At 46.7% G+C, this 256,460-nt stretch overlaps 6 protein-coding genes and 1 long non-coding RNA gene across 14 annotated transcripts; 5 read left to right on the top strand and 2 right to left on the bottom strand.

Moving 5' to 3' along the window:
- The first annotated feature begins 574 nt into the window (after positions 1-574).
- Positions 575-11,681, top strand: HMCES (5-hydroxymethylcytosine binding, ES cell specific). 3 transcript variants are annotated; one of them, XM_050958523.1, is made up of 7 exons: positions 575-679; positions 2,832-3,028; positions 5,003-5,146; positions 6,310-6,429; positions 7,371-7,531; positions 8,161-8,353; positions 9,781-11,681. In XM_050958523.1, exons 2-7 carry the CDS (start codon positions 2,846-2,848, stop codon positions 9,982-9,984), a joined length of 1,005 nt encoding a protein of 334 aa, XP_050814480.1. In that variant the 5' UTR covers positions 575-679; positions 2,832-2,845; the 3' UTR covers positions 9,985-11,681. The 3 variants fall into 3 exon arrangements, with proteins under 3 accessions (XP_050814480.1, XP_050814483.1, XP_050814481.1); XM_050958524.1 differs by lacking the exon at positions 575-679 and adding an exon at positions 699-719; XM_050958526.1 differs by lacking the exon at positions 6,310-6,429.
- A 3,623-nt stretch (positions 11,682-15,304) lies between these two features.
- Positions 15,305-18,058, top strand: LOC127053582 (histone H2A type 2-B). Its single transcript, XM_050958544.1, has one exon. The coding sequence runs from the start codon at positions 15,374-15,376 to the stop codon at positions 15,752-15,754; it is 381 nt and encodes a 126-aa protein (XP_050814501.1). The 5' UTR covers positions 15,305-15,373; the 3' UTR covers positions 15,755-18,058.
- Positions 18,059-26,148: 8,090 nt separating this feature from the next.
- Positions 26,149-227,075, bottom strand: LOC127053580 (histone H1.10). Its single transcript, XM_050958540.1, has 2 exons — positions 227,057-227,075; positions 26,149-27,790 (listed from the first exon to the last, which is right to left on the bottom strand). Exon 2 carries the CDS (start codon positions 27,666-27,668, stop codon positions 27,015-27,017), a length of 654 nt encoding a protein of 217 aa, XP_050814497.1. The 5' UTR covers positions 27,669-27,790; positions 227,057-227,075; the 3' UTR covers positions 26,149-27,014.
- RAB7A (RAB7A, member RAS oncogene family) lies at positions 43,308-74,601 on the bottom strand. 2 transcript variants are annotated; one of them, XM_050958542.1, is made up of 7 exons: positions 74,469-74,601; positions 73,565-73,626; positions 51,043-51,103; positions 49,168-49,294; positions 46,076-46,294; positions 44,969-45,097; positions 43,308-44,626 (listed from the first exon to the last, which is right to left on the bottom strand). In XM_050958542.1, exons 3-7 carry the CDS (start codon positions 51,093-51,095, stop codon positions 44,531-44,533), a joined length of 624 nt encoding a protein of 207 aa, XP_050814499.1. In that variant the 5' UTR covers positions 51,096-51,103; positions 73,565-73,626; positions 74,469-74,601; the 3' UTR covers positions 43,308-44,530. The 2 variants fall into 2 exon arrangements, with proteins under 2 accessions (XP_050814499.1, XP_050814498.1); XM_050958541.1 differs by lacking the exon at positions 73,565-73,626 and having other exon boundaries at positions 74,469-74,600.
- Positions 98,885-113,279, top strand: RPN1 (ribophorin I). The gene is made up of 10 exons (XM_050958508.1): positions 98,885-99,202; positions 101,640-101,704; positions 103,787-104,093; positions 106,326-106,535; positions 108,658-108,850; positions 109,194-109,293; positions 109,595-109,733; positions 110,182-110,301; positions 110,828-111,073; positions 112,400-113,279. Exons 1-10 carry the CDS (start codon positions 98,975-98,977, stop codon positions 112,580-112,582), a joined length of 1,791 nt encoding a protein of 596 aa, XP_050814465.1. The 5' UTR covers positions 98,885-98,974; the 3' UTR covers positions 112,583-113,279.
- On the top strand, positions 146,719-148,917 carry LOC127053585 (uncharacterized). Its single transcript, XR_007775084.1, has 2 exons — positions 146,719-146,991; positions 148,335-148,917. It is a non-coding gene; the product is annotated as an uncharacterized LOC127053585 (long non-coding RNA).
- Positions 213,690-237,278, top strand: GATA2 (GATA binding protein 2). Of its 5 annotated transcripts, none has more exons than XM_050958510.1 (6): positions 213,690-213,959; positions 226,029-226,431; positions 227,313-227,915; positions 230,563-230,741; positions 233,752-233,877; positions 234,702-237,278. In XM_050958510.1, exons 2-6 carry the CDS (start codon positions 226,203-226,205, stop codon positions 234,999-235,001), a joined length of 1,437 nt encoding a protein of 478 aa, XP_050814467.1. In that variant the 5' UTR covers positions 213,690-213,959; positions 226,029-226,202; the 3' UTR covers positions 235,002-237,278. The 5 variants fall into 5 exon arrangements, with proteins under 5 accessions (XP_050814467.1, XP_050814468.1, XP_050814470.1 ...); XM_050958511.1 differs by lacking the exon at positions 213,690-213,959 and adding an exon at positions 217,320-217,637; XM_050958513.1 differs by lacking the exon at positions 213,690-213,959 and adding an exon at positions 225,281-225,528 and having other exon boundaries at positions 230,596-230,741.
- The last annotated feature ends 19,182 nt before the right edge of the window (positions 237,279-256,460 follow it).

Here is a 256,460-nt window from a genome sequence, read left to right as displayed (position 1 = left end):
TAGGCGCACGGCAATTTCGCCACCCCACGCGCTGGTCCCGCGGTTCCCGTAGAGCTGCCGCAGTGGTGCCTGCGGGAGGTCTACTGGAGCCGCGCGAGGAGCCGTCCGCAGGCACCACTGTGGCAGCGCCACCGGAGCCACCTGCCGCCCCCTCCGGCAAAATGCTGCCCACCAATTATTCTGGCGCCCTAGGCTGCCTAAATGGTAGCGGCAGCCCTGGAGGCATCCCTGCCCCCGCTTTCCCTCCTGGCCCTGGACAGCTCCCAAACATGGCCCTTCCCCCAGCTGTAGGTGACCAGATTTCTCATTTTATAGGGACAGTCGCGATATTTGGGTCTTTTCCCTATTTAGGCTCCAATTACCCTCACCCCCCCGTCCCGATTTTCACATTTGCTGTCTGGTCCCACTGCCCAGCGTGGAGCCCGGCTCTCCCGCGGGGGCTGGGCTGGGACTGCACCGCCCCGGGGCAGGGAGAAGCCTGGCTGCGGCGGGGCGGGAGGAGCTGCCCCCGCGCTCACCCTCGCCAGTCCGCGGGGCCGCGGGCAGAGCCTTGCGGGGCGCTGCACCATCCCCGTCACGTGCCCACCGCTGCCCTCTCACAGGCGGCGGCTCGGACCCGCCCCCGCCGGGCTGTTGGCGGCAGGAGCAGCGGGCGGGCTGAGGTGTCGGTAACGGCCGGGTGAGCGGGACCTACCCTGGGCTGGGCGGCGGGGCGGCCTGTGAGAGATCAGGGCGAGGCGAGCCCCATAGGAACCCACCATGGGGCCAGCGTACCCCCGGACAGGCCCCCCCCGGAGAGCCCCTCCGTGCCTGGGCAGGACCCGCCCCGACCCCCACCGGAGACCCCCTCCGTCCCTGGGCAGAACCCTCCCCGACCCCCACCGGAGAGCCCCTCCGTGCCTGGGCAGGACCCTCCCCGTCCCCCACCGGAGAGCCCCTCCGTGCCTGGGCAGGACCCTCCCCGTCCCCCACCGGAGAGCCCCTCCGTCCCCGGGCAGGAATCCCCCCCCCCCACCGGAGAGCCCCTCCGTCCCTGGGCAGGAATCCCCCCCCCACCGGAGAGCCCCTCCGTCCCTGGGCAGGACCCGCCCCGACCCCCACCGGAGAGCCCCTCCGTCCCTGGGCAGGACCCGCCCCGACCCCCACCGGAGAGCCCCTCCGTCCCCGGGCAGGAATCCCCCCCCCCACCGGAGAGCCCCTCCGTCCCTGGGCAGGACCCGCCCCGACCCCCACCGGAGAGCCCCTCCGTCCCCGGGCAGGAATCCCCCCCCCCACCGGAGAGCCCCTCCGTCCCTGGGCAGGACCCGCCCCGACCCCCACCGGAGACCCCCTCCGTCCCTGGGCAGAACCCTCCCCGACCCCCACCGGAGAGCCCCTCCGTCCCTGGGCAGGACCCGCCCCGACCCCCACCGGAGACCCCCTCCGTCCCTGGGCAGAACCCTCCCCGACCCCCACCGGAGAGCCCCTCCGTGCCTGGGCAGGAATCTCCCCCCCCCCCGGAGACCCCCTCCGTCCCTGGGCAGGAATCTTCCCCCCCCACCGGAGAGCCCCTCCGTCCCTGGGCAAGAACCCCTCCCCACACCGGAGAGCCCCTCCGTCCCTGGGCAGGACCTGCCCCGGTCCCTCCGTCCCTGGGCAGGAATCCCCCCCCCCACCGGAGAGCCCCTCAGTCCCTGGGCAGGACCCGCCCCGACCCTCACCGGAGAGCCCCTCCGTCCCTGGGCAGGAATCCCCCCCCCACCGGAGAGCCCCTCAGTCCCTGGGCAGGACCCGTCCCCGACCCCCACCGGAGACCCCCTCAGTCCCTGGGCAGGACCCGTCCCCGACCCCCACCGGAGAACCCCTCAATCCCTGCGCAGGAACCTCCCCCCCAGCTCTCTGCTCCCCACGAGAAACCCCCTCAGTTGCTGGGCAGGAACTCCCCCCCTCCCCCACCAGAGACCCCCTCAGTCCCTGGGTCGTGAGCCCTGCACCCGCCTCTCCCAGCAGGGAGCTCTCCCAGCTCCTTTCTCCCCCACCAGGAACCCCCTACAATTCCCCCTCCCCCCTATCAGCAGCCCCTCTCAGTCCCCTGACTTTCTCCAAACTCCTCTCTGTCTGAGCAGGGGACCCCTTTTCCATACTCTACCAGGCTGGCCCTCAAAAAACCCAGTCCAATAACCAGTGACCTAGAGTAGCAATTCCCACTCTCCCTTTCCCAGAGCTGTGCTGCTTGGGGCATCCCCTGACTTACTGATTCCTGTAGATTTAAATGTATGGTTAAAGTAAACACAGGGGCACAAAGGGCTCCCCTAGCCTGTGTCCGGAGGTCTGTTTCAGTGGATATGTTAGTGGGCAGCAAAACCAATCCATCTTATTTTTTTTTCAAGGCACCTATTTCTTCTATCTGAGCACCATGTAACAATTAAAGATAGCTTTGAGCATGTGGCCTCCCAGCCCCCCTCTGAATGTTACTCAACTGCAATCCTTAGTTATCCCACTGAAAGAAGTGTTAACATCACAGATGGAGGAGAAGGTTTGGGGGAATTAAGTATTAAAAAGCCCATGGAACTATGTGGTGTGCTTTAAATATGACACTTTAGCCACTCACCACTTGTACTCTCATCTGTTCATTGTATGCTTCCTTAGATTATTAAAGTCTTAGGGTCTTCTTTTTTTTTTTTTTTACAGTATCAGCACACTTTTGGGCTCTGTAAATAATAAACCCCTGACACCTTGCCATAGGCTGAGTCGTAGGGGAAGACATGCATGTAGGAGAAATGTGATCATGCTTTGTCACCTGAAGTCAGATTTTAGGCCGTTGTTCCACAGCATATGTCTTCTTCCTTTAGGAAACTTGTGAAGAATGTGTGGGCGCACGGCCTGTGCTCTGGGAGCAGATCGCATCCGCCGGGCCTGTGTGTACCGTGATAACCATGGTAGAATAAGACAACCTGAATGGAGAGATGCTGATAAATACAGCCCCTCCTACAACAAGAGTCCCCAGTCCAACAGCCCTGTGCTGGTTTCCCGACGACACTTTGAAAAGGTAGCCTTCAAGCAGAACAAATTACTCAGCATGCATTATGGTGCATCATATACAATGAATAGTAGTTTGAAGGGGGGTAACTGCATATTTCACAACTGTACTTGACCAATTTGATATAAATGTCTTTATATTTTGGAGTATCACAGGTTTCAGTCTCTTCAAGCCTTAGTAGTTTAGTTTTAGTTCCGTATCTCCAGACTCTTACTGCTAGTATATGCTTTGCAGGAATTCATACTGACATTTCAGGCTTTTCAGTACACATGCTTGCCATATTAATAGTTCTGTATGTGTTCCCACTTCTACAGTAAAAGGGTGTTTTAAGTTCTGCTGAAATGTCAGGAATTAGTTATTTGTTACAACTGCTTAGATTTGTAGAACCAGAAATGTTTAAAGATTAAATTTAAAAATATTAACACTTTATCATCCTAAACCAATACACCTGTACAGCATTTTAAAACACAGTATTTGAAAACTACTTCCTTTACTGCTTAAATATTATACTTAAAATTCCACAATTCTCCTGCAATAGCTGATGAGATCACAAAGAAGAAAAAGATGGTGCTTGAAACATATGTATTTATTATTTATATTACTGTAGTGCTTAGGAGCCCCATTTATGGACCAGGACCCCATTATGCTAGGCGCTATACAAACAGAGAACAAAAAAGATTGTCCCTGTCTCAAGGAACTTACTATCAGTGTGTAAGACCAGAGACAACAGATGGATGTAGGCAAACTGATGGAGGAGTATAAGGAAACAATGAGATGGTACTGGTCAATGTGATAGTAGTGGTCTCGAGCGTACCAGCAGCCTAACTATTAACACAGGCAAACATCTGATCATCCAGTCATCTTTATTAAACTACTTTCCATGCTTATTCACTATTTGGGGACAGTGTGACACACTTTATTTACAATGTTGAAGCAGAAACAATTGGATTTGTGCTTTTCTTTGCTGCTTTCTGTTCTGCTTGTAGGCCTGAAAGGTTTTTCAAAACTGAAGGCCAATAGAAATGTTTCTGTGTAGTTTTGTTCATTGGGAACTTTTTTTAACAAACCATTTCCCTGTGGTATTAACCACCCAAACATTGCAGCTTTTGGCTAGCACCTGAGAATCAGAAAGTGAATTTGACTAGAAGCAGAAGTGAAACCCACAGTCTGTTTCCATTGTCCAAGCTGAGAAAAAATGCAAAAATGTGAACAGTGAAAGGAAGTTAGACTTTAAAAATGCTCAGATTATTAAAACAAAGTTATTTTTGTAACATTTGTAAGAATTTTTGTAAAAATAAAAAATATAAGGAACCTAACAGTGTCCTTTTATAATTATTCACTGCATTGGGAAAGGCCCTAAGATGACAGTGTTGCTGGGACTTTTTTTAGTAGGGCAGAATGTATAATATGCTTAGAGTGGAAGATCCCTGAATAGTATTAGTTAAGTAAAAATTGCAAATTTACTATTATACGCAAATATTGTATTATATAGTGAATGTTCCTTATAACCACTGGTGTTTATATTTATTTTTTTTAATTGCCTTATTGCATATTGCTGGGTCTGAAAATTAATCCCTTGCATATTTTCAATGACTTTCTCAGAGGAGTAATAATTACTGATTACTTTTGAATCATTTTTCGGTTGCAGTCATGTATCAGCACAGAGTATATTCTCACACGCATACAAAAAAGAAGTGATAGAATTGCAAAGAAAAGTAACTAGCAGAACAGCAACCAAAAGTTTCTTTCTCGTCAGAAAGTAACCTTTCTTCGTAAAATGTAAGATGTTACTTTAATAAGTTATCTGTAAGCTCCTTTTTTCTTGTTAGGCTCTCTGCTACTAGTTGTAGTGAGTGAGTTTGCTGTGATTTGTTTGTAGTTTCCACTATATAATGGAGAAGGCAGAGAGCTATGATATGCTCTGATTACTTTGTAATTTGCTGTCTGCTCCTGTCTTGCATGTACTTGCATTTTATGTGACAGGATGCTGACTCTTCTGAGCGTGTCATTGCGGCTATGCGCTGGGGATTAGTCCCAGCCTGGTTTAGAGAAGATGACCCTTCCAAAATGCAGTATAAAACGTCCAACTGCCGCAGCGATACTATGATGGAGAAACTGTCCTACAAGGTAAGTTTACAATATTATCGCGTTTAATAAGTCTTGAGAGAGAGAGAAGATTTTATAATCATCAGCTCCTAGCAGTGCTACTAATGACTTGTAAACCAGAGATCTAAACCTCTTCCTAACAAGAATTGGCCACCACCACCCTGTTGCACAGAAAATAAATCCTTCTGAATGACACATTGTAAAACCTTGCATCTCAGTTTCATTGAAATAGAAGTACCCGACAAGTGATAGCTTTTCGCATGCTGTATTTGACCAGGTGGCCTTAAGATAACCCGCTGTTTGGTTCAAGTACAGTTCAGACTGGAGAAAACAAAGGCATTGGCTCTATAAAAAGAAAGCTTTTGGAATAAAATTCTGCTTGAAATTAATAAAAAGCTTGTCTGCTAAGCCTATTGAGCAGCAGCACAAAGAGCTCCATAGGTAGACTTATACTACCCCTCTCAGCTAGAAGGTGGGTATACTGTTTAGTGGGAGTCTATAAAAGGGGTTCTGTCATGCTGTAAATGATGGAAGGTGAGAACATGAAGGATTATTTTATCTTACTGCTCATAACCTTCAGTGAAATAGAGACTTTCAGAATTACCCTGAGTATTACTTGCAGAAGACCTCCAACTTAATTTTGGTGTGGGGTGGGGATTTAGGTGCCTATCTCCCATTGATATTAATGAAAGGGAGTAGACAGAGTGCCAATTACTACAGTGACATATTTTAAACTAAATCAAACTTCTTGAATGGAATAGAATGACTAGATTTTCATCTTGTGCTAGTGTGGAGTTCTCATGCCGCCACCACCATGTATTAATCCATTTTAATTCCTAGGTGGTTAGGGGACACTACCAGATAACTATGTATAAGACACATATACAGTAATTAACTACATAATAAGGCTCTAACTTCCTCAAGAGCTTTTAATAGTGGTATAAACCCTGATAGCAGAGCATAGTTTTATGTGAACAGAACCCCAGTGTGGACCTACAGCTTTTATGTCTATGTATTTGAGGATCAGTTATAAAATACGAAAAGGGTTATAAATAAATGTGTTCCCTATACTTCAGCCATGGCCTTGTCCTCCCCTCCTAACAAACATGTTTCTTTTATTTTAATACTTTCCAAGCTGCCATCTGCTTTGATTTGTGACATGGTCAAATCTTCTCTTCCCAAAGGGACCTCTGATAAAGGGCAAGCGCTGTGTAGTGCTGGCAGATGGATTCTATGAATGGCAGCAGCACAATGGAAAGAAGCAGCCCTATTTCATTTACTTCCCACAGCCCAAGCAAGAAATGGTACTGGATTCCCAGCAACAATGTTGTTTTAATATTCAGCAATGCAATATAGCACTTTTTGGTTTGCAAAGGCTTTAGAAATATTAATCAGTTGTCACTTATCCTGAAGAAAAACATATTTATTTTGTAAATTCCTGCTCGCTCCAGCTGTGTTTGTGATTGAGGTTCAGGCATAGGATATTGGAGACAGTGCAGCTTGAATGTGTGGTGAGGCCTAACTTCCAGGCAGGTGGAAAGAGGGCTTTGGCAGTGATGGAAGATGTCCTGCAGTCATGTAGTCATCCCCTATATATTAAAGTCCTGAAATGCAGAAAGATTAACTTCTCTTATGTTTGGAACTGTTGCTGTAATATGTGTTGGTACACCCAATGCTGCAGTCTGTGCATGGCCTTTTGATCTATAGTGTGCTTCCCTTCACTGTTCTAATGTAGGGCTTGATCCTGAGAAGTGCTGAGCGCAAAGTGCTCCCGTTGAAGTCAATGGTCCTTGCTAAAATTTCACAGAGCAGAGTTCTGAATAATCTCAGAAACTCTTCTCTGTCTGTTGTGCTTTCTCCCCTCATTATTTATTTTTTCATGGAAATGTAATCTGTTACATGGAATATCTTCTCTGCTACTGTTTCTTATCCTTTCTCCTTTTCTGTGACTTCACAATAATTTCCAAAGTAACAGATTACGATGCACAGGTGGAGGATATTGACTTTGAGAGGTTGAAAAGTATCAATGTAAGATGATGCTCCTAATAAAGTTTTTGTGTAAACATCCCTAGAAATAGAGAAGAGTAATTAAAATAGCAAATGAGTCATGGGTAGCTGAACTACACTGGTTTTCAGTGTTTTCTGTGAGGTATCAGATAGCCTTTAAATATCTTTGTATTGAAATTACCTAGCACAGGAAGGAGGTTAGGAAAGATTGTGATCATTCTGTATCTTTTTTTTCCAGGCAGATGGGAAAGATGATGATGAAGAGTGGAAAGGCTGGAGGTTACTCACCATGGCTGGGATTTTTGATTGCTGGGAACCTCCTGATGGAGGGGATGCATTGTACACCTACACCATCATCACAGTAGATGCGTCTAAAGGCTTAAGTGCTATCCATAACAGGCAAGTGAGAATGACTGGCTGTGACTGGTAGAGTTTAGGCTGGCAGAGATTAGTGGGGAGTGTGTGGCAGAAAACCTTCCTTTTACCTCTGTGGAGCAGGTAGTGTGACTGTACATACATAGCCTTGGTGGCCAAGAACACACAGGCCAGAAATTCTTCCATGCTCTTTCTGCCTGATCCCCTTAGAGAAGTACATTAGAACATTACTGACTTGTTTCAGGTCACTGAATTTTGCTCTTGCCATAAATCACTGTTTTTGGCCCCTTGCTGGTAGCAATAAGAATTGAATTGCTCATAAGGCTGCCTAATGATTGACAGACCCTTTGCCTCCTCTGGGGAAGCAGGCTGCTTTGGTGAAGTTAGCACACTGTTTGCCTCACAGAAAAACATTGCATTGCTCAGTCCTTTCCCCACGGCTTCAGAAATGAGGTCTGTATGCCTTTTAGCCTTTTCTTAACATGATAAGAGTTATTGCCAACACAGTTAATCCCCAGATAACATGATCCAGATTCCAGCTAATTCTGGATCTTAATTTGGCTTTCACCCAAATCACCCAGTCCTGCCACATGGCGGATAAGTTGTGTTTCTCTATGTGGTCTTAAGATTTCTGCATCTCCTCCCATGTTTAGGATGCCAGCTATCCTGGATGGGGATGAGGCCATCAGGAAATGGTTGGACTTTACAGAGGTATCAACACAGGAAGCCCTTAGGCTCATCCACTCCACAGAGAACATTGCTTTCCACCCGGTTTCCACTATAGTAAACAACTCCAGAAACAATACACCAGAATGCCTCGTTCCCACTGGGCTGGGACCAAAGACGGTGAGATCTGGTGGTTGACACAAATCAGACTTCCCTACCATAATACAGTTTAATAATAATAAATATAATTGTACTTTGTCCTTTGTCTAAGTGGGGGTTCTGCTGCTCTTTCCAAATGTTAATGAATTAATCCTGCCTGTCAGGTCGATAATTTATACCCATTTTCATAGATGCATAGATTGTTCAGGCTGGAAGGGCCTTTTACAGAGGAGAAAATGAAGGGCTGGATTTAGGGGCAGGTGACTGCCTGGAGTGCCAGGCTTAAGGGTCACCAGGCTCGGGGTGTGTGTGTGCTGTTTTCGTTAATAGTGACAAAAGGGAAAATAGAATGTTTGAAGTAAAATATAAATACAGATTGCAGATCCTAGCGTGCAAATTTATCATCTTATATGACAGAATAAATAATGCATCAAAGTTGTGTAATGGGCTAAAAATGCAATAAAAAATAAGGTATTCAAAAATTTTACTCATGGGGGGAGGCCACGCCATAGAATATAAGAGAATAAATCACATGTTTTGGTAGATGTTCATTAGGGGCTGGGAGCTCACTCAGCGCTTGAGGATGAGAGGTAGATTATGCCATGTAAGATTCTTGAGCTACTCCTTCTAACTGATTCAGGATGGCTCTGAGAAACTCCCAAATCAGGAAGTGTTATTTACTCCTTCTCATAACACAAGAACTAGGGGTCACCAAATGAAATTAACAGGCAGAAGGTTTAGAACAAACAAAAGGAAGTATTTTTTCACACAACACACAGTCAACCTGTGGAACTCCTTGCCAGAGGACGTTGTGAAGGCCAAGTCTATAACAGGGTTCAAAAAAGATCTAGGTAAGTTCATGGAGGACAGGTCCATCAATGGCTATTAGCCAGGATGGATAGGGATGGTGTCCCTAGCCTCTGTTTGTTAGAAGCTGGGAATGGGTGACAGGGGATGGATCACTTGGTGATTACCTGTTCTGTTCATTCCCTTGAGGGCACTTGGTATTGGCCACTGTTGGAAGACAGGATACTGGGATAGATGGACCTTTGGTCTGACCCAGTATGGCTGTTTTTATGTTCCCAAAGGCAGCCATCCATCCTCAGTTGGAGAGAGAGTCACTGCAGTGAAGGCCCCTCAAGGATTCCCATTCCTTTTCCTGCTCTTCCAGAAATAAACCATGTTGTGAAGTGTTGGAATCACTCTGCTTAGTACAGTATATTCTTTCCTGAATGGCATTTAGGATTAATCTGACTGGGACTTCCATGGGGACCTTCTGCAAGGCTGTGTAACTGTAGGGAGTGATGTTGCTGCTGCACCTTCCCCATTCTGAAAATGGACCCAGCTCATTGACTTGGTACCCATGTGGGCATTTTCTGATGTGCCTTGCATATATGACCAGCTATTTCTGTGGTTCTTGTTTTTCTTATTGTAATTTGTCCTGCCAGGAAACCAAAGTCAGCACTAGCAGCAAAATGATGTTGGATTGGATGAAAAACAAATCTCCCAAGAAAGAGGAAGATGATTTGCCGAGATGGTCCAGCCAGTTCATCCAAATCGCTGCACCCAAGAGAACCAGTGCAGCCTTAATGCACCAGTGGCTGAAGAAGGAAGAAGGGGATCCTTGTGCAAAGAAGCCCAAAACTCAATGAACTGAATTTCAGTTCTGTGTTCCTAAGTAGATGCAGCATGTTAGCCTGTTAGATCCTGCAGACTGGTACTGAGATTCCTGTGACCTTGTTGCATTGAGCATTTAACCATGATCTCTAGCACTCATGTGATTTCTGTAGCTTGTTTCCCTTCTTGTGCTGATTATTTACTGATTCAAGAGAGCAGTGTTTGGTTTTTAAAATTTTCTTTGTTGTCTTCCCTTAGCAGGGACATAGATTTAATGTGAAATGCTCACCTCCCACCAACTTTTTCACTGTAGCCCAGTGGTTGGCACTGACCTGCCTTGGGAACATTTATGGATTAGATACATGTGTGAGAGGCACTTAAACCCAGTCCATGCTCTTCCCATTGGATGAGGAACAGAAAAACTGCATGGAATTCTTTCCTGCAGTGGTATTCAACTGGTTCTCCTTTGTGTTAATTCTCCTATATAGTGTCTGTTCTATATAGGTTATTTTGGACACTTTTGATGCTTGAGAACTTCTGCAGCTGAAAAATGAACAAAATAACCTATGTTAAATTGGTATTTAAATCAGAGACAGAGCCCCATTTCCCAAGGTCAGGAAATTCTGGGGTAACCTGCCTTGCTTTGTGTCAGCACAGCAACATGTATGGGCCTCTGCATACGGGTTCCAGAACAGTGGAATCCTGATGTCATATGTGGAAAGGAGGATGTTCAGGATCCTGGAAGCAAGTGCTATGGGTACAGGTCCCTTTTAAAACTGAGGAAGCATTCTGCTGTGGAAATGGGGAGGGCTGTGTGTGTTTGTGTGTGTGTGTAAGAATAAGAGAGAAATGCCTTAAGTCAGTTTTGCTGGTGAAAGTAAAAAGTGGCCTTACCTTTAAGTCCTTTTCCATGCGCATTGTCTGTCCCATTTCTGACAGGCTGACCTGTCTTTAAGGAGTCTGTGTGCTATTGTCAAGGGCTGCTTTGAAAACCATTCCCCAGTGGTGATATAATATGGAAGCCACTAGAAGTATCCCCTCAAATTTCCCACTGTTGCTACCACTGGTGGCAGCAATGGAAGTTATAATGTAGGCCCTGAGTCAGTATTTTAACCAGTTTTGTCTAACCATGCTCTGAGCAGGGTTAGATGACACAGTGGTAAAATGGCAGCATATTGTCTACACCAGATCTCACATTGACAGTAGCAACACTGGTAAATTTAAACAGAAAAAAGTTCTGATGTTCAGAAGTGCTGAATGCCCACAGCTCCAAGTGAAGTCAATAGAAGCTGCAGGTACTCAGTACCACTGAAAAACAAGCTTTAATGCGTTGGCATGACCTTAGAGAGTAGGTTCCTGAGAATTACTGGGTTTAATCTGTCTCCTGTGGCAGCCATAACTCCTAGCTTTATTATTTTTTGGGGGGAGTAGTGTGGGAAAACTTGTCTTGGCCATAATGTTTGTGCAATCTTTTTATTAATAGGATTTTAAGATTTAGAGAGTATTTTCTGAATTCTTGATACAGAGAGGGAACAATCACTCTGTTGAGTAGGTAGATCACTGGACTGTCACTAAAGTATATTTTTTTGTCTTTGGTCTGGGACCTGAACAAACAGTGAGAGTCAAATGTTAGAGCAAAGCCCTTAGCATGTGGGAGTTCTCTGGAGAGCATCACTTATTTGTATTTGAAGTAGTAGTTTGTAGAAAATAAAAATCGATCAGTTGGCTTGTTGTGATGTGTCCGTGTGTGAGTCTGTCTCTCTGTACTTGTTATCAATCCATAATCATCCATTCCACAAGCAATGGGAATAATGTGTCTTCCTCACTCTTGGGAAAAGAGAGAATTCGTAGAGTATAGTGAGCTGTAAGACTTTTGGTTGGATAAAGTTCTTGGAGAGGTAAGAGTTTATTTACAAATTAAAATATTCTCAGAAGGCAGATTGATGGCTCCACTCAGAACTGCTTTGTTCTAAGGGAGCTCCACAGATGCTTAGCTGCTGTGGAGAGTCTTGGGGGATGGGCGGTTGAGCAGCAGCCCTTGGAGTGTCAAACAGGAGTATGGTGAGATACCATTAAATGGGGGAGAACCAAATCCATGCTGCAAGGAAGTGAGTTATTTTAAAAGTATCAAACTGTATCCAAGATATATGAGAATCTGACCATAACTTGCTACATTACATTCATTGGGAAATGCTCCATTGAGCCTCATTTCTGACATCTTTGAGGAGCTAGGGAATGTCTCCTGCTAGCTCATCAGTAGTTTGGGTGGATGTAGGGTTTCCCCTAGTCTATGGTTAATGTAAACTAGCCAGAAACAGTTTTGCAGTCTATTTCCCTATCATTTCCATCATTAATCTCTCAAGACAAAATAATTTATCTAATTTCAGTCCTATTCCAGACTGGAAGAATCAGAGGGCTTGATTTGTGGTCCCTGAAACTTTTGCCTCAACATCATCTATGTGCTTCAGCAAGCAACATGCAGAAAATGAGAAATAGTTTTCTTCCTCTGCCAAGTAATTTCTTCTCTAGACAGAATGATTTTGCTGTCTTTCTTCAGTGCATTGGCTGTAAACAGCAACCATTACAGAACAGACTCTACAAAAAGTAACAAGCATGCATTTAATAATTGTTTTAAAACTCCGTGTTGCTACTAATGGAGGGAGGCATGAGGTGAATACAGACCTGGCAATCAGGAATACCTGAATTCTAATCCTCCTAATATTCCTTTATTGCCTTGATCCACTCATAATCCCTCTCTGCCTCAATTTTCCCATCTGTAAATGGGGAATAATCCTTCTCCCTAACACTCATAAGAGCTAATTATGTGTAGAGCATTTTGCAGGTAGAAAGCACCAGAAGTGTTATCACTAAATAACTATATTTATAACTGTCATTTCTAAACACCTTTAAACTTACGTCTATTTCCAAATCAAATGTGTCTCCATTCAGAAACTGTTAATTTTTTTTTAATGAACATACTTGGTGCCATAATCTCATCCTGAAGCTCATATACTTGCTTCAAATAAAGCCCTTCTGTTGAAAGCCAAATGCCAGTTCTGCCAGCAGCTGTGTCAGTAACCTTAGAAAACAATTTTTTATTTTTTTTTAGTGTTGATCTCTCAGGAATGAGGAATTGTCTTTTACATGCGAGTATAAAACCTAGCCCCTAAAACCAGGGGCTTGCAAACCCATTGCCACTAGCCAGAGAAGTTTATTAGTTTTGGGAAAGGAAAAAGCCCATCCTGTTAAGGTAGCAGGAGACTGAAATTAAATGAGATTTTCTTTAGGTGTTTGCAAAGTGAGATAATAGACCTTTTTCTAGACCAAACCATTATCGGTTTGATCAAAGACGGACAGTGTGGACATGTCTACGTTAGCCTTTTTTCTGAAAAGTTTCACACTCCCTCACTGATGGTAGCAAAATGGAAGCCCTAATATAGAAAAAGTTGGTGGAAGCAGCAGCAACTAGGGTTTTAACCGCTGTGTCGTGTAGATTTATATGACGATGCAGCTGCTGTACACTAGGGCTCCCAGTGATGGAACTACTCCAGTATTAGAAATGGTAGGATTTATTTGCTGAAAAAAGGCTGTGTTTACATTAGCCAAGATAGCAGATCTGCCCTACCAAAATTGGGATCTACAAGAGAGCTGGGATCCCCTGTATTTTGCTGATTGTCCTTGATTTTATTGAGAAGATGAGAGACTGCTTGCTCCTCCATGGTACTCCCCTAGGGGAAATACAGCTTGGTCAAGTAGGGAGAGAGTGATCTACTGGCTGCTCTTCTGTTTGTGGTCTACAGTGTCACTATGTTGGCGCACCTTTTAAAAAAACCTCTTCATTTCAGAGTCCTGCTGTTTTGTAGACAAAAGCTGTCCATCTTCCCAGCAGGACCAGGACAGGTACCAGTGGTGGTACTTACAGCTGTTAAAACTGATAATCTGCACACTCCTCTTTTTACTTTAATATAGGAGCCTGGTGGCCGGTTGCTTCCCCTTCCATTGGGTGTGCTTCAACCCACGTTAGCACTTAAGTATTGCTCATGAGCATAAGCCTGGAGTTTGGAGCTACCCAAAATTCATGATGGGTCAAAATAGAGGGTTGAACAGGAGGGGCACAGTCTGGATCATACAGCCAGGTTTGTGTCTAATGTTTATTCCTACTAGAGCATTTAACACTGATACAGCCCTTCCAAATGTTTTATAAACATTTATTCAAGTTTAAGTGGTCCACATGTATATACTTCATAGCAGTCCTGGGGAAAGTCTTAAAGCTGTGGAAGCTGATATTCAAGAGAGGTTAAGTGGTGCCAAAGGCTAGAGTGAGGCGTCCTCCTTCTTAGTTTCCTGCTTACAAAGCTAGGGTGCCCTGTTCTGAAAGACAGGAGCAGTAGTCATTTGCCCTGGCACAAAATCTACCTGCCCACATTGTTCTTAACAATAGAGGGGGAAAATATATTTTTTTTCTTGCCTGTGACGACTCTCTCCCTCCCCCTCAATCCAATACTAAAGTGATTTGGCCCATACATGGGCAAGAAGAGAGGGGAATATTGTACACAAAAAGAGAGAGGCTTAGCCGGGAGCCCCAGAGCTACTGGGGCACAGTGCAGTGCAAGGAACTGGTGTTTATAGCGGGACTAGAAGGTGAACTCAAGCGTGGAAGGTTTTCTCCGAGCCTGATAGGAAGCAGATCAGACGCCAAAGACGCCTACCGTGACTACTTAAAGCACTATAGCCGAAGCAGGGGAAGAAATCTCCTTTCCCTAGTGCATCGCTTTGTGAGGCAGCCAAAGATTCCCGTCTCCTTACAGCTGCTGTTGCTGCACATTAATATGCTTCACCACCAGCCCTCTTTGCAGGCCGCCTAGCCAGCGTCTCGACTGCCACTCCAGCCCCATCCGAAGCCGAGTACAGGGCGTTGCGAGCCCTATGCAAATCAGGGATCGGAATACCCGCCAATGGGAGCCTGGTTGGCTCGCACTGCCGCCAATGGGAAGCGGCCGGCGGCCTGGGTTTGGATTTATATCCGCTAGCGGCTGTAAGTATTATTGTCATTGCAGCTGCGGGCGTCTAGCAGAGCAGATCGTGCTGAGTGCGGTGGTGAGGGCCAGGGCTGTGCCTGGGGGTTTAGTCCCTGTAGGGTTTATTTTAATTGCATGCGCACCGCTGTGCGGTGTGGCTCGCTGCAGGCGGGGGCATGTAACCGGTTGGGCTGGGTGCAGGTCGCTGGGCCTCTCGGCGCTGCAGCCCGTTGTAGCCCTGGCGAGTGGCTCCTGGTGCGGCCTCTAGGAGCGGGTCGTGGCCCGCGGGGCTGGCTGCCCGCTGCGCGTTATAACAGTGTTGTGTCCCCCTCCCTAGGCCCCGGGACCGGCTCGGTGCCTCTTCTCGCTGCCGGCATCGGCCTCTGCTTGCCGCGTCACCCCCGCCATGTCCGGCCGAGGGAAATCCGGCGGCAAAGCGAGAGCCAAAGCCAAGTCGCGCTCCTCCCGGGCTGGTCTCCAGTTCCCGGTGGGCCGCGTGCACCGGCTCCTGAGGAAGGGCAACTACGCGGAGCGGGTCGGGGCCGGGGCACCCGTCTACCTGGCCGCCGTGCTCGAGTACCTGTCGGCGGAAATCCTGGAGCTGGCCGGTAACGCCGCCCGGGACAACAAGAAGACGCGGATCATCCCCCGGCACCTGCAGCTCGCCATCCGCAACGACGAGGAGCTCAACAAGCTGCTGGGCGGGGTGACCATCGCCCAGGGTGGCGTCTTGCCCAACATCCAGGCCGTGCTGCTGCCCAAGAAAACCCAGAGCTCCAAGAAGTGAGCCCCGAGCCACCCGCATTCCCAGAAAGTCAATCGGTCCGCGATGCGGTGCAGCCAGCATTGGCGTTCCCCTCGTATGCTGTCCGTGTGCCCACTCTCCCCCGCGACCCCCACATTCCCTCCACTGCTGCCGTGGGGCACTACCCTCCTGACCCCCATGTGCTAGCTTTGCAGTCCTGCAGCAGGGGAGGATGTAGCTCTTATTACAGAATGATTATGAGCCTGTGATTCTTTCCCTTTCTCTCCAGCCCCCAGCAAGGAGGGAGGGAGGCAAGCAAGCAATCTGAATTTGAAATAATAATTATAAAAAAGCCCTTTCCTGAGTGCCAGCACCCTGCCTGGTGCTCCTAGATTGCTTTCTGGACTGTTAGGCTGCAAAGCTATCCTTCCAGGGTTGCTGGTCAACAACTCTGTTCTCAGAGCAGCATCTGTAGGGTTGGTGGCTTGTTTTTCTGGACCTGCTTACATTCGGTTGGAAGAAGCAGTTGGGAGAAGGAAGAGTTGGTTGGTTCTCTCTCTTTCCCTCCCACTCCGGAGGGTGTAACTAACTGCAAGGGAAAATATTTTGCGCAGTGAAAACTCCAGCCTGGAGCAGGAAGACTGGGCTCGATCAATACACTTTTTATTTATGTTGTGTTTTGTGGATGTAATCGAAGATACCATGCCTTTCCTTTGTATTGTACCTGGATATTATTTGGGGGGGGGGGTGGGAGAATCATGGAGGGTGATCTCTCCCTATTGCTTAACTTTTGCACGAATGATCTACTTTACTTTCTCACCTTGCTCCATGCAGGAGGTAGGGAAGTTCAGGAGGGTGATAATTTTACCTGTTGTTGCTGCACATCCCCAGAAATGTGATCACAAATGGACTTAGTAAGTACAAGGAGGGTGGGAGGCCAGGAGACTTTCCAAATGTGAAAAAGTAGTATCTGTTTCTGGGAGGAACTGGTCATTCAGATACCACATCTTGTTTTGTCCAGTGGTATGAGCTAAGATGTCATCAACTGTAAAAGAGCTCTAACTTGGGTCTCCTGTTAAGTTTTGAATCCCTTACTGTAGCTGTCTGGCTGAGTTCATGCACTCAGTGGACTAGTAGGATTTAGTTAGTTCTCATTAGTTGGTGTGGGTCCTGTATGGTTTGGGGGGGAAAGGGTGCACTTGAAAATACTCTAAAAGAGCATTACAAGGTCATGAGTTTACCATTGGCAGGGAATGGAAGCTGCCATTGGTTTTTCCTTTTTTGGTCAGATTAATAGCCTTATGTTGCAGAACCTCTTACTTTTATTGAGAATTTAGCACTTGTACCCTAATTGCACTTTAGAATGACATGCAGTGTTTTTGTTCATCACTACTTCTGGGTCTTAAAATGAAGTACTAATTATACATCTGTTAACAGTAATCCTCCTTAATGGATTAATGTTTCTCTCTTAAAAAACCTATAATTTACATAAAGCAAATATATAGTTAATGTGGTGGTTATTAAATGGCTATTTGGATAATGTATGAGCATGAAAGTCAGCCTAGCAGTCCCTGTGACACACAGTAGCTGTGATCTGATAGAAATTGTATAAAGAGCAGCCTTGTTCCTTATTGTGAGGGCAGCTTGTTTATGTGGAAGGTTGATAGAATCATGTGCATGCAGCAGTGTCCAGGCTGTTGGATAGCAGAACTTCATAATCTTCTTAAAGTGCAATGGACAACTGTGTCTGTGCTGTAAGTAGCATGTGTTCCACCTGTCAAATCAGTTCTTAATTTTGTAGATGAAATAACTTGCTCTCATTCAATTATATTATCTAGAGTAGATGAATTTGGATGCCTGTAAGTGGTTTTATGAAGGGATTTTTCACTCCATTGTAGAATGTGGAAAAGGTATATTACTAGAATACTGATTAGTAATAATGGAGAAGTAAACTTGATATGGCGTGGCTACAGGGAATTCTGTGGTTTCACCCCTCCTCAGCGCTGGCCTGGGGGAAACTATCTTGTTTCTGGGCAGCTGCATCTTACTGCTGTTGCATGGGACCCAATTGGGTTTTTCCTTCTGTAAACTGAGCATTATGTCATACTGGGGTGGATGCGGGAGGCAATTAGGAATTTTTCTTTATATACAAACCATTGTTTAGAGAATGGAGATTCTAAAATGTCTCTGTATCTTAGTGTCTTGTGTTCTTCTGTTCCTCTAGGACCAGCATTCTATGTGACTCAAAGGAGATTGCTTTGTATTTCTTAGAAAATGCAGAACTTGTGATACTGAAAAAAAGAACAATGCAAACCCAAAATCTGATTAAACTGGTTCAGTATTGAATGTATGTCAAACTTGCTGTCTGTTATCACCACGTCACCTAACTCTTGCTTGCACTGGAATTGTCATATCTGAGGAAACAGGCTTATATTTTTATGTCAGTAACTTTGTATTTGGATTCAGTCTTCCTGGGAGCGATGGGGGGAGATACCTGATTTAGTTCAGCAATCCCAGTTGCCATGGGTGGTATATTTACTTTTCACCCCACCTTGTTCACACAGATAGGTGAGGGGGATTAAACATAAGTCATCCTCCCAAATTTTTCTCCCCGCTGCTGGCAATGTAGAGTCGCTTGATGATCCAGCCAGTGAGGCAAATTTGAATCTCCCTCAGAAGGTGTGACCTGCAAGGAAAAGCAAAGATGGACTGGAACACTTACTCAGTTGGCTGATAAGAAGCTTGAGATTCTACACTAGAAATTCAGTTCCTGTGTAGACTTTTTTTTTTTTAACAAACATCTAGTATTTATTAATAAATTAGTACACTGGAAGGCAATTTTTCCATGTCAGAACCTCCCCTCCCCTCAACCTCACCCCATCCCAAGGTAGCAAATGCCATCCTCATATTATAGTTCTTCAAACTGAGCTTATTACAGACTGTTCATTATGGGAGCATAACACTTGCAAATATAAATCAGACCATTCTTACAATATAGCCTTTCTAGTTTTTAAGTTTCATATACCCTTTTCCACTTGTACTTAGGTGGAGAGCTCACAATATATGTGCCAGGAGCCATCTAGGATGTCAATCTGCAAAGCCAGGAATGGCAAGACTAAGACTGTAATCCTGACTTTCTCTTCCATGGGCGGGGAGGCAATTGAAAGAAAACAGGGTGAGGTGGAGAAGGGTGCAGGGCGAGAGGACCATAGGTGCTGGACCCCCTGGCTTGAAGTGGTTTCCATTCTATCCAGGGTTTACAGTTTGGTTCAATGGCTCTCAGCACCCCCATTGTACAAATTGTTCCAGCGCCCCTGGAGAGGATGCAGGCAAGCTTGGAAAGAAAAAAAAAAATGCTGGTTGTCTTTTAAAGAGCCTGTAAATAGAAGCTATTGAGCAACTTAATTATTTGTATGCCAATAGCACCAGTAAGGATTGGGGCCCCTTCGCTCTGGGCACTAAACAAACACAACTGAGGCTGTCCCAGTTGTGAAGAGCTTACAGTTTAGGGGTGTGTGTGTGTGTGTGTGTGTGTGTGTGTGTGTGTGTGTGTGTGTGTGTGAGAGAGAGACAGACAAACTGTTGAAGGAATGGGGGTTGGAAACTTGGCAGTGGAGGAAGGGGGTAATAATGAAAACATTACCTGCCACTGGGCCTTCTGCCTGTTAAATTCTAGGTAAGTGTCAGAAGTGCCTGACTAACCACCTATTTGGCTCTTTCAATTTAGGAAAGCATTTTGGTTTCTCTTGTGCTCTGCATCCAGTGGAAGGCAGGTTGATGTGTTCTTAACAGATACAGTTGATAAAAGCAGGTGATTTATTTTTTTATTAGCTGGGGTTTGGCTTTAGCACAGGTAAGTGCTACACTTTACTTGTGGGTATTTAAACTCTATCCCAGTCCGCACTAGTCAAATAACAATACTGTGCAATTTTGGATTCCAAACCTACTTTAAAAACTTGTATTTTTTTTAACTGTCAGCTTTTTATAGTATTGAGACTTCAGCTGGTAGCCTGCCATGAGATTTTCTTTATTGCTCAAAGAGGGAAGAAAATGTTTTCCTCAATTTCCTTTAGTCTGCCCTGTGCATTTGGCAGCATTTTATGCACAGTTACCCACAAATACATGCAGGAAGCTATTTTACATAGCAATGCAGGAGAAGAAAAGTTCCATTAACAGAAAAAACCCCAGTGATCAGAAGAGTATTGGACAAGTCTGGCAACTGAAACTGCTTCTAACTCTTCTAAAACTGATTAGATTTCAAATTAATAACATCCTTTAAATTCTACAAAAATGTGTGTTGTCATCTGGGCCCAGATTAGGGTTGGGCAAGTCAAATATTTGAAAGCACTGATTTCTTAAAACAGTAACTAAGAGTAAGACTTTATGGTCTCCAATAGACTTACCCTTAAATAGTTAAGCCTAGTAAGTTAACTGAGTTATTTTAACTCAGAAAAATGCAAAACAGTCAAAAAGGTAGGCTCCTGCCTACATCAGGTCATTCTTTCTGGAATACTTGACCGTATTTGACCATAGTCAAATAATTGGTGGCCTGTTGACTGTCTGGTTTAGATCCTTAATGGTATTAGGTACCTAGCTCCCACTGTGTTTGGGCACCCAACTGCCACTGTAATCCTTTGAGGATTTGGGCCCTAGTGACTAAGGAAACTACCCCAGACTTGCTTCTAAATGTGTTCCTTTTATAGCACCACAATAACCTTGGCAGATGGTAATAGTGAAAATTGCATTAGGACAATGCACTGAAGTGACTGACATAACCTAGCAAATCTCTTGTTTTAACTTCTCTGCGATTGCAGGTTTATATCCCCCAGCTGTGCAACTCCACCTGGGATTTGAAAATCAAGCTATGTTCTTCTGCATGTCAATTACAAAGATTCTGTAATCAAACTTAGCTGATAGAATAGAATTCACCCCTCCCCGTTCTGTATAGTTGTATAACAAGGAGCACAAGTTGTGGCAGTAAATCAGAGGGCTCTGATGTAAAGGAAGGACCATTTCCATCTAGTCATTTACTTTGCTTCTGTGCTGTGATGGTGTAGTAGACTGCAGTCCTGTCTGCCCACAGATTGTATACACCAAGGCCAGTGACAGTGCAAGTCTTGTATTGTTTCTTTGTGCTCCGTGTCTGCCTCTGGCTGCCATCTCTTGTCTTTATACAGTAAACTCTTTGTTCTCTTGGTACAGGGCCTAGCACAATGGAGTCCTGGTCCATTACTTGGGTTTCCATGTGTAATTGCAGTAACTGTCTTCTCCATGCTGTCCTATCAATGGGCCTGCCCTGGTCTGCAGGAACCATTGCTGCAGGTGACGGGGGGAGTGCTCTTGTGAGGTAAGCTCCTAGGGCTTTACCCAGAGCTTGCTGATGCCCAGGGGTGGGTGGGTGTGTGTGTGTGTGTGTGTGTGTTGGATTTCTGTATGGATTTAATCAGGGGCCCTTATTAATTATAACATTAGGGAAACTGGCAGGGTCATCAAGTGAAGGAGAAACTGGAATGGAATCATGCTGTAAGTCCAGCGAGCTCTGCTTTTCTGTTGGCTACCCAGATTTTCATGTCTTTTTTTAGATTGGAAGTTCTTTGGAGCAAGGGTGTGTGTGCATGCGCGCACACTAACATCACCTAGAACTTGTGGGAGGTGGTTCCAGTCAGGAACGCAAATAATTTAAACTATGAACTGGACTGAAAGTACTAATTCTCAGACTGATGAGCCCCTGGAAATAAGCTCACTCAGAGGACTCTTTTTCTACAACTACTGCTAACCTGGGCTAGATTTAAAGCAGTGATGATGAGATGAGCACCTAGTCAGGAAGCCATCCAGTCCTTTTTATGACACACTTGCCTGCTAGGGCTTTCGGGCAGAAAAGAGTGATGACTAAGTTCACTTAAAGATCAGTCACAAAGGTTTGGTTTTTTTGTTTTTTTTTTTTTTTTAAACTGGGTTTGTATTGCCTCTTTGGCTTTTTGTTTCTCTATACTCTACAGGAAAGGCCCAACAGGTGGGCTGGGTGGGGAGTTGGGGTGGCTTGTTTTTTAAATTGTTGCTGGTTTGTTTTTTTTTGGGGTGGTTTTCTAGGTGTACATGGGGAAGCTGTAGCAGCATAACCTAATATGTGAATTTAAAGCAGTGCAGATTCCTCTGTAGCCAAGCTTATTTTGATGTAAGTGGCTTCTTTTGATTTTTAATAAGTCTGTTGGGAATGGAGTTAAGTTTAAAGTGCAATAAGTTACACTCGAACCAAACTTAAGTGAACATGTAGAGGTTTGCATTGGCTTAATTACGCTGGTTGAAAATGTTTAAAGTTAAACTGGTGCAACTTCCCCTGTAGACTAGCCCGTAAATATCAGGAATATCTCATCTGGTTCCCCTGTTTTTGAGGAAAAACATCTTGGATGGATATCCTGAGCTCCCTACCTCTTACATGACCAGGAATAGGGTTGTTGAATCTTTTAACATTTGATCAACATTTTGGAGAAAACCTAAGAGTTAAACAGGCTTAAATAAAAAAGTGAACTCAAATCACAGAACTTTCAATGGCCTACCTAAAAATCCCTCTTGTTCTCTTGACTCTTGTAATGTTGCTAGGCCTCTGGTCACTATAGTCTTCAATGTTAGAAAAGAGATGAATTTCTAATGAAAAATTTTCTGCCTTTATCACTCAGTAGCACACCCTTCTTTTGCTTCTAATTTCCAGGAACATTTGGCTGCAGGAGCTGGCCTCTGAAGATTTTTATCCCACAGTCTTTCCAAAACCAGATTTTAGTAGGACCCTTAGATCCTGAAAGCTTGTTACTCTCAAACAAGTTCTGATTACTGACACGAACACAGTACTTTCCTTCACCTAATGATTACTAAAAGCAGCAGTGTGTCCTGGGGCATCTTATAGACTAACAGACGTATTGGAGCATGAGCTTTCGTGGGTGAATACCCACTTCGTCGGATGCATGTCGTGGGTGAATACCCACTTCGTCGGATGCATGTCGTGGGTGAATATCCACTTCATCGGCTGCACCACAACATGCATCTGACAAAGTCAGTATTCACCCACAAAAGCTCATACTGCAATACATGTTAGTCTATAAGATGCCCCAGGACTCTGTCTGGATCTGTAAAATCAGCAAACACGGATACCCCTCTGACTAATGATTACTGGCTTCCTTTTTGCCTGGAGTTTATAGCTAGGGAAGATGCTTATTTACAGGAGACCATAGATACCTGTAGCACTTCAAATGAGTAAGAGACTTTCCTTCTGCTAGCCACACTACTCAGCTTCTTCATTTTTGCTTTCTCACATTCCTTTCCTAGATGAGTCCTGACTAGAGCCTACTTTATATACAAAAGTATATTCTACTGTAATAGTCCACAGCTGTCCATCTTACAGCATGCAACATGGTTGCTTGTTGCAGTATACTCTTGATGTGGCAGAGGTCATGTAACCCCAAGTCTTATGAGAGTTGGACATAGGATTTGAGAGCTAGGTGTCCTGCACTCATCTTTTCTATTTCCTAGATATCTGCTACCCACTCTTTATTTTTTTTCTGCATTTTATTACAGCTTCTGTAGACTGCTTCCCAGAAAGGATCTTGGATAAAAAGGCTGGAATGAAATCTTGCCGAGTGCCATGATTAAAAACCTAAGCAGATAGGAGAAGGGAGTGCTATAGCAAGAGATGAGTGCATTTCTTCCTGGGCATCAATTCTTCTGCCTTGTTATAGTATAGGAAGGGAAATGCTTAAAGCTTGCTGCTTATGCTCTAGCTTTCCCTTTTTAGGTGCTCTGGCTCTGCTCTTGAAGGGTGAGGTTGAAGCAATTGGCTTATATCTCTGAAAACGTCACATTTTAGCAACCTTACTGGTGTTGGCTGTAAATGGGCAGCCGTAGACTAAATATCCTGCTCATACCCTTCCAAAAAAACAATGCATAGAAAAACCATTCTGTGTTATTCCTGGGCTCCAAACTAAGGAAAGTTCTGCATGGATGTCTTTCATGTTTTATTAGGAATGATGAGTCTGTTACACTGAACCACTAATCAGTGAAGTGCAAAAGTGCTGAGAGTAAGATGCATGGGCAAAGGCTTAAAACCTAGCCTGTGAAGACAAAACTCTATAGCGAGTGAAGTTGAGCTATAATCAATTTCACTCAATTTGATGGGGACCATGTAGGCAAATAGTGTACTGAGTGGGGGTGTATGTGTAAGGTAGTGTTAGAGGACAAATCTACTGTTCCAATTGTAAAGTCCTGCTTACAAGTAACAAGGAAAGGGCATCAGTCCTCACCTTACGGCTAGCTGAACTCTTTACAATAAGTTATGATTACTGTGACCTCTGCTAAGCCCAGAGGCAGGCTATGATGATGCTGCTGTGGGAAGGGAGCATGGGTGTGAATCTAAGCCCTAGTTTCTTAAAGATTATTCCCAGGTATACAAAGCTGTGCTTAGAATGTGAGGGCATTCAATTTACTAACTACCACACACCAAGAAAGCATGCTCAGTAGAGCAAGCTGAAGCTAGTAGTAGTGGGGCTGCTGCATTATCCAGCAGTCACGTCCTCTTGGGCTTTACCTCTTTAATTCAATTAAAGGTGAATGTGAACAGCAGTCTGTAGTAGCCTTTGTTTTGGTGAGGCGGGGCGGGGGAAGTCTGATGGGGTTGGCAATGGGGGGACATTCTCTTCCTCACTGTCCCACCTGGCAGCAGAGCTGCAAGAACTACTCTAAACTGTCATTAAACTTGACCTAATCCCCTTTCAGGAAATGGTGTCATCCTACTTTACAGTGAGTGAAGGGCTGGAAGCATTTGCACTCTTTGTAACCAGTGTGCCTAGGACCGCTTTTCAATAGCTTGTAGTTGACATAAATGTGCTGCAAGTAAGGGCATAACACTCTGTGCTGTACAGGCACCTATGCTAAAGAGCAGCTCTGCCTCGGACCCAGCCATCTTTCTGAGGCTCTGTAACAGCAGTTCTCAAACTGGAGTCTGAGGGTAATCTAGGAGGTTTGAGAGTCATACCTGGGACCTCTGGCACTGCTGCTCAACTCCTCCCCCTCCCTCCTGCAGCCTTGGAATTGCTGTTCAGCTGGGTGCAGGGGGGGATGTACTGTACTGGGAGTGGGCAGCAAAAAGCTTGGGGGGGGGGGGGGGAAGGGTGTAGCGTTGGCTTTAGAGAGCTGGCAAACACCCTTGCCCTGCTTCACTCACTCCCCACACCCTCACTCACTTTCACTGGGCTGAGGCAGGGGTGGGGGAAGAGGTGCAGGCTCTGGACAGGGACCTAGGGGTTTGGAGTGCGGGAGGGGGCTCCAGGCTGAGCCTGATGCAAGAGGGGGTGTGTATGGCAAGCTCTGGGAGGGGACTCAGGGCTGGGGCAGGGGATTGAGGTGCAGGCTCTGGCTGAACAGTGCTTACCTTGGTTGGCTCCCTCTTGGTGAGGCAGCAGGGCTAAGGCAGGCTCCCTGCCTGCCCTACCCCACACCACTCCCAGAAGTTGCCCCTTCTCCCAGCTGGACAATTAGAAGATCATAATCTAAGTCAGGGCCCTGCTCTTACCCTCCCTGAGAGCAAACAGCCCAAATGACACAGGTGTGGGTGGAAAGCTGCACCCACACCCAGGCCCACAGCAAGGAGCTCACAGCCCACGTGGGTTTCTGACAAGGGGCTGCCCCCGGGATACAAAAGCCCCTGGCGCCAGGCAGCAGCTCCCCAGCTGGACACGGCAGGGGGCTAGGGCAGGGTCACCGGTTTCTATCAGAATGGGTGGCTCGGTCCTGGGCGGGAGATGAGGGGAGAGGACCAGACCCAGGGGAAGAAATGGCCCCGCTGTCGCTCTAGCCCGGAGCCGCTTTGATGCGCCAGTCCCCGCCACGCTGGCTCGGCAGAGGTTTAAACCGGTTCCCACCAGCCTCGAGCTAGCCGGGACGGGACACTCAAGCATAAGGCGGGGTGGGGGGGAGAAGCTCGCCCCCCGGGAGACGGGGGCAGGAGATGGGGAAAGGTCGAACCTGCGCCGCGACACACACAGCCCCAGCCCCCCCTTCCGCGCAGGGACAGAACATAGGGAGGGGCATGGCCCAAAGCCCCCCGCCCGAGGCTGCTGCCCCCGAACACGCAGCCGCTTTCTCCCCACCCCTCACCGACCGTCTCCGCTGGGGCGCGCCAAGCGCAGCGACCCGCCCCGCCAACTCTCCCCGAGCCCATCCCCCCGCTAAGCGCCGGTCCGCTCCGAGCCCATCCCCCCGCTAAGCGCCGGTCCGCTCCGAGCCCATTCCCCCGCGCCCCAGGAAAGCGCCTGTCCACTCCCCGAGTCCGTTACCCACCCCCCAAGCGCCGGTCCACCATCCGCTCCCATTCTTCTCCCCGCCCCGCCCCGCTAAGCGCCGGTCCGCTCCCCGAGCCCATCCCCCCGCGCACACGGAGAAAACGAGTCAAAGGTTTAAACAATTTATTGACCAACAACAAAAAAGGCCATTGACTCTGAACCCTGAACACGTGGTACAAGCGTTCCGGCGGCGGAGGGGCCGCAATGGGCAGGGCCGCCGCCCCCCCAGGACGCGCACAACCAGCGTCACCCCGCAGTAGGGGTACAAGACTCGCAAGGCTGCGGCAGCCCCGCTGCTGCTAACGACGAGCGGTCCCGCACACAGCCCCCAGGCACTGCCCGCCTGCCGTGCCGCGGCTCACCGAACTGGGGGAGGTGCCCTTTAAGAGGTACCCAGGCGCCATCAGCACGAACTGGCGCCGAACTGGCCGTTTCCATGGCGCCAGGGCGAGAACCAATAGAGGGCGTGGCCACTGTTCGAAAAATTCTAAAGTAGGCCAAAAACCCACCCCATCCCCCGCTACAGCGAACCAGCGCCGGGACCTGTGGGACCCACGTGGCATCGCTCCCTACCGGGGGTGGAGCAGGGAAAATAGAAGCGAAGAGGCTTATGAAAAATAGCTACTATGGAAACTAGGCGGGGGGCGGGCCCTAGCCCTGTAAATCTGGGGCTGCGGCGGGGGCGGACAGAAACCTTCACGGGTGGGGCTCGGGGGCTGCCAAGTAAGAAAACAAGAGCGATGGGCCGCGAGGCTGGGGCAGCCCTAACCCCCATTTCCCTGCCCGCGGCGACGGCTACAGAGCGAGGCCAGCAATACAAATACAACGCGGATAACCTGGGTCTGTCCTCAGAGCAGAGTCTGTCTTAGGGCTCCAAGCCCTGGGGAGCTGGAGTGGGGGGAAGGGTGGGGAAATGTTCTCTCTCCCCGCCCCAGCGTGGTGGGGCGATGGGGGCGCCCTGCCCCCTCCCCCCCTCATGCCTTCCTGCTCTTCAGCGCCTTGGGCTTTGCAGACTTCTTGACCTTTTTGCCCCCCGGGGAGGCGGCTTTCTTGGTCGCCTTCTTGGCTTTGCCCTTGTCTTTCCTGGCGGCTGCGGCGCTGGCTCCTTTCTTGTGCGATTTCTTCTCGGGCTTCTTGCTCTTGGAGGCCGGTTTCTTGTCCGCCCGCCGGGAGGTGGAGGCTGCAGCCTTCTTGTGGGACTTCGGGGCGCTGCTGCCAGCGCTCCCCTCGCTGCCCCCTTCCAGCTTCTTCCTGTTGAGCTTGAAGGAGCCGTTGGCGCCGGTGCCCTTGACCTGGAGCAGGGTGTCGTTCTGCACCAGCGCCTTGATGGAGTATTTCAGGTAGGTCCGCCCGTTCTGCTGGTCGAACCAGGACACCTTCTTGGCCTCATTGTAGATCTTGGCTAGCGAGGAGCCGTTGCGCTCGCCCAGCTTCCGGATCGTCTCCACCACCAGCTGGCTGTACTTGCCCGGCTGGTTCTTCTTCTTGTTGTTTTTCTTCTTTTTGGAGGGAGACAGGGACGAGCCCCCGCCCTTAGCTTTTTTGGCGCCCCCTTTCTTCTCCGGGGCTAGGGGCGCTTCCTCCGCCTCAGTCAGAGGCAGGTCGGCTTCTTCCAACTCCACCGACATGCTGGCCGGGACTGCGCACACTGCAGGGGAAAGAGGCCGATCGATGCCGCGGCAAACCGGTGCACAGAGCTGGGGCTGTCCCGGGCTGGCTTGCGGGCGCCGGCGTCAGGGGAAGCTCTGTTCTCAGAGATGCAATCCGCCTGCCTGCCTGGGCGGGCTCCGAGGCAACCCTTTATATGCACAATGGGCGGACCACGTTGAGAACAACAACAGCCTGGGCCAGGGCCAGCTCCAACTTGTGCTTCTTGGAGCCCCTTTGCGGGGCTCTTGCTCCCAGGTCCGACACCCCAGTGCTGAGGCGGCCCCCCAAAACCCTGCTCCTGACGGTGCCTGACCCCACTGCCCTGCAGCCGGGGCTCTCTGGGCCCGAGAAAGGTCCCAGAGAAGCGATTTAAACAGCACACCCTATGCTGCGGCGAGACAGAGGAGGGGGGCGCCTCGAATAGGGGGGTCTGAGCCTCCCAGGCGGACTTATCCGGCCGCACAATCCCAGAGGCCGGGTAGCGAAGAGGGGGGTCTTGGGCTGGGTCCCCTCTGCGGGTGCCGGGGGTCCACGGCGGCTTTGCTGTCCTGGGGATAATTTGTTGTAACTAACACACTGGACGCCCTCACGTGGTCGGCTGCAGCAGCACGGAGCAAGAAAGACGCTTCCAGGGGGGTCCCCGCCCGATATGGAGGGGCCGAGATTCTGAGAAGCCGGGGTCTCCGCGGCAGGGACCCCGCTCCTAGAAGGACCCCACCGGGCGGTTGAGCGGCGTCACCCAGTTTGGGTCCGGGGTGGTTAGAGTTCTGCCCCACCCTCCCCTCAGGCGCTGCTTGTACCTATATTAAAATACAGGGGTTCGGGAGGGGGCAGGAGCCCTAGATCATCGCTATAGGGCGCGGTGCGTGTGCATGGCTGCAGGCTGCGTCCCAGAGAATGTAGGGGGGAGGGGTACAGCGAAGGGGTTGCAGCGTTTGGGGCTTGCGGAAAGAGGAGGCGCCCTCAGGCGTGTCGCTCTGGAAAGAGGGGTTAATCCCCCCCCCATACACACATCGTGCCCCTTGCACGGGTGTCTGGGCACTGCTGCCCAGTGTGCACTGGAAGGTGCGACAGACAAGGCTCCCCCCGCCCTGCCAGCTCCCTTCCCGGCACAGAGCGTGTCTGCGGGCTCCCCTATGGTGCTGCAGTGGCAAGGGGGATACCGCACGAAAGATCGGGTGCCCCCTCCAAATATGTCCAAATCTCCTCTCCAGATCGCTGCTGCCTTGGCACCGTGGGAGGGTGCCACGCCCCCTCGTCTGTCCTGGGGATCAGGGCACTGACCCTGCGTCTCCAGCACGAGCCAGTCCCCAGCCGGGGGGATCAAGCCCTGGTGCACCTCTGCCTGGGGCCAGGGGGGCGCGGGGCCGGGTGATGTAGAGGGCTAGGGCCGTGGGAGGGCAGTACATCACTGGCACTGGCCGCCGCCTCCTCCGCAGAAAGGGGCGCGTGTGCAGCGCGGCGGGCGGCTCTTTGCAGGCGGCCGCCCGCCGCCCGAGCCCGACCCCGAGCCACCTGGGGGCAGGGGACGAGGCGGTGACCAGAGACCGGAGCGCGCCGCTGAGCGATGCCACGAGGGGAGCGCGGGGGAGGGGCTGCCGCTGAGGTCCCCGACCGCTAGCTCCGCCCGCCGCCCCGACAGGGGCACAGAACAGAGTGTGGGGAAAGCGGCGATTCCCCTCCGCCAAAATGGAGGGGGAGGGCCCGAGAGAACGCCAGTCCTGTCAGCCCCGCTTCGGGGCCAAGGGAAACCTGCTTCCCTCGCTCCTCAGCTGCCCCCCCCCCCGCCGATCCCCTGCACATGGGTGGAGGGGGAGCAACGTCCAGTCCCCCCAAAGCCCGCCATTCACTCCGGCGGCGGGACAAATCCTGAGAATCCCTGCAGCCCCTCGCCCCGCTCCCTGTCTAGCCCCCACACCACCGCCCCACTCCCTTCCCGTCTAGCCCCTGTACTGCCTCCCTTCCGTGCCCTTCCTGTTTGCCCCAACATGTCCCATTCCCGGCTGCCCCTCTACTTTGCCCCCCCCCCCTCAGGGTGACCAGATGTCCCGATTTCATAGGAACAGTACCCATTTTTGGGTCTTTTTCTTATATAGGCTCCTATTAAACCCCCCCCCCCCAAATCCCATCCCAATTTTTCACATTTGCTGTCTAGTCACCCTGCTTCCTCGCTCCCTCCAGTCTCCCTTCCTGTCTGCCCCACCACCTCCCTTCCGCCCCACTTCCCATCTGCCCCACTGCCTTCCCCATTCCCTTCCCAACTGCCTCTACATCGCTTCTCTTACCATCTATGCCACTACCTCCTCCACTCCCTTGCCCCTTCCCATCTGCCCCCACATCCTCTTCCTTTTAACCCCCCTTCCTGTCAGCGCCTCACACTGCCTCTCCCACTCCCTTATACCTCCATCATGTTTGCCCCACCAACCATTCCCATCTGCCCCACTGCCTTCCCCACTCCCTCCCGCTGCCTTCCCATCTGCTCTGCCTGCCCCCCACCCCTGTCCCTTGCCACCCCATCTGCCCCACCACCGATCTCTGCTGTCAGGGGACAGCCACCCACCACTCCTTTCTGTGCACAGAAACACCACCCCCCCCCCCGCCGCCTCCATCTTTTCCTTTACACCCATCCTTCTTTCCTGTAGTTCCCATTGCACTTTTCCTCACTCTCTTTCCAAAGCAAATTCTAATTCTCTGATGGCCTCAGCTCTCTCAGGGCTTAGGCTGCTGTAGGTGCTGCTGTCCTGTCTTTGGTCACTCCGTTACTGAATGTAGCACATTACTGTATGATGCATCAGGTCTCAGATGATACCCTATCATACGCAGAATGGTACTGTCCCAAAGTGAAGCAGGCAAGCAGCCAGGCCCAGCCTCTGCTGGCTGCCCTCCCTCCTCTCCTTACATGTCTCCGGATAAATCAAATTTTTGTTGAGCCCTGCATCCCACAACAGTTTAGGGGTAAATGGATCTGTGCTTAATCTGACAAAGCTTGTGGGGGGACAGCCTGTGAGTTTGTGTGAGAGAGCTGCAGTCCCTTTCTCCCCATGTCGGAGATGTGTATGCCCGCCGGGCAGGGGCATTAGAGAAGGGCTACGTCACAGCCTGTGCCCCTTGGCACCAGGTCTTCTTAGGCCCCCCCCACCCCCCTTCTCAGCTATGGCTGAAGAAATATGAGGACAAAAAGGCAAAAGTAAGCTAGTTGGAAATGTCCCTAAGATATCTGTTGCTGGGCTAATAATGCTCAATACATGCTCTAGCCAATCAGTGCGGGAGCTCTTCCGTTACAAACACTAATAAATTAAGCCTGGTAACACCCCCCCCCCCCGCCCCCGGGAACTGGTGAGCATCAATAAAGCTCTTGTATATCAAGTTCCATCTCTGACAAAGTTTATCTAGCTGAGTCATAGCCCTCTGAAAAGTACAGGGTCAACACGTACAGGCCAACATTTCAAAGCAGCCTTTGAGTGCCTTGATTTCTAGGTACTCAACTTGAAGCTGCAGCTGCTATTGACTCCATTTGGAGCTGTGGTGCTCACCAGCTCTGCAAATCTGCGCCTTACCCTCCATGCCTCGGTTTCCCCATTTGTACACTACAGATTAAAAATAATTCATTGGTGGTTGAAATCATACATACGTGGACGGCAGTGTGGCTAGCACATGGAGCTAGGCTTCAGAACACCTCTGCCACTAGTTTGTTGGCTGACCATGGTCAAGCCATTTCACCTCCTTTTGCCTTAGTTTCCCTATCTTTAAAATAGGGATAAGGATGTAAAGCACTTGGCGCTCTACTCTTGAAAACTGCTATGTAGGAGTTAACTAGTATTATTATTATTACGTCCATAACATACTTTGACAGTTTCTAGTCGGGGGGGGCACTAAAGAAAAGCAAAGCATTACTAATAACTCAGCTCTAATAACTAACATAGCTTATCAGAATGTTGTGACCTTGCAATCACAGAGCAAATAGACCTCACTGCAAAGCTGGGAGAAATGACATTTCCTGTGAGCTAGGACCCAATCTCCAACTCCTGACAATCCAGGGGGAGGTCACATCTGATTGTTCCGACATTTGACATGGCTATTTTCACCCTCATCCTGTGTGAAAGCACTCTGCTCTTCTTAGTCACTGTCCCCCAGTCCTGCCTGCATTGAAGTAAATGGGCTCTGCTTCTTGCAGGATTGGGTGCATTATCTGTTACTGTGGCAGAAACCAAGGTTCTACAGCAAACAGCATCTCTGTCTGAATGTCTTGCATGTATGACGATCACTTCTTTTGGAGAGACCAGGAAAATGGGTCGTGAAGTACCAAGCCCCTGCAATTTCCCATCCCAGAGTCTAGTGCTACCGCTGACTCAACCTCCTGAGCTGTCAATCTGTTTCTTTCATGTATGGTGAAACTGTGCATTTAATAAGCTCTCCTCCACCACAGCCCAGCAGCCATGGAGCTGCTTAAAAATGGGCATGTGCCAAAACCACAATTATCAGCTGACGGCAGCACAGCTGTAGCCTATATATACACCCAGACCTCTCTACCAGGCCACACCACACCAGTCCCCTCAGCTACCCTTTGATCCCAGCTAGAAAGTGTGAAAGAAATGCTTTATCAGTCAGTAAATCCATCTCCCACTTCAATGCTCCCAAACAGCTCTTAGCACAACCTCTCAATAACAATTGACTTGACTATGGGGAATCTTAGCAAGTCAATTTAGATTTGTCCTTAATTATGGGGTTAGCCAGGAGCAGCGCCAGGGTTTTTGGCGCCCTAGGCACAGGGCTGGCTCGCCAGTCCCACGGCTCCTCCGGTGGACCTGCCATAGTCATGCCTGTAGATGCTCCACCAGAGCCGTGGGACCATCCGCAGGGACGCCTGCTGGAGGTCCACTGAAGCAGTCTGCCGCCCTTCCAAATCCTGGTGCCCTAGGCGACCGCCTAGGTCGCCTAAATGGAAGTGCCAGCCCTGGGGTTATCCAAGTGAAGAGACAGCCCCAGGCATCTGTGGCCCACATGGCCTGGCTGAACAGTATTTATCATCCTATACCCTGTGCTGGTGAGAGAACATGGAAGTAAACATGCCAGAGGCTGGTCTCTGCTAACACTGCCCACTGTTCACGGCAATAGCAGTAGGGATAGAGAAGAAAAAGGGGGCCAATCCTGTACTGCTATGCTTTGCTAAGAGCCATTCTGTATGGGCACTAGGAACTTGAGATGGGTGCCAGAACTGAAATTAGCAGAACCTCGCTTACTCTGTCCTTATTGCATCAACACCAATAAATAATCAATGGCCTCAAGAGAAGAATGATGGTTTTGTAGTTAAGGCTTTAGACTGAGACTCAGATCTAGGTTCAGTTGCTGACTCTGCCACCGACCTGCTGAATGCAAGTTAGTTAGGTCCAGATCCACAAAGGGACATAGGTGCCTAAGTCCCCATTTTAGACATGACTGCACCCCACAAACCCCCACATGGCCGATACCTACCCCTAGAGGCACCTACCTTTCCACTGTAAATGTTCACTCGGCATGTATCTTGCTGCATCTGGGGCTGTGCACTGCTGCCTCCCTCTAGGGATCTGGATCTCTAGCTCCTCCTACCTTAGGGCCACAAACGGGGGAAGAGTGTCAGAGGCACACCTAGCTTGCCTGTAGGGCCTAAGCCACCAGTAGGCATGCTAAGAGGCCACCTCACTCCACACAGCCATGTGTGTGGGGAGATGAGGCAATGATCTCCCTTTTAACTTGTGCACCAGCAGTTTGGGCACTCGCCCAGTTTGTAAGAGACACGGAGTTCAAGTCCCACTCTGCCAGATGAGAAGAGATTTGAATGGGGCTATGCCAGATTTCAGGTGAGTGCCCTGGGCTATGGAATATAGTTTGATGTTTGTCTCCCCCTATCTCTACAATTGCAGTTGTTCCATGCTAATTAATTGAAAAATTAAATTTGAATTGCACCAGAGAAAGCATGAGAATCCCTCCATAGCCCAGTGCACTCACCTGAGAGGTGGGAGATCCATGCTCATCAGCGGGATCCGAACTGAGGGTTTCCCACCTCGCATGTGAGTACCCTAATCACTGAGATAAAAGTTGTAAGGATGAGCCTCCTCCCCCTGCCACTTTGTGTGGCGTGAGACCACGGGTACTGGAACAATGTGTACAGTGGGGATGCTGAGAACCATTGAATCAAACTGTAACCCTGTGTATGATAGAAACCATGTCAACCTGTAAACCCTGCATATGATTGAAACCACTTCAAGCCAGGGGGTGCAGCAGCATCCACCCCAGTTTCAGCACCTATGAATGACGGAGATGCCTCACTCATTCTTGCAAAGAATGGCTAAGCTACCGAAGCCCTCTGATGCCAGGAGAGCCTTTCTCTGTGTGTGTGTGTGTGCTGGTGGGACAGTACCCTAAACAATATCAGTGTGGCGGCAGCTCAAGCATCTGCGTCATGCCAAAAAAAAGGGCTGGAGGAGAAAAGCTAATTGGGAGGGGCTGGCTGGAAGGTTTACATCAAAGTCCCAGCCTGAAAGAGTTACACTAGATTCCATCAGGCTGAACCCAGGCATGGTGTTTGAGTCCCACAGACATAGCAATAGGATGCCGCCTGCAAGAAAAGCCTGCAGTCCTGGTGCACAGGATGGAAATATGTGAGTCTCTGTCAGCCCTGCACTCTCGGAATGGGTGCCTAGCGCTCTTTTGAGCTGGCTATTTCACCAGGAGGCAGACCCCTTCCTGGTACAGCTACTCAGGTGATGGAGTTCAGGAGCACTAGCTTCCAAGCCCTGCACCACTGATGTTGCGATGCAGGTTGAGAGTTGAGTTCACTGTGAACTTCTTGGGATTCATTCACCCACAGTATCAAACGGTAGCACTCAGAGGAAGAGGTGCAGGCCATCATCACATGGGCTAGTTAGAACAGGGGCCTGGGAAGCAGGACTGGTCAGTTTGAGCTCTGCTGCTGACTAACTCTGCATGGGCAAGTCACTCAACTTCTCTGTGCCTCAAGTTCCCAATCTGGAAAATGGGGCTATGATATTTACCCACCTCCTAGGAGGCCAAGAGACTTAAAAAGCCGTTTGAAAATCCCTTTGAGCCGGTATAAATATCATCTAGTGCTCTCCCTACAGATTAACATAACCAGCAAAAGCTATTCATCTCAGGCGGGATTCTCCCTTCCGCCCTGGGAGATCCTAAATATTCCTTTCTCCAGATACCCAGTTGCTGAGTTGCTCTGAGTCAGTCACTGTGTTGAGCTGGGGAATAGCCCTGTGGCTGCGCCCAGATCCATCAGGGGGTTCCCGTGCCCCTACGCTGACACTGACGAGGCTGCAATGTTGTGCATTGGCCACCTGGGGCTCCAGGCATTGTGACGTCACCGTCTCCATGGAGGTAGAACACGTTACTCGTGACTATGCATGAGGCGGTACGGGAGTCTCAAAGCAGAGAACCGAGGGGAGCCACAGCAGCAAGGATGGGAACGTGTCAGGTCACCACAGTGGGCTGAGGGTGCATAAAGGGCATGATGTCTGCCCCATGGCAGCAGAGCACCACGCTCGGACTCCACTGGCTCAGTGGGAAGCTGGAGAGACTCTTCTCTGGAGCTGCGAAGGGCAGATAGGGCCCATGCTAGGACTACGATCCGGCATCGGGTCACCCATCTATCTCCAGAGCAGCCCTGGGCAGTGCCATAATAAGGGCGAGCACTTGCCTCAGGCATGCAAAGCAGAGGGGCGCAGCTCTACCGCGATCGGTGGCGCTTCTGAGAGGGACTCAGGGACCTGCTGCCAAATTGCTGCCGAAGAACGAATTAAGTGGCAGCAGCAATTCGGCGGCAGGTCCTTCCCTTTGACAGGGACTCAGGGACCCGCTGCTGTATTAGTGCTGAAGAGCCTGGAGCTGGCCCTTGCCCTGGGTGCAAAAATTCCTTGTTCCGGCTCTGGCCTGGAGCCCCTGCCCTCATCCCCTTAGGGGAGCAAATTTACGCGAGGGGTGGGGTGGAGTTTTATAGTTAAAGGATCAAGCTGCAATTCCTGCCCCTGCCCTTCCCTTGCGGGCCCAGAAACAGCCACTCTGGTTCCCTCCCCCAGAGCTGACTCAATGTTTGTGTCTTTAGAGGACTAGGACAGGGCATGTTCAGCCACCTTGGGGGACACCACAATACGATAGCGAAGGGTCAGCACTGCCCAGCCACACACAAGCCTTGGCTACATTGGTGCTTTACAGTGCTGCAAATTTCTCGCTCAGGGGTGTGAAAAAAACACCCCCCTGAGCGCTGCAAGATACAGCGCTGTAAAGCGCCAGTGTAAACAGTGCCGCAGCGCTGGGAGTGCGGTTCCCAGCGCTGCAAGCTAAACCCCATGAGGATGTGGAGTACGTGCAGCGCTGGGAGAGCTCTCTCCCAGCGCTGGTGCTGCGACCACACTCCCACTTCAAAGCGCTGCCAAGTTTCAAGTGTAGCCATACCCACAGAGATTTAAAGGTGTGGTGCTAGATCCTGTTATCCAGCTCAGTCTAAGGACCACCCTCTACAGCCCTGTCTGGCCTAGGAAATAAATTGTGTGTTTTTGTTTTCCAATAGAGTTAGCTCAACTGAGCTAGCTTAACTCTACTGAAAACCTCCCTCAATACCAGTGCGGCAAACACACTGGCCCTCCCCCCGGGCACAATGCTCACCACAGTGGGCTGAGGGTGCTGAAAGGGCAGGAATGCCTACCCCCATAGTGCCATCGCCAGCTCACTCAGCCACTGGGATACACTTGAGTCACATTTCCAGGCTTACCCTCACAACCACGAGGGTTAGAAACATGGAATTTCAGTGTAAGAGACTCTCACGTTAATTGCATCACTCTGGACCTAAGGCTTTAAGAAAAAGCTCTATTGCAAGACTTTTGTAAAAATCACAAGAATGGCAGCCCCGGCAGCAAACACCAACAGAGTAAGATTTACAGAGTTGCTCTTTTATAAGCAAAGGATGCTCAGAGAGTTAGGGACCAAATGCAACTCATTCAGCCCATCAGCTGGTCACATTCTCCACCTGGCATACTCATGGGCAGTGAACAGTACAACGTCTGGCATACACAAACCCTCAGGCTAGGCCTACACTGCCGTGAGAAGTGAGCCTCCCAGCCCTGGTACACAGACTTGCAGGAGCTCAGCTTGCGTTATCACACTAGAAATAACAGGATGGATGTTGTGGTTAAGGCAGCAGCTCAGGCTTGCTGGCCTGTCTGACCCCATCGGTTGAAGCTCAGGTGGCTAACCCAAGTCTCTGCTGGAGCCTGTTGACATGGGCTGGGAGGCTTACTTCCAGCTGCAGTGTAAACATATCCTTATAGGCCCTGTCCTCAGCAGCCAGCCAAACTGGATTAAAACTCAGTGCCTTGCATGGTGTCAAGTATCAGGGGGTAGTCGTGTTAGTCTATCCACAAAAAACAACGAGGAGAAGAATCTGAAGTGGGTTTTTTTTACCCACAAAAGCTTATTCCCAAATAAATCTGTTAGTCTTTAAGGTGCCACCGGACTCCTTGTTGTTTTTGTGGATTAAAACTGTATTGCTAGTCAGTTCCACATCCTATTTCATTGGCTGTTTGTAGATTGGCACTTTAGGATTCACACTAGAGCTGAAAATCTCTTAATAACAGATAGCTGGCACAGCTTCACTAACCTTTGTTGTCCTGAACGGTGTTTAAAGCATAACACAGCTATACTACAGAAACAGTGCTAGATGGCTGCTAACAACAGCTGGTCTTACAAAACATTGGGGCTAGCACAGACACAACCCTAGTGTGGACAGCAGCTTAATGGAGAGTTAGTAACTTTGTACCCCATATTAGAGCTGAGATCAGAATCATTTTCCTCCTTACCAATCCTCTTCTTCAGAAAACCTAATTACTTGTACCTATACTCAAACCAAACTTGCCCCACTCCCCAAACTCAGAAGCATCCCTTCCTTTTAGGCTGACACACATGGGTGATGATCCCTAGAAATTCTCTCATATATTTGTTGGACGTTGGAGCTTTCCACATAGTCTGATTCTTTTCGGTGTTGGTTTCTAACTCAAGGCCAACAGCAAATCACAGCAGCACTGGGCAAATAGAGATTTTTGCTGCAGATCTATAAATCATTCACTTCACCTAATGTATGTTGTGCTGGTTGCTCACAAATGAAGCAGCCCTGGGAAGTCTGGCTATTGATCAACTCCCCCACCCATGATCCAACATTTAAGAGTGCATCCCCATCCAAACAACATGGTACTAAATCAAATGTTAAACTGCACATGGCGAAATAGGTGTCCTGAGTGCACACCTGAACTTGGTTTACTGAGGCATCAGGAAACAGAATAGAGGAAAGTGGTGGTTTCGGTGTGCCAATTGCTGCCCTTTTCTCCACACTAGCTGAACTGCAGAAGAGGCTTGTTTCTTTAGACTAGAAGCAATATCAAATACTATTCAAGTGCATGAGAGGGGCTGAATGAGCTTGCTCCCATGCTGCTCAGGACAGGGATTAAGTCTTCCTATATTTGTACAGCACCTTGTACAATGAAACCCTGCTCCTAAGAGGCTGGCAGATGCTGTTACAATACAGATAATAAATCAAACAGAGAAGCATTACTGAAAGCTCTCTTTGGTGCCTTCTGGACTTAAAATCTATGACCAACCACAGTGTACAACGAAGTTCAGGGAGGTTAAAATCCCCTTGCCATTTAAATGAGACAATAGAATGTAATTTGAGACTAAGGAGAGACCCACATAAGGGGGCTCCTGAGTTATTTGAAAAATAACTTGATCAAGGTGGTTTTAACTTCAGTGTAATCTATTAGTAACTGGAAGGACATGCTGCTACTTATTCCAAGCAAGCCTTACCACTTGCATTCTAGAGTTGTTTTAAATTTGAAACAGCAAAGGAACTCCTTTCTCCAGGCCTAGCCCAGGATTGGAGATCATGGCCCAACAGCAATTCTGCTACTGGTGTGTATGAACGGCTGCACATGACCTTCCCTTTGCTGATCAGAAATTGCATTTCGATGGACTAGGTAAGTCTCTAACATTGTATTGCAGGAAGCCAGCAGCCCCATGAGTATTCAAAAACATTTTATTTGCTGGGCTACATAACATACTGAGCACATCATTGTTACACTCCCACTCATGGGGCAAAAAGTCTTGCTTTTTTTGGGAAGAGAAATTAATTAGCCTAGACAGGAGGTGATTTATCTGGCACCCACTGTAAGTCTAGATTGTGCAAAGCAGTGTAAAGATGAGACCCTAAATTAAAGCAAAGGTGTTACTGAGAGGAAAGAAATTAAGAGATGACTTGAAGTGGGATTTGGAGAGATGCAGGAAGGCTGGGCCTAGCAGTAGAATGTGCCTGAGACTAGGGAAGATTTTAGAAAGGAACATGTGGCAGACAGCAGACATAAGGACTATTTAATAGTTACTTTGATTTATGAACAGCAGCAGCTCCTGCCCAGGAAGGGCCTGTGTTTTCGAAGCCATCAGACCTGCCTAAAGCCTTTGCAATGTGTATTTGTGTTGTGGAACACTGGGTTACTGCCATCAGCCAGGCCATAAGGTGCTGAGACAAGAGACTAAAGCTTCATTCTTATGCCTTTTGACTCTGCTATGGAACAAGAAGTTGCACACTGAGCCCAGGACACCTTGGCCTAAGTCCACCTGAAGGCTCTGCAAGCCGTCTTGCATTCCATGTTGTGCCTTTAGCACAAAAGGTGCCTGCTATAGGGGAAAGAACAGACGGCCCTTTGATATAGCCAGTGCAGTCTACACTACCCAGTATCGTATCAGAGGGGTAGCTGTGCCACTGTATTTCCACCTGCATCTGTAATTTTCACTCCATGCATCTTAAGTGGATTTTTTACCCATGAAAGCTTATGTCTAAATAAATCTGTTAGTCTAACGTGCCACCGGACTCCTCATTGTTCTACCAAGGGGCTCCCAGTGCTGCAGTGGCAGCACACACCACTATGGGAAAGAGCAGCAGGAGAACACACTGCACAAGCACAGCCTCTCAGGGATCTACGTACTGCTTTAGTGGATTAAAAGCAACAGTGGAGTGGCCTGTAGCACTGTAGGGCCAGACAGAGTTCTGAAGCAGTCCCTCAGTCTCCAGTTGTGTCTGCTAGGGGATGCTTTCCTCACTGGGGAGAGAAGTTGGCTATAGCGGTAAGAGGCTTCCTACACTAGAAGCAAGCTCCAGCCCAGAGCTTTGCTTTAAATGCTGATAGCCACAGGAGCAGGCCTGCTCCGGTCTGTTTATGATTAACTAAGAATGCTTTGGCACTGGCCTCCCTCTCCACAAACAAACTGAGTTACTCAGTCCAGACTCTAAAGCAGGGGAAAAGGGATATATCCTTCCTCTTCAGAAGGGTTCTTCCACCCCACTACATTTGCTTGCTGTGTTAAGCTGCAAAGGCAGGACTATAGTTTAAGTAGCATGAGCAGCTGCTAAAGCTTAGAAGAGGGGTCGGCGACCTTTCAGAAGTGGTGTGTTAAGTCTTCATTTATTCACTCTAATTTAAGGTTTTGTGTGCCAGTAATACCAGGGTTCTCAAAATGGGGGTCAGGAGCCCTCAGAGGGTCACAAGCTGTCAGCCTCCACCCCAAACACCACTTTGCCTCTAGCATTTATAATGGTGTTATAAATTAAAAACACTTTTTTATACATTTAAGTGTGGAGGGGGGGAATTGCACTCAGGCCTGGTCTACATTACATGTTTAAACTGATTTTAGCAGTGTTAAACCGATTTAACGCTGTACCCATCCACACTACGAGGCCCTTTATATCGATATAAAGGGCTCTTTAAATCGGTTTCTGTACTCCTCCCCGACGAGAGGAGTAGCGCTAAAATCGGTATTACCATATTGGATTGGGGTTAGTGTGGCCGCAAATCAACGGTATTGGCCTTCGGGCGGTATCCCACAGTACACCACTGTGACCGCTCTGGACAGCAATCTGAACTCAGATGCAGTGGCCAGGTAAACAGGAAAAGCCCTGCGAAATTTTGATTTTCATTTCCTGTTTGCCCAGTGTGGAGCTCCAATCAGCATGGGTGGCAATGCAGTCCCAAATCCAAAAAGAGCTCCAGCATGGACCGTACAGGAGATACTGGATCTGATCGCTGTATGGGGAGACAAATCTGTTCTATCAGAGCTCCATTACAGAAGACGAAATGCCAAAGAGTTTGAAAAAAAATCTGCAGGCTACACAGTGCTCCGTGACAAGCATAACGGGAAGCCAGAGACTCAAATGCACACTCATGGAGGGAGGGGGTACCAAGGACTCCAGCCATCCCACAGTCCCCAGCAGTCTCCGAAAAGTAGTTGCATTCTTGGCTGAGCTCCCAATGCCTGTAGGTTCAAACACATTGTCCAGCGTGGTTCAGGATATAGCTTGTCAATTTACTCCCTCCTCCCACCATGTGAAAGAAAAGGGAAAGAAATAGTTTGACTTTTTTCAATGTCACCCTATGTCTACTGAATGCTGGTAGTAGATGCGATGCTGCAGCAGTGAAGAGTAGTATCTGCTCTTCTCCCTTCCCCGGTGGTAGACAGTACAATATGACTGCTATCCGTCGTCACCATCAGCCCATGCTTGATAATTGCTGAATACCCCGGCTGGCCTCAGGGGCGCCTGGGTAAAAATAAGAATGATTCTTGGTCATTCCCAGTAGATGGGACAGAACAGCTGTTAACCATCCTCATCATAGCAATGGGGGGCTGAGCTCCATCAACCCCCTCCATTTCCTGTGTAAAGAAAAGATTCTGTACTGCGTGGACTATCATAGCAGCAGCATGCTGGGCTCTCTCCTCCGCACCACTTAATGTCCTGCCTGGACTGTCATAGCACCAGGAGGCTGCCTCTCCCTCATTTTATCCCACTAGCAACTCACTGTTTGTTATTCCTGCGTTCTTTATAACTTCATGACAAATGGGGGGGGGAGGGGGATATTGCCACAGTAGCCCAGGAAGGTTGGGGGAGGAGGGAAGCAATGGGTGGAGTTGTTGCAGGGGCACTCCCCATGAATGGCATGTAGCTCATTTCTGCAGGATCTGACATGGAGCAGCTGTGCTCTCTGATACACTGGTTCTCTAGTACACTTGCCCCATATTCTAGGCAGGACTATTTTTAGAAACCATAAAGGAAGGATTGACTCGGGGAGTCATTCCCAGTTTTGCTTTTGTGCCCCCGGCCGATCTCAGCCAGGGGCACCCATGATAGCAGCAGACAGCACAGAAGGACAGATAACCATCATCTCATTGCCAAATTACATTGGCAGCAGATGGTACAGAACGACTGGTAACCATCTCTGCTATCATGCAAAAGCAAATGAATGCTGCTGAATAGTGCTGGAGTATCGCCTCTGTCTGTGGCATCCAGTACACATACGGTGACTGTAAAAAAAAAAAAAAAAAAAAAAAAAAAAGGGCTGAATGGGCTCCACAGTTGCTATGCTATGGCATCTGCTAGGGCAATCCAGGGAAAAAGGGTGCAAAATGATTGTCTGCTGTTGCTTTCCTGGAGGAAGGAATGATTGATGACATTTACCCAGAACCACCCGTGACAATGATTTTTGCCCCATCAGCCACCGGGCTCTCAACCCAGAATTCTAAGGGGCAGGGGAGACTGGGAACTATGGGATAGCTACCCACAGTGCAATGCTCCAGAAATCGATGCTAGCCTCGGACCATGGATGCACACCGCTGAATTAATGTGCTTAGTGCGGCCGCGTGCTCTTGACTTTATACAATCTGTTTTATAAAACCAGTTTATGTAAAATTGGAATTATCCTGTAGTGCAGATGTACTCTCAGACTTGCTATGTGAAAGGGGTCACCAGTAAAAGAGTAGGAAAGCCCCTGCAGTAGTACATTTTAATGTTTTTAGGTCTCTTTTGGAAAGTCTAGTATATATAACTAAACTATTTTAAGTAAAGTAAATAAGGTTTTTAAAGTGTTAAAGAAGGCTAATTAAAGTGCAAGGGCCCCTGAACTGGTAGCCAGCACCTGGGCAGTGAGTGGCACTGAAGAAAAAAGAGAGAGAGAGAGAGAGAGAGAGAGAGAGAGAGAGAGAGAGAAGTCAAGGAGACTCCACAGCACTGAAGTGTAGTGCAACACTTCTTCCTGCAGAAGGAAGAGTGCCTGGGTGTAGCAGTTAGACACCACCAGCAGGCAGGGAATGCACATCAGCCAATCACATTATGTTAATGTGAACATTATTTTACAGGAACTGCCTAGGACTCCAAGAGGCTGAGATATCAGGGTACAATGAAGCCAACTGTCCACTTGTTGTACAGCAGATGATGCAATTAGAGCTTTAACAGCCCCATAACCTGTTGCATCATCTGCTGGAGTCTCTAGAAACAGCTTCCCTCAAGCCTTTTCTATGAGTTTTATCAAGCTGTTAAAAGGCTTGCTCATTTCCATTAGTCAAGAGTTTAAAGCTACAGAGATCAGATTTTTCTCTAGAAAATAGCAATTAATAGAAAGGGTGGTAGACAAGGCCCTTCATTTAGGAAGGGCTCACTGTAATTTAGTTCCAAGAGTTCCCATTACAGAGGGTCAGGGACAGTTTAGTAATAGGGAAGATAATGAGAAACAGGAGGGCAAACCAAGTTCATTCTCATTAAGTTTATTGGCATCATGTTTGTCTTTACAGAACTGCTCAGCCTACGTACTAGAATGTAGACTTCTGGAAAACAGGTAGAAGTGTCCCATTGAAGCAAGCTACAAATGCAAGAACAAGGACTAGGGAAGAGGAGGAAAGGGAGGGGACAACCAAGTTTTTCCCATACCAAAAATTCCAGATTAGTGGTCAGCAAGAAGGGAGAGAAGATTTATAATCCAAGTCATTTGTCAAGGGATGACCACCTCAACCCAGAAAACGGGAAAGATGAGCTCCATCCACGAAAGGTGGGAAGTCACTGGAACACCTCAGACTCTTTGCATTCTTTGCAGAACATTTAAAGGTAAGTGGGCAGGGAAGGCGAACAAACAAGATGAGCATTTGACAGTTGTATTTAGTTTTTGGAATCCAATAATCCAGTATGCATATCCTCCTCTGAAAGTTTAACTACAAGGAAGCCAGACAAATTTTCCAGGAGATGAAGCTTTTTTCAGCTCTCAAAGTCAATAAAAAGACTTACATAATTCTTGCTTCTACTGTACAGAATACTGCCTCTATCTGGACTTCATTGCTAGCACGCTGCATTTCAGCGTCGTCCTCACTTTCTAGCCAATCTGTGTTTCAGTACTTAAACATGTAATTCAAGAATTTTACACTAATTTATACATTTTAATTGGTTGCATATATTAACATGTACTATAAGATTTTTCCTAAAGAAGCATTACATAATACATGGATACTGTAAAAAGATCTGATTAGTTAAAAGTAACAAGCATTAACAGAGATACATACAAAACTCAACCTAATTGGACTGAGTGCTGAGCTTGCAATGAACTATGGGTAATCAGCCTTTCCAGTTGCAGCCTTCACAGGGGAACACAAGACAGTTAAAAATGTATGTCACTTGTTACACAGATTACCTGTAAACAGTTTCTTTCCATTGGACACCTGAAATTAGCTTACGTTCCAAACATACATAAGAATTTCCATTTTAAACTAAGAGAAAGGCCTGTTACCATGAAGTGATGTGGAAGGATGTAGGGGCATGGATGAGTTGTGTGTAGAAGAATGGGCTTACAGTTGCTCATGGTAAATGGGAGGATTTTGGCAGCTGGAGATGGAAGTTTATTTTGTTTTTACATAGAAGAGGGGCTGTGTGTTTGAAGGCCTAAGTGTGATCTGTTTGTGAAGGACTGTGCTCAACCCCTCCATCTCAGCAGCTGCAGGACTCTGCAGTGGCCTTTGCTCGGTCATTCTTGTCTAGTTTGATGGGTTCAGGGAATTCGTTGTAGAGCTCCACCTCTGTTTCCTAAGGAGAGAAGAGTCACCAGTTACAGATTTTACTCCTTATTCTCAGCTACTGAAGTGAAAGAGGTAATGTGGAGCGTTACAGATGGCTGTTGGGGAAGAAGGCTTTCTGCTGGGAAGAGGGAGTAGGGAATGCTCTCTTTGGTGTCTTTCAGACTGAATGTGCCAAGTCAGCACTGACACCGTCTTTGGGAAGGGTTAGATACTGATGCAGGGAAGTCAAATTCAGCATGTCTCTTGCTAGTGGCATTAGCTTAAATGCAACATGAATTGCTTAGATTCTGCATGCAGAGTTGTCATTGGACAGCCACTAGAGGGCACTAGATATTTCTTCATATCATACCTGTTTAAGTGCATTCCGTGCAATTGTCTGGAAAGCTTGTTCCACATTAATGGCCTCCTTGGCACTAGTTTCGAAGTAAGGGATGTTATTTTTGCTGTAGCACCAAGCCTGTGCTCGTTTTGTGGTAACCTGTATGAGGAACAGGGAAGAATCACCACCTTCATCTATGCAAAGGGCACTCAGTGCCAGTATTGGTTGCCAAGTGGAGATTTTAATTGAGAAAATACCTACCACACCTATGGACAGAAAGCTAGCATCCAGTTGATCAGCCAAAGCTGCTGCCTTAGGTAGAAGGCCAATACAGTATTGTTTAAATCCTAATTGCAGTAAGATTTTGCTACAGCTGTAGCAAATGTTAGATACTTTGTCTAGAATGCAGCTAGTTTAAACACCACTACCAAGCATTTTGGTATCAGTTCTCCAAGAACTATGGAGTCATCTGCATGGTTAAACTCTCCCCAGCCTTTGAGGGGCAGGGGGGAAATACAAAAGGGTCAGGTGTACACTGGATGTTACAATGTACTTCCTCACTTTCTCTTGCATGTTGCCCATGTTGTGAGAGTCTTTAGCAGACCCAGTCAGTTTGAGAACAGCTGGGATTTTAGGACAGAGATTGAACCTTTGCTTGAGGGTATCCTGAAGGATGTTCACCCACCCCCTCCTGCCCCTGATTCCTGAGAGAAAGCCTCCCCTTTATGTATGTTGCAAACCCTACTGTCACAATGGATACCCCCTCTCCTCCATACAGCATGCAAGACAGACCAGCAACATTTTCTCCAAGCCAGAGGTGACCAGGAACTGTATGGAGTAAGATAGTCTTTTAGATGGCTTGGAGCTGCTAAATAAGACTCAACTAACATCTGTGCTGCACATCCTGAACCACTGCCTCATGTTTCCTCTAATGTTATGCCCCTTCTCTGCACAGGAATGTAGGCCTCTGTAGAGGCCAGATGGGTAGCTCTCTTCACAAGGACCCAGGTTGAAGAGTGTTAGCTGTGACTCTTTATAAACCACCCTGATGCTCTGGGCTAGACTAAGCTGCCTCTTAGGATTGTCCTGACAAGCTCTCCAATTCAATAGCTTTAGAGAAAGGCCACTGTGACTTACTTGTCTGTTTTCTAGGTCAATCTTGTTTCCCAACACAACAAAAGGGAAGTTCTCAGGATCTCTTGGACTGGCCTGAATGAGAAACTCGTCCCTCCAGCTGTCTAGGGTTTTAAATGTATTTGGAGCCGTCACATCGAATACCAGTACACAGCAGTCTGCTCCTCTGTAGAAGGCCACACCCAGAGACTGAAACCGTTCCTGTCCTGCTGTATCCCATATCTATAGAAAAAGCAGAGGAACAGAGTTAGTAGAGAAGTTATTTACTAGCCAGGCGTGGGTCTTGGGGCAGCTCTAGCGCTGCTCGAACTGTGGGTAGAGACCCCTCACAGGGGGTCACCATGTTATTACATGGGGGGTTGCAAGCTGTCAGTGTCCACCCCAAACCCTGCTTTGCCTCCAGCATTTATAATGGTGTTAAATATATTTGTGTTTTTAACGTATGGGGACGTGTGTCACACTCAGAGGCTTGCTGTGTGAAAGGGGTCACTGGTACAAAAGTCTGAGAACTCCTGCTCTAGTGCCATTGTTCAAATTGAGCGATCTAGCAGGTTTGCTCATTCAGTGCTCCTTGGAATTCTGCAGTCTTCAACCAGCCTCATGGCAGTGTTGAGAGAAGTTTAGGGACTTCTCCTTACATCTCCTGCACATACATGTTATAAAAAATGCATGTGTCCAAGAAGTCACTATAAGCTGAACAAAAATGGCTCCCTGTAAGAGGCAAGACTACCATAGTTTCAGAGTTGTATCAAAATTCAGAATCCTGTCTCAGTTTAGAGCAGTTCATCAAGAGGTTTTTAAAATAAGTGACTTTGCTTTTGTAAGCCAACTGTGTATAGTCTTGACAATCAAATCCCAAAGTATGTTGCATTGTTACAAAAGATACAGAGTAGGCAGCCACAGGGAGCCTAGACTAGATCCGAGCAACATCGAGTCACATTTGGAAGTTAAGTTTCCCCTTGAGCTTTTCAGACAGATCTGAGAATTCAGTAGTGCTTTCATATGTTTGTGTATCTCTTTTACAAGTTTCACTATGTACCTCAACCCACCAATAGCCAAGTAACCAACAGAAACAAGCTAAGACAACTCTACAAGCAAGTTGTTTCCCTACAAGCCAATGTGATTTGGTCAGGAATTCTATGCACTAATATTCTACCATGCAATTCCTTCCCCCTGCTCCCAGACTCAATCCATTTCTTCTTCCACAAGACAGCTAGAATTCCTGCCTGCAGCTGGTTTGAGTTTAATTGCAAGCTGGAAATTCAACAGCAGGTTCTGTTAAAGTGACTCCTGGGAAGTCTCTTCCCTGCCTTGTCTCACTCCCTTTTGTTTAAGGAACAGAGCAAAATCTGCAGCAGGGTTGGGAAAAGTCAAGTATGATGGCAGTTGTGTTTTAGCTCATTTGAAGTTGGGTGGACAGACTGTCCACTGCAGAGTATCCACACTAGAGCGCTACCCCCTGAAATACTTCTGGAAACTCTTGTGTTCCATAGTAGACATTTCCCTTCTATAGCTTTTTATATCTGAAGAGATTAGGATTTGAGAAGACTGATTTTGCTAATGAGAGCACCAGAATAGGAAGTTGAGGGATACAAGTCTTCATGCTTCAGAGGGTAAGCCAGCCATTACTTGACATGCCAGGGAAGGGCTTCCCTCAGCCGCCTATTTCATAACCTTTCAATGCGGGGGGGGGGCGGGGGGGGAAGGGAAGGGGGGGGAAGGGATTTACTGAATCTTCCTAAAGAGGAGCCGTTTAGTTACTAGTACTAGAGACTAGACTAGTGACCTGGCAGTTCTGTTACCTACTGATCAGGAATATTGACATTTGGTATGGGAAGAAAAGAGTTAAGCCAGTTGGGTGAACTGTCTTCAATCAGGGTGATATGTTCTATTCTAGGTTTGACTATCATACTGTACACTCCCTCTTAGCCCCCACTCCCTGCCAGGGGCAGGCCTCCTTAGGGAGGTGTGGAGAAATGTTTGGGAGGCAGGGAGCAAGGCCTGGGCCAGCCTCCACAGTAGTGTTCTAGCCTAGAACATTCAGGGTCTACATACACTACAAGTCTAGACATGCTATTGTACTCTTGGGGCATCCTTGTATTAGTGTGTTTAAAGAACCAAGTCTGATAGTGTTCCAGCCTGGGACCTGGTGGGAATACTACCCAGCAGCTCTGTAAGTGTCCCATATACAAATAAAGCAGTGTTAGAACACCAAAACAACTAAGCACTGGTGTTATTAGGTTGCATGGAGTCCTGTTTACACTGCTCCTCCACATAGGATGGGAAGCTATTTTGGCTGGAACTGTTGGTAAACAAGTCTCCTCCAACTTACTGTCTAGGCCACTGTACACAGGGCCTTACAAGCAGGTGGTTAGATTTATGTACATGACTAACCTGCGGTCTGCTAGAGAGAAAGGAGCAATTCTTATAAAAGGCCTTTCATGGGTGCCTGGCTCCAACTACTCTGCTTTCTCCTCCCACCCATGTGGGGAAGATTTATTCAGTTGATAAGGCAAGGATACTTCCCACTTATCCAGTTAAGAAAGTTGGGACTGTATTGAACTAAAGTTCTTGGATCTTAGCCCAGTATACAGTCTTCCTTATGCCACCTTTGTAGTCTGATTGGTTGCTATAAGGCCTTCTGTTTTGACTGGTTACAGCCAGCCTTCAGAACGCCCCACCATGTGATGGTTTCACTTTGAGGCCTTCCCCTGATCTCTACCTCCTGCTCCTTGAGAAAGGCTTCTCCCGCCTTCCCTTAAATGGAACTGAGGAGCTGCATTTAGTATCTGAGAGGGTTAGAAATTGATGGCCAAATGGAGAAGAGTAGCTAAGGAATGCAAAAGATCCAAGGAGCCAGCAGAGATATTTGGAGAATTATGGCTATGAGTCACCTGCAGTTAATCCAATCCTGAGCCAACATGCAGGGAATATTACTATGAATGAGCACAGAAATGCTGACCTCACTCTGCTGCCTACCTTTGGCATGAATGTGTACTTCTGCCCAATCCTGAGCACTCTACATCAGAGCTGTGAAAACCTCTTAAAAATAGGCAAACAAACAGATGAGCTAGCAGCTCAGTCACTACCATTACCTGCATTGTGACTAATCTATCATCCACCATCACCTCCTTTGTCAGGAAGTCTGCTCCTATTGTTGCTTTGTATTGGTTACTAAATTTCTTGTTCACATACTGGTTCATGAGTGATGTCTTCCCCACCCTGTAGGAAGAAACAAAACAAGGCAAGACTAATCAAGTAGTTTCTGCAGACAGCATTTTGATACCCACAGCAGATTCAGTTCAAGTGTTTTTGCTTTATTTAATAGCATGACTGAGGTACCAGGACCTTCACTCTGAAGAAGTGTGTTGACCAAATGCCCGAGCCCAGTGAGCTGGACATTAAGACACTCGCATCATCCTGGACAGGAGAAGTGACTATGAATCTCCTTGAGCAAGAGAGATGTTCAGATTGCATAATACAGTTAGTTTTGGGGGCTGTGTAAGCTCAACCAGCCTATTTGGTTCTGACCAGGAAAGGGAGTAATGGCAAAACACTTTTGGAAGTGTTGCTTTAGTACAGACATTCCCAAACTTTCCCAGGGATAGAAAGACACTGGGGGACTGGGTAGCTCATGCCTGGAGCAGCAGCAGGGCTTGGCTGGAGCCCATCCCCAAAGACCTACTTAGTGCAGACCAGGGCTCTTTGCGCTCCCTCCCCAGCATAGGGCCAGTCACTCCTGCAAGCTCTGGAGGGAAATATTCAGAGCTGTGGCCAGTCAGGTGTCTGGGCTAGGGCAGCAGCAGGGTGTGTAGAGTGTGCAGGGAGTCTAGCAGACTGCAATTGGAGCAGGGCAGCTCTCCCCATCCCTGACCACTGGGGACTCCTGTGCACTCTGCTGCCCTGGCCCAGACAGCCCTATGCCACCCCTCCGCCACCATAGGCTTGTGGCATGTCTCCCCTGGCCTGGAAGGGTGTGCCAGTTTGAAGACACTGCTTTAGAAGATTCTAGTCCTCAAAGGATGAGGAGATAGTACCCAGTGCAAAGGGACCCCCCCCCCCCCCCAAACTTGATTTTAGGCCTTCAGATAAGCGACAGGAACTGGCTTCCAATAGAAAATTAGCTATTGCTCTCACACCTCAAGTTCCTTCAGGTTAAAGTGATCCTTGCCCCAGGTAGTGAAAACAGCTAATGGAATCTAACACTATGAATAAGACAGTTTTAATGGTATTGCTACAGTAGCCAAACAGCTCCTTTATGTCCTGTGGAGACAGACCTTAACATACTTGCTTAGTGAAGTAGCCTAGGGAGTGGAGATTCTCCCAGAGATACCAGCATAGAGGTTATATCCACTCCCTCAAGGCAGCCAAGTATTCTCTGTTTAACAGCTTGTTGGATGTGGTGGTGGGACAGATTTGACCCTGAATCTCATCAGATAAACAAATTACTGTTTGTGCAGCAAATCCAGGAACAAAAAGCAAGTGCCTGCTTCACTGATGAACAGGAACCTGAAGTTTTACATCTTTGCTCAAAGTATCACTGAAGCGTATTATTCAGTACTCCCAGATCACAACAACATTTAAGCCAAGCGAGTGGCTAGCACAGTGTGTTGTTTGAAGACCCCATTCCTCATTGCCCAATGTGAAGGTAAAAGCTTTAGGAGATCTGAAGTCTTATTCCTGGGAGGTTTCTAATGCAGATTTAGAAGATTTACCACAGAAGCTTTGGCAATACTGTAGATTTCAGTATTTAGAAGTACTGGCATTGGGGACAAACACTGGGAAGAAGGGATAGTCAAGTGTTCTTAAAACCATAAAGGCAGCATAGTAGCTACTTTCCACAGCCCAAATATCCAATACTTCACTGGTCCTAACTAGGGCAGAACACAAGCATTTGCAAGCCACATTACAGGATACTTGAGCTGGATACAAGTCATTTACATTACGTTAATAAAGGCTCTGCCACTTACCCAGAGTCTCCAAGGATGATGACTTTCAGTAACACTTTCTTCCTAGAAGTCATCTTTCAAACTAAAAGGAAAGAGATAAGTTCCCATCACTCATGAGGAAGTGACTGCACACTGTTTTCACAAAAAGTGAGGCAGTTAACATGGAATTGAAACAGCTCATAGAAGTCCTGTGGCTCTTCTAGCTAAAATGTTAGAGGGAACCCATCCTGTATACCTGAAAGTTTTAAATGCAACCAGAGACTTCTGGAGCTTTACAATACAATTAGTAACTTGGTGAGCCAAGTACTAATTAGTGGTTGCTTATTGTTTTATGCTTTGATTGCCATAAACTTGGCATAAATGGTGTGAGGCATAGAGGTGGGCAGTCTGCTACTGTAGCCTGAGCTACAGCCCTCCACTACATTTTATAAGGCTGTCCAGTTTGGCTTCTTCTGGACATGCTGGCCCAAACTGACTCACCTGGTAGTGCTGAGCTTAACTAGTGTAGCCTAATGGCACCAGTTAGAGGTGGACTTCTTGTCCCTATCAAGTCTCCTTGTGAGAACACAGACAGTATAGATCAGAGTTCTATTTCTAGGCAAGTCATGCTAAGAGGGAAGTATTAGGTGTTCCAGAGTAAGGTTAGAGGATACATGCAATAGCAAGAGAACCAGGATGGGGAGCTTTACTAGTACCATTTCTATAAGAGTTTGTCACGTGTTTTCAACTGGAGACTAGATCACTATGGTACGTGCAGGGGCACTGGGCAATGGCACCCAAGAGCAGCCTATGTTAACACTAGAAAAAGGGGTTCCAACTGCTCTGCAAAAAAAAAACCCCCTCATCCCCAATGAGGCTCTACTGCAATTAAAACCAAAATCCCTGCATGCAAGAATTAAACATTTAAAATGAGACAAAGTCTTAGCAAAAATGGTGCTAAAGGTCTGTCAATTTTCTGAAAGGAACTTCCCAAGGTAAGCTTCTTAGGCCATGTCTACATCTAAAATTTTGCAGCGCTGGTTGTTACAGCTGTATTAGTACAGCTGTATAGGGCCAGCGCTGCAGAGTGGCCACACTTACAGCAACCAGCGCTGCAAGTGGTGTTAGATGTGGCCACACTGCAGCGCTGTTGGGCGGCTTCAAGGGAGGTTCGGGGAACGCGAGAGCAAACCACGGGGAAGCTGGTCTCCTTTCCCGGTTTGCTCTCGCGTTCCCCGAACCCCCGAGCAAGCAGGTCTCCTTCCCTGCGGTTTGCAGGGTGGTTCGGCGAACGCGAGAGCAAACGGCGGCGAAGCTGGTCTCCTTCCCCGGTTTGCTCTCGCGTTCGCCGAACCACCCAGCAAACCGCAGGGAAGGAGACCTGCTTGTTCGGGGAACGCGAGAGCAAACCGGGAAAGGAGACCAGCTTCGCCGCGGTTTGCTCTCGCGTTCCCGGAAGCCCCCTGCAAACTGCAGGGAAGGAGACCTGCTTGCTCGGGGTTCGGGGAACGCGAGAGCAAACCAGGGAAGGAGACCAGCTTGATTACCAGAGGCTTCCTCAGGTATGCTGGGATACCTGCTTATTCCACGGAGGTCAAGAAAAGCGCTGGTAAGTGTCTATACTTGATTACCAGCGCTGGATCACCAGCGCTGGATCCTCTACACCCGAGACAAAACGGGAGTACGGCCAGCGCTGCAAACAGGGAGTTGCAGCGCTGGTGGTGCCCTGCAGATGTGTACACCTCCTAAGTTGCAGCGCTGTAACTCCCTCACCAGCGCTGCAACTTTCTGATGTAGACAAGCCCTAAGAAGAGTCAGCTGTGGCATCAGTAGGTTTTGAAGACACTATTGTGTACTTGGAGTAGTTGACTGGAGCTGAACAGTACATAGAATTTCTGCTTCTGAGGTCCTCGTCACTAGGCTAGAAGTTTGAGGACCCAAATTTAGATACTCCTCTAGCGCCACCAGTTTCTAAAGCACGTGGTTGGCCAGCATAGATGGGATTGTACTACGTTTAGCTTAGGACCCTTAAGGGCATTTTTAATGTTTCTCTCATCACAGCACAGATGGGAGCACACTCTGTTGCCATTTTGAGCTTATCTACATACCTTAGTTTCCTTGTACTTCCTATCTGTCTATATCCATCTTAGATTATAGACTTAGTAGGGCCTAGTACAAAGGAGCACCAGCCCTCACCTAGGACCCACAGGCACTAGCACAATAAGTCTGTGTTAAACCAGTGTAAAATCCTTTAGGAACACTTAAACCAGTACTGAATCACAGTGTTTACACAAAGTCTAACTGCTGCAGAACAAAGCCAGAATGCACCTCAATTCACCAGTTTAGCATTCTGCTGAGACCTACACATTTCTCAATCTGTTTTCTAGAGAGAAAAAGGGAGTATTTTAAGATAAATTTGAAAGTGTTACTCATCTTCATGTTTCATCCAGTTTTACAGAGCTCCTTTCCCCCATCCAACTACCCCCTTTTCAGAGCAAAGATGCTCTGCTGGGGTTAACTGCTTGCATTGAATCATTCTAGTAGGTGTCTCAGCAGATTCTGATCTAATCTTACCTAATCAGACAGTTCTCCATGTAGGAAACAAACAGTAATGGTATAATTTCTTTGAGGCAGACAGAAGCGGGATTGACTTGAGATTTGGACTCACTCCTGACAACTGATGGAGTGTGCGGGGAGAGTGATTTTGAGAGTTTATTTGGAAGAAGAGTTTGAAGAGCATTCACTGATACCATTTGCCATCGACCAGCATAGTCAACTGCTTTATACTCTTAGCAAGAGAAGGGTACACAGAAGTTTACTCTCATTGACACCACTCAGTAGTACTATAAGCAGACTTATGCCTTATAATCAAGCCCATGGAGTAACAATTCCATTTTCTTGCAGTCAATGAATGTTAGCCCCAATATTGTCATTTCCCCCCAGCAAGAAGACTGAAGCAGGCATCTCTGCTTCCACCTCCCCACTGAGGCCCCAGCTACTCGTGGGCAGGAGTGGGAGAACAGAAGGAGTGAGCCAGTCATGTAGTTGGCTGGTCCAGTCCTGGGGCAAAAAGGACAGCAGGCCAGGAGTTGCTGCCCCCATCCCTGGTCACATCCAGGAAGACACCACCACAACAGCTGGCAAGGAGCTAAGATCAGGATCCATCCCCCACTTTGATCCCATCACAGGGGCAAGGACCCCCATACTCATGTTACGAGTGGTAGTGACACTTGCTATTGTGCTGACTAGTAACAATGGAGCTGTCTCAGCTCCTGTGGTGTCTTGTTTGGGTCTGATGGGTGCTGCTGTGGGGCACCATTCCCATCCTACTCCCCTGCTGGCTTGACAAACAGCAGCAGCCTGGGCTGGAGCTAGCTGAGCATGGAGCGAGCCAGGTCTCGATTCCTTCCCCAAGCCAGGGGAGACAAGTCAGAGCTGTGAGATGAAACAGCACTGCTCCACTTCAAGGATAGGACCAGTTCACTAGCTGCTGTGTCCCCTCAAGCATCCACAGCTGAAGCTAGGATGCTGGCTTCCACCTCCCTGTGTTGCAAAAACTGCAGCAGTTGTCAGTCATGCGAAATCTGAGCTTTCACTCATGCTACTGCTATGATTTTTTTTAAATTGATTTTCTAAGCCTTACAGTCCACACTACCTTCACCTCAGAAGGGTGACAGTACCCTGAAGTAGCAGCTTGCAGCAAACTAACTGCATGGCACAGTTTAGACAAACTAACTTTGGTTTATAAAACTACTTTAATCTCTAAAGATCCATGATGTACAAAGTAGTCTCACTGGCGTGCCCTCGATTACTGAGGAGTCATTTCTCTGGCAAAAGAGTTTTCAAAAGAATTGAAAGTAAATTCTATATGTAAACAAGTTACTACAGTTTCAGTTTTACTCCTACCAGAAATATTTTAGTACTACTGCCAATACACTTTTTCCTGGCATTCAGAGGCAGCTTGTGCCATTTCAGATGTATTGGTGTAAAGTAAATGGAAGTGGTGTTTGTGGAGTTCCTAGTAACTTAGAAAGTTACATATACTCTAGCTGTAGAGTGACTTGACTTACTGCTCCATTGGGAGCCCTGTAGTTCTGATACTGAACCTCTTAATTTTATGAATCACTTTAGACAACATGGGAATCGCTAGGCTGACACTTTACCCTTAGAAATTAAATACCAGTCATTGGCATTACAGCCTTTCAGGAGGCTGGCTGTACTGCTCAAAAGGGTGATGTGAAGTTCTGATGCATCAGAGTGTTTTAATATCAACAGCCAAACTGAAATTATGGCATTTTAAGGGACTGACCCATCTAGAATTCTATAGACTAAAGAGGGTATCAAGTTTAGTTGCATGTTCTTTCCCCATTCAGACTCCATCTACACCAGGCTGAAGTAACTGCTGAGTATTACACCTCTGGTGCCCAGGAAGGTAGCAAGCTCTATGGAACAGCGAGGGTAGAAAACTGGAGCACTGAGTTCTACAGCTGACAGACCCTTCTTGCTAGAAAGAAATTAAGATGTGTGTCATCTTTCTAAGAACTGTGTCTTATTTATTGAGCATGCACCATCTTACTACATTCTGACCAGGACATTAAGCCAGTGTCCATTCTTTGGAGACTGTAGCCATTAGTGCTTGTGCATGAACAGCTGGGTCCCTTATTTGTAAACATGAATTTACAGCTTTAAAAGCTATAGCTAAGTCATACAGAACTCATCCAAGTTCAGATGTAGTCAGTGACCTGTGCACTGGAGCCTCTCTGGCCAGGTTTGGTGGTGTTCAATACATTACTGCCATCACTACAAGCAGGCCATGAGAGCATGAAGTCACACTTCTGTACCCATTACATTGATGATCAAAATTCCTGTTCTCCATTTGTTGTTCATGGCAGGTATAGCCATCTGTTACTTATTTGGGTTACACCAGATAAGCTTTGCAGGTTTCTACAGAATGACTGGTGGAGCTGCCCTGGTGTACAATTAGAAATTTTAAACAAGGGTACAGATGAGCCTGACATCTCCTCCAACTGTGGTTTCTTCCTTAATCTGTTTCTCCTCTTGCTTGGGCCATAGCCTGATGGGAATACAATTCCCTTGGATCAGGCAACAGTCTATGCCCAAGGCTGAAGAGGCTTAACTTCTAGAAATTTCACCCTTCTGCAGCTTAGGAGGGGGTTCTCTTGTCTTTGGGGATACCTGTGTGATTTACTGAGGCCATGTCTACATCTAAAATTTTGCAGCGCTGGTTGTTACAGCTGTATTAGTACAGCTGTATAGGGCCAGCGCTGCAGAGTGGCCACACTTACAGCAACCAGCGCTGCAAGTGGTGTTAGATGTGGCCACACTGCAGCGCTGTTGGGCGGCTTCAAGGGAGGTTCGGGGAACGCGAGAGCAAACCGCGGCGAAGCTGGTCTCCTTTCCTGGTTTGCTCTCTCGTTCCCCGAACCCCCGAACAAGCAGGTCTCCTTCCCTGCGGTTTGCTGGGTGGTTCGGGGAACGCGAGAGCAAACCCGGGAAAGGAGACCAGCTTCGCCGCGGTTTGCTCTCGCGTTCCCCGAACAAGCAGGTCTCCTTCCCTGCGGTTTGCAGGGTGGTTCCGGGAAACGCGAGAGCAAACCGCGGCGAAGCTGGTCTCCTTTCCCGGTTTGCTCTCGCGTTCCCGGAACCACCCAGCAAACCTCAGGGAAGGAGACCTGCTTGTTCGGGGGTTCGGGGAACGTGAGAGCAAACCGGGGAAGGAGACCAGCTTGATTACCAGAGGCTTCCTCAGGTATGCTGGGATACCTGCTTATTCCACGGAGGTCAAGAAAAGCGCTGGTAAGTGTCTATATTTGATTACCAGCGCTGGATCACCAGCGCTGGATCCTCTACACCCGAGAGGAAACGGGAGTACGGCCAGCGCTGCAAACAGGGAGTTGCAGCGCTGGTGGTGCCCTGCAGATGTGTACACCTCCTAAGTTGCAGCGCTGTAACTCCCTCACCAGCGCTGCAACTTTCTGATGTAGACAAGCCCTGAGTTTCAGTAACATGGCAAGGCATTGTCATACAGAAGGAATTGCATGCTTAAGCAGGTTCTCATACACCAGTGCTGTAGTGTGTTATGGAAAGCCTTCCATGGGACATTCATTCTTCCAATAGGTTTGAGAGATTTTTCAAAGGCTATTCCAAGCCAAGTTTGATATTGTGGCTTTAGTATCAACATAAGGGATTTAGGACATTTGTGTTGTCTTAAAGTCAGTGGTGGATGATTGAAGATGCAGCTACCTCCACTTTAGTGAAACTTGCATTGAACAGATTTTCACTGTCATTAATCTACTCTAAGCCATGGAGACGGCCTCAGAACCAAGGCTGTTTTGTTAATGCACTTCAAGCAGCAAAGTGCCACCCCCTCTTCTCCCCTTGGTTGGGGGTGGGGTGGGCAGGGGAGTGCGGTATCTCCTCCCCGACCCCCCAGCTATGTCTACACTACACAGCTTTTAGCAACACAGCCGTGTGCTAAAAATTGGGCTGTGCAGCTCCTATCTGGCCTCTGCTGACAAAAAGCTTCCACACCCAACAAGTGTTTGTCGTCAGCAGGAAAGCACTCCCGCCAACAATGCGCTGTTCACAGTGGCACTTATTGCCAAATTTGGGGTGGGGGGGAAGAAGAGGTTTAATACCTCTGAAAGACAAAGTTGTGTTGTTCAATTGCCAATATATAGACACAAGCTGCTTGGAGATGGATAATGTTCCTGCATTTAAGACAAATCTGAGGGAACTGTCAACAGCATGTCCATTTGGAGAGTAGTTTTATGAACTTGCTCTAGTTCAGGCCTTGTCTAGGCTTAGTTTTGCTGGTCTAGCACATGCAGTGTTGGGAGAGGAAGAGATAGGGGGGAGAAGAGAGATACTAGTGAAGAGCCATCCCTCACTGATATAGCTGTGCCGGGAAGAGCCCCGATGGGGATGCAGTTTACTAGCATAAGCACTCTTGCTGGTATAAGCTTGTGTTGTTCAGGGAACTGGTGTAAGCTATACCACTGAAAGCCAGCATAAGCTACATCTGCACAAGGAGGGAGTGCCAGTTCAGCTACAGTGGCAAATCCTTAGGGTTCTCTTCCTCTCCAGACTATCAGGGCCTGTGCTCTGTGTTTGTCAGTTGAGTTACATGAATCTGGTTTAGTTCAGTCAAAGCAAAGGTAAGCATGGTATGACCGGGTCCCTTTACTGAAGGGATCCTGTTGTGCCTAATGTGAACTGGTTTAAGTTTTACCAAGCTTATATAAAATCAAACAAATCAGTGGTATTGAGTTCCTGGAACCTCTTACTTTAGAGAACTAGAGCATGCAAGACAGTTTGCCACATGTTTACAGTAGAAATGGAAGATCAATTGCTATTCTAAAGCAGCTTCCTGAAACCTTTGTTTGCAAGTTTTGTTCTCTAAAAAGACTGTATGGCTACATTTGGAATTTCAAAGCGCTGCCCCGGCAGCGCTTTGAAGTGTGAGTAGTCAGAGCAGCAGCGCTGGGAGAGAGCTCTCCCAGCGCTGCATGTAAACCACATCCCTTACGGGTGTAGCGTGCAGTGCTGGGAGCCGCGCTCCCAGCGCTGCTGCCCTGATTACACTGATGCTTTACAGCACTGTATCTTGCAGCGCTCAGGGGGGTGTTTTTTCACACCCCAGTTGCAGCACTGTAAAGTGTGAGTTTAGCCAAGGCCTGTGCTGGCCTGGATAAGCAAGTTAGTTATCAGAATAGCTATGCAGGCCCAAAGAAGAGATTTACATTGGATAAATAGTCCAATTGCCCAGTCTAGATCACTTACACAACTACCAGACTAGAAATGTTGAGCTAAAATACTAGTTGTTTTATACCAAGTGTGTAGACCCTCCTAGTGAGGAATTTGACTTTGTTCTAATGGAGTCATTCAGATCTGATGGTGCCATCTTGTAGGAGAGCATATTCACATTTCTTGCACTACTGGCTCCAGCTAGCATTCTTGGAGACCATCTGAAAACTCCTGTCAGTCACTAAGCCAGTCAGCAGCATTCCTTTCTGCTGGCTTCATCATCGCTTGGGGAACTAGGTAGTCTCTAAACAAGAAAGAGTCCTTTGCTGTATTCTTGACTTAAAAATTCTCCCTCTCAAGAGCACAGGTTGATCCAGCAGCCTTGGAAGCTAAATCTAAAAGCCATACTGAAGTGTGCATAACCCAGACATCTACATTCTCAAAAATATAAACCCATAGCTCGAATCTGCTAGCCAGGCAAGGAGCAGAGCTCTGTCTTTACTAATTCTGATTTTGGATAGCCAGATGAGCATCATAGCTAAAACTGTTGGGATAGTTCAAGAAGAGTCAGCAGTTACCTAGGAAGATGTGTTCCCCCAACTCCACTTGGTATACTCCAGAATGGTGTAATGGTCATTAGAGAAAATAAGTGCTTATGTAAAGTGCAACTTATCAGAAATTCTTCTGCAATTGTCAAGAGGCAGCATGAGATGATACCACTGTGACCGTGCCCTTTTGTTTTCTGTTCCCAAGGAGAGGAACAGCTGTTTAAACATGTATCTCTACATCAAGAGAAAAGGATGCCCTAGAGATGCTCACAGAAGTGTTAGAGTGAAAGTCTGAGGCTAAGTTATTTGATAATCAACTGGATGGATGCACAAGCTGAGACAGGCCAGTGTCCCAAAACATCCATATCTCTGTTACCTTTACAGTAGTCTGCTGTCTAATGGGTGTAGTGCACATTGATGTGTGAGGAGTCTGCCTTGTACTACTGTGAGGAGTCTGTTTCCCAGAACAGTGGTTCTCATCCAGAGGTATACGTACCCTTGGGTAAGCAGAGCTCTTCCAGATGGTACATCAACTCATCTAGTTATTTGCCTAGTTTTACAACAGGCTACTTAAAGCACTAACGAAGTCAGTGCAAACTAAAATTTCCTGAGACATTGACTTTTTATACTGCTCATATACACACACACTCTACACTAAATGCAAATACAATATAGAATCAACTTGAATATAAATGATAAATGAGAACGCAATTTCAGTAATAGTGTGCTGTAACACTTTTGTAAGCAACTAGTTTAAGTGAAGCAAAGCTTGGGGTATGCAAGACGGACTCCTGAAAGGGGTTCAGTAGCCTGGAAAGGTTGAGAGCTTCAGACCTAGAACATGAAGGGGGCTTGAAAAGTTTGTTTTCAGGGTGAGGAATAAGCACTCTCCTGGGAAAGCCATCAGCACCTGCCAAGTTTAAGCTTTCAATTGAGACCTGTGTAAGTAATGCATTGCTGTTGTCTTAAGGTCCGAAGAGAGTCCCAGTGATTTTGTTGCTTGTAGCATTGCCAAGCTGCAAAGTTACCAGTTTGTCAGTTTTCCACTCCAAGCAGTGGAAGCATGGAGAAACTGACAAATACTGCCAAGAACAGACCAAAAATGGAGGCAGAGTAGCAGGGACATTCACGACAATAGCTAGGAAGCTCTGAGGTTGAAAGTGGAACAGTGCTTTTCCCTTCCGCAGAGTGGGAAGAGAGAGCCTTGGGCACTACTGGTAGGGACACTCATACAAGGGTTAGAACCAGAGCAATTTGAACCCTTACCTCCTCCCCTTGTCAGCCAACAGAGGGAAGGCAGTTGCTTCCCACCTGTATCTTCAGCGGTGGCAGAGAGCATTTAAGCCATCTGACTATGAATCTGATAAATTTTAAGTTCTAGGTGAGTGGCTAAGATGCACAAAATAGTGGGTGAGCAAGTGTTAAACAGCAGAGGAAAAAGGACCATCACTGAATGCATGGGGCAGCTAGAATAATACAGCATAACTGTTCTCTTTGGTGCCTCCATACGAGTAAAAGGATGGATGGCGTTAAGGAAGAGGAAACAAACTAGGCAGTATTTATTTTACACATAACTCTGTTATGTCTTTAACATGTAGGAAGCACAGTGGTATTGTTATTCTTCCTGGCTGGGGTAGCCAGGACAGCATGGCAAACTTCTGCTCTCGTAGAGCAATACCATGGGATCTTTGACCAAGCAGGCACCTCAGTAGCAGAGTAACTGAAAGTCATTCCAGGTTATTTGAAGTTAGCATTTCAGTAAGTGATGCATGTGAAGTTTTGTTGTAACTGCTTGCAGTCAAGGCTTATACTGTGACTCCTCCACTCCAGGGCTAGTGTAGGGAAAACTAAGACATTTCTCCTATCATGCTAAGTTACTGATAAGTTGAGCTAAACATCCAGGAGGATGGTGATATTTCTATTATCCGCTAGTCAAGACATTTTGCATGAGGGAAAGTTGTTTAAGAGACATTAAAGTGGAAAGACTGTTTGGACTTTAACAATACAGAATAAAAGATATACTAAGTTAAGTGGACACCCATGGTCCTGAATCATTCTTCCAGCTTGCAATGTGACTGAATTTCCCACTTCCAGGATGGAGTAGTGAGAAGATTCAAGGGAGGTGACCAGGCCTCTGGGTACCTCCCATGAAAGAGGTCTATTTACAATATACTTTGCAAGAGAACAGCCTAACTTTGCTGTTAGCAGCTGAGAAAGAAATCTCAGGAATTTAATACAGTACTTCAACTTGATGGGTTAACTGAAGTGCCTTTTTCTATTCTGACTTGTGCTGTCAGAAGTAAAGTCCACCATGGGTTCAACATATATCAATGCAAGTTGTGACCTTTTGGTGAATAAAATTACATCTGAAGTTTAGATGCTCATTTGACACTGGATATCAGAAGTAGACTTGATGGTAGCTGTTCAGTCAAAGTACAATCTTGATCACCACACATGTTGTAGCAGGATTCAGCCACATTAGGTGATTAGTGTGACCTAAACCAGGGACGGTTTAGAGATGATGCAAATGTAGCAATTGAATTAGTTAACTGGCTGCTTGTTAAAACAGCTGTGTTAACAGCTAGTCTGACCCATGTGTTTAGAGGTTTTGGGCAGGATGTGATATCCATTGACCAATCCAGTTTTCATGCCATTAAGTAGAGAGGCCAATACAACAAAACTAACTGAATGAGCAGATCCATGTGACGTGATTTGATTCATTAAGTGATGCAGTTGAGTGGCAACCCAGAATGGCATGTCACAGTTAGGCATTAGGTACACCCTTGCTTATTCTGTTAAGACTCAGACAGATCTCTGGCCAGGCAAACATTCCTTGACCCAATTGAGTCACTGTGCATACAGAGTACTTTTAAATGGATAATAAGCTACCTGGAGAACATTGTCCAGAGGTCCACAGAGCAAAATACTTCTTGCTGGCATGTTAAGGAAGTACCCTTCAGGCACCATTTACAACAGTTAGACTTAACTTGTTCCATAAGGGAAACTATGGAATTAGAATTACACAGCTACTGTAACTAAAGCCAGAAGATGAAGATTTCTTTAGGAGGCTCTTGAGTTATTTACATTGAAGTCAGTTAACAGCTACTGTTTGGATGAACTGCTCCTTAAACTCAAATACAATTTGCCTGTAATTATTATTAGTGTGCGCGTGCTGTATTATGGTTACACAAAAACCACCTCACTTTAAGCTTTTCTCCAAACACTTAAGTATCTAGTGAGATCCTTGAGGAACTCACTATGCTTGTACAGCACCTCAGATGGTGCCTGTACATTCAAATGCATCTGTATAGTAGCAGCAACAGATGGCAGCTTCCTGTCAGATGTATGAGAAAGTAATTAAATCTCCCAAATTACAGGAAGTGCTATGGTATTTTAACTGGACTGTGTTTCTTTAGAATTTAGTATTCTCTTGTCAATTAGGACTTCAAAGAGACCTCTTGATGAGCAGTAGCACAAAAATATGAAATCAAGCATGTTCTGAGAAAGTTGATAATTTGAGAAACTTCACCAACTTGGGTTTAAGGTTTGATATGGCCACATTTTAGTTCAGTGTTTCATAGGCTACCGCCCCTCTCAAATCATATTACTACCTACCTGTTTTGTTCCCTTTACTGTGCTCTTCCCCCCCCAACCCCCACCCCCACCTGTAGCTGGCAACTCCAGTCCCAAAAGAGGAAATAGCCACACTAAGGAACAGATGGCTGGCTGCTCTTTGTTTCCATTCTCTTTGCAGATTAGACACCCATAGATTCAGCTGAAAAATGAGCAGCTACCACCACGTGATGAGTTAGCAACAAGTGATCAGTGGACTTGTTTTGGGAGAAAATGTTCAAACTAATTACTGCAATCTTCAGTTAGTCTAGAGCCTCAGTTTCCAATCAGCTTTTGAAATACTGGTGGCAAGACATGCTGCTGGAGTGCTTTGTTTTACAGAGGGTACTACATCCTGCAGGGTTCCACCAACTAAGTTTCAGAAGCCAATATTCAGAAAAGATGCAGTCATCGTAACTTATGATTCAGTCACACTGTTTTAAATGATGCCTGAAGTCAATCCAGTGGCTAGTTTCTTGGACATTTAAAGGTACCTCATCTTAGACAAGGTGGGTAAACTGATACTTCTGTGGGTGGAAGGGGAAGTTTTCAAATGCGGCTGCAACATTACTTTAAGATGTTATTTCTCAGTATGTTATATGCTGAAGAGGACATAGAGTCCAGTAGCTAGAGGACAGGATGGGAGGCAGGACTAGGATTTTCACTTTGGACAACTACTTGTGTCTCAGTTTGTCTGTACATCATGGATAAGGCATGCTAAAGAGTAGCTTTTTCAAGGGTCCCAAAAGAATTACTTGCAAGTATCTAGTAAGTTCCTTGAGGCAAGGAGTCTTATCTAGTACTCAATACATTTAACTTTAAATTTCCTGCTTTACTAGGAAGAGAGACTTCATTCTCTACTCTGTTTTGAAAGTTATTTGGTATATGGCAAACAGCAAGTATTGATGTTGGCATATAAGTTAGTATACGTAGCAGTTCCACCTAATACCAATATACAAATATTACTCATAAAGTTACATATTTAGACTTTCCCATACAAATATTAAACTAGCTTAATAGGGAAAGGGGCATAGGGTGACCAGATGTCCCAATTTTTAGGTCTTATATTGTCTATTACCCTCCACCTGTCCAGATTTTTCCACACTTGCTGTCTGGTCACCCTAAGGGGGTGGGACAGAGGACTAATAGGAAAAAAAGCAAGCATGACAACAAAATAGTGATAGAAAAGCAACTTACACTGGTGGAAACTACAGGACAATGGCTTACTTCCAGGCTCCAGTCAGAAATTGCAAGGCTGCTTTGCCAGGCTGGGAGACTAGAGATCAACAGGACAAAGCAGTTGAAAAATCCATCTCAGGAGTAGACAGATGCCATAGGTTGTTGTGAGAGAGAGACTTGACTTTAGACTGTTGGACTATCAGACAATCAAGGAGATGGTAAGCAGTAAGTAGATGAAGTAGCCCTGCATACAGGCTGACTTAAGAGCCACTTTCTCCAAAATGCTTTGCTTCTAAATACTATGCTTTAAGAAGTAGGTTGTTACTAAACACCACTGTCACAGGGGGAAGAGAATCCTAAGTCCTGGACACAGGTCAGACCTGCCAAGATAAAAATAATTGATGCACAGGAGGGGACTGCAGCCACAGCCTGGTGTGGAAATCAGGTGACTGCATATCAAAAGAAACTTCAGTGTAAGGCCCAAGGGGGATGCACCTGAAGAAACCAGAAGGGAAATCAGAGGTGCAGTTAACCCTGTAACTGACACCCAGGATTTCAAGTTTACAGAATTCTTGAGGACACAGCACCTGTGAGTAGTCTGTCTCAAAGCTGGGAAAGATTTAGAATCAAAATTATACCATGGCTCAATTATACCTTCTGCTGCCCTCCAAATACAGCGTGGGTGGGAGTCAACATTAGCTGCACACAAAAAAGTGTGTCTAAGTTATTTTTTTCTAAACTACAATATAGAACTGTACTATAGAGCAACAAGTTTGTTAAAATTGTTAAGGATATTATGTCAGAGGTCATGGAGGTCTCTGAAAGACAGACAATCCATGACAATTTCCATGCCCAGCCACAGTGTGTGGTAGGTGCTGGAACACCCTCCTCCTCCACAAGGCTCGTTCTCACTCCCTACTCCTCCTGCTTGTGCTTTAGTCATTCCCCCCTACATCAGCCATGCTTCTCCCCATTATTTTTAGTAAAAAAAAGTTAGACAGCAGACAGATCATGGGCTTCTGTAAACTTTTGGTTATTGCCTGTTACCTGCCTGACTTACTAAAAGTAACTGACAAAATTAGAACCTTATGGATTATGGACAAGTGTAAAAGTGGAAACTTGAATTAAGTATTTGGCAGTTTTGAGGGACAAAGCGAAAATTGAGCCTAAAGGTTTGAGTGCTTGCAATCCAGAAAAAACCCTAGAGATACTGTAAGTCTCAACATTGAACCTGGAAGTGAAATTGACTAGACAGATTTGTCCAACCTAAAAAAATAAGTAGTGAGACATTAGATTTTAAAAAGCCACTGTGTTAAACAGGCACATCTGCTGGTTTACAGGATATGTAGGTTGATGTCCCTTTGTCAGGAGGTTTGTTTCTGTATAGGCTGAGGCCATGTCTACATCTAAAATTTTGCAGCGCTGGTTGTTACAGCTGTATAGGGCCAGCGCTGCAGAGTGGCCACACTTACAGCAACCAGCGCTGCAAGTGGTGTTAGATGTGGCCACACTGCAGCGCTGTTGGGCGGCTTCAAGGGAGGTTCGGGGAACGCGAGAGCAAACCGCAGCGAAGCTGGTCTCCTTTCCCGGTTTGCTCTCGCGTTCCCGGAACCACCCAGCAAACCTCAGGGAAGGAGACCTGCTTGTTCGGGGAACGCGAGAGCAAACCGCGGCGAAGCTGGTCTCCTTTCCCGGTTTGCTCTCGCGTTCCTGGAACCACCCAGCAAACCTCAGGGAAGGAGACCTGCTTGCTCGGGGTTCGGGGAACGCGAGAGCAAACCGGGGAAGGAGACCAGCTTGATTACCAGAGGCTTCCTCAGGTATGCTGGGATACCTGCTTATTCCACGGAGGTCAAGAAAAGCGCTGGTAAGTGTCTATATTTGATTACCAGCGCTGGATCACCAGCGCTGGATCCTCTACACCCGAGACAAAACGGGAGTACGGCCAGCGCTGCAAACAGGGAGTTGCAGCGCTGGTGGTGCCCTGCAGATGTGTACACCTCCTAAGTTGCAGCGCTGTAACTCCCTCACCAGCGCTGCAACTTTCTGATGTAGACAAGCCCTGAGTTAGATTGCCAACTACATTTTTATTTCCTCCTGGCCTTGTGTTTTCTCCTACTGCCACTGCTCCCTCCCTTTGGTGTCCATAGGAACAGTACTTGGCTCACTCTGCTGCACAGCCTGAGATTACAGCATCATGTGTAGGCTCAGCATGTTTAATCACCTGAAACTCCCTCACTGTGAAAGCAAGTGCAGTAAGTCAGCCTTGCCTGACAGCCAAAAGAAAATGTACAACTGCTGTCCTTAGGTTTGTTTTTAATACCAATAAAATTACTCCATTTTGAACACATCATGTAAGACATCTCTTGAAGAAAATCAGATCAGCACAACTTTTACAGGGGGTTTTCAAGCAAGATTTCAAAAGAGGTCTCAGTCAGTGAGATGGAATATGGCAGAGGCAAAAAGATAGAGTACTTCTACACTGCAGTAAGAGACCCATTGCCCAGATCAGCTGACTCAAAACTTCCAGGGCTAAACATTGCAGTGTAGAGGTTTGGACTTGGTCTGAGATCCAGACCCCACAAGGGGAAGGGCCTCAAGCCTGGCTCCAGCCGGAGCCCAAGTGTTCACACTGCAATTTTTAGCCTGCAGCCTTAGCCCAAGCCAGTTCATCTGGACTCCAAGCTTCAGTGCTGTGGGTTTTTTAGTTGCAGCATAGACATACCCTTGTAAGATTCTTCTCCCATCAGGGAGAGGGGAAGTCCTTGCAATTTTCAGCGGCACTCACACTGCCTGGGTCCTGGCCACTGGACCAGGGGGCTTTGCATTTTAATTAAATTTTAAATTAAGCTTCTTAAACATTTTAAAAACCTTAACTAAACTATTGTAAGTATATACATTAGACTTATAGAAAGACTTCCTAAAAATATTAAAATGTATTATGGCATGTGAAACCTTAGAGTGAATAAATGAAGACTTGGCACACTACTTCTGACAGGTTGCTGACCCCTGGTTTAAATTCACACCTTAGCTTATTCTAGTATCACTTGCCTAGATGGACAAGCCTTAAGGAAGGCTGAATCAGGACTAAAACACAAGTGACTTCTGAGACTGAGCCCTTATCCATCCTTAAGGCTGGATTACTGTTGTCCTCAGAGCATCATTAGAGTCTTGCCTATACCAGTAGGTATTACTACCATGGAAAACAGGATATCCCCTATCCCTTTCTAGATTAGACAAGGCTGCAGGAGTGCACCAGGTTTTAACCCTCATGTCCATTTAGTCAGGGTTAGCCAATAGAGTGCTCAACACCGCCTGCCATTTTTAAGCTGTCAACACTAGTTTACCCACTAGAAGAGAGATTAACTGGTAGCAACAGTGGGAAAGTTTTATGGAGTTGAAGACTGACTTTACAGAGACAGAATTAAAGTTGCTTAGATGTTTAACATGTGTTTATCTATTGTAAAGGAATTGGATTTCTTCCAAGTTTAGACTCTAGATTTCTTGGGTTTCTAACACTGCATAGTACCTTAAGAGTGGAAGTATGACAAGAAATTTCTATTTAACCACTAGGGCCTCCTTTGTAGCATAGAGGGTCTTAAAACTGTGCCGGCTTACCTACCAAATGACATGCATAGGTTGTCTACCCCTATCTTAAGGCTAAAATCCAACTATGGATGACTGGAGAACTAAAGTAGTGAAACCTGACTGAGGGCTTGGGGGGTGGGGGTTCAAGTGAAGAGAAAGAAGAAGTGATTCTTTCAGTTAATGACTCTGGCCTTTGAGTTATGCAAGCTATTGTTAGCAAAGGCATAATCCAATGAGTCTTTGGAGGGCTGAAAGAGCTACAAATACATATCTAAGTTTTCCCAGAAAGCCTCAAAAATTAGTATTACAAGACACGGAGGTTTCTAATGGTAGAAGCTAATCATCACGAACATTGTTTCCAAAGCAAATAAGGTGCTCAGATCCAGTGATGAGCATGGTACACCTAGACAGAAGTGAGGACACTGATTCTTCCTCATCACCTTTAAGTTACTCACGGTTCTTCCTCCTGTAATTGAGAGGAGAGAAATTTGCCTGGGAAAAAGCAGTAGTGGTTCTTTTCCCTTTACTTGGGTGTCTTACTCCAGACTGGTAGAATAAGAGGTAGATACCGCATCCTGATATTAAATTGTCTATACTTGCTGCATTGTGTATGTTCTAGGGAAGTCCTGCTCTGGGTCACTTGAACCAGGGGAGTTACTGCAGTATGAAGCCACAGAGGAACACTAGGACACTACATTTATTCCAGAAGAGTAATCTTGCATCCTTCAAGGGATCTGGAGGTCAGTTATACAAAACTGAACCTGCAGCTGCACCAGAAGAGTTCACGGAGCAGAACATTGTTTCAGGACTAGTTACTATGTTGACAGTTAAAGTTATTTTTCCTAAAAGCTTTTAGGTTTGGAGCAAGCCAAGGCAACTTCATGTGAAATGGTCACGTGGCATAAGATTAACAGCTCAAAACAAAGGACAATTGTAACTTCTTACTGAAGCGACATCTTTAGCTGCTTAGTCATTTATTTGGTCCATAAGTGTAGCTACATAAAATGTTGAATTAGTCACAAAGGAACTTCTGCATGGAGACTTGTGGATACTCTAAGGCCACTGAGCTGACTAAGCTCTGGTTCAAAAACGTTTGCAAGAAGGACTTGAAACTGTCAAACAGCAATACCATAATGGGCAGATGCCACTAGCAGGCTACAAGGAGGGCTGCACTCCATTAGGGAGTCCAAGAGGCTGAAGATAGGTAGTGTGTGCGTGCACATGAGCAAAGTGCAGTGCTAGTGTGCCAGTTTCATCTTCTGGCCCTGTGCCTCCATTATCTTTGGTGAGGCCTGTTACTTGAAAATTTGACTTTTTAGCTACTCACAATGCTGCAGTGTGACAGTAACAACTGCTTTGATGCTTACACCATTGTCTTTGAGGCAAACTGTTGCCATAGAGAGGTAATCAATGTAAAAACCAGCTTTTGTTGTAAGTGTACAGGCAAAAAAACCAAACAAAACAGAACACTCATTTACCATCCCCAAATAGTTTGTAGGAAGGATTTATGTTGTAGTTTTGTACAAGATTTACTTTAACCTTGTCTCACTGAAAGCTGAATGTACGAAGTTTATTATACTAAGAATAGCTAGTGCTCCCTAAGAAAAGGTTCCCCAGTGACAAGACCCAAGGTCATGAGATTAGCTATAAACTGATGTTTGTGGCCTTGACAAATCTTGCTTTCCTCACCATCACTGCAAGTATGCATTAGCAAAAGGCAAGCTGTTTGCTTGTTTCATGCATGGAACTTCTCATTCCTGGCTGTAGAAGCAACGGAGCAGTCTCACAGGAACACTGGAGTAAAACAGCAACAATGACATCACTGAGACAGATCTGTACTGAGCAGAAAACGTGCGTGCACATGAGAGCTGCTTGCTCAAGAAAGGAGCACAAGATCAGCACGGATATATGAATTAGGGAACATCAAGGAAGAAAATCCAACATGTGACAAAAACATCCTGTCTGTATTTTCTAAGCAGCATATTGAGTTACTGTGTTTGTACCTTGGCCAAAAAAACCTAGTCAAGACAAAGTTTAGAAATTTACTTGTTCCTCTGTGCTTCCAAGAAGTCATGCTTCCAACTGTTTAAAAATGCCCTATCAGGGCTGCCCGGGGGGAGGGGGGTGCGCAAGTTTTCAGCAGCACTTCAGCAGCAGGCCCTTCAGTGCAGGGGAAGACTCGGAGTGAGTGAAGGACCTGCAGCTGAAGTGCTGCTGAAGCCTGTGTGCGCTGCCAAGTACAAGTGCTGTTGCAAGCAGCAGGAAAAAAAAAGCCACGATCAGCAGCAGCTCTACTGCTGCCACTTGATTCTTTGGTGGCAATTAAATGGCAGGTCCTTCCCTCTGACCCGAACCCTGCCTCGGGCCCCCATGAATCCTCTGAGCAGCCCTGTGCCCTATTCCAGCATTTAGCTGCAGGACAGTAGTATTTTATCAACTGTGTCAGTGTTAACTACACAGTCAACAGGACCAGATAAGGACATGGTCTTTAAGTTGACCAGGTTAATTTAAAATTGTTTGTGAGCCCTATTCTCTAGAGAGGGAAAAATTAAGTTTAGCCTTGACAGAGGCAGACTGCTAAGAGATCATTTTAGAAGACCACACAGATGAAAAGCAAGCTGATATTAATAGTGGACAGTGATTACCAATACAATGTTGTGTTAGAATAGAAATAGCATATTCCTCATATGTGAAGTGCCTGTTCCTCACAAAGCTTTGCCTTCAGACAGCTATATTAGGGCACAGTTTTTAACTGTAAAGTCAACATTTGAGGACTAATATCACTGAAATGCATGCTATGTTGTCATGCCAATTCAGAGTCTTGTACCTAAAGTGCAACTGCTCCAGTGTTCGTCTGCACCATGTTTTCTTCAGTACAGAATACTGAACTTAAGCTCCACTTGATGCTTCCTACTTAGGCTGCATAATGAAAGCAAGCTTTTTAGGGAGAGGTGGGAAGAGGGTTACTTTCTGCAAGTCACGGCCCTGAGATTTTTTTGACACTAGGAAAGACAATTCTACCACTGGTAATGTGACCCAGTGATAAAACACCAAGTTTTTGCAGAAAAGCCTGAAGTAGTCAGTCTTAGCTAGAACAGAATCTATAGTGTACATTTATACTATAAGGTATGTCTGCACTACAGAGTCTATGCCAGCATAGCTATGCTGCCATAATATAGACAGTTTATCTATGCTGATTGAAGGGTTCTCTCTGGTCAGTATAAAACCACCATCCTTAAGCAAAAGGTAGTTAGATCAGTGGAGGCACTCTTATCTGTGTCTACCCTGGAGGTTAGATCAGTACAGCTCTATCAGCTAGGGGTATATTCCCCCCACCCAGTCATGACTAGCATAGCTATGTGGACTTCAAAATTAAGTGTAGACTAATCCTGTTCTCTAGGTTTGTCTAGAAAAACTGCACCATTTTAACAAAATGAATTAAAAAATGGCATAATTAAAACTGGGGCACATTTTGTATAGATTAGTCTATAGTCAGAAAGCCCAAATTCTTTGGCATCCTGCTCCATAGCAATCCACAACCATTTTAGAGGATCAGTAGTTTCTTCATGGCATCCTTTGCCCTATTAATCTTTAGTTTTAGGCCAGGCTTTGTAGGCCACTCACATCAAAATAATTTGCATCTGTCAGAACAACTGCCTCCAATGGCAGTGAAGTAGGCAGTCTTGTGTACACCCTACTTAACGGCATTTTATACTAGTCCAAAGACAAGACACTAAAGTTTCACAGCATGACATTATGAACACTCGCAAACATTCTGCAACAACTGTTATTTTAGGAAGAGCCTTTCTCCTTTTCCCCAGAAGAGATGCAGAGTTTAACACAGGTTAGAAATTGAAAGCTATCTATAATTTCATAGAACAATGGGCTCTCCCCAAAGAGAAGTTTTGACCATAAATTTGTTCCCCAGACAGGTAAATCACATAAGCTGCCCACACAGATGTAATCTTACAGCATGAAACTTAATAAAACCTGCCACTGAAGTTCAGAGTCCAAAGGCAATCTTGTCCTTGGGCAAGAGAGTATGGTCCAAAAGCAAATAGACATTAAGCTAGAAGCCACTCTGACTTTAAAAAAAAAAAAAAGCAACTATGGAGAAGCTAGTTAGGTTTGTATTTCAGAGCTGTTCAGTGTGACCAGTAACATTAAAGTTTGAGTGTTTTAAGCCATGCTTCACAATATCTACTGTTCTGCCTGAAGCATCTTTGTAGAGTAGTACTCTAGCAAGAACAATTTGTTATATTGTACTTTAAGAGCCTGAGAAGTGTTTGACCTTATTAATTGATTACAACTTCTGAAGATCTTCATATATTAGGTTCTGCAGTTGCAGTAGATTACTTGTTGACAAAGTCAAAGGCTGTTGTTGTATGGCTTCATGGCTTAACCCAATCTTGTACCTTTCTGCACTAGAAGTCTGGAATCGCATTAGAATATAACAGTGCATGTAGAAGAGAGGTTTGGGATTACATTTTACATGCCTAAGCATTACTTTCTTACACTAGGAAAACAAGATACTTCGCATTCTGAACTTGATCCACCAAATCTAGACAAAGTATTAGTTTGTGGATAACAAGTCATGTGTTTTGTCAGCTGCTGAAGTCACAAGGAAGAGACAGAGTGTGTGTTCTTCCTGACTATGAGGGCAAGGCATAGAACTACTCATTCAGACAGTGAATACATAGTAGTTTACCTACCTTAACCAAACTTCACTCCAACAGACTATTATAAACAAGAGTCAGTGCACTCCAGGCAGCCATGCTTAAACAGAGGCCAAGCTGAGATATAAAGCATTTGTTTACAGCCAAGACAGCTACTATTTGATAAGAGATCTAAGTTATTTAAAGCCATAACCTGACAAATTAATTCAGATACTCCAGAAGAGTGGGCTGGGTTATGTATGTCTTTATCATCTCATCTATGTTTCTTTATCAGGTGCAAAATGTTGCCTTTCAATTTGCATAGCACAGAAGAGGTGGGTAGCATTTGGTAACAGTTCACTACTAGACATGTTATTGCAGTAGCATTGTTAGTGACATGAAAAATTATTTTAGTCTTAAGTCTTTAACCCTTATAATTCTTGTACAAAAGTAAGCTTCCCTCTTGTTTGAGAGGAGTTTGTGCCACCTTGTTTTCAGTTTACATGCAGTTCCTTATGTTATAGCAGCTTTGTTCCACCAGGAAAAGTGTTTGAAAAATTATGTAAGGGAAAAAGTTACACACGTTGACTTTTGTTTTATGTTTTAACAAGGCACTTCAAGACTTAAAGAGCTTTAGAATTAGTGTTTTTACACACAGCTCCAACTAGCCAGCCTTGAGCTAAAAAGCTTGTAACAGGTCAGTATGATCAGAACTTGTTTTAAGATACAGCTAAACCAATACACTACCTATGCCAGTAGTTAAATATGAATATCAAGTACTTAAGTCCCTCATTAACTTAGCTTCTATATATTTTAAAAAGTTAAACATTGCTATCATGCTTAGTTTACCCCATAAGATACTATCACAGCCTACAGCACTCTAGCATCTAGTTTAATCGACTCAGTCCTTCCACATGCAAAGCAGTTACTTGCACAATAACTGCCAGTCTTCTCAGCTGCCTGTGTTGTCCTGTTAATTGACTAAGGGCAGTGTGCTAGTAAGATAATTATGTCCACTGATTACACCGAGTAATATTTCAAGCAAATATTATAAGTATCTATTTCTGAAGAACACTTAAGGATATTCCTAGCCTCTAGTTGCCTTCCCCCCACCCTCAATCATCTCTATCGAGAGTCTTTGCAGGAATCTGAGCACAAAATATGGCAGCTATGTGTGACCAAAAAAATGGGGGGGGGGGGAGAACTCTTTCCTACCATAAATTTCTTCCTCAGTCCTTCATCAGCTCTTACTGGTTTTCATGTAGACCACAATGCATCTGAACAATACAGACAGCTAGAAATGCTGAAGGGATAGCCTCTTCCCCCAAAAAAGAACTACATTTAGCTACAACATCCACATTGTTTTGAATATAAACCTTCTGTGATCAGTTTTCTTATTAATGATTCCAAGGCATTAAGAAAGCTTCACTGTTACACAGGAGGGCTGAGAGAAAAAGAAATCCTTAAGCTTGTCTCAGGCCTTATACATGCCACCTCTGTCAGCCCCACAATGCCTAGCTCAGCGAGTTCTCAATCATGCAAATCCCACTATTAGGAAAGAGCCTCTTTCTCTGGCACAGCATGAGACACAAAGGAACAAGCTTCCGGGTCTATCAACCCCCCTCAGTGCCTGCAGCTGGGAAGAGAAGCCCCCTCCCCCTCACAGGCCCGCTCCCCCCTCCTACTCCAAACAAGGGAGGAGCCCCGCTGCCACCTCCTCCCGGAGCCCCTCCTCTCGCTTTAGTCCTAGATATCGGGATCTACTGCCTCCCCCTCCTGAGAGAGGGTAGGGTGGAGCCGGCTGCCTTCCCCCCAGCCTCAGAAGACTTAGCGAGAGAAGGGAGCAGCTGCTGCCCCCGCTCCGAGTCGGGAGAGCGAGCTCCGCTACCTCCTACGTTCCCGGCCCAAGCGAAACACGGCCCCCACACAAACCCTGGCGAGAGCCCGCTGCCTCTGCCCAGCCACAGCCCCCCCCCGGACCGCTCCCAAGAGGAGAACCTCCCCACCACCCCCAAGGGGAGGGAGGGGGAGCAGAGAATAGGCCACGGCCCTCGGCCCACCTCTCTGCCCGGAAAGAAGAGAGCCCCACGGCGCCGACCCCGCCAGCTCGGCTACTCACCGCGCTCGGTATCCCCACGGCACCTGCTCCAAGCCTCGCTACCTCCTCTGCTCCCGTCGGCTCCGCTTTAATGGGGCCAAACAGCCTCCCCGCTTTCACTTCCGCCTCTCCCTCGCCAGCTTCCGGTCACGGGACCATCCGGCGCTGCGACGTCAGCACGCACGGGATAGGCCCTGGGGCAGTCTCCAGCTGGACCGGCGTCACATGTACAAGCACGGTCGCTCTGGCGTCACCAGGGTGGCCATCTTGGATTCCAGACCCTGGTGTGGAGCGTTCGAGTCAGCCCTGCTCTCGCCCCATTGTTGTGTCCCGTGCACATGCTGGGGTCTGGGCCCTCGGCGTGAGGCACGTGGCGTGGCCCGCTGTGGCAGCCCCGCAGGGTTCCTCGGCCCTCCTGGAAGAGCAGACAGAGCCGCTTTTGCAAGTGCCTCAGGGAAATTGAGGGCACAGCTACAGGAGTGCAGTTACACCACCATAGCTGTAGTGATATTCCTGCCCATGTGCTGTACCCCAAAATGTATCCATCGGGGGGAATTACACTGCATAACTTGGGCAGTACCAGCATGCTGATGAATTTCCCCATATTGCCACACTTTTAGTCATTATGGTTAAGGGCACACTAGAAACACCATGTCAGGGTGACCAGATACCATGATTTTATAGGGATAGTCACGGTTTTTGGGTCTTTTTCTGATATAGATTCCTGTTACCCCAAACCCCGTCCTGATTTTTTCACACTGGCTGTCCGGTCACCCTACCATGGATAGATGAGTGACTAGGCAGATAAGGGGGATAGAAAAGATGGATAAGGACAGATACAATGGATAAAATAGATAAATCCACACTAGTGGTAATTACTTAATCACTTGCTTTTCATTACATCCCATCTCTCATAATTTGTATGTAGTTCTCTATATAGGTTCAGATCTAGGTTTATGTGTGAATGGGATCTTACAGACTGACCTAGCCCACTGCAGTTTATACAAGACTTCATGTTGACTGCAATAGCAGCTGGATCAGCTTTTTAGAGCAGAGGATGGGGAGGCAGGACAGTAGTTTTGATCCCTGACATGTGCGATTGCACAAGATCTTCTACCTCCTCTGTGCCTCAATTACTCCATCTATTGAATGGTGTTAATTATACCAACCCTTCTCACAGAGATATTGTGTTTTTTAATTTATTAATGGTTATAACGTGCTTTCAGATTGTTGGATGGAAAGTGCTGGACAAAGTGTTAATTATTATGATGATACTTCATTGAACAAAAGAAGAAAGACTTAGGGAAAAGCTCAAGAACAGAACTCATGAAGGTTCATCACTGCTTTGGCCATGTTGCTAATACCATCCTCTCTGTGCAGCTTAATTACCACAGGGTCCAGACATGCAGTGGCTACAGCATCAAACCGGGGCACAGCATTCAACTTCTCCACCTGTATGTTTCTTGAAAAAAGACCATTAAATGCTGGGTGGGCAAAGAACAGACATTACTGACAGGCTATAAGGTGCTGCTCTTCCCATTTCTAAAAGTTCCTTTTTCTGTACAGTACTTAGAGGAGCCAGTTTCAGAGTTTGAAAATTCTGCCTTCTGTGGAGCATCGGGGTTCTGGCAAAAGTGCAACATGTTTATTTTAAATGGGATATTTTTCGTATGCATTGTTAGAGAAGACCTAACACAAGGTTGGGATGTTACTTTATTTCTTCCTTTGCACAACCAGCAGCTGTGCCATGCAATATTTTCTCACCGTGGCTTGATAATCCCTGCAGGTAATGCTTTCTCTCATCAGACTAACATGGCCCAATCCTGTTCCCATTGAAGTGAACGGGAATTTTGTCATTGAGCAAGATATGGAGCTGTATATGTAAGGGCCACAGCTTGTTGCAAATATTATAGTTAAATTGAAAGATAGAATAATCATGAGGCTTCAATCCATATCTGCATCTCTTTATAGTTACATCTTTCTTCTTTGATTTTTCTATCTGCATCATATTGACACACCTATCAATGAAATGAAAACAAGCGTAGGCTAAAATAAAAAGTGTAATGCAGTGGAAACCCTGATAAGGTGATTGGCCAGCATAAATAGTTTTCATTGCCTATTAGGAAGTCATTGTTTCTTGACAGACCAGTTTGGTTGAGAATAAACAAAATCAAAACCTTAAAAATTGGATCATTTTGAAACCAAATGTCAGTTGTTTCCACGTAAAAATATTACTGGGGAAATCAGTAGTCTCACAGGTGTTAGGGGATTTGTGTCCCTTTTCATAATTGCCTGACTTCTGGCTGTCAGTTTCACCAAAGTAATACACATCAACACACTCCATACACTAATCCCTCCACATTAGGAAATAAGAATCCCCCCATCCTTGTCCTGTTCCTCGTGTGACAAACAATCCAACCTGCCTACTCCAACTAAATACAGTAGTATGTGAGATACCTTGTAATGCCTCCTTCCATTGCTTTTGTTTCAACATGGCCCCTCCTTTTTCCTGTTATACAAGATAGTTCATTCTCTCCATTGTATCAATGCAAATAAAAGTAAATGTATCAATACAATCCTATTTATGTAAACCATACAATGTAGACAATGTGCTATTTTTTTCTTGGATGAACGCAAGCGTGACGGAATGCACCCCTGTATTCATACCTTGCACACTAATCTTTGTATAAAATGTGCCTTGAAAAGTATCATTTCAAAACCAATAACTTGCTGGTCAATAATATGGCAAAATGTATGTAACAACATTATATGTAAAATTATGAACATAAGATGAAATCACAACTGAAGTGTGTTTACCAGACAAGTCTGGGAAGTAGGTAAACCTGTTTTTCAAAGACAAAGGACAAGTTTGTCTAGTCAGGTGTCATCAAAGCTTATGGGCGGTCACCTACCAAGTGGCCATTTTTTGGCATTGAAGGGAGGTAAGGCAAGAGACAAACAGATCTGCAGCTTAGCAAACAGAGGTGAACAGCAACAACTTAACATCTCTTCTCCCCCCAGACTCCTTATCTCCTTGGTCTCAGCTGAAAATAATTTTATCTAGGGGTCACTCTCAGGAAAATGCATTTCAGAGGATGACTGAACTATAAAAGTGAGGGGCAAAAACACCCTGAGTTATCTCTCCCTGTCCATTTCTCTTTTTGCAACTAAGATGACAAAAGAAACAGCCATTGGACCTTTGGAGTAGATCCAGACCTTAAATTTGGTCATGAATGCTACTGAAAAACTTGTGGTAAGAATTTCACCCTGACCCAAGTCTAGTTGGTTAAGTTTAGTAACAGGAAGTATTTTATCTTTAATTTTTCTTGTAACCATTTCTGACCACGAAGCCTCATTACTTGTACTCACTTAAAATCTTATCTTCTTTTGTTAAATACACTTGTTTTATTCTTTAATCAAAACAATCCCAGTGTTGTGAACGGTGTGGGTAAGTTCATTTAAAAGGAGCAAGTTGTATCTTCATCCCTGTAGGGGGGCAAGAGACAGAATATATATGGTCTGTCCACCACAGGTCTGGACAGTACAGAACATATGTTTTTTGGGGAAAATCCAGGACTAGGTGTTTGTTGGGATTATCCTGCAGGTGGTAACCAAGACTGGTGGAAGCCAGAGTGTGACTGACACGTATTGACAGGCTGCAGCTATAGACAGACACTCAGGGTGTTACCTGCCTGCTGGCAGGCTGTTTATGAGCTACCCAGGTGGGATCTACAGCAGTAAAGCATTGTGAGGCACCACAGGTTGCAGGGGAGATGGTGACAGCCCCTCAATGGTCTGGATTGCGCCCTGGAATGTCATAGCATATTAGAACATATTCAACATTTTAATAGATGAATCAGCAGAAAAGTCCATCTAAATCTAATCTTATTTCAATATAATGGATCTAGTCCCTGTTGTATCTTTAATTCCAACTCATGACATTGTTTTGGACCTTCAGTTGGGGCTTTTGGCTGTAAATCTCTCAAATTCTCAATGGTGCCTGCATTTATAATGCACTTTTCATCTTAATATTCACTTTACAAATACTAAATAACTATTGTTTGTATAAATTGTTTATTAACTTTAAAATAAATCTCTACAAAAAACTACAACTAGATATTCAGGCAATGCTAGATAGCATGAAGCTACAGTTTAGGGGCATTCCACAGTTAACCTGCACTCCCTGTTTAGGGCCAGATCTTAAGGATCCAATTCTGGACCCTAGTTCTATAACACAGTCTGAATGTTCAAAGTTCAGAGGATTACAAAGATGCTGGCCTACAGTTAGCCCATGTCTGGGCACATGCTACATATTTTATCAAAAGACTGGACTAATTCTGTTCATTTTCATTCTTTTTTCTCCAGAGCACATTAATCCACCCCCTACAAATGGCTGCAATCCTTTGCTCCAGTACATCACTGAATAGCTCCTCAAGAACTTCCCTGGGTGTTTAGCTTGACCTACCGAGAAGGAAGAGACAGACTTGTGGATTGTGAATGTTGGGAATATTCAGCACCAGCTATAAAAAGATTTAACTGTTCTCAATGAAACCTCATTCCCCTCCTCCAAATCCCTCCTTAAGACTCACTTATCTTGACTAGCTTTCCAATGCTAATCTCAATTCCATCACCTCTACCCTCTGACTGACTTCCTCAAACTAACATTATATTTTAACTTACTGAAAAAAAAAAAAAAAAGAGGAAGCAACAAGATGTGAACACAAGATTTTTGTAACTCTGGAGTAGTCTAGTTTTCTCCCGACACAACACTTTATTTGTCATTCTTTGATTCATTTTGGCTAATCGAAGCTGTGACCTCACTGGCATATTTCTTTAAAATCTTCCATTGTTGCATTACCACTTATGCAATTCCGCCAGTGGAAGCTACTGTAGGTTGATCACCTGCCTTTTCACCACCGTATTGTCTAACCCCTGCTCGCAGTATGAATGCTGAGCTATTGATCAGCACTAGTGCTTTCACTGTAGCTACCATCAATGGATCTACACTGGTACTACAACAATGGCAGATTTAAGTGAAATGCCTGCGTACACAAGGCTTTAGGGTCTGGGCTAGCGTGGTTTTGAGTACTTATTGCAAGGTGTACAATGTCCTCAATTCCAATTGACTTCTATAGCAGTGAGAGTTCTGAGTATCTCACAGGGGCTGCTTACAACCTGTACATCTCAGTTTCTGTCTTCTCAATTTGTCTGAAAAATTCATGACCATCTATCCTGCTGTACAGATACTAATAACAACAGCATATCCTCCCTTCTGCTCTCAGTTTGATGCTTGTTACATTTCTCATTGCAGTCTTTATTGCTTGTGTCATATGTTCTGTATTCATGGAAGCTCTCTGGATTTGTTCACAGGTATCTGACCACTTGTCATAAGTATATACTCTTTTTAAATTCCTCACTCACTTAATATTTTTTTCATCCTAACCCTTAATGTTTCCCTATCAGAAATGAATTACTGCTGGGTGATGGCTACTTTGGAGAGTATCTTCTTCAAAGGATTGAAAATTTGGCGTATCAGACGTTCTCAGTTTAGTTTCTTCATCTAGGAAATGTCCTAACAGTAAGAACTTAAGAAGTGAGTTTTGGGGATATTAAATTGTTTTCCAAAGGCATTACAATGACAAAGTCTGAAATCCTAAGATCTTTCCACTGTCTAAAAAAAAATTCCCTGGAAAATTTGAGAAAATTGTATTATATTCTTAATAATGATTAGTGCTTGAGCACTTGACACCAAATACTGACAGCAGTTCTTATTCATGTTTCTGTTAATGTAGAGGGAGTGTGATAGAGTGAGGAAGGGATTATTAGCTGATAGAAAGGGGAAAGAGTATACTTTCCTAAGGGGAGCTGCTGGCTGCTCAGTGTATCAAAATCGGGCCACTTATTCAGGAGCCTAAATATGGACTTAGAAACCTAAATTTGGCTCCTCCTCTTGAAGCTCTTGCCTGTCAACTCTAAATTTCTCTAAGCAAACCAAATACCCAAACATTTATACTTACCTGACACCCATCTCAGTGGCATTTACACAGAAGAGTCACCACTGACTGGAATAACTGATTTTAAGGAGTCTGTGTAGTATCTAAAAGAGAGCATTTAACATATAGGAGTCTGTAATCAGCATATAGTGAAATTATGAAGTTTAGATTTCCCAGTGCAACACATTCTGTGATGATTTCCTGTCTTACACTCTCTTGTGTGCCACAGGTTTTAGTAATACAGCAAATTAGACTGAAAGAATTACACCCTTCCTTTACACCTCATGCTGAATATTTGATAATTAATCTTTACAAGTGCCTAGGAGCTGCTTTACAAATGAGGAAACAGGGACACAGAGAGGTGAAGTAACTTGTCTGAGGTCACACATTGAGTCAGTGGCAAAGTCAGAATTAGAATCTTGGAATTGCTAGACCACATCTATCTAAACATAGACACTATGAAAAACTGTATGTAAATACCAGAAGTCATCCAGATAAGTACACAGGGATGTATTTGATATGGTGTATTGGTAGAGGTTATTACAAAATGTGTATGCAATAAACATGTATGTAGGTGATGCTTTTATAAACATAGTAAGGGGCATTCTTTTTCAGTAAAGTGTTTGCTTTTGCAGCAGGTAACCTATGTAGTAGATTCTGCCTGTTATTGTTATATAACACTGTAAGCAGATGTGATCTTTACATGGTACATATTTGTTCAAAGTCTACATGATGGGTACCAGATAAGTAGATAGATAACACAGAGATAATGTGCCAAATCCTTGCCGCAAAGAACTTACAGTCCAACAGCTCAAATGGGTACAAGGCAGTCCAAGGTAATAAGGTCAGATAGTACATACTGGAAAACAGAAAAGCATGTGGCCACTGTAACTGAAATGCTTTGTGAGATGGGTGGATTGTGTCATGTTGCTATTGCACCCAACACGTTTTGTGTGGCAGGTGGAATAGTCGCATCACCACTCTTAACTGGAATGTTTCCTGAACCAGGTGGATTGTGTCATGGTGCTCTTGCTTCATGTGACAGCTGCATTGTGCTATGTGACCACTGTAAATTGAATCTTTCATGGGACAAGTGTACTGTGTCATGTTGCTATTCCTTAATAACAGTATTTATTTTGTCATGTGAGATCACAGTCTCAGTGCTGAAAGGCATCCTTTCAGAGACTACTAGCTGAAAAAAAGTAACTTGGAGATTCCCATAGGTGGACTATATGGGCATATGATACCAACTGTCAACAAGGACTAATAGTCACACTTTTCAAGATCTGTTGGTCCCAGTTTTTAAATCTGTACACTTAGGAACAAACTCTGTCCTTAGATCAGAGGTCGGCAACCTTTCAGAAGTGGTGTGCCGAGTCTTGGTTTATTCATTCTAATTTAAGGTTTTGCATGCCAGTAATACATTTTAACGTTTTTGGAAGGTCTCTTTCTATAATATATAACTAAACTATTGTTGTATGTAAAGTAAATAAGGCTTTTAAAATGTTTAAGAAGCTTAATTTAAAATGAAATTAAAATGCAGAGCCCCCTGGACTGGTGGCCAGGACCTGGGCAATGTGAGTGCCACTGAAAATCAGCTCACGTGCCACCCTTCGGCACCCATGCCATAAGTTGCCTACCTCTGCCTTGGATACACACATGTAATCCCTGTTGAAGTCAGTGGGAATTGCTAGCATATCTGAAGGCACAATTTAACCTCCCATACTCAAAATACCTTTCCAGTAGGTTCAGCAAGGAGAGAGAGGCTGCAATTACATGCCATTTGGCCATGCATAGGTGCCCAATACCTATCTGCCACTGCTATACTCCAATGTTTCTCAACCTTTTCGGGTTGCTGACCACTTATACAAAGTCAAAAATGTTCACAACCCCCTTACATTTGCTATAAAAGTAAGAGCAAATAAGGTGTCAGTAATGATAGTGATAAGCTTGTGTCATTTATTTGTGTGTGTGTTTCAAAATGTTGAAAGAGATTACTTGGTCTTAAAGGGAACTCAATATTGAACGTAACTCAAGAGTGTGCGGGGACTGCGGGGGTAGGGGTGAGATTTTCTTTGCTTTAGTTTGTAATATATTTTCAGTGCCTTATTCCTCCCTGATTGTTTTTATATCCTCCCTTGAGGTCATGACCCACTGCTTCAGAAACACTGATCTACCAAGTTGAAGTGATGCTCTTTGAAAAGCTGCTGACTTATTTAAAAGATCTGTTAAAGATGATCTGTAAAGCTTCAGTTACTACATGTCAAAACTGTAGTTTATGGTTCCAAATTGCTGACAAAATCAATGTGTACATTGAAAATTATACTTCTTTGTTCTCCTTGTTTGTTTGGGTGGAGAGATATCCCCTAGGACAGTGGTTCCCAAATTTGTTCCGCTGCTTGTGCAGGGAAAGCCCCTGGCGGGCTGGACTGGTTTGTGTACCTGCCGTGTCCGCAGGTTCAGCCAATCCCAGCTCCCAGTGGCCGCGGTTCACTGCTCCGGGTCAATGGGAGCTGCTGGAAGCGACACGGGCCAAGGGACATACTGGTTGCCATTTGCAGCAGCTCCCATTGGCCAGGAGCAGCGACCAGCGGCCACTGGGAGCCGTGACTGGCCGAACCTGCGGACGTGGCAGATACAAACAGGCCCAGCCTGCCAGGGGCTTTCCCTACACAAGTGGCGGAACAAGTTTGGGAACCACTGCCCTAGGATTTTCTCCTTGTTTTCCTTGCCTTTCCTGCAATCAATCCAAGAGCAATTAGGCTCTAATAAGTGCCACATCCAGCCCACATCAGCCCAAAGGACAGATGGAGGGGCTCAGAATGCAGAATATGGGGAACATGCCACATGGGACTCCCATCTGCTCTGGAGTCCTGCCTTCTGTCACATTATTGCAAACAATGGGGTTATCCTAACAGCCCTTATGCTATCTTGGATCAGTCCATTGACCAATACCAAATGCTTCAGAAAAGGACAACACAAACTTCACAAAATACATCCATCATCAATTTGGCAGTGGTATAGGTGAGTTATTCATGATGATTTCCACACCTGCAAAGAAAAAAAAAAGACCTTTTTCTGGCACTCCGTTTTGATTTTCACAGCCGATCAACAGTTTCTGTAATCAGGAAATGGTATACGACACCCTGCCAGTGCCAGACAACACTGAAGGGTGGCTTGTGTACACAGAGAGTTAATGCTCTCCTGTTTGATAGTCTCTATGGAATCCTTATCAGACATTTGACATGACACAGGCAAATCTCCCCCAGGAGATAGGTTATTGCAGATCACGAAGGACAAACATATTGATAGGACCATGACGAGGTCTTCCTGGCAAATAGCCAGGCTCAGTCCAGAGGTTTTAATTGTATACCTTCATAGGAACTAGGTCTCCCTTTCCTAGCAAAAAATAAATAATTTGAATGGTACCATCTAATCAAATCCATTGCTTGTTGCTTCCAAATAACAAACAACACACTACTTAATAATCTGGCATGAATTTCACATTATCTCAGTCAGACTGAAAACAGTACAGCCACAATTTTCCTTAATGAGATGCAAAGCAAGTCAATAACTGTAAGCCAGTTAACTACACCCTGTAAAGAAACCCGCAACTTTCCATGCAGTCCAGAGTAGGTTTTGCAAGCTTGAGCATCCCTTACAACATTCTGGTTAGGCACAGTCCTTGCCAACAACTATAGCCTACTGTAATGCATTAACAGCACAGGATTGCCACATTCTTTATATCAGAGGTTCTCAAACTGGGAGTCGGGACCCCTCAGGGGGTCGCAATGTTATTACATCGGGGGTCACCGTGTTGTCAGCCTCCATTCCAAACCCCGCTTTGCCTCCAGTATTTATAATGGTGTTAAATATATAAAAAAGTGTTTTTAATTTATAAGGGGTGGTCATACTCAGAGGCTTGCTGTGTGAAAGAGATCATCAGTACAAAACTTGGAGAACCACTGCTTTATATGCATATGCATATGCATATCCAAGGTAAATACAACAGCAACCTCTTGTCCTTCCAAAAATATACAACTATGACAGATGAGAGTTGTTCTCTCAATGAAAAAGATTCCATTAGAAAATGGAAACTCACATATTCCACAGAAAAACAGAATCGTGTAGCAATTGTTCCACAGGCTTTACTAACAAGGAAGGGCTGCACCAGCTCTGAATTGTGATCTGGCATCCTAATTTGCAGGGTGTTAAAGGATCAGAAAATAACCAATTTGAGCCATCAAGCAAAATAAACACAGCAATGTTTTGTCGCACCATATTCTTACATTAAGTTTTCATGTTCTTATACAGGAGTTTGTCTTGTCAAGCAGGGAAAAGTGGCAACCCTTGTTACTTCTTCCCTTGATAGAGCTGTTTTCACTCTGCCCTTTCTCTAAAAAACAAGGGCCCAAATCCTTAAAAGATATTTGACCATCTAATTTGATTGATTTCAGTGGAAGTTAGGAGCCTAATATCTCTGAGGATCTGAGCCAAAATGTTTCCCTTGCAATGTTGTAACACAATGACATTGACTCTAACCTGAGTCACATTGGGCGCTCCAAATATCCTGAAAGTCTGGCTGTTCTGAAGAACCGTGAAATCAGTACTGCCCTGGAAACTTCAGAATGGTGTACCTGGGACCCAAAATTTGAAGCATTGAATAAGCAAAGGGTGTGCATTTAGGAAGTAAATAGTTCCCCTGCCCAGCCCAATTTCCTGCTCCTGTTTTGCATGTGTAGTGGGAAGTTGTGTATGTTTAGAACCAGATTGTCTATGTCTATATACATATTATAATTTACAAGTGAATTCACTGAAAACTGATAATTCACATGCCACTTGTTTAGAACAAAATAAATGCAGTTCTCCTCAACTTTTCAAAAGCACAATAATAATTAGTGTTTAGTTGGAAACAGGATATCAGAAAGACAAAGCAGGTGAGGTAATACTTTTTTTGGACCAACTTCTGTTGGTGGAAAGGACAAGCTTTCAAGCTTCACAGAGCTCTTCTTCAGGTCTGGGGAAGGTAGGTAACTACGAACCAGAGTGTCTAAGCTAACTACAAGCATAAAGGGTTCAAGCATGCTATAGGAAACCACTTAAAAATGAAGTATCAGAGGGGTAGCCGTGTTAGTCTGGATCTGTAAAAGCAGCAAAGAGTCCTGTGGCACCTTATAGACTAACAGACGTATTGGAGCATGAGCTTTTGTGGGTGAATACCCACTTCATCGGATGCATGGCAACTGAGGGTTAGATTGTATTGACATTTGTAAACCATAAGGATTGGGAGGAGCGAAAGGCGGGGAATCAACTTTATCAGACTAAGGGCTGGTCTACACTGGAAACTTACATCCCCCTGGTGTAGACAGCGCTAGGTCAACAGAAAAATTATTCTGTCAGCCTAGCTACCTACTCTCGAGGAGGTGGATTACCTATGCCAATGAGAGAACCCCTCCCGTCGGCACAGGTAGTGTCTACACTGAAGCACTACAGTGCTGCAGCAATGCAACTAGGCGACTGTAGTGGTTTAAGTGTGACTTCTGTTGGCTTAAAAAGACTTTAGTTTCATTTCTAATGACAGAAGGCGTAGAACAGCTTACTCTTCAGCACCAGACCTGAAGAAGAGCTTTGTGTAGCTCGAAAGCGTCTCTCTTTCACCAACAGAAGTTGGTCCAATAAAAGGACATGGTGGTGATGGGGGACCTCCAGTACCCAGACATCCAGGGCTTTGGAGCTGTGCTCTGGCTCCCTCCAGCTCCAGGCAAAAACCTGCAGCTCCACTGCTCTGGAGCTACTCCGCACTCCAGCTCCGGGCTTCGCTCTAAAGCCCTGCAGACATCTGTTGGGAAAATGATACGGCAGGGCACAAATTGTCCAACAAGCCTATGTGCCAACTTTTAGTTTTCCCAGGGGGTGCTCCCCTCCACTCCACTCTGAGGCCCCGCCCCCACTCCACCCCTCCCCCAATGCCCTGCACTTGCTCCACCTCTTCCTGCCCATGCTCCACCCTTGAGGTCCCACCCTCACTCTACCTCTTCCTGCCCCTGCTCCACTCCCTCCCCGAGATCCCCGCCTGCTCACTGCCCTCTGCCCTCCCGCAAAGCCCTTCCCAAGCCACCCATCAGCTGTTTGGCAGTGTCGCTGAAGAGCTGTTTGGCAGTGCCCCCGATTAGCTGGTTGGGCGTGGCACCAAACAGCTGTGGCTGGTAGGTTCTGAACATCCACTGCTTTTTTCCATTGGTGCTCCAGCCTTGGAGCACTCATAGAATCGACACCTCTGCCAACAAGTTCTTGAAATGTGTTGGAGACATTTTTTTATGTCAGAAAGTGGAAAGCGACTAGGGGAGAGGCTTTTCTAGATTTGATTGTGACAAATAGGGAATAACTGGTTGAGAATTTGAAAGTGCAAGGCAGCTTTGGTGAAAGTGATCTTGAAATGGTAGAGTTCATAATTCTAAGGAATAGTGGAAGGGAAAACAGCACAATAAAGTTAACAGATTTCAAGAAGGCAGACTTTAGCAAACGTTGGGAGTTGGTAGGTAAGATCCCATGGGAAGCAAGTCTAAAGGGAAAAACAGTTCAAGAGAGTTGGCAGTTTTTCAAAGATACATTATTAAGGGCACAAGACCAAACTATCCCACCGCGTAGAAAGATAGAAAGTTTGGCAAGAGACCACCCTGGCTTAACCAGGAGATTTTCAATTATCTGAAACTCAAAAAAGAGTCATACAAAAAGTGGAAACTAGGTCAAATTATAAAGGATAAATATAAACAAATAACACAAGCATGTAGGGACAAAATTAGAAAGGCCAAGACACAAAACTGGATTAAACTAGCTAGAGACATAAAAGGTAACAACATTCTACAACTACATTAGAAGCAAGAGGAAAACCAAGGACAGGGTAGGTCCGTTACTCAATGAGGGGGGAAAACAAATGTGGAAATGGCAGAAGTGATAAATGATCTTTTTATTTAGTTTTTCACCAAAAAGTTTAGTAGCAATTGGACGTCTAACATAGTGACTGCCAGTGGAAATGAGGTAGGATCAGTGGCTAAAATAGGGAACGAACAAGTTAAAAATTACCTAGATAAGTTAGATGTCTTTGTCACCAGGGCCTAGTGAAATACATCCTAAAATACTCAGCTGACTGAGGAGATAGCTGAGCCATTAGCAATTCTCTTCAAAAAGTCATTGGAAGACAGGAGAGATTAAGAGGACTGGAAAGGGAGAAATATAGTACCAATCTATCAAAAGGGAAATAAGGACAACCCAGGGAATTACAGACCAATCATCTTAACTTCAGCACCTGAAAAGATAATGAAGCAAATAATTAACCAATCAATTTGCAAACATCTAGAAGATAACAAGGTGATAAGTAACAGTCACCATGGATTTGTCAAGAACAAATTACATTGAACCAACTTAATAGCTTTCTTTGAGAGAATAACAAGCCTTGTGGATAGAGGGAAGCAGTAGATCTTGACTTTAGTAAGGCTTTTGATACTGTCTCACATGACCTTCTCATAAATAAACTAGGGAAATGCAACCTAGATGGAGCTACTATGGATGCATGACTAGTTGGAAAACCATTCCCAGAGAATAGTTATCAGTGGTTCACAGTCATGCTGGAAGGGCATAACGAATGGGGTCCCGCAGGGATCAGTTCTGGATCCAGTTCTGTTCAATAACTGCATCAATGATTTAGATAATGGCATAAAGAGTACACTTACAAAGTTTACAGATGATACCAAGCTGGAATGGGGTTGCAAGTGCTCTGGAGATAGGATTAAAATTCAAAATGATCTGTACAAACTGGGGAAATGATCTGAAGTAAATAGGATGAAATTCAATAAGGACAAATGCAAAGTACTCTACTTAGGAAGGAACAAACAGTTGCACACATACAACATGGGATATGACTGCTTAGGAAGGAGTATTGTGGAAAGGGATCTGGGGGTCACAGTGGATCACAAGCTAAATATGAGTCAACAGTGTAACACTGTTGCAAAAAAAACAATCATCATTCTGGGATGTATTAGCAGGAATGTAGTAAGCAAGACATGAGAAGTAATTCTTCCGCTCTACTCCATGCTGATTAGACTTCAACTGGAATATTGTATCCAGTTCTGGGCATCACATTTCAGGAAAGATGTGGACAAACTGGAGAAAGTCCAGAGAAGAGCAACAAAAATGATTAAAGATCTAGAAAACATGACCTGTGAGGGAAGATTGAAAACATTGGGTTTGTTTAATCTGGAGAAGAGAAGACTGAGAGGGGACATGATAACAGTTTTCAAGTACATAAAAGGTTGTTACAAGGAGGAAGGAGAAAAATTGTTCTTCTTAACCTTTGAGGATAGGACAAGAAGCAATGGGCTTAAATTGCAGCAAGGGTGGGTTAGGTTAGACATTAGGAAAATCTTCCTACCTGTCAAAATAGTTAATCGCTGGAATAAATTTCCTAGGGAGGTTTTGGAATCTCCATCACTGGAGATTTTTAAGCGCAGATTAGACAAACACCTGTCAGGGATGGTCTAATACTTAGTCCTGCCACGTGTGCAGGGGACTGGACTAGATGACATCTCAAGTCCCTTCCAGTCCTAAGATTCTAAGAAGATATTAACTCACCCGCCTTGTCCATCTTCAGCACCTGATATTTATAGATCTGACAAAAAGAGGATGAGATTGAAGCCAGATATTAGAAGTGAACCATGATGAATCATTTCTCTTTTTTGCATGAATTTATAAAAGCGAAGGACTAAATAGCAGTGGACTGGCCTGGTACAGAGCAAGCTTTTCCTACCCTCAGCACAATCCTGATGTGTATCACCTCTGATTATTCCTCTACTAGACCCCAGCTCAGCCAGTGCACCTGAGGCCAGACCTGCAGCACTCCTGCTATGCCAGTCTTGGAACCCGCATTCAGTTCTGTGGCTGCCCCTTTACCCTGACCTGCAGGCCCCGAGCTAGCCCAGTCCAGGGCTACCCATGAAGTGTTTAGCAATGCATCCCTGACAAATTTTCACGTACAGGTTGAGTGAGGATTTGAGCTTCAGAGGAGCCCAAACTGAAACTCAGTTCTGAACTCAAATCACAGGAACTGGCTCTAAAGCCAGCCCCAGCCTGGAGTGCAGAGGGCTTGTCACAGAGATGAGTTTGCCGGGCCAACTTGGATCAAGAGTTTGAGTTTGGTCCCCTGGCAAATTGGACCCTGACCTCCAGCTGAGGTGGGGCTGGTGCCCTGGCCCCCAGGGCTTGTTATCCCACAGGAGCAGGGGTGAGTTCCTGCTTAGCATAATTGGGAATGGGGGGTACAGCACCAGAGTCAGCCAGAGTGTCCTTGCCTAGGGCAGGGGAACCAGCCTGGGGCCACCGAATTCCTGGCAGGGAGGTGGTCCAAGAGGCTGGTATACGCCGGGGTCCACTATCTGGCATCACATCTTCTCTCTGTCCTCCTGGGCTAGGGGCTGAGCCGGTACGGCAGCTGCCGGCCTGGCTGCGAGGGGGCATTGCTGCCCCTGGTGGTGGCGCTTGGCAGCTAGCAGTCCAGAGGGCAGAGGTGCATGGCACAGACATCTGTGGGTGACACACGTGAGCCCCATGGGCAGGGTACATGGGTCTGTGCTGGGCGGGCTGAGCACTTGGGAGCCAGGCATGCTCCTGCTCCAGCCCTAATCCTGTGTGCTTTGGGCAAGGCTCTGCAGCAGGGCCAGAGAGGGGTGGAAATGTAGGTGGGCCCCAACTTATGGTGAAAGGGCAATGATCTGTCTGTGGATGTGGTAGAGACCGAACAACTCCTGCATGAGGTGGTGCATCTTGGTCGGGAGGGAAATGGGATGGGCACAGGGAAGGGACATATTCTGGGCGGCATTGCTGTTTCTGGAGAAGGCTTGGAAGTGTCTATTCCAGGGTAAATCTCTGCTCTGTTCCTGGATGGCAGCTTGGGCAGCCTCATCCTCAGTACAAACCCGCTCAGACCCCCTGGTACATACTCAGGTGGCTAGCCCGAACTGCTGCCCACGCTACCCTTGGGCAGGCTAGCTCAGAGCTGTGTCTGTCTCCCTAAGCTTGGGAAGCACTCCCAGGTGCAGTGTAGACATGCCCTTGGGTATGTTCCACTTGAGCTGCAAGAGTGTGATCCCCTGCTTGTGTAGACACACCCATGCTAGTTCTGCTCAAGCTGGTGCCTAAAATCAGAAGAGTTGCCACAGCAGCATGAGCAGCAGGACGGACTAGCTGCTCTGAGTACGTACCTAGTGTCCTTGCTGGGCATGCACTCAAGGTGGTTAGCCCCTCCCATCATGGGCACTGCCAGGGTCACATTTTATTTTTAGCAAGCTATCATCTTTCTGACATACCCTCTGGCTAGTCTATAGGTGGCTATGCCCCTGCTCTGCATCTCTCGCTGCTTCAGTTTCTCCTTCTATAAAGTGGAATGTGTGATTTGACAGTGATTGTTTGCAGAGTATTTTCAGGTGTGAAAGTGCCAGTAATAATCACAGCATCCTTCCTTCACCTACGCTATTCACACTACATGAGAGTGGGGTGGCCAAAGATTTGACCCCCCCCATACCTGACACTCCTCTTCCCCTCTCAGGCACTCCCCAACACACACATATTAGCAGACTGACACACACACATACAGCCCATGAGCCCCTACACCTATCCTCTCCAAATCTGAGTGGTAATGCAACCTGGTGCACAGCATTGCCACACAACTCTCGTTTGGCCCAGCCAAAAAGTGGTCCCACCACGCTCCCTTCCTCACTCCTCAGCTCTGCAGCTTATTGTAATCCCCTGACACAATCAGAACTCTATTTGGTCCCCTCTACCTAGCAAAAATGAACTTTGGCCTGATTCTACAGTTGGATCCCTCCTAGCTTTAACTGAAGTGGGGCTCTTTGCACGCACAATACTATGCAGATAAAATTGCAGGATTGAGGCCAGTGTTTTAACTGTATTATATATATAATGCCGTTTCCAACAGCAACATCCCAGGCAATGTCTGTCTAGAGCTCTTCCCACTGCATAAATGGCAGTTCCCGGAGCTCTAGTCTATACAGTGAGTTAAAAGGATATTGTCTACCTAAACCCCACACTTCTTGCTGTAAGTTTTTACCTACCATTGTTCTAGTCCCTGTAAAATATTGTTTGTGCCTAGTACTGTGACTAAAAAAGATTACAGAAAAATCATTTCTTTGTTTTTTTTTCCCAGTTTGGATCTTTCACAAAGCAACAGAGGAAGGAAAAACATCTTTAAACACTCCAGAAAAATGTGCTTTTAAAACTACAAAAATTGTCAGGGACACTCAGGGATAGGTATCTGAATCAACTTTACCTTTTTGTTTTGTTTTGAAACTGACTAGATCTCAAGTTGATGATGTCCCTTTAACAATATCCTTGTGTGATTTCAGCCGGAATTTTCAGGATACAGAAAAAAGTACTGTGTATGAAATCCTGAACAATCACACTCCTCGCCTGCCACTCCTATGCATTTCTCATGAAAATCAGTGACTGAACCATACCAAAAAAACCACATGATGTTTTGATTGGCTAAGACTCGACAACTGGATTTGCTGGCTCGCTGAAAACTTGGGCTGTGAAAATGCTGAAACTCAGGGACTGGAGTTTTCAGCAGCTTTTCAAGAATCTTGTCTTCCTGTTGATTTTCAGTGAGTTACCAAACAAACTGCCATTGGTTGACCAAGTCGTACCTACATTCTCATTGGTGCATATTTCAAAACCTCAGAAGGCCTTAATATAGGCTAAAAGCAAGGAGGTGTTTATTGCCAGCTGCTACTGACAGATCTCAAAGGCTGCTTAGATTATTGCAATATAACATTGTACATACTGTAAACTATTAAAGTCTAAAGTGGACTAGATTAGCAGCTCAGAGAGCAACACACTTACTAGTATAGCCAACATCACACAATGAAAAAATATTTCAAAGTGCCATTCACAAGTAGCAAACCAATAGCAACACTTCCAATGACGACTTAGGTGTAGGACTGGGCCCAGTTTTAAAATCTTTATCACCACTGATCCAGTATATTGTGCTACAGTTTAGTGTGTGCTCCTTACCGAGACTGTTCAAAGAACAAAACATTATGCAATGAGCCATGGGTATTTCTGGTGTAACTTCACTGCAGTCAGTGAGCTTACAGCAGGGACAAATTTGATCCCGGTATGTTTAATATTTGTGAACTTTAACACAGTCTTCTAGTTTTTGAGCCATCTCTCCTAAAAGGGTAAAGGGCACAGATACCCTGGAGTACAGTAAGATTTTGGTTCTTTAATATTTTGGATGGGGTAGTACTTAGTCCAATTTAATCACCAACAGGATTATTTGTTGCCAACAGGAAAAAAAATGAGGCCCAGGATGATGCTAAATCCATAAATTCATTTTTTTACTCAGCATATCACAGCACCTGTGCCCCAGCACCCAGGATTATTAATCACATGCCACAATTAAGAGATGTTATCACTTAGATGGGAGATTTCCAAGGATAGACTAGGGGTATTGTGAAGTAATATGGGTAACACAGTAGGCCGTGCTTTTCCATCTCTGTAAGAAACTAATGCCCTAGCCTGGTGTGACGGACTGCTGTGTTGCTAGATTGGTCATCCCCTATTCAAATACGATATGAAAGAGAAGCCAGGCCACTTATTCTCTACATCCTCTCTCTCTCTCTCTCACAGGGGTGTTGGGAGAATCAATGAGCTAATGCTTGTACTGACTTTTGAAGCTTAAAAATGTCAAGCTCTCATGTTACTTTGCACCAAAATATGGGTGTTAACTATAGAGAAGCTACATGAATACAGGAACTGCCATGCTCAATCACACCCATGGCCCATCTAATCCAGGAACCTGTCTCTGACAATAGGCAGCATCAGAGTCTTCAGAGGAAGTTGCAAGAAACTCCATCATAGGCAGATGAGGGGTTTCTGACCCCAGCAAGGTCTCAACCTAATCCCTAATAGTCTGACTGAAGTCCTGAAAGAAGAGGTTTTATCTGCCTGCTGCTATTTTATTAGCATTAACTGTTATAACTCTGAGTATCCAAGGGTCTAATCCTGGCTGCCACTCACCTCCTGTGTTACCTTGGGCAAGTTGCTGCATCTCTTCAAAACAGATTCTGTAAAATAAGGGATCCGACCTACCGCAGAAACGCATTGTGAGAATTTGTTTATGCAGCTGTAAAATGTTACTTATCTCAAAATGCTAAGGAGCAGTTGTATTATTATGCATCCTAATCATACTCCATCTCAGGTAATTACTATGGGCTGATCAAAATTCCCCCTGCAGTTTCATCTGAATACAGGATTCTTATTCACTTCCTGTCCAATACCTTTGTAGCACTCTTGTATGACTGTTAAACAAGTGCCTTATTCTACCCTAGGGTTGCCTTTATTTCAACAGCATGTGTACCTACTGGCTCTTCTGTGGTGTTGTCAAGTATAGTTACTGCAAACAGTTTGAAAGCCTTGGCTAAAAGGTGTCAGAAAAGGGCAGAGTATTAGCATCTTCGCTACGTTGTCATCAGTGTTGGGGTTTTTGGACAAGATATTTCTAACGCATTGAATTGTTTTTACAAAATCCAGCTCCTATTTTGAATGAAACAGGAGTTTAAAAACAATGAACTGACATCATTCCAGGACAGGTGGGAAATCCAGAGTGATCCAGGCTATGCACACACCTGGAGATGAGAGGGACAGAGCACTCAATATTCAGCATTTAAGGGATAGTGATGCCTTGCCACTGGGCATTTGTCTGGCCAAAGAAAGGCCAGTCAGGGGCTCAAGGGGGATTAGGATGTGACACCCACAACAATGTGATAGCTTCTTGTCCCCAATTCTGATGTGTGGACTCTGAAGTCATTTGCTAAACTTTGGCACTCTTCTGGCTGTATGCAGGATTTATAATTCTGGCCACGGGCCACTTGTAGCACACAGGCTTCTGAAAGACTCCCTCGTGACAGCAGGGTACATCTGCTGTCTCTAGTCCATGAATAAAATTGGAATTTTTGCTATGGTAACATGAAAGAGATTTATTCTCAGGGATTAATCCTGCTTCCATTCAAGTCCCTTGGGGGGAGACTTGGGTCCTAGGATCACTCAGAAGTACAGTCAAAACCCCCTTATTAAGCAAATATCGCTCAGAGAGGGCAGCACTGATGATGCAGGCCTGCACCTGGCCTTTCTGTAATGCTTTGTCACCAGACATCTGATTTTCAAAGCTCTTTTAACAAGCAACTAACCACCCACTCAGTGCATTATTATCAGCACATCTGCTGGGACTCTTTTCTTTGCTCCTTGGCTTTATTTCATAAATATTAATCCAAAACAGATGATTTTAAGGTGACTCCCATGGTGATGATGTATGTCCATCATTGTTGATGAAGACCTTGACATCTCATTCATTCGATGACTGGGCTGTGTGTGTCCGAAGATGATTGATCAGTCCGATTCGGGCGTGGAACATCCTGTCACACGTCAGGCAGACGTGATGGCACTGTCGATGATGTGCAGGCAGCTCTGGACTTGCACAGCTCACTCCCATGGTACAAGAAAGAAAGAGGGAGAAGCATGGCAGGGTCTGGTCAGGGATAGTAGGGCTGAGAAATGTGCAACGATGCAAACATGCTCTAGCAATTATCTGATGCACTATTCGATAAGTGACCTATAATATTTTTTATTTTTAAAAACCAGCCTCTCTCTTCCTGTGCAAGTGCAGTATGTAAACTACTCACAGACACAGTGAGTAAATGGGGGTGGGGGGCGGCATTTTCTGATGCCCTGCACCTTGTGTATTAATTTACATCTGTGCAAGAGATTGCAATGCCAGAAGGGTTTCAGGTGTACAGGTGTAAATGACTACACAAAGTGCAGGACAACGGTGAATTGGGCCTACAGGGCCAAACTGATCCTGGATGCAAGATCCCTGAAAACAACACAGTCACACTAAGAATGAATTAGGCCCATATTGGCAAGATTTAAATCTTTTAAATTTGCATCGGAGGCAGCATTAATACTAATATTAAAGTGTGACTTGGTGATTTAAATTAGAGATGGGCCAAAGGCCTGGATCTGAACAATAGAGTCAGATCTGAGTTGCACCTTGAAGCTATGGTATGTAACATCCGATTCTGAACACATCAGACTTCGGGGGAGTTCAAATTTGGATTCAGAATTTGAATCTCCAAATTCAATAGATGAGGAGCCTGGTGGCACCTTAAAGACTAACAGATTTATTTGGGCAAGAAGTGGGTTTTTTACCTACGAAAGCTTATGCCCAAATAAATCTGTTAGTTTTTAAAGTGCCACCAGACTCCTCATTGTTTCTGTGGTACAGACTAACACCATTACCCCTCTGATACAAATTCAGTAGATAGGTTTTAGAGTGGTAGCCATGTTAGTCTGTTTCAGCAAAAAGAACGAGGAGCACTTGTGGCACTTTAGAGACTAGCAAATTGATTTGAGCATAAGCTTTTGTGGGCTGTTTTAGCCCATGAAAACTTATGCTCAAATAAATTTGTTAGTCTCTAAATTGCCACAAGTACTCCTCGTTCAAATTCAGTAGAGTAGATCTGGGGTTTGGATTTTGCCCATTCAAGAGAGAGAACTTTGGCTCTGGAACCAAATATTAAAGATGGGGTTTTGTTTGGGCCCATCCACCTCTAATATACACAGAAATGTTCATTTGCTTTTGTGGCAGTGAAGGTCCTATGCTGGAAGGATTAATTATTTCTGGGAAGCCAGATGGGATAGTGACTGGAGCTGGGTGTGTGAAGAGTCACTGAAGCCACAGTTAAGAGCGGATTTATTTCTGTTGAAATGGAGGCAAAAAACAAAGATTCGAGCTGAGGGCCAGAAAGGTGAAACGAGAATCTTGAGCAGATTAACTTTTCGAGGAAAATAAACTGCACACATACAATACCACCATAAATCAGCCACAACTCCCGAGAACATCAGCCAGGCTGACAGGTCTTAAATTAGACCCAGCAGCAACTTTGTTTTGGATCCCATACATCACATTTCCACACCCCATGATCTGCCTGCTCTGTTCTCGCTCTCTCAAAACAGGAAAAATGTTCCCATTTACAAAATTACTGCTCTCGGATGGCTCTGGAGAACAGGGGCATGGTAAGCACAACTCATCTGAACTGTTTAGGGAACCTTGTGTATTTCCTTATCTTGCCTGCTCCAAGAGCACAGGAGGGGAGCCTTAGACTGCACATGAGACCAACCCAAATTATGTCACATTTTTGTTGCTGGTATTGTCCAGAAATGTCACCACAGACACAGTGAGGGAGGTGCAGGCTGTCCAGGCTGCCTGTCTGAGGCACATTGGCAGGACTGGGTGAGGGAAGCTGGCCCATCCTATACTTGTTCTGGTGTTCAATGTATTCAGTATCCAAAGCTGTTAATCTTACAAGTTTCAACAGCACTAATATTAAAATAAAGTAAAAATACTGAGGTAGCATGTTTGGCAAGAAGGGAGGAGGCAGAGAATTAAAAAAGGCTCTCCCTCCTATTCTGTACTAGAAAAGGCCTCACCTGGAATCCTGGATCTGATCTAATCTCCCCCAAACTTTGGGAGAGTTTGCCTTTAGATCCAAACGTTGCAGTTTAGGACTATCTTTTAGCTAACACCCTTCTCATATTTTGCAGTCTCAGCTCAGACAAATTAGGATTTATTATTTGTATTATGGTAGCACGTATGGGCCCCATTGTGTTCGTGCTGTACAAATAGTATAAAAAGATGATTGTTGCTCCAAAGAAATTGCAGTCTAAGGCCTCAATCCTGCAATCACAGTAAAAAATGCCAAATTCTAGCCATTTCCTATTTTAGGTGCTTATTATATAAGGTGCCAGTCACCCCAGTGCACTATCATCTGTTAAAGCAGTAAAACTTTTACTGTTAGAACTTCTCTTTGCCTGGGTTAGGTCAGTTGTGGTTACTATGTCTTTGGCTGTCTTGGATGCTTCAAACTTCAGCTTTATTTCACCATTAATTAAGTTATTGGCTTCTTTTTTAAGCACTAGGTGATTGTGCTCCCTTTAAAGAACATCATATTTTGATTCAGTTTAAACTTTCCTTTGTTACTCTCCTTCTCTCGGATAAACAAAACGTCAGATGCCAAACAACAAGGCAACCCTCAACATATACAGCTCATAAATTCAGAATGGAAGAGACAATGAAACGAGCACTAGAACTCCATGTAAAGAGCATCATAATCATATCCACACCCAACAACTAAAATCCCTACTCAGGGCCCTCAAAACACACCTTCAACACCCCTCTCCATTCCCTGCCCTCCCTGACAGCCATAGGACACAACACCTGATTTCCTGCACCAGCTCCAAAACACATCTTCCCTGACTCCTGGAAAACACAGCAGCCCATTTCCCCCTTCAGTCCCAAAACACAATGCTTATGGCTTCATGGCTGGTTTAGGGTCAAATCTCTGTGGACCGTTTCCAGCCAAAATCTGGCAAAGGCCCTTGAGTTGTCTTGGCTCTCCAGCTGGGCTCATCAGTCTGTGATAAGGTACTCTATTTTAGCTTTTTGTCACCTTATTACAAGGTCTGCATTATTTGGTGCTTTTCATAAAGCCCCAGCTCCTGGAATCCTACATGAGAATCTCAGTTCTCTTTTTGTTCTTGTTCTTCTAAGTTTCTAGCTTCCATGATCATAGAGAAAAAAACTTGAAAACATGACCCAGTGGCATCCAAAATAGCTCAGAAAGAAAAAAATATATTTTAAAAATCTCATTATTTTAGAGCCAATCTTATTATTTTTGGGCCCAACTAATTAACAAGAAGCTAAGGGTTACTGATATCGACAGCAGCATTATCATTTCTTATGAGTTGATCATGCTTCTTATGATATTTGGTGGCTTTCTTAAAGCCCCAGCTCTTGGAGTCATGATGACAGGCTCGTCTTTCAATTTAAAAAAAATCTCTAGCCCTCATGGTTGAAAAGCTTGACCCCAATGCACCCTAAAGGTGGCTCAGAAACTAGATGGTAAAGGGGGAAATACCCACATTTATTGTTTGAATGAACTCTCATGATACTGGAGCCTGTTCTGTGGTTTCTGAGGGTTGGCCTCACTATAAACTTCATAGCCAGGCTCTGCCTAGATCTATCCAGGTTCCAGGAGGAAGCTATGAAGAACAGACTCAGTATCCATCCCTGGCACAATATATGGACAATCTCTACTCTCTGCAATGAGGTCTGAGCTCTCACTAACTTAGGATTTTTCTGGTCCTACAGGAGTATTGACATGCTCAGCGCCCTCCTTAGCCATAGGATTTTCAGTTAGGCATCCGCGTAGCCCCCTTGGTCGTAGAGACTGACGGGGTCCTTGCGGTTATGCGCGCCGCCATCTTCTGCCCCGGTCCATTGGTGGGCGCCGCCATCTTGTCCCTCCCTCGACCTGGGCGCTGCCATCTTGCGCCCTCCCCGATGGATGAGGGCCCCCGCCGCTAACTGTGTGAGTCCATCCGGTTTCATCCGCTGCCTGGCCGGCCATGGAGGGCCTCGCCTGCCGCCTGCTTCTCTGCCTGGGCTGCGCCCTGGCGGCCCCGGAGCTGCTCAATGAGGAGGTGAAGCGGACGGTGGATCTCAGCACCCACCTGGCCAAGGTGACGGCCGAGCTGAGCCTGGCCCACCCGGCGGGGGGCTCCGGGGGCGCGAGCTCCTTCCTGCTGGCGCTGGACCCCGGCCTGGAGAGCCGCCTGGCCTACCTCGGGGTGCAGGTGAGTGCGCTCCCCGGCCCGCGTGGCAGCTGCGCCCGCTCCTCCGCAGGGGCTCGTCCCCGTCCCCCCAGTGACCCTCGGCCTGGCCCGTTCTGCGGCGCGGCCTCCGCGTGGCGGGGCCCCCTGCTGCCCCTGTGGCGGGGGGCGGCCCCAACCCCTGCACGGGCCCCCCTCGTGTGTGAGCGGTGCGGTGCTGGGGAACCCGGAGGTCGCTCATTGCAGGCACGGACACCTCCACCTCCGGGGCGTGCAAGCGGCCTTGCGGGCCGCCCTGCCAAGCTGCGGCAGCGCCTGGGCAGAGCCGGCTGCCGGGCAGCCCCAGCCACGTGCTTATTTCTTTCCCCTCTGGTGGCCGTGGGTTTTCCTCCTGCCTTTGATTCTGGGCTGATGGTGCAGTGACAGCCACTTCCCTGCCTGGCAGAGACTGACACGTAAGCACAAGTGCCTCCGCCGTTGCAGTGCAACCACTAACCACACCGTGGGGGGAGATGGAGAAATCCAAGAGGTGTCTTAGTAAAAACCTCCACATTGTGTTCCCTAAGGCATAATGCTCGCTGCTGCAGGCCATTTGCTGAGATCTAGTCAGCTTCTTAAACATTATTATTTCTTGGCACTTTCTAGATGCCTTTAGTAGTAGGGACCCCACCTGCTCTTATAGTGTAGATTTAAGTTTTTATTTTTGGTGTGGGCAAAGGGTGGTTTTGTTATGCCATGGGTAGGTGGGTTAGTGATTTGACAGTTAACATTCATATCCTTGCAGTTATTTAGATTCAGCTTGGTGTGGCTTGAAGTTTAGAAGGAGATCCATATAAATGGGAGAGTGAAAGATGTAAATACAAGCTGGGCCCTGAGTCTGAATGGGCAACTGTCAGATGGCTGCCTGACTCTTTCATCCACTAATAACCTTCTTCAAGCACTTGAACGACTTACAGTATTTAGTGGTGAGTGATTCTGAAAAGCATCTGTTAGTTCAAGGAGCTGGGAGATAGGATTTTTGGGCTTTGATTCCAGCTTTGCAACTGACTTACTGTATCACCCTGGGCAAAGTCACTTCACCACTCTGCCTCATTTTCCCCTACCACAAAGGATAAATAATGCTGCCCTACCTCAGAGCTTGAGATGTAAGTCTTAAGCCTTTGACATTTCCTGCTGTATCCTATAAAAGGGCAACATATTAGAATAATAGCCTAATGCTTTAAAAATACAGTTGGGATTTAAAGTAGTAGTAGAGGTTATAAATAGAACTCCACTGAAACACAAAGGATCAAGTTCTGCTTTGATCTAAATTTTGCTTTCAGGTTCTTGAGCTGTACACACGTAAACAGCGACTGCTTCTGCGCATAGAGCTTAACACACTTTAGGCACCATTGCAGTACGAAGAATAAATCGTTATCCTATGCCAGTATAAATCTGGATCAACTTCAGAAGAGTTACTCCAGGCTTATGCTGGTGTAGCAGAGCAGACGTTGGTCCATGTTGTGTTAATGTGGTCCCGAAACAAAGGCTTTTGCATGCGTATTCTGTGTGCTGCTTTTGATAGCACTCAGGTGGCTTGGTGGTAGGATACAGAGACTTTCACTTCTAGGTCCCCTGTTCAAAGCCAGCTCAGTTTGGTGGTGACTGAGAGTTGTCGCCATCAGATGTCTGTAAAGTTCCTAGCATGCTGCTGGTGCTCTAAAAATAATTAGGCTACTAAAAGGCCATTATTATGACTGTGAAACAAGGAGGCTGGGTAACCTTTCTTACAGTGTCTCAAAAGGGAATGAGACATGGAGAATGATGCTGATCTGTGTGTTTCATTTACCACCTCTAAATGTGGTCTTTCCAGAGCAGTATGGATACATGTTGGGGCAGGATCCAGAGATGCATGGGGAAAGCTTTCGTCTTTCAGGTTGCATTTGTCCTGTGGATGCTTAGCAGACCTGAGTCTCCAATTCTAGGGCTATCAATCCAGCACTCTTTTCCTCAAGAAGTTTGAGAGAGTAGCTGTGCAGGTGCTGCTTTCTGATAACAGTGAGACGGTTGTGCCAGTCTTTGCGTTTTTCATTTGGTGGCCACTCTCCTAGGAGCTCCAGTGAGAGAAGCTCGGTAAAAGGACCTGCTGGAGGAGTAGGGTCAGCTATTGACAGACTCAGTTCCATGCCTTTGCTAGCTTGGGAATCAGCCTAGGACACTGGCAAAAACTTCAACAGGAGCCTCCAGTTTCTAGGATACAGACCACAATTTGTTGAGTTTGCCAGTACTAATGATTGTGATGCTAATAGATATTGGGTCTTTAATAAACAATTTTTTTTGTCAACTAGTATGCGTTGTGTGTCCTCCAATAAGAAATGAATAGGAATTGTGTAGTATTTGATCTGATAAATTCAGCTGCTTCACCTGGAAAGCCTCAAGGGTGACATGGTGATCAGGATGTAATGTTCTGTTTTTGGAACAGGTGAAAGGTGAGGAAGAGGAGGAGAACACCCTGGAGGTGCGGGAGACTAAGGTGAAAGGTAAAAGGTGAGTCTTACCTTGTAATGCCAAATAAAAAGGAGCAGTTCTGTTAGGGACCAGTATTTGTAACTTACTCATTCAAATGGGAGCTCCCCAGTCGAGTAACAGCAGAATCACGAGAGATGTTAGTCTAAGGAGCAAGTCCAGGACTTAAATATTTCATCTCACAGCCCCTACAACAATCTTGATGGTGGTTGGGTGTCCTTTATTCTTTCCGAGGCCCATCTTATGTTTCACACCACAGCCTGACCCATCTTACCTTTCACACTACAGCCTGTAGCACAATTTGGGAATACAGGTAACACATAATGGCAGAACCTCAGTTCCAGTGCCCACCGCAAGCTCCAGAAGCCCCTCTGCTTAAACGAAACAAAAAATCCCCTCTTCCTCTGGGAGGTCCTGCATGTAATTTTAGATCTCTGTGCTAGCTATTCAAACGAACCAGATAGCCTACAGTGTAGAACCTGATTCCCAGGTCAGCAAAAGTAGATGCCCTCAGTTTCCTGGGGAAATGAAGAAGTCTGTCTGGCAGCTTCTTCCCCTAGAGACTGCTCTCTCTTTATAAGTTTCTCTATTAGGGATGCAGTACAGGTGTCTTCCTCAGCTCCCCTGTGCTATGTAGGGAACTCCCCCTGGATCCTAACATCTTATGAAACTCTCCTGTCAGAACATCTGTTGCCACTTCCCTGTATTAGGGAAACTGGGATGGAGATGCATTAGAACCACATGGGCCCCTAAAGGGTCTGTACTGCCCATCACATAGAGTTACAAATCTGGTTTGGCTCTGTTTACGCTGCAATACTGAACTGTATTTTTGCTGCAGGGTGTTAGATTCTGCAGCTTAAAATGGGCCTGTAGCCCGTAGCCCATAACCCAGAGATAGCACACTCTTTCTAGCCAGAGGCTCCACATCTGCCACACTTGGGGAAGTATCACATATTTGCAGCATGCTTGGGAGAGCAGAAATTTGTAGTGCAAGGCTCTTTCAGAGGCTGTGCGTGTTAGCTATTAAATAAAGTGAGCTTTTTAAACTGGTTCAGCACTAGCTGCTGGTGATCTCAAGAGGTTGGTAGCTATGGAGTGAAACACTGAATTATCAAGGCAACACAGTGCCCACTTCATAGCTATGACTGGCTGATGGTGCCCCAACTAATCCAGGTGGAGGGCTGCATCACAAGTGAGTTAGAGACTGCTCCCTTCCTGCAACTGCCAAGGTCCATCCAGTGGGGCTGTTAGCTACTCTCCTTCCATTGTCTGGGCAGCAGCTCTTGTTAGGTGCTGTGAAGGTCTGTTTCTTTGAAGGCTGCAAGAGAACTCTGCTGTGGATTAGGTGAAAAGTTGTTTTCTGTAGTCCCACACCTCCAAAATTCACTGTCTGCAGGATACTCCTGCTGGATCCCTGGCCATGGACATCCTTATTAGGGTGACCAGATGTCCCGATTTTTGGGTCTTTTTCTTATACAGGCTCCTGTTACCCCTCACCCCCTAGTCCTGATTTTTCACATTTGCTGTCTGGTCACCCTAATCCTTATTCAGCTTCAGTCCAGTGGGAGAACAAGTAGTGCTGACTTGAGAGGTTACAGACTCCTAGGAACAGGAATTTAGGATGTTTATTTTCCTGTCAGATTATTGCCCACGGTCCATTTTAGATTATTCTCTCCACCTGGAGAATAATGGAAAATCCACAGTGAAGTGCAGCTGTAGAGAAATGGTGAAAGGAACACACCAGTATCTCTATCCAAAAACATCACACAGGTGGTATGTTGGCTTGATTCCTTTTGAGTATCCATTCAGGCCTGTGCCAAATGATATCCAATTATAGACTGCTCCGTCACCATTTATATGTAAATGTACCCACACAGTATAACAGAAATTTCCTCATGAGGAACAAGCACCAGGCTACTGGCAGAAATCTACTTTAGGCCTGATCCTGCAGTGCCCTTTGTACAGCGCTCCCAGTTTTGCAGGAGGGAGCTCTTTAAGAGCAAATAGAAAACTTCCAGGTTCCCCTTTGCACCAGTGTGTGTTGCAGGGGCTTAAGAGTGGAGATCTTGGTATTTATAGCTTTCCTGCTGTTCTTCATTTCAGTGGCAAATTCTTCACCGTGAAGTTGCCATCGCCTCTGGCGCCAGGTACCAAGATCCGTTTATCTATCGAAACAGTTTTCACCCATGTCCTGCAGCCGTACCCCACGCACATCACACAGGCAGAGAAACAGTTTGTGGTCTTTGAAGGGAATCATTATTTCTACTCACCCTACCCAACGAAGACCCAAACTACGCGTGTGAAACTGGCCTCCAGGAACATAGAGAACTACACCAAGCTGGGCAATCCAACCCGGTCAGAGGACATGATTGAATATGGGCCCTTCAAGGACATCCCACCATATAGCCAGGTAAACTCTTGTGGCTAGTGAAACCTTGTCTGAAAGGCTCTTGAAAATAAATTGTAGGCCGTTGTCCTGCAAAGTGCACCACATAAATATGTCAATTATGGCTCAAGAAGTTGAATGAGATATAGAGGCATTTGCCCCAAGTCACAGATTAGGATAGTGGCAAGTGTCCGAAAACTGGTGGCTTATGAGAATTCAGTTGGTATTTCTCAGTCCTGTTCCTAATGGGTAAGTGTCAGTATCACAGAGCCACCACAGTTGGCATTAGTTGCCTCTGGACTTGGCCTCTCTGCTGAGACGGCCAATGAGAAATCCTTGGAGAGAGGGGTCTCTCTCCAGGGCATGGATGTCATGGGGTGGTAGGGGGAAGAGTTTGAACTGCAGCTGCTTTTGCTATACCTGCTCTGAGTACACAGAGAGGACTTGATTCAGCAACACTAAATTCACTTCAAAAAAATTAAAAGGAAATAGTTGTAGTGACATGCTGAGGGGCAAACACCTGCTACGCTGAGTGTATAATATTTAAGGAAGCTCATGGGATAGTATGGAGAAGAGACTCTGTTGATATACAGCCTAGTTACTTTGTACATATTGTCCTTAATATGCAGTATCCGCATTCTCGCTGCAAGATTCAGAGTTTGATTTAGCACCACTTAAGTGTTAAGCCAATCACCTGAACATCTGGCTGTTTTTCCTGTCAAGTTTCACCCACCCATCACCAGTTGTTCCAGTGGGATTCATGTGAGGAACTCAGTTATTCTCATGATGGTATGGGCTCAAAGGAATGGCACCTTGGAACATATGGGTCAGATGGTCTTGTTTATCTTGGGGTGCTGATAGGAGATATCCCCCTGTCCAAGTTGTCTAATTGTTACTGGTCTGTATGAGATAACAACTTTGCTCTGGGATCCTGATTCTCTCTAGTCCAAAGCATCCATCAGTTAGCTCAGTGAATCCTGCTACCTGCAGTCAGCTGTATTAATGGCAGGGAACATCTCAGTATCTAGGCGCTTCCTATCTGCCCATGTTAACTTCCCTTGTGAGCAGTCACTTGTGAAACGTAGCATATCCATTCAGCTGCTTTCACTTGAGCAGTTAAAACAGCCGGAACAGATGCTGAAATTTTGCTAAAGTGCTTTAATTGATATCTCCAAAGTATTAGAGCTGAACTTCAGCTTAGGTGTGTTAGTTTTGAGCTGGGTGCATTTTACACCCTGTATTGTATGACCAGCTGTTATAAATCAAAAAAAGGAGTCCAGGGATGGCTGTCACTATGGGCTTGGCTACACTTGCAGGTGTGCAGCGCTGGGAGTTACAGCTGTCTTCGAACAGCTGTGTAGGGAAAGCGCTGGAGTGTGGCCACACTGACAGCTACCAGTGCTGCAGTGTGGCCACATTTGCAGCATTTGCAGCGCTGTTGGGAGTGGTGCATTATGGGCAGCTATCCCAGCATTCAAGTGGCTACAACTTGCTTTTCAAAAGAGGGGGGTGGGGTGGAGTGTGACAGGGAGCGTGGGGGAGAGAGAGAGAGAGTGGATTTTTGGAGCAGACACTGTGACAGCTCCCTGCCTTGCAAATTCCAGCCATTTCCCCCACCCCTCTCTCAATCACTCTTAAATGCAAAAAGGCTTCAGACCAGAGAAGGAGCTTCTCTGAGGGACTCCCTCCCCCTACCCCCCTCGTGCTGTTTCTCTCCTCAAGCAAACACTAGCAGCTGTAGACATTCCCTGCCTGCCTCTGCTTGAGCAGACAAGCACTCCACACCTGGCTGAGCAAACAAGAAGGGGATTTTTAAAATTCCCGGGGCATTTAAAGGGTGGGTCACCTGAGGCCAGGGCAGTAGAGTTCAAACTGATGAGCAGAGTGGCTGAGCAGGCATTCTGGGATACCTCCGAATAACTCTGGAGGCCAACAGCAGCGCTTTTGGTGGCCACACTTGACGAGCAGCGCTGCATCACCAGCGCTGCAATCGTTATACCCCAAGCAGACCAGGTGTACAGCCAGCGCTGCAGCCAGGGAGTTGCAGCATTGGATGTGCCTAGCAGGTGTGGACGGTTACTAAGTTGCAGTGCTGTAAACCCACCACCAGCGCTGCAACTCTCCAGTGTAGCCAAGCCCTATAATGGAATGATTCACTCTGGGATTTGATGGAGTAGGAATCCTTCCCTCCCTGACTCTCTCTGGGTTTGTTACTTCCTTGTCTGGGGTTTATCTCTTCTTTTCTTTCCTTCTCAGGACATCCTTAAGGTACACTATGAAAATAACAACCCATTCCTGACCATCACCAGTATGATACGGGTCATTGAAGTGTCTCACTGGGGAAATATTGCTGTAGAAGAGACTGTTGACTTAAAGCACACAGGAGCTGTGCTCAAAGGGCCTTTCTCCAGATATGACTACCAAAGGCAGCCAGACAGTGGAATATCTTCTGTCAAATCTTTTAAGGTTTGCATTTTGTGCCTTCTTTCTTACCACCTTCCTATAGAAAATCCTATTGCCCTTTCTTTTGTCTCTTATTTGGCAACAGTGCACAAGGGATAAGGGAGAAACATAAAAAGCTTTCAAATATTTACAAGATGTCATTACCAAAGAGGAATTACTCAAGGTAGTACAGGAGGGTATAACTGGGGAGCGGGGGAGATGTCACACACTTTGTTGCTTCTGTAGTCTTATTGCATAAACCAAGTGTTCTGTGCATCCTACATTCTCCTCACAAGCTGCCTGTGTACTACTTGTCAGAGATCCAGTTGAACGTCCCTTCTTGGGCACACACTAAACTGCTGTGAAGGGATCCAAATTCTGAATTGCTGTGTGCTTTACGCCTCCAGAGTCTGAACAGTCATTCACTGCCTCTAGCTTGGGGTCTCTAGGCACACTTTTGGGGTGCCAATCCTCCGTCTAGTACCCCTCCTGAAAGCTGTAAGCCTGTGGTCCAACTACCCTTCCCCCAGACTCTCCTGTAGCTTGAATATACCCTCTCCCAGAACTCCTGCCACATTCTGGGTTAATGCTTCAGGGACACACTATAGGTGTGTCACATAACATACACAGACTGCACAGAATTGTAAAATACCATTGCTCTTTACTTGATAGCACAAAAAATACACAAATGTATACACAAATAATAAACATTACATGCACTTCCTTGCCTCAGTTTCCTTGCCACTCTGGAGCATTCTTTGGGCTGAGGTCAAGGTCTTGTGCGGTGTCCAGGATCCTCTGCTGCAGCTTATGGCATAATTTCTGAACCATGGAGCCCCTCTCTGGGATAGGTCAGCTTGCTTTCTCTGACCTTGGTTGATCGGACTGCTAAACTCACCCATCCCTTCTTCACTTTGAGTCCTTCTAAACTCCTGGTTTGCCTTGTCTGCTCTCTCTGTGTTGTATAGGAATTTTCCACTCTCCAAACACCTTGTTGAGGTGTTGGAGAAAACTAGTTCTCCTAACCTTAGCCAACCCATTGTCCTTCAGATATTTCCATCTGAATAAGCAGCAACTGAAGGTCTAGTGACCAACCATTTTCTGGAGATGTGTTTTCAGCCCTGTCAGCAATGGCAGATTCCACATTTACATAGAGGCACTCAGTGATACAGCAGTTTTTATAGGAACAACTTCATATCCTCATCAACCAGAACTCAAATTGTACAGACAGATTCTCCAAATCATCACACCACCCTCCCACCTCCTATTTCAGGGACTCCCGGTAACCTCCCTCATGAAAGGGGTTCTCTGTGCCACCCTGCCACACCCCCTTTTACCCCCCATGGCGGGGCTCCACCATCCTCCTCCTCCCATACTATTATTCCCATTGTTATGCTGGAACGTGTTAATGGTTGCCATCAACAAGTTCTTTGATTTGTTGACAATTACAGAGCTGGTTGAAGCAGCTTGTTTTGCTGATTACATGCTAGAAGCTGTGTCCCCCATTTCCCCTTCTGGTTTTCTGATTTTTTTCACCAGAATCTGGGGGGTTCTGCCCATTGATGCCTAGAATATTCCCTGACATTTTGGAATTGATTGCATGCAGTGTTAAATTGTCACATGACATCAAGACTCAGAAATGTTACTGAGTTGAGTGTGTGAATTCACAAGCTCAGCCCACTAGGAGCAATGGGATGGAATGAAATGAGAATTTAGGCTGATCAGATAGGATGTGAAATAGAATCTTGAAGGAAGTGGTAGAGCATCACATCCAGGACATTGTGATAGGCATGTCCCTCACTGCTTGGGAAACTGGACTGGATAAAGTACCACTGACACTGTTCTGTAGGGAACAGTGTTACATTGACTTCAAGACCATAGACCGAAGATCCAATAGGGCTTTGTCATTTATAACTTCTTTGAATATGGGCAATAGCTTTTGCTGAGCACATTGTGGCTGATCACTTACATTGACACCATTTTGCCACATGCTGCCGCCAAGAAGTCATTTTGTTGCTTCTTGTGGAAAGTGGTGCTATTCCTGACTGAAGCTGAACCAAGTATCATCAGTGGCTGCTTTGCCTATTCTAGTTGAAATTCTCTTTCTCTAGCAAATGCACTGAGTGCTGCTCTTTCTCCCATGCAGACTATTCTTCCTGCTGCGGCTCAGGATGTATATTACCGAGATGAAATTGGAAACATCTCTACCAGCCACCTTCTCATCTTGGATGACTCTGTGGAGATGGAGATCCGCCCCCGCTTCCCGCTCTTTGGGGGTTGGAAGACCCATTACATCATTGGCTACAACCTGCCTAGCTATGAATATCTCTATAACCTTGGTGGGTGTCACAGAATTGGAGTAGCAAAAGACCAGACTAACTATGTTAGAAATCTGACATTGGTACAGTATGGGGCCCTTGTAACCTTTTAGCGTTTATTGCTAGCTGTTACTTCTGTAACTAACAAGCCAGTCACCAGCTTGTGTGTGCCTCTTCCTGTATCCTTACACCTCTTGTTAAAAACTGCCATTTTCAGGGGAGCCAAATGATCCACTGCTGAGGAGTGCATACAGCCCCAGTCCTTCAGCATCCTGAGATTCACAGACATTGGGAAAACCTTCCCATGGAAGCCTGTTTTGTTTAACTACCTGGAATTTTTTCTGTCCTTTCTGCTTTCTCTCAGGTGACCAGTATGCCCTGAAGATGAGGTTCATTGACCATGTGTTTGATGAGCAAGTTGCAGACTCTCTGACCGTAAAGATAATCCTGCCAGAAGGTGCCAAGTAAGTGACGCTGCTCTTGTGCTGTTACTGCTGAAAATGCTTTACCTGTGCATTGATGGCCAAGTCTCCTGTCTGCTCTTGGGGACAGAGCACCATGAAAACACAATGGTTGACGTGAGCACAGAAGACACCTTGGAGCACAGTCTGTCACATATTATAAATTGCTTCTTAAACTGCAGTGAACTTGTTTTCAATGTGCAATTGAGTAGTGTGCATTGGGCCACAACTGGCCAATCAAATCTTAAACCATCCCATCTCAGACATGTTAGAATCATGTGGGAGTGTCTGTTTATTCCTGCAGGAATATTCACGTGGACAGCCCATATGAAATCAATCGAGCCACTGACGAGCTCCACTACACCTACCTGGACACATTTGGACGCCCGGTTATTGTAGCGCACAAGAACAACCTGGTAGAGCAGCACATCCAGGACATTGTGGTAGGCTTGGTCCCTTTGTTTGAATAACTTAAATGAGTAGCCATGCCTCTTCCACGCTCACCTTTGTAGTCATAACAATATCTGGTCTGGGGCTGAGGCGTTCCTGGAAAATGACATGCAAATTGTGTGGCTTTGCTTTTCTGTTACTATGTGAAGTTCTCTGTGCTGGTAGATGTGTCTGCGTTACAGACTCTCACTGGGTTGCAGCCCTTAAGGAAAGCCAGTATAGCCAACGCACAGCCCAATTGGGGAAGCTTGTTGCTCAAGGGATAAAGAAAACCAGCAATGTGTCTGGGTTCTTGACTACACAGTTTGCATTATCTGAGCTGGATCCATTCTGTGTGCCATAACTATTCTTCCTTGATTTTTAGGAACATTCAGGTGCTTGAAGTTTCTCCCTTGACTGATGGTAAGTCATTGATCACATTCTCTGAATCCTGTTTTGCAGGTGCACTACACCTTCAACAAGATCCTGATGCTGCAGGAGCCGCTGTTGGTGGTTGGAGCCTTTTACATCTTGTTCTTCACAGTGATCTTCTATGTCAGGCTTGATTTCTCTATCACCAAGGTACTGTATGGCAAGTTGCAGCCTTGTGACTGAGGAGGAAGTTTTATTCCCCTGGTGGTTGGAGTTGCCTGTAGAAATAGTTCCCCTCACTAAATGTTTTTTCCATTGGAATATTCCTATTTAGGTACTTACATGGTCCCTTATCACTATAGTGTCTGAGCACCTCGAGACCTATTGGTTTTGTCTTGTGATGGATACTCCATCTTTAGCTTCCATGTAAAATATTCCAGCCCTGGGACAGCAAGCCCATCTGAATCTAACTGGTTTGTGATTCTCCTGTGGGAGTGTCTTCCTCCATGTTTTCCCTTGGTTTTTATTAACCCACAGCTAGGCTGGTTGATTAGAGACAGCTAGAGGCTTCTATGATCTGACCAAGCTAATTTTGGCATTCTTTTGACAGCTGTTGGTTTTAAATTGTAAAGCATAAGATCTGTGATGCTTTTGCATAGCACGTGTGGCAAAAAGGCATTGCCTCAATTTAATTTTTTGGTATGTGCTTGTCTGTGTACCTTATCACCCCTTATAGGATCCAGCTGCTGAAGCTAGGATGAAGGTGGCTTGCATAACAGAGCAAGTTCTCACCTTGGTGAACAAGAGACTGGGCCTGTACCGCCACTTCGATGAAGCGGTGAATAAGTACAAGCAGTCACGGGACATCTCCACCCTAAACAGTGGCAAGAAGACCTTGGAGACAGAGCATAAGGCCCTGACCAATGAAGTAGCCTCTCTGCAGTCCAAACTGAAGACAGAAGGCTCTGACATGTGTGATAAGGTAAGAGCTGTCTCTTGTCTTAGCTGTGCTCTGTTGCAAGCCTTATAAGCTACTCTGCCTCCATTCTAGATGTCTTCTGAAGCTTAGCTTAACTGCTGCCTCCTGTTCTCTCTTTCATCCACTCAAATTACTTGCTTCTTGTCAGAAAGATGTAGGGGATGGAGTTCATTGTTTTTTTTGTTTTGCTTTTTTTGCTCTGCTGTAGTTTTACTCTTGCTTTTATTGCTCTACAAAATGTGTGGAGATAAAAAGTAGCTTGCCACTAGCACTCACTGTCTCCAAAAGATCCCCTACCAGCTGCATGGGCACATTATTAATGCAGTTGTAATGTACAATCCTGCTTCTGTCTTATCATTACACTCCTAGTAATGGCAAATGGAATGAGAATGTGGATCTTCTAAGTTGAAAAATACTAACAGATTGTGTATTATCAAACTATCCAAGCCAATAACACAAGTTATTTTGGGGTCCTGGGCTATTTCTGGGTTTGTTGCCAGAATCCACATGGGAAGCTGTTGCTTCATATTACATGGCTTCTTTGGAATAACGAGAACAGCACTTACAGGTGTTCAGCTACTCCAGTTGCTGTCTTGACTGACTATGTCTGGGACTCTGATTTTTGCATAGAAAGTACCTCATCTCATTGCTTCACTGGTTTCATTGTAAAATGAAACCAAGAGTGTTGAAAACATTTACTTGTTAATCTTTTATTTTTGTGCACGTGTGAGTTTCACACTGGTGGAAGATGCTGCCTTCACAGCCCAGTAGACTGAATTCCTTTCTCTGCAACAACATGGCAGCACAAGAACACACACTACCATTCCCAACCTTTATGCCTCAGCTCTGACCTGAAGCAGCTACCCATCTTGAGGTGTGGGGAGATCAGTTTTTCTGCTGTGGGTATGATCCCATTGTGAACTGGATTGAGATCCACCAAACTCACTTCACCCTAGCAACCACAATAATTACCGGAAAACTACTACTTTTGGCCAGCTCAGTCCTGAATTGGATTTGTGGTGACCTAGCTTTGAAAGTCTCTAACTTGTCATTAAACATCACTGAAAATAAGAATTACACCTATCTCAATTCTAGTATCTGGCTTCTGAGGTTCTATTTAAATCTGCTCTGCCCATTTAGCCTCTGCCCCCCACCCTGAGGAACCCTCCAAATGCCATGTTCACTTATAGCCATGCCAGTGGGAGAGGGTGTTCTATATCCTGTGCTGTGCCTTCCTTGGTCCCAGCTCTACCTTTTCTGCTTAGCCATGTCATTGGGCTATTTGTGTTCAGTCCTCTTTAATATTCGTTTATTCTGAACTCCCACAAGGTAAGCGAGATTCAGAAGCTCGACAGTCAAGTCAAGGAGCTGGTTCTGAAATCGTCTGTTGAGGCAGAGCGGTTGGTGGCTGGCAAGCTTAAGAAGGACACGTACATTGAGAATGAAAAGCTGCATTCCAACAAGCGCCAGGAGCTGGTCACCAAAATTGACAACATCCTCGATGCACTATAACTTCAGTTAAAGTGGTGGGAGGGGGGAAGAAACGTGAGTTGAGATTAAAGGCTGTTGAGTAGACATGCTCTGAGCCAAACCAGTGATGCTCTTTGGTCAGCAAAATCGGGGAAGGGAGAAAATTTGAAATGGAAAATGCCTGCAAATAACTTTTTTTGGCGTAGTCTTTTTTAGGGCTTGTTTGCCTATCAGCATCTGCCGTGGAAGGGACCATGGTATAACAAGGTTTGGATTTAGTTGTAACAGGGTTCCTTCCACACAGGCAAGGCAAGACAGGTTATAAAGCAGTCTCCACTCTGTATTTTGCTGTGTAAGAGGGCCCTTACTGTCCCTGTACAACTAGCCAGACAGCCTGGGTGCAGACATGCTCATGGCAGATCTGAACGTTGGGATCAGAGAGAATAAAGGCATCTTTGTTCTTCTGAAGGCTTTAAAATAAATCCATTCCCCCTTGAATGTATACTTTTATATTTTGGGGAATAAGGAACTCGAGCAAAGGAGTTTTGTACTGATTTTTGTCACAAAAATGAGGTTTTTCAAACTGGCAATGTTCTGAGCCTGTTTAAAATAAAGTAGTGGCTGGAGCCCAGTGCAGCTGAGAGGGTTTCATCCCCTGAAAGCCTGTGCTTGTTCCTGTTGGTTTTTTTGGTTTTAATATGTAAGCAAGTCCCAATTGAAATAAACAAGGGAGGATGGATGTTCAGCGCTTTCTCTCTATTTCTGAAGGACCTTGCTGACTCCTGCAGTAACCTAGGGGACTGCCAAGCTAATATACAGATTGTTTTTTCTTATGCAGCCTTTTCTTGTGTCCCATGCCTCAGGACGCTAGAGTGACTCAGTGATTGAATGAGGTAGGCTCAAGAGAAAGAGCCTTTGTGTGCAGGAGAGGTTAACGGGCAGGAGAGGAAAGATTAATAAGACTGGGATTTTTCAGCTTGAAAAATAAATGTCTAAGGGGGATATTATTGAGGTCTATAAAATCATGATGAGTGTGAAGAAAGTAAATAAAGAAGTGTTATTTACTCCTCATAACACAAGAAGTAGGGGTCACCAAATGAAATTAATAGGCAGCAGCTTTAAAACAAACAAAAGGAAGTATTTCTTCACACAACACATAATCAGCCTGTGGAACTCTTTGCCAGAGGATATTGTGAAGGCCAAGATTATAACAGTTCAAAACAGAGCTAGATAAATTCATGGAGGACAGGTCCATCACTGGCTATTAACCAAGATGGCAGGGTTTATGGCCCTAGCCTCTGTTTGCCAGAGGCTGGGAGTGGGCGACAGGGGATGGATCACTTGGTGAATGCCCGTTCTGTTCATTCCCTCTAGGGCATCTGGCATTGGCCACTCTCGGAAGACAGGATACTGGGCTAGATGGACCTTAAGTCTGACCCAGTATGGGTGTTCTTAAATTCTTAACAGCGGTGGGAGTAAATCTAGCTCCATTCTGGGGTAAAGACGGTTCCTCTGGGGCAGCCCATCCTCTTCCCACCACTGGCCAATAGGGAACTAAACTCAGCCCTGGCCATGTTCCAGCTCCTAACTTGGCCCCCTTAAACTTTTCTGCTGCCCCGTTAGGCTCAGGTATAGTCAGTCTTACCTTCCTCACCCAGAACTGCTCTGCAGTGGCTTCTCTTCTCAGGGGAACAGTTTGAGCCAGGACTAACCTGCAGGGGAGTGTCAAGGGTCTAGGTCCCTTGGTTTTATTGTCACACCCCCCATCCCCAGGGTGGGGTGAGTAGGTGTGACTCAGTTTGTCCACCAGAGGGTGTTGCTGTTATACCTCAGGCCCACAGCATGTATGCAGGGCTCTGAGTTGCGGAGGAGGGGGGAGTGCCTGTGAAAGGGGTGGGCTGGGAGATTGGGGTGTGAACAGATGGGGCAGCCCCACACACCCTGGTTCCATTCTACACTTGTGGTGCCATTGTTTTGGTTCAAACACTAACTCAACTTGCCTAGGCCCCCAGGGCAGTCATGCAGAGGGCCCAGGCCCACCCACAGCTCACCACTCCAGGCTCTCCAACCTGCCCAGAATCAACATTGGGTGTGTTTCAGCTGGAACAGTGAGCCTAGCTGCCTGGTCTGTTAATTCTAACACACTAGCACCCGAAGGCAGGTTCCTGCCCTCCAGAGCCTCCCTCCAGTTTGTTCTTTTCCAGGTCAACTGCCTCACCTCGCACCAGCACCCAGACTGTCTTTGCAAAGATATATTCTATAAAAGCATGATGTTTCCTGTCAGCCTTTAGGTTCCCTCACCAGTCACATGCTTTCCCTTATGAAAGAATACAGGCAGTGTGTGTGTGTGAGAGAGAGAGAGAGAGAGAATTGCCTGAGGCCCCCTTGAACATATTCTCTCCCCCCCCGCCCCCCCTGGCCTGCTTCTGTAGATGGAAAACATGTCCTGTGCACCTTACACACGCCCCAGCTCTGGTCCCACTTTCTAGGTCTCTCCCTTCTGCAGGCATTGCTCATAAGTTGCACCCTGAGACCCTATTGTGTGCAATTTCCTCTGTTCCAGACAACAAGCCAGCAGTGGAAGCCACCTAAGTGTGGGCTGCAGACAATTTGCTGGGCAGTACTGTACTAAAGTGCTCAAGGTTGGTGCCACACTGTCTGCACACACACTGAAAGCCCCAGGAGGCAGAGAGTTCTATTCATTTCCAATACTGAATGATTGGATATGTGTTTGTGCAGTCATTTGTTCACTTTTTAAAGTCAGGGGCATAGAAACCTTGCTACATATTTATAAAACAACAGGACTGACAAATGCCCCTTTCCTCTCTAGACTAACCCATCACCAGCCATTGCAGATCAGTTGTGATCCATCATAGAAAACACAGGACTGGAAGGGCCCTTGATAGGTCATTTAGTCTAGTCCCCTGCACTGAGGCACGACTAAGTATTATGTAGACCATCCCTGATAGGTGTTTGTCGAGCCTGTTCTTAAAAACCTCCAGTGACAGAGATTCTACAACCTCCCCAGGTAATTTGTTCCACCGCTTAACTACCCCTTACCGTTAGGACGTTTTTCCTAATGTCTAACCTAAATCTTCCTTGCTGCAAATTAAGGATGCTGCAAAAAATCCTCTATAAAGTCTTGTATTCTGCATTGTTCCGCTAGGCCCTCTTTCCTGCATGGGGGCTCAGTGCAGTTGCCCCTGGAGTCTTTCACCATTGCTCTGTAGATCTCCCATATGGGGAGCTAGACAGCACTGTGTAAAGGGAAAACCTCTGTCACTCCAGAGCCAGCCTCTGCTGCCCCAAAAGCTGGATTTTTGCCCTCCACACTGCTCCCTGTTCTCCTGGGCCAGGGAGTGAGGTGATCAAGAGGGAATCCAAATCCAAGTTTAACAGTGATAAATGCTTAAAGGTATTTGAAGATTTAATCCAAGCTCTTACTGAAATTAGCTTTTAAACAGGTTCCCTGTTAGGGAGGGAAGGAGTGAATGAGTGACAGCAGCTTTGGTAAAAGAGCTATGTCCAGTTTGAATTTTTTGATTAATAGATTAGAAGGCCAGAAGGGACCACTGTGATGCTCTGTGACCTTTTCCTCCCATCAAATGCAAGGGAGCAATCAACTGCTGATGGATCTTCAAGGTGTCTACCGCAGAAGCCCAGAGTATATTATATCCTTACAGGAGTTCTGGTGTGGTCTCCAGCTGTGTGCTGCAATTCTATCAGTACTCCCAAGCTAAGTGGATGAAGAGTGGTCAGGCAGTACATGGATGGGAGAGTTCTAAAGAAAACCCTGTGGGTAAGGATGGTCTCGACTCAGCTGGCATTCAGTACCAACTCAGAAGGAAGAAAGGTGGAACATAAAACTAAGGTCCAAGTCAATAAAGATGCTGTGGCATTACAGTAAATACCCCAGTGACCTAGTCCATTCAGCCTACCTAGAATTCCTTGGCAGCTGTAGTTGAGAGATTTCTACACTTCTGATCCTAAAATATAGCATGCTATAAAATAGTTGCTGTGTTCCAGCCTAGAGGTGGCTGTAGCAAACCCTATACATTCCTTATCTACTTTACAGACATATGGTGAGGCTTTATTTTATTTAAAAAAAAACAAAACAAAAAAACTTTGAGATTCTCAGAAAGGGTCTGAGAAGGGCAGAGGGTTAGTATTTTCATAGAAAGTGTATTATTCACCCCTCTATCTTCTCTAAAATCCCTCCCACTCTGCTGTCTTGGAAGCCGGTGATATTGCAACTGTGGACCAAAGGAAGGCTGTCTTAGACCAGGAGCTTTCTTCTGAGGAGGGGAGCCATTCTCTAGCATACGCCCTTCCCTGAAATGTGCCCTAACATATCCCAGCCTCCTGCAGGTGGAAGGGACAGTTAGCATTCAGAAGAAGAGCTGGGCTGCTGTTTTGAAAATGCATAAGAGCTTCTGGATTTAGAATGAGAGAAGGAAACTGTCCTTTTCTGTCCCTCTCCGCTGTAGGCCTCCCAAGGCTATGCTCTCCTCTGTCTTTTTGCCCTCTTTGTTCTCCCTCAGGGATTTCTCCTAACTGCACCAGGAACAGACGGTGTGGTGCTAGGGCTTCCTAGTTCTGATGGCACTGCCACCCTCTCTCTGCCTGAAGGGTTATCATTTACTTAAGCCAGCTGGCTTTTCAAGGTGCCAGTGCCCTCACCAATGGGCAGAGGGGGGTTGTAGGGCAGAGTTGAGGAAGCCAGCCCTGCAGCACCACCTTCTATCCAGAGCCCCCACACAGCCCCATTACCCCTCACTTTGAAGTCCTTGTGAATATACTGTAATTACAGAGATGATGAACATCTCATGGAGTCTAATCTCACAAATAACCCTGCCTTGTGTTGCCACAACTTGTTTGGTATCCCAAACTGGGACTCTACAGTATCCAACCCCCCCTGGACAAACAGACTGCACAGCAGCCAGCTCATGGATTGTCAGATCTCTTCTCTGGAGCTTGACCCCAACCTGCACAGAGGGAAGCTGCAGACCCTGTGCTATAGGAGGCCCCCTTGGCTCAGTATAAAGAGGGCATTGGCAAGGCATCTGAATCACTTTTGCATTGTTTCTCCAGTCTCTATTGCAGGTGTAGGCAACCTATGGCACAGGTGCTGAAAGTGGCATGCAAGATGATTTTCAGTGGCACTCACACTGTCCGGGTCCTGGCCACCAGCCCAGGGGGCTCTGCATTTTAATTTAATTTTAAATGAAGCTTCTTAAACATTTAAAAAACCTTATTTACTTTACATACAACAGTTTAGTTATATATTATAGATCTATAGAAAGATTTAATAACAGATTTAATGTTTCTAAAAACGTTAAAATGTATTACTGGCACGCAAAACCTTAAATTAGAGTGAATAAATGAAGACTCAGCACAGCATTTCTGAAAGGTTGCCAACCCCTGCTCTATTGTTTATAATCCCCGGAGAGCCTGTCCCTAGCTTTTTCCACAGTTCTCTCTTTTCCTCTAGCAGGCAGGCTGGTTTATGAGCACCCTTCCTCAGGGTTTTCTGTGGCACTCATCATCAGGGCATGTTAATACTGATGGGCCAAACCATCTGCTATTCCAGCCCTAGGACTCCACACACATTAACACACCTCAGTTCTGACCAGCAGCACCCCGGCCCCGCCAGCTGCTAGTCCCATCCTCACCTTCCCACAGGGCTCTGCCAGTGCATCTCAGTCCTGACCTACAGCCCCGCAACAGCTATTCCACTCCTGGGACCCAACACAACAGCCCCTATTCTCGGATTCCTTGATTTTGGTCAGGGCTCCGCTCGCTCACCCAGTGCCAATGACGGGCGCACTCTTCAGGCTGCATGGCAAGCAGAGTGATGTGCAAATCACTGCCTCTCCCAGACAGGTAAAGGGAGGGGGGAAATAGACTTACAGCTCAGCCCCTCCTCACAGCCAGACTCCTGGATAGGGGAGGGGTGGACAGACTGCTAGCTTAGGCCACATTCCAGGCCCATCTGTCAGAAGGATCTGCAGTGCCACCTCCCCTCCCAGTCAATTCAACCTCCAGGCAAGGGTGTAAAATACAGCAGCCTGCTCTGAGTTGGACCTCCTGCCATGCTGCCCATCTGCAACACAGTGTGTGTGGTGGGGGGGCGGTATTTCTAGCCCCTAGCAGAGGGAATCAGGCCAGCTAACATGGAGCTCGATTTCAAAAAGAAAGATGCCCATGAGAAGCCCCTGCCCTTACCCACCCTGTTAGCTGGGCTCTGTCTGAGAAATAGGAGAGCCTTTATGTTCCAGCCAGGACCTGAGAATGCAGAATCCCCCACGGGAAGGAAAACAATATTTCAGACTCAATCAAGTGCTTTTTCCCATCATAATACAAGCTGGTGACCCCATAAATAAGAGTGTGATGGTCCCTTATTGCTTCTGTGCAAAAAATGACACAATAATACCTTGATCTTTACAAAAATTCCTCACAGACCCTGGAAGGCAGGTAGTTTGCCTCCTCTTGCAGAGAGGGGACAGACACAGGGTTGGGAAGCTGCGTTTGTAACCCAGGAGATGCCTGGCTCCCAGGCCAGTACAAAAACCTTGAGTTCACATTAACTCATCTCACAAGGACTGACTTCCTTCCTATACCTGCTAGTCCTTGAGCGGGAGAGTGAGCAACCCTCCTCCTCTACTCCCATATAAGCTCCTGACCTCAATGAGTCAAGTTTAAATGCTATTATTAGGAGCCTCTGTTGAAAAATTCCACACTGGACAGTTAAAAAAAAAAATACTAGTATAGAATTCTGTATCCAACACCCCCAGGCAACCAGGGTTTGAAGGAAAGCAGAGTGATAGGGCATATTCTGTGCCAAATTTTGAGGGGCACTGGGTAGGAGAGTGAAAGGGACTGGATTGGAGGGGCATCCAATGCCAGTATGCGGGGTCTGAACTCTCCCCTGTAATACAATGCAGGCAGGTCCTGAGATGGAGAAAGCTGCCCTCCTCAGGCACAGGGTCTGTAATGCTGCTCCCTGGAGATGTTGCCCTGTCTCTTGGGCTTCTGGCAGATCGACTTTGTGCTGCCTCTATACTGACTAGCCCGACTGGCTACCCCTAAAGGGACTCCATGGCCCCCTGACTTTGCACTGGGCTTTTCCCCCAAGCTGTCTTAGATCCTTCTCAGGAGGGAACTGTTTTTGTACAGTGGAGCTCTCAGTGTCCAAAAGATCAAAGCTGTGCAGAAGGGACAGTGCATCGTGTGTCGTTCCCGCTCCAGCCCAAGGGCTTACTGTTCAGCCCTTAGATTCTGCTCATTAGTGGAGGGCTTGGCTGCAAACAGGCAGCTATAAATAGGAGCAGAACTGCAGGCAGCCAGGCATGGCTTCTGCTGCAGCAGAGTAGCAAGCTGATTGCAGGGTGGTGGCGCTAACTAACAGTCCCCTGGGGGGAGCTGACTCATTTCCACAGACTACTGATTAAAGCAACTACAGCAGGACCCTCTTCCCTTCCTACCACCCAAATCACTCCCCAGTCAGGATGTAAACAAATCCCAGTACACTTTATAAACTAAGCCACATCACCCACCCAAAATACAGCCACCTGCAGAGTGGAGCACAGCACATTACTGGGGAGAGGGGAAATCATTGGTTAGGCAGGTCAGAGAAATCCCAACTCTTAAGAAAAGTGCTCTTGGGTGCTCTGAGCCCACACAGAGCAGAAAGGAACCTTTACAGCTCCATCTGGTGCTCTTGGCCCCAGCTCTGGGGAGGAATCAGACTGACTCACTGCTAATGCAGTTTTAAGTTCAGGTATAACATAGACTATAGACACATACTGATCCATAGCCTCACAGAGTGGGTCTCGTCCAGAGCAGTGACCCTTTGGCTTTCTTTATATCCAGGCTCAAGGTAGACAGAGCTGGACACAGTAGGCCTGTGACTCTCAAAGTTCAGGGAGGCTATGACAAGCAAGAGGAAAGGGCCTTGAATGATCCTCAAGGCTCAGTGCCCTCTCTGCTAAGCCCCAAGGAAAAGCAGTCGCTGGGCTCTATTGACAATAGTCCATGACTATAAAGACTTCACAATACACCAGAGACCTATACAGCTCTTGGCTCCTACCAAATCTATTTGTAAGAAATGAGGAGAGGAAAACAAACCTACCCAGAGTTCAGGATCCTCACCAGCTGGAAGACAGGGATGCAGCAAACAGCCTCCAGTTGTAAAAGGGCTCCTTTAGGGTTGCAGCTGTCTGTCACTGCCAAATTTAAAGGGCCAGCCACAGAAAGGAATGCTGGGGGTGGAGGGAAGGGGAAATTGTATAAGGCAGCCCTTGCCTGGGGGAAGGGTAGTAAGGACTGGGAAGGCACCAAAGAAGTTGGGCTTGCAGAAGGGTTGTGTACCTTACTGTCTCTCAGAGCTGGAAAAGCCTTGGCCATAGTGTGGGAAAGTTCTCAGAACTGTATTCTCTAAGGTATCTCCTCCTTGAAATAATTTAAGCAACAGAGTTTCCACCATTTCCCTTGACCACGGAGTCCAGCAGGTCTCAGTGATAGGAACTTTCCCTGATAGCTCTGACATTTCCCTTTGACCAGTTTGATCCCATTCTCCCAATTTCCCAACACAGCAATTCCTTTCCCCTAGGAGTTTGCATGCCCTAGCTATAGGTGCCATTTAAAAGCTGACTAGCCTCGTTTTCATCTTTCCTTCTTGAACAAATACTTCTGATTAGTAATCTTATTGGTCAGAATATACTATGTGCCCTAGTTGATCCCACTGATCATCCCACTGTACCATCCCCCGTGGTACTTCTCATTGAGGTTGGCTGCTAGACAGGAGTTGAACGACCAGCTGGCCCGATAGTATGTGCTGCAGTTGCGTAGGCGGGTAGTTGTCACTGTTGCTGTCCCAGGTGATGAAACACTTGTGGGTGTAGCTGCGACTGTAGCTCAGGGTGTTGCCAACCTTCTCTTGGCATTCCCAGGCCATCAGCTGTACTTGTTGGCCTCTCTGGCCACCCTGAACTTGTGGTAGGTGGCATGGCATTGGATGCCGTACCACTCCTCCAGCTCTATGCACAGGGCATGCTGAGCCAGCCAGGTCAGGCTGCACAGTTGCTTGTTGCCCCTGCAGGCTACCAAATCCCAGCCTGTACTCTTGCCAGGTGCGGTTAAAGTCCAGGGAGCCAGCCTGCTGGCACTGGAACACAGTCCAGCCATCTCCATCGGTCACCATGTCACAGTACGCCTTTAGTGGCAGGTTATGCAGCCGCAGCAGGAGCCCAATACCTTCCTATCATAGGCAGACAGGGAAGCACTTCCCCTGGGATCTCTACCTCTCCACAGAGGCACCAGGACACAATGAGATCCCTTTCAGGCCAAGGCTGGCAGGAGGCAGCTCACTTCCGTGAGTGCTGCTCCTAACCTGGGTTCACTCTCTCCACAGAGCAGGCTGTATCCCTGTCACAACATTTCTTCCCAGATCTGGACCTTAGCGTCCAAAATATGGGTGTTAGCATGAAAACCTCCAAGCTTAGTTACCAGCTTGGACCTGGTATTGCTGCCACCAGCTAGGGATTATACAGTGCCTAGCTCACTGTGGTTTCCCCAAAACCTTCCCTGGGGGACCCCCAGACTCAGATGCCTTGAGTCTTACAACAAAGGGAAATAACCCCCTCCCCTTGTTTCCTTGTTACCTCCTCCCAAGCTCCCCTCCCTGGACGACTCTAGGAGATTCCCTGCTTCCAGTCCTGGAAACACTCTCTTCCCCCTCACCCAGAGGGTATGCAAAGTCAGGCTTAGTAAATCTAACACAAAGAGATTTTCCCCCTGACTTCTTTCTCCCACCAATTCCCTGGTGAGCTGCAGACTCAATTCCCTGGAGTTCCCACTAAAGAAAAACTTCAACAGGTTTTAAAAAGAAAGCTTTATATAAAAAAGACAGAAAAAGACATTAAAAATAGTCTTTGTATAAAGGTGACAATATACAGGGTTAATTGCTTGAAAGAAAAAAATGAATAAACAGCCTTATCCAAAAAGAATACAATTTAACACATTCCAGCAACTACACACATGTAAATACAAAAGAAAACAATATAAACCTATTGTCTTACTATCCTTGTACTTACAACTTGGAAACAGAAGATTAGAAAGCCAGGAGATAGAAAGATCACTCTCAGAGCCGAGAGGGTCACCGAACCAAGACAAAGAACAAAGAACTCACACCCAAAACTTCCCTCCACCCAGATTTGAAAAAGTCTAGTTTCCTGATTGATTCTCTGGTCAGGTGTTGTTTGTTATCCCTTTCCAGGTGAAAGAGACATTAACCCTTAGCTATCTGTTTATGACAATCCCCAAACTCCTTCCCTCAGGAACAGACCTCGCTGCTGCCTCAGTGCTGCTCCCTGTCTGGGAAGCTCGGAAGGGCAAAGCTGTCAGGTGTCCCGGCACAGGCCTCATTTAATGAAATACAATTCAACATAAAGTGTGAGACGCCACAAAGATAGAGCAGAGGGTGCAGGATTCCAGCTCAGGGCAAAGGACCAAATACTCCCAGAAGAAGAGGCGGGGAGGGTTGTGAGTATGGAGCATCCCTGTGCACAGGATCCATCCTGTGCCCTGTGAGCCTGGTGCTTTTAAGCACCTGGCACAGCCTGGGTGCATAGCACTATTGCAATAATCCAGTGAGACCCAACCTAGCCCAGCAGCTGGCGCTCTTACCTCGAAAGGATGCTGGAGTGAGATGGGTTGGATGGTGTAGATCCCACTGTCCCAGATCCTTTGCTTGTGGATCTCATCACAATCCGAAGGGAACATCTGCTCTGACTTCTTAGAGAATTCCAGTAGGAGCAGCCGACATAGAGACCAATAACTCACAAAGCCTGGCAGTGAACAGGCTAAACCGCTGAAGTGTCTGATGCGTTACATTTTTGGTAGAGCCCTTCTGTGTTTTTCCGGGGATCCTGTGAGGAGCCAGGGTGAGGGAGGTCTGGAAACATGGCTTTATCATGTCTCTATTCAGTCATGGTGCCAGGGAGCAGAAAGGGACAGAGCCCCCAGAGCCAGCATGGAGGCACAGCTGGAGCCACTCTGCAGGCGCTGAGGGCAGACACACATGACTGGATGATGTGGGAGTAACTCCACAAGAGGAACCTTATGGAGATTTCCTCCCTACAGCCCCTCCCCCTTAGTGAGTTCTGCAGCAAACGGTGACGAGGTCCACAAGGCTCTGTAAGTATTAACTAATTTACCCTCACACACCCTGAAATGCACAAAAATATTATCACCCCACTTTATAAACGGGAAACTGGCACGGAGAGGGGAAGTGACTTGCCTAAGGTTGCAAAGTGAGGCAGTGTCAAAGCTGAGAGTGGAACCCACAAGTTCCTGGTTTCAGTTCTGTGCTCAAATCACCAGACCTGGCCGCTGCTCTACTCAATTCAGACTGAAGCCATAGGGGGTAGTTTCTGGGTTTAAATGCTCCCAGATCTGACATGTGCTGTGAGGGGGTCACCTACTCCACTCAACACAAGGCGGAGAGACAAAGTGGCTGGCCCTATATTTACCCAGAGGTGTTGGTGGCTCCTCAGCCTTGCGTTCTCTTCCTAAATCTGCAAAAGCAGCAGCAATTGGACTCATCGACATTACTGTAAATCCCCACTGTTGACACCCCTTGGTTCTTTCTCCCTTCCTCTCTCTTCTGGCTTGTGAAAGCTCCTAAATTCCCTCCTGGCCACTTTAGTGACTGAGCTATTCCAGTCCTGGGAGCAAGCACAGTGCCGCTGATGCACTTCACTCCTGGACTGCATCTCTCTTTGCTGTTCCGGTCTTGGGACCTCCCACAGCTCTGCCAATGCATCTTGATTCCAGTCCACAGCTTCCCCAGCTCTTCCAGTGCATGGCCTGCTCCTTCAGAGACACTAAGAGTTGGGCCACATGGGTTTTGTATTGTAGACAAATGGGGACTAGGACAAGCCTCTCCAAACTCAGTTTAATTTATGGCCTGAACTAGTATTTGCACTGGTGTCACTACACCCATTGATTCACCTCCCACCCTGACTGGACTGGGTGCATGGAGTATCCGGGGAGGGAGATTGTCTTCTTTGCCCAGACTAAAGTCTCCATGAACTGCTGGGCCCATTGGTTTAGCAATGGGGAGCTGAACTATCTCCTGGGGGATAAAAGGAAAGGTTTACATAGCAACATCTCTGGCTGTATCGCTCCACCTTGCCCAGGAAAGAAAGGTTTCAGTAATGCTAATTAATATGATACACTTTATCCCAAAGGACCGTACACACACAGGAATGCAGCCACCTCTGGAGTGTAATGAGGCAGCTGATTAACAGCACACAGGAACACTGCACAGTGGTTTATGGCAGGAAGCAAAGGATGTCATAGCTAACTGGTATTATGGGGGGTAGTTTAGGTAGGCAGTGTAGTTCCCAGAGTCCCTGTGGGGCTTATTTTGCACATCATCTCCTTACCTTGGACTCCCACTGCCTCATCCCTTTCAGTGCTAACTGTGGCTGTTCCTTTGTCTGGGTACCCTGAGGTGGATGGGCCTCTGCAATCTGGAACTAGAGTTCACTCTCTGACCATGATCAATGCCCCCGCTGGCCTCCCCTGGGGCTGCCAATGAATGCCAATTGGGACGGTGGTTTGGGGGGTAAGGACTCCTGCCCATTACTGGACTGCGACACCCCTGCCCCAACTCGCTTCACATGAAGCATTAAGGGCCAGATTTTCAAGAACTCTGCTCCCATTTAGGCACCTAATGAAGTGACCAGATCTGCTCCCATTATTTGCAAGGAGGAAGATGAAGTGGGAGGTGATGGTTGGGGGAAACCTCCATTGTGCTCAATAGGGATGGGCTGATGAGCACTTCTAAAAATCTGGCTACACGTGTGTTGCGAGCTCCTTCAAGCAGGACACAGAGGCCTAGGTTGTCATAAGCCCAGCCTTGCTGTACGTCTTAGTTCTCCCTAGAAGTTGAGGATTTGTGGTTAACATCAATGGTTAAACACTACACCAGCGAGTTGCCTCATGTCATTATCACTCTGGGCCTGAACTGGAACCTATCCATGCCTGTGACCTAGAGCTGAAAAACTCCATAATTTATCCCCAGATCTCCATACCATCCAGCTCCCACTGATCTCTGATAGCCCTCAACTACCTCCCAGCTTACAGCCTTATCCTGCTTTTGTAAAAAACCTGCTGTCCAAGGATGAGGCTTGCCATTTAAACCATCCCTTAGTGGAAATCATCTGAGCACTTGGCATGGTATAAGCACCTAGAGAGAGGTTCATTTTCCATACCCCCCAGATGTAACCAAACTATACCCAAGGGCTGGCCACACTTAACTAGCTTAACATGGGCAAATGGCAACTACTCATCTTTAGTGAAAAGGTGCAGCCTGCAGAGATGACACACATCCCAGCATGCTGTATTCCAGCTGGAGTGGAAGGAAATGGACAGCATTCGTTGTATGAAGAACCTCACATCTTTTAGTGGTTTATATTTTTGATTTGTGCATTTTAAGCATGTGTCGCAGGAAAAGCTATCCCCTGGCACCAAACCAGTCTGATGATTTACATGAGGGATGAAGAGGTGTCTGTGTAATATACATAGAGAATGGCTGCAAATCTGTGTCTAGCGAGAGACACACACATCTGCCTCTGCAAAGAATCTGAGAAATGACTCATGGTGGAAAAGCCCTAGTAGGTCCCAAGGGCCAATGCAGAATCCTCTGTGGTACATTTTTCAGGCCCACAAGCAGTCTAGTTTTAAATGTCTCCAGGGAAGGAGCTTCCACCACTTCCCTTGGAAGACCATTCCACAACCTAGTAGATTTTGTCAGGAGGTCATTTCCCCCATATTCAACCTAAATTTTCCTTTGCTGAATTGCATCCCATTTCCTGCCAGGTATAACTTTGTGGCCCATCCTAAACAATTCCTCTTCGTTCTTGGGTTTAACTCCTTCAAATACCAGCTGCCAGTTACGTTCCACTCCCTGCCCTGGTTGTCACTTAGCCAAACCAGTCATATTCAGCCTATTTTATCTTTCCTCACAAGTGACCCTGTCCAGCCCCAGAATCCTTCCTGGAACCCCTTCAAACTCCTCTCTGACACCTTTGAGCTTCTTGAAAATGTATTTGTGACCAGCACTGGCAGTAGGTGCCATGCATTTCCAGATACCTGGCTGACAAGAGACTACAGTACTTCTAAAGGCTTCTAGCTGCTTCTAAATGCTTTCTTCTGGGTTTACCAGCATTTGCTCAGAACAATTCCTGAAGTAAAAGTCTAGTTCCTCCTGGGCAGCTAGCTCATTGCTCATAGTACCATCTCACCTTTATCCTCTTCCCCTCTCTCTGTCCCTCTCTCTGTCTCTTCTTTGCTCTGGGTTAATAAAAAGCGAGGAAGTCTGCTAAGAGGACAGAGCTGAGGAAATGCAGAACAGCGGGGAGATTGTGCTAGGGGCTTAGAGAGAGAGAGAGAGAGAACTGTTCCTTTTACATAATGAGAAAACCTGGTCACTATAAATGTCAGTAGTGAACCTCTCAGATATTTGTCTTCATGAAGGCCTCTGACTACCTGGAATTCTTCCAGGGACATGAACTAATGGAATGTCAGGACATCAAAGGAGAAAGAAGTGCAAAATGTCATGCAAAAAAATAAAATAGATAGATAGATAGATAGATAGATAGATAGATAGATAGATAGATAGATAGATAGATAGATAGATAGGGAAGGGGGAGTGAAGGGAAAAATAAAGATGAAGAAAGAAAGACAAGGCAAAAGTGAACACAGATAATAGGTCTGCCTGGCCCAGTGCCTCCTGCTTAGACTGCCTGTGGATGCCGAAGAAGGAGTCTGAAGTCCCAATAGCTTCTTCTTCAGCCATTCTGCCCTGATGTGATCATTGATTTGAGGTGTAGTGCTGGGTTAGTGTCTGTATGTGTGAAAGAGACCGGTGGCCAGAGGTGGGAGATTTTCACAATGAGACTAGACCACTGGCCCTTGACATAAGACAGTAGATAAAACTCTATGTTGCTCTTGAGTGACCCTCTCTGTCCAACACTCAGGATGGCATTCATAGTCTCTAGAAGAAGCTGTGTCCAAACATGGAGGGAGGATCTCTATGGGTCGATTATTTCTGTATATTTGCTGCAAAACTCTTTGTTGCATTAAAAACCCTCAATGCGGCTCTTGCTACAATTCAACTGTCTGAAATCCAGCCACCCTCCTATAGTTGGACTTCATGCGCGTAGGGCCAAAATGTTATAGGCTGCTGACACGTTTAGGTTTGATGTCAATATTCCTGCCTCCTCAAGCCATAGCCACATTCTTTCTTCCCTTTTCTGGCCCCTACAAATCCCATTTGCGAGGGCACCCTGGGCAGCTGAGCAATGTGCTGGGATACCACAAGGACCGCTCATCACCAACCAAACTATTTGTGAGTGGAGGGCTGGGCAGGAGGCCTCATGCCCTGTTCAGCTGCAGTGAGAAGTCACTGGAGATGCTTTGGAGAGAGATGGACCGAAGAAGGAATCAATTATCCAGCCCTTCCGTTTTCCTGATCCTTGGTGGACTTGGAGAAATAGGACTTGGATTTGAATTACCACGATTGGGTTTTGCAGAATCCAAACCAAACCAATGAGGTTTTGTAGAATCAGACCCAAAAGTGCCTGTATCTTTGCTCTCCCAGCACTGGCTGAATGGAACAGAAGCTTAGTCATACCACTGGTTGTTATTCGCACAAGAGAAGCTCAAATGCACTCACCTTGGATAGACATCTTCAGGACAGAGTCGCTTCAGGACAGAGTCGCTGCAGGACAGCTTACAGCCAGACAGAATGCCCAGTAGCAGGAGCACCAAGGAATTGAGTCTCTCCTCCAGGCGGCTCAGGTTGAGCCTGCTCTCCTCCTGCAACCTCGGCAGCCTTGACACCATGGACACCACACTGGCTTCCACCAAGGTTCCATCAGGTTCCTAGCCCTGGATGAGCTTGGTTTGCTTCCGGACCTGTATGAACTCCATCTGCTGCTCCCCTGGGACATCCTGTACTTCTTCCGGGGCTGGCTGCTCATCAAGCACAAGGTAGTAGAGCCTATAGCTCCCCAGTCCATCACTTCTTGAGAAGGAGAAAGTATGGCCACCAGAGATTGCAAGCGTGAGGGGTCTTCTTTCCTTTGGCTGCACTGGGGCTGTCGGAGCTCAGTCTGCCGGGCTCTAGCAACAGCAGCAGGAGGAAGCCCAGCTGTATGCACTTGCTGGAGGGGAAAGAGATTTCCATCCTGCTGCTTCTGCCTCCAGAAACACACAACCTGCAAGACAGGAGCAGGAGCTGCAACAGGGCTCCCTCTGTCTCTGCTTCTCTGCACACAAGCTGTTGTAGACTGGGAATTCCTCTTACAGGCTGGTTCAAAGAAATTGCATGAAGAGGCTGAGAGGAGTTGGGAGGCATCCACCAGGGGAATTGCAGAGTGGCAGAAGGAAACGGGGAGGGTTAGGAAAGGCTTAGATAAAAGAGCACTTGAGACCCTCCAGCAGATTAGCATCTCATAGGCAATTAGAGCCAAGCCCCAGTGGGACACTATGATTAGTGTTTCTCTAGTGCAGACTTTGCTACCACAAGGGCTGTAATTTGCCTCAAAGGTAAAGAAAAAAGGAAAGCACCCAAATGCAGGAGTCCCTGCCTGAGTGCGAGCAGCAGTGATCTTTCAGTGAACTCTGGCCCCAGGCTCAGCACAGCCACCCACACTACCAGGAGCAAGGCTTCCATCCCACCAGCCGTGCAGCCACCACTCCCACTCCATCCCACATGGAGCACAGCCGCCATTCCCGTCAGCAGCTGCTTCTGTCCTGTGCAGTGAATGGGGCTGCTGCTTCTGTGCCAGCCGCTGCTTCTGCCTAGTGCGTAGTAGGGATACCCCCATGCCAGCCGCTGCTCCCACACCTTGCAAAGCGCAGCTGCCATTTTCATGCCTAGCACCGTGATGACTGTGGCTTCTGCGCACATACCCAAACTTGCCCTTTATCCTACATGCCCAAAGCAATCTCCTCCCCCCCACTGAACTCAGCTGCTGGCCCCAAGCCAAATGTGGTCACCTCCATGCCTAGGTCCTGCCACAGTGCAGGGAATGGACTAGGTGACCTCTTGAGGTCCCTTCCCACCCTACATTGCTATAATTTTATGTCCCCATCATCCTTGGGCCAAGAGCATCTCCAACAAAGGCTGGTGTCCAACAGGCTCAGGGCTGGGAGGCTGACATCAGGAGCCATCCTCATCCAGCTCTGAAACCAGTCAGAGATCAAAAGACTGCAAACTCTTTGCGGGCAGGAACTCTCTTTCCATTATGTATCTGAGCAGCACCCAACCCAGCGTGGCCCTGGAGATATCACTCAGTCAAAGAAATAGCAGCTCAAACACGGTCACCAGAACCAGGGGTGAGGGAGCCCTCACCACACTGCTGTGCATACTGGTCACGTCATGGGGGGTGTGGGCGGCCCCAGCTGTGCTGCCAAGTGCACTGGGCAGACAAAGGGATGAACAAGTGAGAGGCTTGGCCTCCCACCAAGATGGCAAAGCTCTAGTTTTGCTGAACATGTCTTGGGGCAGCTTTTGTGTTTGCTCAGGCTCCCCTAACCTTCCTTCCCCCCTCCCGCCCCCGCCAGAGATGGGCCCAAGCACCAGTTCATTCATTGGAGAGACTCCGCTGAGTGGCTCTCTCACATTTTGTTTTAAGAGTGACTTACTGTAAGAGTTGCAACAGCCTTTACTCTGGAGGCAGCCTCTTATCAGCAAGTGAGGGAAGGTGAGGCCTATCCTGAGTCAGAGCAGCCGGGCACGCTGCTGCCAGGCCACCCCCAGCAGCTCTTCATGGGCTCCTCCTCCTCACTAAGCCTGAGCCAGGAGGAACATAAACCTAGGAAGCTTTTCTCTCTGGGCAGATCCCTCATTCCACATGCACCTCACCAGAGAGCAGGCGAATTTGTCATGTTAACGCTTCTGGGTATAGTCTGGGAGGTTCTAACACTTCTCTGGTGCCTTTCATCTGAGACTCCGTTGGGAGCATGGGCTGGGGGTCTGGAGGCTCAGGTTCTGTTCCTTGCTTTGGGAGGAAGTGAAGGTTAGCAACTAGAGCAGGAGCCTGCGTTTGATTCCCAGCTCAATCACTGGGTGACTTGGGCAAGTTCCCTCCTCTCTCTCTGCCTGTATCCCCATCTGTGAAGTGGTGATTATGACACTTTCCTCACTCCTGGGGGAGGATGCATTCTGAGACAGTCTTGAATTGCATGATCACCTACTATCTTTCCCACAGGACCGCTGCCTCATTCAGTCCACAGGATGGACCGTGTTCTGGGGATGAGTGAGGAGGCTGTTGTCTGTAGGACCCCTTCCTTATTTCTTGCAAAGGTTGGAAGGCGTGCAGTGAATGAGGTAGGGTACAGCAGGAACAGATGGAAGTGTCTTGTGGCTAAGACAGTTAAATGTCATCCTGGAAAACTGGAGTCTATCCTTTCCTCTGCCACAGAGTTCCTATGTGATACTGGGCAAGTCACTTAAATCAAACTTTTCCTAGGTGGCCACTAATTTTGGTGTGCCTCATTTTCAGAGTGTCTGACTTGATATCCTGTGTTCAGATCTGCAGAAGTGCTGAGCTGAACTTTGAACATATAAAGGGCTATCTAATGCGAAGTTCTCTGACAAATCAAGTCACAAATTAGGCACCCCAATTCTGCAACTTCAATAATGTTCTTCTAATGCCCTTTTTCTCCCCTTGGTAATATCTATATAGGTATGAGGATCACTTCCTTTATCCCTATATGCAGCCACCTCTGCTACAGAATATTTAGGAGCAGGTGTTAGAGAGACTGTCTGTCCCGAGATCATCGGCAGCATTCCAGATCTGGCCAGCCCTGCTACCAGCATGACCTTCTCCCTCCCTCTCACGTAAGATGCTCATGATGGCTATGCAGGGCCCTAGTGCCTTTGTGGTTTGAGACTCGCCAGCTCCTCCCACTGAGTTCCCTTTCCAGTCATGAATTGTAAAGAACAGTTCTATGGCACCATCTAGTGGCCAGAAAATGACTGATTTGTAAATACATTGGGTGGTGGATAATTCTTCGGGTTCCCTCTCCAGGACTAAGAGGATTCTTGTATGTAATGTGGATACAGAGAGAGAAATTTCAGTAGCATTAATTAGTGCCGTTCTTGACAAAAAGTAAGTAAATGCAGCCATAGCAGCGACATGAAGAGCAGCTCCATTTTCCAACTTCACAGATCCGATGGCTTTTAGAAGCGAAGCTGGTACCTGGCATGACATTGCTAGCTGTTAGAAGACAGGGGACCAATATTCCCCGTGACTCCCTTTACAGACCTGGTGAGACTGTCTAACTTTTGTCACATAATATTTCACACTTGTAGAGCCATTCTTAGGAAATGTTCCACGAGATGTTTAATGACCACAAATGGTTAGGGCCTTAGTATAACAACTCTGAAATATGGCAAACCCCTCCCCCACTGTGCCCTGCTAGTGACTCAGACCTCCACCTCCTGAAACATCAGGATCACTTACTACAGCACCTGCAGAAGAGGTTCCCTCCAGACCCACCCAGCTCAGCTTGTCAGATCTGACAGGTTCTCAGTACAAGGCGGAATGGCTGGGAAGGGAAAGAGTGGGGGAGGTTTCAGTATTTTAGAAAATCCTGCCAGTGCCACCTAATCCTGTCACTCACTCTGACCTTCCTCCAACCAATTGGATGTAAGAGAGACATCTGCTGAAGGAGATGCCCTTGTCCAGGGGCATAAGACAGAGTGCAGGCACCAGACCCCTGGGGCAGGCTGCAGGCTGGGTTTGCTCATCCCTCATGTAAATGCTGCATGCAGCGCACTGCGGTACATGCAGATGATCCAGAGGTAACCCAGAGACCTTCCCCAGTTCAGCCTGGTGATTCCGATGAAGGCTTGAGGCGTTGTTGAGTTACTTTTGCCCCATTGCATTTACAGCACATTTAGGTCTCTTCCTCACCAAGTCAGTTCCTCTCCTCTTTCAAATGTACCCATGAACTCCCCTGAGAGAGCCCACAGCCCGACTAACAAGGAGTTAGATAGCAAATACAAACTAGCTCCCAGTCTGCAGAACGCCCCAACACAGAGCAAAAGCTCTGTCCCTAAACTCAACCTCTAGGCAGGGGCCCTCGGCTCTGACATTCTCCTGCCATTCAGACTTAGTGCTGTTTGTATTTTGGACACTGTTTGATGGGTGCTGGAGTCTGGGGGGGGGGGGCCTAGCTTTCTCTGCTCCCCACCCCACTCACTTCCTCACTGATTCCGAGATAGAAGGAGCTTTTCTACCCATACTGGTATTCTGCAGCTTCCATGACCTAAGGGCCAGCCTTGTGATGTGTAGGGCCCTAGGTGCTGAAGTTGTGGGAGAGAGGAAGAATTGGGCCATGGATTGCCTCCCAGTCTGATTCCACCCAGAGGAGAAACAGCCAGCCAGTGGGCTGTGAGCTTGCGGAGAACCCCAAGAAATCATTTGTGTTCCTTGGGCTTCAGGCTAACACAGCATGCACTGACACAGTGCAAAGACCTCTACTTGTTAGCAGATCCCTCTGGCTGCTCAGTGGATAGAGGACTAGACACTTGCAGGGCTCTAGCCCCATCCACAGGAGTAGGCACAGAGCACCCACTAATGTGAATGGGATTCAGCATATGAGCAAGACAATAGACACTTCTAGGTCTGGGCCAGGTGTGAGGAATGGGAATGAACCCTAACGGCTTTGCAACCTCAGGTTGTTCAGTCTAACGCGTTGGCTGAGGTGGAATGGTGGTTCTGTAACTGCACCATTCCAGAGCAACCAGACATTCCTAGCAAGGCAATCCTGTTCCACCACCCTAACTTGCCCCTCCAGTTTCAAATGGATACTGGGTTCTTCCTTGCTTTTTCCCACACTGCTCATTCCACCCAAGAAAGGTTGCATTGGGGGGTAGGGTCACATGACCCACGTATTTTAGGCTATGTCAATGTGTGGAGGTGGGGGGTAATTCCCAACTCTCATAGACACACCCAATGAGAGCTAGCACACTAAAAACAGTAGTGTAACTGCAGTAGCAGAAGCAGTGGTGGCACAGGCTAGGTACCCCAACTACATACCACCCATGGGGTCCAGGTGGGTTTGTACTTAGGGTAGCTAGCCCAGGCCTCCTCTCCTCACTGCCTGTGCTAGCATGAGTATGTCTATGCGAACTGGGAATCACATCCCGAGCTCATAGTGTGGCCATAGCCTGTGTTTGTAAGATGCTTCCCAAGGGAAAGCGCTACAGAAACATGCAGTATTACTGGCTAACATTGCCTTCCCCATAACACTAGTGCTCTTTGCAGCAAGTGGCCATTCACATAGAATGAACATTGAATTCCTGCCTGGGCCCTACTTGTCTATACTCTGTTACTGTGGATCCTGGCATGCCCCAGGGACTGGATCGGGGTACTTTCTCACCTGAGGTCAGGGAGATGTAGTGTGTACCTCCTGGTAAACCCTGGAGTCACTCTGTGATGCATATCATGGCCTACTGTGCTAAAGGGTGGGTTCACACCTCCTCTTTCTCCCAAATGCTTGAAAAGCACCTGAGATGGGAGTCTGACAGCGCAGTACAGCCTGTTTTACCACTAGGGGGCAACACAATTGATCTGACTCCAAGAAGCTAATGACTACAACAGGTTGGGAACATCTTACCCCTTTCAGGCCAGGGCAACCGTTGGCCAAGCTCCTCCAGACATTCAACCCCCCACTGTCCACCCACTTTCAGCCGCTTGGGGGACCCATTGCTTCTTCTCTGCACACACAGGAGGAAAACAAGAGTGACTAATGGGCATTGACAGTGGCATCATTTTTTTCCCATCCAATTTGTCTTCAAGGCTGACACCAGAGAAAACCCCAAATTGCAGCTTGCGCCCTGCACAGTTTTACCACAGTATCCTGAAAAAGCATCTGGTGAGCTGATAGCGGAGGGGGGCTCCAGGCTGGAGCCCCTGCCGGAAGCCTAGGACTGGCAGCGGTTGGGGACCCAATGCTTCTGCTAGGACGTCAGACAGGAAACTTCCTGGAGGCTCTGAGAGTTCCCTGGGCTCCAGCCACTGTCATTGTAGAGAGAGGCAGGCACAGAAACCCCCTGCCTGGGGCATCAGAAGCCCATATGGCTCGGGGGCTTTCAGCCAGTGACATTCTTCACGGCATGGATGCCATTTTGTATTAGGCCCCCAGCAGCGTGAAACATTGTGGTCACTCAAAGGCATTTGCAACGCTTTGAAAACTAAATGTCCGTTCCCCTGAGTGTATAGGAATTGGTCTATACAAACAGGCCTTTGAGTTTGGGTGAACTGTCACCCATGCGTTGTGCTGTTCCAGGCCTTGCCTAGAATCGCAGGCCAGGCCAGCTGCTGAGCTATTAGAGCCCATGAAGAATGGACACCTTCAGAGGACCTTTGAGGAAACAGATCTCATTAGAAAATGCCAATTCCCTAAGAGACCATTTGGCCCCACTTGTCCCCAGCTCATTGACCAATACAGCAAAGCTCTAGTCAATGGGAGGTAGCTGCACCTTGCATGCAGTGGTGTCCTGCAGGATGTCTGTACCGCCCTGGCGTCAGAGCACTGAATGAGGGCACTGAATCGCCCTGCAGCAGAGCTCTGTCAGATGGTGCTGCATTGCTCCCATTGCATCCCATTGCAGCCTCTGGGAGGCCGGGGCTGCGTCATCCGTGCAGCAGTGGGAGGATGAAAAAACAACAGACAAAAGAATAACCCATGAATAGCATTTGCTCTCCTGTAACACATTTCAACTGCAGCGAACCCCAGGGCTGTCCAAAGCAATGACGAGGGTGGCAGAAGAGCAGTGAACAAGGTGGCCATTACAGGAGTCATTCTGCACTCTGTATTAGCTCTCACCCAGCCTGGGCCAGCACAGCCACTTCACTGAGAGACGGGTTGCTGGCCACGACATCTGGTTTATTCCCTGCCTGCTCCCTATTCCCTGGAGTGGCTGGCTGAAGACATCCCTCGTTAATGTCTCACCTAGAGGGCATCACCTTTAACCATGCAGCACCCCGCAGTGGTGCCCTGTAGCGTTAATGTCGGGCAGGAGCCAGGTCCTCGTGTGGGACCTGAATCTGTATAATGACCCTTGTCTTCCTGATCCACCTCCACTCCTCCTGGATTAGAGAATGTCATTTCATGGGGAAAGTCTTGAGCTCAGTCCCCCTGCAACAGCGACCTGATGGACACATGGGGACAGAGCTGTCACCACCTCAGACACAGCACAGGGCTGAGGGAAACATTTCCCTAGGAGTGGAAGAATTTAGCAGTTGGGGTGGAGGAGGTAATCGACTGGGATCAGGAGGAAATTCAGTGGCAGGTTGTTGGGTTCAGGATCAGCCTGTGGCTGTGTTTCCATACAGAGAATGGAGCAGTGGAGCCACCGTAGTGGAAGACGTGAGTGATCATATTGTATCTGTGAGAAGGGCTGATGCCAGATGCTTCAGAGAAAGATATGACCCTTCTCCCCCATACTCTCACACACATCAAGCCTCTAAATGTACATTCCCTATTCCACTAAGGGAAAATGACACCCCTTCCATTCACCTCCCAAGCCAGCAATCAGCTGCTGATGCCCTGCAGCATGAGGGGCTGGGAGGACTCCGGTCTGGTTCACTGTCTAGGGAGTGACTGAGATCCCTGTAATAATGAATTTGTTTAGCCCATGGAATGACGGGAATCAGTGAGAGTTCAGGAGGGTAAACTTCTTTGCAAAAGGCAGAGCCAGCCCCTCTTGGGGATTCATACCCTCTAGGTGAGTGCTGTTGCCCTGAGCAAGGAAGCTCTCTTCTTTCTCTTATAAGGGCAGTGGGAAATTAGGATCATTACATCTTCCTCACTTTTTAATCATGTCCCTAGAGTGGATTTTTTGCAGGACTACATTTCCCAGCATGCACCTGCCCAACTGGGGTTCTAACCCTGCAGGGCAGTTGAGAACGATAGTGTTTGCTAAACAGAACTTGGTACACTGCGGAGTTCATGTGTGACCCCTTATTCCATTTGTTGAACACCAAAATCCTCTTTTCCAAATTCCACTGTGTCCAATTTGATCGATCCTCTATCCCTCAACTGCTGGCCTCTGCACCCTAAGTGAGATCAACACTCAGCTGAGTGATTGATGGCTTGACTAGTTGAGAGACTCCCAAGCCCCTTATCTGGTAGAGCTGCTGTCTCTGGAGCAGGGAATGGAGATCCTCGCTCTGGCATACTGTGTTCAATGCAGCATCAGACCAGAGAGGGACTGAGAAATTGGAAGATTGGAGAACGTGATTTATGAGAAAAGATGGAAAGAGCTAACTCTATGTAGCTTGAGGTAGAGGGTATGATAACAGTGCAAGCATAACGGGAGAGTGCAGACCAAGGAAGGAGGGGAATTATTTAGAAGGGTGTCAGTGGATGAAGCTAAGGAAGGGGAAATTGAGGCTGAGCACCAGGGACACATCCTGACAAAGCCTATCATCCTGTGGAAGAGGCTCCACAATGGGGGAAACTCCACTGCTTGAGACATGTAGAACTAGACTGGAAAATCTAGGTTCATTTTAAAAGGAGCTGAAGGAATACAGATGAGTAGAGCCAAAGGACTAATCAATGACTGGATGGATGCTTAAACAGGTAAATTGCAGCATAGAACACAGAAATTTCACTGCATCCCCTCCTCGTGGCCCATATCATCACCATCACCACCTCTCCTCCACCACAGGGAGAAGCCCAGTGGAAAGTGCTACACATGTGTTAGCACTAACAAAATGTGCACACACTGAACAGAGTAGATCCCCTCCGATATGTACACAGTGGCTTACAAAAACCTTCAGTGTGCAGTGTAATAAAAAACCACCTTACTGTATTTCAGGACATACCTGCCTTGTCCCCAATAGACTAAATGCATCACCATAGAAAGAAAGTCCTATTCTCAGGCTGTGGCTAGTTTAGAGAAGGCAAAGTCAAAGGAATATGCCTTGAATTTGAGCAGAGAGTCGGGCTAGTACTGATCCTGAGTTCCTGGAGGACTTCATTACACAGTCTTGGACTGGCCCCCAAGAAAGCTCTGCCTCCTGTACAGATGAACTTCACTCTTATTGTGGAAAGTTCCATTGTGCCAGAGGAGAGACGTTATGGACCATGATCTTCAATGTAGAGCTTCAGTCCATCTTTTAGATACCTTGAAGCTAAGGCTTCCTGGATATGGAACAAATTTCAGCTCAGATCAGGGGATGGGAAACTATTAGTAACAAATCATTTAGCCAATGAATTTAGCCCTTTCTGTTTGCAAATTATTTGCAAATGGACTTCGATTTTTTATTCTTATTTGCTCAACAAATAGACAAACAGATGCACCATGTAAGAATAAAGGGATTTCAACCTATGGGTTCAGCACGTTGCTTTTTGACTGTTTTTGATTATTCACTATGAGCTGTGACCAGTCCTGTTTCTGCTCCCTGATTGGACGACTCTAACTTTACAAACAGGTGGCAAGCAGTTCCTTCACAAGTAAGGAATACCCTGGTTTGCATGTGAAACCAGGGGTTCATGGACAGAACAGCCATTCCCCAGCATTTGTTTGAACAAACACAGATTGGGATGGATCTGCGACTAGCAAACAAAGAGGGGAATGAAGGCAGCTGAACTGAAAAGTGATTCAGAATTCCTGAAAATATTTACCCACCATTTCCCCCCGTGTTCGCCCAGCTCTCCTCACAGCTCCTGAGAAGAAAACAAGCGAATGCATAAGAGTCTGAACTACAAGACTCAGCCCCCCAGAGCCTGGTTTGTATATAGAAACCACACTCCTTACATTTGTATATCTCCTCAGGCTGAAATGCCCAACACTGATTATCTCACCATTCTCCTATATGGAATGATTAGAATATTTTTTACACAAGATTATTTGGACTGAGGACTGAGTGGAAAGCAAGCAAATATTTTTTGACCATTTTCACAGATGAGTTTCATTAAAAAAAAGTCAAAAATTTTCCAAACAGCTCTAATGATATATGTAGAATTATAACAATTAATATATCATTGTACTTTTCATCAGTAGATCTCACAGTGCTTTACAAAAGAGGCATCATCATCTCCATTATACAGATGGGGAAACTGAGGCACGGAGTGGTGACATGACTTGACCATAGTTACTCAGCAGATCAGCGGCAAAACTAGAACTAGAACCCAGTCACCTCAGTCTCAGTCCAGAGTGTTATCTACTAGGACACACTGTCACTCCATAACACGTGCCAGGCCCTCATGGGTTTCTATAGATACTGACACACAACTTCCCTGCATCAAAACACCTACTTGTGTGACTCTTAACTATTCTGCCCTTAGAATACGCTAGACTCCCTGTGCATACATACTTGCATATAAACCTAACTGCAGATTCAGTATTTAGTGCTTTGAAACCGAGTAATTAGGTCTCTGAAACCTAGGCTGGACAGGTCACTTGTTAGCTATGTGTGTTGCACCATTGTTATATTGCACTCAGACATTAAGGTGATGGATACTAGTACAACCCCCCCTAAGCAATGCTTACAGCATCCTGTATGCACATGGGCTAAGCCAGTGCTCATGGGAGCAGCTGTTTTTCTTGTGTAATATAAGCGTTCTGTTATGGAATCTAAGCAGGTACTTGGTGATTCCTAAACATACAACTACCCTCTAAAGCATTCGGTAGGGAACATTCCTGCACTGGCCATGGGAGAAGAACTCAAGGGGACCTCAAGTCTTTTCCATCTCCGGTGTCTGTAGTTCGAAGATCTCACAAGGGCCCTGGTTTAAGTCTCGCATGAAATATTACAAGCAGACAGGCTACTCCACCAACTGGCCATAGTGTCCAGGTGCTAGGTGGTATGTGTAATATTCTCCTTCACCCCTTTTCCCTGCCACATCTATGGATGCTGCCTGTACAAAATCTCACAGTACATTGGCATAGCCAGAATAGAGTTCATGGGACTTTTCAACAGACACTGCAAATCAGCGATACAGTGCACAGTACAGGAATAAAAGTGACCAGCCATAGTGCCTTGGGCTGTCTATCAATAGATAGGGAGGGTTACTTCTAAGCAAGCTGGTCAGACACCAATCACTAGCTTTATTATCTGAATGGCATCGGAAGCCTTTTCTTCTAGCGAGACAGCTGTGATTCCAAGGGTGTTAGTGAGGCATGCAACTGGAGCCAATGCCAGGAACTTGCCAGGAGCTCAAGGATGGCACCAAAATTAAAAGGAGCCTATGGCAGTCCCCTCACCTTTACCAGGAGAGAGGAGGGTGGTCTTGTGGACAAAGCACACAGCTGGGACTCAGAAGCTCTCTGGTCAGCGCCCTGCTCTGCCACTGACTTCCTATGTGACTTTGGGCAGGTCATTTAATCTCTCTGTGCCTCGGTTTCCCAAGTGTAAAAGCGGGTTAATAATATTTCCTTTGTCTTGTCTATTTAGGTTGTTAGCACTTTGAGGAAGGGGCTGTCTCTCAGTGTGCGTGTGTGTGTGTACAGTATCCTGCACTATGGGCCCCTGATCTCAGCTGAAGGGGCTCCTGGAATACAAACCAATAATAATAGCATGCAGGTGCAGGAGACCACACGGAAGGCTAGCCGTAGCATTTTAGGGAGGGAAGCAAGCTGGTTCTTTTAACTCCTCCAGACTGAAAGGCTCATTCCAATTGAGGGGCACACCTTCCCCTTCCCTCTGAACAATGGATGGACTTCTTCCCCTTCACCCTCACCACAGTGATGACATCTTGCTCCAGCTGTGCAATTTCATCTTCATTTGCACCTTGATAAGCGCAGTGAGACACAGCAACCACTAGATGCCCCCCCAAGGCAGTCTTTGGACTTAAGAACAGACTGGAGCTGATAAGCCAAGTCGTTTCCCCCCTCCCCACCCACGGAGTTTACTGGGTAAAGGAAGGCTCATGACTGAGTTGTTCCCGATTCACAGAAGCACTAGATACACTAGGGGTGAGTGAGCTGGCCCAGGGACATGCCTGAGTCAGAACTGACCCTGGTAGGAGCCAAACAAGCCTGGTTACCGTGTCTCCCCAATATTATTATTCATTATTATCATTTCATGGTATGGTTGCTGCCTTTGCTCACTCTTAGTCTGGTCAGCACTACAGCCACAATCTGTCTCGCATGCATGAAACTAGACAGAAGAGACATGAGGAAGAAGCACAGAGGTGTAAAAAAAGTATAAAAAGGGTTGAGTGTAGCCAGAGAGAAGTAACAATAATTCCTAGCTGTTACATAGCTCGCTTTTTATCCATAGATCTCACAGCCCTTTACAAAGGCAGTCAACAGCATTATCCCCATTTTAAAGGTAGGGAAACTGAGGCACCGACCCGAGACATGACTTGCTCACGCTCACCCAGCAGCGCCAGTTAAACCTATGTTTGCTGGGTCTCAGTCCAGTGCTCGCTCTGCTAGACCACAGGTGAACTAGGTGCAGGGGCAAAGGGCGTGCTGCAAGGAGGAACCTACCACCAGCAGAGTGGAGGAGGAAACTTAGACTGGGGTTTAGGTTCTGTAGTTTCAGTTAACAAGGCAGGGCTTTAACTGGGAGCAGACCCGGTGTGTGCTATGTTAGAAACAAGGGCTGGGATGCCACCATTTTACAGAGAGATGATCCTGAAAAGTGAACAGGATTGTGAGATTACTAAACTCTGTGCAGAAGCTGGGACGGCTCTTCAGCAACCTGATGGGATAAACTAAACCATGCGGTTGTGGGCAAGATACAGGCTGACTTCATCCCCCAATAAGTGTGTGTGTGTGGGGAGAGAGATCCTTGAATCCCCTCCCTTCAGGAGGGAGTAGACCAGTAAAGGACGGGGAAATTGGAATGCCCCAGATGCATAATAAAGGGGCGGGAGCCCAGGGTGATATGAATAGATGTCGCACAGTGGAAGCAGACAGTTCAATAAGCAGGTACTCAAGGCCTAGCATTCTTAAACAGAGATGCCAGGAATAAGACAATACCAATGTGGGACAGAAAAGGGGGTACAAAGGAGTCCTATACACTGAAGGGAGAAACAGAAAGAGTGGGAAAGATCCTTGACTAAGGTGGCGAATGGGGAAGGAGATTGACATAGAGAAGATCTGGCAGGTTACCATACATACACTGGAGTCACACAGATGGCAAGGGAGAATTTAGGAACTGCAAGGACTGCACACACTGGCCCCAGAGTAAGCTAACTAAACTGCTTGCCTTATTGTTTATAAAGGCCTTGTCTCTGCTTGGGAATATCCCTGATACAGCAATCAATGTAGCTGCTGGCTGGTTAGCTTCAGTGCTAACCCCTAAGTGTACATCTACACTGCAAAAAAAACCCACGGCACTGAGTCTCAACGCCTGCGTCGATTGACTGAGGCTCACAGGTTCAGGCAGTGGGGCTAAAAATAGCAGCATAGATGTTCGGGCTTGGGCCGAAGCCTGGGGAATGAGACCCTCTGTGGATTGGGGAATCCAGGTTCCAGTGCAAACCCCAATGTCTACATTGCTACCTTTAGCTTTGCAGCCCAAGTCAACTGACCTTGGCTCTGAGACTCAATAGACAGGGGCAAGTTGGGGCTTGCAGTGATTGAGTTAATCAAGGTTCAACCCTAAATCCCAATTAGCTCTGGTGGTGCAAACCTCTACTTGCTTTTGTCTACATGTAGGGCTCAGCATCAGGAAAATGGTCAGCTACTCCACTTGCTGGCCACTAACTACTGAACCAGTCCCAAATGTAGACAAGGATAAGGAGGGAAGGTGAGAGACAGAGCAGCTGCTGCAACTGGACTGAAGTTCACTGAAGGAAGGAGAAAACTCTGGAGGAAAACTATGCAGTCAAGAAATGAGAACTGAAGACTGAGCAGTTGCTGTGGGGTCCATTCTGGAACCCTAGAAGAAACGGACAAAGAAACGGGAAATTTTAGTGGATGCTTTTAAAATAACATTTCTGGAAGCCAACTGGACAAAGAGATAAACACAAAATATCCAGGTGTCTGCTGGTGGGGAAGATGCAGGAGGGACTGATAGTAATAACGTCCCATTTCTATGGCAGCTTTCATCCTGAAAGTGTGAAGTGCTTTATTACAAACTAGGACCCTCAGGCATATGGCTGGAACTCCCACTGCTTTCAGGAGGAAAACAAACATTCTACCCACCACTGAAATGCAGCCATCTCTGGAATGGGATGCAGCGGGGTGACTGACCAGGGGAACACCTGGCTACTTTGTATTTGGATTGCAAAGTGTCAGTAGGGATTCCGCCACAGCGTGATCACACCACCATGCCAGGTAATGAATGTTTCTAACATTAGCACTTGGACAGGATTATGGACGAGCTAGGCCACCCCACTACCCTGGGGATCCTGAAGGTGCCTTTATGATCTGCCAGCTAAACGTCAGGAGGCAGGTTGAGATGTGCACAACAAGGCTACCCTACGGGAGAGTGTGGGCTCCCCTCCCACTCCTCTCATGGCTGGGCAATGCTGCAGTGGCAAAGGAGCAGCAGGACCGTATAGCTCAGCACTTGGTGGGGGAAGCAGCATCTCACCCCTAAGATCTGTTTGATTCTCGTCAGCCCTTTGTTTCCTCCTGTTACATTTGTTCGCTCACTTGTTGACAATTCAGACATTAATCTCCCCCCGTCCGGTGTCCTGGACAGATTCATTTTTATCACAGTTCCGTTAGTGCCAGGTTGAGCCGGCTGGAGCCTCGGAGGGCCCCTGCACAGGCTCTTGGCAGTGACATTGCAGGTCCCCTGCACAGGCTCTTGGCAGTAGCCTCACAGCCTCTGCTGGCACCAGCAGCCTCCGTTATCCCCCCCGCCCTCCCTCAGACAGGCCTGAGCTCCTTACCACATCAGGATACAGAACAGTGCATGAATTCCGGCCTCACTTATTTCAGAGCTCTGGTCAACCGCAAGCACCGTGTGTTTCACAAACGCATCACTACAGTGTGGGGAGGGCTGGGCTCTGGGCACTGGCACTCAACGGATGCTAAGAGGCAGTAACTACCGAGTGGATTCAAACAAACAAGTTCCCCTGCCTTGTCAAACTGGCCCAGCACAGGGACTCTGACACAATTCTAGCCAGGCCTTTCCAGCCCACAGCCTCTGGGGCTGAACTACCAGAGAGTGTGTGGTGTATTGAATCTCCCCAGTTCTCAGGGTGAGTTGTAGCACTTTGGATCTCAGCTTGATGATGGGATGTATGTAACCTGGTAAAAGACAGTCCAAATCTGTGCTCATTTAACTACAGGTGTTATTTTGCACCAGTTTAGTGAAACTGGTGCAGCTTTGTATGTGGACACTCTTCTAGTGGTTTAAAGCTGATGTAGAGCAGTTTGGTGCTTCGGTAAATGCGCAGGCGCAAACTAAACCAGAATAACTAGTTTTAAACTGATACGAGAGAGTCCATGAACAGAAGTTGCACAAGTTTCACTAAACTGACTGAAGTTAAACCAGTGCAACTTGTGCATGTAGATAAGCCCTCGGCTGCAGCCTGCCAGTTAGGGGGCACGTGCTATTAGCTGTGTACTGCTTTCTAACAGGTGGCTTTGTAAACAGGGAAGTGAATTTATCCAGCTTATGAAATGGTTCCCCCTCTGGTGCCCTGACTGACTGTGTGTTCATATCCTCACCATACCTGGTACAGTAGCCATAGAATTGTTGTCTCTTTCACTGCGTTGGGTATAGTCTGGCCCTACTGGGTACTGTAGCCTTGTAACAGCTGGCTGTATCACCATGGTGGCACAACCTACCCTTTGTATTTAGGGGCACTGCTTCATCTACAGGCCAGATAAATGCCATTTGGGTGGCATTTTGTGTGGGATGAGAGCGCCATCCAGTGGCTGGTTACCCATATGTATCCCACTGAATCCTTTTGGAAATCTGGTGATCACATGATAAGCCAGGTGATTCCTGCACAGTGACTGCAGTGCTGTAGGGCGAGCAGCAGATTCATAAGATACAACGTGAGAGAGGAAATATCTGCAGAGCAAACCCCGCAGCACAATAAAGTGGAACACACTGCCATGTGGCCTGAGCATGGTCCCAGAGGGGGCCTGCTGCCCTGTGCATCCTTGCCATGAGGGAGCGCTGAAGTAACGCATGCTGTACCACTGTCTCATGGATGGCCAAAGCTGTTGTAAATGTCCTCTGTGGCCCATAATGAAGAGCTCAGTGTTTCATGAGCATAGTGGCACTGGCTCCTTGGTCTGTCCTAGTGCAGCAAAGGGCAGGAGGAAGGGGGGGACCAAGTTGCTGAATTTGAATCATAGAAGGACACTGCTGTGAAATCATGGCAGAGGGTCTTGGGTGCCTCTCCTCTAGCTGCGCACACCCTAGGGTTGTTCCTGCATGCCCGCCGGGCAGAGATTTCCATTCTGTTACAGCACAGTTACGCTTTGTAAGGCACTTCTGTGAAAGGGGGACTGTGAACTTCCTGCTACTCTCTTCCACTGGGCCAGCCCCCTCACCTCAGCAGAGGCAGTGAGGTATGTGTGAGGGGGAGATAAATAAGTGCAGTATCTGCTCAAATGATCTTACCAGACCTACTGGGCTCAGTTTTTTTGTTGATGCTGCAAACAACCCTCTAACCTCTCTCAGGATCCACAACTCCTGCTGGGTCCTTCCTGCCTCCGACACCATGGCTGCTAGGAAAGACTCTGCAGCTGGAACCAAGCAGGCCATTTGCTCAGGGAAGCTGAATGGGCCCCAGCTAACTTTCCTGCAGCTGCAGCTGGTCCAGCAGGGCTAACGCGCATAGGAGCTTGTTTGCAGCAAGCTGTAAAGTCAGCTGATTATTACATGTCTTATGGCAGTGCCCAGAGACCCCAGTGAGGTTGGGCACTGCTCAGACACACAGGCCTACTCTACACTACGCGTTTATACCGATTTTAGCAGTGTTAAACCGATTTAACGCTGCACCCGTCCACACAATGAGGCCCTTTATATCGATATAAAGGCCTCTTTAAACTGGTTTCTGTACTCCTCCCCGACGAGAGGAGTAGCGCTGAAATTGGTATTGCCATGTCGGATTAGGGTTAGTGTGGCCGCAAATTGACGGTACTGGCCTCCGGGCGATATCCCACAGTGCACCACTGTGACTGTTCTGGAAAGCGATCTGAACTCGGATGCACTGGCCAGGTAGACAGGAAAAGCCCCGCAAACTTTTGAATTGCATTTCCTGTTTGCCCAGCATGGAGCTCTGATCAGCACGGGTGGCAATGCAGTCCCAAATCCAAAAAGAGCTCCAGCATGGATTGTACGCGAGATACTGGATCTGATCGCTGTATGGGGAGACAAATCTGTTCTATCAGAGCTCCGTTACAGAAGACGAAATGCCAAAGCATTTGAAAAAAATCTCCAGGCTATGATACAGAGTCCACAGCACAGTGCTGTGTGACAAGCGTAACGGAAAGCCAAAGAATCAAATGGACGCTCATGGAGGAAGGGAGGAGGGACTGAGGACTCCAGCTATCCCACAGTCCTCGCAGTCTCCGAAAAGCATTTGCATTCTTGGCTGAACTCCCAATGCCTGTAGGGTCAAACACATTGTCCGGGGTGGTTCAGGGTATATCTTGTCAATTTACTCCCCCTCCCGCCCCGTGAAAGAAAAGGGAAAAAAAATCATTTCTTGACTTTTTTCAATGTCACCGTATGTCTACTGCATGCTGCTGGTAGACACGGTGCTGGGGCAATGAACAGCAGCATCCTCTCCCCTCCCTTCCCCAGTGGCAGATGGTACAGTACAGTAGGACTAGTAGCTGTCCTCGTCATCAGCCCATGAGTGCTCCTGGCTGGCCTCAGGTGAGGTCGGCCAGGGGGGCCTGGGTAAAAATAGGAATGACTCCTGGTTATTCCTGGTAGATGGTACAGAACGGCTGGTAACCGTCCTCATCATAGCAACTGGGGGCTGAACTCCATCAGCCCTCCCCCTTTCATGTCTAAAGAAAAGATAACTGACTGGCCCAAGGTCACACAGGAAACCTATGTCAGAGCCAGGAATTGAACCCAGCTCTCCGCCTTAACCACAAGCCCATCCTTCCTCCCTTTCTCAGTGCAACACACAGGGCCAGTGTCATGTGTTGAGTAAGGAAAGGCCATGTTTACATAATTGCTCTTCTTTTAACAGCAGACACAGCTACTGGCTGCACCCAGGCCCTGACACGGAGTCACTTGGACAGACCAGCTTATAAAACTAAGCACGGACTTCGACTTGCCTTGTGGCCGCGGCTGCAATTGATGGGTTGCAGGCTGACTTGCCAAGCAATAATACCTGCTGAGAGGGATCCAGGGTCCCACTGTGTGAAGAGGTATCAGGAGGTGGAGGGGACAGCAGAGGTCGCTGAGAGATGGTTCTGCTCCTGGGACACGTTCTGTCTGTCGTCTGGGCAGCTTCTTCTCTTTGAGGTACTGTTATCTCTCTGTGATTTGGGGAGGGGGTCTTCATCAGCCTAATCCTGCCAATTATCCTTTGCTGGAACCTGGAAAAACAACAATAAAAGCCCTTAATCCCCTAATCCCCCTGGTTTGGGAGGAGTGGCCCTTGCTTTGATATCGTCCCTGTCTCAGCTCATCCATGGGGGAAGGGAGGGAGCCGTCATCCTCACGGTCAGGTCCTGACAACCTCAGCGAGCGTCTGGAGCAGTCTGTCACCACCCTCCCTGTGTGTACAAAGGACTCCTCCAGGCCCAGGGTGATGCACAGCCCTCTGGACCCCGCCACTGCACGCCAGGGGACTCCCTTTCCACCCCGCTCCCTGGACGAGTCCACCAGTGCCTGGGTTAGTGTCTGGTCTCCACCTCTGCAGCGGCAGCAAACTGAGTGTGAGGAAAGGCCCACAGGAAGGCCTGAGCCCAGCAGAGAGACCCAAATGTCAGAGTCTGGATCCTGCTGTGCCACCCTGGTGCTGGGAACTCCTTAGATCCAGACTCTGAAGGTTTAGAACCGAGCTCCACTGATTATGTCTGGATGGCACAGGACTCTATGGGCACTGAATAAACCTCCAAAGTCCCAGTTCAGCCCACCGGGGCTTGGTGTAAAACCTGTGGTTTTTCTAGCCTCCTGGTCAGGAACGTGGAGGGGACATCCCCAGGACATTACAGAGCTGTACTTCCCTGCAGTTTGGAGAGGGAGCATATCACTCCCTAGGCATCACTGCCAGGTTCTGGGTGCACTTCTGTGGTGGGGGATTCACTGAGTCCCAAATGCAATCCCATACATGCGGAGAGATTTCCTCCCAGCCACTTGCTGCAATCAGTGCATGCCTGAGGTCTGCTTGCCATTATTTTAGCACTAAGCACCATAGAAAAGCACCCGGCCACAGAATTTGGCATGTCTTCTCTCTCTCTTGGAGGAATTCACCCTGCATTGCTGTCCCTTTGCACAGGCTGCACCAACAGAGAGGGGCCAGAAACATCCCCCAGCCCAGGCAATACCCTGTATCCAGCATTTGCCTTCCCTGTCCAGAAGCCAGGGATGAAAGGAGCAAGACTCTGCACCCTGGCTATTCCATGGCTGCATGAGGAACCAAGAGCTCAGCTGACCCAGCAGTCCCAGAATCAGGGAGGCACAAGTATTGATTTTCCATCCCTGTGCCGATGCTACTGCCCGCACTGGGGTGAATGAACCTGGCCCCTGTCTTTCCCACCCCTCTCTGGTTTGCTCTCACAGTCTGCATCTCTCTCCAGTGCAGTCCGACGCCCGCCTGCGTATAGTTCCTAATCTGGGTCTCCCTTTCCGCTCTCAAATAGGAAATTTATATCTCGAGTGGAAAGACCTCAGTGCTTCCTCTATTGTCCTCATGAGTGAAGGCAGCACCCAGCCCAGCAGCCTAATTTACAGCCCCGCCTGCAGGCAGAAATCACGCCAGCTGGACTCGAGCCCAGCCACGAGGCAGCAGAGCAGCGGCGGTTTGAGCGCCATGTGACCCTGGCGCCTTGCTGCCCCCTTTCAGAGCTGTCAGAGAGCCTCCCTCTTCCGGCACCTCTTCAGAGTCGGGAGAGGCCAGGGGACGACGCTCCCAACATGAAAGCAGGACTTGTGCCATCTGGGACCCTTGTGGGGCTGCACCGTGAATACCCACAGCAGGTACAGCATGGACATTATGCCATGACAACGTGCCTCAGCCCTTCCCTGGAGTGAGAGGGGAGTTCAGTCTCCATGGCTCATGCAGCCCTTGGCTTTTCTGCTCAGGCTCCCACTGAGGCAGGGCCGGATTAAGACCTTTAGAGGCCCTGAGCACTGAAAAGATTATGGTGCCCCCCCATATGTAATTCAAAATAAAAACAATACTACACCGTAAAATAAAATTTTATTTTTCGAAATGACACAAAACTACACGTATGTTGAAATTAAAATAGCTTCTTTCTAGATTTTCTGACTGCAAAATTCTGGATAAGTTCATCAAAGCTGACTCGACAAAGCATGCCCGCTTCCATACACAACAGGGAAAGTGAATCAAGTCTGTCCTGACACATTGTTGTTCTCTGACGGTTTTTTATTCTTTTCAGCTGAGAAAAAAGAGCCTTCTACGGAGCAGTTAGTAATCAGCAATGTTAGAAAAATACGTAGTGCGATCTCTACATTTGGAAATACACATTGTATTCTGTCTTTCAATATTGTGTTATGAAGATCAATGTGACTGAATTTCATTTTTCCTGTTTCATTAAACTGTGCGCGCATATAACAGTGGAACTGCCGTACTTCTCCACAGAGATTCATGTTCAGGTCAACAGGGTATAAGTCAACTAGCTTTTGGGAACCTTGTGAATATTGTTCCCCAGATAAGTCCATATCATTTAGAAAAGAAAATCTATTTGATACTTCTTTGTACACTTCACCTCTTCTCTTCATATGAGCTTCAAGTGTATCAGTTATAGCACAGTAAGTAGATACACAAATTTTATCTCTAGGATTCAGTGCTGTTTCTGTTGCACTGCCATCATTTGCTTGTGTACTCCTGATTCGCTTGCGGGACTGGGCTTCTTTGTAGTTAGTATCAGGCAAGATATCTTTTGATATGTCTTCAGAACTTTCAAAATCATTCCTCAAAGTGTGTAAATGGTCTGCTAATGATTGACAGAGGTCTGCACATGTTTTCAAATCCAATTCTTTTTCTTGGAGAGCTTGACTTGTGTGGTAAAAGTGTAAAATTTCATTCCACATGGTCAACATGAATACAAACTCTAGTTCTTGCATCTTGTTTGAAATGTTTTCTGCCTCTCATATAGTTTCTCCCCTTTGTGACTGGTCTTCAGCTATACTTTCTAATGCATCCACAATCTTTCAGCAGAACTCCGGAATTGCACTTGTTGCCACTGCATGTGCCTCCCAGTGAGTATTAAAAAGAGATTTCAACACACAATCATTGCCCGAATATGTTTTAAGAACTGCCCATCGGTGTGTTGAGGCAGAGAAAAATGTAAAAAGTAACTGGACTGTTAAGAAAAACCTTACTGCCACCGGACAACAATCAGCAGCATTGCAGCCAACAAGATTGAGAGAGTGTGCAACACATGGTATGAATATGGCATATTTGTCATATTTCTTCTCTTCTAAAAGCGTCTTCTTTCTGTTTCTTTTCTCCCGCCAGTTTACGTTTCTGTGCTCCACTCGGTTAGGTTTCATCCTGCCCCTTATCTCAGTTATTTGAACTTAAAAAAACCCAACCAATTACACAATGTACACTATTTGTGTGTGTGTGTGTGTATGTATATATATATATATATATATATATATATATATATATATATATATATATATATATATATAAATAAGGGAGAAAAAAAACAAATCAAGTACATATAACTCAGAAGACTATATCGATAATAAAACAAATTTATTGCAATACATGACAGGATCTGATTTCCTCACATTATTTCGATCTACGTTAGTAGGACACCCCCCTGGTTTAGGTGGGGATAAGTGATAAAAAGAGAACAGAAAAACAGGGGAAGAATGTGTAGCGGAGTGTAAGGAAGTCTAACAAAGTTCTGATTTTTCCCATGATGACTACTTAGATGCTTTTTTTGAAATATCAAATTTTTTCAAAAAAAAATCTCATTTTTTTGGTGCCCCCGCTTTGCTGGTGCCCTAAACACGTGCTTAGTCTGCCTATTGGGTAATCCAGCCCCGCACTGAGGGGCCATTAATGGCCGGGGTGATCCCTGATTCTCCACAAAGAGCTGGTTAATGGCTGAGGGCTGGGTGCTGGGCTTGACCTGAAAGTCTTGGCAGCCACAAGGATGGGCACTTTCACAAGGGAAGGAGAGCTAGGGCGCCTGCACAAGCAGTCTCGGGGCTGGGGGCCTGCAGGGCATTCTCAGTGGGTGGAGGCCCTCGTTCTGGATTCACTTCTCCCATTGGTCTGACACAACCCAAGTTCAGTGAATTTCAGGCCATGGCATAAGGCTCACATATTTCTGTTTGAGGGTGGGCAAACTGCTGCTGTGACCATCTAGACCTCCTTATACTTATCCAGCCCCTCACAACCACATTCTCTGACTGCGTCACACCTTGAATGTATTTATCCTCACGTCACCCATCATTCCAATGTATAGGTGGAGACCTGAGCCACAGAGCGACTAAATGATGCCCAAGATCACCCAGGAGGTCCACAGTGGACCTGGGAATCCAACTCAGGTCTCCCAGGCCCTGGGGGAGTGCCTTAGCTACTGGACCAGTCTTCCTCTCTCACAGGGGGAGGTAAGGAGATCTTTTGGGACTGACCTGTGCCAGGTTGTTATTTAGTGATGGGATGTTTGTTTGAATTGTTGCTGTTATGCCCAGAGATGATGATGCCACCCAGGGCCGGCGCTTCCATTAGGCAACCCTAGGTGGTTGCCTAGGGTGGCAGGATTTGTGTGTGGGGGGGCATTTTGCCACCCTTGGTGGAAATTTGGTGGCGGGGGTTCCTTCCTCTCCAGGTCTTCAGTGGAAATTTGGCGGCGGGTCCCGGAGCAAGTGAAGGACCCGCCACCGAATTGCCCCGAAGATGCGAGCAGAAGGACCCCCGCTGCCAAATTCTCAGAGGAGGAGCGCTGCCGCCTAGGGCAGCAAAAACCCTGGCGCCGCTCCTGATGCCACCAAGTGGCCATCAGTTGGGAATGACTTTTGATCACTATCACCTGGGCCTGCTTTTGCCTGCAGCACCAGCTCCCTGGGTTGGAGATGACAAGTGCCTTATTCCATTACCAGTCCAATGGACCAAGCAGCCAGTCCACCCCATAAGAAACAGTCCCAGCTCACTGTTAAAGAGGTGCTAGTGGCTCCCATGAGCAACACAGACCCATGGGGTCTGAAGCTTGGCAGCTTGGAGCCAAATGTTCAGACTCTCCTCTTGATCTATTTGGGCTGAAAATCTGCCAAGGTTGGGATTTGTGGTGAGATTTCCAGCTCTTCCTCGTGCTGTCCAGGCATATAAGAAGAGTGTCTCTTGTTCAGCACCAAGATTGGAAATACTTTCCACACTGCTGGCAGCCACTTGACTCAGTATGAAACACTGCATGAAGGGATATCCTTGCATGTAAGTGGAAGGGAGACATTGTCCTGGGGTGACATCTGCTTGTGCACCTCAGTGCCATCACAGAAGGAGGATGCTGCCCCCCAAGAGAATCCAATGCAAGACGACACCTGTTCCCCATTCATTTTCCTTCCATTCTCTTCTCTATTGCTTCATCCAAGCCAAAGCCTCAGTGGATCTGAGAGCAAGGCTGCCTTGGAGCAGAGAGGGGAGTGGAAGTCAGGATCCAGAGGAGAGAACCAGGTGGATCAGAAAGATCAGAGTTTGACTCTGCCTGGCACCTCCAGTGTCGAGAGCATCAGAGCAGCAAATGCGCCCAGGTCTTAAAATGCAGGTGTTACCATGCAGAGAGGGAGTGAGGATTGGGGGCTTCGATAATGCTACCCTGAGCCTGGGGAAGGAGTTACTGACCCTTCAGCTCCAGGTAGACTGCTGCTCTCCCCCTTCCCCCATACCCAAAAGAAAAAGCCGAATGGATAGTCTGTTGGCTGTAACACAAACAGGAAACTCGGCCAGGACCCAGCCCTTCCGAGCAGGGAGAGGAAAGAGACAAGCTTTGTTTCAGAAAGGTCCTCAGTTAGGACACGCTGGCAGCCTGCACAGGGACATATGGGGTCCGGTTATGGGCACTGAGCATCACTGAGCTCCATCTACCCTATGCAGATACCTAGAAGGCTACACAAAGGTGAGAAAATCCCCTTGTTTTCCTGGCCCCTCTGCACAGTCTCACATTACACCCCATTCCATCTTGCAGGGTCCTGGAGCCCAGGCTTGAGCCTGAGCCCGAGCATCTGCACCACTATTAAACAGCCCCTTATCCTGAGCCCCTTAGCCCGAGTTAGCTGGCATGGACCAGCCGCAGGTTTTTAATGCAGTATAGACACACCCTCTGTGTAGGGTGGCCTGGTGTCTAGTTTTCCACAGGAACACCTGGTCGAAAAGGGATCCTGGTGGCTCTGGTCAGCACCACCTACTGGGCCGTTAAAGGTCCAGTCGGTGACGCTAAGGCAGGCTAGTCTCTACCTGTCCTGGCTGGCACCGTACTACACCCCAGAAGCAGCCAGCAGGTCTGGCTCCTAGGTGGTGGGGCCACGGGGCTCCGTGCACTGCCCCAAGCATCGACTCCACACTCCCATTGGCCAGGATGCCTGCAGGTGAGAGTGGCACGTGGAGCCTCCTGGTCCCCCCACCTAGGATCTGGACCTGCTGGTTGCTTCTGGGGCGTGCGCAGCGTGGTACCAGGACAGGCAGCTAGCCTGCCTTAGCCCCCACACCCCAGGCTGAGCTGCTGACTGGGAGCCGCCCAAGGTAAGCCCACGCCCCAACCCTGAGTCCCAACCCCTGCCCCAGCCCTGAGCTCCCCCAAACCCGGAGCCCTCTCCTGCACCCCAACCCCTCAGCCTCAGCCCCACCCCAGAGCCTGCACCCCCAGCCAGAGCCCTCACTCCCCTGCCCTCCAACCCCAGCCCTGAGCCCCCCTGAACCTGGAGCCCCCTCCTGCACCCCAAACCCTTCATCCCCATCCCAGAGCCCCTAATCCCCCTGGACCCCAACCCCCTGCCCAGAGCCCTCTCCCACCCTGAACCCCTCATCTCCGGCCCCACTCCAGAGCCCTCACACCCTCCTGCACCCCAAACCCCTGCTTCAGCCCACAGCCCCCTCTCCCACTCTGAATCCCTCAGCCCCATGCCCCAGCCTGGAGCCCCCTCCTGCACCACAACCTGGTGCCCACACTCCCAGTTAGAGCCCTCACCCCGTTCCACACCCCAACCCCCAGCTCCAGCCCAGTGAAAACGAGTGATGGTAGGGGAGAACAAGCCACTGAGGGAGGGGGAATGTAGTGAGTGGGGGGTGGGCCCTTGGGGAAGGGGCAGGGCTAAGGTGTTCAGTTTTGTGCGACTAGAAAGTTGGTAACCCTACCTCTGTGGCCTAGTGGCCAGCACTCCCCCTGGGTTTCTGGGCCCTAGGTAGGAGGGCTATGCAGAGAGAAAGCCAGCTCCCAGGGGAAGGAGCTTGACAGACTAGCAGGGATGAAAGTGCTGTGGGGGCAGCAGAGGGGGGAAAGAAAGCCTACCACCTACCAGATAAAGGCAATCTGAGGCCATGTGCACACTACAACACGGAGCTCTTGTGGGTCTACTGCCACTTCATGGTCCTGCCTGTCCTGTGGCTCCATTCCCCTCTCAAAATGGAGATTGCCTGGGAGTCCCCGCAACACAGAGACACCCTTGTCTCTCCCCCGAAGTAACACCAAGGGGAGCTAGGGTGACCAGATGTCCCAATTTTATAGAGACAGTCCCGATATTTGGGGCTTTTTCTTATATAGGCTCTTATTACACCCCCACACTCGTCTTGATTTTTCACACTTGCTGTCTGGTCAGCCTAGGGGGGGCAGTTCCTCCCCAAGCAGAGGGAGTGTATCCATGTGGGTGGGCCAGGCTCACTGCCCTTCTCTCCTCCTGCCACACCCAGTGTCCCCCATTATACTGGGACTGGAGAGGCCCCCAGAGCACTAGGTCTCAGAGTAACACCTTATCAATATGAACAGGGTAGTTCACCCCTCTCAGATATTGTTTAAGGCTCTCTGCAGACAAAGGCAGAGGTATGCCCCAGCACTGGTTACACTTCATTCACATTTCCACGCAATTCTATGAGGGCTACAAACTTTAACAAAACCAACCAACCAACCCCCCGAGATTCTGCTGTATTCCCCTGATTCCAGGAGCTGGGGCCCTAGACAAAGGCCTACAGGGCCTATGCTTAATCAAACTCTTCCTTCTCAGGCCAATGAAGGCTGGGAATGCTGCGGAAACAGCATGCACAGCCCCAGGGAAGTACTTCTTTGTTGCTCAAGAGATAACCCTCCAGCCAATTAAGGAGCAGCATAAATGGCCTGGAAAAAGACTGCCATCCAATCAGGTGGTTGTGATGTGGGACTTTTGGGGGTAGGAAGATAAGGAAAAGGAGGGTTCTTTAGGACTGACTGAGGTGAAAGAGACACCTTCCCCTCAAAAAAAATATAGCAGGTTGCTGTCTCGCTCTCACTGGGCCTGAGTAACCAAGCATCAGTGGTCATGGTATAGCCACTGCTATGGATTCAGGAACATGTGGGGAGCAGTGAAAGACATGTTGCCAACTCTCACAATTTTATTGCTAGTCTCGTAATATTTGGTGTGTCTCTTAAAGCCCCAGCTCCTGGAGCCATGCGAATACATGAACATTTCAGCTTTCATGAAAAAAAAAAATCGCAAGTTTCTATTCCTCATGGTTGCTGAGACAAGCCTGAAAATGTGACCCCCTACAGGTTAAAAAAACAGAAAACAAATGTAAAGACGTCATTATTATTTTGGAAAAAAAAATCATGAATTTTAAGGCAATCTCATGCTACTTTGGGACCTGACTTGTGATTTTTGAACACTTGGCATTGGCAATAAGTATGTATAACCCTCCCCACATGGCAGTGAAGAGCTGGACCTCACCAGGCCTTTCTGTTTGACGGGGCATACATTAAAGTCAACATCCAAATGTCCAACTGCAGAGCACACAGCAGTCACTATAGCATTGGATCCAAGGACAAGGATTCTTTGGGAGAGATGCCAGAGCATTATTAATTATTAATGTATTATTCATTATTATTATTATTAAACATTTATAGCAGCATCCAAGATGAATGTAGTACAGGCTTTGCACGCACTGAAGGGGCAGTCCCTGCCCCGAGAACCTCACAGTCTAAAGACAGACAAAGAGACAGATATTAGGGGAAATGGAACAACAATCCATCATTTATATACAGATGAATAGATGCACTGTCGGAAGTGGGTCTTTAAGAAGGATTTGAATATGGACAGAGTTGTTCAGTTCACTAGTGCATGCACTACTCTGTACCACAAGGGGGCAAAATTGGCTAATTTATTACAGCTATTATTCTTTCATCTAGTTCACCAGGCTCACATGCAGACAGCAAGGCAGCAAATAGCTGGCTGGCCATTAGCCCCATGCAGAAGGTGCACTATTATTAATTATTTGTATTATTGTAGCACTTCAGTCATGGACCCCAGTCAATAGACCCCAATTGTGCGAGGTCCTGTACAAACACAGAATGACCAATCAATCAATAGCCATATAAAATAACCAGTGTTAGAACCAAGAACAAGCTGAGTGTTTGCCTGGTCAGAAAAGGTTCCCGATATATTTATATTGGCAGCAGGGCATTTTTACATGTGTGTGTCTGTGCAGGGGTTGCGCCATTTTAAGGGGGGCAATTTAAATAGTAAACTTGGTTTTGCCGTCTACATTTTATATATTTCCTGTAAGGTTTATCACTTTCCCCCATGGCAAGGAACGCTCTATCCCACGTGACACCACCTCCTAGCTGATAGGCGGCTTGTTCTTTGGGGGAAAAAAAAAAAAGATAGCATGGCAAAGATGTTCCAAAATGGGCATTTAAAGTTAGCTTCCTAAGTCCATCTTAAGGTGCCTACATAAGTGGCCTGATTTTTCAAAAGCACTGAAGACTGAGCAGCTCCTGTTGGCTTCCAAGACTAAACTCTCTTTGCAGCTAACCACCAAAAGTCAGCATTCAGGAGAAATGGTGTCATGTTGGATGAGAGACAAGCCATAAAATTCAGATGGGCAGCCAGCTCTGCTGATGTGAGGTTCAAGTGGGAATCTGTTGCTAATGAGACAGTGAGGCTCACATGCTGCCTGCTCTCCCCTATGACCCTCCCATGAAATAACACAACACTAGATGCAAGACGAGCTGAACGTTAAGAACAGGAGTGGTGCTCACCTGAAGGATAACCTGGGCCACAGCACAATGCTGCCTGCAAATGAGGTCCCAAAAGCAACATTCACCATGAACAAGGTGGGGGAAGACTCTGTGGGATCATCCAGGAGATGCTGGAAAGGTTCCCTAGGGATTCCATGTTGGGTAGATGTTTCCCTAATTCTCCATGTAGATGCTGCTGGTTTCCCACATCCACTGCAACCTAGAGCAGTCTTCATTCCCTTGACAGGTGGCTCTTCTGGCTTCAGGTACGGATGCTCTTTAAAACATTTTGAGGGAGTCAAGCTGAGGGCTTAAAGAAAGCTACAAAATTCAATACCAAGATCTTTCTCCTCTTCTCACACACCAAGCATAAGAAATTCCACAAGACCCCCAAATCAGGCACAAATCCTGCCCAGTAGCTGAGAGACACTAGTCCCCTCAGCATGGCTGTAGAGCTGGCTGGAGGAGAAAAGATAATGGTGCCCAAGCGTGTTCTGCATGAGAACTCCAACTCCCTAGCTTCAAAGCCCCAACAGAGCCAGGACAGATGGACGTGGACCGTCTGGGATGCTAGGTTTAAAGCAGGAACATTGGCAGGCCAGGGAGAAGGGATGGAGAGAGAGCACCTGAGGGTTTTATGACAGCATGAGAGCCTTGTTCGAACACAACTGTCTTGGATAAGTAACAGAAATAGCCATGGTGGTCCTCTATATCCTCGAGAGCTCTGGCACATGGCAGAGGTTACTAGTTTTTGGGTAGGTGGGAAGAGGCAGTTCTTTACTGGGCCTTACACCAAGCCCCTCCTAGATGTTTGTATAAAACCGACAGCTGATTGTGCTAGTGAAGATGCTGGGGGGTATGTGATGGCATCTCCGCTGACCTCTTCTGAGTGACTCCCAGCGACACCCTTAGGGAATGGTGGCAATGTTGCAGGTTAAGGGCAATGGTTTGGCCAATACGTGAGTGGACAAATGCCGAACTGCTGGCTAGGCCTGTGTGTCACAGGCTGGGGAGGGGCTGAGCAGAGAATCCCCCCAAACCTGTGTCACCTGCAACTTGGTTCCCTCAGAGACAAGAAGCTGTGCCGTGCCTGGCCGATGGTGGGAGATACTAAAGCGACGGGGACGATCAGAGAACAAAGCAGCCTGTACGAAACCTGCTTTCAGGCCTGCTACGATTGCAGGCTTCAATTGTGCTTTAGTGGTGGTTGTCTTTGATGCGACTCAAGTAGCCTTTCTTCCTGCCCGATGCCTCTGGCACTCATGGCCTACAGTGTGTTTGAGGCAAAGAATGTAACCTGTCACCACGGCTGCTTCCCTTTATTTGAAGTGTCTCACTGAGCTATCTTCCCCTGACATGCTTCTTTCAGTGAGAATTATTTCCCCCTGCTTCTATCTGTCAATGGCCTCCCCTCCCCCCAACCCCCGGGCCTCCATGCTCCCCGTATGTTCGAGCAGGTGTGAAGACAGGCTGGCCCTTTGTGTAGAATCTCTTTCCTCCCCTCTCTGGACTCCTTCCAGTGCTGTCACTTTTTTTCTCTCTTTCCTCCGTCTTGTTTTTCAACAGAGCGCAGGGCTCGCTTCTCCTGTCACCTGGGCTGAGGCTGTGCAGCCGCACGCCTGCTCTAATCTCGCCTTCCACAAAGGGCATCCCTGTCACTCCAGGGAATTAGAGACATACCTGGATCTAGGGCTCGGCCGATAACGCAGCCAAGCTGGCCGCAGCCAGGGGGATCCTGCTGATAGCACAAACAGGAGCCTGGCGCTCTCTGCTTTAACTTCGCACCAACTCTCCACCCTCAGAGAAAACTCTTGCTTTGCACAAACCTGCTTGTGGGATATGAATGCCAGGAGGCAGCTGCAGGAGAACAGCCAGGCTAGGCTGAAGGTTGTTCTTCCGATCTTCCAGGCCCCGCAGCAGCATGAAGGGGTTTTCAGCACAATGAACCAGGACAGGCGACCGTGCCCTTCACTCCTAGATCAGCAATTCAAAATCCCGTCTGGATGGTAATGACTCATCAACACCCTTCTGCTGGCTGTTCAGTGGCCCTGGCAGGTGAATCTCATCACAGCAGCTCCCCTTGCAATTGGCACTAATCCACCCCCCTTCCCGCCCACCTCCAGCCACCTCATTGGCAGCCTCAGCTGTGAAATTTAGGACTGAATGGGCCAGCAAAGTTCAATTCCCCCTTGGCCCTGCAGGGGGTGCCCCCAAGCCAGCACTGGGTCAGCTGGGAAGTCTGCAGAATGAGCGCCACGTGGTAACTGTCCTTAGGGAACAGCCAGGATGCCAGTCTCCAAGGCTGTCAAACGAAATCAAAACCAGTCCCGGTGCTGCTGTTTCCTCCTCTTTCCCTCCCCTGCTGTCACACTCCCCTCCCTCCAGCAGCAACTGCATCACGTGAAGGCCAGTGATAATGTGTGGGACATGAGGGTCTCCCTTGCACACTTGGTGAGAATGGCCTCGAGCCCTAGCTCTCTCCACAAACCCGGCAGCGTGCGCTCAGGTCCATGGAACTGTGGCAGGGTAAAGCCAATATAACAGAGTGGAGAAACAGGCTCATGTGCCCAAAGATGCCCCTATATCTGTGCCTCCTCCTGAAAGCACAGGAATCCTTCTGTCAGGCAGGGGACTGGTACCAGACAAATCCACCCACTGCTCTGCCTGATCTCTGCCAGCATCAGTGAACTCAGGGAAAAGGCTAGGATGCTTTCAACGAAACCTCTCCCCTGTCAGAACCCTGGCTATTCCTCTAGCCATCTGTTTCTATCGGCCTGCATCCCTCAGCAGCTGGCACAAGGACCATAACAGCACTGAAGATGCCAGCCAAGTGCCCAGTGGCATTTTGAGAACAGCCTTGTTATCGGTGCTCCTTGGCATTTGTCTTCACCTCTGCCTCCAAGGAATTATTTGAAGGTGTTGATCTCACCTGACAAGCTCTCCTGATGCCTCCTCTGCCAGCATTTTCTGTCTCACGCTGGTCTGGGCTTGCCAGCAGCACCCAAGCAGCGTAGGAGGGAGAGGGCTCAGGGGATAGCGAAGCTTCCTTAGATAGGCACCTCCTTTGAGATTTGATTGACGTGGCACTTACATACTGCAGTGATAGGCACCTTATAAATGCCACATCAGCCAGATAGACACCAGTGGCCAGCCAATAAGAGGACTTCACTAGAATGGGAGCGAATCAGACATTTTGGGCTTCATGCCACCACAGCACATGGCACAAATAGACTGTGTGAATATTACCATGGCTCAGACTCAAACCAAGGGGTCTCACTGGAGTCTGCCTAGAGCAGATTCACTGGGGGAGCCTAAAGAAAGCTCTCAGCTAGGTCAAGTGCTAAGCTGGGATCATCTCAGCTGGAAAGGTTCAACTAAAGCTTGTTGCCCATGAGTCCCAAAGTATTCAGCCATTCCTGGCAATTACAGAAACAGGTGGGGGCTGGAGAATATACCAGAGGGAATGTTCCTATGTTGGCTCAAGAGACAGTCTAGATAGCAACCTACAGTTGCAAGAAAGCCAGATGAAGAGAAATCATACTTTAAAGTGTATCTGAAGCAAACATGCTCCCAGTCCTGCCCAAGGCTGATTTAACAAGGATTGTTTAGCCTTCTCAAGAGCAGATTGATTAACATTATTTTTAAAAAATGAATTCAAGGATAATAGCAATTATCTTTACTAGTGTATGGGGTTGTTGGTTTGGTTTGGTTTTGTTTTTGGAAATTGCATATGGGACGCCATACAATAAAACCACAAATCAACCTGATGTCCAAACAGTGCCCAGGAGTCAGGGTAGCCAGCAAAAATATCAGCCAAGCTAAATTATACAATGAAGAGAAAAGAGGAAGAGCAAGAAGAAGAGAAAGAAGGAAAGAAAGAAGAGAGAAAGTAGAGGAGAGGGAGCACAAATACAGTGTTAGCACATGATGGAACGGTCTCCTCCCTGTACAATCAAAGTGCCCATCACAACCGTCTCATCTGTAGGTGATTCTCTGCTATGAAGTTGTTCTGGTTGATATTATCATTGCTCATTACATGTATCACAGAAACACCAGTGCTAGTGCTGTACAGACACATAGTAGAAGACAGTCCCTGCCACAAAGAGTTTCAAAGACAGACAAAGCGTGGGAGGGGAAACAAAAAAGCAACTGACTTTACTGCTGACTTGCAGCTCAGTAGCAGAGCTGGGAATGAAACCTACCTATCTGGAACCTATACCATAGCCACTGACCCACTCTGCTGTCTAAAGGTTAAGAGGGATTCTCCCCTGCCAGCACAAAAAGAAAGCCAGTGTCACTTTCCCTCAGGAGCAGGTATGCTATGGTGGTGTGAGTACAGGTCTAAGTTCAGGGAACTCACTCGGTTCAATCCTAGCTCTGACATTCACTTCCTATGGGACTCTGGGCAAATCACTTCTCACTGAAGCTCGGATTCTCTGTTACCTTACTCCTTATGAGGTCATTTACAGCTCCGCAGAGTGGGTGTCATCTGCTCTCATCAGTGCAAATGGAGAATTCTGGCTTCCCCTCAACAAACTTTTTGTAGTCTCTCCTAAGTGAAATGAGAACCCCCTAATCACCAAGTGGATTCACCAGGAAGAAAAGTGAATGAGCCCATTACTATTCCAACCAAGGGGGGGTACTGGTGTCTGATTTCAGTTGCGGGAAGGAAAGGGCACAATGATGAATGTGTCTATAGGAGATAAAACGGGCTACGTACAATGTATTTGTGGAGAGTTTTGCTGTATTTTTCTTCCAGCCAATTTACAACTAGGGGAAAAAAAAATCCCTTCCCAGCCCGTGTCCTGGAACATGGACAATAGCTGGAGGATTTGTACATCAGCCTTGGGAACTGCAGCTAGTACACAAGTTCCAGGAGTCAAGACGGAGACCTATAAATCCTATGGCAGGAGTCTCTTCAGAGCACTGTGGGGGCAGCCAGCAGCTGAGACACCTCTAGCGCGTCAACCCTGATCCAAGAAGGGGATTTCTCACGGCTTTGAGACTCCAGTTCATTGTGTGCTAGGACAGCAGGTGCCGGCTAACGGTGGTGATTCGCTCACTCCTGGCATTAAGTAATACTCCAGAGCTATTGGATTCAATGCCCAGAAAGTGCTTCCTGCCACCAGCCAAGACAATAGACAATAAAAGGGGTCAGCCCTCCATTCTGTGGCCTTGTGACCTTGGATGCTTTATAAAGAACATTTTTTTCCCTAGCAACTAGGAGAGGGAGATTTGCTGAGTTCTCTGGGCTTTTAAATCATTATTATTTCAAAGTTTTATTTTAAAACAAACAACAGTGATAGAAGGGGCTGGACCGACCACTCTGAAGGCCCCTATTTATCTAGAAGCAGGCCCAACAGCAGGCAAGCTTCCCCACACAGACTGTCACCCTGCCAAAGTGCCATTAGACTGACCCAGAGAGACCACCATGTTCCTCTTATGCATGGCACTCCAGAAGTATATTATTGGAGGTTTCTCTTCTGAACTGCAGGGGCTGGGCTGGATGAGTGGTACCAGACTAGAGGGACCAGTGTTCTGCTCTGATGTGACAATGTCTATGGCCAATGCCTGCACCAGGCTGGGTCACACGTGGTGGAACAAAATGTAGGCAAAGGAAAATGTAGAGAAGTGACAGGTCCATATTTGGAGACCTGAAGCAACTGGGTCAAATTCGTCCTCCGGGTAACTCAACACTTGGGGGAACTACCCAGGAATGACTGTGTCCCATTCATCTTGATGGTTCCATAAGACTTCCATACAACCATATGGAAGTCTTTGTGCCACAGACAATGCCTAAAGTAGGGATTATGGGAACACTTCACTTACTGACATCCCTGCTCACTAGGCAGTTGTCAACGATGCAGGTCTCTGTAAAGGGCACAGGGGCTTCTTTATGGTAAAGCAGGAACTTTGGGGCAGGGCTCATGCCTTTTCTATGCTCTGTAAAGTGACCAGCAGTGTTAGCCCCTCTATAAATAATCATCATGCAATATTAAGCCCAGTTCTGCTAATGCGGAAATCAATGGCAAAGCTCCCAGACTTAAATGGAAGCAGGATTTGGCTAATTGTGTGATGTTGCATGGACCTACTGCATTTTACAGTATCGAATCATGGTACTGGACTGTATTGTACTCAGTCCCCAGCACTGCATGGCATTATCTGATATTGCATTGTACTGTATTGCATTGCATTGGAGGATTGTATTGCACTTTATTGTATAGCAACACATTGTACTCTACTGTATTGCTTTTTGCTGGACTGTAGGGCACTGTATCTCACTCCACTGCTGGCCAGCCTGTCACTTTAATATTGGACCGTTGTAACTGCCTCCCAGGGGAACTGTGCAGATTAATTAGTTAATGTGGGTAACAGATTTGTGGCAGCAAACAACTGACATCCCAGTTGCTAACTAAACTCAGTTTTCTGCCGCTTCACTGCAACTCCACAGAAGTCAATGGGTTAAATTCAGCCCTGATGTAGGCAGACTCTGTTCCAATTGACCTCAATGAAGGTTGCATCTTTTTCCAACAGGGCTGAATTTGGTGCAGTGTTGGTGTAATGTGGCCTGTCCCTGGAATGTTCCTCAGCCAGTAGCACCACTTAACCCTATAAAAACAAGATGCATTGTATTGCACAATTTGTTTTTGTTGATTCCCAGTTGTTCTCTTTGCTTTTCAAGGCTCCAGTTTGCGGATCCCTTTCTGCCTTTCTCTCTTTGCAGAGTCTGTTTTGCAGGCATCAGCCTTTCCTCTCCTGTGTCCCTCAGATCATTAACTAGCTGCACTCACTCTCTCTCTCTCTTTTTTTTTTTCTTTTGAATGTATCAGGCTACTGGAATCAAAGAGGCATTTCAGTGACTCAGGCGTTTCCCATTGCCCTATTCCAGCATCCTCTACTCTTAACGCTGAGAGCTTTTCATGTCCTATTTGGAACTGATAGGAAGCCCTTTCATTGTTTCACTACATGGATATTAACACTGATGAAGGAAATGCTCCATCTGATAACAGAACCGTTGAAAAGAGCACCGTTTCCAAACGAGCAAACTCTGAGACAGTTGATTACTGCTGCCCGCACCGACTCAACCCTTCTTGCCTGGTCAGGCCAGGCAATAAGCAGGACCTGTCTCTCTTGCAGCCAACACTACTCTGGGATTTATTTATCCTTCTCTTTGAGGCCCTTCAGGAAAGGGGGATTTCCCCTGCCTGAGAAATATTCATTGATCAATTTTACTCTTCAGATGAGAACAAGCAGAAAGGCCACAATGACCCAAAGGATCCATTGGCTTATGGAGGTCAATAACATCAGTGAATTTAAATCTAGGATCGATATGGATCTAGTTAATGGCAATAGCTGAAGAGTAATATCTATGATGGGCAGGGCCGGCTCCAGGCACCCGCGTAGGAAGCAGGTGCTTGGGGTGGTCAATGGAAAGAGGTGGCACATCCGGGTCTTCGGCAGCAATTTGGCGGCAGGTCCCTCGGTCCCTCTCAAAGGGAAGGACCGGCCGCTGAATTGCCACCGAAGGATGAAGCGGCGCGGTAGAGCTGCCACCGAAGTGCCGCCGATCGCGGCTTTATCTTTTTTTTTTTTTCTTCCCCTTCTCCGCTTGAGGTGGCAAAAAAACTGGAGCCGGCTCTGATGATAGGACATGACGTTTTGTGGTTCAGGTGACTGATTCATGGTTCTTCTCTGCCCAGATGTTTCCAAGCTGCAGGTTATTTCTATTTAATGTAATTTTGCATTTATATGGCTATGTAAGCACCTTCCATCCCAGAATCTGAAAGCATCTTGCAAGCTTTAATTAATCAATCCTCACAGACCCTTCTGTACAGCGGGTAAGTACCATTATCCTCTTTTCAAGAAAGACAAACTGGAGCAGAGACAGAAAGACACGTGTGCTGAAGGTCACACAGAAAGTCATTAACAAAACCAGGAAAAGAACCCAGGGGTCCTGTTTCTCATTCTTGTGCTCCCAGAGGAGATCACTGCCTCCAAAACTTCCAGCCAAACTTTCAGCTTCCCTGGTCAAAAGGAGACCTGTTCTGGTCCCAGTCATGGCAGGTGAGTTTGCCAGCTATTCAGATACAATGTGCACAAGTGAAGTCAAGTTTCCCTTTTCAATAATATTTAATCTAGCCCTTGTCAAAGGAAAGTTCAGTGTCTAAATATCGGTCCCCTTATTTTCATTTTCTCTCTCTGTGCTCCTTGAAGACAGAAGCCTTGCCCATCTTAAGAGGAGGATGTGATAATCTGGGTCCTGACACTGAAAGGGGAGAACAGAAAGTTGAAACCCCCAAAAAGAGCAGTTGAACCAACTGATTACATTTTTATAGTACAATAATACAGTATGTATTGAGTAAGGGTCTTTATATGAAAGTTTGTAATGTTCTGAACTTGATGGTCATGATGCGATATGTATACAGACTGTGATGATGAATCATCCATTGTCCAACCCAGGAAAAGACAATGATAGACCATTAGAGTTCACGGAAATACAGTACAACATCCCAGCTATCAATTTTCCCTCTCTGAATAAACCATGAGTCACTGTGGACAAAGAGGAGTGGGGGAAAAAAAGAAAGGAAAAAGGCTTTTAGAAACAGGCTTGGGACTAAGACTTTTTATCCAGAACTTGAGGGATGGACTCAAGACAAGAGGCTGTCCAGGAACGCTGGTTCCCCCTATCCTAGCGTTTATGCTGGGAAACCGTTTGAAGGCAATAGGTAACTTGTATTAGAAGAGGGATTTTATCTAATATGGACATGTAAAGCCCAAGGGTTCTGTGTAGCTGGTATATGTTTGCTCTCACTATTTCATCTTTGTCATGGTATAACTCCCACTCTGAACCTTAGCGTCCAAAAGTTGGGGTACCAGCATGAATTCCTCTAAGCTTAATTACCAGCTTAGATCTTGTAGTGCTGCCACCAACCAGGACTTGCAGTGCCTGGTACACTCTGGTCCCCCCAAAACCTTCTCTGGGGACCCCAAGACCCCAAACTCCTTGGGTCTCACAACAAAGGGAAATAAACCATTCCCCCTCCCTTCCTTTCTTCCTCCCAGATCCTCCCCTTCCTGGGTACACTAGGAGATCACTGTGATTCAAACTCCTTGAATCTTAAAACAGAGAGGAATGTCACCTTCCCCCCTCCTCTTTTCCCCTCACCAAGAGGTAATACAGATTCAAGCTCCGTGAATCTAAAACACAGAGGAATTCCACCTTCCCCCCTCCCTTCCCTCCTTTCTCCCACCAATTCCCTGGTGAGTACAGACTCAATTCCCTTGAGCCTTAACAAGGGGAAAAATCAATCACGTCTTTTAAAAAAAGAAAAGCTTTTAATAAAAGAAAGAAAAAATAAAAATTGTCTCTGTAAAATCAAGTTGGAAAATGTTACAGAGTCTTTCAGCTTACAGACACTAGAGAGAAGCCTCCTCCCAGCACAAATACAAATTAAAATCCTTCCAGCAAAATACACATTTGCAAACAAAGAAAACAATCAAAAGACTAAAACCGCCTTATCTACCTAGTACTAACTATTCTGAACATATAAGAGACTGTATCAGAGAGAGTGGAAAGAAACCTGGTTGCACGTCTGGTCACTCTCAGAACCCAGAGAGAACAATGCAAAACCCCAAAAAACCAAACAAACAAAGGCTTCCCTCCACTGAGATTTGAAAGTATTTTGTCTCCTGATTGGTCCTCTGGTCAGGTGTTCCATGTTCACTGTTTGTTAACCCTTTACAGGTGAAAGAGACATTATGACAATCTTTGAATTGGTGTTTTTTCTATTCAATAAACTTTGTGTTTATTTTTCTCCCCAGCAGGCCTCTGGTGTGCAAACTATGTGGAGTGTGTGCGCCAAACTCAGCTGGTATCTAGGGCGCGGGTTCCAGGCCTTCAGGGGTGGCAAACCAGACAGGAAGGGTTAAGTGGCTGGTACTTGGGAAGGACAGAGCTGGGAAGGCTCGAGACTGGAGGGGCTTCTGCAAAGAGTAACTAGGCTGCTGGAAGCCCAGGGGAGACCTTGTGCTCAGGGGTATGCTACTGGTGTCAGGGAATTGAACCATAGCTGCACAGCACAAAGATCCCCCAGAGTTACAGGGCAGGCGGTGACAGGACCCTTTACTGTTCTGGGTGGGCTCAACAGTGTCATAGAGGGTAAATGCAGAGCTGCTAAAGGAAGGGACACCAGAGCCTGAATCCCTCTGTCATCTTTCAAGGCAGGGAAGTTTGCCTAGCTCATGCTGTCCCTGTTCTGTGGATAGCAGTCAACTAGTGCCTTCCCCCAGCGCTAAAGTCACACAAAAAGTTAAAAAAATCTTGTAAGTCTTAAGCAAAACAAGTGGCCCCTCCCTTGTCAGTATCCGAGTCCTTCCCCTTGATAAGGCACAACAAATGGCTTGATTATCACAGGAAAAGGCATACATCAGCCTGCCTAATGTGTACCCGTTTTTACTGCCGTTGAGCACACAACTTGGGCATTTGATCGCTCAAGAGGCCAGTGAGGCCCTTAACCTGGGGATAGGCACACGGACTTGCCCCACTGAATAAGACCCAATTGCCCTTCTAGTCCCATGTCCTGACTCCTACAGTGGCCAGTACCAGCTGCTTCAGAAGAACGTGTAAGAACCCTACTGTGAGTAGATGTGGGATAATCTGCCCCCCACGTTAGCTCTCATCCCAGTCCCTAGTAGCTAGGGATTGGCTTAAACCCTGAAGCAGGAGGTTTAATGTCCCTTACAAGATGTTGCTATCATAAATACCTGACTAGCACCCCCTGCTGTAGTCCCTACTCACCAAACGTATATGCTTTCGAACACCCGCTTGTGTTCTGAAGTCAGGCCCCACCATTATTAATATTTGTTAGCACCCCTTTGCTCACACCATTTCTCTTTCCATAGCTCTCTGCTCTTCAAAGCGATGAGACGGGGTTTGATTGTTGAGAGTGTTTTGTTGTATCCTAAAGGTCTCTCCAAAGCTGGCTGGGCCCCTCAGTTTTCTGTCCATCCTGAAAGTCATTTCCTTTCACTGTGGCCGCTCTAATCAATTAGCTGCCTATAAATAGCCTTGCTGATTTCACTATGACATCCTCAGTGCATTGTCACTGCCAACTTCCTTCTCTACCTGGGGAGCTGTTTTTTTCCACAGATCAGAAAAAGCTCCAAGGGAGGTTAGGGGAGGGACAGCGAGAGGGTGGAGTGGGCGGTTAGAGACCTGGTGTTCTGCTCAGTTAATGGCTCCAGTCTCCGGTGTTACTTTCCACTATGTGCCAGGCCCCTCCCTCACGAGGAAGCTATGTGGAGTGCAAAGCTGCTGCTGCCCTAAATCATTCATCATTCCTCTAAATATCTGGACCAAATACCCTAGCACAGCAGAATGGTCCAGTCCTATGAAGTGCTGAGCACCTGGAATTCCCCAGGCAGGCCCCCTTATGAACAATGGTTTCCTGGCCTCAGAGCTGCATACAGGCAAAGCCTCACAAGACACAGAATCCAATCCCTCCCCTCAGTAAGATGCTTGAGTTAGCATCTAACCACCCTTGGGTGACCAGAGTTGAAGCACCCGGTAATTGGTGATAGGATACTCTCACAAGATTTGGAGGGGCCCTTTATAATGGGACTGCCAGACCAGACCCATGGTCTATGTAGTCCAGTATCCTCTGTGCAACAGTGGCCAGAACCAAATGCTTCCAGGGAAGATGCAAGAAACACCAGACGAAGCAGGTATGAGATAGTCTGGCCCCTAGGAAGATCACATCCTTATCTCTAATGGCTCAAGGTCAGCTTAAACCCTGAAACTTTAGGTTTTATATCCCTTCCAAATATTTTTTTAGTGTTGACTATTAATTCCAAATATTCTTGTTATCCACATAGTTTTCCAATTCCTTGATCATCTTGGTAAATTCTTGGCCTCAGTGACATGCAGTGGCAGTGAGATCCACAGTCTCATTATGTGCTGTGTGAAAACCTATTTCTTTTGATCAGTTTTGAATGTGCCATTTTTCCATGTCCTTGTGTTAGGCGACAGGGAGACCACAAGCTCCTGATCTACCTTCTCTATACTTTTAAATTGCAGTGCCTATGGCCGTTGCCCTCTCCTTAAAGTCCCTTCACAAAGACTGTTCCCAGCTAATTCATACGGCTGACTAAGCAGAGAGGCAGATGGGGATAACCTGAGATTTACTTCATCTATTTATAATATCAGAAAAATGCATATATGTGCCTATGAACATTGCACACATTCTATTGTATCCCTCTCTCCTCATACTTCTTATATCCTTGTTGTCTGAGACTGTAGTGTAAATTATTTGGGGCAGGGACCATATTTCATTGTCTCTCTAGAGCACCCAAAACAATGGGCTTCCCAAACCTGATCTGGCCCTCCGGGCACTACTGCAGTATAAATATTAAATAATAAAAATGGTTACCTGAACTTGAGCCAAACGTCTTGCTTCTCCAGAAGTGGAGTGGAAATCTCACCCTTGCAGTCTGCTCAGGAGATTTATGCTTCATGCTCTTCGTCGGGCTAGAACTACCACAAGTACTGACTTTCTTTACAATGCTTCGGCCCTTCCACTTCAAGCTGGAATCAAAAGGGAAAAAGAATTAAAACAAAACATTAACAGACTGTTGCCAAACTTCAAAAGAGGCCCAGTTCCAGTTCTGGATGGAGATTTGGGGGGTTTCTTAATAACACTTTACACTTCTATAGTTTCCATCAGAGGATGCTATCAGTATGCTTGGCAAGCAGTTAATTAAGTTTCACAGCAGCCTTTTCCCACATGGTTGAAGGGAGGCTCAGGGCGCTGAAGAGACTCACTCATGGTCACACAGCTAGTCAGAGACAGGACGAGAACCTATATGACCTGGTTCCATGCTCTAACCACCATACCATGCTCCCTTCTTTCTTAGCTTAACATGAAGGGATGCGTTCAACCATCTCTAATGATTCTCCACCCTCAGAAAGTGCCCAAGGGACTGTGTGTTTGGTACATGAAGAAACAAACTTACTTTAAGCACCAATAACATTCCTGAGTCTTTGAGCCACCAGCACCATCGCACATAGGAGAGAAAACTAGGAACCTTTTTGAGATTTGAGCCCTGCAACACTTTGCTGGTGAGAACTTCCTTCCGGTTGTGATACATATCTACAGTGGGTCAGCCTTGTCTATTGAATAACCTAGTGCTCCTGCAGGGAGTCAGCATTTTTGGCAGTTTTCATGGTTTGCCCCATGGAAACGTGTAGCCAAAGCTAACCAGCCTTTGGTGCTTACTTGGGCACCATGATCCATCAACTTTGAAGGATGCCATTTCTTCCTTCACCCAAAAACCAAACCAAACCAAACCAAATCCAATTATTAATCATCAGAATTTACAGCTCAGGGAAACTAAACGTAGGGCAGATGTTGCACTCAGCCAGCTGGGGCTCTCTCTTTTGCCATCATTTCTGTCTATCAATACACAAGAGATTAACGTGGCAAAACATTGTCACGTTATACTGAATTTGTTATAAAGTTCAACTGCTGCAGTTATTGCATTCCGAATCAAAATTAACAGACGAGCTTGTTGTTTATTATCCTGGAAATGCAGGAAATAAAGTAGATAAAAACAAGGGAAAAAACATGAAAATTAATAATTATCCATCAACATTCACTTAAAAAAAAAAAAAGGATCTTTTCAAGGCTATTTCTCTATTACCAGATCTCCCAATTGTGTCATGGACCCATCTGTTTTGCCAGCAGTAACTTAAGGTGTCAAGACTGAGATGCCCCTTTGATCAGCTCCTTGGTGCATTTTCAGTGCACTCTGGCCAGCCCTTGAAATTGATCAATTTCACCACCAGCAACTAAACAACACACAACAAAAACATCAACCCAGGAACCAAACCCTGCAACAAACTCTGTTGCCAAATCTGTCCGCATATCTATTCAAGGTACAGCATCATAGGACCTAACCACATCAGCCACACCATCAGGGGCTCGTTCTCCTGCACATCTACCAATGTGATATGTGACATCATGTGCCAGCAATGCCCCTTTGCCATGTACATTGGCCAAAGAATAAATGGACACAAATCAGACATCAAGAATTGTAACGTTCAAAAACCAGTAGAAGAACATTTCAGTCTCCCTGGACATTCAATAACAGACTTAAAAGTGGCAATTCTTCAACAAGAAAACTTCAAAAACAGACTCCAACGAGAAACTGCAGAACTGGAATTAATTTGCAAACTGGACACCATTAAATTAGGACTAAATAAAGACTGGAAGTGGACAGGTCCAGTGATGAGCTGCCAGAATATTAATAACTAGCTCTCTACTAGGTCTTCGGCGGCACTTTGGTGGCAGGTCCTTCAGTGCCACCAAAGACCCGGAGCGAGTGAACGATCCGCTGCCAAAGTGCCACCGTCGCCCGGTGAGTACAAGCCTGAGACCCCCCCACCCTAACTGCCCCTCAGGGTCTCACCCCCTACCAAACTCGCCCGCTCCCTGTCCCCTGACTACCCTGACCTCATCCCCCACCATTCCAACAGACCCCAGGAACTCCCATGCCTACCCAAAACCCACCCCATTCCCTGTCCCCTGATCACCACCCCCCAGAATCTCCACCCCCTCCAACTGCTCCCTGCCCCTTATCAAACCCCCTCCTCCCAGCCCTGGCCTGGCCCCCTTACAATGCTGCTCAGGGCACCGTGTATCGATGCTGGGCGGCCCGCTGGAGCTCGCAGCCCCACCCCCTTACCTTGCCGCTCAAAGCGGCTGGAGCTGCAGAGATGCCCAGGAGCGGTCCAGAGCGCTGGCGCTGAGCTCTGCGAGAGGGGGGAAGGTGGGGAAGGGGCCAGGGAATCCTCCCCAGCCGGGAGCTCAGGCGGGCCAGACAGGATGGTCCCGTGGCCTGGACGTGGCCCGCGGGCCGGAGTTTGCCCACCCCTTTAACAACCTGTTCTAAACCGGCTTCTAAATTTAACAACCGGTTCACGCGGACTGGCTCCAGCTCACCACTGGATAGGTCACTACAAAAGGTAATTTTCCCTCTGCTGATACTCACCTTCTTCTCAACTGTTGGAAATGGGCCACCTTGATTGCATTGGCCTCGTTAGCACTACAAAAGTAATTTTCCCTCCTTTGATATTCATCCCTTCTTGTCAAGGGTTGAGAATAGGCCACTTCCATCATAACTAAACTGGCTCGTTAGCACTGACCCCTCTACACTTCGTAAGGCAACGCCCATCTTTTCATGTGCTATAATATATATTCTGCTTACTGTATTTTTCACTCCATGCATCTGATGAAGTGGGTTTTAGCCCATGAAAGCTTATGCCCAAATAAATTTGTTAGTCTCTAAGGTGCCACAAGGACTCCTCATTGTTTTTGCTGATAAAGACTAACAAGGCTACCACTCTGAAACAAACAGTAAGTCCTGGGAACTCTTCTGCTGGCAGTGGAACCTTTGGTTCTGACTGTTGGATTCCAACATGGGTGATAAAACACTGCAGGCAAATGGCCAGAGGTTCCGTCCTGAATGCTCCCAAACCATTTCAGCACGGCATCTCTTCCACAATGAGACCATGGCTGGGTTCAGCCAGAGATTTCACAAACTAAATGCTCTGACCAATCATTTTGCCAGAGCTAATTCCCATAAGGATAAAATGAAGGTGAGGGATTCCACCCCACCCCCAATTTGTGTTAATGGTGAAGATCTGTCATGTTTCTACTTCTGACCTCTGGGCATGTAGGGTTTCCTGCCTCCTCCTTCTGGCCAGGCAATTACCATCTGGTACTTAGAGAGTTTCCTTTTGCCCAGCTCCTTTCCATTGTTCTGGAGCCAGGCAACAACTAAGTGCCTCAAGGTCACTTCACACCAACTGTCTGGTGGGTAATAATCTCTCCTCAGAGTGGCTGGGCAGAGGCCGAGAAACATCTTGCTCTGATGTTTACAACTCCATGTTTGATCAGGGATCCTGGGAAACAGCTCATTGCCTTTCCCAGGAGAGAGGCAGCCTGACCTCATGCTCAAAGCACTGGGAGTAAGGAAATCCTGAGCATTAACCCCTGACTCTGGTGCTGACTCCCTGCGTGGGCTCCAGCGAGTCACTTAACCTTCCTGCAGGCCACAATCACCCCTGGAGTAAGCAGGGCAGTGGAAGCTGAAGTTTCTGACACCACAGCTTTATCTGGGCCTTGGTTCAGTTTCCTGCACTGTCACATGAAGAGGGGGATGCTCAGCGAGGGGTTGAGAGATGAGTGAGTTGAAAAGGTAAAGTGCTACTTATGAACATATCCGAGTGGAAGGTGCACCTCACTGCCCTGCGTTAGCTCCCCCAGGTCCCCATACGAACTAGCTAAGTGAACCAAGCATCCTCCTCCTCCGCTGCTCATTCTGGTAATTATTTTTCTCTCAGCATTTGCTACAGCAGGGCTTCTCAACCTTCTTCCTTCTGAGTCCCCCCGGCCCCCTCCCGCCCCCCAATATGCTATAAAAACTCCATGGCTCACCTGTGACATGACTACTCTTTTTCTGCATCTCCAGTAGATTAAAAGCAGTTTTAAAGTGAGTGTTATACCATTGAACACACACACATAATAGAAAAGGCAAATATAGGTAAAAAATTATTATTTTGCATATTATTTTGGTTTTACTTAGTCATGTGTGAAACTTGTTGCTGGTGCTGACCCACAGGCTGGGTGGCCAGCTGAGGTGAGTCAGGGAGTGGAGGTGACGCCCACCTTTCCAAGCCCCACAGCCCAGGGCTCAAGCCGAAGCCCCACCCTGTTGCCTGGGGCTGAAGCCCGGTTTGTTTTGGCAGACCCCTGCTTGAGAACCACTGTGCTACAGGACCATGCTGCTACTCTAGTAGAACAACAACAGTCATGAGGGATCTGGCCCTAGGGAACAAGAGAAACTCAGGAGGGCTGGGCAGAGAGGGAGAAGGGAGAGAGCACCTCACGGCACTGCTTGGTACTTGGAGTGGCCCTGACAGGTGCTGTCTTTAGTCCAAGGGAGGATTAGCACGGGCATTAGTGGGAGGAGAATGAAGTGGATGGAACAACTGGGGTGGGTGTCCTGGAACCCCCCAACACAGAAACCTGAACTCTAACACGCAGTGGGAATGCCCTCCTGTGGTGATTGCATGGGCTTCTCCACTCACCTTGTTTCCTGGTGGCATATTTAGCTGGATATTCCATTGCTAGGCTCATGAGCTGACAGCAGCACACACCCAAATGCTGCTCATGGAAAGTCTGAATTTCAGCAATGTTCCTCTCCTGAGGGCCTGAGAGGGAATCCAGAAAGTACAGTCTCTTTTTCCAAGGCCTGACTTTGAAAAACAACAATCAGGGCAGGCCCAGCACATGAAGAAAGCTTTCCACTGTCCATGAAACACACTTAACATCCCATCACAGGCAGCAGCTATGTGTCAACAAAAAGGATATTTAGAATGCATGTGAAAGCGAAGGGCTGACAGTCCTGGCTAGAGATGAGTGTAGTACGCACAGGTTCTATGCAAGGTTCCCACACATAGCTCTGCCAATGCACCTTATGCATGATCTGCATCACCCCCTGCTCTTCCAGTCCTGGCCTCTCCCCATACAGCTCTGCTAATGCACAGTAGACTTGACCTTGTGGAAGTAGAGAAAGCACCTCCTGCTATTTTAGTCCTGATATCCCCACAATAGCTCTTATCAATGCCCTTCAATCCTGACCCACAATATTTCCCACTGTTTCAGTGCTAGATTCCCAGCATAGCTCTGCCAATGCGCTCCAGCTCTGATTTACAGTCCTCTCAGCTATTCCAGTCCTGCTCATGCTGCAGATTCATAGACTCAGATTCCAAGGCCAGAAGGGACCACTGTGATTATCTCATCAGACCTCCGTATAGTACAGGCCAGTGAACTTCCCCAAAACAATTCGCAGAGCAGATCTCGTAGAGAAACAGCCAATCTTCATTTTAAAATTGCCAGTGCTGGAGAATCCACCACAACCCTTGGCAAATTGTTACAAAGGTTAATTACTCTCACGGCTAAACATTTACACCTGATTTCCAGTCTGAATTTGTCTAGCTTCAGTTTCCAGCCATTGGACCATGTTATACCTTTCTCTGCTAGTTGAAGAGCCTTATCACATATGGGTTCCCCATGGAGGTACTCCTAGACTGAGCTTCTTGAGAAGCTACTGCATACTCTAGTAGGGATAGGTAGGCAGTGTAGGCCAGGTTCCAGTATGCAGTATAGGAAAAAAGCTACTTAGCGTGGAAACAAGCACAGAGCAGTCCACTCCAGAAGAAGGTACTGTATTGTCTTGGAAGTTGCGTTGCATAGCTTTGCTGCTAGAGACACGGTCCTTTCATTGGGGCTGCACTGTATTTATGACCCACGCCCCTAGCACAGACAGCATCGGGGGAGGATACATTGTACAGTGGATATTTTGGCATGGACATAGACTGGTTAATCACCAGTTCAAATCCAGCCCGTGGTAATGATTGACAGCCATTCCCATCTGATGGCTGTACAGTGGCACTGGCTTCTGTGAAATGAGTTGGGTGAGTCTCAAGTCCAATTCCAAGTGGGCAGGTGTCCAAGTCTCCCCACAATTGGCCCCCCTGCTGATCAGCTCAGCAGAGAGACCCAGGATTGAATGGGTCATGCAGATTGAAGTTCCCTCCAATACCAGAGCTGGGGAGCCTGTAAGGCTGAGGGAGACAGATTGGTGGGAAGGGCTAGGGAAGGGAGGGAGATGTTTGCACTACTACTGCCCGTGCTGTGTGTGTTCTGTTGGGAGAGCATTTCACTCTCCAAGGCTGTCAGTGCAGCACCTTTCTCCAGTATGGAATTATCCTTTCATGCTCTCCATTCCAGTCATTCAGACAAAGCAAGCACGTCAGTCAGTGTCACCAACTCTCCCAACTTTATCTCAAGTCTTGTGATATTTTGTTTTTCTTAAAGCCCCAGCCCCTGGAGTCCTGTGATTACGTGAGACGCTTAGCATTCTTTCTTTTTTTAAAGTAGGTTTCTAGCCCTCCTGATTGCAGAGTAAGGCTTGAAAAAACAAACTCTACAGCTCAGAAATCAGAATGCAACGAAAAATAACCCCCAAATTATTTTTTAGATCTCATTATTTTTAAGCCAATCATATAATTCTGGGGGCCTGACTGATTTCTGAATGCTTGAAATTGGCAATACTGTTCTGCACGGGGATCATTTTTCTCCTCCCCTAGAGAAAATGGAAATTTACCCCTGAATACAATCCTAGATGCGCAAAATGGAAATACAAAATGTAATAGTGGCGGAGACGGGCAGGGCCGGGTCCATCTATCTGACTTCTGGAGGGGCCAATATAGATGTGATTGTTGGCAGCTTTGGGAAGGAGGCTGGCTGGCTGGAGACGCTGGTGGACGAGACCCTTTGGTGGATGGCCAATGACAATACAAACCCTCCAGTGAAATCAGAGGATCCTTTGCATATTCCCCAAGAAGCCCAAACACCACAGCCTTGTTGATCAGCCCACACGGGCCCTCCCTCTCCAGCCATGGCCAGCCTTAAACATGTTTCCACGCAGCTGGAGGGAAACCCCAGCTGCAGTCCTGAAAAATAACAAATAATAAAAGTGGCTGTGAGCAGCAGCGGGGCTGGCAGGAAACATTCCCAGTAGCACCTGCTTCCTGAGTGCGACGTTTATTTGATCCCCTGGCACCATCTGGGCCATGCCCCACTCTTTGTTTTTATTAAGAGTTTAGAAAAACAATTCAGCTTTGACTAATTGCTCTTTAAGGTTTTAGACTCACCCTGTCTCCTCCCCCCAACTTCCTCTCCCACCCCGTTACCCTCATTTGATGCCCTCTCCACCCTCTCTCTGTCTCTCCATTCCCATTTCCCCCTCTTCCCACCCCCCTCCTTGCTCCCCCACTTCCCGCTCTGCAAGACACACAAACTCCTCTATGCTTTCATTTCCCAAGAAGCCCCTTTTGCCTCCAAACAGCCAGCCGAAAGGGGCGGGGGATGTAGGATCTCTGTGAAGCATGAGAGATTCTCTGTGTCCTGTTCCAGGATGGCTCCTTCCCTGCCCCTGAAGGCAGCCGCAGTACAAATGCACCAGCCTGTTACTGTGAGTCACAACATGTCAGATGAGTCACGATCTGTCGCAGCACAACAGGAGTTACTGCTGTGGGTGGGTGAGGAGCAACTGGAAGTCAATGCTAATTTACAGTTGAGTCTCTACACAGTTGGGGAATGCCCCAGGGGCATCTAGCTTTGGAAACAAACTGATATTAAGACACAGTGCTGGAAAGGGAGTCAATCACTCATGATCCACAGCTGATTCCTGGGCCCAGATCTTCCTCCCTGGAAAATAAGTGAGGAATTACATGCCTTACTCAGCTGCCTGCAATCTTTGCAGCATCAGAGCATTGGTGGCAATTGTTATTCCTCAGCACTCCTGTGATCCCCATATCCTCACCTGATGGGTTTAGCAGGATCAACCACAAAGACAAAGAACCAGAGGAATTCCGGCTGGCTGTTGACATTTATTGTGAAGACTTTGCAATGGCAGTATCCCTCCCTAATTACCGCAGCATGTGGATCTGCAGACAATCCATTCTCATGTAATTAGCAGACCACATATAGCATTTTCCCTCTTGACCCCTCAAACTTCAGTGCAATATTTGTCGCTTCTCTCTCCTCTCCCTTTCGCACATCAATAGAACTTCCTGTCTGAGATCTCAAAGCACCATTTAGCATTTCTACTCCCACCTTCCAGTCCAAAAAGAGCCAGTGGCCCCATTTCCTTGCTCATTCCTAACAATCACTTCCTGCTCCATGATCCCTGTGATTATTTGGAGCACATGGACTGCTGGGGAGCTGGGATTTCCTTTCCTGGAAACCCAGCAGGCTCAGCTTTTCTGTTCTCTCATAGTCGCCTGTGTAACTAATTATCGTTGTGTTTACGCCTCATGATACGTGCGCACAGATAAACAGACATGAAAGCTCCGAGTACCTTTCCCAGTCCTGGAATCAGAACCAGTTCCATACGGTAACCACAACAACAAATAACGTTACACCTTCTTCTGAGCACAGGGTCCCATTCTGATTCCAGTCTTGCCCTTGTGCTGTGCAGCAGCAGTCAGGGGCCTCGAGGGCCAGCTTTCCAGTTGAAGAGAAACCAGTGATACAGGCTCTGGGTATACGCTAAGCATAACTTGCTTTACTGGAAAGCAGCGCTGAACTGAGATGGTCAAACAGCCTGCAGGGCAATGCCTTCTTCAAAGGATCTCAGCCAAAACAAATGCCCAGTTCCCAGGAGACAACACTATCAAAGACTAGACTCTAATCAAAGCCCCAAGCAGACAGCAAACCCCCTGCTGCTCATACAGCTCCCTTGTCCACAAACTGCCTCTACACAAAACCTTGCGTAACTCCAAATTAACAAAAACCTAGCGTGTCTTGTCTTCCCAAGAGCCAAAACTTGCTCACACAGTAAGGAAAAGAACTTCAATGACTACGTGCAATGGCAGGTGATGCCTGCCACAAAAACCATCACCCCACTCCCTAGATTATAGGTATTATCCTGCCTGAAACAAGTTACCTGCAGGCCCATGGAGGAGCAGGGGCGTGCACACTGAGAAGGCTCCACTAAAAGGATGGATAGTGAAAGTCCCTCTCTGAGAGAGGCAGCTTACATTAGTGATGAGCTGAGAGGGTCCTAACTCAGAAAACCTGGAGGTGGAGTTTGACAACCTGAGTGTTCAAGGGAGTTTGGATCGGAGATGTCGGTATGGGGCTATCCCTACTTACTTCATGACGGACAGTCAGACTCAACAGACATTTAGTCTAGTCATAGATTTCCTCCCCCTTTTTCAGAATCCATTGTCCTGGATGGGGAAAATGTTACAGACTTTAATAAATACAAATCAATGACTGGGTTCCTAGGTGCATGGAAGAGGTGCAAGTATCCATCCAATCCCTCCAAGCAAACCAGTCCCACGAGGACAGACTGCTACTTGCCTGGGAAAGCATTAGCACAGATCCCAAACAATGACTATTTAATAGGGGGCTGACCCATCCCTTGTGATTACTTGCTAAAGCTTTACTTAGGAAAAAGCACAAATGTCAGGACACTGATTCTCCAAGCCAAACCCACATTCATTGACCACTTTCAGCATTCCTTTCTCCCACAAGGCTGGCATTGCCAGATCTGGCAATTGAGGGCATTCGGCACATAAAGCGGAGCAAAACAAGTGTGAGCCCCTGGAATATAGCAGCCACATGAGTAACCAACAGCACAGGGCCTGTGAAGAGCAGATCGTGCCAGTCAAACTGGAAAGCAATTTTCAGTCTAATTACAAAGTTAGTTGAGTGGCTGGGTACAGCCATTGGATTGGTTTGGAATTAGAAAAATTAGATCAAATAGACTTGACAATGACACCTTACAAAAGAATGATTGCTGGCTGAGGGGCCATAAGGAAAGAGTGATTATTATGAATGAGACTGGGATGGAGCGTACAATGTGGTCCCTCACGGGGCAATGCAGGGTCCAGGTTGGTTTAAATATCTTCATTCATGATCTGGAAGAGGAAGTGAATGGCGCATTGACTAAACTGACAAAGGACATGAAGCAAGGGCAAGTTCTAGAAGTCCAGGAAAAGGGGGGAGAGAGATCACAGAAAGTCGCCAAATGAGACTGAACCTGGAGAAATGCAAGAGACTTTTGGTGACGGGGAAATAACGCAAAGCACAGATATCTAGTGGGAGGAAAGTGTTTGGGAAGCACTAATGCCATGAAATATCAGACTGCTAGACACCTAAAATCATGGACTGAACAGAGACACTGGCTTTATGGCTTATTACAACATTCTGTAACCCACTAACCCCCTCTTTTCGTCCTAGGCCTGCAGAGGTGTTAACAGGTCACTCTACCCTGAATGGTCCCTTGCAATATATGCAAACTACTTATGCTAAACAATTTGTTGCACCTTGCATTTTGTTGTGAGTTCCATTCCCAGCCCTGCAGAAGAGCTGTGTGTGGCTGGAAAGCTTGTCTCTCTCACCAACAGAAGTTGGTCTAATAAAAGATATTACTTCACCCCCATGTCTGTGTAATATATCAATAGGGTGCAACAGAGGGCAGTAAAGTAGACAGGGGCTTAAAATGAAGTTGGGGTGGAGGGAGCAGCAAAAAATAGCCAGAGTGGAACAGGACTGGGGGGCTGGAAACAGGCTATATTTTCAGAGGTGAACTATATTATGGATGTGGGCAGAAGCAAGGAGATATTGTGTACAGGGAGCTACATATAATCAGGGACCTGACATTTATCCTTATACGTTGCCAGCTTGGCCACCTACAGAATACTGCATGTGGTTTTGGGCACGACAATAGGAGAAAGACATTGACAAATTGGAGGAGAGAAACAGATGGTTAAGGCTTTGGAGGCACTGGCCTACCAGGGAAAGTGCAAAGCAGTACAGCTTGGAGGAGAAATGACTGAGAGGTGATTTGGTGGGGATCTTCAAACGTTTCAAGGAATGGAGAGGGGAAGAACCATTTACTGGGGGCAGAGAAGCGAAATTGTGGGATGAAACTCAAAGGGAGATTTCGGCAGGACAGCAGATGTTGCGAAACTTTACACTGGAGTAGACTCTGGAACAGTCTCCCAGGGGAAGTCTCTGAAGTAGAGCCTGTAGGAAATTCTCTGAAGAAACATTACACAAAGTAAAACTATTTTCCCGTGCTTATTCTCCCCCCACCACACACACCCCAGTTCCTTACATCTCCTTGTCAATTGCTGGAAATGGGCCGCTTTCATTACCACTACAAACAGTTCTTTTTCTCTCCTGCTGATAACAGCTCACCTTAACTGATCACTCTCCTTATAGTGTGTGTGGGAACACTCGTTCTCTGTGTATATATATCTCTTCCTACTGTATTTTCCACTACATTCATCCGATGAAGTGGGGCTTTAACCCACGAAAGCTTATGCTCAAATAAATTTGTTAGTCTCTAAGGTGCCACAGATTAGTCTCCTGTTCTTTTTTTTTGAAGAAACACAGTTTCTCTGCCATGTGGACTGCCTGGGACCCAGGATCCCACACTTCCAGGGTCCACAGTTCTGAGGCAGCTCTGCTATGTGGCCTGCCCTGGGACCAGGGACCTCAAGCTTCTGGGGTCTCCAGCCCTGAGGCAGTGTACATGGCAAGGCTGCCCTGGAGCTGCAGACCCTAGGAGCCCTGGCAGCTGCTGAGTAAAACTGACATTCTTCTTCATTTCATCTCTGCAACAGAATGTCAGTTTTACTCAGCAGCTGCTGGTCCTGCAAGTTTATTTCAAAATTTCCAGTTTGTAAGAAATTTTGGTTTCACTTTGATCCGGAACAAAACCAGATTCCAAAACTGATCATAAACCAGAAACCACAAGTTTCAGCTAGCACTAGTCTGAAGCCCCATATCAGGAGTTATTCAAAAGCTGGCTTGACAAAGCACTGAGGAACGTTCTACTGGGGAGAATCCGGTAAGGTGGCAGGGGAGTGGACAAGATGAGCTCACTGGGCTCTTTTGTCTCTACATGTATGAATCACTGCTATAGCGGTACTACTTATTACTTCATGGAGGTCAGCACACAGTCACCATCCTACCTTCAATACACACAAGCCATCTGCCATTTCATTTAGCAGTGGGGTTTTGGCTGCATATCTGTTTGCCTCTGTTTAATGAGCTTCCTGTTCACGCCTAGCAATCAAGCTATGGATGGGAAGGGATGTGCTCTACAGGAGAGGAATTAGCCCAATGGTTAGAGCACAAAAGGACCAGGGCTTAGGAATTCTGGGGTCTATTCTGGGCTCTGATGCTGACTTTCTGTGAGACCTTGGGAAAGTCACTTCACTGCTCTTTTGCGAATCTCAGTTTCCTTAGTGTAGCTTTACCATCCCACCTGTGCTGAGGAGGGAATGCCACTGAATAAAACTTAGTTCCCATAACCCCCCCCACACACACACACACACACCCTTTTACTGGAAGTCAGATGGCATTTTAAAGCTCTAGGACTGTACATACAATACAGGGCTTTCTTCTCAGGTGACCACCAATTCACCTGATGCACTCACAGGATGAATAGCTCATTTTCTGTCTCCACTCATCTCCCCTTCAGTTGAGCAACAGCTCTACTACCCTCTGCGGAGCAATGAGGGTTCTTGTCCACAGTTTGGATCTTCACGCTTGAAAGGAGCCCGGATTTCTCTACCTGAATGTACAGCCCTTTCCCCTCTGTTCTGCACAGTGAGTTGCTCCTGAGAGCTGCCAGCTCAGCAGAAAGACTCTGCAAAGCCAGAGGTATTCCAGGCATGCCGCAGGAAGAGTGACTTCGGTTTCCATGGCTTAGGAATGCTGCTGCAGCCTCGCTGGCTTTGACTTCTCTGCAGCTCACTTCCTGAAGTACCGATGCACACTTCCTGCCTCAGTTCCTGTCTCCCCCACGCACACCCATGCTCCTTTCTGGAGCCAGGGCCTGGAGTTTACTGGAAACTCCAATTGCTCCCAAAAGCATCCATCATTGCAGCCAAGGTTTCCATTTGGCAGCTGGCTTCCATAGCTTGGGTGGGGGCGGGGGGAGGCTCTTGTTTCACTCTCCTATTGTAGGGAAAGTTTTGTTTTCTGCTTTAGGTACACAAGGAGTGAACAAATATCTCTCACATAGTAACACACACACACACACACACACACACACACACACACACACACATATTCAGGCAGCAGAGCACAGATCATCACATCTCAAAAGACAACAAAGGGAAACTGATCACAGATCAATGGAGATGATTCAGAGGCAGTTGCCGACAGTTTATACATGGCTTGTGGGACTACATGGGAGAGGAACAAAGAGGCCGAATGCTGCTATTGAGCAGTCAGCAGAGGAAATCATTTGTAGATACACCCCAAAACTGGTGGTTAATCCCCCATAGGATATACCAAACCAGCAACAAAAGTGAATTTCTGTTTCACCACCCTGGCTAACAAGAAGTCAGAAAAGCAGTTTCCTTAGGTATTCCAGTCTTGTATCACCACCAAAACACTAGACTTACACTAGACTCATTAAAACCAGTTTAATCTAACACAGGGTTCTTCTGATCCCAAAGGACCAGCCACACACCCAGGTCAATATATCACTCAGATCTTAACCAATAATCACGCTGTTGCCAATCCTTTAGTATAAAAAATCTAAAGGTTTATTTATAAAAAAGAAAAAAAGTGAGAGTTAAAATTGGTTAAAGGAATCAAATACATACAATAATTGCAAAGTTCTTGGTGCAGGCTTGTAGCAGTGATGGAATAAAGTGCTGGCCTAAGTCAAGTCTCTGGTTGCTTCCAAATCATTGGAAGGTCCTCAATTCTTTGGTTAGAATGCTCCCATTAGCATAAATCCATAGTCCAGAGGTTTGAGCAGGAGAGAGGATGGAGCACGAAAGAGGCAAAATGGAGGTGTTTCCAGAGCCTTTGAATAGCTTCTGCCATGTGGAAGGCAACCCATTGTTTCAAACAAATCCCTCCACATAGCTAGTGGAAAATCACAGATGACAAGCTGGTGTTTGGAGTCACATGGGCCAGTCACATGTCCATGCATGATTCCGCTTAGTCACCGCAGAAGCCATTACCTATACCTCAGACAGCATGTTCACAGGAAAGTTCATTGTGAGTTAAATGTTCTTTTGATGGGCCACTCAGTTTGAATAGTCCTTGTGGGTGCTTCCCAGGTGCAAACATTTTGAAATACAGGTATAGAGCCAACAGTCATGCATACACATAGCATAATCATATTCAGCAAATCATAACCTTTCCATATACACCTTACCTGACAACCTTTGTACAAGGTTTGTTGCAATTATATAACAGTGGTTGCAACAATGATCTACATGGTCAGATTTTAATCAGATAACATCACACCTTCCTTTCTCTTGTCGAGGCTCCTATCCAAGCCTTGATCAACTCGCAGCATGACAGCTGAAACCTCCTTCCTCCACCCTCCCCAGTACCCAAGCACCGCAGTCAGGCGGCTTTCAGTGGCATGCCTGTAGGAGGTCTGCTGGTAACGCAGATTCGATGGCATGCCTGAGGGAGGTCTGCCGGTCCCGGGCCTTAGGTGTACCTGCCGCCGAAGCCGCGGGATCAGCAGACCTCCCGCAGGCATGCCGCCGAAGGCAGCCGACTGCTGCCCTCACAGCGACCAGCAGGCTGCCCCCCGCGGCTTGCCGCCCCAGGCACGCGCTTGGTGTGCTGGTGCCTGGACCGCTCCTGCTACTAACCCAGCCAAGATACAGTCACCAAAATTATCTCCCTCGCCTGTCAATCGGACCATACCACTCTTTCCATGTATCTTTCCACTGGCTCTCACTTGTACACTGCATCCAATGTAAACATCTTGCCTTTCGAGCCTTGCAAAACTCCTGAGAGCTTAGAGCTCAGGCCTGGTCACTGATGTCGATTCCCTGGCTGCACACACTCTGCTCTGTGGGCGATGCCAGCCACAACCCCCTTTCTATTTCCTTCCACTCTTCATTTCTCTAGGCTGGTTTTCATGCTGCTCTCCATGTGGAATGACATTCCTAATCCATGCTTGAAATGCAGCACAGGCAGCAAGACTCTCTCTCTCTCACACACACACACACACCCTTTCCACCCTGCCATCATGCTTCAGCTTGACCTGGAGAGACCTCGCTATCCCGAGCCTAGTCTGTCCCTTCTGCTGAGCCTACCATCAGAGGAACTATTTAGAATGGTGGGTACTCTGGTGTGGACAGGTAGCCACCTGAAACTCAAATCCACTCCACCAACTTCAACCACCGCTGACACAATGGCCATTGGACAGTCATGGCCTCTGGTCACTGCTCACTATGGCTACATTAGAATCAGACACTTAGTCAAGAAACACAAAGTATTCCAATTCCTAACTGGAACAGAGGGGAGAAATCAAATCAATTTCACTTAAACGACATCTCCGCTGGACAGGCAGAAATATCTTGCACCATGTGAGGCAACCACCAATGCTTTTAATCTCCCCAGAGACAATCCATCAAAACTGTTCCTGTTCAGAGCCTGATAAAATCTGACCAAGATGTTTTTAACAGTAAGCTGGGGTGATTACAAAGCAGCCATCCCTTGCCTGCTGGCTGGAAAAGCTTGACTTGGCGTTCTGTTTATAGCCATATACTTGTAGATATATTGCTCAGGTCCCAGTGCGACCCAACAAACTGCAGGTGATTCCCAAACAGGGATCAATGCAACTCACTCAAGACATAGCCAAATTCCAGCCTCATAAAATAGCTCCAGATGAAATGCAAGAATGAAACAGGGTCCATTCTCCTCCCTCTCATGGAATGCAATGTCACTGAATTGCCTAGGCAACAGAAGGTAGCTGCCTATGGCTAAGCTCAGGTGTCTTCTTTGGCTCTTGCCAATGGCAGGCAACCTCTTTGACTTCTGAGGTTGCCCATGTCAGCAAGGGCAGAATCCAACCCTCACTAACTCACAGTGAGAGGAAAGAAAATGCAGAGAAATAAACAGTAACAGTGAGATGTGAATTTCTGAAGCCTTGCTTTCCCTTTTTGTATATGCACTTGGCAGGAACAGTTAATATCACTTAGTGACCTGACATTTGGCAACAATCAGGTAGAAAGATAGGTAAATATATGAGCAGCACCTGTAAAAAGTATCATACATGGCAAAGCCAGGCATAACTCCTTCCCTGCTCCACTGAGGACAGGAATTTGCAACTCCCCCCACCTGCCTCCCCTCAATAGATTTACACCAGCGTAACCCCATTCACACTGGTGGAGTTAAACTGGTGTCAATCAGGAGCAAGTGAGAGGAGGTTTGAGCCCCTGATGTCATAGGGGTGACTCCATTATGGTCAATGGGAGTTTTGTTTAAGTAAGGATGTCCGGATTTGCACCAATGCGAGTGATGAGTGCAGTCTGGGTGAGCAAAGGATTTCACGCGCAGTTAAACTAATTGTGGAGACATCACACTGGCTGTTCCTTGGGAGTAGCCAGCACTAAGAAAAGAACGCCCTTTTCTCCATCCTTAGAGTTCCAATGAAATTACAAGCCTGTGGCTTCAGGCTCAAAGGAAAATTACAAAAGCAAGTACAGTGACAACCAAAATAACCCAAACCCAGGATGTGCAATAAATAGTGCAGGGACCAAAATGCCCTTTAAACAGATTTTTTAATCTCCTCTCCCCTCCGCTCATAATATCACCTTTATTATTTTCCGATTTGGTGTCTGATTCTTACGAGCGTAACGGATGCTGACAGTGAAGTAATGGAGCGGTGGCAATTTCATCTGTGTTGCCCTCTCAGGATTTAATATGTCTGCAGAGACTGAAATAAGGGAAAGGTGACTACGGAGGAGTGGGTGTGCTGGAGAAAGAGTTGCCATATAATAAACTGCAATAAAACCACGGCGATAAACAGCCTAACATGCAAAGTGGGGCTCTGGGATTTTCAGCTGCAGATTAGTAGCTTCCTTTGACATAAAGTCCTTGCCTAATATTGTAGGTGTCTTCAACATTTCAGATTTCAAGATCAGAATCCAATTGGCAGGGAATGAGCTAACTGGGTGAGAATCAATAGGGATGATAGGGCTTCCCAGTCTCTCCCCTTTCCAGTGACTGTGCATGGCTTCAGCCAAAGAAAGGCCACTTATCGCTGCACCCCTTGACATGGGCTAACCAGCCAGTCTCCACAAATCCTTATGTTCTGGCTGGCCTTGAAGGCAAACTCCTCTCCCTGACAGACACTAAGGGGGTTCTCTGCTCCCCAGAGCTGCACTCTGATCACTGCAGCAGCTCCCCATTCATGCCAGTGACTTCAGCGAGACCCAGAGACTCAGCTAACTTCTCTCTCCTTGGAAGGGGGACTATGCTCCTGGGTACTTTGTGAGCAGACCCAAATCTCCTTGCACGAATAACAGTCCAGCATCCCGTCTGGCTCCCTGGCTGCTATTTAGCAGTGTTGTTCCCAATCCAGGGGACATTTGGGTGTTCCACAAATGCCGCCTCATAGCCAAGACTCAGCTTATTTGGAAAAGCGACTAGTAAGACCCAAACTGAACAGAGCTACATAACGTTAGTCTTAGGCCTGAACACTGGCCCAAATTTCACCTTAAGGAGATGACGCATTTCGGATGCACTGGATTTTGACATTAGTCTAGCTACATATTTGCCATTGTGAGCAATCTAATCAAGTAATCAAACCAGCCATATTCATCATCCTTCCATTTGCTGATTCCTTGGCCCCATTAGACCCTGCTGCCCCATTCAGATGGACCAGACCCGCAAGGCACATCGGAACAGACTTTGGATCCCTCTTGACCCAATAAACACATGCACTCCAATCACTTCCTTTGGCCTAGTTTCCTGTTTGAGCTCCACCGTGGGGTCATTCCAAACTTTCACAGCATCCTTGGCAGGCAGGAATGAGACAATCTTGGCAAACTTGGGGTTACTGACTGAACAACTGAACAGTATGGTCACAGATGTGGGCAATTCCAGAATTAGTGCTGATGCAGCTCCCTCATTGACCATACTTCCTCATTTCAGACATCACAGAGTTGATTATCCCAAGCTGGGACAGTCTGGCTGCACACACCAGCCCTGATCTACCTCCACCCATGACCGCAACCATAGGGCTGGGTCAATTCATCGCAGAACCCTCCAGCAAGCCTGAAGACTTCTGTTGGATTCTTCAGTGAAAAAAAATGTTTAGGTATGAAATGCTGGGGATGCAAGAAGGCAAGGTGTATTTGGGTCCATTCCCTTGTAGCTCCAGGTCTGCCCCATCATGGTAAATTCAGCCCATTAAAGTTGCTTTGCCTTCCCAAAACAAATTTTATATAGTCATTTAAAAATGCCCCAAACCAATTTTGAACAGCAATATGACAATAGTAGCGGTGAAAGACACTTAAGAGAAACACTTGATGGTAAAACATAAATGAAGAAGAACATGGAGTTATGTGCTGCCAATGGTGTCACGTAAGAGCTAAACCATTCGTTCTGAGCCTCCCACACCCATGCAAGAGAACATACTTCAAGGGAAAAGATTTCCAGAGGCCACAAACTTGTACTGTCTGTATGTGCATGCCCTTTCAGCTGACAGCTGGACACGTGACTGCGGCTGCTGTGATAGATGAGGACTGGAGTCTCTTTAATAGTATCTCACAGTGGTTTCCGTAAGTTAATGGAGATTGCACAACCCTGCTACCAACTGCCATGCCGGATATATTTTGCAACCAAGGCTGCTGTGCCACATCTGTAGATGATATGCCAGAGCCTTCTGAGGAGGCCTTGAGGAAGTCTGAATTAAAAAAAAAAAAAAACAACAAAAAAACCCCCGACCAAACCTCTTTGAATAGCAGCTTGTTGGACAAGTGGCTTTGGATGATGTGAGCAAGCACCAGCAGACATGTGACGTGAAGCAACATAGCAGGTTTGATTATTGCATCTCCACCAGAATGGCTGGAGGAAGGTCCACTTTGCCTACAAGCCCAAAGGCCCTGGGATACAACAGTACCATACCCGATGACATGAGCTACGGTGAGAGAACGAGCCCATGAGGATCATATGATGGGGCCAACAGAGATGCAAGTAATGGCTTGCATTAAGGAAGACTCAGTGTTAACTCTGCAACACACTGACCAAATATGTCTCCGAATCCCTTTGTGGCTGATCTTCAGCTGGCTAATGAACTGAATCCTTTAGCTCAAGTGGCTGGGGTCTGTGCTAGAGGATACAGGTTCAGTCTCTACTGATGTCCCAGCCAGGTTTTATAACATGAGTGAAAACCCAGGCCAATGCATCAAGGTGCTGAGTTTCAGTCAACCTCCTTCTCCATCTGTCTTCTTAATGAACAAAAACAGGAAAGGAAGGCTAAATAAAATGGGTTGAACTGGTTAGTGACGTGTGCTGGCAAAAAGAAACAACCTAAGATGAAGTGGGATCTGCTTAACACCTTTGAAGGTCACAAAATATTTTCTTAAACAAATGGTCCTAACAAAGTTGATTGATGTCACCTTCATGCCATCCAATAAGCAGCGACTCAGAGATGGTAGATTCATTTTAGAAACCCATAATGGTGACCCAATGGAACACAGAGACTTTCAGTTTGTTATTAAAGCTCTAGATTCCTGAACAGTTTTCAAATACCTGCACAATCACAAATCTTAGTGGATATGATGCCAACAGGACCCCTGAATAAGACTCTGCAGATCACAATAAACACACTCCCTCTGAAGAAGCTTGGGTCTTGCAACATGCCCTGAAAGTCAGCAGACAGCTCTGTCAGCAGATGTCCCCAGAACATCTTACCCCTGCTGCACCAGGTATACAAATGGAGGGATCATTGGACTGAGTATTCCAGCTGATCTCAACTGCCAAGTCAGGACACAAGAAGAGAGGCAGCCTCTCAGATACACAGAACCCAAACTACTAAGGGTCCTATAGGTCAAACCCACCCACTTGGAAATGAAGTGGAAAACAATGCAGTCTCTGGAACAAAGGTGTAAGTGAAACACACCTTTAAGTAAACACGCAGCTGAATTCTGCACCAGCTGAAGTTTCTAAGTATCTTGTCTCTCTCTTCATCAGTATGCAGAGACCAAAGCAAGATCACGTCGTCCCAAGATTTATAGCAATTAGTAAACGGATTATAAGACCTTGGAAAACCATTGACAAAGACACTTCAATGGAGTCTCAGCTTCCAGGGTGGATCTATAAGGCTCAGAGCTGACCTCATTCTTCAAGAACAGGAGGAAGTTGGAGATACTTGGAACAGAAGGGAAACAGAGGGCCAATTTCAAAAGAGCTCAGGGTCAGATTTTCAAGTGCTCAGCACTCAAAACTGGGGCTAGATTTTCAAAAACCCCAGAGCGCTTTTGAAAATCTGGACCTGCTTGTGGGTGCTGAGCCATGTTGAAAATTCTGTCCTCAGAAAGCGTTCACTCTGCTAAGCTCCAGGGCAGCACCATCCAAAAGGCAGAGGCAAGTTATAATGCACATCAGTTGCGTTGCCCTACAGGCACCCCAAATAGCATGACCTCAGGAACAATGTTCCCTCTAATTTTTTACACCCATGTGCGGAATGAATTTTGTTATGTGCACCAATATGGGGGTGATGTGTGGCGGGGGTGGGGCCGAGGGGTTTGGAGTATGGGAGTGGGCTCAGGGCTGGGGCAGAGGGTTAGGGTGGAGGGGGTGAGGGCTCCATTTGGGGTTGTGGGCTCTGGAGTGGGGCCGGGGATAAGGGGTTTGGGGTGCAGGAGGGGGCTCAGGTCCAGGACAGAGGATTAGGGTGCAGGGGGTGAGGGCTCTGGCTGGGGGTATAGGCTCTGAGGTGGGGCCGAGAATAAGGGGTTTGGGGTGTGGGAGGAGGCTCAAATCTAGGGCAGAGGGCTAGGGTGTGGGGGGTGTGAGCTCTGGCTGGGGGTACAGGCTCTGGGGTGGGGCCAGGGATGAGGGGTTTGGGATGCAGGCTGTGACAGGGAAGCAGTACTCCCCCCAAGCCTCTCCCTGGCCACAGCAGCTCTGGGGCCTGGGCCAGGGGCAGAGAGTCTCTCCCCACTGCGTGCCTGTGCAGCCCTTGATAGCCTGCTGCGTGGCTGTGCAGCTTAGAGGGAACTTAGCTCAGGAATCAAATGCCAGGCCCTAATTATACACCACTGCTTTGGTGGTGAGTGGTATGTTTTTTTAAAAATGAACGTAGTGGTGACTAAAAGTGCTACAGCAACAGCCCTGGAAACCAAAGTCCCCTATCTACAGAGCACACGCAACATAATATACCACATAAGCAGGACCAACACCCTGGTTTGCAAAAACACTAGTACTAATGGAAACCATCACTAAGGGAGACAGGGAGCTCAGATATCACAGCTCATCCTGTCTGTGGCCCCTCGGCTGAAACTGTCAATAAGGGAGTAAGTCAACCAAAATGTGATGTTGAGCCCTGCCCTCTAGGAAACGCACTGAGACAGACTCATTTCCCACCAGGCCATTGGCCGTGGGTGGACCTACCCTTTGGGGAGGCTAGCCCCGGCCCGGCCCCTTCTGCCCGAGGCCCCCATGGCCAGAGCCCCAAGCCTCCTGGGTCTGGAGGAGCCCCAGACCAGCCTGAGCTGCTCCAGCCAAGACCCCGAGCTGCCCCATGGGAAAAGCAAAAGCTCTTTCCAAAGAACCTGAGCTTTTTATATACCCCATGCAGGTTCCAGGGCAGCTGAGGAGGTGGTATGTGCTACTCAGCTTCCTGGGTTCATCAAAAATAACAGGAGTACTTGTGGCACCTTAGAGATTAACAAATTGGGTTCATCAGTAATCTCTCTAGAGTCCAGGGAGATTACTGATGAGACCAGGAAGCTGAGTAGCAGATACCACCTCCTCAGCTGTCCAAGGACCTGCATGACACATAATAAAAACTTCCTCTGGTGGAAGCCCAGCCTGTACAAACCATCAAAACCTGTTACCCGGCGTCCAGTGTCGGCAGGCGCTCCAGGGGAGGCTTTGCCTCCACTGGCCTATTATGCCCACCGCTTATGCACCAGGGCTACTAAACAGTTGCAAATGACTTTTAAACACTACTGGCCTGGGGTGGAAATGGAACCAGTGGCTTATGGGTCGTCATATTCTAAACTCCCTGAGTTATTCAGTCCCCTTCAGTGTAAATTTTACTATTCCCATATAGAGAGATTTCCTAGCATTCAGCTGGCGGCTTCCCCACATGGGAAATAATGGTGATAAGCAATTCAGACACTTCCAAAACTGTTCTCTAGTACTTGAATCTGGTGGGTAGTCCATCGCTGATGACGATATTGTCCCAGTTCTTGTCTATGGCTACGCATATGACTCCGAAGTCCGAACCCTGATGCACAGTCGGCTCTACTCAGTGCATGGGAAGTCTGTATTTGTGATGTTTGATGATGCAGCTCTGTGGTGCCTTTCACATGCCGCCCGTAGATGATTTTGTCAATCCTGCTGTCATAAACAGATAGTAAAAGTTAATAGAACAGATGTACTTTATATCTCTTTTGCCTGTAAAGGGTTAACAAGATCAGTGAGCCTGGCTGTCACCTGACCAGAGGACCAATCAGGGGACAGGATACTTTCAAATCTTGAAGGAGGGAAGTTTTTGTGTGTGCTGTTAGTTTTTGGTTGTTGTTCTCTCTGGGTTCTGAGAGTGACCAGACATACAACCAGGTTTCTCTCCAGTCTCTCTGATACAGTCTCTTATATGTCCAGAATAGTAAGTACTAGGTAGATAAAGCAAGTTAGGCTTATGTTTGTTTTCTTTATTTGCAAATGTGTATTTGGCTGGAAGGAGTTCAAATGTGTATTTTGCTGAAAGGATTTTAATTTGTACTTGTATACTTAGGCTGGGAGGGTATTCACAGTGTCTATAGCTGAAAGACCCTGTAACATATTCCATCTTAAATTTACAAAAATAATTTTTACTGTTTTTCTTTCTTTCATTAAAAGTTTTTCTTGTTTAAGAACCTGATTGTTTTTTTATTCTGGTGAGACCCCAGGGGACGGGGTCTGGATCCACCAGGGAATTGGTGGGGAGAAAGGAGGGAAGGGGGAGAGAAAGGTTATTTTCTCTCTGTTTTAGGATTACTTTCTCTCTCAGGGAGAGTCTGGGAGGGAGAGAGAGAAGGAGGGGGGAAGGTGGATTTTCCTCTCTGTTTCAAGATTCAAGGAGTTTAAATCACAGTAATCTTCCCGGGTAACCCAAGGAGGGGAAGCCTGGGAGAGGCAATGGTGAGGGAAAGGGTTTACTTTCCTTGTGTTAAGATTCAGAGGGACGGGGTCTTGGGGGTCCCCGGGCAAGATTTTGGGGGGACCGGAGTGTACCAGGCACTGGAATTCCTGGTTGGTGGCAGCGCTACAAGTACAAAGCTGGTAATTGAGCTTAGAGGAATTCATGCTGGTATCTCATCGTTTGGACGCTAAGGTTCAGAGTGGGGAATTATACCATGACACCTGCTCAAACCTGTTACAGGCTGATCTTGTCAGAGACCACCAGCAAGCCCTGTTATGGTGGGTATGGATTGGCTTAACGCCATGACAGGTGCTAGCTAGCACAGCTTCGTCTCACTCTGGCACTGCAGCATCAGTGTTTCTCCTGGTGACCCAAGAATGTTAAAGGATCCTTCAAAAACAATAAAATATGGGTGAATTTTAGTGTTCTAAAGTGCTTGCAAGGTATTATGCAAATAATCTCTTTTCCCTAGCTCTGCCAGTGCACCTCAGGCCTGCTCTGCAGCCCCCCTCCTGTTCCAGGCCTCACCTCCACTCTCAATCCTGATCTTCTGCAGTACCTGCTATTCCAACCTTAGTCCTCTTCTGAACAGACTGCAAATCACGCTGAATTATACCACGCTGCATGACAGTCACTGAACAAGCATACATCAAGAGTATTACCCACGTGTCTCGCTGCCATGTACCTGGGCATCTTGCTTATTTTGGAAGAAATTCATAAACACCACGTTGGGGTAACTGCTGGACGCTGTTTAATGGGGGTCTGTCACAGGTTGCAGGGCATTAAAATAGTCCTGAAATATAGCCAGGGGCTGACCCAACCTCACAAGGGCATAATGCAAACAGCACCGAGCCTGGAAGCAATCTCAGTGTGGTAATGGGGGCAACCCCACATTAGCTTATGGGAGAGGTTTCCTTGGAGCAGAATGTTAATATGTTCCTTAAATCTTGTGCTTTGAAGGCTCTTTTACTCGGCAGTCAGCAATAAGGTGGAGGGGAGACTTTAGCAACCAGGGAGCTAGCAAAAGCAGCTGTTGCTACAGTTGCCAAGGAGCACAATATCCTCTGACAGTCTCAAATGACTTCCTAGACCTACCTGATTGCTGGATTATCTGCTTTCCATGAACTGCCACATCAGCAGCAGCACTGCAATCCCTGCACTGCTCACTTGACACAGTCTGGTTTATGCTTTGCAACTGGCAAAGTCAAGACCACAGTAATAGAGGTAAAGGATCAATCCCTTGTTGCAACGATTTTCCTTGCAGACATTGATTTTCAGAGGTGGAATTTGAGAACTTATTTTTTCTTTTTTTTCCACATAGACTGTCAGGTCTGGGTTCATGCTGAATCAAACAGCAAGTTAGGGAATAATTATATTTTAGTCTCCTGTTCTAGTTTCTGTAGCTGTCCCTCAATGCCTGGCCCTAGGGTATCCCTGCCCATCACTCACCAGCACAGCTGGAAACCTGCAAAGCCTGGGCCTATCGGGACAGCACCCCAAATATTTAGCTAACTTTAGCTTTTCACTCAGTAGTCAAACTGCTTCCAGACACTAAGGTCAGGTTCCCAACCTGCCTTGTTCTGTAGTTCTGTCTGGCCTCATCACTCCCAGAATTCCTTGTTTTGTAGTCTTCACTATAAACTGGTTCCTCCTTAACTAATCACACACAGAGCTTTTTCTGGTTTTTCTATAGTTTTTCAGGGAATGGCTTATCCTGTACCAAATCAAATACATCATCATCTTCACCTGCTGCTGTGAAGCTCAGTCTGTACTCTTGGCTTCATCTCTCACATTTAAATCTCAGTCTCTATAAATCAATCACTAACCAACCGAGTGCCACATTTTCAGAATTGGCCTCTAATTTCCGGTTTCTCTGCTTTTCGGTGCCTAGTGTTAGGTAGCTCAGTATCTCAAGCTAATGTTAGAAACTGAGGCACCCAAAATTAGAAGCTACTTTTGCAAATGTGGCCAAAATTTAATTTTCACAAGTGCTCCCCCCTTGATTTTGGGAACCCAGTTTCAAACATCAAAGCACCTGAACTGACTGACTGTGCATGTGCAGCACCTCTGAAAAATTAGACCATTTCTCTTGGCATCCACATATGGACATAGATCACTAGCTTAAGGCAGACATGCTTGAAAAAGCTGGCATAGCTAACTTGCTAAAGGCCACAGAGAGTCAGATTTAGAACGCAAGTTCCTTTAGCCATAAGACTGTCCTTCCTCAGTACGACTGTGCTAATTCTTACCACATCAACAGCACAATCAACTCAGTGTCTAATACACTGTTCAGTCCATAACATAGGAATTTAGCATTATTATTTATTTTACAGTTGTCCAAAGTGTGCTACCTGCCTCCCAGTGCCGACAAGAAGAGACAGTGCCTCCTGCAAAGAGCATACAGTCTTAAAGTGAATATTTGTAAAGTCTAGCGCAGGCATTAGTGTTTGCAGGACGGGGGCCTGAGCATTCCCAAACATGATGACAATTTTAAAAGAAAATAGAGCAACAATAGAGAACACATTAGTCTGGAGTTTTTCCTCACACATGCAAAATCCATTTTACAGCTTGGATGCGGTAACACTGAAATAGCCCTTTGACAACATGCAAGCCAGGACTTGGAGGTGCTGGTTTTTGCCAGCAGGAAAGGGAGACTTTGCTGTCTACCTTAGTTAATGAAGAATTCATTTTACATATATATTCTTATGGTGTTGTCAGGAGGCTCTATTTCACAGCTGTGACACTGTACCTATTAAAAAGGCAGCACTATCTAGTAGTCACCACACAGGTCTGGAGGCCATGCCTCCTGGTTCTATTACTGGTAGTCTCTGCCGTGGCGTCCTCGTGTGACGTTGGAAGAGTCGTGCAGGAAGTGCTCTGTGCCTCGGTTTCCCTGTCTGTAAAGCCATGATAATAACTCCTGCCTTTCTCAGAGTTGCATTGTGAGGCTTAATTAACATTTGCAAAACACTTTGGGATCCTTGGACAATAGATGCTGTGAGGTACAAATTGTCAAGGCTAAACATAGCATTTTCAGAAAGCCAGGGGAAACCCCAAAATGGTGTGTATAGCGTTCCATTGTTCACACAGCACGATCATCACACCACAGGTTGGTCTGTCTAGTTAGCCACCCTCAGCCCCACAACAATTGCTCTTTTCCCTCCTCTTCTTCCTCCTCAGGCAGTAGATGGGGCAAGACTAATAATTCAGATGATAGAACTAAGTTGATCCTGATTAGAAAAGGCCTTACCCCCAAAGAGAGCAGATTCAGGCTCTGTTCTGCCCTGTAATCCAATAGTCTCTCCAGGCCTTAGCAGCAAACTCAAAACCTGCCTCCAGGCAAAGACACTTTGTCTTGAAATAAGGGAAGTTAAATGTGTCTTGATGGGAATTTTGACACGCTTTGCTTTGATTTTACTAAAGTTACAAAAGTAGCTGTTAGAAAATATTTCAAATCCCCCCTCACTCCCTCCATGTCCTGTGAGGGACTCACTCCTCATACATGTGAGTGCACTGCCTGGCCAGAGCTTTCCAAAAGGAATCAACAATTGCAGAAATTAAAAGCCTGGGTGCCAAATCTCACTCAGCACCCCCTCCTAGAGGGCACAATCTGACTATTTAATTACAGCTTCATCAGGAAACTGGCATCCCACAATCTGCAACAACAGTCGTAGTTTGACAGGCGAAGAAACACACCTGCCTTGGCTCTGGACAGACAGCTGACGAGCTGGCACTGGGGTGCCAGTATCATGATCTCACAGTACACTGACCAGTCCAGGAGCCCACGGGATAGGGAGAGAAGGGTGGGGGTGGAGGGTGTCAAGTGAAGGTTTGACTATACGACTCCAGAATGTCTTGTAAACTTAAAGGGGCGGCTAACCCCGTAGAGAAACTCTTGGGTCCTGCTACCCCAGAATCATGGAGTCTGTCACCGGGCTGCATACAGAAGGTAACTGAAGACAGTGGAAGCTGGAGGAGGGGCAGTGGGCAGCCCAGATCCTGTCTAGACAGAGGGTCTATATCTCCTGTGAGATGGCCTTGCAAACCTTCAGTGAAAAGAATGTTTCTGAGGCATGGGGAACACCAGAGAGGGAAATGAAGCCACTTTCTACAACAGAGATGGGCAGAAGAGGCATGGCACAGCTAGTTCACTGTGTCTAGGGTGGGGATCATGTCAACAAACTGTGTAGTGCAGATATGTGCCACTGCCCTCCGCAAGATAGGGTTAGAACCATTCAACTGTGCACATTGGGCGTATACAGCTAGCAGCTAATGGAGAGTCTCCTCTAGTTCAAATAGCAGGAGGTTTGTCCTTTTGGAGCAGTGAAGATCCCAGGAGGCCACACATTTGTTGCATTAACTTTGTCACTTTCTTATCTGTTCAACACAGGAATGGCATTTCAGCCTCAGAGAAGTTCCATGAACATGATGATCCTTGAGTCCTAAAGCAGCATTGCTGATATCATGCAACGTCATGCAGTCTGGAGCAAGGAAGCAGCAGACATTGCCCGACAGATCACAAAGATTGCCTGATACCAGAAATATACATATAGAGAGGCCTGACCCTATAAAGACAACACCTGGGAATATATGCGTTATGCAGATTATACAAGATGGCAGGATGTTTGCTGCCCTATAATATGCTGATTCTTAGCCATACAGGACTCCTTCCTCTGAACCACTATCTCAGCCCAACACAGCAGCACAGAATTAGGAGAATTGTACTGAAGCAAGGACTGTCATCGGGTTAAGATGAGTTACAAAACCAAGGTCCATGTAAGGTGCTCTGGATTCCATGGCATTTTTTGTAAGAGAAAGGGTCTTAGCCCCAGCATCCTGGCCACGCTCCACTTTGGGTTATTGTCCTCCCTGTCTACTAACTTCTGCCTTGTAACTTCAAGTGGACATGGGATTTGTCATCATTTCCTGTCCTCGTGGTTGCACCATGTTGCTGTCACACAGAGTGGCTGCCTCTCAGAGGTGGGTGAAATGACCCCTCTGTATTGTACAAGCCATGAAGCACTATGGGATAAATGGGGCTACAGAAATATATGCCTTGCCTTGGCTATTTTTGTTCTCTTCCTCACTTGAGGTTTCTGATCAAACACTTAAAACCCTGTATCTTGCTCCAATCTTTGGGCCATGGCAGACCCCAGTGTCTTTGTCTGGGCATAAACATGTACCTGTGATTACATGACTAGCATCTGAATTCTGGCCTGACTCTCCTTCCAAGGTCGTATACTCTTTGGAGTTTTCCATTATTATTTCCAACTCTGGTTTCTGTGATGGAATCTCTCATCTCCTCCGATCACAGCACAGAGGGATTCAATTTTAAAAAGGCAAGATGATGACATGAGCATGTTATTAATTTCCTGAAGTTTCATAAACTCAGCTCCATTTGGCTCTGAAACAGTGGCCAGTAACCTATCAGCCTTCACTGACATGGTCAGTCTTTCACTGGGAATGTGCTGTGTAAATCTCACCGCATGATTCATGAAACTGTTAGCGCAGCCTAATGACTGTACAGCGCAAGTCAGTCCTCTATAAAAAGGCTGTTAATGATCAGTTGATATCTGGCATTTAATAATTGCATTAATGCAGGTAAAGTGAGACTCTGCAGTCTCTATTTTATATGATCATCAGCTCACTATTAAATACTAAAGATGGACCATGAGCCAAACACCCCTCAGTTCTGGGGTGTTCAAACTTCACCTCCCAATTTTTCAGCTGGGGCCCCTCTTTGACAAACTTATTTAGTAAATTGTAATAATTATCCAGATAAAATTCACCCCTGCAGCTGCTAACCCCAGGGAAGGGATTTCATAGTATCTATGGCCCTGTTTCAGCAAGGCACCAAACTTTAAGCATATGAGTAGTCTCATTGGGCACGTGCTTAAGTAACTTGCTGAGTTGGGACCTATAGTAATGGAGTCAAACCACTGTAGTTAGAACAAAGTATCCCCTCTACAGTCTGACTCCATCTAGTCTGTGACATTGTGGGGGGTCAGGTACTACAGTGATTGACATGACATGATAGGATGGATGGATAGAGTAGGGGCAGGAAGAGGGAATGAGGGTCTTTGCTAAATATGCGTAGACAGGGAGATCAAAGTAAATAATGTTTCTCTATCACCTTCCATTCTGCAAGATTCCAAAGCACTCTTGGGTGCAATGGTCAAAAGGAGTTTGCCTCCTAACTTTTGTTTAGGCAGCTCACTTCTGCTCAGGTCAGTGGAAGGTAGGTACCTAAGCAGAAGTTAGGAGGTGACCTCCTTTTGAGCATTCCACCCTTTACAGACTTTATGTTGATCTGTTCCCCTGCTACTGAAATGCAGCCCACTCTTGGGTGGAACCTATCAGGTGTTTAACAGTGCACAGCAATGCTACACAAGAGTTTAAGACAGGAAGCAAACAAGAATCCTGGATCCAATCAGCACTGCAGGGGAAATAATTTTAGGGAGGCAGAAAGTAATTACCCAAACTGAAATAAATTAAACAGATAAACAATAAGGGTTCTGAAATTACAAGTGGAGTCTCTTGCTCTCATCTGCAAAGGCAGTGTTTAAATGCAGTGCCCCTGCTATTGTGGCTGGTGAAGCCCATTCTTGTCCTTACACACATGGTATTACATTTGTAAGCTATTTCTTGTTGTTTTAAAGCAACGCTGCAATTTTAACCCAGAGTCTTAGATTGTCAAATAGTTTTTCTTTTCTTTTTTAATACAGCTGAACTAATTTGATGAAAGGAAAAAATAAAGTGCAAGCCAGACTAAATATACAAAGTTCCTACCTACAACCAGCACTCAGCTTCTCACTGGCCAAAATCAACACTTGTCAATATTTAACATGACAGAATTTTAAAGAGGAGGTTTGATTCCAGGACGAGGGGTGGCTGAAAAACATTAATAATGGGTCCTGCCCAGGCTGGTATGACAAGCTCTTACAAAGGGTTTGGACTTTTATTTGGTGAAAAAATGATTTATGAACTCTGTCTATTAAGTTAAAACAACAGCATTTTCTAGCCTGTACACACCATACTAGCCAGCAGGGTATATGTACCTGGGTGTACAAGTATGCATGTCTTTGTCGGACTACGTATAAGTTGTATAAGGACAGATAGAGTGTGTGTCTACGTGCATCTGCGGTGTGATGTGTGTGTAGCTGTATTTGTATTAATGTGGCTCTGTGTGTTGTGAATACTATATGTAAGTAAAAGCATGTTTGGGAGAGCATTGCCTCAGGGTGTATAAGGGGTGATCTCTCCGTTTGTGAACACATTTTTCTCTTTCCCTCTCTCTGCAGGAATACTTACTTCTGCTTGTGTCTGTATAAGGGTCTTTTCATCTGGGTGGGTCTCTGTGCAAGTGTGTTTGCCTGTGCGATGTGTGTGTATGAGCATGACTCTCTGTGTGGATGTTCATCTCTGCGCGAGTGTGTCATGTGCATGGCTGGAAATTGTACATTTGCACCACATTGCTAAATTAAAGAAAAACTGGGTATTTATTTAGGAATCTGGAGAACTGACAGATCACTGAGAGTCAGCAGGGAAAGGTCAAGGACGAACTTTACCGAAGCTCATATTCCTGCCCATCCCATGCCACACACCAGGCCATTTTACCTGATTTCGTCTGGACGAGATGAGCAACGAGCTGGCTAGCCCAGCTCACTTGACAGGCCTGTCTTGTCTTGAGTCTGCCTTATCAGGGAGCATCAGTGCCAGCCAGACTTCATAGAATTTATTGAGCCGAGCTGACTTTCCCAGTTATGTGCCTGTCACATTGGAAATGGCAGTTTGGGGTTATAACGAAAAGCCGCCTTTATCAGCCATGTGGAGACAGTGTATCGCTTCTGTGAATGGGGTGCTCTTTTCATAACAAGGCATCCACACATATTTAAAATAGGTCTGAACGTGAATGAAAGATGCGGAAGCTAGAAGGTCCCTGAAAAGTGTCTATTAAACTATACAGTAGGACCAAATATACTGAAATATGGAAACACAAATAAAATCCTAAGAGACATTAACATTTGGCTGATTGGCGTTATCTTTCAAATACACGGCTTAGCATAATTCAGCACAGGGCCTGATTCTCTTCTCTCTCGCATTGGGGAGAATCAGGAGTTAATGTCAGAATAAGACCAGTTCTTCATTATATTGACCCTTGTGGAGTCACCTAGACACTGTGAAAATATGAGGGATCATATCCCTCTTAGAGATCAGGATGACACCTAACATGAGGGACAGATGTTCTCACACCTGACAACTGAGGGATTCTTACACCTTCCTCTGAAGCATCTGTCCAAGATAGGCTACTGGGCTAGATTGACATCATGTCTGATCCAGTGTGACAATGCTTATGTCTCTCTCTTGCTCTCTCTTTCTGTAAATGACTTTGTGCTTTGCTAGGATATCTGAAAAGATTTTTCACTTTGCTCAGCATGAGACAAACGCAAAGAGTCACAAAGGGAAGACAAGTCAGCAATGCCACCCGCTTGCTGCTGTGCTGCCCCTCTTCCCATGCATCCCTTCTAGTGGCAGTGGTAGCATTTACAGGTGCATCACCCCACAAGACAGGCTGAGAAGTCCTAGGATTTTCCCATGGAATTAAAATACATTCAATAATACACAGGGTATTTTGAAGATGTTAGAAGCTGGCTAAGCATCAAGGTGATTATGCTTTTAGTAGGACTGTGACCCAATACGTTTCTTTCTTTTGTATTTCAAGTTTGTTGTGTGCAAACTTGACACTGATGTATAATGCAGGCAGGTGCTATGCAAGCTTTGTACACATACAGCTTTGCCAGTGCATCTCAGTCCTAACTTGCAGCACTTTCTGCTATTTCACGTCTGGGCTCTCATACATTCAGCTTTGCCAACACACCACATTTGTAACCTGCAGGCAGCTCCTCTATTCGGATATTCCAGCCCTGGGCTCCCATACACAGAGCTTTGTCCATACACCTCCATCCAGACCCGCAGCAGCCTCTACTATTCCAGTCCTGGTCTTCCCATTCAGCTCTGCCACAGCACTTCAATCCTGACTGGCAATATCTCAACTAACCTGAATCTGGTTTGCTTCTTGGCAGAAGTTGTTAAACACGAGGCCTGATTCTCTGTTGTGCTGTCCCAGTCAGTGCAAATCGGAAAGTTCACGTTGCACCAGAGTAAATTACTCACCAACGAGCAGGGTAATGGTGAATCAGGCGCATTGACTTCACCAAAGTTAACTCCTGATTAGCACCACTGCAAGAGAGAGACGAATGAGGCCGTGTGCATGTGTAAGTTGTTGTGAGGTTTAGATCAGGGGTTGGGAGGTTAGATAGTTCCCTTATTTGCTACTTTTTTCTCGCTGCCACAACACTCAACTTTATTTGGGTTTAGGGCTTTGTTGCGAGAGTCTTGGTTTCACTTGCACACTAGCAAGCAAAAATTCTTTTCACCGTTACACACATTAAAAGAAAAAAGGAAAAAAAAACTGGTCAAACATTTTTTCAAATACCATCTTTTTAACAATCCCACTTATTCCCTCTTCTTCTATTTTCCCCTTTAAACATCTATTTCAGGGTAGTCAATAGGCAGAATGTGAACCAGATGCAGACTGCCAGATGCTTTTGAGCAAACCCTGAAATCTTTTTATTTACTTATTATTTTTGTATTATTTTCTGTGGCGTCTGGGCCTTGACCATACCTTGATCAAGAAATTTGATCTTGACAAAAAATAATTGACTATCCCAGTCTATAGGAATAGAGGAAGAGGGAATAAATGGGATTGTTAAAAGAGAAGATGGCCCTTTAAAAAGGAGTTTGACCAGTTTTCTCCTTGTCCTTGTAATGTCTGTAAGAATTCTGGATTGCTAGTGTGGACAAGGCATGTATATATCTATAGGGGCATGAGCATATATAGTAACATGGCTAAACCGCTCAAGTTAAAGCCTAAGCCTCCCTATAAACTTTAAAGCAACCAGTTTAGAAGATGTTCATGGCAGCATACCTAGACTTTTAAAATATATTAGTTAACTCCTCGGCTAGACTAGGCCTCAGTCTCCATCTTGGGCAAGCCTGGGCTATAACTCGTTCTACTAAATCAAGTCATTAAACTGCATCCATATTTGTGTTATGTGGGGTTTTCAACTAACATGGGATTTCAGCTAATTCAGCAGAAGAAAGCACCTTTTTCCTGGTCTAGACAAGGCAAAGGAGTGTGTTTTTCATTCAAAATAAGCTAACATGACTGAAAATACACCCTTTTTACCCATTAAGACAGGGCCTTACCAGTCAGCTGCTGAGGCATCGGGGTTCACTTGCCATTTGGTCCAGAGCAGCGTGTCGATCAGTTGCTAGGATTGCCCTGTGTGTGACGTCAAACAGAGAGAGAGAGAAAAGAGGTAGGTGGAAATAGGATGAGGATGAAGCCGACTCACTGGGGATGGGCTAATGGAAGCAACCTTATATTTATATCTCAAGAGTTGCCTAGAACTCAGCCGTGGGGACAGTGATGTTGTCTGATATCCTTCCTCTCCCTTCTGGTCAGAACATCATTCAGGTCCAAGAGATAAATTCCCTGTGCCTCCCAGTGTATGGGATGGTGACTGCCAGCAGGACAATGTAGGCTGATGCTTCTGGCCATGCACAAGCGATTTGCCAAGTGCACCCAGGAAGGCAATGTCTCAAAGGAGGCAGTAAGCATGTCCCATCAAACCAAAGAGCTGATGCTCCCATCCAGGGACACTTCCTCTAATCTTAAGGTATTTTTTGTGTGTTGCTGTAACAATTCCATAGGCTCACAGGAGCCTGGGAATGCACTAATCAGCAGCTCTTTCAATTCAGACAAGCTTACTTCACATCAGTTCTTTGGTTCTGTTCTGTGCTTTCTTTGAACAATAATTTAATGTAACATGTTTATAGAGGACAGCGATCTCTCTGCCACCTTCCACCCACTCTGGACAATTTACAGTTTCATCCAAAGGTAGTATTCAACACAACTAGAGGACCTATGAGCAAGTAGATGCAAAATATTTTCAGGTTCAACGTAGGACCACCTGTGAAAAGGGCCCAGCTGTTTAACTCGAACTTTGGAGCCTCAGGCAGCATCTACACTAATTATTTATGACGCAATTGCCTATCATTGCTACCTCTGGTTGTAGCAATGGTGGGAATGCCCATATGGATAGTGCTGGCATCCACCACGTCTTTTAGACCTTTTCCGAGCAGGGTTAGCTGACATGGTGTTAAAATGCCAGCTACCAAGAGATCTAAGTCTACACTATGGCTCCCACCATTGCAATCATCCATGGAGCTGAACCAGTGGGAAATTAGGCAAAATGGTTAGTGTAGATACAGCCTTAGCTTTGGAATGGCCACATCTAGTGTGTGCAACAGAGGAGATTTAGACTTTTTTGGCACGCAAAGCTCTTGACTCAACAGCTTAGAAAGTTATTTGATGTTAGAGTTCTGTGCTCATCTAGAAAGCACTTTATCAATGCATTTTGTGAACCTGCTCCCTACCAGCCCTATGGTAACCAAACCAAAGTAATCTGTGCATGCAGCTGCCTAGTTCATTAACTGGAAAACATCCCCCCCCCCCCCCACTTAACAATGAGAGCACCTTGTGCAAAGTCAGTAGTTACTGCTTGTTCACTTTGAGGCAGTCATTTAAATCATTAGCTCCTGGTGGTTGCTAACAAACCCCATTCTCTGGCAGAATGGGTGACAGATTGCTGTCAGCACTCTGCTAACCCAACATTCCTCAGGACAAAGCCCAGCCTGCTCCTGCTGGGAGGTGGGGTAATAAGTGGTAATAAGCGGTAATAAGCAAACGTAACCTAAGCTGATTTATGGGTTTTCAGCCAATGTATTGGTCATTCTTGGTCTTTTTACATTTATATCACAACTCAGTGAATGAGGATGGGAGTGGGGGACTGATAGCTCTCTGGACAGGCATAGGAAAGATGGGCATTGTACCAGCTGCTTAGGGCAGACAGGCACAGTTCCAGCTGCCCTACATAGTTCTGCCAATACATCGTAAGCCTGATCAGCAGGTTCTCCCCTCCCCTACTGTTCGAGTCCTAAGCCTGTGACACAGCTCTGCTGATGTCCCTCCAGCAAACCCTCCTTTTATACCAGTGCTCGAGCTCTTCTGAGCAGAGACTGGGAAGCACATACTCAATTCTGCCAAACAGTGCCTGCAGTTCCCTGCAGCGGAGAAAAATCAGCTAATGCAGAATGTGGCTGCAACCAGGCAGGGGCAGCAAGAGCATAGCATTCTCATGCCCCATATCCTGCACTGGCTGCTAGAAACCCCTAGGCAGGGACATTCAAAGAGCTAGGCTGGGCCCAGCTACCTCAGGGACCATCTCTTGGTCTCCATCCTGGCACACAGCCTGCTTTCAGGCAGAATGCCTAAGCCAAATGTCTCAAGGGTGCTGGGCTCAGGCCATTCCCATTAGCAGACCTTGCCTCCAGCAGCTATTGACTTGAGTAGTTTGCCAAAGCCCAAGGTGAATTACAATGAGAAAATACTGTAAGATTTACCTATTGGTCCAGGCTTTCCCCTGTCAGCTCAGTTTCCATTTTGATTCACCCATTGTTAGCATCCTCATCACCTCTATCCTTTCCAGTCATGTCATGGAGCGGGGAGGCTTAGGGGTATTAGATCCCTATACATAGGAAATGTTTTTCTGCCAACCTGTGCCTTACCTAGAGCACTCAGATACTATGGTGACGGGCACCATCAGTGCTAGTAATTAAATAAATAAATAGGAACATATGCTGTAATACCCAGTCTCTAACAACAGGGTGAACTTTAACAAGAGAGGAGCTCTGATCCCAAAAGTATTCCATAGTTATTTTTATTACCACTATTCTTCTGGACTTACACAGCTCTAGTCACAAGCTTTGCGGTGCTTCACCACATGAGCACGAAAGGTAACTGAGAGTCACAAAGAAAAAAATTCATTCGCAAGCTACTAAAACCTGGGCAGAACAGTATTACACTTTGCAGTTGCAGTTGTCTGTAGTTTCCCCTTTTGTTCGTAGACCTGGTTGTTCCTGTACTTAAGGCTCCTTCCTACAGCTTTGAACCCAAGGGTTCAAAAAAAAAAAAAAAAATCACAAGCCAATCCCCAAAATCCCATGAGACTTCAAAAAAATAATTTACTAATTATGGTGTTCACTTAGTTTGCCTCTCTCTTTTGGAGCCTTCAGGGTGCACGCAGATCAGAATCTCCGGCCTTTCTCTGCAACCACAAGTACTAGAAACTAATGCAGATGTAAATGAGTCCAGATGCTGGCCCTGTGGAGGTCCACACAGACCACAACTCTTATTCCATTTCAGGCCAGCGAGATCTAAGAATTTCATTGCAAGAGATAAGTGACACACTCAGAGCACAAAAGCAATGACACAGCACAGTGGAGATACTGTAATGTTACTAGGCTGGTGTTCTGAGTCTGTGCTGAAAGCGTGATGCCTGGCCTCCAATCCGCTGCTGTCCACTTCCCAGTCCTTCCCACCTTCTGTTGCTGCTGCTGCTGCTTTGCATGGCCCATCCAGGGCTGCCTGCCACCCAGCATCACTACTATCACCGCTATCTCCTGAACAGTACAGATACCCATAACAAGGGGGCTGGGAAATGGGGCCGGGGAGAGAAATAGAACAATTCTTACTTCTCCTCTCTGACTGTTCTCCAGCTGCCTCTGCTACTGCTGCCTTCACACCCCTGCTTTCCCCCACAGATATTCCCGTATTTAGATATTCCTGAATAATCTCAAGAACAGCACCTCCATGTGCACACACACCTTCCCTTTCAGCCAGGTTCCCAGCTCTGACCTTGGAGGAGGGAAGAGCTGTAGTTCTTTGTGTTGTAGAGATAACATATTTGCCACCAAAGTGTCTAAAGCCTGCCCAGGTTTTATTTTATGGCATTTCCAAGTGTCACCAAACCCCTCCCCATATCTGCTTGATAACAAGTGACTTTGTTTTACTTCTTTATGCCAGGCTGGGCCGGATGGATTAGTTGCAGCAATTCAAATCTGTCAGCTTGGAAAATGGTGGTGTTTATAGAACACAAGGCTTTTTTTTTTTTTAAATGTGTTAGCAGAAACCTGCAATCTTCGTGACAAAACCGCCGCATAAATAAATAGAACATGGATACCAATTGTCGCGAAGATAAACACATAGTGAGCCATAAGCACCGGAAATGTGAAGTTGCTCTTTAGCATATTATAAGAAGCTGTAGAGAGATCACCCTTGTGAAATCCAAAAGAAACATTTATTTAATCTGAGCCATTACTGTGCACGGGTCTGCTCTGTTTGGTGATCAGAGACCCTCTACAAATATGTCCTAGTCAATAAGAAGTTATAGAGAAAGTTCACTGACATAATCAGGCTTCAATACACCCAAGGACTTAAACTCATGATTAACTCTAGCTGCATATTTAAATCTGGTTGACTTCAATGGGATTTCAGCACACGCTTAAAGTTAAGCATATGTTTAAGTGCTTTGCTGAATAAAGATGGACTTATGAAGTGGGGACATAGTTCTTAAGGCTCATTAGCAACACATAATAATGGTTATATAGAACACTATAGAGAAGGCTGTTGAAAAAGCTAACAATGTTTGGAACCACTAGGAAAGTGATAGGAGATAAAACAGAAAACATCATAATGCCACTACATAAATCCATCGTACACCCACACCTTGAATTCTGCGTGCAGTTCTGGTTGCCCCATTTCAAAAAAGATACCTTAGAATAGGGAAAAGTACAGATAAGGGCAACAAAAAATGATTAAGAGTATAGACCATCTTCTGGAGGAGGAGATAGTAAAACAATAGGGACTGTTCAGCTTGGAAAAGAGATGACTGAGGGGAGATTTGATAGAGGTCCATAAAATCAATAATTGGTGTGGATAAAGTGAATAAGGAAGAGTTAGTTACCCTTTCACACAGCACATGAACCAGGGGTCACCCAATGAAATTGATAGGCAGCAAGTTTAAAACAAACACAAGGAAGTACTTCTTCTCACAATGCCAACAGCCTGTGGAACTCATTGCCGGGGGATGTTGTAAAGGCCAAAAGTATAATTGGATTAAAAAAAGAATCAGATAAGCTCATGGTAGATAGGTCCATCGATGGCTATTAGCCAAGATGGTCAGGGATGAAACCCAATGCTCTTGGTGTCCCTAAACCTCTGACTGCTAGATGCTGGGATTGGACAAAAGGGGATAGAGGACTCAATCTGCCCGGTTCCGTTCTCTTCCCCTGACACATCTGGCACCATACTGGGTGAGATGGATCCTTGGTCTGACCCAATATGGCCGTTCTTACATGCTTAAGATCTCATCTCTTGCAAAACTGTGTGTGTCTATTGCTATGACTGTTAAAGGCAGCAGTATGGTGAGGATTTATCTCTAACAGGATTGATCTACTCTCTTCCTACTTTAGTTAATAATTAAGCCCAGCTTTTGCTTTTCCCCAACAGAATGAGTGAAGTGCTAGACAGGTCTGTTGCTCATGGCCTTTCCTTGAATCCACAGTTATCATGAAGTGGATCAACCGAAAAAGAAGGGACCGGACACATCTACTCTTTATGCAAGATAAAGAAGAATCTTTATTTTACACTGATCAAATCCACTAGCTAGTGCAATAAATAATAATATTACAGCCACTGGCTAGCCTGACTGAACCTGAGCATGGGTCATACTGAAAGTGAGAAGGCTAAATAATCCTAGCCACAGGAAATGTGCCTTACCTTTCCAATCCATGAGCTGGTCTCTTGGCTTTCTGACAAAGCAGGAACACTCTTCATATCTCCCTGGCACATGATGCTGTAGCAGAACAATGTTAAATGCAGCTTTCTAGCCTAGGTGGCCATGAAATGGGCTCTTCTTCCCATGCTCAACTTCTGAGTCCTACCTCACCATAAACAAACCAAAAGCACTTGCTTAGGAAACTCGCATGCTTCTCCAATTCTGGCCAGAAGGTGGCGCCCTCCGCCTGCAAATCTCACAGAGCCCAATTAGATGTTCAATATCACTAGAAATCATTGCTGTTGATAGAGATAAATGGATAATACACTATCTATGCAACAATAGTTTAAAAAAGGAAGACAAAAAGAACTTTTCATCAATGGCTAATCATGATTTTTTTATTGCTTTGCATTTTCTGGGGAATAAAACCTCAGAGGAGCCCATTCTGTCGTGGAAAATGAAAGGGCATATCAAAAAAATGAATGTACATGGATTCTAAATATTTCAGGTTGTATGACTTTGTGTTTGACCTTAGCAGAAGATGAACTAATCCTGCAATATAATAGACTTTCATAGAGATATGGAAAATGGCTGCTTTTTTATCTCAGTTGCCATGGGAACCATCAGAGAGAAGGCCTAGCTGAGATGCAATAGAAGGTTATTAAATGTGTGCTTGTGTATATTGGAAAAATACAGCTTTTTGTCATCCTGTGTCACTCATAGGTCTTTAATACCTAATGTTTAGGTTATTAATAAACTAACACAGGTCCATTTTTTGCAGGGAACAACAGTGAATGTAGCTGTAAAAAATATTAGTACAAGTTGGACATTTGCAAAACTCTTTAATAGGGGCAGAAGCATTGGGCTGGTTTTTCTGAGCTATTATTTCCTTCAAGTTTCCACTAAAGTTTTCATTCCTCCCTTGATGGAAAGCAAAGCAATACAGGAATGGAGCCCACCTCTTCAAACTGAAAATAGGGCACACCTCCTCTCCTCTTTGTCTTGTACTAGCAGGGAAGCCAAGTGTGACTAGAAGGTTGTGCATTTTCTCACATAGCTCCCTTCAGCCCATAGAATCATAGATTATTAGGGCTGGAAGGGACCTCAAGAGATCATCTAGTCCAACCCTCTGCTCAAATCAGGACCAATCCCCAAATGCCCCCCTCAAAGATTGAACTCACAACCCTGGATTTAGCAGGCCAATGCTCAAACCACGGAGTTGGCCAAGGTCTTTGTGCTGGGTTCAGACCTAAGGGGGAAAGGGCTGTAGAGATATTTCTCGGCTAGAAATGTTCCCCTTTTACACTTTTAAAAAACCCAGGCAGCAAATCAAAGTAATACTCTGCAAAGAAGGTGCAAGGACCGATGGCTGAGAACAGCCAAGGAAAGCGAACATGTCTCTCCAGGTGAAGGGATAGTTTCCCTCTCCCTCGCACCTCCCTGGAACTGGGAGCTGGGGGCAGACCCGACCAAACTCTGCCCGCTCTGCAGGGGCTTTGGGGCCAGAAGGCCCTTCCGTGGGCACGTGGCAGGCCCCTCTCTGAGGAGTCAGTTCACTGTGCAGTAGGCACTTTCCTTAGGCAGATGTTTGCAAAAGCTCGGGCTGGTGGTACCCGTGTCCCAGGCTGGAGGGAAGCGCAGTCACACAAGGCGCTGTGCCCTGGGCAAGACCCCGGCTCTTAGTAACGGTGCTGACAATCCACCCCTGCTCTGGGCTCCCCTCCAGAGCGGGCTGTCCTGGGCAAATACTGCCCGGCTGAGCCCGGGACATTGGAACCAGGCCTGGGGCAGCGGGGACGCGATCCGCTCCCGCAATCAGCCCCGGTGCCCGCTGGCCTCCAGCTCGGACGGGAACCTGCCCCCGTTTACACGTGTCCCGGGCGGTGCCAGCCCCGGGGAGAGGAGGGAATGAGGCCGGACTCCCCACGCCTACCTGCCCCGGGGTCAGCCGGGTGCCTTTGGCTCTGCCCCACCAGCCCGCGTGTCGCCCCGCAGACCCCAGGGCTCGGGGCGCTCCGGAACGAATCCGAATCAGTCTAAAGGCGACAAAGCGGGAGCTAATCGCTTGGGGACGGGACAAGCCAGCCCCGCGCGGGAGGCGCTGAGCGCAGCAGAGGGGCTGGCTAGGGATTATTGACCCAGCACTAGCCGATAAATGGCCGGGCGGCCGCAACCTGCTCCTCATCCACTTAGCGCCCTAAGCCGGAGCCGGTGTGCTGGGCTTGCCCGGGGAGTTAACCCCTTCGCTGCCTCGGGCCAGCGCGGGGCGCCCTGTCTGGCAGCGCCTCGGAAATGGAGGTGGCTTCCCGAGGCTGGAGGGTTTGGGGAAGAAAAGGGGCGAACCAATGAGTGCCAGATCCTAGCAGGGGCAAGTTGGTGCCTGAACAGTCCTAAATCAACAGCCCTCCAGCTGCCTGGCGCCAGCGACCGCAGGCCAGGGCACAACAGCCGCCCCGAACTAGACTTCGCTTTCGGAGCTGGTCTGAAGGCAAGCGAGCAACGCTGCTTATTTCTCCCAGGCAGGGGAACCCCAACATGTTTTCGGACTGGAGGCAGCCCCTGCACAGAGGCTGGTACCACCCAGTCACAAAAAGGGGGACCAGATCACAACGGTCTGTCTACCGAAAACCAACCTCTCCCACACCCACCTGTGTATAGATATAAAAGTAACGATCTCTCTCCCTGTGATTACCCCTTGGGGTGGGTGGGTGTGGGTCTGTGTGTGGCATTAGATATACATTTCTTCAGGCAAGTTTGCCATCTCCTAAGTGGTTCAACCAAATCTAAAGGAGTCTTACAACGTGTGTCTACCACCACCACCTACATATTCTGGTGCCATTTTTCTCGCTAGTGTCAGAGAGGAGCGCACTTTATTACACAACGAATATAACAGTGAGTAAATGGGGAGTGCTAACAAAATATGAGCTGTTAAAAATACCCAGCCTCCCGGATAGCCCATGCATCGCACACACACACTCGTGTGTACGTTTCTGCACAATCGCTGGCTGGGCACACACATGCAGGGCACACACACCCAGCATGCATGCATGCTAAGCAAAGCAAGGAATACATAGATTTTGCCTATCTGCCGATCAAACGCGGAGATCTGCTCTGGTAAATGATGCATTAGATGCGGTGGCTGTATTTGTTGTGTGAGTTTTGAAAGGGTCCTGATAATCTGGAAGCCAGAGATAAGGAACACCATTTATTCAGCAGCACTTTGGAACCAATTTTCAACCCTGCTCAACCCCATTCTCCAGCAGCCTCCAGGAGCCCAGGAGATAAGGATTGGGCTATTCATTATCTTCACAAGGAACAAAGATTAGCTAGCAGAGATGAAAAATTACCCCTGGATAGTAATAATAAGGAGGAGAACCTCTGGAGTTGCTGAGCCTATATTCTCTCTGCTGTTACTACTACTGCTTTTACATTCTCTCCCTCTCTTTTTTGTTAAATCAATATTGAAAAGGTTGAGTTATTTGTTAAATCTACTCACTGTCTATCATATTTTTCAATATGCAGAATATGGTTGTTACAGTGGAAGAAAACTGTGAGGGTTTTTTTTTCCCCCTTACCCTCAGACTTTAAAATGACATCTTTAGTATGAAATCTAAATGGTGCAGGCAGAATAAAACATCATTAGCCTATAATAAGCATTCAGCAAAATACATTTTCAAAGGGCTGTATTGAGACATTGTGGAGTTTGGGGGTTACTCGCTACAGACATCTGACTAGCCGGCAGATAGCAATGCAGTTGTCAAAGAACAGAAATTTATCCGAAACTCTGACCTTTCTACAACATTAAAACAAAAACACAACACACACACAACGTCTCTGGGTTCAAATCCCCATCTATATTAAAACGTGTGCGTGAGAACTCCACGGCTACTAACCCTTTGAATTACACAGGACCTTTCAGGTTAGGGAACTTGTTTTTATTCGAATATCTGGATTTGGAACAGCGCCTTGCTTTTGCCTTTAAAATATGAGCATTTTTTAAAAATAACAGCCTGGTTTTTTTACGCTGCATAAATCTGGTTCTTGTATCTCATCTCTTAGGACGAAGGGTGATACAGGCGAGTAATTAAAACAGTTACTTTGGAAATAGGCTGCTGGGAGCTGATAAGAATTATCTGTAGCATATCAAGGATCTCCCCCCTCCACCCCTGAATCATATCACAAAGACAGACAGAAAATGCCAGCAAAACGGGATTTTTAGTTATTGTTTTTGTTGCTCACATATTTTTACCTCCGTTATGATAATTCTTCTCCTATGAAACTTTTCCGCTTCCTTCATGAAAAGCATTTCTCTTTCCCTCCCCCCGCCGGATTTTTTCACATTAGTATGATCATTTAAATTGGGAAAGTGGGGTTCCCCTGGCTCCCCAAAAGGAATTTAAAATATTTGAAGTTTTGGGGTTGTATCCCGTCCTTTCCTAATCGAAGGGCAATATTCTCTCTCACACTTTGCCCTTTGCCTGAAGAGGGGATACACAGTTTAGATACAGCCCTTGCTGTGTTATGTAAAAAAGAAGTTATTTTGCTGGCTGTAATATGGTGGGTGGAGGAATGAGGGGGGACAAGGTGAAACTCCCTATAAACCAATAAGAAAAGAAAGAGCAGGTGAAGATTTCCAGCCTTGCGCTGAGTCTAGTTGCTTGCAAACATTTTCAAAGACATTAGTTCTGGCTGACTTGCCTAATGGGCTGGGATAGATGCATTTTAACATTTTCTTTCTTTGCGCACAACGACTCGCTGGTTGGTATCTGCGTTATCATTCCTTCCCCCGGCCCCCTCCCGACACACAGAGCTGATATTACTTGCAGGTGCATCGCCCAGCAGATTAAAATTAGGGACAGAAAAATCAGAACGGTTCTAAAAGGGCAGCATGTTAAATGCAAGATTTACTCCCCTCACTAGGGAGGGGAAAGAATACAAACCGTTCTCCTTTCTGGAAAGCAATAGGAAATAAAGAGAGACTGCAGCTAAATAGACCTTAAATCTGAATCCCATATTTCTTAGGAGATCGTAGTGCCTTTGTGTGTGTGTGTGTGTGGTGTTGGTGTAATATCAATTCATTTAAAAAATATGAAAGTCAAGTCGCGTAGACTGTGACAGCGAAGGCAACAAAAGGTGCAAGCAGCAGACAATGTGATGTGCTTGTACAGATATTGTAATGATGCAAATGTAGTTGAGGGGACGAGCTGCCTTATTATGTACATAAATACACACTGGCTCGCTGTGCCATCCGTGAATGCAGGAGAGTGAGAGGGAGAAGGGGAGGGAAAGGGTGGGGGGAGACCAGCTTGAAAATTGCTGCCAGTTTTGAAAAGCCTACCCCTGGCAACCCCTCTGCTGGCCTGCTTATGCATTCACCAGCCATTTAGACACTTTCGTTCCTCTTTATTCAAATACACGAAGGCGAGCTAGGCAGAGGTGAATCCAGATGTGCCTGCGCCGCTGTAAATGAGCCCAGGAAGAGAGAAAAAGACCATCAGCCTCCCAGCAAAGAACCTAGTGGAAGGCGCTCAGGGAGCAAGGGAAGAAAAGTCACTGTAGGGACAAGGTAAGGGTCTTAAAATAATCAACTCGTGACAAGATGCCCCGGGGAACGGGGCTGGGATGAAATATGGGGTTCTGCTTCCTCGGGCTGTAGATTAAAAGCCTTTCATTTCGGCAGAGGGGGGAAATCCCAATTGAAACAGAGAGTTTTGGCTGTGGCAGTGGGGAGGCTACTGCAACTCTTCCTCACCGGGGCTGTGTTGAACTGGAGAAAGTGTAAACAGCGGTTCTCCCATGGAGACAATGCACTTGGAAGGGGAGAGATTGTCCGTACAGCCTGGGGTTCTTAGCAAGGGGAGATGAAGTATTGTTCATTACAGATTCTCCCCTAAACCGCCCCTGTGCTATTGTCACTGGCTGCTTGGATGGAAATGCAGAATATTTTGGGTGCTGTTCCCTAGCCACTCCATAAGGGACTCTTCTAGCTAAAGAGTGGCTAATGCCCAGTGACAGAGAACAGCTTGGCGTGTCAAATAAAGAACTATTGCTCGGTGTTTTAAATAAACCAGTCTTGTCTTTGCAGATGATTTAGGGCATTTCTTGGGGTAGTTTTTCCTCTTCCAGAACAAATCACAGAATTTGTTATTTCTAAAAATGTGCAGATCTACTCCATATCCGGTGGGGGAAAAATCGTTCGCGTTGCATGGTTGCTTTAACACGGCTGGTTTCTTATTTGAACTAGATGCAAACAGGTAAATCCATCCTTAGCAAACTGTAATAATGTACAGACCAAATTTACTGACCAAATGAAACGATGTTTCAAAGAAAATCTAGAGACATACAGCGCAGAAGAGTAAGCTCCTATGAAATACTCTTGTTCTCTTTCACACTGGAAATGGGTGTTTTTAATCTATTTTGAAAAACATTTCACCCCTAGCGACTAGCATGCTCAGAGCTTAAAACAAACCAAGAGGGTTGGAAATTGGGAAAGAGATGGTAGTGTTCAGTTTATAATGTAAACTTGGCGTCCCCAAAGTATCTTGCAACTCAGGTATGAAAGCAGCGATCAAAGGTTCAAACTGCTTTGCTGGTATATTTATATATTAGCTGGATCTAGGTCTGAAACTGATTTGTAATGAACAGTGTTTCTTCATTCTTAAACTCGCAGTCACTTTAGAATTCCCAGATACTTTCTCTTCTAATAGGCTGGCCCTATTACAGCTGACGAATGATCGCGTTTTAAACGCCACATCATCCTGCCAAACTATTCCTTTCGCAAAGAGCGAAGAACTCGGATTATTGCGATGGGACAATCAACAAACTAAACCAAACCACCGTGAATTAATAGCAGTGAATCTCCCAGGATTAAGTGTGTGTCTTTATGGCTTATAATTAAAAAAAAAAAAAAAACAACCAGCCCCACTTCGGAACGTTCATTTCTTTTCAACGTTGCAATGTTAAATTGACCCCCCCCGCGCGCGCGCCTGGCCCCGTCCTATCCCCCCTCTCATTGTTGTCAGATTTGTTAATAAAAAGATGCGAAGGTTTGTTCTCCCCTGGAAAGCCCCGCATCTCCGCAGGCCCTGGGTTCTGCTGCGTTTGCACCTGCCTAGCTAGGGAGCCTCTGCAGTCCCAGTCCCGTGCAGCAGATTTACACAGCTTTGCATGTTTTAAAATTACCCAGCTATGGGCTTCAACCTCCTCCACTGCGTTTTTTTTTCCCCAAGGCAGCTCTTCCACCCCTATCCCACCCCCTTTATTCTCCTTTTTCTGTGGGGTGCAGAGACTGGGAGAAAAATCCACACTGGAGACTGAATGGCTTTGAGGCGATTTCAATAAGAATAGTTCGGGTGCAGGATTTGGAGCCAGGGTTGGCTTGTTTGGTTGCAGAGCGAGAAGCTGAAACAAGGGTAACATCTTTATTAATGTTTTTTTTTTAACTCAAATTTGGCCATGTCCAAAGAAACTGGCAAGTAAAGCAGCTGCCTAAATAAATAGTATTATTCCAATGATTAGTTATTGTGTGTGTGTATATATATGTGTGTGTGTGTGTGTATATATATATATCTATAATATAATATATATCTATATATGTATACAATCAGTTGTCGCAGACAGCTTTGTAGCAAAAACTAAATATCTGTGTCTGAAACTGCCATCGGATCTTTCTCTTCCAGGGCCCGATCTTGCAGCCTTAACTCAGGCGATTTCTCCATGGAAGTGTTGTTGCCTGAGCAAGAAGTGCAGGATCGGGCCCCAAATAGCTGACTCGCGAATTGACATCGAAATATGCGTCCCGAAAATCGAGCCTTGCAACGAAATCTTTGGTATGAAAGTCCCCCAGACAGTCTACCCAAGCGCCTTTTTTGCGGCATACTCCGAAACCAACCGTGACGATTACAATAGGGGGAGCATATATTAATCGCACGTATTAATTATTAGTAGTACTACCCTTCTTATCGCTGCAGTTGCTGCGTTTGAGCAGAAGCAGGTTTGCCGATTTCCTAAGCCGTGTGGTGGTGCTTGGGTTTGGGGCTGCCCGGCGGTACCAGGGCTGAGGTAACAGACTCTGGGCTGGACGACCTGTTTACCAGGGAAGCCAGACAAGGGATCCAGGGCTGGGGAACTTCACCGTGAAGGACAAATTGCAAACAAATTGCAGGGGAACAAAACGTTATTCACAAGTTGTCAGGCGCGTCGCGGGGACAAGATCCAAACAACCCAAAAAGTCAGGAGGGCAAACAAGAGCCACGAGGGGTCACCCAGTGGAGAGCGAAAACTCCCCTGGAGCAATGGGCAAAATACCCGATCTGAATCACGTGGCTGGGGAAGTGGGGGGCAGATCATGGCAAGGCTTTTACAGTAGTTAAAAAGAGTACGTGGCCGGCGATTTATTCCCTAAATCGTTCTGTTTGTATGCAGCGTAAATGGGGGGTTGCGGTTAAGAGGTAACTGTGTCATTTTCTAACCTTATTAGCCAGCATTAAAAATGTACTGGTCATGCAGGTTGTATTTTAAGCAAGCAAGGAAGGAAGCAAGCAAGCAGGAAAGCGAGCAAGGAAGAAACGTAAAGAAAGAAGAACATTGGGAAAAGTCTGGCCAGAAGGGCTGGAAAGTGACTGCTCGTATTTCTAACCAAAGACTCCCTGTAGCCGCTAGTCTCTGAACAATGATTAGTATTTTAGCTAGCAGCAGAGGACATAATCATGACAGCAACAACCGCGGCGGTGCCTTGCTCTGACTGGCAGACTCTCGGGTCCCCCTCCGCGGGATGCAGAGCCGATCACACGGGACCTGGTCCGCTCGGGCTGCGTGTGAGCGCAGGGTCCCCCACTTTCCCGAGCAGCTGGGAGAAAGGCTCTGGCGGGCTCTGTACCTGTCGCCGCCGCAGCAGGCTGCGGGGTGGCTGGCTCGAGGGCTAACCCGGAAGAGTGCGTGTGAGTGTGTGTGTGCCTTTCTGACGCCAGTCATACGTGTTTCTATTTCTGTACCTGACTTAGCCAGATTGCTGGAAGACTGAGGGTTGTAACAGCCTGGGCGAGCAGCGAGGTGGTTGTGCGTTACATCCACAGGCCTGCCCCTCCCCCCCAGTGCAGCCGGTTTCCTCTGCCTGCTCCCCCACCCACCCACCCACACAGGCACAGCCCACCCTGCACCCCATGCTGCTGGCACTGAGGATCTGGCTCCTGCTGCTGCTGCAGGGGACGGGCGTCGCGGGAGACCACCAGCAGCCCTCTCAGCAGTGAGTACCTTGCATCGCGCTCCCACAGCTCCGCCAAGGTCTGCACGGAGACGCAAAGGCGACCCCGAAGCCTGCGTGCCCTCCAACATGGCTCGTGCCGTGTGCAGCCTCTCTTATCTCAGACCCTGTAGGGGTTAATTAGGTGCGCCTCTCTCGCGCTCGCTCTTTCCTCTTTCCTCCGTTTTTGATGGCTGCACCAATTAGTTGCACATAGGAAAAGACGAGAAGAATAGGGTTACAAAGAGAGGAAAAACTTATGCTGCCCCTGGGGTTTCCAGTCAGGATGAGCGAAGTTTAAACAAAGAGGAAAGTAGCTGCGTTTGCCATTCGAACAATGCATCTGAATGATAGAGCGACAAAGCGAGGATAGGAATTTATGCTAAAACATATTCCGTGTTATGAGACAGATTATTGTCTACCACTGTACCTAGCACTTCACCCCTGTGAAGCAGGATCGGGTCAAAGAGATTGCAGCTCTGATGGCTGGGATGGAGTTGGGGAGAGAGTTTTCTCGCATTGACTTTGCGGCGGCGTGGTCTGGTGGGAAATCTTTCCCGTGGAGAGTTTATAGATTGCAATAATTATTACCCGTTGTAATATCTGTATCAAAGGCATAAAAGGAGGTAGGAGGCGGCCAGCTCCCTCCTCCCCTAATTAACATGATAGGACAAGTCCAAAACTGCCCTAAAGAAAAACTGTCACAACCGGCTGGCAGAATGTTCCCTGGTACCGAACCGCTCTCCATCCGCATGGACAGGCCAGGGATTAGCTCAGCCAACGTTCAGCGTCCAAATTCTGTTACAGCGGAGCATGGGGATTTGGTTATTTCGCCACTGAACCTTTGCCCACCGCTTGTTGTTTTTAGACTGTGGCATAAAGTCTCTTCAATTGAGATTTCGTCAAATAAAACAGAGGCAAACATTGAGGGCATATAAATAAACAGTCTGCGTGTAGGTCTGGGCACACAGTTTTCCGCCTTCCAACATATACGCGCATTGATCACACACAGGTGTCTTGCTACATCAAATGGCCCCACTAACTGTTGCTAAAACATGTTCCCTCCCCCCCTTAACGAGATGACATCACTTGTCAATCAAATTAAAATAACCAGCTGTGCTTCCAGATCTGGAAGATCTCCCTTTAAAATTACAACAAAAAATTAAGGTTAGTAAAACTGTTGTATAAAAAGAGATTAAACAAAAAAGACAGAGAGATAGCCAGTCTGCGGAGAAAATTGTATAACTCATAATACGCTTTTCTGTTTTACGTTTTCCCTCTCACTAGATAAATCCATATAGATCTGCATGACTATCTATCGAATCTCTCAATATCTCAAAAAACACAGATAGCTGATTTATCGGCTTGCCTGGAAAATGTACAGAGAGACACTTGGAAATAAAATGCTGGGTTTGATGTTTGGAGTTCATCCTGATACAATTCTTCCTTTTCTTTTCTCGATTGCATTGCCCTGAAGACTGTGGCATGTGCAAAGAAGGTGGGCGATTTGTAAGGCGTTTTGGGGTACCTTGTGTTTGCCTATAACAGCTAATACATCTAGCAATCTATTGGAAGAGATGGAACGGTGGGGGAATGCAGGGCCCACGGAGTGACTTCAGGGGCTGGAGCCGGCTGGCTGCAATCCTGCAGCTCGCCGCCCGTTCAGGCAGAGTCTCTCCAGAGAGGACTTTAATAAAATTGACACAACAGTTGTTTAACCAGCCGTGTGAAACAGACTGAATCTCAGCTCCAGAAAATTAGTTAAGCTTCTGCGCCGAAGGTCCTTGTGCGGGTTAGGTTATGAGTGCATTAATTAAATAAACGTCCCAAGCACACCGCTTTGCCCCATGGTGTTTGCTGCAGTGGGGCATTTAATAACAAACCCACCCTAACAAACAAGATCGAAGCGCTGAACTGCCACGCGCTGAACAAGCAGTTTGTAAATCAGAGGCGCGGAGATCATTGAACCTGAAGTTCTCAAAACACGTTTGGAGAAGATTTCATAATGATCTGTTAAGCACAGTTTCTACACACACACCCACCCACCCTGCGCTCTAGTAAGTATGAGTGGATGTGGCTCGGTAATGCAGACGGGACTGCGTCTAGCGATTTAAACGGAAAGAATTAAACCGCCTATGAACGTGGAAGGGTTTTGGTTTTTTTTTTAAATGGGAGAATGATTTTATTTGCTGTTTATTGTCAGGAGTTTAAAGAGAAGAGCTGGAAAGAGCGATTTAGTGGTCATCCCAAGGCAGGGAAAAGCAGTGCATAGGAGCAGTGGCCCTAAAGCTGCTGGGCAGACATAATGATAATTAAGAATACACAGAGACACTCATTAATAATAAGAACCGCCCGATGGGAGACATTGACTTTTCAGGAAAATAAGAGGCTAGGAAGAAGTTGCCCAGAAGGACAGTAATAGTGTCAGGAAAACCCCGAAAACATTGGTGGCAAAGGAAGCCAGTGAGAATTTCTTTTAGCGACACAATCCAGTCCCAGAGAGAGGGGCGGCGAGGACGGACAGACAGGGAATTCGTTTGGATTTTGTATTTTCATTTTTGAGGCGGAAAAACGTATTTTGAGGCGGAAAATGTATTTTCATTTTTGAGGCACCGTTTATTCCCCCCACCCCCAGTATCTCCCCAATGCCTGGCGGACGGGTGGGGTTTTCCCCCCATCCTGCTCCTTACTATCATGTGGATGTTGTAGGCAAGATCTGCAGAGGAAGCAGCGAGCTCCCCTGGCTGCAGGGAAGTGGCAAGAGCCGGCTGCAGGGTAATCTGACACGGGGGCTTCAGAGTTTCCTGGGCAGTTTTGGGGTCTGTCGCTCCATAAATCAAGCAGCCTGATTAATCTTTACAATTTGTCTTTTAAAACAAACACGAACGAATTATCAGCTCGTTAACTGCGATTTTATCACCTGCCTAAAACAAACAGCCCCCCAACGCCGCCTTGCTCATTGCATCGGTGAAATAATTAAAAAGGTTGGTATTAATTAATAAGAATGCATTAGGAGCGCATTAACACCGGTATTAATACGATCGCATTAACAGCCCAGCCACTGCAACGAACTTGGGCTCTCCCCCAACACTTTCTCAGGAGCTTTGCAATCACGTTCTGCGGGTTTCTGTGATTTTTTAGCGTGAAACGTTTGTTCGGATCTATTAAAACATTCTCCCAGCAGCCCCCCTCCCGGTTAATTTTGCAAACAGGGGCAGGAGGGCGTTTATTTCTAGTAAACAAACACGGAGGGATTTGTTGTTCCCTTCTGTTGTTTGTAACTTGATACTTGGGAGTAAAAATTCCTGATCTTGAAATCTCCTTATTTTCATGTAAAAGATCGATTTGGGTGTGTGGAAAAATATAGATAATTTTTAATGAGTTTTTTTTTAAAAAGGTGGTCACGTCTCTCCCTCCTTCGCATCCCAGGCCTGGTACAGAGCCTGCGGGCTATACAGCCTGATATTGGAAGATCATATTTGCTAAAACGCCCTTACACCAGAACCCGAATAAATCATCCAGGAATTTCCAATGCTGCCGAGTTTATCTTTGGTTCTATAATGTACTAATTCCGGCATAGGGGTCTGCGGTGGCAGCTTCTAGCTCAGTCTGTATCTATGCCAGGGTGGGTCTCCCCAGCGCCCCGATTTCACCGGAGAGTGTGGGGGAGGGGAGGCGCTGACAGATTTACTTGTACAATCCTGTGTCTCCTGTTGTAATCGCTTTTGCTGGCTGAAAACAAACGGGAAGTGTGTGAGTGGGGGGAGGGGGGCTGGGCGAGAGGGGTTCGGGGGGTCCCAAGCCTGGGAACCGCGGGTAGGCAAGGGGAAGCCAGGCCTGGGAGGAGGGGGAATCCGAGGACCTGGGGCGGTGGTGCTGGGAAGACGGGGCTAGGTTCAGGATTCTGTGCCAGGCTTGTCGCACAGGATTCGGGCTTGGGGCGAGCTCCCGGCCGGCCCTGGCTCAGAGCCGGGGCACAGGCATTAGCAACCCCCCCCCGCCCCACCCCCAGCAGAGCTGGGCTGGCTGAGCCCGCGGGGCAGGGGGTTGCGCTGTGTTGCCCCGGTTAGCTCCGAGCAAGCCCTGTCCCGGCCGGCGCAGCCAGACCGCCTGTCTCCAACCCCTCACCCCTCCCGCGGCCGGGCCAGCCCAGCCCAGCCGGCTGCAACTGCATCGCGACTCTTTTTTGCGGCTGTCCGCCCCTACTCCAGCGGCGGCCTCCCACCCCGCCGCGGGGCTGGGGAATGCAGGGCTCTCCCGCTGGGACCGGTGGCGGCACATCCTGAGCCCGGCTCTCCCGGCCCTAAGGACCCGGAGCCGAGCCCGGGACTGGAGCGTGCTGAGCTCCCCTCCAGCCCGCTGCCGCCCCCACGCGGCCCACGGATCCCCAGGGCCGCGCGGAGCCCCCCTCCCAGTCTCCGCCTGCACAAGCTGGGGCCGGGGGGATCCTGGCAGCGCCGCTAGCAGCGCAGGAGTCCGGCTCGCCTTAGTTTTCCAAGAGGGAAGCCCGCGGGGGGAGCAGGGAAAATCCTAGCCCCGCACCACCACCCCCCAGTCCCCGCACCCCCCTGCCCCGCAGCCCGGCCCAGCCTGCAGCCAGCGGGCAGGAAGAGGCCAAAAAAGAGAGGGCGGGGAAGCTGTTGTGTGTCTGTCCCCCGCTTGCCTTGTTTTGTCTGGCTGGGAAGGTGGCAGGGATGGAGGCAGGAGCAGGGGGGGCAGGGCGGGAATTGGGGGTGTCCGGGACCCCTAGTTCCCAGGGAGAACCCGCCTCAATTCCGGGAGCGGGGGGTTGTCTTGTATTATTATTATTATTATTAAAAAGTTCATTTTCTGGCGAATTTGGCAGCGGCGGGTGACGTCAGAGCCCCGGCGTCTCAGTGACTGGGGCCGCCTGGCTGGGGAGAAGCAGCCTCCTATTACCCAATTACTGACTGTCAATCCTCCGACCCGGCCCCCTCCCCTCGGCAGGGAGATCGTCCCCTGCACACCCGGCCCTGCCCTGCCCTGCGCTCTGGTTGAGGGGGTTATACCTACCCTCCTGTGTGGTGTGTGTGGGAATTATATATCCTGTGTGCCATCACACACCACCACTGCCCTATTGTGTGGGTGATTGTATGACCTGAGTACCCCCTAAAACATGTGATTATATAGTCTGAACACCCCCACCACAAGACACCCTCCTCCCTCTCTGCGGTGGGATTGTATAATTTGATATAATCAAACATACAATCCTGACGGGAGGGTAAACTCCCAGGGCAATACAACCTGATCACAACCCCCCCCAGCACACGTGCATCAATCTTGTCTTGCGGTGGGGAGCATCTGCCCTCCTTCCTTGTCAAGCATATTACACCCTGCTCACAACATCTCCCCTCTCCCCCCAACACACTCCTCTGGCCTGGTACAGTGGGCGGGGACTCCCCATCCCACGATATAACCGGATCATAACTCTCCCCTCTCCCACAAAGCACCCAAATCTCGCCCTACAGGGAGATGTTCACCACCCAGAAGGATACAACCAGATCACACCCCTCCCCTCCAAACCAACCACCAGCTCCCCCTCTTCCATTGTGACCTGGAAATGAATTGGTAGAAGGAATAATAAGTATGGAACTTACACATAAAGTAAGGAACATGACAAGACTTGGGGCCAACCTCAAAAACATCTCCACAGCGTCCCCCTAGCCCACCTTTCTTCCCCAGCATAGACTTCATTTCTGAGGGGGATGGGAGAGAGAGGCTGGTTTTCCACCATTGAAATCGATTCATGTAAACAATTATTTTTCTGCATCTAGGAGATAAGAGGATTTACAATCAAATGAAAAGAGCTTTTAAAAAAACCAACCAAAACCTATCAGTCAATTAGTTCTTTTTAAATATCAACATTTTTAGGGGTAGATAGGGACCTGGCCCACACCATGTTAGTCCTAATTGTATTTTGCTGTCATCCTGTTGTTCTTTTGCCTTCTATCTTCTTTCCCCTCCCCTGGAGTCGCTTTCCGCAGAACAGGGACTGTTAAAAGTGGGACCTTCAAACTGTGATAAATTAATTAGCTGGCTGCATAAAAAGCCTGTTGATTCGGACTGCACTTCTCATCCGCCCTATAACAGGCGGGTTGAAAGCCTCGACTGCTTCAAACAGATAGAAATACGTCAAAAAACAACCCAAAACAAAGAGGTTTTATAAAAATGAGGTTTTAAAAGATTCCTGATGAAATAGCACAGTCGGGCTCCGAGGGCCAGGACTGGCCCACTGGCTTCAGGCTGTTTATTGTCTAGTACAAACATACACTTACTTAAACAGGGAGTGTTTTTTTCTCATTATTCGGGGGTTTCCTAGTCTTGTAACGCTATCATGTCGCTTTGGGCCTGACCATGCTTTCGGCGTGCAGCCCAAACTCACAGGCAAGTCAGCTAGCCCAGAGCCTGCATTACTCAGAGATTTCAGGGAAGAGTCCCCGGGAAGCCCACGGGGGCTCTGCGCGACAGATAAGTGCAGGTAGTCGGCAGGGTGGCTGGGAGACTGGCAGGATCGGGTCCGAAAATATACAACCAACGATTAGCTATTAAAAAAAATTACTTAAACAGATGTTTGGGGTCCTAAGCCCTCTCGTTTACACGCCCACCCCAGGTAGGTTCCAAACAGACTGGTGCGGGTTTATTTTCAGTTTAATCTTATTTTATTTTGCTGATTCAGTTATTTCGAGCTAACATGATGGTAACAATCCTGTTCAAATCTGATATCTGCTAACGGCCCGAATCCGGGGTTTTCTGACATTTAAAGTACTGCTTCGGCAAAACTAGAGTCCTGGTTAAATGAGAAATGGTTCCCGTGTTAATGCAACTGGCTAAAATAACCTGCATTCGTTCTGAGCAAACAGCCAGAGTTCACTGAGGCAAACGCATCACGCTTAAATGTTTAGACAAGAAAACACGCGTGTTCTTATCCAATCCCTACCTATCAAATCCCTTTTCTATTTAGGAGCGGGTTCCGCCGTCCTTACTCACACAGAAATCTCATTCACTTTAATGGGAGATTTTGTCTAAGGAGAGCCTGGCCGATCCGATTCTGTCTTTACAGCGTACTCCCGATTGAAGTTCACACGCCAATCAAATAAACAGATACACATAATTTTGCCTTAATTTTTTTTTTTACAAACAGATTTGTGAGGCAATTAGCCACTCAGTAAAACCGGGTTTGTGTGCGTCTTCTAACAGGCTGCATCTATCGTGCGAGAGCCTCCTGACCCACTTAGGTTCCCCCCCTTTCACTCCTTGGGTGCATGTGTTTCGATCCCCCAAACTGGCTGGAATTGGAATACTTTGCTCATAACCTTAGTCTGGAGCGTTGGGGGGTATTTAACATTAGCCGCAAACAAACACCCGCTCTGCAAGACAGGCGGACCTGGATGCTGCTGCGGGGAGGGGAGAGTGGAAGAGGGATAGTGGGAGGTGGGCTGGGCGGGGGGGTCTTTTCTGTCTTTGGCGGGTTCAGCTCTTTTAAGATGTTTGGAGTAAATGAGGGGAATGTGGATTTCTGGGGCCAATGGCAGCGCGAGGCTAGGCGCTAGGACGCTGATTGGCTGGGCGGAGGTTCTTAGCCCTGTGCGTCGCCCCTAGTTCATGTCTACTGAACTGAGTCCAGCTGGCGCCAGGGCTGACATAGGATGCTTTTGGGATGTTACAAAAAAGGCCAGAATAAGTGGAGCTTGCCATTTGAGTAAGAACCTCCATCCAATCCTCCTCTGCCTTCCCTCTCTCACTCACTCTCTTCTGCATTCACATCCTCCAAACAACCATCCATCACCACCCCCCCACCCCCTAAACTTACAACCCCAGAAAGAAACTCTGCAAACATTTGGAATTAGATTCACTCCACTTGGAGGGACTTTGTGTAAGTATGTTGGGGGGGGGGGGAGAAGAAGAGCTGGGTTTATTCTTCAGGGAAATTGCTTCTGAGCTGCTGCCTTTTTTCTCTCGGAACATTCCTTTCACTTTTCCTTTTCCTCTCGTGTCAGTTCGAGCTGGTATAAGTAGGTGACATTAGACCTGCTGTTTTTACTCCCCCACCCCTAAAGGCAGCTGGAAAAACTCTTATTGACGTTTGTAAAAAAGAGGAAACCTTTTTTCTTTTTTTTTTAAAAAAAGCTATTGAAAACTTTGATGCTGTTTATTTTGTGGGGGGAGAGAGTGGAACCCAGGGTAAGAACTTGTGGGGGCGACGGAGCATAAAATGAGACTTTTTTGGGGGGTACAAAGAGGGGCTTCCCCCACCCCCATTCATCTGCATGTTGGGAATTGCGGAATTAGCTCAAACCAGGTGGAAAATGCGGAGGGTGACGCGTCTCCCTTGAATAGCCATGTGAAGTACTAACCACTCCTTTCCTCTTACAGGTGGTGTCCCGGGCGTGTCGCAGGGAGCTTCTCGCCACAACTTGCCTGCTAAGAAAGGGACACGCTGACTCCCCCCACGTCCTGAGACACACACGAGACGCCTGTCGTGGGTTTAGAACCTCCCCATCACCGATCCGGGCCGGTTGGGGGGTGGGCTGGGGAGTCAGCGTCGGCATGGAAGTCGCCACCGACCAGCCTCGCTGGATGGCTCACCATGCCGTGCTGAACGGGCAGCACCCGGAGACGCACCATCCGGGACTGGCTCATAACTACATGGAACCGGCGCAGCTCCTACCTCCGGATGAAGTCGATGTCTTCTTCAATCACCTGGACTCCCAGGGCAATCCCTACTATGCCAACTCGGCCCATGCCAGGGCCAGGGTGTCCTACAGCCAAGCTCACGGTAAATCGGCACCGCCCCCACCCCCAGTTTTCTTTCTCCCCGGGTCCTCTGTAGGCTTGTGCCGGGAGGGCAGTGACTAGAGACCAGGGTAGTCTGGGGGCTGCTTCAGTATCACTGGAAAGGGAGACCCCAGAAAAGGGGATTGAAAGGGAAGCCCGGGTGGACTTTCACCCTAGAAATAATCGATGGGGGTGGGGAGAGGGGGAGGAAGGGGAAACAGACTGAGTGGTGGGTGGGTGCGCGCATACAGACCAAAGAAACTTCCTAGTCCCGAGACACGGCCACTTCCCGGATATGAAATACAAACTAATTCAGATCCCGGGTAGATTTTATTTTGGGGGAACCGAGGTATCGGTGACAGCTGAAAAAGTGCTCCCCAAACCTGCAGAGCCAGTCGGGTTTTTCATTTTTTTGGAGGGGGAGGGGCTGCTGCCCCCTGTCTCCCCCCTCTAGTATTATGCTGTCGCTGCTGCTTTCTTTGCAGCTAAATCAAAGGGGCGAGTGGGTTGGGAGATTTTCGGGACTTGCAGGGTGTTCCTGGCGCCTGGGTAGGGAGAGGCGAGGCGGGCAGGGGAGCCTGCGTTGTCCCTGGCTCGCCAGGGCAGGTCTGCTGTGAAATATTCACCCCAGAGCTGCTCGCTCGGCCCCCGCTGGCTTTGGGATGGCCGGTGTCCTTGTGCGGGCTCTGGATCTTCCCAGCAATATGGGTCTGGCTCTGTGCGCGTCCCACTGATAACTGAACGGCGAGACGCAGCTGGACACTTCCCCGGTCCCTCTCTGCGCTGGGCAGCGGTTCTGCCCGCGCCCCCCAGCGCTCTCCAGGGCCCGTCTTCCTCGCCTGGCTGGTGGGTGTGATCGTGAAAACTCCTCTCTCCCCACAGCCCGTCTGACTGGGAGTCAAATGTGCCGGCCTCACCTGATCCACAGCCCCGGCATCCCCTGGCTGGACAGCGGCAAAGCGGCGCTCTCGGCAGCCCATCACCACAACCCTTGGACGGTGAATCCCTTCACCAAAGGGCCCCTGCACCCTTCCGCCGCTGGAGCCCCCGGGGCCATCTCCGTGTACCCGGGCAGCAGCACCTCCAGCACGGCCTCGGTCTCCTCGCTCACCCCGGCCTCGCACTCCGGCTCCCACCTCTTCGGCTTCCCACCCACCCCTCCCAAGGAGGTGTCCCCGGACCCCAACTCCACCAGCGCAGCCTCGCCCTCCTCCTCGGCCGGGGCCAGGCAGGAGGAGAAAGAGACCATCAAATACCAAGTATCTTTGTCGGACGGGATGAAGATGGAGAGTGCCAGCCCTCTGAGGACCAGCTTAACCTCCATGGGGGCCCAGCCCTCCACCCACCACCCCATCCCCACCTACCCCTCCTATGTGCCGGCTGCTCATGAGTATAGCAGCAGCCTCTTCCACCCGGGCAGTTTCCTAGGCGGCCCAGCCTCCAGCTTCACCCCCAAGCAGAGGAGCAAAGCTCGATCCTGCTCAGGTAAGCCTACAACGCCTTGATCTCTGCAGCGCCTGTACAGAGTGTGTGTGTGTGGGGGGGGGGGGGGTTGTAGGTCAGGTTTGTGTATGTGTGTTTTGAGGAAGGTTGCAATGTGTGTTACATGATTCTAGTTTGGAATACCCCTCCCTCCCCACAGCACAGCTGTTTACATGCACTCCGAAGAGGAGGTGAGGGTGGATTTATTTTGTTGTCATCGAGATACATCTTAATCTCATTCACCTGGATTTTTTAACATGCTGTTGTTGGGGCAGCTCTGAGAAATGGACCGAGCTTTTCTGTTATTAACTGCTGGTAGGGCACGGTCTAGTCACTGGCTCTCTGCTCTGCAGCAGTCTCATGCCAGGGCCTAAGGGACCCAGTAATCCCTAAAAGAAAAAAAATTGGCAGATCTAAATTATGCAAATAAGGGTTTATACGGCAAAATCTCACACAGAAAAAGAAAGACAGTGGCTGGTTCTAATCGCTGGCAATTCTGGGCCAGATCCTGCACTCTTTACTTCAGTGAAACTCCCATTGACTCCATGCCGGGAATTTAATTCTGTTTCCTTGCAGTAAATTGCACCTTCATTAATAAGGGAAAAGGCCACTCGTTGGCTTTTAGCATTGAGCGCAACACATTCACAATTGAAACTCACCACGCCAGTTGCTTAAAACTGAAAAGGGGCTTGATTTCTTTCCAATCACACAAGGAACAAAAGTTCAATAGTTTACACCCCGGTGCTGAGGACCGAAGGTACCTACTAAACGCTAACTTAAACCAACTCAATACAACCTAGAAAATGCGATCGGACATGATTGTTCTCTGCCTCAGATCCATCCCTGTTTGCTAACAACGAACCGCGGAGCATTCCTCTCTTCACTCTAGTTTTCCCGAAAAGCGTCTTCTGAAAGCAGCTAATTCAGTGATGGCTCAGGTTTTGATCTCACTTTGAAATATCCCCAGCTGGATATCTAGACAAATTAAGAAAACTGGATGTTGTTCCATTCTCCCCCGTTTGTATTTCCAACGGTGGAAGAAAATAAAAGTCTATATTTGAGATAGCGTTGTAAAGCTACATTCTAACACAACTAAATGTGTGTACACACACCTCTATTTTCTATTTTAAAAGCGGCCATGAATTAAGAAACATGATCTCTCTTGGGAATTTTGCAACAAAAAGATCAGACATTTTACAATATCAGCTCTATTTCAAATCGCTCTTTTAAGGGATTTTCCCCCCAGTGTTTTTGCAGTGCGGCTGCTGTTTTTTCCTTTCTTTTTTTTTTTTTAAACCGTGAAAAGAAAATTAAAATACAGTTGCCGCTTTTCCTCCCCCTGCTTTTAGAAAGAGCTCCAAGAGTCACTGCAGAGAAATGGATCCTTAATGGCCTTTTTTGGTTCCTTTTGTGGAGGGTTTTATTAGATGGGGGAAGTGAGTGATCTTGAGGGTTGTTTTGATGGGAGCCTCCGCGCATGGAAGTGGGGAAAGTTCGTGACCACTCACTGTTTTTGTAGGAAAACTAAGACTCACGACACGATGACTCCTGCGGCTTCCTGCCCTAGGAGGGACAAAAGCTAGGAACGCAGAGCTCCCCTCGTTTTCCTCTGTAGACTGTGTTGTTTAAAAGCCACCCACTCCCTAGATGGAAGGAGACAGGAGCCCTGCTGAACTCGACAAGGCCTGCTCCGATTACTAGCAAAAATAATTTCCTCTGCCGTTAAATACTGTATAATTTGCACAAACAATATGAAAAGAATTTCTTATATTAAGCAGACCAGCCCTCAAACCATCAGAGGAATTGAACTTTCAGCAAATAGCTTTCAGAGGCCAAACACACACACACACACACACACACACAACACACACACACCCCCAAAAGGGGGGGGGCAGCAGAGATCTAAGTAGTTTTCTAGTTGGAGACACAAGGTGGGTGAGCTAATATCTTTACCTGGGTTTGGGGTTTTTTTAGTGTTGCCCTCACCAAAAATTAACTTACTAAAACAAATGAGGAAAGAGTAGGAGTAAGATAAACCTCCCCACCAAATCAAAATTGGCCGGTTAACAAGTACAGTACAGAAAAAAGCTGTGTTTATAAGTTCCAGAGTGCCTGCTTAAATAGAACTTTCCAAGTGCTGCAGTTCAACCAGATTTGCTAAATTAAAATAAAAATAATAATTGAACCATTTTGATGCTGTCTCCACTTCCAAGCTGCCCTGCTTTATTTTAGGATATTGCAGCACTTGCAGTGAAGTGTCTTTTGGCCCAGATTTGGTTCCAGATAACCCTTTTTCTTCCAAATTTTTGCTTTGTGTGTGTGTGTGTGGCAGGATATATGTGATCTAGCTATAGAGGTGCAATAGATATGGCAGGGGAATGGTGCACATGACATGGTAAGGGAGCTCTTGTTACTGAAATGATACTAGTCCCATTTGACACAACAAGGCTGTCCCTCTTTCTCACCTTGCAGAGAAAGCAACTATTTTTTGATCACAACATAGAGTGTATGAGAGACACTAAGGAGAGCCTTGCCACGTGTACTGTAAATAATCAATGCTGTCTAATTATGCTTGAATAATGCACTGTTTTGACTTCTGGAAAATGCCTAAAGGACAATGCAAAAAGCTTTTGTGAATTTGTTTTTAAAGAAAGAAATCCGGTTTCTTCGTGTTTCCATTTAGAAGGCAGAGAGTGTGTGAACTGTGGAGCTACTGCCACCCCTCTCTGGAGAAGAGACGGCACTGGGCATTACCTGTGTAACGCCTGCGGGCTCTACCACAAAATGAACGGTCAAAATCGACCACTCATTAAACCTAAACGAAGACTGGTAGGTGTCTGTCTCAGCTGGGTTTGGGGATAAATTATGCAAAGGGACCACACGCAGACCCACCCATGGTGTGTCTCATCTCCTGTGCTTCAGACCCCGTATGGATGCTAGATGTTGGATTGTACATGAGACATGTCACTCAGAGGTCACGGCATAGCCTAAGGACAGATTGCAGGGACTCCACCCATAGCAGTTACATGCCAAGGTACAGAATAGGCTAGCAATCTCGATTATATACCTACACTCTGTTCCTGTTGGAAGATATGGGGCACAATGAGTAGCTGTCTTTCTCCTTATGAACACACATGTTGATCCTTAGGTGACAACTTTCGTTTGATTTCTCGTTTATTTGGCCTGTTGGGGCAGTTCAGAAGTGTACCAATATTGAAAGGGTTACAAGCTTGATTGCAGTCCTACATTTACTTAAAAAAAAAAATTTCCAATCCAAAAAAACAAAACAAAACAAAAAAATCAAATGAGTCAAACCCACTGCTCTCTACTTAATAATTATTTGTATAAAGGCCATGAAGTAATTTTCACTTTTCTATTCCATGACAATATTAATATCGGTTCCCTCCTCAGACAATCCCCTAATGTGTTTTTTTTTAAACCTATTATTTTTCCATGGAGTCACCTATACTTTGTATTTTCATTTGAGTGATTAAAAAAAAATGTCCTTTCTAAGCTCCTGGTGGTAGTTTCCTATCCGGATATCTGTACGTTAAAGATAAGGAAACTTTGTGAATCTGTTTCCTGATTCTAAAAGCTTTAGAGAGTTTCTATAGGCAAGGCATGCCAGTCATGCTTGCTGTTTTGAAATTTCTAATACACTCTACTCCACAAAATGTGTAAAACTGCTAAGAATAATAAATATATATATATTTTTGGAGCCATGTGATTTATAGTCCCCTAAATCTCTTGGCCATTTTGGGGACATTTTACTGGCCTGGGAGGAGGGAAGAAACCAGCATGTACTATAACGCTGGGATGGGATAAAGAGGATTTCTGTAGTGAGCCAGAATTTCAACTATGCAAGCTTCTTAATGACTTGCTTTCCTTCTAAAGTAACTGACACATAGAGAAAAATGTTAAGACAACAGTGTAACATTATCTGAAGTGCTTGCCAGACTGAATGGGACAGGCCACAGAGTTAAGCAGCATAGTTTAGTATCAATAAGCCATTTCAAATACGCAAACATAGCTCTCCACCTTCTAGTATGCTGGGAAATTGCCCTACTTAGCTCACTGAAAGGAGGTTTGGGGAGCTAGATTTTTTCAGTTGTGTTTGTGTTAAATGTTATAATATATATTTCCCCCCACCCCCTGGTGGTTCACTCATTTGTTGGGATTGGAAGAAGACTGTCTTCATTTATGGATTTATTAATATTATTGCATGTCAAAATGACATTGTCAAGGCTTGAAGGCCTAAAGTTAGTTGTGTTTTGGTTTGCTTACATGTGCATGCACTAGGGGTTACGGACTGCCTCAGCTCTGGCTTTTGGCTTTGTTCTTGCAGGCTAGCAGGGGGACCGAAATAAATAAATCTCCTGGGCCTGATTCTAGTCTCGCATTACTGAATACTCCTCTGCCTTCAGTGGAGTTACTTCTGATTTATACCAGCGTGTACTATAAGTGAGAGCAAGATCAGGCCCATAATCTTCAGAGCAGGACCAATCTATGGTTTGCTATTTAGCCAACTCTCCAGCAGAGGAAAATGCTTTATGAGTTGCATAAAGCCCTGATTGCAGAGAAAACCCAGTGTTGTAGGATGTTATGTGGTAGATTCTCCCAGAAGCTCGATGCCTTGAGAGGAGCCTCGCTGGGGTGCAGGAAGGGATGGGCAGTAACTTGTCCCTAGGATTTTTGTAGCCAACTGTAAAAATCCTTAGGGAGCAGGGCCCCCAGGAAATTACCACAATGTAGGTGTTTTATAAATACTTATGAACATAAATATTTTGTTCTCAGAATTTGCTGGGTTATACAAAATGGAATTTATTCTAAACATTTCCTAGAGCGTTTTTGAACCTCCCTAATAAGGATGTCTCTCCAAAATACGGGGTGCCTTTTGTCTATTCCTAACATTTTCTGAAATGCCACCCCTTGTCTCAGGATGTGTTATTGTAGGGTCTCTCACTCAAGTGCCTATACTGAAATCAATTGGACTTCTGCATGCATTTACATTTTTCCTATCTTGCTGTTCTCGTCTGGGGAGACTGAAAGGTTCCCTCTGTCCCCCCAAGGTTCAGCAGAACAATGTGATTAAAAGCATCAAATTTTAAGAGACGATATTTTTGGGGCTTATCAGGCTAGAAAATGAATGGGGATAGAGGCAGTAGCAGGGGCAGCAGAATCATTGCTGCAAGGCATGAGATTAAGTTTGCTAAATATTTAACAAAAGTTGAAGTGGGTTCTGTTTTCTCTTTCACTTGTAAATGGAAACTGAAATTTTACTGATGGCTATGATAAATACTGCACCCATCTAAGTAATGCAGCTGGTTTTCCTCACTGGTCACCTTTAAAGGGATACTATCAGTTTAAAAATCATATTCTAAAAGTCCTCCTTTCTTGTATTGCACTGCAAACACTGCTGGTGCTTAACAAATTGGTAATAAGCATATTTTAAAAATCCAAGTGTATTGATCTTTAATTTATGTGGAGCATTACAAGGGAAAGCTTTTCAAAAACAAATCCCCCTCCCTCCCCGATTAGTGCTGTGTAGGTTTTGCATTACTTTTGTCTTGGACAAGGAAAATAGACTACTCAGCTTCACTGTCTGGTTTTCATGCAATAGCCAAATGTTCCAATATTTGGGTGGCTGTTACAGTGGGGGACTATTTAAATACAAACAAGCAAAACCTGAAAAAAAAAAATCAAAGCAACATTTCTCTGACCTTTCTGTTTTGTAAACAGATTTGGGATTAGTTACAAGTCCTACATATTGGACCTAAATTGACCTTTTAAACGGGCTTGTTCCAAGTATACTAAATAATTTCCCCCATCTTTTGGTTAGTCAGCGGCTAGGAGAGCTGGGACCTGTTGTGCCAACTGCCAGACAACCACCACCACCTTATGGCGACGTAATGCAAACGGAGACCCAGTTTGTAATGCCTGTGGACTTTACTATAAATTGCACAATGTGAGTATTTGCTTGTCTTGTGTGTCTCTGCTTGCTTAGCTGGGATTGATGCTTTAACTGCATGGCGTGCACTGGCCTTTTATTGGTTTCAGGTTTTTTTTTTTCCTCCCTCCCAGGTTCCCCTGGGGACTCAGAGCCATTCTTTGTTGGCATAGTGATGCTAAGTTCACTGACATTACAATGTATTAGCTTGGCTTCTAAAGCTTGGGCAAATCAGGCAAAATAGAGTTACAACACTAGTTTTAACGAAGCATGTTGTATGCGCTTTCTCTCTCCAGCCATGCAGAGGCCATTTGAAATGGATTCTGCACAAAGGTTAATCCTAGGGAGTGGTACCTCTGTGCAGAATTGTAAAGTTTTTTGTTTGTTTGTTTTTAATAGTAAAGGTTGTTTTAAAAAAAAAAGAATCTGATTCCTACTCAGAAACTTTCAACACCTTTGAACGTTATTTAAAATGTAAGTAGCTGAGGTTGAAGCTTTCCTAGGAAGAGACCACTCCCATTTTACCAGTGAATTCGTGTCAGTGTGTGCTGCCTTGTTTGATCTCTTCTATTAGGAAATGAATGGGGGGCGAAGGGTAAGCATAAGGGAAGGATGGCCATCAGCTGCCAAATTCAGTCAAACTGTTTTTCATGTCTGGGGTTTTTGTGTGTGGCTTCATTAAACAAATCAATATAAACAAGATCTGCAGAGAGAAACACCATTTTGTTTGGCCAGAAAAAGTTCTCTGTCCAGGAAAACACACGGGGGCTTTCCAAATATTTTCCTTTTTGCACAATAAGGTAATTTTGTCTGCATGAGCCTGATTTTCTCATTCCTTGCAGGTGAACAGGCCACTGACCATGAAGAAGGAAGGAATTCAGACCAGGAATAGGAAAATGTCCAACAAATCAAAGAAAAGCAAGAAAGGCTCTGAGTGTTTTGAGGAACTGTCCAAGTGCATGCAGGAGAAATCCTCTCCATTCAGTGCCGCTGCCCTCGCCAGTCACATGGCACCAATGGGGCATTTGCCACCTTTTAGCCACTCTGGACACATCCTACCAACTCCTACTCCCATTCACCCATCTTCCAGCATCTCATTTGGACATCCACATCCATCCAGCATGGTTACTGCTATGGGATAGAACCTGAGTACCAAGAGACCCACACAGAGATTAAGAACATGGGACTCTAAGATGATACCGAGTAAGGAAAGATTCTGCCAAGAGGAGAACATAGGGAAGGAAAAAGGGGACCTTGCACCAATGTGGTTGAACTTTTAGGGTTGGACTAAAACCCTGCAATGATGAATCTGCTGCAGAAATGCTTAATGGTGCCTGTTATGCACTTTGCCCCTCAGGTATACAGAAACCGAAGAACTCACTTGTTTGATACCTGCTGGCCCAGCAGAAAGCAAAGGTGGCAGAAGCAGCAGAAGACGGATGCTGGAACTGGCTCTCCTTTCTCTCTCTGTTATTACTGTGAATATTGTAAAGAGATAGCAGCCTCCAAAGGCAGAGCAGGCTGGCTGGTAGCCACCCATACTGGATTTCTATGGTGGACTTTGGGGGAGAAGGGGTGGGAAACAAGGACAACTTTATAAAAACTTAATTTTTAAAAGGAAATCAGACACAGAAAGTCATTATTTATTTTGCTCTTTTTTTCTACAAAGAGCCTCAAACCTTCTGACTTGCATGAGTTTGTGCCTTTTTTGGGGGGTGGGGCAGGGGTGGGGCAGGGGTGGGGAGTCAACCCTGCTAGAAGAAACACAGCTTCATAACAGGAAAAAAAAATTGTGCTAACCAGCCACCCCTTGATTCTCTTCATCAATGTTACATACAAAAATATCTGTTAGGGAAGGGATGAGAGAGAGGGGAAAACAAAGCAAAAATGTATCTGGAATATGGGATTGTAATGGGCCCAAGATGTGGATTATTTTGATGTAATGCCTGCATTCTTTTCCTTAACATGAAAGATTTTATTTAAAAAAAAATGTTATTCCACAAATGGCAAAATAGGACAAATCACTAAAAAATACACTGTAGGGAATAATCCTGTGCCAGTTGGGAGTAGCTAGAGGAGGTCTTATTCATCTGTACCATCTAACTTCTAGTAGTCTATCAGCAACAGCAAAAACCAGCACAAGGCATAAAAAATCCAATTCAAACACTCTGGAGGTTTAAGCATTTTGTTTTGCCTTGTTGGCAGCTGTTGCTTAAGACACAGACTAGCCACTTTGGTAAACTCACCGTAGTTTGGCTACCACATCCATGCAAAGCCAGAGCATGTGCTGTGTATGGGCATCCAGGCTACGACACATTTCACATTTGGGAGTGAGGAAGGGCAGAAAGTGGATTAAGATCACTGGACAAGAGAAAGAGAGAGAGACAATCAGTTTCAGCTTCACATATCCTTCAAATCCCAGAGGCAGCAACAGCTGATGAGTTGAGGGAAGGTGTTCTAAGGGGGACAACTATTTCCCATAGCACATTTTATATTTAAAAATAAAAAATGAGTCTCCCATTATTAAACCATATTGTACGTAAACAACTGAAAACAAAGCTATTGCCAATATGAAGTGTATTCTATTGATTGTTATGACCTGATGATTCTCATGAACACAAGCTCCAGTATAACATATGATGTACATATTTAGCTATACTTCTGATGAAAATGCCCCAGTGAGCAGAGGGGTTTGATAATGTAAACTGCGTAAGCTTAATTCTGTGACAAGCTTTTTCTTTTTCTTTCTTTCTCTCTCTCTCTTTTTTTTTTTGATCAAGCCAATTGTATCTTACTGCAAAAGTTCTGCTTAAAAACAAACCCAAATAAAAATGGATGTACATTTTTTTCCCTAAATAAGCAATTCAGATATTTGATAATGAAGTAAGGACCAAGCAGCCATGGAAATCCTGCTTTCCTCCTTTTTCTGGTCTGTGTAAGGTGCACTTTGTAAAAAAGTGGAAATAAACGAATGGGGGTGGGGGGAAATTGGTTGGGAAACGCTGTAAAAATTTTTAATTTACTGAGTCAAAATTTGGTCTTTTTACCTGTTACTATGGTACAGTTGTACATTATTTGTGCCCAGCTCAAATTTCTGCAGGATTTGGGGGCTGATGGGTGGGGGGAAGAGGAGTGGGTAACTGATACAGTTGACAAAGTGCAATATATTGTCAGTCACTGCAGCGTAGACAACGGCAGTCAAGATTTAAATTATTTTGTACTTGTATCAGCATAAAAATTCTGCAGTATTTTCTGTTTTTAGTCTTAATTTTTTATTTTGCTTATTTTTGGATTAGTGAACTAAGTTATTGTTAATTATGTACAACATGTTTATATATTGTCTGTAAAAAGTGTATGCTTTCCTCATATTCCTTCAAGGTGCATACTGCTAAGAATAATAAAATACCTTTTTTGTGAAAGCAGTTGTGCCCTGTTTCATGCAATGAAGTCGTGTGTGTGTGTGAGAGAGAGAGAGAGAGAGAGAAGGGGCTAAAATATTACAAGGCTGATTATGACAAGTGGAATGGTTACTTTAAAATTTGTGAGGCTAGATTATCAATATTTTTTAAAAGCCAAAGGGTTTAGAGAAATAAAAACAACCTGTTGAATGTTCACATACCAAGGAGCATTCTCAGGATCATATGTTATCATAAGGAGTTCAATGTACTAAAGACTCTAAATCAGTTTAGCACAACTCCAGTGTCTCTAACTAGAAACTGATTTTTAAAGTTCAAAATAATAAATCCTTTAAAAAGTGAAATTGATGCTGAACAAGGGCAGCATTTTGCTTCAAGGATAGCCAATGGTTTGGTTTGGTTTTGTTCTCTTCTTTTGCTATTGGCTTAAATGGGAGCAAAAGCTGGGCCTAAGTTTGACAGCCCTAGATACTGAAGTTCTCTGTGTCTCTAGAACAGGCAACAGGAGGGAATGCTTCCCCAAGATACTGCTCTACCGTAGTGGCTTACCCCTGCCCCAGGGCTGCAGGACCCTACTAGGGGTGGCAGGGGAGTTCAGCTGCTGGCCTGTTCAGTCTATGGAGACTGCTAACCAGGGGCACAGTTAGTGCCAACTGTGATGATGTGTTGGGATGCAGGGTTGGATTTGTGTGACTGACACCTGTGCCCTAGGACTAAGGTGACAACACATTTCACCCAGGCCACCAACCAGCTGTCACAAGGTTACAATTTTGAGGTCTATTTTAATCCAGTTGGTTGATCCTAACATATCTAAGGCTCTCATCTGGGGCCTTACGGCAAGACATGCTGAGCATCTGCAACCCCCCCCCCCTTTCACTTCCATAGGTGAGGCAAGGGGGTCAGCACCCCTCCAGATAAAGCAGAATGATGTGGCCCTGCTCCCGCTGAGGCTGGGGGAGTTTTTGGCCCTCATTTCAGTGGAAACAGGCTTGGATATAATTGTTTACAGTTTAAGAAAAGTAACCTTTTGAAAACACATATATTCCCCATCACTGCTTCTTTTACCCTGCAATCTCCCCTCTGGCTCCCCAGGGGGGCTGTGTTAGTAAATAAAAGATGACAGATGATACAAAGACAGGCAAATTAGACAAGTGCAAGTAACAGATACAAGGCTTTCCTGCCTCATTTCAAGAGTGCTAGTCACCTTCCTAACTTGCTTAGCAAGGGTTAACGCAAACACCAATAAAAAGTGGTTTACGGGCGCAGATACAATTCAAGTTTACTTTGCAACTTCTATTTAAAAAGAAACAAACCAACCATAAAACAGGTCTAAAATTGGGTTATATCTAGAAGCTTTTCCCTTTGAAACCATAATACACCCATCTTGTTCTGATGTCTGCAAGAATTCAGCCACCTGATGATAGTTAGGCTGAGGGGAGAATGGGGAGAGCTCATATTATTTAAAACAACACTTTACAATTTAGAAGCATTGAGCTATTAGCTTCTATTGTTTGTAACACACCCTCACTGTTTCTTAGGGCTTGTCTACACTACCAGCCAGATTGATGGGCAATGATTGATCCAGCGGGGGTCGATTTATTGTGTCTAGTATAGATACAATAAATCAATCGCTGAGCGCTCTAGCATCGACTCCAGTACTCCACCGCAACGAGAAGCGGAAGGGGAATAGACGGGAGAGCATCTCCCATCGACACACCACAGTGAAGACACCATGTTAAGTAGATCTAAGTACGTCGACTTCAGCTATGTTATTCATATAGCTGAAGTTGCGTAACTTAGATCAATCCCTCTCTCCCCTCCCTCAGTGTAGATCAGCCCTTAGACTAGGGTCTGGTTCAGTAATTGACTCTGCACAAACCAATCCCTGTGCGTGCCCTCATAGATCAGCTTGCAGAACCCAGGCCTAGACTGTAAGCTCTTCAGGAGAGGGACCATATTTCCTATTTTGTAAAGTGCATAGCACAAGAGGCTCCATCTCCTGACTGGGGCCTTTGATTGTGACTGTGACACAAATAATAAATAATCCTGTTTCCATAAAGTGGCACTAATCTGTGAAAGATCAACATGTCTTTCTGTACCATGATATCTTGAGATATTTTACACAGTGGAAGAAAACAAAATAGCAGGGAATGAAAACTGAGTAAATATGTAAAGTTAGATACTAAGTGTAAGCACAGAGCAGATATCAAGGCAACAAATCTGGATTTAAACTCATTTCATTTCAACCGAACACTGGGGGACAGCTTCTCATTGATGGAGAGCCCTGACATTACTTGCCTTTGGTTCCCATTGTTGGGATTATTGTTTTAAGCCGTGCTTAATTGTCATGTCTCTACGGCCACATCAAAAGCCAAGGAGATTAGGTTACAGGGAGTGTTTGATGTCAAAATACAAAATAAATAGAATGGAAGCTGGAAAAAGTAGCCTACTTGCTGATATTTCTGCTCAAGCTTTTGCCTCAAACATTTTCTACTTTTAAAGATTGCTTTTTTAATGATTGCATTTCTTTGACTTAATCTGTCCTTTCCCCAAATGACTTCACTGTTTTCCTATAGCAGCACAAAAGGGTTAATATTCATTCTTTAATGGCGAATATGTTATAAATTATGCAAACATCTTAAGCATCATGGTGACCTGTACTTGGCCACAGGATAATTTTATTATTTACTGGCTTGTCAAACATTTATTGCTTATAACTAGAAAACTAGGAAACAGATATTAATTCTGACGTTCTTATCTGTGATTGTATGGAAAGTTCCTACCATACAGCCTGTATGTATCAATCACAATTAAACATTTCTCTATTTTTAAAAATGGATTTTATGTTGGTGAAAGGTGTCAGACTGACAGATCTGAATAATGAAATCCTCTCTGCCCACGGAACAGGTTCCACATGGCCAGTGACAGGACAAACTTCCCCCACACTGTGACCTTGACCTGGAGGGTGGGAAAGGAATTTAGTCTCCGTGGTCCATTCAGACCTCTGCCACTCTGCTGGCATTGTCAAAAAGGGGGCCAATCAGTGCCAGCCCGTGTGCATAGATTTTGTGGTGAATTCCTATTCATAAAATCATAGAATATCAGGGTTGGAAGGGACCTCAGGAGGTCATCTAGTTTAACCCCCTGCTTGAAGCAGGACCCAATCCCCAACTAAATCATCCCAGCCAAGGCTTTGTCAAACGTGACCTTAAAAACCTCTAAGGAAGGAGATTCCACTCCCCTCCCTAGGTAACCCATTCCAGTGCTTCACTACTCTCTAGTGAAAAAGTTTTTCCTAATATCCAACCTAAACTGCTCCCACTGCAACTTGAGACCATTACTCCTTGTTCTGTCATCTGCCACCACTGAGAACAGTCTAGATCCATCCCCTTTGGAACCCCCTTTCACGTAGTTGAAAGCAGCTGTCAAATCCCCCCTCATTCTTCTCTTCTGCAAACTAAACAATCCCAGTTCCCTCAGCCTTTCCTCATAAGTCATGTGCTCCAGCCCCCTAATCATTTTTGTTGCCTTCCACTGGACTCTTTCTAATTTTTCCACAGCCTTCTTGTAGTGTGGGGCCCAAAACTGGACACAGTATTCCAGATGAGGCCTCACCAATGTTGAATAGAGGGGAATGATCACATCCCTCAATCTGCTGGCAATGCCCCTACTTATACAGCCCAAAATGCCATTAGCCTTCTTGGCAACAAGGGCACATTGTTGACTCATATCCAGCTTCTCGTCCACTGTAACCCCTAGATCCTTTTCACTAGGAACTTGGCTGAGAACCACCACACAGGATACAAAACAGCCATCAGGTGATCAAGTTCATCTATTACCAGCCTGGACTGGATTAGAATGCATGACCTAGAAGTGAAATGCTTTGTTATACCAACTCCCTGAGCCATCTGGTGCCTGCAAATAAACATTTCTAAGTGACATTAAATGATTGTTCTTTAAGTACATTGATATGACTGGAAACAAGGTTGTGTTGGATCTAATGGCTCTGACCTGAGCATCAGGAATTCTGTTTCGTGCCTATTTAGGAACTTCAGTGGCTTTGAATAGCCTTGAGCTGGATTCTCGTCTCATTCTCTCCAGTTTTGCACTGGTGTAACTCCATTCACATCACTGGAGTTACTCCTGATTTAATTTGGTGTAAGTGAGATTCCCAGAACTCTATGCAGTATTCTAGGTGCATAGGTGCAGTGGGTGGGCCTGCTTTCTCAGAGGTAGAAAGACATCAAAAAATAAGAGGGAATTCAGGGAAGGGCAATAAAAATTAGTATAATCCTGGAAGTACTAAAATGAAAAAAAACAACAACATTTTCCCCTCCAGAAGTTCAGTTATGCACCTAAATTTTGCCTGCATTTCTGTGCTGGCCATGCAATTATTGCACGTGCAAAACCTAAAGAGCTGAGATTTGTCCTAAATGATGGTGTAAGTCGCATGTTGGTAAATCAACATCAGTTGACCAAATCTTGGTCCTATTGACATGAAATGTAGTTTTACCCTAGACTTTCGTGAATTAGTGCAGTAAAAGTGAGGGCAAGTCGACACTTAAAACACTGCAGTGGTGCAGCTGTGCTGCTGTAGAACTTGAATGAAGATGCTCTAAATTGATGGGAGAGAGCTCTTCCATCAGTGTAGGTAATCCATCTCCCTGAGAGGCAGTAGCTATGTTGGTGGGAGAAGCTCTCCCCCCCTGACATAGCACTATCTACCTGGGTGGCACAGGCACCGATTTTCTAATGGGCTGTGGGGGTGCTCCCCTCTGGCTCCATCCCAGGCCCCAGTCCCACTCCACCTCTTCCCTCAAGTCCCCACCCCATCTCTTCCCACCCCTACCCTGCCTCTTCCCATCCCGTTCCTCCCCTCCCCAAAGTGCACCCTGGCCTTGCTCCGTCCCCCTCTCCCCCAGCGCCTCCTGCATGCTGCAGAACAGCTGATCCACAGTGGGAACCAGTATTCCACCAAAGATTGGTACCACTAGGGCTTCTAAACAAAAGAGAAAAATTAGAAGAGTATGAAATTAACCCCAGTATAACAACACAGATGAGAAGACAGTGACCTAAATATATTCTGCACATGTTTTCCCTGCATGATTTGGTTTTTTTCACTGCAGTGTACTTCTTGAACAACCGTTAGCTCTGGCATAAGGTGATTTAAATCTACAGGAGCTGGGCTCATTTATGCCCAGGATGAATTGGGGCTCTTGTTTCTTCTAAACATTTCTGCTCCTCACCGTGAGTCGTCTTCAGCTTCTTTAGTGATCCCCAAGTCTGCTTTGGAGTTTGACTCTGCTTTGCATACTGGTTGCGGAGGAGAAGGCTGAGACTCTGCTATGGCAGATTTCTTTCGCTGGGGTATAGAGAGTTGAAGAATGGGATTAGATTATCTGTTCTGGTTGTCTATCAGATCTTTATCTTTAGCCATCTCATCCACCTGGCCACTCTGGCATTTTGCTCCCTACTCCAGCAGAATATTTTGCTGGAATGTTTCAAGGCTAGCGTGGTTTCAGTGTAACATTTTGAATCATTTACTACCTCCATAATATATTATTGACCTTAATTTATTCTTTCCCTTTTATGACCTTGTGTAGTTCTATGATAAATTTATCCACATTTTAAGGGCCACAGTGGCCAGTAGCCAAAAGGGCTACAGTGAAATTGAATAAAATAGAGCAGACTGAAGACATCCTAGAGTGCGGTCCAGGGAAACTACAAGGCCCAGCATGCAGTGGCTCCATCTTGAGCTGAGCAGCTTTGTACAGCTTTCCTCAGGCCAGAATAAATGCTTTCATTGCAGAACTCTTTTCATGACTAATGCATGTTAGGAGACAGAGTGCTGTCTGGTTAGTCCAGGTGACAGAGTCAGACTCCATCACTGGCTTGCTGTATGAGCTTGGGCAGTTACTGCATTCCTATGTGCCTCAGTTTCCCCATTTGTAAAACAGGGATACTAATAATGACCTACCTCACAGGGTATGTGTGTGACTTTTTATATGCCTGAGTGTCTAAGCAGACTTCTGGGCAAGTGAAAACAAATAATAAATAAAAGTCCATGGGATGCTTTGAGGTGTTAATCTGCCAGGCACTAAAAAAGGGCACAGTATTAATATTCTTAGGCTAGTCAGTCTCCTCCCATGCTTCCCTGCATAACTGTTGCACTGCCGTTAGCCTTTCTGTACAGCTGTCTGTGGCAAAAGTGACACATCAGAGCGATTAGTCATTGGAGTGTATCAACCCTCCCCCCGCCCCACATACCCCCCCCCCCCCGCAACTGCTTCATACACGCACGGTCAAAGATTTCAGCCCAAGCCCATTGTGAAGCAGCCCTGTCTCCATGTCCCATACCGTCATCCCTTGACCTTCCTTTCACATGCGCTGGTGGTCACTATAAAACCCTGAGCGAAAACAGCGTCAGTATTAAATAGCACTAATTTGTCTCCAGCCTCGCCCTCCCCCACCAATTTAACGTTTAAACCAGCTGAAGTTTACAACAAATCAAAACCTCCCTATAGACTCAGATTGTCTAAATACAGAAAACAGGAAGTGAGTAACCTTCAACAGGAAATAGTTCAGCTGATGGAGGCCAAGACCCAAGGCCCAGTGCCTTTCAGGCCTGCCCGGAGCAACACCAGACACAGTGTGTGATCTATTGAAACGGACACTTGGGGTTTCAGATGAGGGAGTGGCTCGGGGAAGGGCCTCTTTTATGCTTCTCTTGTGGTTAAGTTGAGACTGTTTCAAGAAAGGGGATGAGGTTAATGTCTGTGAGGAACAATAGATGGGCAGATGTTGGGCTTCAGTGGGGGGGGGAGAGAACCCAGGAAGAGGGGGAGGAGAAGAAAAAGGTGACTGGGTTTGAAGGGACTGTGTATTGCTTCCTATGGAGGTGATAAAGCAAAGCAGTATCAGGGATTGCGTTGGGATGTTTCCAGGCTAGAGAGGTGGGAAGGGTTTTGAACTCAAGCCCAGTCAGTGAGAAAGGAGGCTATTTCATTTCTTAGGCAGATACAATTTTAAAAAACTGGTTTTTTTTTTTTGTAGCAGCTTTTTCTTTTCAGGAAGGATTCAGAAGTGATTTATAGACTATACATATAGGGATCCCACCATTGAAATACAGCCCTGTTTGGGGTGGAACATGGCAACTGTTTGAACACTGCCCAGCAAGGTCTTTTAGGAGGGGAATATGAAGAAGATGATCTCTGGGTATGGCTACACTCGAAACTCGAAAGCACTGCCGCGGCAGCGCTTTGAAGTGCAAATGTGGTCGCGGCGGCAGTGCTGGGAGAGCTGCAGGTACTCCACCTCTCCATAGGGATTAGCTTACAGCGCTGGGGGCCGCGCTCCCAGTGCTGGGGCACTGTTTACTCTGGCTCTTTACAGCGCTGTAACTTGCTGTGCTCAGGGGGGTGTTTTTCCACACCCCTGAGCGAGAAAGTCGCAGCGCTGTAAAGCGCCAGTTTAGCCAAGGCCTCTAACTGAAACTAAAGATGTAGTTTCTGGACACAGGCTAGACTTCATTGAGTATAAGCTTTGCTCAGATTCTTGATTTGCATTCCCTCAGCATCACAAAAACACAAAAGAAATTGGGACATAGACACTCCTCCATCCCATCTGCTTTTCTTCTCCAGGACTGAAGAAAGCTGAGTGCATGTTATCCCTCCTTCAAACATAGCCCTGCAATGCACACTGCCGACAGGGTTAATGGAAACACGCACCAGGCGTGGCAGCTGGGAGATGGACACCTCCTCTACTTGCTCACTGCAGTCTATATCTATACTCAGATGGGGAGTTCACTCTGTCCTAATCACCACTGTGTTGGAGAACCATCAGCGGCCTGGCCACACAAAATCAAGAAGGGAAAGAGAAAAGGAAGGCATGATGTGACCAGAAGCTTTGCAATACCATGCAGGAATGCTGGGTTTGAGTGGTCAGTCCTGGTTACTTGTCCCTGAGTTGCGGTTGAGGGTTCTACACAGGCAAGAACACTCATCTGCTGATGGGCAGGGGAGAGAAAGGAAAATCTCTTAGAAGTGACTACTCTGGATTAGCAAGAGGTGGTATAGAGGGACTCTGGAGGTTATCCATCTTGAATCTTCAGCTGGACTGGACGAAGCTTTATCATGAGGCCTCAAGGGAAGAGGGATAGAATATGGGGGATTTGGAGTCCTTACGATTCAGTCGGGAATGTGAAGACTGACCCCACCCCTCAGTCATGTCGGGATGGAAATGTTAATTCACAGAATAAAGTCCCCTAATCCCAGAGCGATGAGTGTCTAAATGCCAAGATAAAATGCATGCAGGATCTCTGCACAGAATGCCACATTTTCAAACATTGATGCCTGAGAAAAATGTGCAGGAAATGGCTGTGTGCGTTGGGGGATGAGAGTAGCACATGGAGTTTTTTTTAGCAAGTTTTTGCAGGTGCCCTCTTGCACTCATATTTGAATTACTCACCAAAAGTTACATCATGTTTGAAATCCCTCCTTAAAACTCACCTCTGCCATGATGCCTACAAAAAAACTTGACAACAGTTGGGTGGCTGGTATGCCAAGATCACAGTTCATCATGCTGCCCACTGTTGTCTCATTGTTTCCTTGTAACTCCCCTGTCTGTCTGTAGCCATCTGTTATCTCTTGTCTTATACTGAGATTGTAAGGTCTTTGAGACAGAAACCATCTTTTTATTCTGTGTTTGTGCAGCATCTAGCACATGGGGTTCTGGTCCTTGACTAGGCAGCCCACATGCTATGGTAATGTAAATAATAATAATAATAATAGTACACAACTATTAAAACAATAGTACACAACTGTAAAAAATAAAAGGCAGATTCTCCTCTCGCTTACGCTGTTTTTTCACCACTGTATCTTTGCCAGTTTCAACAGAAGTCCTCCTAGTTTGCCTGGGGCTATGGGAGAGCAGAATCAGACCCAATACATGTGTTTCTCAGTGATTTTGTCATTTGCACTGACATGGTTTTTTGTTTGGTTTTTAACTAACAGTCAATAAATTTACTGCTGGCTGGCAAACTAGCTGGGCAGAGGAAGAGGCTCTCCAATCAGAAGGGGATTCCCTGCCTCTCTGGGGAGAATTCTGTTTTTTCCTCTCACATCAGGTTTCCCCTTTGTTCTCTAGTGGGCAGGTGTTGTCCCACTGGGATGTGGAAAAGAGCAGGCACTGATCTCATGACAGATACCCCCACTGGTAATACATCAGAAGGGCATCCCTAGCCTGTGGGGTAGTATGTTTGTCTCGAGTCACTGGGTAGTGAATAGTAGAGCTGGTTACCAGTGGCAGATCCAGGGTTTTAACCAGGGTCCTGTTCTCCAGAGGCATAATGAAAGGCAAAGAAGCCTGAAGAGTGAGGGCTGCTGATAGCATTGCCAGAAACTGCCCTTAGTCCTGCAGCAATGAGAATGCTAGTCGAGCTGAGTCCTGCTAGTTATGCATGACATAAGGACATGACCCCATCTCTACATTATGTGTTGCTTTTTCTGTTTGCTCTCTCCTCCGTAACAGTTTTATTTTAATGGTTTCAAGGTGAGGAACTAGCAGACCTGAAGATCGGTGTCCTCTGTTTATCCCCAGAGCAGGTCTAGCACAGGCAACAGCAGGGCAAGTTTCCTCATAAACACTACCTCTTGCCAACATGCCTCAACCCATTGCTTGAGGGATCTTCACTAAGAGCTAGCGGAGAGTTCAGTCTCCATGGCCCAATCAGCTGTCTGTCTCTGCTGAGTTTGAGGCCATCTCGGGGGCCGGGGGTTTTCTGTGTTGTTGACACCTAGCTCACTAGCAATGGGATGATGGCAGAGATCAACAGCTCATTTAATTGTCTCAGAGATGCTAAAGCAATTCTAAAGGGGATTGTACTGTGATCTAGAGGTTAGCTCTGCTAGTGTCTTGCTTTTTGGACAAGCCACCTAGCATCTCTGCTTTTCCCCTCTGTAAAATGGGAACAATCAATACTCATCCACCCCCTCTCCCTCCAGGGAGTTGTACCAATTACTTAGGGTGTGGCTACACTTGCAACTTCAAAGCGCTGCCCTGGGAGCACTCCCATGGCAGCACTTTGAAGTGCGAGTGTGGTCACAGTGCCAGCGCTGGGAGAGAGCTCTCCCAGCGCTGCAGGTACTCCACCTCCCCGTGGGGATCCAGCTCTGGGGCACTGTTTACACTGGCGCTTCACAGCGCTGTAACTTGCTGCGCTCAGGGGGGTGTTTTTTCACACCCCTGAGCGAGAAAGTTGCAGCGCTGTAAAGCGCCAGTGTAGCCAAGGCCTTAGTTCAGGTTAGAGCAGTGCATTGAAAATGTAAAGTCCCAAGGATTTCAGCTTGAAGCTATGTGACTAGCAGCCATAATAGGTAGCTGAGATTGCACACTGTGCTACATGTATGCTACTAAAGTCTGGCCAGCAGATTGTTTCAAACAAGGCACTTACTCCTACAGGAACTGTTAGGTCACAGACTTCTTGCACTCTCTTGTCTCTTTGCAAATCTATGGAGGGCCAGACACAATCCATCTCATAACAGGTGGTTATGTGGTACAGTAGTGCACTGATTTGGCATTTTTTAGTGACCAAGGGCCTGACTGGGTGATGCTTAGTGTGCCTCCTTTCAGCCCTCCAAGTTCCCAGTTAAGCAAAGGAAAGGCTGGGCACTCTGCAACTTGCAGAATCAGGCCTCAAATCCAGCCCCCATATAAATGAACACACCTTAGGGTGTCCAAATGTCCTGATTTTATAGGGACAGTTCCGATTTTTGGGTCTTTTTCTTAAATAGGCTCCTGTTACCCACCACCCCCGTCCTGATTTTTCACATTTGCTGTCTGGTCACCCTAACACACCTACTGAAGTCAACAGCAGTTGTACCTGGTTGAATTTCATCCCAGGAGGGCTGGTGATGGTGCTGGCACAAGCAAATGGGTCAGGAAGCATGCTTTACTTTGCACTCTCCATTTAGTTCCTTTTCCTGCTACCCCCTTAGTTCCTTTGTTACACTCTTTGAATATAAAATGGATGCAAATCATGCTGCTCTCTGATTGGCACCCATTTTCTGGCCAATGTAGTCCCTGTTTTTTAAACCTCTGGTCATATCATGTTGAATTTGGCTCAGTGGTGCTGCACTCCCTTGCTCCCAGGTATGTTTACCTGAATGTGTTTACCTTAGGAGGTCATCTAGTCCAACCCCCTACTCAAAGCAGGACCAATCCCCAGGCAGATTTTTGCCCCAGGTCCCTAAATGGCCCCCTCAAGGATTGAACTCACAACCCTGGGTTTGGCAGGCTAATAGTCAAACCACTGAGTTATCCCTCCCCTAAATCATTTTCTTTGCAAACCCATCTTTGCATTCTGCTCCTAAGCATCATGCGGCCCAGCCGCTGCCACTCCTGTCTCAACTCACTGCTTCCACACTGCCCGTGCTGAGGCCACTTTCACTCTTAGGCCTGACTCCAAACAAGCCCTTGAGGAAAACTGGCTATATACAGAGAAATATATTTTGCAAGATTTAATATTCTCCGAGCTCTGCTGTGCACTCTTTCTTCCTCTTTTGTCAGAAGTCGTGGTTTCAGAGGAGGCTTTGTGGGTTTCAGTGAGTCCTTGGACGCCTTGGGAAATGTTCTGTAAAAGCAAACATCCTCTCCAAAGGTTTTGGGCTCTAGCCACGAGGTCCTGAACTCTAGTACACAGGCCCCTCCCCCCCGGATTAGCACAAAATGTCTATTTTTCATTCAGTCATATTTTTCTTGCTTTACTAAGGTAGCTTTGTGCTGCCTCCCTATCCCTGCAGTCCCATGCACAGAAATGGGAGACTGAGCTGGATTCTCTTCTGGCACATACATCATCAAGAAATCCAGCTCGACTTTGAAATCCTAGGCTGAGTTAGCAGGAGTGGTAAGAACTGGTTAGAAGCACCATCAAATTACTTGCAAACTAAGCACATATAATCTGGAGTCACTGATGGAAAATAACCATGGAACCCCACAATACTAGTTTGGGAGGGTTGCTTTTCAGAGTCTGACTCTATTTTAACCTCTTCTTTAATTTCTTCAGTGGGAAGAATAATACTCACACTACCTACACTGCGCAATTCATTAATTCTATATGAATTGGTCTCTAAGTACCAAATACAGTCTGCAACGCCCAACAGACTTATGGGCCAGCTCCTCTGGAGTCCCTTTTGCACTGCTCCAGCTGCACAAAGGGGACTTAAACCTGCCTTAAGGTAGCATCTGAGGATTCCACTAGCATACAACTAGTGTAAAGCTGGTCCCCCCCACAACATCATTGGCATAGGAGGCATTCCAGAGATGGCTGGAGGCAAGGAGATGGATAGTTTCAGGGCAGCAGTGGTAGAGCCAGAGAACAATATGCTCCAGTGATCCTGGCAGTGAAGTCGCTCCTTGGGAGCAGTTATTGGCCATCAAGAATTAGAGCAGCCCAGAGGCTGCACTAATTCCAACAGATTATAAACCACAGCAAGGGCAGCAGGTATAAGAGTCTTGGAGAGGCTAAGCCTCCCCAAAAGGACCAAGAAATGCTGGATGCAGCGCAGCTCCCTTTGGAGGCACGCTGGCCTGCTGTCTTTGGAGTGCTGCCGCTGGAAGCTCCTGAGAAGTGGGGAGCCACCGGCACCTGGACCATGGCCCTGCCCATGCTCCACCAGAAGGCCCTCCCATTGCCCTGCCCACACTGCACCTCTTCCCACCCCTGCTTCGCCTCTTCGTCCAAGGCCCCGCCCTTGCTCTTCCTCTTCCCTCCCCAAAAGCACCCACCAGCAAAACCAAAAGTCAGCACCTGTAGAACGAATGGAAAAGTGGTGTGACCCCTTCTCAAGGTGTACCAAGTGCTGTTGTGGTGCTCCTGGTGACCTAGTCCTTTCTGTTCAAGTTTCAGCTTGGAGCCCTGGTAATGAGAGCAGGGTTGGCAGGCTGGGACACAAGAGGCAAAAGGGAACTTCCTGCGAGGTAAGATATTTAGCTGAGGAATTTGCAGCCTTATGCTCCCTAACTCTCACCTCCTCCCCCACAGCTAAGGAAAGAAATCTCTTTTGTGAAAGTGTGATAGCGGGGCAGGGCTTCTGGTGTTTGAGGTGAGGAGAAAATGTGAGAATGTGTGTCTGAGGTTATGTTAAAGAGCTGAGGGCCAGCCCAGGGCAGTTTCTCAGAACTCTCCTCATGCGTTTCTGCAAAGGTGGATCAGGCTGCAGAAGCCGTGAAGCTGCCAACATGCTCAGGCCCCAGATGACTGCATCTTCATGTTCTTTTGTAAAGCAACTCCCCTCGTCCTTCTTCCTTCCCCCGGTCTGCCACTGAGGAACCACAGTGCAGGAGCCAGACAACAACGTCTGAAGTGGGGGTCTATAAAGAGGCAAAAATGGTCCTAGGTTGAAAGGGGCAATTATTGCAAAGAGTGGCAAATAAAATAACCCTTCTAGTAATGAAAAACTGCCAAGTTGAGGCCTGGTCTACACTAGAAAATGAGCTCAGTTTACCTATGTCAGTTAGGGGTGTGAATGATCCACACCCTGAGCAGCATTGTCAAGCTGACCTAAGTCTCCATGTAGACAGCACTAAGTCGACAGAAGAATTCATCCATTGACCTACCTCCCCGCTCTCAGGGAGGTGAATTTCGGACACCGAAGGGAGAACCTCACCAATTGGTGTAGGTGGTGTCTACGCTGAAGCGCTACAGCTGGCAGCATAGTGCTGCTGTACCACTGTAGGATTTTAAGTGTACTGTAGACATAACCTCAGACAGCTCAGTGTCAGAGGATTGTTTAGTCTGCAGAAGAGAAGAATGAGGGGGGATTTAATAGCTGCTTTCAACTACGTGAAAGGGGGTTCCAAAGAGGATGGATCTAGACTGTTCTCAGTGGTAGCAGATGACAGAACAGGGAGTAATCGTCTCAAGTTGCAGTGGGAGAAGTTTAGGTTGGATATTAGGAAAAACTTTTTCACTCAGAGAGTGGTGAAGCAGTGGAATGGGTTACCTAGGGAGGTGGTGGAATCTCCTTCCTTAGAGGTTTTTAAGGTCACGTTTGACAAAGCCCTGGCTGGGATGATTCAGGCCTTGGCTACAATGGTGCTTTACAGCGCTGCAACTTTCTCTCTCAGGGGTGTGAAAAAATCACCTCCCTGAGCGCAGCAAGATACAGCGCTGTAAGGCGCCAGTGAAAACAGTGCCGCAGCGCTGGGAGCGCGGCTCCCAGCGCTGCAAGCTAATCCCCATAGGGAGGTGGAGTACGTGCAGTGCTGGGATAGCTCTCTCCCAGCACTGGCGCCGCGACCACACTTGCACTTCAAAGCGCTGCTGCAGGAGCATTCCCACAGCAGCGCTTTGAAGTTTTGAGTATAGCCAAGCCCTTAGTTGGGAATTGGTCCTGCTTTGAGCAAGGGGTTGAACTAGACCTCTTGAGGTCCCTTCCAACCCTGATATTCTATGATTCTATGAACTTCACTCCTGCCCCATCACATAAAGGGTTAATCTCTTCTCCCACCCTCTTCTTTGTGTAAATGATGGAACTAAAGTGAGTTTTAAACTCGGAGCGTGGGCTAGCGATTTGAACGAAGAATAGAGAGTTGGGAGCTTATGAATTTTTTCTAGTTCTGGCCCTAGCATGGACCTGGGCAAGTCACTGAACCGCTGTGTGCTTCTGTTTCTCCATCTGTTAAATGGGGATAATGGTACCAGCCTGCTTCCCAAGGGGCTAGTGAGGACTGGCTAACGTTTGTAAGGTACTCTGAAGATTAAAAGGGCTAAGTATTATCATCACATGGGAGCAAAGTGATTGTGGATGGCTGAGAGAAAGAGATCATGAGAGAATATAATTTAATGAAGGGGATGGAAGCAGCACCACACACCAACTCAGTCATAAATATAATTTCTTTCACTCAGAGTCTTGCTGTCTAAGCAACTCAGCCCCTGAACGCCTAGTGCCTCAGCTCCAAAGGCTGACTGGAGTTGTCTACTCTCTCTTCCTCCATTTATATTTATAAGTGGGCTGAGTGCTCAGTGCAGACTGGAATAATTACATTAAGGGGAAAAAATAGATGGCAAACTCAGTTCCCTTTCTCTGCTCTTCAAACCAGAGAACAAGCCTGTTCTCCTTTCACATGGGGCCTGGGAGAGCAGAATGAAGTGCAGGGTGGGCCTGCTCCTTTGTGGGTGGAAGGGAGGGATTGGCATTGCATTTTGAGACAGCCCCTTTCTTTCACACAGCAGTAACCCAAGAGGTTCGTGGGCCCTACAACCCTGACAAGGAGCAGGCTTGTTTGAGGGAAATTAAGGGAGGGTTCTGGCTGCCAACAGGCGACACATTCACCTGCACTTCACCTCTAATGGGGTCTTTTTAGCATCTGTTACCAAAATAATGGGGACAAAAGAATGGGCTATTTATCACTCTCTCCACCCACCAAATTACCTTGTGTACCTGCAGGACCCATGCTGCTGCCCTGCTCTCCTTGGAGCCTACTCAGGCAGCCAAGGAAGAGCTAGGGGTGATTCCAGGGGTGGGAGGAAGGCAAAATGAGGGAAAGGAGAGAGAGACCTGGTGGGCACTGATGGAAAATCTCATTTGTTTACACCTCCAGCCATTTCAGTGTTCATTAACACCAAGCCCCATCATAAGGGCTGGCTTAGTCCTGCCCTGTACCCTATGCAGTGCATCCTCAGTGCCTTTGTTGGGAGTTACACATCAGGGCCTCAGGGCCTTTGTTGGGAGTTACACATCAGGGCACAATGTGACTGCGTTATAGCTCTTATAGCATTATAGCCCAGGGAATGGGAAATGGGTGTCCAAGTCCCCTGGGTGGTTCAAAGAAGCCTAGCCTACATTTTCAAAACATAACATGCACATTAGGTAGTTAAACCACACAACCCTCCTGTGAGATAAGTGACTAAGTATAACACGGCCATTTTCCAAAGAGGTCAAGGGACTGGCCCCTGCCCACCCAGTCACTAACAGAGCTCCAGGGCTTGGCACTGAGGAGTCCCTGACCCCAACAACTCAAACCATTAGGCCATGCTACTATTAAAGTGAAGGACAAAACACTCTGGGATAAAAGAAGAACTGAATGGAACCTTTGCCCTGAATGCAAATTAAACCAACTGCCCTTTTTTCAAAAGGTGCAGAAAAGTTTGGTTGTGCTGAAGAGCACAGAAAAGGGCTTGTGGGAGTTCCTGGATGGACAAGGAATTCTTGGAAACTACTATAATAATTGAATCATAGGACTGGAAGGGATCTCGAGAGGTCCTCTAGTCCAGTCTCTTGCACTCGTGGCAGGTTTGGAGCTAGGGATTCAAATTTGTCCTTCCTGAAATATGACTGGATTCAGATTCACTCCTCTTTTCTAGCTGATTCATGAAAAAAAGCATTATTTTTACCTTGGATATTTTATGTAAAATCGAAGAACTTTAGTGAAAGAGAAGAACTGATTGAGAATGTGAGAATAATACGGAAGCTTGGAACCAGAGACCATGAACTACATGAATTCAGCATAGCAAAGAATAAAAACCACAATGCAGCAGAATAAGGGAAAGTAAATGATGAGGAATTAAAAATCTCATGAGTAAAGTGCAATGAGAGGAAGTACTGAAATCCACCAATGTTGGAGAAGGCTGGGAATCCTAAACAGCACAATAATTTATGCAGGATAGGGGGAAGAAAGAAGAAGAATGCAAGAAATAAGAAAGCACAGGGGCTGCTAAGAGATCTAAGGATTAAAAAGAAAACCTTCAGTGGAAATGGAGAACAGGGGAGACAACCAAACAAGAATATTCAGTCAGTTAAAGCTTGCAGGGAAAAGATAAGGGCAGCAAAAATGCAGAATGAGTTAATTATAGCCAAAGGGATTAAGGAAAATGAGAGGCCTTTTACAAATATATCAGGGGAAACAGAAGCACTAGGTAGAAGGTGGGTCTGTTAATAGGTCAGAGGAAGGGATGAAAATAACAAAACAAGTAAGGCCAATTGTAGTATAGACATCTTCCCATTAGGAACTGGTCTGAGACCCCACAAAGCATTTCTCACAAGACAACAAATAGTTGTTAGACTATTGTGACTTTCATCACCACCAATACAGACAGTTTTCAATCCACTGACCTAGTAGTGCAAGGCTTTGTACCCCAGTACCAATCCACAAAGCTACCCAGCCTTATGCTTTGCTAAATTAAATTAATCGGCAGCAGGTTGAAAACAAACAAAAGTATTTTTTCATACAATGAACAGTCAACCTGTGGAACTTCTTGCCAGAGGAACTTCTTGTCTTGAAGGCCAAGACTATAACAGAATTTAAAAAAGAAGATCTAGGTAAGTTCATGGAGGATAGGTCCATCAATGGCTATTAGCCAGGATGGATAGGGATGATGTCCCTAGCCTCTGTCTGCCTTAGGCTGGGAATAGGTGACAGAGGATGGATCACTTGATGATTACCTGTTCTGTTCATTCTCTTTGGGGCACATGGCACTGGCCACTGTCGGAAGACAGGATATTGGGCTAGATGGACCTTTGGTCTGACCCACTATGGCCGTTCTTATGTTCTTAAACATGAAGTGACAGTATCAAGCCAAGCTATGGACACATGTCCCAAGCACTGGGCAAATCTCCCTGTGTAGGGCTGCATCCATCCCCCATAGAAGTCAATAGGAGTCTTTTAATTGACCTCAATGGACTCTGGACCAGTGTTACGTTATTAAGGAAAATAATGAAAATTGCTTTAGAAGAAATTGCACTGTCCGTTCACTTCTAGAAGAGTTAGGTGAAGGGAAGGGTCCTCTGGGGTGGAATGGGTCTTGGAAGAATTGTTTAGTGGTTAAAGCACAGCAACGGGCGACAGAGGATCTGGGCTCTTATCTGTGTCACTGACTCAAGGTACGTTTACACCATGGACACTATGCTGGCATAGCTAGGTCGTTGTAAATATTCTGGCATAACCCTGCAGTGGCACAGCCTACATTAATGGAAAAGGTTTTTCCGTCAGTGTAGAAACACCACCTCTGCAACTCATGGTAGCTATGTCAATGGAAGCATTCTTCTGCCAGCATACCTGCATCTAAACTGGGGGTTAGGTTGGCATAGCTACATGCTCAGGGTGTGTGTATTTTTCACACCCCTGATCAATTTAGCTATATAAATCTAACTTTTAAGTGGATCAAGGTCTCACTGTCACTTGGCCAACTTGATTTTCTTCTCCACCTCAGTGTCCCCATTTGTAAAATGAGAGTAATAATAATAAACCTTGATAACACACTTTGAGATCCACAGCTAACAGCAGAGATGGGAGTGAATCAGAACCACCCACAGGCTGCATTTTGCTGTATAGTGGGCCAGGATTCAAACTCCACAAACTTTAGGAAAGTTTGAAATTGGATTATCAATCTTCAGGCCAAGTGCATTTGGATCTGGGCTTTCGTTTTTGCCCATTACAGAGATAAAGTTTGGCTCCAGATTAAGGGTTTTGATACAGGCCCATTTGCTTGACAGTGCTATACCAATATCATCAATTATTCTTTTAGCAAAAAAAAAAAAAAAAAAAGGGCAAAAATTAAACATAGTTGTCAGGACATGGAAGCTATTTTAAACCCAACCTTTCACGGGAGAAAAAGACATCAGCATCCTGTCTGGATTCAGTGGGTGTGTTCTCTATACTACTGCTGTTTTTGTATGAACAGACACACCCTCAGGCCACCCCCTGTGTGCTTGGGACTCACAACCTAAAACAAAGCACAGGCTGTATTGTCCCAGGAGAGAAGGTGCCAACACGTCTGGCTCTGTTTACTAAATGGAATAATGTTGCTAATGTGGCAATGAGGGGCTGTGATCACTGCTGAGGTGTCGGCCTTTTGTCCTCCCTCCCAGGTTTGAGATGCTTTCCTTTCATTCCTGCTGCCTCCTCTTTCTCCCTGCAGTTCTCAGATATCTCCTTATACTCCTCTTCAGCTTGGCTTTGAAAGTTTTAATTTTCTTCAGACTGTAAAATAGTTAAATTTCACTGGAGAGGTCAAGGATTGTGTTTGCAGTCAAAACCAGAACCAGCTGGTGCCAGCATCCTGGTCCAAGGATCTCCCTGCATCTCCCCATGGCTAGGATGAACAACCAGGATGTGAATGGGTCACCCACACAAGACCCTCTTCTGGAAGGTAGTATCCAGAGGAATGATGTTGCAGCCAGTCAGCAC

Source organism: Gopherus flavomarginatus, chromosome 6 (genome assembly GCF_025201925.1).
Source record: "Gopherus flavomarginatus isolate rGopFla2 chromosome 6, rGopFla2.mat.asm, whole genome shotgun sequence".
Taxonomy (NCBI): domain Eukaryota; kingdom Metazoa; phylum Chordata; order Testudines; family Testudinidae; genus Gopherus; species Gopherus flavomarginatus.
This window is presented reverse-complemented; position numbering and strand designations above follow the sequence as displayed.

Coding starts and splice junctions, on each gene's coding strand:
- HMCES (XM_050958523.1), top strand. CDS start 2,846: ATGTGTGGGCGCACGGCCTGTGCTCTGGGAGCAGATCGCATCCGCCGG. Junction 5,147..6,309: donor TGGAGAAACTGTCCTACAAG/GTAAGTTTACAA, acceptor CTCTTCCCAAAG/GGACCTCTGATAAAGGGCAA. Junction 7,532..8,160: donor TTAAGTGCTATCCATAACAG/GCAAGTGAGAAT, acceptor TCCCATGTTTAG/GATGCCAGCTATCCTGGATG.
- LOC127053582 (XM_050958544.1), top strand. CDS start 15,374: ATGTCCGGCCGAGGGAAATCCGGCGGCAAAGCGAGAGCCAAAGCCAAG.
- LOC127053580 (XM_050958540.1), bottom strand. CDS start 27,668: ATGTCGGTGGAGTTGGAAGAAGCCGACCTGCCTCTGACTGAGGCGGAG.
- RAB7A (XM_050958542.1), bottom strand. CDS start 51,095: ATGACTTCTAGGAAGAAAGTGTTACTGAAAGTCATCATCCTTGGAGAC. Junction 46,295..49,167: donor ATAGATTAGTCACAATGCAG/GTAATGGTAGTG, acceptor CTTTTTCTATAG/ATATGGGATACAGCAGGACA. Junction 45,098..46,075: donor TTGACCTAGAAAACAGACAA/GTAAGTCACAGT, acceptor TTCCTCATACAG/GTTACCACAAAACGAGCACA.
- RPN1 (XM_050958508.1), top strand. CDS start 98,975: ATGGAGGGCCTCGCCTGCCGCCTGCTTCTCTGCCTGGGCTGCGCCCTG. Junction 109,294..109,594: donor ATCCTGCCAGAAGGTGCCAA/GTAAGTGACGCT, acceptor TTATTCCTGCAG/GAATATTCACGTGGACAGCC. Junction 110,302..110,827: donor TTGATTTCTCTATCACCAAG/GTACTGTATGGC, acceptor CACCCCTTATAG/GATCCAGCTGCTGAAGCTAG.
- GATA2 (XM_050958510.1), top strand. CDS start 226,203: ATGGAAGTCGCCACCGACCAGCCTCGCTGGATGGCTCACCATGCCGTG. Junction 226,432..227,312: donor GTCCTACAGCCAAGCTCACG/GTAAATCGGCAC, acceptor CTCTCCCCACAG/CCCGTCTGACTGGGAGTCAA. Junction 227,916..230,562: donor CAAAGCTCGATCCTGCTCAG/GTAAGCCTACAA, acceptor TTGTTTTTAAAG/AAAGAAATCCGGTTTCTTCG.